At 48.4% G+C, this 286562-nt stretch overlaps 8 protein-coding genes and 2 long non-coding RNA genes across 16 annotated transcripts; 1 reads left to right on the forward strand and 9 right to left on the reverse strand.

Annotated features, from left to right (window-relative positions):
- Window positions 1–10517: 10517 nt before the first annotated feature.
- On the reverse strand, window positions 10518–15302 carry LOC515149 (myeloid-associated differentiation marker). Its single transcript, XM_059879272.1, has one exon. It carries the CDS (start codon window positions 15033–15035, stop codon window positions 13875–13877), a length of 1161 nt encoding a protein of 386 aa, XP_059735255.1. The 5' UTR covers window positions 15036–15302; the 3' UTR covers window positions 10518–13874.
- A 13192-nt stretch (window positions 15303–28494) lies between these two features.
- On the reverse strand, window positions 28495–32030 carry LOC100298453 (myeloid-associated differentiation marker). The gene has a single exon (XM_015459197.3). The coding sequence runs from the start codon at window positions 31664–31666 to the stop codon at window positions 30695–30697; it is 972 nt and encodes a 323-aa protein (XP_015314683.1). The 5' UTR covers window positions 31667–32030; the 3' UTR covers window positions 28495–30694.
- A 3047-nt stretch (window positions 32031–35077) lies between these two features.
- Window positions 35078–37393, reverse strand: LOC100335635 (myeloid-associated differentiation marker-like). The gene has a single exon (XM_003587552.5). The coding sequence runs from the start codon at window positions 37170–37172 to the stop codon at window positions 36234–36236; it is 939 nt and encodes a 312-aa protein (XP_003587600.4). The 5' UTR covers window positions 37173–37393; the 3' UTR covers window positions 35078–36233.
- A 10584-nt stretch (window positions 37394–47977) lies between these two features.
- Window positions 47978–49906, reverse strand: LOC512149 (myeloid-associated differentiation marker). Its single transcript, XM_002696563.6, is given in 2 exon segments — window positions 47978–49518; window positions 49520–49906. Coding segments are annotated over 2 exon segments (972 nt in total). The 5' UTR covers window positions 49658–49906; the 3' UTR covers window positions 47978–48684.
- Window positions 49907–52547: 2641 nt separating this feature from the next.
- LOC101906604 (myeloid-associated differentiation marker-like) lies at window positions 52548–55219 on the reverse strand. 2 transcript variants are annotated; one of them, XM_059879273.1, is made up of 2 exons: window positions 54179–55219; window positions 52548–53391 (listed from the first exon to the last, which is right to left on the reverse strand). In XM_059879273.1, the coding sequence occupies exons 1-2, from the start codon at window positions 54962–54964 to the stop codon at window positions 53380–53382; spliced, it is 798 nt and encodes a 265-aa protein (XP_059735256.1). In that variant the 5' UTR covers window positions 54965–55219; the 3' UTR covers window positions 52548–53379. The 2 variants fall into 2 exon arrangements, with proteins under 2 accessions (XP_059735256.1, XP_024838076.1); XM_024982308.2 differs by having other exon boundaries at window positions 52573–55219.
- An 8512-nt stretch (window positions 55220–63731) lies between these two features.
- On the reverse strand, window positions 63732–169538 carry LOC132343337 (uncharacterized). The gene is made up of 3 exons (XR_009492105.1): window positions 169450–169538; window positions 84573–84722; window positions 63732–64967 (listed from the first exon to the last, which is right to left on the reverse strand). It is a non-coding gene; the product is annotated as an uncharacterized lncRNA (long non-coding RNA).
- Window positions 169453–238858, forward strand: ACAN (aggrecan). Of its 5 annotated transcripts, XM_059878937.1 has the most exons (19): window positions 169715–169805; window positions 198398–198474; window positions 199376–199480; window positions 200745–201128; window positions 202445–202619; window positions 203923–204050; window positions 204331–204624; window positions 205888–206292; window positions 208510–208684; window positions 209472–209599; window positions 210675–210968; window positions 213651–213866; window positions 216877–220947; window positions 231318–231431; window positions 234586–234744; window positions 235149–235231; window positions 236317–236461; window positions 237264–237446; window positions 237953–238858. In XM_059878937.1, exons 2-19 carry the CDS (start codon window positions 198405–198407, stop codon window positions 238027–238029), a joined length of 7206 nt encoding a protein of 2401 aa, XP_059734920.1. In that variant the 5' UTR covers window positions 169715–169805; window positions 198398–198404; the 3' UTR covers window positions 238030–238858. The 5 variants fall into 5 exon arrangements, with proteins under 5 accessions (NP_776406.2, XP_059734920.1, XP_059734921.1 ...); XM_059878938.1 differs by lacking the exon at window positions 231318–231431; XM_059878939.1 differs by lacking the exon at window positions 210675–210968.
- Window positions 238859–240761: 1903 nt separating this feature from the next.
- On the reverse strand, window positions 240762–255435 carry HAPLN3 (hyaluronan and proteoglycan link protein 3). The gene is given in 5 exon segments (NM_001098981.2): window positions 240762–241733; window positions 242380–242682; window positions 245840–246208; window positions 249896–250076; window positions 255400–255435. Coding segments are annotated over 4 exon segments (1083 nt in total). The 5' UTR covers window positions 250020–250076; window positions 255400–255435; the 3' UTR covers window positions 240762–241446.
- A 3768-nt stretch (window positions 255436–259203) lies between these two features.
- On the reverse strand, window positions 259204–274263 carry MFGE8 (milk fat globule EGF and factor V/VIII domain containing). 2 transcript variants are annotated; one of them, NM_176610.1, is given in 9 exon segments: window positions 259204–259975; window positions 260097–260252; window positions 261287–261471; window positions 266434–266578; window positions 267489–267644; window positions 268214–268395; window positions 270562–270693; window positions 271075–271203; window positions 274136–274235. In NM_176610.1, coding segments are annotated over 9 exon segments (1296 nt in total). In that variant the 5' UTR covers window positions 274209–274235; the 3' UTR covers window positions 259204–259837.
- A 1448-nt stretch (window positions 274264–275711) lies between these two features.
- LOC132343338 (uncharacterized) lies at window positions 275712–285199 on the reverse strand. The gene is made up of 5 exons (XR_009492106.1): window positions 285129–285199; window positions 283489–283612; window positions 282962–283104; window positions 280140–280252; window positions 275712–276646 (listed from the first exon to the last, which is right to left on the reverse strand). It is a non-coding gene; the product is annotated as an uncharacterized lncRNA (long non-coding RNA).
- Between the last annotated feature and the right edge of the window lie 1363 nt (window positions 285200–286562).

A 286562-nucleotide genomic window follows, 5' to 3' on the forward strand; every position in this document is an offset into this window, starting at 1 on the left:
GATAGGAGTTTGAGAAAGCTCCAGGAGATAGTGAAGGACAGGGAAGCCTGGCATGCTGCAGTCCATGGGGTAACAAAGAGTTGGACACGACTGAGCGACGGAACAACAACAAATGATGACCTCACATGTCCCAGTTTTCCCTCTTGGACGTGGCCAGGCTGCCTGCCTGCTCACAGGAGCGTCCATGCCTCCATCCAGGGAGCATCCATGTCCTCAACGTCATTAGAGCCTTCAACACCTTTCACATGCTCTGACGTCATATGTAGACATGTGTGTACAGACATGCACACATATTTGTAGAGCATATCTGTATCTTTTTTCTTCCCTGTTTTTTAAACATGAGACCATGTCATGCACACAGCATCTTGCTTTTCTACCAACCCCAAAATGTGCAGCTGGTCCTGTCCAGGGGCCTTAGTCCTCTCCATCCCCTTTACTTATTTCTTTCCCTCCTGGCTCCTGTGCATATTTGGACTGACCCCCCTTCTCTAGATCAGTGGATCCTCCCCTGTGAGTCTCAGACACTGGGGGACACAGGACATGGCAAGGGGTCCTGGGTTCGATGTGATCATCCTGCTCTAGAGTAGGAGGTAGGCAAGCATTTCTGGAAATTTTTTTAAAAAATATGACAAAAATTGTGTTATTCATCTCTAGTATCTAGAAAATAGACAGAAATTCTACAACTTAATAATAGACAACACAATTTAAAATCGAACAAACTTCTTAAGATGTTTTACGTTGTCTTACTAATTTACAGAAGAGTCCAAAATGCAGTACTTGGGCGCAATCTCAAAAACAACAGAATGATCTTGGTTTATTTCTGAGGCAAGCCATTCAACATCACAGTAATCCAAGACTATGTCCCAGGGCTTGATACTGAAGAAATTGAAGTTGACCAGTTCCGTGAAGACATACAACACCTTCTAGAGCTAACACCAAAAGAAGATGCTCTTTTCATCATAGGGGATTGGAATGTAAAACTAGGAAGTCAAGAGACACCCAGGACAAGAGGCCAAGGCATTTTGGCCCTGGAGTACAAAATGAAGCAGGGCAAAGGCTAACAGTTTTGTCAAGAAAACACACTGGTCATAGCAAACACCATTTTCCAACAACACAAGAGATGACTCTACATATGGACATCACCAAATGGTCAATACTGAAATCAGATCGATTATGTTCTTTGCAGCTAAAGACAGAGAAGCTCTATGCAAATAAGACCTGGAGCTGACTGGGACTCAAATCATCAGCTCCTTATTGGAAAATTCAGGCTTAGATTGAAGAAAAGTAGGGAAAACCATGAGGCCATACAGGTATGAACTAAATAAAATCCCTTATGATTATACAGTGGAGGTGATGAATGGATTCAAAGGATTAGACCTGATAGAGAGAGTGCCTGAAGAACTATGGATGGAAGTTCGTAACACTGTACAGGAGGCAGTGACCAAAATCATCCCAAAGGAAAAGAAATGCAAGAAGGCAAAGTGGTTGTCTGAGGAAACTTTACAAATAGCTGAGGAAAGAAGAGAAGCAAAGGGCAAAGGAGAAAGGAAAAGATACACCAAACTGAATGCAGAGTTCCAGGGAATAACAAGGAGAAATAAAAAGGTCTTCTTAAAGCACAATGCGAAGAAACAGAGGAAAACAACGGAATGCAAAGGCTAGAGATTTCTTTTAAGAAAATTGGAGAGATCAAGGGAGCATTTCATGCAAGATGGGCACAATAAAGGACATAAATGGTAAGACCTAACATAAGCCAAAGAGATTAAGAAGAGGTGGCAAGAATACACAGAAGAACTATACGAAGAAAGGTCTTAATGACACAGATAGACACGATGGTGCGGTCACTCACCTAGAGCTGGACATGCTGGATCATGAAGTCAAGTGGGCCTTAAGAAGCATTACTATGAACAAAGTTAGTGACGAGATCAGGCTGGGTTATAAGGTAGAGAGCTGAACTGAAATCCTAAAGTGGTCTCTCCACTCTGATGCTCTGATGCTATGGTTTGAGAAGGAGACAATCTGGGGAAATTAAATGCTGAGAGAGGCTACAAGGTTTTTCTGAATGAGCTTCTCCTGATGCCAAGGGAAGTCACTACTCCAGATGGAAAACACAGAGAGATTCTCAGATTCACACTCCCTCACTTACTTGGTTTGGTTCGGCAATATTAGGAGACTCTACTTCTTCAGAAGGTATGAGAGAGCCCCTTGGAAACTCTTAACCTTTCTGACACAAAAGTCTCTTTGAGAATATGACTATCCCAGAAATATGCATGCAGATACCCTGGAAATGTTGCACTCACTATCAGTGCTCTGTAGACCTCCTAACCCATCCCAGGACATCAGTGGATCCACAAAGCTCAGGGCAGAAAGTGGCCTTGGAGGAGTAAGTCAGGTGATTCCTACACCACCTTTCCCTCACGTGTGGGTGAGCAGAGTCCCAGGCTCATATGCAGGGCTCCCCTTGTGGATCTCCCAAATGCCAGTGGTCCCCAGATAAACAAGAGAGTCCTCTGGAGCATCGGTCCCTAAACTTTTTGGCACCAGTGACCTGTTATGTGGAAGATGATTTTTCCACATACAGGAGGGAAGGCGGTGGTTTTGGGATGATTGAAGCACATTGCATTTATTGTGCACTTTATTTCTATAATTATTGCACTGTGATACATAATGAAATAATTATACAACTCACTATAATGCAGAAGCAGTGGGAGCCCTGAGCTTGTTTTCTTACAAATAGACAGTGCCACTGGGAGTGATGGAAGACAACGACAGCCACTCTCCAGTGTTAGCATCACTACCTCAGCTCCACTTCAGATAATCAGGCATTAGATTCTCATAAAGAGCACACAGTCTGGATCCTGTCAGATGCAGGGGGTCTGAGCAATGTTTATGGGAGAGAAAGATAGAGAGACGTGGTGGGGAGGGGGATGCAGTGCAGAATCTGGCAGGGACAGGCATTCACAGCCTTGGGCACCACATTGAGTATTTTGGACTCAATGGGAAAGTATTGATGAGATGTAACCAGGGGACTAACATTTACTCACAGAGAAGCCTCTGGGATTGCCCCCCAGATAGGAAAGATGCAGTATGCAACGAGGGGCATTCCAAGAAGAGAGGGAGGGATCTTGAGCTCCAAGTCATTGGATGAGCAGGCCCCTCAGAGCCCCAGGCGGGGGCAAGTGTGTGCTGGTGGCTGGGAGCTCATTTGGATGGAAGAGCCCAGGGAGTTATAGCCACATGTAGGCCCTTCCAGTTCAGTGGATGTTTATGAATCATCTGCTCTGGATCAGAGGCTGAGGATCCAGGTAAACAAGGTCTGATTCATCCTTGGGAAACTCTTGGTTGAAATGGAGGAGGCCCATGACCTGACCATTAGCACATCTGTCGGGAGTGTCCACAGAGGGGAGGCCAGGCGTCCTGAGCAGGGATGGAGGGCGGGGCCAGACAGGACACCAGATCTGAGTGGAGGATGCGGGTGTGTCTTAGTGAAGAAGGCAGGAGAGGGGAGCCTGGGGAGACGAGAGTCCAAGCCCCAGTCTGAGGAGTTGGGGGGCTTGTCTTGGAAGCCAGAATGTGCAGGAGGCAGGGGATGGACCTGAGTTTGTGTATCTCCCAAATACCAGAGGTCCCTATGCAGGGCTTGTGGCACCAGGGACCCAGGACAAAGTATCAGCTCCTGGATTCACTGAAGAGCCCTGTTCTCAACATGCTGAACAAGGAGCACTCTAGAAACATCTGTGTCCACGTTCCCTGGGCCCTGGGCTCCTGTGAGAACTGTTCCAGCCCCTCTGGGTCTGAGCCAAGTCTGCAGTGCCCCGCCCCCACCCAGCAGACAGGAGCCCCTGGAGGACATACCTGGCCTTAGGACCTGGATTCCTTGCCTGGGCCTGCCTGGGCCCCAGGCTCATGGGTGAAGCCTGGCCTGCTCCAGACACCTGCCGAGTCCAAAGTCTCAGGGGCCTGGGAGACTCACCCCTGACCTACTTCAGCCCTGGACTCAGGAAGTGAGCAGGGAAGGCCGGGTCACATGGTGCCTGGATTCAGCCCCCTGTCCCCTCTCAGTCCGTGTCTACAGGACAACTCGGTGGAAGACACCAGAGCAGCCATGGAGCTCTACCGCATCTCCAGGAGAATTCGATAGCAGCGAGGGCTGCCTGCCTGGTGGAGTGCAGTACCTCCCCAAGGACTTGAAGCCTTTGTCTTTTCAGGACAGCAACTCTCTTGCTTTTGAAAAGTGCATTTTTAGCATTAAAATGGCTCCATATGCTCTCAACTTCCCTTGTAGCTCAGTTGGTAAAGAATTTGCCTGCAATGCAGGAGACCTGGGTTTGATTCCTGGGTCAGGAAGATCCTCTGGAGAAGGAAATGGCAACCCACTCCAGTATTCTTGCCCGGAGAATCCCATGGACAGAGGAGCCTGGCAGGCCCCAGGCCATGGGGTTGCAAGAGTAGAACACGACTTAGCAACTAAACCACCACCACATATGCTCTCTACTCCTCCAGATCCTCCTCTTGTCTTTTTATTTCTTCTCTCTGAGCTGGGTGTCAGTGGACACTGCCCAGCACTGAGAGAGCAATGAACAATTGAGCTGGATGGGGATGAGTGTCAATTTCCTTAACATCTTGAATCCTGTGGGTCCAGGAGTAGTCCTGGTGACTTAATTAATACCCCTGGCTCCCCCTCCCTTTTCCAGCTGTGTCTATGCCCAGGAGGGAGGCATTATTTCCTGGGGGCGACACCCAGCTCAGAGGTTGATTCGGCCCATCTTGATATTGGGGAGCTCTCAGGCACTTTCAGGCAAAGGTGCAGAAGGAGTGATGGGTGTCCCCAGGTGACCTTCAGCACCTCATTCCTCTCGTTTGTAAAATGGGGAAAAAAGGTGGTGGACTCTGGAGTCTGAGATAACCAGTTTGGAATCCTGCCATTTAGTAGCTGTGTAACCTAGGCTGAGTTACTCAACCTCTCTGTGTCTCAATTTCTCCATTTGTGAAGCAAGAGAATCTAACAACTCATAGGGTTCTTGTGAGATGATGATCCATACAGAGCCCACAGCACCATGCCTGTCATAGCTCGAGCAGCCACCAAGTGACAATAACCCATGACTATTCTGTAGACCACAGGCCAGTCTAGGAGAGCCACTGCTCTCTGCTACAAGGTCAAGAATCACTGAGGTGGAAGAGTAGGGGTGTGGCAGGCCCTGGTTAGTATTTTGACCTCCAGAGGTGATTCCGACGCATAAGACATTCAAATCCCATAAGGTGTCTTCTCAGCATCCCCTGGTACGTGAGCACAGCGTTCTCTCACTGCACCAGATTGGCATCACCTGGGGGCTGCTGGGCCCTGTCCAGAGTTTCTGATTCAGCAGGTCTTGGTGGGAGAACCTAGGAATCTGCATTCCCCAACATTTCCTGTTGATGCCTTGCTGCTGGTCCAGGGACCACACTTTGAGAAGCACTGCCCACATCAGGCCATTGAAATGTGCAGCCACGGATGAGCCATTGGCTTAAGGGCTGAACACCACCAGGGGGCTCTTCTCACTGGTCCAGCCTCACCCCGCCATCTACCTTGGCTGCCTATTCAAGCAGAGAGAGGACACAGCCCTGCAGGACGAGTCCTAAACAGCCCACTACAGGGCTGAAGTTAAGAACTCAAGGGATTGAAATCTAGTCCCATCTGACAGCAATGCCAGCGCTTCTCAGACAGTTTTACACTGATGGTGGTTCCCATTCCCACCACTGACACCCAGGAGCCAGGTGTGAGAGGGCGGGCAGATTGAATTCTCAGGGTTCTCTCCTGCCCTGTCTCCCAGGGTCAGGGTCCTGACCTCCTCAGTTATGATTTTTATGAACCTTGGAAACTGCTGGGTGGGGCTGCCTGTCTGGCTGTGAGTGGCCACCAGGTAGAGCCCTTGGACCATCGCTCTCTAAGACTGACTTGCATGTGGGATCAGCCTGAGAGTCATTCTGGCAGGAGATGTGAGGGACTGGGTCTTTCATATGAATAGGGGGAAGCTCCAGGACCCTCTAGATGCCCTCACTCACCCGTGAGCTGAAGCTCAGGGCAGCCAGAGCAGTGGTGAAGCCTGGCCTGGAAGGTGACCCCGGGCTCTCTGACTCCCAGCCCAAGTTTCTTCCAAAGGATCAGGCGTCCTTGAAAGGAGAGAAGCCAGGATTCCCATCCCCTGAGATTTGGGGCTGGGACTGAGGGAGAAGGGTGCAGACTCTGCCCTGCCAGTCAGTCTCAGCTCTACCCGCCATGGGGTCCTCAGCAGAGGCTGGAATTATTCTGCCTGACGGACCCCCACCCAGGACCCACCATCTGGAGGAAGAGCTCAGGCCGCAGGGGAGCTGGTAGGGCCTAGTGGTTCGGTCTAACTGCACCGGGACTCACTGGAGTCTATGGAACGAGGAGTGGATTTGCAATAAGAATCCTCTCTATGTGAGTTCGCATCTGTCCTCTAAGGGAAGGAAAGGCTGGAAGACAGCAACCAGGCTGAGGCTCTCCTGCTGTTTGGAAGCCACAGGAGCCTGGCCTGAGGTGCAGCCACAGGAAGGGCAGGACCTGGCTGGCAGAGGCTGGAGGCCAGGCCTGCTCAGTGGTTCCCGGGCTGGGAGGTCCTAGGCTCTAGCCCCGCTGACATTCTGATTCCTGATGTGTAGACAAGGGATAATAATAACCCTTCCAGGCTAGTGTGAGGGTCAAAGACAATGATGTGAGGGGCTGGGCACAGACGGGTGCCTGGTGAAAGGTGGCCTTGAAGAAAGACTCACCTGTGATCCATCCATCCAAATAGGGCCACAATAATCTACCCATGACATGTCAGTCATGTTTCAATACAAAGTTATGACTTCCTACGAATGGGCGGGTACTTGTGCTGCCCTATTTGCTTTAAGATACAGAAAATGGTGTGTTTGTGTGCCTGTATTTGATCAAGTCTGGTTTACATTAGAACAAAGCTTAAACTGAGTTTGGGGTGGGTGGAGGAGAAAGCTGGGGTATCACGGTTCTATGGGAGGGGGGCAGAGAATAAAAGATGATGGAAGGATCTTGGACTGTGTTGGCCTCTGACAGGTTCAAGGAATAGAGTATTCCAGTAGTGCTTCCTTCTGCCCAAAGCAACAGAAAGAACAAGCTCTTTTTGTTGTAAGGGATTTGCATAGAGTGGTCCTAGACTAGTAACAGAGTGTAACTGGGGGCAGGGGTCTGGGCTGGTGGGAGCTGGCCCCAGCTCAGCATGGACATGGACTGTTGAGGTCACCTGGCGGCCTGAGGGATGGCATGCTGCGGGCAGCAGTGGGCAGCCCGGAGCCTGACGGGGCAGACAGGCTGCCGCTGGGACCAGGGGAGTGATTTCCCTTGGCAGCCGTGCTAACAGCGTGTCATTGGCCTTAAGACTTGTTAGGGTCAATGTAAGGAGGGGAGGAGCCCTGAGGGACCCCACCCCATGAGCAGCCTGGTTGTCCAGATGAATTGTTTTGGAGAGCTTTGTGACCTGAGGAAGCTTACTTTCTCTGCAGACAAAACACTGGGGGGATTTACGGAAATACGCTGGTTGGAATGGAAGTGAGAGCATGGGCTTGAACTGACCTCCCCACCCCACCTCCCCACCCTTGGTTAGATGCAGACCCTGAAAAGATCAACTGTGATGAATCCTCACCCTCTGAGCCTGGCTCCAGAAAAGACCTCAGATTACAGCTCATAGGTTCTGTCGGCTGAGAAAGGGGCCCTGAGGACTTGTGCTGCAGCGGGGCTGCTGTGGACACAACAGTTACAAGAGGTCACACATGTCATGCTCACTGCATATCAAGCTCTGCTCTGATTCATTTGTTCCTCCCAGCAGCCCCTGAACTATATCCTCACTGTCCCCATTTTCACAGGCACAGAAAGGTCAACTGGCCAAGATCACACAGGTTTAAGCGGCAGAGCTGGGATTTGAACCCAGTCATGGGGGTTTAGGATCGTAAATTCTGCTTGGCATTCATTCACCTTGCAATTTATACCCAGAGGAAAAGAGTAACCAATATTTTTTTCATATTAACCATCTGATTTGGTGACTTGTTATATTTATTCATTTTATCTTCAGTTCAGTTCAGTTCAGTCGCTCAGTCATGTCTGACTCTTTGTGACCCCATGAATTGCAGCATGCCAGGCCTCCCTGTCCAACACCAACTCCCAGAGTTCACTCAAACTCACGTCCATCGAGTCAGTGATGCCATCCAGCCATCTCATCCTCCGTCGTCCCCTTCTCCTCCTGCCCCCAATACCTCCCAGGATCAGAGTCTTTTCCAATGAGTCAACTCTTCGCATGAGTTGGCCAAAGTACTGGAGTTTCAGCTTTAGCATCATTCTTTCCAAAGAACACCCAGGACCGATCTCCTTTAGAATGGACTGGTTGGATCTCCTTGCAGTCCAAAGGACTCACAAGAGTCTTCTCCAACACCACAGTTCAAAAGCATCAATTCTTCGGTGCTCAGCCTTCTTCACAGTCCAACTCTCACATCCATACATGACTACTGGAAAAACCATAGCCTTGACTAAACGGACCTTTGTTGGCAAAGTAATGTCTCTGCTTTTCAATATGCTGTCTAGGTTGGTCATAACTTTCCTTCCAAGGAGTAAGCGTCTTTTAATTTCACAGCTGCAATCACCACCTGCAGTGATTTTGGAGCCCCCAAAAATAGTCTGACACTGTTTCCACTGTTTCCCCATCTATTTCCCATGAAGTGATGGGACCAGATGCCATGATCTTCGTTTTCTGAATGTTGAGCTTTAAGCCAACTTTTTCACTCTCCTCTTTTTCAGGCAGATTATTATTGTCATCCCCATTTTATAGATGATGAAACTAAGGCTCAGAGAGTACATTATGTAATTTAAACAAAGTCACAGTTACTCCCTGACAGACCCTGGATTTGAATATAGGTCTGTCTCCCTGCAAAGCTCAGCAGGTAGTAGAACCTCAGGAAATGTGGAGCCCCTTCCCACTTTTCTCAGGTCCAGGAATCATCTCCTGGCTCTTGTGTGTCCTGCTCTGGCTGGACCCATCAGAGGTTCTGCAACAACCAGACCACTTTCTGTTGGAAAGCCAGCCAGAAAATGTCAGAGAAAGTGTGGAGACTCTAGGCACGGGCTAATGGAACATAACTATCCTCTTTCCACCCACCAACCTCTCTATGGGGAGGTGTTTCTCCTCCTTTGAGAGGAGACAGCCACACAGACAAGGGCCACATGCATTGGCAGCCAGTACTGCCACCCCCAACCAGGGTGGACAGCCAATGCCTGAGACTGCAGGAGAGAGGGGTCCTTCTTCTCTCCACTCACAGGAGAATTGAGAAACGCTGACTCTGTGATTTTTCCAAGAAGCTGGTCAGAGCCAGAGAATGGGAACATCTGTGCCACAGGCTCTGTTCTGGATGTGGCTCAGACCACAGTCTGAGGGAGTGTCAGCTGGAAAACCCTGCGTGGAGGAGGCCAGAGGAGCAAGGGTAGGGCAGCTGTCCCAGGAAACAGGGAGCCCAGGCCAGGCAAGGAGCAAGAGAAGGGCCTGAGGCTAGGGCACCAGAGGGCTTCTTCATCAACTGTTTCTGCTAAAGGGCTGGGGGAAGCCCTGGGAATCCAACAGGTGGGCTTCAGGGCCACAGCTCCCCCTCCCCAGACCTCTGGACCCAAGGCACCTCCCTCTGCTCTGCCTTTGGAGACAGGCCCATGCAGGCATCTCTCAGCTCCTCCCCCAGCCTGTCCATCAGGCTGCAGGGAACATGCAGACCGTTTGCCAACCATCCCTCTTCTGACCTTCCTTCTCCACTTGGTCTATTTTTCAAACTGAAATTTTCTTTTCTTAAAGATAATTTACTTACATGTTTCAAAATCAAAATGCTCTAAAAAGCCACATATTGAGAAACCTCCCGTCCACATGTGGCTCCGTGCCCTCTCCCCTCAGCTGCCCTCTCTCATCAGTGCCAGGTAGTGGCTGCTCCATTGCGCTCATGGGAGCCCTTCCCGTGCTCCATGATACAGAGCAAATACATGCAGATTTATTTTCTATTTCTCCCATTCTCTTTACATTAAAGAAGGATATAATATGTTGTTCTGTATCTTACTATTTTTACTTAGGGTATATTGGACATTTTTCTTTATCATTATTTTGAGAGCATCCTCATTTTTCCCAGCTGTATAGTATTCCCTCTTCTGTCTACACCTTGGTTCATTAACCAGCATCTTCAACATGACCATGTGAGTTGTTTCCAATCTTTCCAATCTTATTTTCAAGTGAGATCTTGAGTCGGACCTTGATTTCCACCAGGCTGCTCTGGTTAGAGAAAGTGGTGAGTGAGGAAAACACCCTATTTTCAACCCCCATCAGCTCACCAGAAACTCAAATCAGGGACAAGACTCATCTGTCATATGGTGGCAGAACTAGAACTAGAAACCAGATTTCTTGGGTTCTGCTTTCCATATTCCTCATGGTTCATCCCTAAGGGGACAGACCACAATGGTGGGGCCACTGGACTGGAGGCAGGATGACATGTGACTGTGAACCCAGATGTGGACCCCAGATCTGCCCCTCTCTCTTACTCTGGGATTCCACTAAGCCATCAGGGAAGCCTGGGGAGGACTACGCATGCTTGCTTTTCTTGATGAAAAGTGAATCATTAGTCAATCTAAGAAAGCAATGGAGTTTTTTATTTGAGCTCAGCGGTAAAGAATCCACCTGCCAATGCAGGAGGTGCAGGTTCGATCCCGGAGTCAGGAAGATCCCCTAGAGAAGGAAATGGCAACCCACTCTAGTATTCTTGCCTGGAAAATCCCATGTACAGAGGAACTTGGCAGGCCACAGTTCATGGGGTCGAAAAAGTTGGATACGACTGAGCGAGTAAACAGCAACAAGGAGGAATATGACCCGAGCGACAATCTTTCCGGAAGCTATGAAACTGTTCTGAAGAGGTAAGGGAGGAGGCCAGTATGTATGTGAGTTCAGGGGTACACGCAACCAAACACATAGTTTTGGTGGAATGTTACTGCTCTTCATGAGGAATAGATCCCTTAGTTAACGGTTTGAGTGCTTTTCTAGGTATGAGAAGATGCAAGAAACTGGGATCATAAAAATTTCTCTTGAGAAACTCTTGCTATCTGAGGTCCAGCTTTGTAGATCACAGTGTCTCATCCTGATGTTCGACCTAAATTCCTTCCAGGGTGGATTGTAGGACAGTGACTATGGTGGCTAACTACTTGATTCTTGTAGAACTGAACAGTGGGTGACATTTTTTATTTCACAGTCCTCTCCCTTTTTATCTTAATTTTGACCAGGATTTAGGAAGCATTTTATGGCCATTTTGTCACAGGTCACTAGGAATGTCTATTCCTGGTCGTTCAAGTGCTATCACTCACCCAGTCCTGGTAACAGTAGCCTTAATCCTCTGGACCATCTGTCTTACAAGAGTGTCAACTCCAGGAAATGGTTCCTTCCTATCGCTTCTTCCCATATCTAGAATCACACTATTACAATCAAGGATCTTATAGACTATACATCAGGTCAATCATTTCAAGTCAACATTAATTTTTTACCAGAGGCTCAGTCACACATTTGGCAATGCAAGAAACAATAATCTTGTAAAATAGGCAGAATACAAATAATACAGCTGTGACATTAATAAGGTCATAAGTTGTGTTAATCTTCTAATGAGTTATATGACTGGGGCCAAAAGAAGGAAAATTCACCTGTAAGGCTGAGCAGAGAGGTTAGTTAACACATACTGCAGATTCACAGTGCACTCTAGAGGGGAGGGAGGAGATTCAAATGGACAGAGAACAATTTTATCCTGAAATTTTTCATCTTGCCTTAAATATGAATTTTTTTTAGTCCTTCTTAAGATTTCCCCACGATAGGGACCACCTCCTGGGAGCCTGCCCCATTCATCCCACCAGCCACTGGATGAAGATCACATGACTTCATCCCAGTACAGGAGTGAGGGGCAGCAGTGGGCGTCCTCCCCTCCCCTCCCCCACAGCTCCTCTTGCCTGGCCCCTCTGGCCCTAGTGAAGCTACTATGCTGGGCTTTGAGGCTTTGTGGCTGAGAACAGGAGAGGAAGAAGGTTTGGGGTGACTTCTCACCACAGTTATACAAACGGCTGCTGGTGCCAATGCCAGCGTGCACATGGACACGCATGCTCATACCCAGGCAACATTCTGTGCATGCACACAGGCACACAACTTTTAAAAAAAAAAATGTTTTTGCCTGCGCTGAATGGCAGGTGGAACCTTAGTTCCCAGACCAAGTATAGAACCCACTCCCCCTGCAGTGGAAGCCAGGAGTCTCAACCAGTGGACTACCAGGGTAGTCCCTGGCACAAACTATTAAAGAAAGACATCGAGGAGCTGGCAAGAGCCTTTTAAGACTTATCTGATGGGATATTTGGCACTGGGGTGGGGCCCAAACTCTAGTTTTCCAGGGATGGTCCACTCCCTAAGGTCTAGCTCAGGTGAGGGCGGGAAGACAGTGGGAGGGACCCCACCAGGGACCCCACCCAGGGTCGGATGGGTGAGAAGGGAAATCTGGTAGGCCTCTTCTGAGCTCTAGATAAATTTAGGTTAATTAGGATCTCTTGATTAGTGAGGAGGGGAGAATGTATTGTTTTGTTTTGTTTTGTTTTCCTTTATCTTAATATTGAGGTTAAAAAAGTACATTGTGATTGTGGAGAAGGGACGAGATTTTCTCTATGATTGACAGCAGGGGGCTGATGGGAACCAGAAGCACCTGGGAATAAGATATACATACTTATACATTCATATAGACCATCTTATTCATGAGTCTCAGAGAAGCAGGAAACAGCAGAGAAAGCCACTGATAGAATCATACTAAGCCATAGAATCATACTTCTGTGTGCAGCAGTCAGGGATGCAATTCTTTTCACTCTGGCAGAAGGAATTTCCACCCTTTGAAGTAACCCCGCTGGGAAAAAGAATGAAAAGAAACTTCCCCTTTAGTGAATAAGGATATTCACTAATTTTTGCCTTCCTGATCAGGGAAAAAAAACCCAGGCTAACATCACCTTTAAGGCTGCAGGGGCCACACTCTTCTCCCTGCAGAGGCAGGACCTGCAGTTTTGATCACTGGGGCAGGAGGGCCACATCACTGCCCCTCACCAACACTGCAGACAGGTGACTTCAAGACCCTGGGGTTCTCTGCCAGCTCCTACTTCGATGTCCAGAAAGTAATTGGGATGGAAGTCATCACAACTTCCTCTAAGAAGCCCTCTAGGCAGTGGGTGTTTAGTGAACCTGCAAAAATTCTGGAGTCAGTCTCAGGTGGGGCTGAGCACCGGATGGGGCCCAGGGACCCAAAGTCGCTGCTTCAAGACTCCCACCCACTGGGAATTATTGACCTCTTTTAACTTAAAAACAAGCCGACTCATTAGAAAAGACCCTGATGATGGGGAAGATTGAAGGCAAGAGGAGAAGAGGGTGACAGGGGATGAGATGGTTAGATGGCATCACTGACATGTCCATTAGGACATGCATTTGAGCAAGCTCCGGGAGATGGTGAAGGACAGGGAAGCATGGTGTGCTGCAGTCCATGGGGTCGCAAAGAGTTGGACACAATTGAGAGACTGAACAACAATAATACTCTACAACCACCTCCACTGGGAAAAACGGGGTCCAATTCCTAGCTACCCACACTCACCCGACTCCACATATCTGTACCAACTAAGACACAGCCAGGGTGACAGACAACCAGAGCCTCCAGAAGGCCCAGGGTGTGAACAGCTGCACAGAGGGCTGTGTGCTGTGGAGTCAGCACCTTAGGAGGTGGGAGGGCAGAGGAGGAAGGAGTCTCAGGTCCTGATGGATCAGAAGAAGGAAGATGGAGAGAGGTGGTCAGGACACAGGAGATGAGAAAACCAAGGAAGAACAGAAAAGGGACAAAAAGCAGAAAATGTAGAAAAGATGGAACAACACAAGAAAGAGGCAAAACAGAATTATGAGCAAGGACACGAGACAGAAGGGAGACAGAGAAGAAGGAGGGAAGGGAACAGGAAAGAGCAAGATGAATGGGAAAGGATGTGAGAAGGGAGAGAGGGAGCCAGGAAGAGGACATGAGAGGATGACTGAGCTTGGTGAAGATGCCTCCACTGACAATAAGAGGGAACCAGGGGGCCTGGTGCAGAGCCTCAGAAGCTGATAAAAACAGCGGCGGGCCAAGTCCACCAGGTCCACGACATAAATCAGCAGATTGACGGCAGTCAGGACGGCCACAGCCAGTCGCTGGTCCCAGGTGCACACGTAGGAGCTGAGCTTATCACGGCAGCTCACGTCGCTGGACCTCTGGGGCTGCCCGCCGAACTCCCTGTTGAACTGGTAGAGCGGCCAGAGGACCACAGCGGAGGCATAGAGGAGGGTGGAGAGCAGAGTCAGCCCCAAATGCACAAGGGGGACGGGGACGGGCAGCCTGTTGTCCCAGTTGTACCAGTTCAGCAGGAGGGTCACGGCTGACAGGAGGAAGCAGATGCAATACACGGCCACGCACCACTCCAGGGCCGGCTGGTGCACATACAGATGGGGGCTGCTGATGAAGGCAAAGATGATGCAGGCCACGAAAATCTCCAGCCTGTGAAGCAGGCCTGGCAAGGTGAGCACAGAGCAGGAGAACTCTCCAGACCGGGCGCAGGTCCAGACCACTTCAGTGGCATAAGCCACAGATGCAAGGCTGGAAAAGGCAGTGACCGCAATGGCGTGGTCACCGAAGGGGCTGTGAGGCAGCAACTGGATACAGGCAGTGGCAAAGACGATGGAGCCTGAGAGACATAAGAAGGTGGCACAGGAGGCGCTGGTGATGAGAAAGCCATCCCAGGAGAGGTGGAGGCGAGGCTGAAGCCCACACAACTCGACTATGAGGATGATGAGGGTCATGATGAAGCAGAAGCACCAGACAAATATGGACCAGTTACCTGCAGCCACCTGCAAAGTGCTCACACCAGCCACCAGGGAGAAGGCCACACAGGTGGAGAGCAGCTGCAGCAGGCGGAGAAAGTAGCCCATGATGATGGTCAGAGAGCCCAGGCCTGAGGACGATCCTGTGGAGGTCCTGATGGTTGTGCAGGCCTAGGTCATCGATACGGCAGTGGTCTATGCTGACACCCACCAGAAAAAGATCCAGCTCTGGAGTCAAGATGCCTGGAAAAGTCTCAGGGCCCTGTGAGGGCTGAGGCTCAGGATCTGCGGAGTTGGAACCAATGGCTCAGACACTCGGGTGACAGCACAGCCGCTCCAGAATGTTTCTCCCCACCCATCAGCCTTGGCCTAGTCAGGAGACTTGTCTTATCGCAAACCTTATAGCCATGTTTGGTCTGGCCTCAAACCATGAATATTTTATCTCTCTGAGCTGTGTACCTTTATCTATGGAGACAGAAGTTACACTGGTCCTTATCTGCAATCCCAACCCTTCAAGGCTATGAAAATTGAAAAAAAGAATTTTGAAAAAACTCATTTGGTAACAAGTTTTGACCTGAACAAACATGAGACAATTTATGTTCAAGAGTTCAGTTGCAGAAACACTCCTGTATCTGATTACAAGGTGCTTTCAGACCCCAGTGAGTGTGATATCTCAGAGTAGATGCACCATGTCACCTACCTGGAGCTGAAAATTTCAGAATTCTGGAGCAGACCCAAAGGTTTCAGAAATGGGATATTGGATTGTACTGCTAACCACATTTTACAGATGAGAAAACTGAAGCTGGGTGGTTAAGTATTTCCCTGAGGTTGCCCCGTAGGAGTGGGAAACCCAGATGAAAATGCCAAAGCTGTAGGTTTGAGCACTTTGCTCTACAGTTCAGCAGGTCAGCCAGAGTGGGAGCCCAGGACCAAAGCTCGGGGCTCTGAGACCCAGGACATACCTTCAGGGCCATGGCCTCCTTCCACAGCAACCTGGAGACATGTGTCCTTGGCCTGTCCTCCCAGGAGCCATCACTGGAAGGAGCTGCCATCTGAGAGGACACAGCTCCACCCGGAGGAGGGCAGCTTCAGAGATTAACAGGGAGGAGCCATGGGGTGAGAGCAAGGCTGTGGGGACAAGATGACATGGAAAATAGGAACTGTTCTGAATCCCCTCCCCTGCATTTTGCCTTCCCATGTGACTTTCCTCACTGGGGCGGGGAGACTCCAACCCAGCATTCCAAGGTGGAGTGTCCTGGAGGAACCACAGAATTCCAAAATTGTCATCAGGATGCGAGTCTGGAAATATCTAGAAGTAGTCCTACCTGAGTGAGGATTCTCCTGGCCTGGGAGACTGGTTAGCAGCTTCCAAGCTGGGAAGAAGGGATTGGAAATGAACAAGGATGCTGTGTCTGATTCTGATGTGAAGTCTTTCAGGGCATCCCAGGGAGGGGGTGGGGATGGACGGATGACTGGCCCCCTTTTAAGGGCAGGAGCTGAAAGAGGAGGCACATGCTGAACCCCTAGGAGGGGACAGCCCTGAGAAGGCAACCAGGGCTGGAGTGGGGGCTGGGGTGACAGACTGGGGTTGACTAGGGGGGTGCGGATTCCAGGGTCCCAGTGGCCCTGAGGCAGCCCAGTAGGTGTCTTCTGACCCAGAAGGGATGCAGGCATGGAGCCAACCTTCCCCGTGGAGAAGGGGCCTGGACTGGAACTGAGGAGAACAGGGGCCTGAAGGGGTTTCAGGGCTATGACAGGGACACATGGCCAGAGTGGCAGGGACCCTGGAGACCATGGAATTGCCCAGGTCACCTGCCCAAGACAGTCCCGCCAGCCAGGGCTGCAGTCCTGCGCACACAGGGGCTCCTCCAGGGTCCAGTGTTGGGCGAGTGAGGCCCCTCCCAGCCCGCCCCCTCCTCAGGGACCGCTGCCCTGTTTCCAAAGGACTATTTGCTGAGAGGTGCCGAGGGCTGAAGGGCCAGCACCGTGAGCCCCTGCCAGCTTCCTGCCATCAGGGGCCTTGTCACCTTTGCTGATAATAAACCCTGGGACAAGCTGAGGCTGGAAAGAGAAACAGAGCAAATCTGAGAACCTCCCTGGACTCCCAAAGCTCCTTGAGCCCCATTGCAGGGGAGCCCTGGAGCCTGCTGGCCTCCCAGGGGCACTGCCGGGGTGGAGGATGGGCACTGGCGTGAGGGTTGATGGTGGCATCTGTCCTCAAAGCTGTTCCCAACTTACCTCAACAAAATGACCCTGAAATTTACATCTAAGGCTAAAATACAACTTTAAGTTAAGTTCAGTCGCTCAGTCACGCCGGGCCTCCCTGTCCATCACCAATTCCTGGAGTTCACTCAGACTCATGTCCATCGAGTCAGTGATGCCATCCAGCCATCTCATCCTCTGTTGTCCCCTTCTCTTCCTGCCCCCAATCCCTTCCAGCATCAGGGTCTTTTCCAATGAGTCAACTCTTTGCATGAGGTGGCCAAAGTATTGAAGTTTCAGCTTTAGCATTAGTCCTTCCAAAGAACACCCAGGACTGATCTCCTTTAGAATGGACTGGTTGGATCTCCTTGCAGTCCAAGGGACTCTCAAGAGTCTTCTCCAACACCACAGTTCAAAAGCATCAATTCTTCGGTGCTCAGCTTTCTTCACAGTCCAACTCTCACATCCATACGTGACCACTGGAAAAACCATAGCCTTGACTAGACAGACCTTTGTTGGCAAAGTAATGTCTCTGCTTTTGAATATGCTATCTAGGTTGGTCATAACTTTCCTTCCAAGGAGTAAGCGTCTTTTAATTTCATGGCTGCAATCACCATCTGCAGTGATTTTGGAGCCCAAAAAAATAAAGTCTGCCACTGTTTCCACTGTTTCCCCATCTATTTCCCATGAAGTGATGGGACCAGATGCCATGATCTTTGTTTTCTGAATGTTGAGCTTTAAGCCAACTCTTTCACTCTCCTCTTTCACTTTCATCAAGAGGCTTTTTAGTTCCTCTTCACTTTCTGCCATAAGGATGGTGTCATCTGCATATCTGAGGTTATTGATATTTCTCCCAGCAATCTTGATTACAGCTTGTGCTTCCTCCAGTCCAGCATTTCTCATGATGTACTCTGCATATAAGTTAAATAAGCAGGGTGACAATACACAGCCTTGACGTACTCCTTTTCCTATTTGGAACCAGTCTGTTGTTCCATGTCCAGTTCTAGCTGTTGCTTCCTGACCTGCATATAGGTTTCTCAAGAGGCAGGTCAGGTGGTCTGGTATTCTCATCTCTTTAGATCCACTTAATAGCACAGAGGGAGGACTTGGGCAGGAGAGGCATGGTGGTTCCTTCTGTGTGACCCTGGGTCAGGCCTGTGCCCTCTCTGGGCCTCAGTTCCCCCACCTGGAAAGCAAGAGGTTTGCCTGAGTCTCCACAGCAGCCCCTCCTCCACTCTAATCTATGAGCCTGGACATGGTGCCCCAGAGAGATCACAGCCTGGATGTGGCTGAGCCCTGCCTGCCCATCAGCCAGGCATGTGGACTGGAAGACAAGGAGCCAGGAAGGTCATGGCCGGGACAGAGGAAGGAAGGAGGAGATGCCAGAAGGACAGAGAAGGAAGAGGGAAGATGGACACCAGAGTGACAAGGATAAGACATCTCATAACTGGATGATCCTGTCCATTTACTCATCAGAGCCTCAGGTTCCCCATCTGTGCACTGGGCTTATAACCTACTATATGTCAATTAAATGAATAAAAGCACGTGAAGGGCTCCTTAGAGGGTCTCTGACAGGGCATTCTCAATCCATGTCCCCTACCTGTTCCCCTCCCCGCCCCCCTCACAGAGGACCTGGAAGGCCCTGCCCCACTTGGACATCAGCACATGCAGCTTGATTTGCTGCAGATCAGGGGCTGCAAACCAGCTTGCACTGCAGGTGGACTCTTGATGTGTTCAGTTTCCATCACAGTGTTTTTATGAAGAAATGATGTAGAATCACTAGTATTACTATTTCTTTCCCTAAGGGCTTGGAAGCGGCAGTGTTTTAATTTCACATGAAAATTCAGACTCCCAGCTCCTTTGGAAGCCTCAGGAGGTCTAGTGTCACCGGGCTGTGTCCTTGAGGGGCTGGTGGGGGCGCTGGAGCTGATGTGGCTATGCTCTCTATATTGTTTTCCATTCATATCTTCGTGTAGTTTTCTATATTTCTCTTATTCTCCCATATAATTGACATAAAGCAAGTCTATGATCATCTCGCATGTCCTGATTTCTTCTCTTGGGCATGACCAGCTTCCTGCCTGCTCACAGGAACGTCCACCCCTCCATCCAGGGAGCATCTGTGTCCTCAACCTCATGTACAATCTTCAGCACATTTCACATGTTCTGAAATATGTAGACATGTGTGTACATAAATGCACATGTTTGTAGGGCATATCTGTATTTTTTTTCCATTTTATACACATGAGAGTGTGTCATGCACAGAGCCTCCTTCTTTTCTACCCTGGCAGGTGCAGCTGGTCCTCTCCAAGGGCCCTAGTCCTCTCCAGGGACCCTAGTCCTCTCCATCCCCTTTACTTATTTCCTTCCCCCCTGGCTCCTGTGGGTGTTTGGACTGACTCCCCTTCTCCAGATCAGTGGACCGTCCCCTGTGAGTCTCAGACACTGGGGGACACAGGAAATAACAAGGGGACCTGGGATCCAAGTGACTACCATGCTCTAGAGTAGGTCAGCTAGCTTTTCTGGTAATTTATAAAAATATGAGAGACTATATTTTCCAATTTTTTATTTATTTTTATTTCTTAGAGCTGTTGCATAAGGTTACCATGAGCTTGGTGGTTTAATACAAGAGATATTTATTCTCTCACAGTTCTGGGAGGTCAGAAGTCTGAAATCAAGGTGCCAGCAGAGCTGTGCTGCCTGTGATGCTCCACGAGGGTCCGTCCTTGCCTCCTTTAGCTTCTGGAGACCCCTTATCTTGTAGTGCCCCCCCCACCACCTCTCAACTCTGTGTGGGTAAATCTCTGCGTCCTTTCTCTCGTAAAGACACCAGTCACTGGACTGTGGTCCTACCCTCCATCCAGGATGATTTCCATCCCCAAATCTTTAATTCAGTATGTTTGCATCACCATGCTTCTATATAAGGCCACGTTCTGAGGTTCTGAGTAGACATGAGTTTCAGGAGGACCCTCTTCAACCCATTACAGTTCTCTCTCCTATCTTCCTGTCTTTTTTTTCACGGTGTCTTTTTCTAATGTGTTTATCATTAGTGTATTTGTTTATCAAAGTGTATTGGTTTGCTGAGTATTTCATATTGGTGTGTATTCACTGGAGTTCCTGGGACTCACAGCAGGTTGATCCCTCACATACTTTGTCATTAAACTGTGAGCCCCCTTTTACAGGACTCGCTTTTCTGGGAGGGTCCTGACACCTTTGTTGGAAGCTTCACCCAGAATAACTGCATTTGCTTCTGCTCAGGACCCTCCAGGCCAAACACCTGCTGGGTGCCAATTGTGTTAATTTCCAGGTTGGCATTGTTTGACCTCAGAGGTCATGTATATTTGGGCCCGTTTCACTGGAAATGAAGACTTAGATTTTGCTTCTCTTGTGGAGACTTAAAAAAAAATCCAAAACTCCTGTCAAGGTGGGTATTAGCCTTGACCTTTCCTCTTGCTGAAGGGCATGGTTTTCCTTGCCTACTCTACCTCTGAGGTTGCGAACAATGTGGTCCTAGCTTTAGGGAAGTGTCTCAGCTCCAACTCGTTACTTTCTGCCACCCCAAACCTCATTCCTGACCCAAGTGGGCATATAGACCAGCCTCCAGTTGGCCAGGGTCAATTCTCTCTTCTCCCTCCTCCCACACACAAGCAGCAGTCACATCCAATCTGCCACTGAAACTTCATGAGATCCTTGAGCAAATCATATAACTGAAAAGTCTTCCTCACTTCTTTGCTTTGTTAACCTTTTTATATGTCCTTTAAGACTTGACTTTTAATCACCTCCTCCAGGAGGTCTTCCTTGATTCCAACAACTCCATCTCTGATTGCTTCCAGAGTGACACTTCTGTGAAGTAATCTGATGTGGGCAGCTCCTGGGTCTCACGTGAGTACAACAGGTGAGGTGGGAGGAAGGGAGGTGTTGCAGGAGCAGCAGACAGGGCTCAGTGTAGATGGACCTGGACACCAGAGACACAAGTAGGATCTTAGTGATGAGGCCTCGCTGACATTCTCTAAGGAGGGGCTGATCCATCAGAGGCCCACTCTGGAACTGACACTCTGGGTGTAGAAGGAAAATGGGATGGAGGCTGGCCAAGAAGTTGGGTGGCAAGTTTGGAGGCTGATTGTAGAGTCCACATATGGGATGATGGGCCTTGAGCAAAGACATTTCAGGGGTGGAAGGCAGGGGCAGATTTATGAAATATTTGAGAGCAAACATTCAACTGGTCTTGATGAGGGGAGGGGCCAGGATTACTGACACTTGATGCCCCAGGGACAGCTGTAACCTCACCTCTCCCTTCTGCTCTCTTAACATCTCAGGCTCCATCCCAGGTTCTCCCAGCGCCCCGCCCCTCCCTCTGGACACCACCCACTGAGTGTGCTCTGGGAAGGGAGGCTAAGAAAGGGGGAACCAGCCAGAGCATCAGGGAAGCAGCCTGGGCTCCTGCCTCCTTGTTTCCTTGAGGCCCCTCCAGATACACGTGCTGTTCCTCCACCTGCACCTGAGGCCCGGCTCGTGTGCTTCTAGAGGGAGAAAGTTTATTAAGAAATGGCTCTCTGCCCTCAATGCACCAGGAACGATTCTCTGGAGTGATGATCCCCCTGCTCCTCAGCCTCCCATCCTTCCTTTTCTCCCTCCTCCTCCTCCTCTCCCATTGTCTGAAGGTCTCAGGTCCTCAGGACTCCAGCCTCGACCACCTCTTCTCTGTGCACCTTCTAGTCCTTATCCAGCCATCTGACTGGATGTGTTCTAGGCACTGGACAGAGAGCAGAGAATGGAACCAATAGTTTCTTCCCTCACGAATCCTACTTATCTAGATGGATAATATGCAAACCAATATATAATAGCATGTTATCTGGTAATAAATATAATGACAAGGGGAAAACAGGTGAAGAGGCAGTTATTGGAATGTGGGGAGTAGATAAGACTGCTCCATGGATGTGACATTTAAGAAGATGCTGAATGAAGTAAATAGGCTGAATGATGACAACTCCGCAATTCCTGCCTCCAGAGCTAATCTCTACTGAGTATTAGAGTAGAGTTACTTCCTGAATGCTCAGCTACCTCCCGAGTTCTCCCTCTGAATCATGCATGGCACCTCACACTCAACATGTCCAATCCCACCTTTTGAACCTCCCACCCCCAAAACACACTGATCCTTTCTCATCTTTCTCATTCAGTCAATGGCAGCACCTTCACAGATGCTCTTCACAAAATATGTGTGAATCCATCCTCTCTTTCATCTTGAGTCACCACCTGGTCCAGATCCATCCATCCCCTCACTTGCTCTCCTGCCATAAGCTTCCTGCTAATGACTGTTTCCATTCTTTACCTCAATGTCTGCTTTGGAGTGAACTTAACTAAGAAAAGTTTTCAGGCTTCCCTTTGCTCCCTCAGGTGAAACACACATTCCAAAATATCACCTTGAAAGCCCTGCAAGCTCACACCTCTTTCTACCTCTCTTGCCTCTTTGCCTCCCCCGCTCCAGCCACTAAGAACTTCTCCCAATTCCTCTTGGTCATCTCAGGGCCTTTCCACTGACATGTCTACACGTCCCCCAACCCTGAACTGAGACCAGAGCTCAGCCTGGAACATGGCAGTCCTGTGCTCAGTCAATGATACTCTAAGCCTCAGTTTCATCATCCAGAAAATAGAGATAATTAGCACCTGCTTTTAGACATGATGGGCTCTTGATTAGACCTGCAGAGAACATCTCTGGCAACTTCAGCAGAGAACAACTGTACTAGAGAGCTGCTGGGTAGCTTAGAGAATTATTAGGGTGGGACCAGGCTTAGAAATAGGATCAGACGAGGAAGGCAGGAGCTAGGCAGCCAGGGCACAGCCAGGGGAGCTGGGCCAGGCACCATGGCCATTGGAAGCTCACACTGGACGCTATTGCAGGCCTGGATCATGAGGCTGTGAAGTAATATTCATAAGCCCATATTATAAAGTCATATTCATTCAACAAATACTGCTTGTGTCAGCCCAGTTCAGTGCTGGGAATATAGCCATGAGTGAAAGAGGCAAATGCTCTACCTGGTCCATCTACATTGTAGTGTTTATGTTTGAAGCCTCAGGGTTTACTTGAAGCTGAATGTAGAGTTTTGCATTCTATTTTACAATAGGTCATAATATTATACACATAACATATCAGGCCTGTTTCAGCAAAAAAATAACAGCTTCCTACAAATGGACTGGGGACTCTGTCCCCCTGTTTGCTTGATGACGCAGAACCCTGTTTCCTTACATGCCTATAAGGAACAACTTCTTGACACCAAGAACAAAGCTTAAAACAAGCTTGTGGAGAGGGAAGAGGAGAAAGCAGGGGTGCCAGGGTCCTGTGGTGGGGGGCAGAAGTTGAGATGATGGAGGGATCTGGGTCTCTGCCAGCCTCTGCAGGGTCCAGGAACAGAATATTCTGGAATCCCTCCTTCCACCTGAAGCACCAGAAAGAAACACAAGCTCTTTCTTCTTAGGGATTAGCATAAGGAGTGGTCCCAGCCTAGCAGGGAGAGTGTTACTGGGGGCAGTGGTCTGGGCTGATGGGCAGCTGGCCCTGGCTCAGCAGGGACATGGACCACTGCCGTCACCTGGTGGCCTGAGGGATGGCGTGCTGCAGGCAGCAGTGGGCAGCTGGGAGCCCGAGGGACAAGCAGACTGCAGCTGGGACCAGGGGAGTGCCTTCCCTTGGCTGTAGTGCTGAGAGGGTGTCATTTGTCCTAAGGTTTGTCAGGGTCAATGTAGGGAGGGGATGATGCCCAGAGGGAGCCCCACTCTGTGAGCTGCCCAAATGGATGGTTTCTGAGAACTTTGTTGCCTGAGGAAGCTCACTCTTCTTCCAGACAAAGCACTGGAGGGATTTATGGAAACAGATGCTGGTTGGACTGGGGGTGAGAAGATGGGCTTGAATGGAGCTCCCGTCATCACTTCCCAACCCCTGGTCAGAAGCAGATTCAGAAAAGAATCTCACCAGCCCAGCCTGGCTCCAAAAGAGACCTCAGATTACAGCTCACAGGTTCTGTCGGCTGAGAAAGGGGCCCTGAGGACTTGGGCTTCAGCGGGGCTGCAGTGGACACAACAGTTACAAGAGATCACACGTGTTGTGCTCACTGCAGGTCGAGCTCTGCTGTGGATTCATTTGTTCCTCCCAGCTGCCCCTGAACTATGCGCTCTGTGTCCCCATTTTCACAGGCACAGAAAGGTCAACTGGCCAAGATCACACAGATAGGAAGTGGCAGAGCTGGGGTTTGAGCCTAGATACGTGGTTCAAGATCTTAAACTCTCCCTGGATTTGGCATTGTACCTTAGACCCAGGAGGAATGGAGTAGCCATTTCTGCAGCAACAGCACTCTGACTAGGTGACTTATTTCTATTTCATCTTCAGAGATATATTTATTGTCACCTCCATTTTATAGATGTTGAACTGAGGCCCCAAAACTACATTGTATCTTTTGCTCCAGGTTACACAGTTACTCCTTGTCAGAGCCTGGAATTCAAGTCTGGCTTCCTGCAAAACTCAGCATGTACTAGAACCTCAGGAAAGGCTGAGCCCCTTCCCTCTTCTCTTGGGTCCAGGAATAATCTCCGGGTTCCTGTGTGTCCTGGTCTAACTGCAGTGCCCCAAGCAGAGGTCCTGCAGCAGTGCCCTCATCTCAGCCAGACCACTTCCTGTTGACGAGCCAGCCAGACAATGCCAGAGAGAGCGTGGAGACCTTAGACCCTGCCTTCTCAGCTCATCTGCCTCCCCACACCCACCTTGAGACAGGAGACAAACACACAGACAAGGGCCAGGACTGGCGTCCTGCACTGGTTCCCAGGGCAGATAACCAGGTGCCTGATGCCCCGGAGAGAAGAAATCCTCTTCTCTGCACTCAAAGGTAAATTAGGGAAGGCTATCACCGTGATTATTCCAAGAAGCTGCTCCAGAGCCAGAGAATGGGAACATCTGTGCCCCGGGCTCTGTTCTGGATGCGGCTCAAGCCACAGTCTTGGGGAGTGGGGGCATCAGCTGGAGTCACGCTGCCTGGAGGAGGCTCTGGCTGGCCGGCTGAGGAGGGAGCCTCTGGCCACTGCCTCGGGAGACGGAGAGCCCAGGCCAGGCAGGGAGCAAGGGTAGGGCCTGAGGCTTGGGCACCATGGGGCTTCTCCATCAACTGTGTGTGCTAAAGGGCTGGGGGAGTCCTGGTCATAGCAGGTAGGCTTGGGGGCCACAGCTCCCCCTCCCCAGACCTCTGGACCCAAGGCACCTCCCTTCCCTCTGCCTTTGGAGACAGGCTTGTGTGGGCATCTCTCAGCTCCTCCCCCAGACTGTCCATCAGAGTTGCAGGGAACATGGAAACCATCTGCCAACTATCCTTCCCCTGACCCTTCTTCTCCAGTTGGTATAGTTTTCAAACTTAAATTTTATTTTCTTGAAAAGGTAATATATTTACATGGTTCAAAATAAAAATATTCTTTTAAAAGCCATATATTAAGAAACCTCACTTTTACCTGTGGCTCCATCTACTCTCTCTTCCATTCCTCTTCCTGATTAAGACCAGGCATCTTTTCCACTGAACTCATGGAGGTCCTTTCTGTGTTTCTTGAAGCAAACCAATCATCTATAGATATTTTTATTTTTATTGTATTTCTCTTCCTATTATACATTTTAAAATAGCATACTATATGTTTTACTGTTTTTACTTTGTATATTCTGGAGATTTTCCTTATCATTATTTGAGAGCATCCTCATTTTTTTCCAGCTGTTTAGTATTCCTTTTTCTGTCTACACCATAGTTTATTAACCACCACCCTAAAGATAAGCATATGTATCACCTCCAATCTTTCCAATCTTATTTTCAAATGAGATCTTGAGTGGGAGTCTGATTCAAGCCAGATTGCTCTGGTTAGAGAAAATGCAGGGTGGGCCAACACCCTACTTGCAACCCCACCATCTCACTAGAAACCAAGGTCTCCAGAGGACATAGCTTAAAAACCATGATTTTAGCCTAATTTGCCTATTTTATAAACGGGAAACTGGAGCTCAAATCGGTGATAAGATTCATCAATGCTCTTGAGTTATCCTGTTGCAGAACTGAAACCAGAAACCAGATCTCTTGGGCTCTGCTCTCCATGCAACTCATGGTTCATCTCCAGGGAGACCAGATGAGGGCTCTGGGGCTGTTTGACTGGAGGCAGGACCACATGTGACTGTGGACCAAGCTGTGGACCCCAATCTACCTCTTTCTCACTCTGGGTTTCCATTTCCTCTTCTGCCTTATGGGATCAGTCCCTTTGTATTCCCAGCAGAAAAGATCAGGAAAGGTGGGGCTGGGAAGGACCAGGGTCTCTGGCAGATGAGGAAACGGACTCAGCAGCAGTGAGTGCCCTCCTCGGGGGGACGGGGCAGGTTTGTGCAGAATGAGGGTGGACGGGGCAGAATCCCAGCCTGGAGGATGCTGCTACCACACTTGTCACAAGCAGCGTGGGGCCGTGGACGGACAGCCAGCCTGGGGACAGGACACCTGGTCCTGACTCTGACTCTGCCACACGCAGGGCGACTCTGGACACGTCCTGCCCCTCCCTGGGGTCCAGCTGCTCCTCCTCTATGATGAGAGGGTGGGACGAAGCAGAAGACCTTTACACTCTCTTTTGAGCTCCACAGTGAGGGGACTGGCCCAGCCTTGGAATTGCGACAAATGACACTTAACTCTCCAACAGGAGGGATAGAGCAGCTGCCCTGATAACCACCAGTCTTGGACAGTGAGCCCCTCAGGTGAGCCCACCCTGGGCAATTCTTTTACTAAAGCAGAGAGGCATCTCCATTCTCCTGGGAAGTGAGGTCCCAGGGCTGTGTTTCATTTGATTCAGGAAATATAAGATACTTATGTGATATATGATACTTCTGCACAAAAACTTGGGTGTATCAGTGTGTTTGTCTATTAAAAATTAGTCAATAGTCAACTTAAGAAAGAAATAGAAGTTTTATTGGAGCCAACCTGATGAGTATAACTGGGGAGACGGTCTCTCAGGAAGCTCTGAGACCTATCCTTCAGAGAAGTAAGAAGGAGGGCAGGATGTATGTGATTTGGGGACACACAGCTTGGTATAGGTTACTGCTCTTCATGAGGACCAGATATCTTGGGTAATGGTTTTAGTGCTTTTCTGAATATGGGAAGATGCAAGAAACTGGGCTCATAAAAAAATTCTTCGGAAAATATCTAACTTTCTGAGGTCTGGTTCTCACACTTGTACCAGAGCACAAAGCACTTTATCCTGATTTTCACCCTGAATTCCTTCCAGGGTGGATTGTAGATCAGTGACTGCAATGGCTAATGACTTGTTTCCCTTTTTCAAAAGCATATATTTTATTTATGTATGTGGCTAAGCTGGGTCCTAGTTGCAGTATGTGGGATCTAGTTGCCCAACCAGGGATCAAACCCGGGGCCCCTGCGTTGGGAGTGCAGACTTAGGCACTGGACCACCAAGGAAGTCCTGGCTTGATTCTTGTAGAACTGGGTGGTCGGCAACATTCTTTATTACACAATTCCCTCTATTTCTGTCTTAATTTCAGCCAAGGTTTAGGAGACACTTTTCACCAATTTGTCCCAGGGTGCTAGGAATGCTCATTCCCAGGTCAGATGGGGATTTCACTGATAGGCCACTCACATGCTATTACTCACCCTGTCCTGGCAACAGTAGGATGGCTGGACCACCTGTCTTACAAGTCTTACAAGTCTCTCAGTTCCAGGAGATGGTTTCCACTTGTTGCTTCTTCTCATAGCTAGAATCACACTACTACAATCATGGATCTTAGAGAACTATATATTTCATTTCAAGTAGCCAGTGCTTATGTATGCTCAGTCACTCAGTTGTGTCCAACTCTTTGAGACCTCATGGACTGCAGCCCTCCAGGCTCCTCTGTCCATGGGGATTCTCCAGGCAAGAATCCTGGAGTGGGTTGCCATGCCCTCCTCCAGGGGATCTTCCCAACCCAGAGATCAAACCCAGGTCTCCCACATTGCAGGCCAATTCTTTACTGACTGAGCCACCAGGGAAGCACAAGAGTACAGGAATGGATAGCCTATCCCTTCTCCAAGGGATCTTCCTGCCATAGGAATCGAACCAGAGTCTCCTGCATTGCAGGCTGGTTCAAGTAGCCTAGTTATCTTATTTTTTTTCATAAGATATTTCTCAAGAAATAAGAATCTAATAAAATAGGCAGAACACAAGCAATACATCTAGTGACCCCAGTAAGGTCATAAGTAAGTAAGCAGTGTTATCTTCTAAGAAGTTCCATGGCTTGGGCTAGAAAAATTGATCTCTATTGTGGAGCAGATATTTCTGCTCTTTAGGAGGTCAGATTAATGCACAATGCACACTAGCAAGGAAGAAAGAGGCCCAAATGGGCAGAGAAACATTTTATTTGCAAATTTTTCTTCTCTTGCCTTAAAATAAGAATTTTATTTCATTCCCTTTTAAGATTTGCCTGCGTTAGGATGACCTTCTGGGAGCCCTCCCCCTCCACCACCCTACCAATGGGTGAAGATCACACACTTCATCCCAGGACAAGAGTGAGGGGCAGCAGAGGGGGTCCTTCCCCTCCCCTCCCTCGCAGCTCTGCTTGCCAGCCCCTCTGGTCCTGGTGACTCCAGGATGCTGGGCTCTGAGGCTTTGTAATTGACGACAGGAGACTTGTGGGACCTTCACAGCCACCAGTTACTGTAAAGGCCTGCTGATCTCAATGCAGGGGAGCACAAGGGCGCACACACATGTACACACAGTGCACTGAGCATGCACACAAGCATACACCTTTATAGCGAGACATCCAGATGCTGTCACGGCCCCTTTAAGAGCTAGGGGACAGGATCCTGGGCACTGGGGTGGGGCCCAACATCTAGTGTCACAGGCTGGGCCACACCCCCAGGCTCTAGTCCAGGCCTGGGTGGGGAGCCAGTGGGAGGGGCTCCCAGAGACCTATGTTTGGGTGAGGGTGGGAATTGATTGGGACTCCTCTGAGCTCTAGGCAAATTTGCAGCAAGTACAGTATGTGGATTTTGTTTTGTTTTGCTTTCTTTCTTTTCTTTCATGTTTATACTGAGGTTGAAAAAGTTATTATGAAAGTGGGAGAATAGAAAAAGCCATTCTCTATGATTGACAGCGGAGAAGGCAATGGCACCCCACTCCAGTACTCTTGCCTGGAAAATCCCATGGACAGAGGAGCCTGGTAGGCTGCAGTCCATGGGGTCGCAAAGAGTTGGACACGACTGAGAGACTTCACTTTCACTTTTCACTTCCATACATTGGAGAAGGAAATGGCAACCCACTCCAGTGTTCTTGCCTGGAGAATCCCAGGGACGAGGGAGCCTGGTGGGCTAGAGTCGGACACGACTAAAGCGACTTAGCAGCAGCATGATTGACAGCAGTGCTGATAGGAACAAAAGGCTCCAGAAAATCTTTTTAAATTGTGCACATTTATATAGTGCAAATTATGCCTGAGTCCCAGAGAAGCAGGAAGCAACATCAAAAAGCAACTGACACAGAAAAACACACATACGTGTCCCCTCACACCCAACAATACAGTTCCTTTGAATATGGAAGCAGCAACCCCCACCCCCTACAAACCACCCGCCCAAGAAAATTTGACACTTTCTCTTAAAGAACAGAGTCAGTCAGTAATTTTTGGCCCTCAGAACAGAAGGAAAAAAAGGAAAAACAAAAAAAAACACCCAGACAGGTTGGCAGTGTCCATGTTCTCCCTGCAGAGGCAGGATCTGCTGTTTTGATCACTGAGTCACGGGAACCACATCGCTGCCCCTCACAAACACTGCAGACAGGTGTCTTCAAGACCCTGGGGTTCTTCACCAGCTCTTTTTTTTTTTTTTTTTATTCCCCAGAGAGTAGTTGGATGGAAGACATTTACCCCTGACTTCCTCTAAGATGCCCTCTAAGCAACGGATGTTTAGTGAGCCTGCAAAAATTCTGGAGCCAATCTCTTGGAGGACTGAGCACCAAGTGGGGCCCAGGAACCCAGAGTATCTCAGGCAAGAATCTCGCCCACTAGAGATTATTGACCTTCAGAGGTTTTTTTTAACTTAAAGGGGAGGTGCACTATACAGTTGCTCCATAGGGAGAAAAAAAGCCCAATCCCTTCCTACCTGCCCACACCCCTAAACTCTCCCAGCCACACCAGTAAGGCACTGCCAGGGGGACAGACACGCTTTGGCAATGAGGCCCCTCCAGAGGCCCAGGGTGTGAACAGCTGCACAGAGGGCTGTGTGCTGTGGAGTCAGCATCTTAGGAGGTGGTGGGCAGAGAAGGAAGGAGTCTGAGGTCCTGATGGATCAGAAGAAGGAAAATGGGGAGAGGTGGTCAGGACACAGGATACAAGAAAACTAAGGATGATCAGAAAAGGGCCAAATATCAGAAAATGAAGCCAAAATGAGAGAAGCAAGAGAAAGAGACAAAACAGAAATTGAACAACCAAGGAAACCAGGAAGGAGACAGAGCAGCAGGAGGGAAGGGAAAAGAAAAGAGAGCGAGATGCGTGGGGAAGGATGTGAGGAGGGAGACAGCGAGCCAGGAAGAGGGCATCAGAGGATGTCAGAGTTCGGTGAGTATACTTCCTGTGAGTCCCTGGGCTGGTCCTCAGTCCCTACAGACACCTGGCGGGCCCAGTACCCCAGGTCGGCCACGTAAACCAGCAGGTTGGCGGCTGTCAGGACGGCCACAGCCAGGCGCTGGTCCCAGGCGCACATGTTGTAGGTGAGCTTGTCCCTGCAGTCCCCATCACTGGGCCTCTGGGGCTGCCCGCCGAGCTCCTCGCTGAACTGGTAGAGCGGCCAGAGGACCAGAGCACTGATGTAGAAGAGGACAGACAGCAGGCTGAGCACTAGCTGGAAAATGGAGAAGGGCCCAGGCAGCATGTATTTCCATTCAGCCAGGTCCAGCAGGAGGACCACAGCTGCCGGGATGAAGCAGATGGAGTACACGGCCACACACCACTCCAGGGCCAGCTGGTGCAGGTACAGGGAGGTGTTGCTGAGGAAGGCAAAGATGACACCAGCCACGAAGGTCTCCAGCACCTTCAACAGGGATCGCCTGGTGTGCACATAGAAGAAGATCTCCTTGAGCTCGTAACAGTCCCATATCCCGGCCACTTCTATGACATACAGCACAGATGCGATGCAGGAGAAAGCAGTGGCGGTGATGGCCCGGTCCCTGTAAGGACCATAAGGCACGAACTGGACATAGGTGATGGAGTAGATGATGGAGGCCGAGAGGCAGATGAGGGCAGCATAACAGGCATAGGTGACGGAGATGTTGTACCAGAGGAAAGGAAAGCTGGACGGGTGCCTGCAACACTCAACTAAGGCAATGATGAAGGTCATGGCGAAACAGACACACCAGAAGGACATGGACCAGTTTCCTATGGCCCCTCTCAGAGTGTCCATGTTGGCCACAAGCGAGAAGGCCACGCAGGTGGAGCAGAGTTGCGGCAGGTGGAGGAGCCAGAACACCCAGAGGATGCCTTCACTGCTTGGGGATGTCCGCCGGGTGGACATGGTGTCATGACTGTAAGGCAGGTCACGGTCACCAGTACAGCAGTGGTCTTCCCTGAGGACCCACAAGAGAAAGATCCAGTTTCGGAGGTGGATTAAGTCAGACGCCTGGAAAAGGTTCAGGGCCCTGTGACGGCTGAGGCTCAGGATCTTTGGAGTTGGAACCAATGGCTCAGACACTCAGGTAACAGCACAGCCACTCCAGAATGGTTCTCCCCACCCATCACCCGTGGCCTTGTCACAGACTTGTCTTATCCCAAACCTCACAGCTGGGTTGAGTCAGGCCTCAATCATGAACACTTTTTATATCTCTTTGTGCTGCATGCCATTATCTATAGAGACGCAAGCTAGGATGGTCCTTATCTGCAACCCCAAACCTTCAAGCCTCTGAAAACTGAACAAGAATGTTTAAAAATTCATTTGGTAGCAAATTCGACCCGAACAGATCTGGGATAATTTATGATCTTCATTTATTTTATGTATTATGAGTGCTCAAAAGTGCAGTTGTAGAAACACTAATGTATTTGATTACAAGGGACTTCTAGACCCCAGTGGGATGTTATGTCATATAGAATAGATGCACCAGGTCACTTGTCTGAAACTGAAAAATTCTGAATTCTGGAGGATATCTGACCCAAGGGTTTCAGAAAAGAGACTGTGGATTATACTGCTAACCCCATTATATAGATGAGAAAACTAAGGCTAAAGAAATCACATGCCTTCACCTTAGGTGGCATGCATGACCAGGAAGAGGGAACTCAGAAAACACAGCTAAAGCTGTGGGTTTGAACACTTTGCTCTACAGCCCACATGTCGGCAGAGTCCATGGGTAGGCGGCCAGGACCAAAGCTTGGGGCTCTGAGACCCAGGACCCACCTTCAAGGCCCTTGGCCTCCTCCCATAGCAAGCTGAAGACACACGTGTCCCGGGCTCTCCTCCCTGCAGCATCACTAGAAGGACCTGCCATCTGAGGGGCACAGTCCCATTCTGAGGAGAGAAGCTTCAGGGGTGAACAGGGAGGAGCCACGGGTTGAGAGCAAGGCCGTGGGGACAAGATGACATGGGAAGTAGGAAGGGTTCTAAATTCCACCCCCCAATTTTGCCTTCACATGTGACTCTTCCCCACTGGGGCAGGGAGACTCCAACCTAGATGACTCTAGAGTGGCGTCATGAGGAACCACAGAATAAATTGACATCATGTTTGATTTTTTAGCTTCAAAGCTGCCATCCAGATAAGAGTCCAAAAACATCTAGAAAGTAGTCCTACCTGAGTGAGGATTTTCCTGGCCTGGGAGACTGGTTAGCAGCTTCCAAGCTGGAAGAACGGATTGGAAATGAACAAGGATGCTGTGTCTGAGGCTGAGGTGGAGGCTTTCAGGGTATCCAGGGAGGAGATGGGGATGGACAGATGACTGGGCCCTTTTTAAGGGCAGGGGCTGGAAGAGGAGGCCCCTGCTGGACCCCAAGGAGGAGACAACCCTGAGGATGCTCCTGGGAGAGGGGTGGGGGTCAGGGGGGCAGAGTGGGGATGACGGGGGGGGCGGGATCCCAGAGTCCCAGTGGCCCTGAGGCAGCCCAGTAGGGGTCATCTGACCCAGAAGGGAGGCAGGCATGGAGCCAACCTTCCCATGGAGGAGGGGCCTGGACTGGAACTGAGACAGGAGAACAGGGGCCTGAAGGGGTTTCAGGCTGTGACAGGGACACGTGGCCAGAGTGGCAGGGACCCTGGAGACCACGGAATTGCCCAGGTCACCGCCCAAGACAGTCCCTCCAGCCAGGGCTGCAGTCCTGCTCACACAGGGGCTCCTCCAGGGTCCAGTGTGTGGGGGAGTGAGGCCCCTCCCAGCCTGCCCCCTCCTCAGGGACAGCTGCCCTGTTTCCAAGGGACTATTTGCTGAGAGGCCCCCAGGGCTGAAGGGCCAGCACCCTGAGCCCCAGCCAGGTTCCTGACATCAGGGGCCCTGTCTCCTTTGCTAATAATAAACCCTAGGGAAGGCCATGGCTTGACAACGAAGCAGCCAGGAATGTGGAAGTTCTGGAGATGGAGGCACTGTTGTGGTTGTGTGAGCCATCCAGGGAGGCTCTATGCCTTTCTCTTCTAAACAACTATTTACTGTGTGTTCACTGTGTGCCAGGCACTGCAGATCCCACCGCAAAACCCAATTCCTGCCCTGAATGAGCACCTGAATCAACGCAAAGACATCCTGTCTAGAGCAGGTGAGCAGAGGAGAGCCAAGGACTCTTGAGGACTTTTCGGAGAACTCTCCAGCTGAGCAGAGATTGAAATTCTCTGTGCAAGTCCAGAGAGCAGGGCAAGTGGGCTTTGCACCCCCTAAGGAACGAAAGCTGCTGCAAAATAAGATGGCTACTGTGGGAGGTGATGTTGTTAGAGCCTTTCCAGTCAAGCTGTTGAACCAGTCTAGGGGGAGGGGGATGTAACTGATGATTCCCAAAGAGTATCCCATGGAATATTAGTCCACGATGTTCCATGGAAAAAAAACAGTTCCCTGATTATACAAGTCTGGGAATCACTTACTGCTATAGATCTCTTTTAGTCCTAAGAAGTCCTGCAAAAAAGAAACCTGTTTAACTTTTAACCCAGCTTTAGATGTATTTGGCCAAATAAATTTTCTTGTCTTAAAATACGAATTTTATTTTATTGCTTCTTAAGATTTTTCCTGCCACGAGGACCACCTCCTGGGAGCCCTTCCCCTCCATCCAACCCACCTCTGCATGAAGATCACACACTTCATCCCAGTATAGGAGTGAGGGGCAGCAGAGGTCCTTCCCCTCCCCTCCCCCAGAGCTCTGCTTGCCTGGCTCCTCTGGCCCTGGTGACTCTAGGATGCTGGGCTCTGAGGCTTTGTGGCTGAGAATAAGAGAGGAAGAAGGCTTGAGATGACTTTGCCAGTTATTTAAAGGGCTGCTGGTCTTAATGTACGCATGCCCACTGACACACACACACACAGCCACACACAGTCAGTATGCACAAAGCACACACCTTTAAAGAGAGGCATCCAAAGAGCAACTTCCCTTTCACTTTTCACTTTCATGCATTGGAGAAGAAATGGCAACCCACTCCAGGGTTCTTGCCTGGAGAATCCCAGGGATGGGGGAGCCTGGTGGGCTGCCGTCTATGGGGTCACACAGAGTTGGACACGACTGAAGTGACTTAGCAACAGCAGCGTCCAAGGGCTGGCAGGGCCCCTTTAAGACCTAGGCTCTTTCTGATTTCTAGTCAAGTTTCGGCAATTAGGATTTTGTTGGTTTCATTTTCATTTTGTTTATTTTATCTTTTAGGTTTTTAAAAAAGAACATTGTGGATGTGGAAGAAAGGACAAGATTTCTATGGTTGACAGCAGGGGCTGATGGGGATTGGAAACTCCAGGTAATTAAAAGAAACCATACATATTTTTTTCTACATTTATTTAAGTCACTTTATGCCTAAGTCTCAGAAAAGCAGAACACAGTGGCAAAAAGCCACTGATGTGTGTGCACACACACACTCAAGCACTGCAATTCACTTGACTACAGCAGCTGAAATCCCCACTCAGTCAACCCACCTTCCCCAGAAAAATAGAAAAGAAATTTCACCTTTAAGAACAGGTCCATTCAGTCAATTTTGTCCTCCTGACCAGAAAAAGAAAACAAATGATCCCAGGCAGGCTGACATCAGCTTTAAGGCTGGCAGGGCCATGCTCTTCTCCCTGCAGAGGCAGGACCTGCTCTTTTGATCACTGAGGCTGGAGGGCCACATCGCTGCCCCTCACCAACACTGCAGACAGCTGTCTTCAAGACTCTGGCATTCTTCGGCAGCTCCTGCTTCGATTCCCCAGAGAGTAGTTGGGATGGGGAGGCATTCAGCCTTGGCTTCCTTTAAGATGGCTTCTGTAGGCAGTGGGTTTTCAATAAGCTTAGAAAAATTCTGGAGCCAATGTCAGACGGGGCCAACCACCAGCTGGGGCCTAGGGACCCAGGGTCTCTGCTTCAAGACTCCCACCCACTGGAAATTACTGACCTCCAGAGACTTGTTTTTTAACTTAAATGAGAGACATACTGTACACAAAGAAAGAGGACCCAATGCCTAGCTACCCACCCCCATCCCCAAACCCATCACACATATACCAGAGGGACAGACTTGCTTTGGCAATGAGGCCCCTCCGGAGGCCCAGGGTGTGAAGAGCTGCACAGAGGGCTGTGTGCTGTGGAGTCAGCACCTTAGGAGGGGGGAGGAGGCTGTGGGCAGAGAAGGAAGGAGTCTCAGGTCCTGATAGATCAGAAGAAGGAAAAAGGGGAGAGGTGATCAGGACACAGGAGACAAGAAAACTAAGGACAATCAGAAAAGGGCCAAAAAGCAGAAAATGAAGGCAAAATGAGAGAAGCAAGAGAAAGAGACAAAACAGAAATTGAACAACCAAGGAAACCAGGAAGGAGAGAGAGCAGCAGGAGGGAAGGGAAAAGAAAAGAGTGTGAGATGCATGGGGAAGGATGTGAGGAGGGAGAGAGGGGGCCAGGAAGAGGGCATCAGAGGACGTCAGGGCTCGGTGAGATACCTCCTCTGAGCAGAGGATCAGGAGTCCCTGGGCTGGTCCTCAGTCCCTACAGAGACCTGGCCGGCCCAGTACCCCAGGTCGGCCACGTAAACCAGCAGGTTGACGGCTGTCAGGACAGCCACAGCCAGGCGCTGGTCCCAGGCGCACATGTCGTAGGTGAGCTCGTCCCTGCAGTCCCCATCACTGGGCCTCTGGGGCTGCCCACCGAACCCCTCACTGAACTGGTAGAGTGGCCAGAGGACCAGAGCACTGATATAGAGGAGGACGGAGAGCAGGCTGAGCACTAGCTGGAAAATGGAGAAGGGCCCAGGCAGCATGTATTCCCATTCAGCCAGGCCCAGCAGGAGGACCACAGCTGCCAGGATGAAGCAGATGGAGTACACGGCCACACACCACTCCAGGGCCGGCTGGTGCAGGTACAGGGAGGTGTTGCTGAGGAAGGCAAAGATGACACCAGCCACGAAGGTCTCCAGCACCTTCAGCAGGGCTCTCACGGTGTGCACATAGAAGAAGATCTCCTTGAGCTCATACCAAGCCCTCATCCCGGCCACTTCTATGACATACAGCACAGATGCGATGCAGGAGAAAGCAGTGGCGGCAATGGCCCGGTCCCAGTTAGGACCATAAGGCATAAACTGGACATAGGTGATGGAGTAGATGATGGAGGCCGAGAGGCAGATGAGGGCAGCATAGCAGGCATAAGTGACAGAGATGTTGTACCAGAAGAAAGGAAAGCTGGACGGGTGCCTGCAACACTCAACTAAGGCAATGATGAAGGTCATGGCGAAACAGACACACCAGAAGGACATGGACCAGTTACCTATGGCCCCTCTCAGAGTGCCCATGTCGGCCACAAGCGAGAAGGCCACGCAGGTGGAGCAGAGCTGCGGCAGGCGGAGGAAGCGGCACACATTGAACTTGGCGTCACCACTTGGGGATGTCGACTGGGTGGACATGGTGTTGTGATGGTCCAGCAGGTCACGGTCACCAGTACAGCAGTGGTCTTCCCTGAGGACCCACCAGAGAAAGATCCAGTTCCGGAGGTGGATTGAGTCAGATGCCTGGAAAAGGCTCAGGGCCCCATGAGGGCTGAGGCTCAGGATCTGTAGAGTTGGAAGGCTCAGACACTTGGGTAACAGAACAGCCACTCCAAATCGTTCTCTCCACCCATCACCCTTGGCCTTGTCAGGAGACTTGTCTTATCCCAAACCTCACAGTTGGGTTGGGTCAGGCCTCAACCATGAACATTTTTTTCATGTCTTTGTGCTGCATCCCATTATCTATAGAGACGCAACGTAGGATGGTCCTTATCTGCAACCCCAAACCTTCGAGCCTCTGAAAACTGAACAAGAATTTTAAAAATTCATTTGGTAGCAAAATTTGACCTGAACAGATCTGGGACAATTTATGATCTTCATTTATTTTATGTATTATGAGTGCTCAAAAGTGCAGTTATAGAAACATTAATGTATTTGATTACAAGGAACTTCTAGACCCCAGTGGGATGTCATGTCATATAGAATAGATGCACCAGGTCACTTGTCTGAAACTGAAAAATTCTGAATTCTGGAGGATATCTGACCCAAGGGTTTCAGAAAAGAGACTGTGGATTATACTGCTAACCCCATTTTATAGATGAGAAAACTAAGGCTCAAGGAATCAAATGCCTTCACCTAAGATGGCATGATGACCAGGAAGAGGGAACTCAGAAAACACACCTAAAGCTGTGGGTTTGAGCACTTTGCTCTACAGCCCACATGTCAGCAGGGTCCATGGGTAGGAGACCCAGGATCCACCTCACAGTCCTCGGCCTCCTTCCATAGCAAGCTGCAGACACACGTGTCCCGGCCTCTCCTCCCTGCAGCATCACTAGAAGGAGCTGCCATCTGAGGGACAGACCCACCTGGAGGAGGGCAGCTCCAGGGGTGAACAGGGAGGAGCCATGGGGTAAGGGCAATGCTGTGGGGACAAGATCACGTGGGAAGTAGTAAGTGTTCTAAATTCCACCCCTCAATTTTGCCTTCACATGTGACTCTTCCCCACTGGGGAAAGGAGACCATCACCCAGCATGACTCTGGGGTGGCGTCATGAGGAACCACAGAATAAATTGACATCATGTTTGATTTCTTTTAGCTTCAAAGCTGCCATCCAGGTAAGAGGCCAGAAAAATCTAGAAAGTAGTCCTACCTGAGTGAGCATTTTCCTGGCCTGGGAGACTGGTTAGCAGCTTCCAAGCTGGAAGAACGGATTGGAAATGAACAAGGATGCTGTGTCTGATGCTGATGGGGGCCTTTCAGGGCATCCAGGGAGGGGGTGGGGATGGACGGATGATCACCCCCTTTCAAGGGCAGGAGCTGAAAGAGGAGGCCCCTGCAGGATCCCTGGGAGGAGACAGTCCTGAGAATGCTCCTGGGACTGGGATTGGGGGGGCAGAGGGGAGATGACGGCAGAGGGGGGGCGGCAGAGGGAGGATTTCAGAGTCCCAGTGGCCCTGAGGCAGCCCAGTAGGGGTCTTCTGACCCAGAAGGGATGCAGGCTTGGAGCCAACACTCTCATGGAGGAGGGGCCTGCACTGGAACTGAGACAGGAAAACAGGGGCCTCAAGAGGTTTCAGGGCTGTGACAGGGACACGTGGCCAGAGTGGCAGGGACCCTGGAGACCATGGAATTGCCCAGGTCACCTGCCCAAGACAGTTCCGCCAGCCAGGGCTGCAGTCCTGCTCACACAGGGGCTCCTCCAGGGTCCAGCGTGTGGGGGGAGTGAGGCCCCTCCCAGCCCACCCCCTCCTCAGGGACACCTGCCCTGTTTCCAAGGGACTATTTGCTGAGAGGCCCCCAGGGCTGAAGGGCCAGCACCCTGAGCCCCAGCCAGCTTCCTGACATCAGGGGCCTTGTCTCCTTTGCTAATAATAAACCCTAGGGAAGGCCATGGCTTGACAACGAAGCAGCCAGGAATGTGGAAGTTCTGGAGACGGAGGCACTGTTGTGGTTGTGTGAGCCATCCAGGGAGGCTCTATGCCTTTCTCTTCTAAACAACTACTTACTGTGTGTTCATTGTGTGCCAGGCACTGCAGATCCCACCGCAAAACCCAATTCCTGCCCTGAACGAGCACCTGAATCAATGCAAAGACATTCTGTCTAGAGCAGGTGAGCAGAGGAGAGCCAAGGACTCTTGAGGACTTTTCGGAGAACTCTCCAGCTGAGCAGAGATTGAAATTCTCTGTGCAAGTCCAGAGAGCAGGGCAAGTGGACTTTGCATTCCCTAAGGAATGAAAGCTGCTGCAGAATAAGATGGCCCACTGTGGGAGGTGATGTTGTTAGAGCCTTTCTGGACAAGCTTTTGAACCAGTCTTTGGGGAGGGGGATGTGACTGATGGTTCCCAAAGAGTATCCCATGGAATACTAGTCCATGATGTTCCATGGAAAAAAAACAGTTTCCTGATCATACAAGTCTGGGAATCACTTACTGCTATAGATCTCTTTTAGTCCTAAGAAGTCCTGCAAAAAAGAAATCTGTTTAACTTTTTAACCCAGCTTTAGGTGTATTTGGCCAAATAAATTTTTCTTGTCTTAAAATACAAATTTTATTTTATTGCTTCTTAAGATTTTCCTGCCATGAGGACCACCTCCTAGGAGCCCTTCCCCTCTATCCAACCTGTCTCTGGGTGAAGATCACACCACCTCCTGGGAGCCCTTCTCCTCCATCCAACCTGTGTCTGGGTGAAGATCACACGCTTCATCCCAGTACAGGAGTGAGGGGCAGCAGAGGGGGCCTTCCCCTCCCCTCCCCCGCAGCTCTGCTTGCCTGGCTCCTTTGGCCCTGGTGACACCAGGATGCTGGGCTCTGAGGCTCTGTGGCTGCGAACAAGAGGGGAAGAGGCTTGAGATGAGTTTGCCAGTTATTTGAAGGGCTGCTGGTCTTAATGTATGCCTGCCCACAGACACACACACAAACACAGCCCCACAGTCAGTATGCACAAAGCACACACCTTTAAAGAGAGGCATCCAAAGAGCGACTTCCCTTTCACTTTTCACTTTCACGCATTGGAGAAGGAAATGGCAACCCACTCCAGTGTTCTTGCCTGGAGAATCCCAGGGACGGGGCAGCCAGGTGGGCTGCCGTCTATGGGGTCACACAGAGTCGGACACGACTGAAGCGACTTAGCAACAGCAGCATCCAAGGGCTGGTAGGGCCCCTTTAAGACCTAAGCTCTTTCTGATTTCTTCACCTGCTCCTGCTTCGATTCCCCAGAGAGTAGTTGGGATGGGGAGGCATTCAGCCTTTGCTTCCTTTAAGATGGCTTCTGTAGGCAGTGGGTTTTCAGTAAGCTTGGAAAAATTCTGGAGCCAATGTCAAACGGGGACAACCACAAGCTGGGGCCTAGGGACCCAGGGTCTCTGCTTCAAGACTCCCACCCACTGGAAATTACTGACCTCCAGAGACTTTTTTTTTAACTTAAATGAGAGACATACTGTACACAAAGAAAGAGGACCCAATGCCTAGCTACCCACCCCCATCCCCAAACCCATCACACATGTACCAGAGGGACAGACTTGCTTTGGCAACAAGGCCCCTCCGGAGGCCCAGGGCGTGAACAGCTGCACAGAGGGCTGTGTGCTGTGGAGTCAGCACCTTAGGAGTGGGGAGGGGGTGGTGGGCAGAGAAGGAAGGAGTCTCAGGTCCTGACGGATCAGAAGAAGGAAAATGGGAAGAGGTGGTCAGGACACAGGAGACGAGAAAACCAAGGATGACCAGAAAAGGTCATTTCCATCAAAGACAGAAAGAACAGAATGTAACCTGGTCAGGAGGTTCAACCTGGATCGTGAGGCTGTAAGGTAATATTCATAAGCCTATATTATAAAGTCGTATTCATTCAACAAATACTGCTTGTGTCAGCCCAGTTCAGTGCTGGGAATATAGCCATGAGTGAAAGAGGCAAATGCTCTACCTGGTCCATCTACATTGTAGTGTTTATGTTTGAAGCCTCAGGGTTTACTTGAAGCTGAATGTAGAGTTTTGCATTCTATTTTACAATAGGTCATAATATTATACACATAACATATCAGGCCTGTTTCAGCAAAAAAATAACCACTTCCTACAAATGGACTGGGGACTCTGTCCCCCTGTTTGCTTGATGACGCAGAACCCTGTTTCCTTACATGCCTATAAGGAACAACTTCTTGACACCAAGAACAAAGCTTAAAACAAGTTTATGGAGCAGGAAGAGAAGAAAGCAGGGGTGCCAGGGTCCTGTGGTGGGGGGCAGAGGTTGAGATGATGGAGGGATCTGGGTCTCTGCCAGCCTCTGCAGGGTCCAGGAACAGAATATTCTGGAATCCCTCCTTCCGCCTGAAGCACCAGAAAGAAACACAAGCTCTTTCTTCTTAGGGATTAGCATAAGGAGTGGTCCCAGCCTAGCAGGGAGAGTGTTACTGGGGGCAGTGGTCTGGGCTGATGCTCTACCTGGGTCCCTGGCTCAGCAGGGACCTGGACCACTGCAGTCACCTGGTGGCCTGAGGGATGGCGTGTTGCTGGTATCAGTGGGCAGCTGGGAGCCCGAGGGGCAGGCGGGCTGCAGCTGGGACCAGGGGAGTGCCTTCCCTTGGCGGTAATGCTGAGAGGGTGTCATTTGTCCTAAGGTTTGTCAGGGTCAATGTAGGGAGGGGAGGATGCCCAGAGGGAGCCCCACTCTGTGAGCTGCCCAAATGGATGGTTTCTGAGAACTTTGTTGCCTGAGGAAGCTCACTCTTCTTCCAGACAAAGCACTGGAGGGATTTATGGAAACAGATGCTGGTTGGACTGGGGGTGAGGAGATAGGCTTGAACGGAGCTCCCGTCATCACTTCCCAACCCCTGGTCAGAAGCAGATTCAGCAAAGAGCAACAGGGCAAACCCTCACCAGCCCAGCCTGGCTCCAGAAGAGACCTCAGGTTACAGCTCACAGGTTCTGTCAGCTGAGAAAGGGGCCCTGAGGACTTGGGCTGCAGCGGGGCTGCTGTGGACACAACAGTTACAAGAGGTCACACGTGTCGTGCTCACTGCAGGTCGAGCTCTGCTGTGGATTCATTTGTTCCTCCCAGCTGCCCCTGAACTATGCGCTCTGTGTCCCCATTTTCACAGGCACAGAAAGGTCAACTGGCCAAGATCACACAGATAGGAAGTGGCAGAGCTGGGGTTTGAGCCTAGGTACTTGGTTCAAGATCTTAAACTCTCCCTGGATTTGGCATTGTACCTTAGACCCAGGAGGAATGGAGTAGCCATTTCTGCAGCAACAGCACTCTGACTAGGTGACTTATTTCTATTTCATCTTCAGAGATATATTTATTGTCACCTCCATTTTATAGATGTTGAACTGAGGCCCCAAAACTACATTGTATCTTTTGCTCCAGGTTACACAGTTACTCCTCGTCAGAGCCTGGAATTCAAGTCTGGCTTCCTGCAAAACTCAGCATGTACTAGAACTTCAGGAAAGGCTGAGCCCCTTCCTCTTCTCTTGGGTCCAGGAATAATCTCCGGGTTCCTGTGTGTCCTGGTCTAACTGCAGTGCCCCAAGCAGAGGTCCTGCAGCAGTGCCCTCATCTCAGCCAGACCACTTCCTATTGACGAGCCAGCCAGACAATGCCAGAGAGAGCGTGGAGACCTTAGACCCTGCCTTCTCAGCTCATCTGCCTCCCCACACCCACCTTGAGACAGGAGACAAACACACAGACAAGGGCCAGGACTGGCGTCCTGCACTGGTTCCAGGGCAGATAACCAGGTGCCTGATGCCCCGGAGAGAAGAAATCCTCTTCTCTCCAAGAAACTGCTCCAGAGCCAGAGAATGGGGACATCTGCGCCCTGGGCTCTGATCTGGATGCGGCTCAGGCCACAGTCTTGGGGAGTGGGGGCGTCAGCTGGAGTCACGCTGCCTGGAGGAGGCTCTGGCTGGCCGGCTGAGGAGGGAGCCTCTGGCCACTGCCTCGGGAGACGGAGAGCCCAGGCCAGGCAGGGAGCAAGGGTAGGGCCTGAGGCTTGGGCACCGTCTGGCTTCTCCATCAACTGTGTGTGCTAAAAGTTTGGGGGAGTCCTGGTCATAGCAGGTGGGCTTGGGGGCCACAGCTCCCTCTCCCCAGACCTCTGGACCCAAGGCACCTCCCTTCCCTCTGCCTTTGGAGACAGGCTTGTGTGGGCATCTCTCAGCTCCTCCCCCAGACTGTCCATCAGAATTGCAGGGAACATGGAAACCATCTGCCAACTATCCCTCCCCTGACCCTTCTTCTCCAGTTGGTATAGTTTTCAAACTTAAATTTTATTTTCTTGAAAAGGTAATATATTTACATGGTTCAAAATAAAAATATTCTTTTAAAAGCCGTATATTGAGAAACCTCGCTTCTACCTGTGGCTCCATCTACTCTCTCTTCCATTCCTCTTCCTGATTAAGACCAGGCATCTTTTCCACTGAACTCATGGGGGTCCTTTCTGTGTTTCTTGAAGCAAACCAATTATATAGATATCTGTATTTTTATTTGTATTTCTCTCCCTATTATACATTTTAAAATAGCATACTATACATCTTACTGTTTTTACTCTGTATATACTGGAGATATTTCCTTATCATTATTTGAGAGCATCCTCATTTTTTCATACTGTTTAGTATTCCTTCTTCTGTCTACACAATATTTTATTAACCACCATCCTAAAGATGAGCATATGAATCACTTCCAATCTTTCCGATCTTATTTTCAAATGAGATCTTGAGTGGGAGTTTGATTCAAGCCAGATTGCTCTGGTTAGAGAAAATGCGGGGTGGGCCAACACCCTACTTGCAACCCCACCATCTCACTAGAAACCAAGGTCTCCAGAGGACATAGCTTAAAAGCCATCATTTTAGCCTAATTTGCCTATTTTATAAACAGGAAACTGGAGCTCAGATCAATGATGAGACTCATCCATGCTCATGAGTTATCCTGTGGCAGAACTGAAACCAGAAACCAGATCGTTTGGGCTCTGCTCTCCATGCAACTCATGGTTCATCTCCAGGGAGACGAGACCAGAGCTGTGGGGCCACTTGACTGGAGGCAGGACCACATGTGACTGTGGACCAAGCTGTGGACCCCAATCTACCTCTTTCTCACTCTAGGTTTCCATTTCCTCTTCTACTATTTCAGATCAGTCCCTTTGTACTCCCAGCAGAAAAGATCAGGGGAAGGCGGCGTTGGGAGGGACCAGGGGTCTCTGGCACCCCTCCCCCATCTAGCAGATGAGGAAACTGACTCAGCAGCAGTGAGTGCCCTCCTCAGGGGGATGGAGCAGGTTTATGCAGAATGAGGGTGGATGGGGCAGAATCCCAGCCTGGAGGATGCTGCTGCCACATTTGTCACAAGCAGCTTGGGGCCATGGACGGACAGCCTGCCTGGGGACAGGACACCTGGTCCTGACTCTGACTCTGCCACACGCAGGGTGACTCTGGACACATCCTGCCCCTCCTTGGTTTCCAGCTGCTCCTCTCTATGACGAGAGGGTTGAACTAAGCAGAGGACATTTACACTCTCTTTTGAGCTCCACAGTGAGCGGACTGGACCAGCCTTGGAATTGTGACAAATGACACTTAACCCCCCAGCAGGGGGGTTGTAGCAGCCACCCTCAAAAACCATGAGGCTTGGACAGTGAGCCCCTCAGGTGGGCCCACCCTGGGCGATTCTTTTATTAAAGCACAGAGGCATTTCCATTCTCCTGGGAAGTGAGGTCCCAGGGCTGTGTTTCATTTGATTCAGGAAATATAAGAATATGATACTCCTGCAGAAAAACTTGGGTGTATCAATGTGTTTATCAATGAAAAATTAGTCAATAGTCAACTTAAGAAAGAAATAGAAGTTTTATTGGAGCCAACCTGATGAGTATAACTGGAGAGACAGTCTCTCAGGAAGCTCTGAGACCTGTCCTTCAGAGAAGTAAGAAGGAGGGCAGGATGTATGTGATTTGGGGACACACAGCTTGGTATAGGTTACTGCTCTTCATGAGGACCAGATATCTTGGGTAACGGTTTTAGTGCTTTTCTGAATATGGGAAGATGCAAGAAACTGGGCTCATAAAAAAATTCTTCGGAAAATATCTAACTTTCTGAGGTCTGGTTCTCACACTTGTCCCAGAGCACAAAGTACTTTATCCTGATTTTCACCCTGAATTCCATCTAAGGTGGATTGTAGATCAGTGACTGCAATGGCTAATGACTTGTTTCTCTTTTTCAAAAGCATATATTTTATTTATGTATGTGGCTAGGCTGGGTCCTAGTTGCAGTATGTGGGATCTAGTTGCCCAACCAGGGATCAAACCCGGGGCCCCTGCGTTGGGAGTGCAGACTTAGGCACTGGACCACCAAGGAAGTCCTGGCTTGATTCTTGTAGAACTGGGTGGTCGGCAACATTCTTTATTACACAATTCCCTCTATTTCTGTCTTAATTTCAGCCAAGGTTTAGGAGACACTTTTCACCAATTTGTCCCAGGGTGCTAGGAATGCTCATTCCCAGGTCAGATGGGGATTTCACTGATAGGCCACTCACATGCTATTACTCACCCTGTCCTGGCAACAGTAGGATGGCTGGACCACCTGTCTTACAAGTCTTACAAGTCTCTCAGTTCCAGGAGATGGTTTCCACTTGTTGCTTCTTCTCATAGCTAGAATCACACTACTACAATCATGGATCTTAGAGAACTATATATTTCATTTCAAGTAGCCAGTGCTTATGTATGCTCAGTCACTCAGTTGTGTCCAACTCTTTGAGACCTCATGGACTGCAGCCCTCCAGGCTCCTCTGTCCATGGGGATTCTCCAGGCAAGAATCCTGGAGTGGGTTGCCATGCCCTCCTCCAGGGGATCTTCCCAACCCAGAGATCAAACCCAGGTCTCCCACATTGCAGGCCAATTCTTTACTGACTGAGCCACCAGGGAAGCACAAGAGTACAGGAATGGATAGCCTATCCCTTCTCCAAGGGATCTTCCTGCCATAGGAATCGAACCAGAGTCTCCTGCATTGCAGGCTGGTTCAAGTAGCCTAGTTGTCTTATTTTTTTTCATAAGATATTTCTCAAGAAATAAGAATCTAATAAAATAGGCAGAACACAAGCAATACATCTAGTGACCCCAGTAAGGTCATAAGTAAGTAAGCAGTGTTATCTTCTAAGAAGTTCCATGGCTTGGGCTAGAAAAATTGATGTCTACGGTGGAGCAGATATTTCTGCTCTTTAGGAGGTCAGATTAATGTACAATGCACACTAGCAAGGAAGAAAGAGGCCCAAATGGGCAGAGAAACATTTTATTTGCAAATTTTTCTTCTCTTGCCTTAAAATAAGAATTTTATTTCATTCCCTCTTAAGATTTGCTTGCGTTAGGATGACCTTCTGGGAGCCCTCCCCCTCCACCACCCTACCAATGGCTGAAGATCACACACTTCATCCCAGGACAAGAGTGAGGGGCAGCAGAGGGGGTCCTTCCCCTCCCCTCCCTCGCAGCTCTGCTTGCCAGCCCCTCTGGTCCTGGTGACTCCAGGATGCTGGGCTCTGAGGCTTTGTAATTGACGACAGGAGACTTGTGGGACCTTCACAGCCACCAGTTACTGTAAAGGCCTGCTGATCTCAATGCAGGGGAGCACAAGGGCACACACACATGTACACACAGTGCACTGAGCATGCACACAAGCACACACCTTTATAGTGAGGCATCCAGATGCTGTCACAGCCCCTTTAAGAGCTAGGGGACAGGATCCTGGGCACTGGGGTGGGGCCCAACATCTAGTGTCACAGGCTGGGCCACACCCCCAGGCTCTAGTCCAGGCCTGGGTGGGGAGCCAGTGGGAGGGGCTCCCAGAGACCAATGTTTGGGTGAGGGTGGGAATTGATTGGGACTCCTCTGAGCTCTAGGCAAATTTGCAGCAAGTACAGTATGTGGATTTTGTTTTGTTTTGCTTTCTTTCTTTTCTTTCATGTTTATACTGAGGTTGAAAAAGTTATTATGAAAGTGGGAGAATAGAAAAAGCCATTCTCTATGATTGACAGCGGAGAAGGCAATGGCACCCCACTCCAGTACTCTTGCCTGGAAAATCCCATGGACAGAAGAGCCTGGTAGGCTGCAGTCCATGGGGTCGCAAAGAGTTGGACACGACTGAGAGACTTCACTTTCACTTTTCACTTTTCACTTTCATACATTGGAGAAGGAAATGGCAACCCACTCCAGTGTTCTTGCCTGGAGAATCCCAGGGACGAGGGAGCCTGGTGGGCTAGAGTCGGACACGACTAAAGCGACTTAGCAGCAGCATGATTGACAGCAGTGCTGATAAGAACAAGAGGCTCCAGAAAATCTTTTTAAATTGTGCACATTTATATAGTGCAAATTATGCCTGAGTCCCAGAGAAGCAGGAAGCAACATCAAAAAGCAACCAACACAAAAAAACACACGTATGTGTCCCCTCACACCCAACAATACAGTTCCTTTCACAATGGAGGCAGCAACCCCCACCCCCTACAAACCACCCACCCAAGAAAATTTGACACTTTCTCTTAAAGAACAGAGTCAGTCAGTAATTTTTGGCCCTCAGAACAGAAGGAAAAAAAGGAAAAACAAAAAAAACACCCAGACAGGTTGGCAGTGTCCATGTTCTCCCTGCAGAGGCAGGATCTGCTGTTTTGATCACTGAGTCACGGGAACCACATCGCTGCCCCTCACAAACACTGCAGACAGGTGTCTTCAAGACCCTGGGGTTCTTCACCAGCTCTTTTTTTTTTTTTTAATTCCCCAGAGAGTAGTTGGGATGGAAGACATTTACCCCTGACTTCCTCTAAGATGCCCTCTAAGCGACGGATGTTTAGTGAGCCTGCAAAAATTCTGGAGCCAATCTCTTGGAGGACTGAGCACCAAGTGGGGCCCAGGAACCCAGAGTATCTCAGGCAAGAATCTCGCCCACTAGAGATTATTGATCTTCAGAGGGTTTTTTTTAACTTAAAGGGGAGGTGCACTATACAGTTGCTCCATAGGGAGAAAAAAAGCCCAATCCCTTCCTACCTGCCCACACCCCTAAACTCTCCCAGCCACACCAGTAAGGCACTGCCAGGGGGACAGACACGCTTTGGCAATGAGGCCCCTCCGGAGGCCCAGCGTGTGAACAGCTGCACAGAGGGCTGTGTGCTGTGGAGTCAGCATCTTAGGAGGTGGTGGGCAGAGAAGGAAGGAGTCTGAGGTCCTGATGGATCAGAAGAAGGAAAATGGGGAGAGGTGGTCAGGACACAGGATACAAGAAAACTAAGGACAATCAGAAAAGGGTCAAAAAGCAGAAAATGAAGCCAAAATGAGAGAAGCAAGAGAAAGAGACAAAGCAGAAATTGAACAACCAAGGAAACCAGGAAGGAGACAGAGCAGCAGGAGGGAAGGGAAAAGAAAAGAGAGCGAGATGTGTGGGGAAGGATGTGAGGAGGGAGACAGCGAGCCAGGAAGAGGGCATCAGAGGATGTCAGAGTTCGGTGAGTATACTTCCTGTGAGTCCCTGGGCTGGTCCTCAGTCCCTACAGACACCTGGCGGGCCCAGTACCCCAGGTCGGCCACGTAAACCAGCAGGTTGGCGGCTGTCAGGACGGCCACAGCCAGGCGCTGGTCCCAGGCGCACATGTTGTAGGTGAGCTTGTCCCTGCAGTCCCCATCACTGGGCCTCTGGGGCTGCCTGCCGAGCTCCTTGCTGAACTGGTAGAGAGGCCAGAGGACCAGAGCACTGATGTAGAAGAGGACAGACAGCAGGCTGAGCACTAGCTGGAAAATGGAGAAGGGGACCGGCAGCAGGTATTTCCATTCAGCCAGGTCCAGCAGGAGGACCACAGCTGCCGGGATGAAGCAGATGGAGTACACGGCCACACACCACTCCAGGGCCGGCTGGTGCAGGTACAGGGAGGTGTTGCTGAAGAAGGCAAAGATGACACCAGCTACGAAGGTCTCCAGCACCTTCAACAGGGATCGCCTGGTGTGCACATAGAAGAAGATCTCCTTGAGCTCGTAACAGTCCCATATCCCGGCCACTTCTATGACATACAGCACAGATGCGATGCAGGAGAAAGCAGTGGCGGCAATGGCCCGGTCCCTGTAAGGACCATAAGGCACGAACTGGACATAGGTGATGGAGTAGATGATGGAGGCCGAGAGGCAGATGAGGGCAGCGTAGCAGGTGTAGGTGACAGAGATGTTGTACCAGAAGAAAGGAAAGCTGGATGGGTGCCTGCAACACTCAACTATGGTAAAGATGAAGGTCATGGTGAAACAGACACACCAGAAGGACATGGACCAGTTTACCTATGGCCCTTCTCAGAGTGCCCATGTTGGCCACAAGCGAGAAGGCCACGCAGGTGGAGCAGAGCTGCGGCAGGCGGAGGAGCCAGGACACCCAGAGGATACCTTCACTGCTTGGGGATGTCCGCCAGGTGGACATGGTGTCATGACTGTAAGGCAGGTCACGGTCACCAGTACAGCAGTGGTCTTCCCTGAGGACCCACAAGAGAAAGATCCAGTTTCGGAGGTGGATTAAGTCAGACGCCTGGAAAAGGTTCAGGGCCCTGTGACGGCTGAGGCTCAGGATCTTTGGAGTTGGAACCAATGGCTCAGACACTCAGGTAACAGCACAGCCACTCCAGAATGGTTCTCCCCACCCATCACCCGTGGCCTTGTCACAGACTTGTCTTATCCCAAACCTCACAGCTGGGTTGAGTCAGGCCTCAATCATGAACACTTTTTATATCTCTTTGTGCTGCATGCCATTATCTATAGAGACGCAAGCTAGGATGGTCCTTATCTGCAACCCCAAACCTTCAAGCCTCTGAAAACTGAACAAGAATGTTTAAAAAAATTCATTTGGTAGCAAATTTGACCAGAACAGATCTGGGATAATTTATGATTTTCATTTATTTTATGTATTATGAGTGCTCAAAAGTGCAGTTGTAGAAACACTAATGTATTTGATTACAAGGGACTTCTAGACCCCAGTGGGATGTTATGTCATATAGAATAGATGCACCAGGTCACTTGTCTGAAACTGAAAAATTCTGAATTCTGGAGGATATCTGACCCAAGGGTTTCAGAAAAGAGACTGTGGATTATACTACTAACCCCATTATATAGATGAGAAAACTAAGGCTAAAGAAATCACATGCCTTCACCTTAGGTGGCATGCATGACCAGGAAGAGGGAACTCAGAAAACACAGCTAAAGCTGTGGGTTTGCACACTTTGCTCTACAGCCCACATGTCGGCAGGGTCCATGGGTAGGCGGCCAGGACCAAAGCTCGGGGGCTCTGAGACCCAGGACCCACCTTCAAGGCCCTTGGCCTCCTCCCATAGCAAGCTGAAGACACACGTGTCCCGGGCTCTCCTCCCTGCAGCATCACTAGAAGCACCTGCCATCTGAGGGACACAGTCCCATTCTGAGGAGAGAAGCTTCAGGGGTGAACAGGGAGGAGCCACGGGTTGAGAGCAAGGCCGTGGGGACAAGATGACGTGGGAAGTAGGAAGGGTTCTAAATTCCGCCCCTCAATTTTGCCTTCACATGTGACTCTTCCCCACTGGGGCAGGGAGACTCCAACCCAGCATGACTCTAGGGTGGCGTCATGAGGAACCACAGAATAAATTGACATCATGTTTAATTTTTTAGCTTCAAAGCTGCGATCCAGATAAGAGTCCAAAAACATCTAGAAAGTAGTCCTACCTGAGTGAGGATTTTCCTGGCCTGGGAGACTGGTTAGCAGCTTCCAAGCTGGGAAAAGGGATTGGAAATGAACAAGGATGCTGTGTCTGAGGCTGAGGTGGAGGCTTTCAGGGTATCCAGGGAGGGGATGGGGATGGACAGATGACTGGGCCTTTTTTAAGGGCAGGGGCTGGAAGAGGAGGCCCCTGCTGGACCCCAAGGAGGAGACAACCCTGAGGATGCTCCTGGGAGATGGGTGGGGGTCAGGAGGGCAGAGTGAGGATGACGGGGGCGGGCAGGATCCCAGAGTCCCAGTGGCCCTGAGGCAGCCCAGTAGGGGTCTTCTGACCCAGAAGGGAGGCAGGCATGGAGCCAACCTTCCCATGGAGGAGGGGCCTGGACTGGAACTGAGACAGGAGAACAGGGGCCTGAAGGGTTTTCAGGGCTGTGACAGGGACACGTGGCCAGAGTGGCAGGGACCCTGGAGACCACGGAATTGCCCAGGTCACCTGCCCAAGACAGTCCCTCCAGCCAGGGCTGCAGTCCTGCTCACACAGGGGCTCCTCCAGGGTCCAGTGTGTGGGGGAGTGAGGCCCCTCCCAGCCCACCCCCTCCTCAGGGACACCTGCCCTGTTTCCAAGGGACTATTTGCTGAGAGGCCCCCAGGGCTGAAGGGCCAGCACCCTGAGCCCCAGCCAGCTTCCTGACATCAGGGGCCCTGTCTCCTTTGCTAATAATAAACCCTAGGGAAGGCCATGGCTTGACAAGGAAGCAGCCAGGAATGTGGAAGTTCTGGAGATGGAGGCACTGTTGTGCTTGTGTGAGCCATCCAGGGAGGCTCTATGCCTTTCTCTTCTAAACAACTATTTACTGTGTGTTCACTGTGTGCCAGGCACTGCAGATCCCACAGCAAAACCCAATTCCTGCCCTGAATGAGCACCTGAATCAACGCAAAGACATCCTGTCTAGAGCAGGTGAGCAGAGGAGAGCCAAGGACTCTTGAGGACTTTTCGGAGAACTCTCCAGCTGAGCAGAGATTGAAATTCTCTGTGCAAGTCCAGAGAGCAGGGCAAGTGGACTTTGCACCCCTTAAGGAATGAAAGCTGCTGCAAAATAAGATGGCCCACTGTGGGAGGTGATGTTGTTAGAGCCTTTCTGGACAAGCTGTTGAACCAGTCTTTGGGGAGGGGGATGTGACTGATGGTTCCCAAAGAGTATCCCATGGAATACTAGTCCATGATGTTCCATGGAAAAAAACAGTTCCCTGATTATACAAGTCTGGGAATCACTTACTGCTATAGATCTCTTTTAGTCCTAAGAAGTCCTGCAAAAAAGAAATCTGTTTAACTTTTTAACCCAGCTTTAGGTGTATTTGGCCAAATAAATTTTTCTTATTTTAAAATACGAATTTTATTTTATTGCTTCTTAAGATTTTCCTGCCACGAGGACCACCTCCTGGGAGCCCTTCCCCTCCATCCAACCCACCTCTGGGTGAAGATCACATGCTTCCTCCCAGTACAGGAGTGAGGGGCAGCAGAGGGGGTCCTTCCCCTCCCCTCCCCCAGAGCTCTGCTTGCCTGGCTCCTCTGGCCCTGGTGACTCTAGGATGCTGGGCTCTGAGGCTTTGTGGCTGCGAACCGGCAGGAAGAAGGCTTGAGATGAGTTTGCCAGTTATTTAAAGGGCTGCTGGTCTTAATGTATGCCTCCCCACTGACACACACACACACAACCACACACAGTCAGTATGCACAAAGCACACACCTTTAAAGAGAGTCATCCAAGGGCTGGCAGGGCCCCTTTAAGACCTAGGCTCTTTCTGATTTCTAGTCAAGTTTGGGCAATTAGAACCTGTGGATTTTGTTGGTTTCATTTTCATTTTGTTTATTTTATCTTTTAGGTTTTTAAAAAAGAACATTGTGGATATGGAAGAAAGGACAAGATTTCCATGGTTGACAGCAGGGGCTGATGGGGATTGGAAACTCCAGGTAATTAAAAGAAACCATACATATTTTTTTCTGCATTTATATAGGTCACTTTATGCCTGAGTCTCAGAAAAGCAGAACACAGTGGCAAAAAGCCACTGACATGTGTGTGCACACACACACTCAAGCACTGCAATTCACTTGACTACAGCAGCTGAAATCCCCACTCAGTCAACCCACCTTCCCCAGAAAAATAGAAAAGAAATTTCACCTTTAAGAACAGGTCCATTCAGTCAATTTTGTCCTCCTGACCAGAAAAAGAAAACAAATGATCCCAGGCAGGCTGACATCAGCTTTAAGGCTGGCAGGGCCATGCTCTTCTCCCTGCAGAGGCGGGACCTGCAGTTTTGATCACTGAGGCAGGAGGGCCACATCGATGCCCCTCACCAACGTTGCAGACAGCTGTCTTCAAGACTCTGGGGTTCTTCACCAGCTCCTGCTTCGATTCCCCAGACGGTAGTTGGGATGGGGAGGCATTCAGCCTTGGCTTCCTTTAAGATGGCTTCTGTAGGCAGTGGGTTTTCAGTAAGCTTGGAAAAATTCTAGAGCCAATGTCGGACGGGGCCAACCACCAGCTGGGGCCTAGGGACCCAGGGACTCTGCTTCAAGACTCCCACCCACTGGAAATTACTGACCTCCAGAGACTTTTTTTTTTTTTAACTTAAATGGGAGACATACTGTACACAAAGAAAGAGGACCCAATGCCTAGCTACCCACCCCCATCCCCAAACCCATCACACATGTACCAGAGGGACAGACTTGCTTTGGCAACAAGGCCTCTCCGGAAGCCCAGGGCGTGAACAGCTGCACAGAGGGCTGTGTGCTGTGGAGTCAGCACCTTAGGAGGTGGGAGGCAGTGGTGGGCAGAGAAGGAAGGAGTCTTAGGTCCTGATGGATCAGAAGAAGGAAAATGGGGATAGGTGGTCAGGACACACGAGATGAGAAAACCAAGGATGACCAGGAAAGGGGTAAAAAACAGAAAATGTAGAAAAGATGAGAGAGCAGCAAGAGAAAAAGGCAAAACAGGATGTGGGCAACCAAAGAAAACAGGAAGGAGATAGAGCAGAAGGTGGGAAGGAAAAGGGAAAGGGAGTGAGATGAATGCAGAAGGACGTGAGAAGGGAGAGAGGAGAGCTGGAAAGAGGACATCAGAGCTTGGTAATGAACTTCAGGTGAGACAAGGGAGGAATTGGGAGCCCTTGGGCAAAGCCTCAGCCACTGTTAAAATTCAGGCGGGCAGAGAACACCAGGTCAGTCACATAAATCAGCAGGTTGATGGCTGTCAAACTAACCACAGCCAGTTGTTGGTCCCAGATGCACACGGAGGTGGGAATTCGACTGCTGCAGTTCACGTCACTGGACCGCTGGAGCTGCCTGCCCAACTCCTCGTTGAACTGGTAGAGCGGCCAGAGGAGCAGAGCAGTGGTGTAGAGGAGGACGGAGAGCAGGGTCAGCACAACCTGGAAAACGGAGAAGGGGATGGACGGCCTGCTGTCGCACTTGCCCAGGTTCAGCAGGATGGCCACGGATGACAAGACGAAGCAGATGGAGTACACGGCCACGCACCACTCCAGGGCCGGCTGGTGCAGGTACAGGGAGGTGTTGCTGAGGAAGACAAAGATGACACAGGCCACGACGGTCTCCAGCCCCTTAAGCAGGCCTGGCACGGTGGCCATATAGCCTGTGATCATGTTGGGCTGGGCCCTAGTCCAGGTCACATCCATGGCATAAGCCACAAAGGCGATGCAGGAGAATGCAGTGGAGATGATGGTGCGGTCCCAGTCGTGGCTGTTGGAGAAGAACTGAATGTAGATGATGGGGTAGATGATGGAGGCCGAGAGGCAGAGGAGGGCGGAGTAGCAGTTGCAGGTGATGAGAAAGTTGTCCCAGGAGAAGGGGAAGTGGCCCTCCAGCCCGCATAACTCAACTATGAGGATGAGGAGGGTCAGGACGAAGCAGAAGCACCAGATGAACATGGACCAGTTACCTATGGCCCCCTTCCAGGTGCCCACGCTGGCCCCCAGCGAGAAGGCCATGCAGGTGGAGAACAGCTGCAGCTGTCGGAGGCAGCAGCCCATAATGGTCGGGGAGCCCAGGGCCTGAGGACGATCATGTGGTAGTCGTTCTGGTCCTACTGGTCACCAGTGTGGCAGAGGTCTTAGCTGAGGATCCACCCGAGAAAGGTCCAGCCCTGGAGATGGATTAAGTCAGATGCCAGGGAAAGGCTCAGGGCCCTGTGATGGCTGAGGCTCAGGATCTGTGGAGTTGGAATCAATGGCTCAGACACTCGGGTAACAGCACAGCCACTCCTGAACGGTTCTCCTTCACGCATCACCCTTGACCTTGTCACAAGACTTGTCTTATCCCAAAGCTTACAGCTGGGTTGGGTCTGGCATCAGACCATGAACATTTCTTCACCTCTTTCTGCTGCATGCCATTATCTATGGAGACACAGAGTAGCCTGACCCTTATCTGCAACCCCAACCTTTCAAAATTCTGAAAATTGAACAAGAATTAAAAAAAAAATTGTTTGGTAACAAAATTTGAACTGAACAGACCCAGACCATTTATGGTCTTTATTTCATGTCGTGTGAATGTTCAAAATTCAGTTGCAGAAACACCAATGTGTTTGATTACAAGGTGTTTCAGACCCCAGTGGGGTATTATGTCATGTAGGATAGATGCACCATGTTACATAAATGAAGCTGAAAAACTCGGAGTCCTGGAGCACATCTGCCCCACAGGGTTTCAGAAAAGGGACTGTGGATTGTACTGCTAACCCCATTTTACAGACAAGAAAACTAAGGTTGGGGGAATTAAGTCCTTCCCTAAGGTGGCACTGGAGAAGGAAATGGCAACCCACTCCAATATTCTTGCCTGGAAAATCTCATGGACAAAGGCCTGGTAAGATATAGTCCATGGGGCTGCCAAGAGTCAGACACGACCGAGCACACTCGCATACTAAGGGTGCATGACTAGGAAATGGGAACCCAAATAACAGTGCCAAAGCTGCGGGTTTGAAGGCTTTGCTCTATAGCCCACATGTCAAAAGGGCCCATGGGTGGGAGCTCAGGACCAAAGCTCAAGGCTCTGGGACCCAGGATACACTTTCAAGGCCACGGCCTCCTTCCACAGCAACCTGAAGACCTACGGGTCCCAGCCTTTACTCCCTGCAGCATCACTAGAAGGAGCTGCCATCTGAGGGGACACAACCCCACCCGGAGGAGGGCAGCTTCAGGGGTGAACAGGGAGGAGCCCTGGGGTGAGAGCAAGGCCGTGGGGACAGGATGACATGAGAAGTAGGGACTGTTCTGAATCCCTCCCCCGAGTTTTACCTTAACATGTGACTCTTGCACATTGGGGAAGGGAGACCCCAATCCAGCATGACTCCAAAGTAGAGGATCATGGGGGAACCACAGAATAAATTAACATGTCTGGCTCTTAAGCTCCAAAGCTGCCATCCAGGTGGAAGTCTGGAAAGATCTAGGAGGAGTCCTACCTGAGCAGGATTTTCCTGGCCTGGGAGACTGGTTAGCAGCTTCCAAGCTGGGAACCAAGGGATTGAAAATGAACAAGGATGCTGTGTCTGATGCTGAATGGAGCCTTTCAGGGCATCCCAGGGAGTGGGTAGGGATGGATGGATGATCAGCCCCTTTTTAAAGGCAAAAGCTGAAAGAGGAGGCCCCTGCAGGACCCCTGGGAGGGGCCAGCCCTGAAGATGCACTGGGATTGTGGCAGGGCTGGGGGGAACAGACTGGAGTTGACTGGGGGCATTCCAGGGTCCCAGGGACCCTGAGGCAGTCCAGTAGCTGTCTTCTGACCCAGAAGGGATGCAGGCATGGAGCCAACCTTCCCCATGGAGGAGGCCTGGAGTGGAACTGAAGAAGCCCCATGAAAGCCTCAACATGTCTGAAATGCTATGAATTGTGAGCCCCGAGAAGTGTCCCTGGACAGTGACATGCCATTTTCACCATCTCACCTTATAGCCCAGTGTTTGGCTCCCTTGTGTCACCATGGAGTCCCTCTGAGCACCACACATTCTGGAGAAATCCTTACAGATGTGACAGAGCCAGCCTGGCCTCTGGGAGCCAGAGTGGTGTTAAGGACTCAGGCCAGAGCTATTACTCAAACAAACCAACAATCTCAGGGCCAGAATAGCAGCAATTATTTAAGTATTCTTGGAAACACCAAAATTTTCTTTCTTCTAGTTTGTACTAATTTTTTCCTCTGGGCTGCAGAACAGACTTGCATTGTCAGCACAACAGCACCAGCTCCCTCATTCCACCCTCCCTTCCCCAAGACACACCACACACACACACACACACACACACTCAGAAGAGAAACCCATGAGGCAGAGGCTTCTGTGAGTTCATAGAAAGCCCACGACCCAGGGAACTGGAGCCCATCCTCTGTGAGCCCTGGTCAGTGTGGTGGAACCCAGCTCTCCTGTGAGATGCAGCAGGTGGAGGAACCAAGGTTGGCAGAGAGGGGTGTTGGGGACAACAGCTGGAGAAAAGGGTCCTCCTCAAACAGTTCAGAGCCATGGAAAAGCCGCCCAGCATACTTAACTACACCTTCTTTGCCCACAGTGGATGCAGAGATCCACTTGATCTCCTCAGACAGTAGGTGGTGCTCTTGTATCTGGTACTCAGCACGGTGGACACACTCCCTCCCCTACCTGAGGCCTGACACTCAGGTGCCTCTCCCATAATGGCCCCTGAGGACCAGTAGCTGCCACCTAGAACCAGCTTCTCCAGGAACAGCAGCCTCCCTCCTGTCTCCATCACCAATCACATTAGTGAGGGCCCCAGTGACTGTCAACACATCACCAGGCTTTTACCGGGGTCTCCAGTGACATCACCTCCTCCGCCCAGCTCCCCATTTTCCAGTAATTGTGCCCAGAGCATGCAAGCTAATTGAAACAAGACGTGGACTTTTGTGCTAAAGTAGCCTTCACCAGAGAGGCAAGGGCGGCTTCTGGAAAATGTTAATGCTGTTTCCTGTTGGATGCAAATCCTGCTTGGAACTTAGCTTCAAACGAAACCTCATCTGTAAAATGAGGGGGTTGGACAATCCCGAAGAGCCATGCTGGCTCTGAGAGTTTATGCTACTGTGAAAAAAATTCCAACTGAGCCCTGGGTCGGGGAGCCAAAGGCTACTTCTGGTTGGCAATGGTGTTGTCACAAAGTGGCTGCAAATCAGTTTTTATTTTAGGCCCTGCAGCTGATAGATTAATTTCTATTTTGTGGGACGTACTCTGAATAATTCCATGAAAATCTTTCCACTGACATCACCAACCACCAGATAGGAGGTCCCCAATGTGCAAACCTCAGGCTGAGTTACTTTTCGAAGACTTGGGTCCAGGTAGAAAAAATGGTTGTTTATGATTGGGACCCCCTAATTGCTATGGAAACCAAGTTTCTCCCTCTCTATCCTCTTCAGGAGGTGTAAGCTTCAGAGGGTTTCCCACTTACCCATGCCCAGAACCGAACTTAAGAAGTCCAATCTTGGGTCAGGCAAATCCACCAGATATTAAAGACAGACAAAAGTTCTGTGCTCTGGACAGCCGGACAACCTGAATTTGGGAGGTGTGCACTTCACTGCTATATAATTTTGGCTTGGAGGTTTATTGTTTGTTTGTTTGGTTAATTATTTCTTGTGGAATTTCTCCACGTAGGTCCAGTCTTCCTGAGACTTCCTAAGTTCTTTATTTGGAAAAGAAAAAGATCCTTTTAAAAAAGAGAGAGAGAGAGAGAGAGAGAGAGAGAGAGAGAAGAGGTTTATAATCATTTCAGCTGGGAGACCCAAACTGCTGAGTAGAGAAATGCGTTTAGAGATCAGCCAGGTGTGAGATGAACCACAGCTAAGACCAGCAGACGATTTCTAAATCGACAAAAGCAAAGAGCTTTCTCTTTACTCCACTTCGAAATTCTTTGGAACCTCCACACTGAAAGAAGTCTGAGAAGTCACCTGGTATATCCACCCAGGTTATGGCAGCCTGTGTTCCTCCATCCTTGGCAACTGTCAGCCGACTCTCTGCTTCCCTGGGCAGTCAATTCTATATTCTTATAACTTGGCTGAAAAAAACCTCCTGAGGTTCTTAGAATGAGCTGAAATCAGCCTCCCTGTTACTCCCATTCACCAGTCACAGGTTTGTTCTCAGAAGGACCGTGCAGAGAAAAAAGTACAAACTCTAGTCCCAGTGAGCTTGGACAGTACTATTGGCCGCGGGTGCCATGTCATCTTCTCTTCTGGATGAATACCCTTAGTTCTTTTCATCACTCCTCATTTTCAGGCATTTCCAGGCCCTTCACCCTCCTGGCCACCTGCCTCTGGATGCTTTCCAAACCGTTGGCTTCCTTTTCACGCTGTGATTGGAATTCTGTTCTGATGATCTGAATTCTGAGTTGATGGACTGACGGATGTAGAAAGTGAAAGTCACTCAGTCGTGTCCGACTCTTTGCGACCCCATGGACCATACAGTCCATGGAATTCTCCAGGCCAGGATACTGGGGTGGGTAGCCTTTCCCTTCTCCAGGGGAATCTTCCCAACACAGGGATCGAATCCAGGTCTCCCACATTGCAGGCAGATTCTTTACCAGCTGAGCCACAAGGAAAGCCCAAGAATACTGGAGTGGATAGCCTATCCCTTCTCCAGCGGATCTTCCCGACCTAGGAATCAAACCAGGGTCTCCTGCATTGCAGGTGGATTCTTTACCAACTGAGCTACCAGGGAAGAGATAAGCTCAAACCTGAAACTGCGAAGCCACATACGGGTGGCTCACCAGAAACGGGCTACAGGGACATGTCCTGTCATGAAAGGACATCTTTGAGTTGCTTGCAAACACTATGGCATGTTGTCTACAATGAGAAACACATGCTGAAGTGAAAGTGTTAGTCACTCAGTCGTGTCTGACTCTTTGCGACCCCATGGACTGTAACCTGCCCAAGAATCCATGTAGGTTCTCCAGGCAAGAATACTGGAGTGAGTTGCCCTCCTATAGGGAAATCTTCCCAACCCATGGATCAAACCCAGGTCTCCTGCGTTGCAGACAGATTCTTTACCATCTGAGCTACCAGGGAAGCCCCAACCACATGCTACGTATCCTTAAGTGTCTCTAGAGAATCAGAGTATAGTTGGAAGTGATTCCTTTTTCCTTCAGTGAACGCTTAGTATGAATCTTCTAAGATTCTATCTCTGATCATAGATGAAAGGCTTTGGAGCCATGATAACAGATGGTCCAGTCTCTAACCTCAAGGAGATTCACTGGGATAATCTACAACAGCTTAATTGGCCCAGGTGTGCTAGCTCTAAACAACTTTGGAAGAATTCTGCTTGTGATTTTAATAAAAAGCATAATCATAGATGACCATAGATGATTGAAGATGGAAGGACTCTCAGAAAGCTTGAATTGATGTCCCTTGGTTTATAGATGTGCAAACTGAGCTCCAGAATTTGTAACTCATCCACCTGGCCATCTATCCTTCTATCCATCGACACAACAAATGTATTTATTTAGCAGCCGCAATTTGCAAGTAATATATTTGGGGGGAGTCCAAAGTGAACAGCAATACCAGATAAGGGGTAGGAAGTAACTTTGTTGGTATATGGATAAAAAGCTCGTATTGAATGATCTGGCCAACATAATCTGGTTGGTTGACAGGCATCAAAGCCAGGACTCGAAACCAAGTCTTCTGCTGTCTGGCACAGGGCTTTTCCAAAGCACATGCTTTCACCAGTAAATGACTGATGGTAGACAATAGAGCATCTGCTCTATATCAGGGAACCCTGTCCTGATGGAATCCTATTTAGACATTTCAGACAATACATCTGTAATGGTGAATGTGCTGGTTGCACAGATGTAGTGCTTCACCACTGAAAAGCACGATGCAGAAGATAAACATCATTTCTGTCCATCTTCCAGAAGCATAGACAGTCTCTCCTTAACTCCTTCATTCATGACTCCTCCTTGCCAACAGTTTACGAAAACTCTCTCCCAGGATCCACCAGAGAGCAAATCCAACTTGTTTTCTTTAACTTTCCTGCTCTTTGAGCTCCATGAGATAGGATGCTATTGGCTTTCCTGAACATCCTCCTTCCTTGGTTCCCATATCCTTCTCTCTTAAGTCTGCCCACTTGCTGACACTATCCCTTGTCAGGCCCTTAACCATGAACATTATCAAGAATATTACCTTGTACATTATAGCTTCTGGATAAATGTATTTGTTGAGTGGATGGATGGTTGGATGGATGGATGGATTGCTATGTGAATTAATGACAAATTCTGGAGCCCAGTTTGCCCATTTATAAACCAAAGGATATTAATTCAAGCTTCCGAGGGTTCCCCATTCTTCATATTTTGCCATAATGTCTCTCTTTTGAGGACTGACTCATTCACAAACTATCGGCTATCATCTCTATGTATGAAGTTTCCAAATCTACATCCCCACCTTAACAAGAACCCTTTGTTCCACTTGGCTCTTGTTCTGCTGCTTCAAACCCAACAGATCTCTGATCAAGCCATCCTTGTCTGATCCCCAGTCTGCAAGCTGAACATCCATCTCTTTTCCACAACCCTGACCAGCAGCCCTCCCTTTCAGACTCATTCTCTTAGTCCATCAGGCTCAAAACATTGAGACAAAATTCAATTTTCCTCTCTTAAATAAATGAGTCATCTACATAAAGTCATTAGAGATATCTCTCTCAGATAAGCTTAATTTTATCCATCCATCTATCTGTGAATCCATCCTTCATCCTTTGAGAACATCCCAGCTTTCTCTGGGATGACCACATCACGTGTCAGATAAGCCAGATCCCTCTCCTGAAAGTTCAGGGTGATGTCACATCTCAGCTAGAATTGCTGGTGTATGCATCCCTCAGGCATTTGAGCCATGCCCAGCCAGATGCTTCCCTCACCTTCTTTTCACCCTTGAGTACAAGTCCAAGACTGAGAGCATGTGCAAGGCCACAGAGATGCCTCCCCATCAGACGTCTTGCTAGAGAGCACATGGCCCTCTTGCTCCTCTGGGAAGGGAAACTCTCCAGGGGCTCAATGGGCTATAACCAGACCCTGTTTAGAATAGGCAGCTGAGAGTTCAGGGTTCCCCGGGGCTGAGCAGTCACCCCTCCAGTGCAGCCCACTCCCAACTCCCTCCCTCCTTGACCTCATAGCCCCTATCCCCAACTTCCGTTCCTGACACCAGCATCCAGACCTTCTCTATGATTGTCTGCAAAGAGACGGAGGGATGAGGGGGGCTGTATACTAGTTAAACATCTTTGTTTTTATATTTTTTTTTCTGGACTTATATTTTAATGTTTTGTACGATCTGTGTTTCCCAACTTCATATAATCTATAGATCTGCGACTCTCCTCTATGACTGCAATAGGACATTCATTTTTATATACGAAATCTTACTGTTTTATTACCCCAACTTCTTCAACATTAAAAAATGAATTAGCTATAATCTCTATCAACAACTTCAAATCATTTCTGGTGAGAAAGTGAAGTTGCTTAGTCGTGTCTGACTCTTTGTGACCCCGTGGACTGTAGCCTGCCAGGATCCTCCATCCATGGAATTTTCCAAAATAATTTCATTTTATTTATTTTTGGCTGTGCTGGGTCTTCGTTGCTGCAAGGGTTTTTCTCTACTTGCAGCGAGCACAGGCTACTCTCTAGTTGGGTGTATGGGCTTCTCATTGTGATGGCTTCTCTTGTGGAGAACAGGCTTTAGGCATGCAGGCCTCAGTGGTTGCAGCACCGGGGCTCAGCAGTTGCAGTTCCCGGGCTCTAAAATAAGGCTCAGTAGTTGTGGTGCATGGGCTTACCTGCTTGGCAGCATGTGGGATCTTCCTGGATCAGGGATCGAACCCATGACTCCTGCATTGGCTGCTGGATTCTTATCCACTGAGCCACCAGGGAAGCCCCAGTCAAACATCTTTAACATGGAGGCAAATATCCAGGAGAAAGCCCCTTTGGGGAGTGTTGCGGCATGCAAAGTGGCTAGCATCCAGGCATGACCTCCCATGTACTCATGTAAAGATATTTCCAGTCTGATTGCAGTATACCTGCATCCAGATTTCCAGACTGACAGAAAATTGGAGCTTTGAGGGCCCTCAGCAACCAACCAATTCAATCCCTGCCCTGTGCAGATGAGAAGACCAAGGCTCAGTGACCTCCCACGGTCATTCAGTGAGGCAGAGACAAAGCTGGAACTAGAAGACAGAGGGCCAGTGTGACAGGCAGGATAGTGACAGCGAGCCACCCACTCACTGAGATAGACCCCACAGCAGCTGGGGGTTCTGGGTTCTCCTCCTCAAACTTTGAGTAAGAGAGCTTCTGCTGGTGGAGCCAGGTGGGTGGTGTGAGCCCAGAATGGCAGTAGAGAACTGGGGTGGGGGTCTGAGTGGGGTGGGGAGCGTGTCCAGTGAGAGAGAACCCATGCTTGGCCTGGGAGCCTAGCACAGTGGGAGAGGCAGACAGAGAACAGCCCCACAGGGACTTGAACTTCATCTTCCCCGCCAGGAGCCTGATCACCTGGGAAGCCAGTCAGTTTCGCAGAAGGGCCCCTCCCTGGCCTCTCTGCCGGCTCACAGGGACGGCTGGCCAGGAGGCAGTCCTTCCACCCACGGCTTCCATGGCTGCCCGGGACTCGGGCATCCTGCCCTCTCACCTCACCCCTCGCATCCAGACGTGCTCAGGAGGCAGGCTGTCTTTGCCAAGGGCCCTCAGAGGTCCAGACGATCTTGATCCAGTTCCAGGGACTGAGTCTCCCAGTGTACCGAAAAATAGAAAGATGCCAAACAGGGCTCCAAAAATTGAGGTGTGTTTAAAGCATTTCCTGTGAACAAATTAACACTCTTCACACACACACACACACCCCCCAAACATAAAGCAACATAATCATGCTATTCACAAAATAATCATAGAAATTATATAAACATTCAGAGCGCCCCCCCACCGACCCCCAACTTGGCAACATGGCCTAGCAGTGAACAAGGATTTAAAGTTGTATGGTGAAGGTCGGCCTCAGCAACTCTCTATGACTGCATGTGTGAAACTTCTCTCAACGTGAGTTACATCTCAAGTCGAGACGGGGACTAAATGGCTCTTGGGTCCCAGGCCCTCTCCTTCGGTCAGCTCCACACCGAGGTGTGCAGTTGAGGGACCGAACCTGAGAGTGACGGGGCCCCGCGGGGACTGGGCCTGACCTGGCGGCCTCCACACCCACACCCAACCCCAAGCCCGTACCTCAGGGAGAGAGGGAGGGAAGCCAGGCTGCCCCCAGGGACAGTGCAGGAGCCTGGGCTGCCGGTGGGCCGCCAGGCCTGGCTGAATGAAGCCTTTTCATAGCACACCACCCAGGAGGGGGGTGTGATCCCTCCCCAGCCACACAGAAGCCTCTCAACCCAGGCAGCACAGTGCCCTGTTCACACAGCTCAGAAACAAAATAAATATATTCTCCCCTGAAGACCCCACAATGGGGCTTTTTCACAGCACAGAATCAGAAACGGCCCTCTCGCTCTCCACCCGGCTGACAGGCTACTGGTCCCTATAGCCTTTGCCTGACCCTTTCTAGACTAGCCAGGGTTCCCTAGTAGCTCAGACAGTAAAGAATTTGCCTACAATACAGGAGATCCAGGTTCAAACCCTGGGTAAGGAAGATCCCCTGGAGAAGGGAATGGTTACCCACTCCAGTATTCTTGCCTGGAGAAGGGAATGGTTACCCACTCCAGTATTCTTGCCTGGAGAATCCCATGGACAGAGAAGCCTGGCAAGCTACAGTCCATGGGGTCACAAAGACTGGGACACCTCTGAGCGACAAACACTTTCTAGACTCAGGGTCCACCTGGCCTAGCCTAGGCCTGTCTTTCTACTTTCTGGTCAAGTCCTTGTATGGTCAAGTGGCCTCCTGGGTAGGTATTGGGAACAATCTGTAAGAATTTGGAGAAAGGAAGGAGACAGGACCCAATGCTTATTGATTTTCTACTAAGTGTCAGGAAAGTGAGGGACATGCTTACCTGCCCTGGATGGTATACTTCCCTCTGTCTGGAATGCCATCTTCCTCTCCACTCTACTCTCTCTAAAATCATGGGGAATAGTAAAAAACAAATAGATAATATCCGCTGAGTGCTGACTCCAAACCAAGCACTTTTTGGAACTCAAGCATCGCCTCTTACAGGAAGCTTTCCCTGACTTCACTCAGTATTGAGATCATCTGTCTAAGAATCTCTCTCCGACTGGATGGGGAAGGCCTAGAGGTCATGGCCTTGCACTCCATTTCTGAGTACCTGGGTTCCTTCCCAGAGATGACCCCTAAAGGTTGGGTGAATGTGATTGCCTCTAGTTTCCTCACCAATACAGTTGCTTATAGAGCGCCTTGAACTAGTGCAAGCCCTGAGCCATAGAGACTAATGGTTACAGTCTTGGAGTCAGCATCCTAGCTGTTAGGCCTGGGCCAATTCAACCATCTAAGCCTTTCTTTTCTTTTTTTTTGCTTTATTTGCATTTGTTGCTGTTTTAGCTTTTAATTTCAAGCACAACAAGTTGGTTAATGATATCCTTTAGCTCAAAATATATGATCATCATTAGTGCAAAGCTCTTTCTTGTTTCTTTTTATAGCTTTAATTGACATAGAATAAGATTTAAAGTGTGCAATTTGGTGAGTTTTGGCACGTTCATACACTTGAAGAACCCATCACCATAACCCAGGTAGTGAACAAATCCTTCCACAAGTTTCTTCGTGCCCTCTGGTCATCTCTCCCCCCACCACTCCCCTCCTCCTATCCCCCACTCTGGGGGCAACCACTCATCTGCTTTCTGTCACTACAGATTAGTTTGTGTTTTCTAGAAATGTATATAAATAGAATCATACTATCTGGACTCTTTCATTCTGCGTAATTATTTTGCAAGTCATCCATACTGTTGTGTGTATCGTGGTTTTTCCTCTTTTATTGTTGAGAAGCAGTCTATTGTAGTTATAGTACAATTTGCTCAACCACTTATCTGTTGATGGACACTGGAGTGGTTCCCATTTTGGGTCTATTACAAATAACGTGAATATATATGTAGAAAACTTGGTGTGAACATATACTTTCATTTCTCTCTCGAAGTAGAATGACTGGTCATATTTTATTTTCTTCTTCATTCCCAACCTTTACTCTCCCTCTCCCTTAAGCACCCACTCTGATATTTAACGTATTCCCTTAACTATGAATAAATTATCATAAAATGAGCAGAGCTGTTGTGTTCGTGGTGGGCGGTGGGGGGTTAGCTTATGTACCTTGCTGTAAATCTAGTTGTTTCTTACCTTTTTCACTTGATCTTATTTTGGAAGCTCCACTGTGTATACTCTTCAATTAGAAGTTTGTTATTTCTAATTACTGTGCAGCATTCATAGTGTGAACCCATCACTTTATTTATCCTTCCCTTTAAAAGAAATATTTATTTGGCTGCACTGGGTCTTAGAAGCAGCACACTGATCTTCACTGCTGCATTCGGGCTCTAGTTTCCCAGTCAGGGATCGAACTCAGCCCCCCTGCACTGGGAGCTCAGAGTCTTACCCACTAGATCACCAGAGAGGTCCCTATCCCTCCCTTTGATCAACTCCAAGGTTTGCGCCCAATCCAGCCCTCCCATAAATGATGCCACAGGGAATATGTCATCCTTCCAGTCCCCTTGCTGATCTGTACAAGCACTGAGTTGGATATCTGGGTCCCAAGGTGTGCACTTACTTTATATCACTCAGCTCTGCTGGCTTGACTATTTTCTCACCACCTGAGCCAACTAGTTAACTGCCTGCCCTTCAGCAGTGCTCCAGCCCCATCTCCCCACATCCCGGCCAGTGCTGAATACCCGTTTGCTTTACTGATCTTTGCCATTCTGATGGGTGTCAAGTGATATCATGTTTCAATGTATATTCATCTTATTACTAATGAGATTGAGCATCTTTTCCTCTTTTTTAAGATTTTTTTAATATGGACCATTTTTTAAAGATTTTATTGAATTTGCTACAATATTGCTTCTGCTTTATGTTTTGATTTTTTGGCAGCAAGGCATGTGGGATATTAGCTCCACAGCCAGGAATTGAACTTTACCCTCTGCATTAGAAGGTGAAGTCTTAGCCACTGGACTGCCAAGGAATTCCAGAGCATCTTTTCAATTACTTGTTAGCTCTTAGGATTTCTTATTCTGTGAATTACCAATTTGCATTCTTTGCCTATCAAACTTTGTACTTCCTAACTTTTCCTTACTGAGAGGCAGGAGTTCTTTGTTTTGCTTTGTTTGTATTGAGATATGACAGCATATTAAAAAGCAGAGACATTACTTTGCCAACAAAGGTCCATATAGTCAAAGCTAAGATTTTTTCAGTAGTCATGTATGGATATGAGAGTTAGACCATAAAGAAGGCTGAGTGACAAAGAATTGATGCTTTTGAACTGTGGTGTTGGCAGAGACTCTTGAGAGTCCCTTGGCCTGCAAGATCCAACTAGTCAATCCTAAAGGAAATCAGTCCTGAATATTCATTGGAAGGACTGATGCTGAAGCTGAAGCTCCAATACTTTGGCCACCTGATGCAAAGAGCCAGCACACTGGAAAAGACCCTGATTCTGGGAAAGATTGAGGGCAGGAGGAGAAGGGGACGACAGAGGACGAGATGGTTGGATGGCATCACCAACTCAATGGACATGAGTTTGAGCAAGCTCCGGGAGATAATGAAGGACAGGGAAGTCTGATGTGCTGCAGTCCATGGGGTTGCAGAGTCAGACATGACTGAGTGACTGAACAACAATAACTTCTAAAAAGTAAAGTGCACAGATATTTAGTGTGGAACTTGGTTAGTTTCTACACATGTTTACACTGGTGTAACCATTGCCCAGATCAAGATTTAGAGCATGTCCAGCCCTCACAAAGTTCCTTGTGTCCCTCTAGTCAGCAACCTCTTAAGGTAGCCACTGTTCTGACCTTTATCACCTTAAATTATCCCTGAAACTTTATGTAAATGGAATTAAACAGTATGCACTTTTTTCACCAGCTATTATCTGTGAGACCCATCTGTGTTGCTGTCTGCAGCATTAGGTCATTCTTTTTCATTGCTGCATAATATTCCATCATGTGCCTGTACCACAATGAATTCACCCTTTTTCTTGCTGCTGGACATTTGGGTTATTTCCAATTTGGAGCTATTGTATATGAATAAAGCTTCTATTTATTTATTTGGCCGTTTCAGGTCTCAGTTGTGGCATACAGAATCTTTCACTTCAGTACACAGATTCTCTAGTTGTGCCTCAGGGGCCTAGGTGCTCTGAAGCATGTGGGATCCCAGCTCCCTGACCACGGATAGAACCCAAGTCCCCTACACTGCAAGATGGATTCCCAACCACTGGACCACCAGTGAAGTCCTGTGAATAAAACTTCTAGAAACATTCTTGAACAAGCTTTTGGGTGGACATAAGTACCAAGTGCAGTTGGGAGTGGGATTGCTGCATCAGGTTTAGCTTTAACGGACACCACCAAGCATTTTCTAAAATGTTTGTTCCAACTGCCACTCTTACCAATGGGATTTGAAAATTCAAGTTGCTCCTCACTCCTGACAATGCTTGATATTTTCAGTCTTTTTTAATTATAGCCACTCCAGTGGGTTTTGTAAGCGAGGTCTGTATATCCTAAGAGATTCACTTCTTTGGAGTTATATACTGTGTTGTAGATGTAATTTTACCCATTATCTTAGTCTATCCTGTACCACTGGTATCTGTCTTCTTATCTGTAAATGAGGATAATACCACCTACCTTCAAAACCTGGCAAAACAATAAACAGGTGCTCAATTCACGTTAGCAAGCATTTCTGTCTCCACCGTTAGACCGGTGCCCTTCCAGGGCAGTGCCTGGATCTTAATTTGTGTAGCAAACAGAGCCCAGCTCTGGGCCAACAAGGATTGGTTTTTCAATAAAGTTTGTTGATTGACTAAATGACCGAGCCTCCCAGAAGCAATCTCCAGACCGCAATTCAAAGATCTGAGGAAGAAATGATGGGCTGTGGCAGTGAAATTGGAGGAACATTTCCCTTTCAGGCATCTAGCGGGTGGGGGAGCCCCCTCCTCCAGGCATGGGGCCCGGGACCTAGCGAGGAGGGATGGGGGTGGGTGGGAGCCAGGGCTGAGAAGTGGTAGTTTTTCCTCTTGAGTGCTCGCTGCCCGGGTGGGCGGCGCGGAGCCGGCCAGCTGCCGTCTGCCCCTCTGCCCGTCCCTTTTTTCCAAAGGCTTTGCCCAGAGGAGCAGGAGGAGGAGTAGAAGGAGGCGGCGGCGGCAGAGACTGTGGAGGAGGGCGCTAGTCTCGCCCCCGCGCGGCCACGGGAGCCTCCCTCGGGGCCTCGCTGCCCTGGGCGGGCGCTGCTGGACCGCGCGAGCCGCCGCTGGCAGCCAGACGGAGGCGCCTCGCCGCCTCGTCGCTCCGCCACCTGGCTGCCGCCTTCCCCGCCGCCGCGCCGCCCCCTCCGCCCGTAGAGCAGCCCGCAGGCCAGAATGGGCAGCCACAGGGGCGCCGCCACCGCGGGCATCACCCTCCCCCGGCAAACAGCACTTCTTAGCTGGAGGGTTCGCCAGTCCTGCACTCAACCCTTATAGACTTACACTAGAGTTTAGGCCATCCTTCCCCTTTCCCACTAGGGCCTGAGGATGGGGAGGGGAAGCAACTGGTCTAAGATCGCATGGTGAATTAGGAACAGTCAGCACTAGGCTCAAACCCCTACTCCCTGTCCTGCCTGGCCTCTGCCCTATGGCCAACACACAAGCATTTTGCTCAAGTGTGCCTCCCCAATCCCCCTTGACTCCCCAAGCTGTCCCCCCTACTCCCACCCCCGCGTCCCCCACCCAATCCCCTCTCTGTGCATTACCTGGAGGCTGGCAAAAGCCTTCACAGGTCTCCTGCCTTCCTTCTTGTCCCCTTAACATACCATCCTCCATCCAGCAGCCAAAGTGATCTTTTAGAACATGAATCTGATCACCACTCTGTTTTAAGCCCTGATGTCTTCCAGCATAGGGGGGAATATGGATGAAAACCTACCACATCCCCACACCTCCACTCCCGCCCCTACAACCCCAGGCCCCTGGGTTTACTCCTCAGACCTGTATATTCAGTCCCTTGACCTGGGCTTCAACTTGCCAGGTTCATTTACACCGCAGGGACCGCAGGGTCTTTGAACTTGCTGTTCCCTCTTCTCCCAAACACTCCTTCTTTAGGGGTTCTTAATCAGAAGAGTCTATGGATCGAGGTCAATTTCAGTTTAATTGTTTTCCTGTGTAACCCTGCGTATATTGTTTTATGTGTTTAAAAACATCATTTGGGGAAGGGGTCCATCAGCTTCACTAGACTGTCCCAGCACCTATGGCACAGAAGAGTTTAGAAACCCCTACACCTTTGCAGAAAGGCAGAAAGTGAAGAGGAACTAAAGAGCCTCTTGATGAGGATGAAAGAGCAGAGTCAAAAAGCTGGCTTAAAACTCAACATTCAAAAAACTAAGATCATGGCATCTGGTCCCATCACCTCCTGGCAAATAGAAGGGGAAAAAAATGCAAGCAGTGACAGGTTTTATATTCCTGGGCTCCAAAATCACTGTGGATGGTGACTGCAGTGAAAATTAAAGAAATTAAAAGACGCTTGCTCCTTGGAAGAAAAGCTATGACAAACCTAGACAGTATATTAAAAAGCAAAGACAGTACTTTGCCTACAAAGGTTCATATAGTCAAAGTTATGGTTTTTCCAGTAGTCACGTACAGATGTGAGAGTTGGATCATAAAGAAGACTGAACACTGAAGAATTGATGCCTTTGAATTGTGGTGCTGAAGAAGACTCTTGAAAGTCCCTTGGACTGCAAGGAGATCAAACCACTCAATCCTAAAGGAAATTAACTTGAATATTCACCAAAAGGACTGATGCTGAGACTGAAGCTCCAATACTTTGGTCACCTGATGTGAAGAGCTGAGTCATTGGAAAAGACCCTGATGCTAGGAAAGATTGAAGGCAAAAGGAGAAGAGGGTAGCAGAAGATGAGATGGTTAGATGGTATCACCAACTCAATGGACATGAATTTGAAAAAACTCTGGTACATAGTGAAGGACAGGGAAGCCTGGCATGCTGCAGTCCATGGGGTCGCAAAGAGTTGGACACAATTGAGTGACTGAACAACAGACCTTTGCACATCTGGATCTTCCTTGTCCTTCAAGTTCCAAGTCAATGTTACCTCCTCAGGGAGGTCTTCCCTGGTTGTGTCAGCTAAGGTTGCTCCCTTGCTCATCTGGTCACTACTTAATACTGTATTTCCCTAAGTGTGGTCCCTGGACCCATAGCATCACTCAGAAATTTGTTCAAAATACATGTTCTTAGAATCCATCTCAGACATAGTGAGTGAGAAACTCTGGGGAAGGGACCCAACACTCTATTTTTAAGAAGCCCTCAAAGGTGATTCAGATGTTGGATCTTCAACTTGGACAACTGCTGGTTCAGCATGGTATCACAGTTTTCACCATCCACCCAAGGAAAGTTGGAACCTGGGGGCTTGAAAAGAGGAAGCAGAATGGGGGCAAAGATGGAAGAGGAGCTGGCTGGGTAATGAGACAGAACTATACCAACGTATAACCCACAGAGGCCAAGCTGTCTTGGGGAAGGTGCATGGCTTGACTTCAGCCAGAGTAGGGCTTGGCAAGCCTGACTTCTGTCTCATGTTGGCTGGCCCAGGTCAGCATCAAGCTGGAGAGAAGGAGGTCCACATTTCTGTGTTCATGGGTGACACGAGAGGAGCTTGCATTCCCCTGGACACTCATACCTCTTCCCTGGTCTGAACATTAACCAGGATCCCTGAGGTCCCATTTGGAATCAGCCACAGTCGCTCCCATCTCATACCAGCCTGGTCTCCTGGCCTCGACTCTACTGGCCACAGGAAGTTCCAGGGCGATCCCAGGGCCCTCCCATCCTGTTTCCTGTGCATTTTCCAGGAGGGCCAGAAGTTCATGCAACCTGAGTCTGAGCCTTTCTTCAGACTGGAGAGCTGGTCCCTCTTTGCCAGTCCCTGGGAGCTGCCTGATGCTTCCTGCAGACCGGCTAGGTGCGGCCTCTGGCTCTGGTGTTGAATAAGGAGGGTTAAGGCCCTCTTCCCCTTGGCCACTAGTCTCTGGCCTTTGTGCAATTCCCAGGCCCTGAGGAGGGAAACCAGACACTTTTAATTGACTTCCCCAATCTGATGATAGAGTATTGGGTATCAATAGACCGCAGGCAAGCTATTTTCATCCATGATTTCAGATGGCAGCTGAGGCCCAGGCTACCACCACCATCCTGCCACACCACCCCAGGGGATGAGCTCAACCCTGTTTGCTAGCACAGCAGCATTTGCTGTGGCCAGCCAGTCTGATGCAGGACCTCCCAGCGAAAGTTCTAGGAAGTGGGGGTGTAAGCAGTTACAGCAGTGGGCTGAACCAAGGTCTATTGGAGAACAGCTTGGAGTCAGGAGACCTGGGCATTCTCCCAGCTCAGCCTCCTCCAAGCCGCGGACAATGAATGGATGACTTGTCCAATCTATGCCTCAGTTTCCTCGCCTGCCAAGAGGAGGCTGAAGTAGATGACTATTCTTGGCTCTGGAATTCTACAATGAAGCCTGAATGCTTTTTTCCACCCTGTCTTATTTCAGAGTCCTGAGCCTTGCTAGCTGTCATCAAGATAAGAATCACCAACTTAACAACACTCAGGGGGTCCTGAGTTTGGTTCCGACTTCCCCACCTGCATGCACGTCCTGAACCTTGGCCAGCTCTCCTAAGCACAGGATGGAGATATCATCTCTAAAGTGTTTAGGGCATTTCACAGTTCTATGTATATACTCTGGGTCCAGTGTGAGCAAGCATAAATTGAGGAGGAAGTGATATGACCAGGATGCTTGTGGGCACTTCTTCTCCTCACAGCCCCCTCATCCAACCCCTGCACTCAGCCTTTCACTAAGCATGACCTGACTGATCTACATGCCACCCCTCCACTACCAGTCTGTGACTTCAAAGGCAAGGAGGGGATCTGATTACCTCTGTGTCTACAAGACACAGTGGGCACTTAATGAGCAGTCATGGAACAAATGAATGAATAAGCAAATAAATGGATGGATGGATGGGTGGGCAGATAAATGAAAGAAAGAAGGCAGTCCACAAGATGCATGCTTGCTTAAGACCCTGTGTGTATGTGTGCGTTGTTGCTAGGTGGGGAGAGGACAGGATTAGTCACAGCCAAGGAGGAGGGGACTCCATGGCTGTGCCTGGAAGCCTTCCCCCTCAGTCACGGTCTGCAGACTCAAGAATAGGGAGAAGCTTTTCTCTGCGAGAAAAACCATAGAATCATGGAATGTTGGCTCCAAGCAAAAACCACAGGTCACTTAATCCACACCCCTCCAGTGAGGAAGCAAAAAGCCCAGACAGGTTCAGTTCCTGCCTGTACTCTGAGCTCATCATGGAAACTGTTGTTTTTTCCATGAAAACTGAGCCAGGAGGGCAGAGGAGAAGGGGGCATGGGAGGAGTCAGCATTAAACAGAAAACTGTTAATCACAGAGAGAGTGTGTGCTTTCCCAAGGACCTGAGCAGCTCAGGGCAAGGGGCTCACAAAGCAAAGGTGGGCTTTGCCAAGCTTCAGGGGTGCCAGCTTGCCTGGGCTGGGCCATCAGGCATTATGTAACCAAGCCAAAGCCTCCAAGAAACACCTAAACTGGTGTTCATCCTGGAACGCGGTTTCCTGCTATTTCCTTATAGAGGGAGGTTTTTTGCTGAGCACAGGGTTTTCTGCATTTTCCAGCCCTTTGCTATTAAAGAAAAATAGGAGACAAAATAGAAAAATCCTACCCCAAGTTTGCCAGAAATCTCCCAGTTTTGAAAAAGGAAGAGCTTAAGCTCTGCGCCATGGTCCCTGGAAGCCTGATATGTGAAGCAGCAGGAGCTAATCCCAAGGTGCAATCTGGTCAAATAGGCAGCTCCGCTCGGAGCTGGCAGGGAGCAGGGTGCTCAGCCCTGAACTTACATGGCCCCAGGAGGAGAGAGGGTGAGAGGACAGGGAGACCAGCGCAGGAGGGTTAGAAAGGAGATATAGTCCGAAGGTTTAAGTCAGCTTTGGAGAGGTTGAAACAGGCCCTGCTAACTTCATCACTGAAATGATCATCTTCGCCTTAGTGTCATGTCTCCAGAAATCCCCGCTTAGGGAAAGATAGTTGTCTTTAATGCATTCCTATGGGGGGGTGAGTGGGCTTCCCAGGTGGCTCATTGGTAAAGAATCTGCCTGTCAATACAGGAGACATGAGTTCAATCCCTGGGTTGGGAAAGATCCCCTGGAGAAAGAAATGGCGACCCACTCCAGTATTCTTGCCTGTGAAATCCCATGCACAGAGGAGTCTGGCGAGCTACAGTCCATGGGATCACAAAGAGCTGGACATGACTGAGTATGCATGCATGTACACACACACACAAGGACTTTGGACACAAGAGGAACTGGTTCCAATAGCCCCTCCCTCTTCTGGGTGACTTCCCTGAAGCTTTCCATGAGCTCTCAAACCTTTGTGTTCCCAAGTATCTCATCCTTAAGCTTTTATACACCACGCACCACAGTCACTCAGCACTTTCAGCGCCTCCACCAGACTAAGTTCCCCAAGGGCAGGAACCGTGCTGTCCCATTGCCCAGCTCAGTCTCTTGTTGCACCAGCGCAGCAGGGACACACACACACGGGATTTTTCTGAAAAAACTTGGAATTTTGTGATTTAGTCATTAAGTCATATACAACTCTTGCAACCCCATGGACTGTAGCCTGCCAGGCTCCTCTGTCCATGGGATTCTCCACTCAAGAATACTAGAATGGGTTGTCATTTCCTTCTCCAAGCAATCTTCCCGACCCAAGAATAGAACCCAGATCTCCTGTATTGCAGGCAGATTCTCCTGTACTGCAGGATGGGGAACACATGTACACCTGTGGTGGATTCATGTCAATGTATAGCAAAACCAATACAATATTATAAAGTAATTAGCTTCCAATTAAAATAAATAAATTTATATTAAAAAATAAAAATAAAAAGCATCCTAGTCCCTATTATAGGAAAAGCCAAAATTTTGTTGGTCTCCCTTACACTCCTATTAGTTTAGTGTGGCTTTCATATGGGGCATATTCTTATAGGTCCATAGCAACTTTCAAAGTCTCTCAGAGCTTTGTTGGTTTAAAAAAATGTATATATATAATATATATATATATATGTATAAAACGGCTAAACACATCATTTCTTAAGAGAAAACCCATAATTAAGAAGAACATTATAAGGACTTCCCTGGTGGTTCTGTGGTTAAGAATCCACCTTGCAATACAGGGACACAGGTTCAGTCCCTGGTCAGGGAACTAAGCTCCCACCTGCTGCAGGGCAACTAAACCCACATGTCACAACTACTGAAGCTTGCGCGCTCTGGAGCCTCCAAGCCACAACTGGAGAGACTGTGCCCCCCCGACGAAAGATCTCATGTTCCGCAACGAGACTCGACGCGACCAAATAAAGATATAAAACGTTTTAAACAATGATCATGTATCAGATTCACAAGTTTATTAAAAAAGAAAAAAAAAAAGAACATTATAAAGTCAGATCTGGGTTGAATCCTGTCTCACCATTCAGCCAAATGAGGACTTGAACAATTTACTTAATGTATCTAATACAACATGACCCCCACGAATCCCTTGTTTCTTTATCTAATGATTTATTTGGCGTTTAGTGAGTGCCTACCGTGTGTCAGCACTGCTCTAAGTGCCTGGCATACATCAGCACACAAAACAAAGTCCTAGTGGTGCTTATTCATTCATTAATAAACCATAATCAATTAAGTAAATTATATGTTAAGTTAGAGGAGACAAGTTCTATTGGGAAAGGAAAAAATGGTAAAGGATTAAGCAATGGGGTGCTGAGGGTTGGAGTGAGGGGCAAGCTGCAGTATTAAATGTTTTTGAATATAAAGCATTTGACATGATAAGTAAGAGCATGGATTCTGGAGCCAGACCTGGGTTTATATCCCAGGCTGTGAATCTTCACAACCCAATGGATTGCAGCATGCTAGGCTCCTCTGTCCTCCACTATCTCCCGGAGTTTTCTCAAATTCATGTCCATTGAGTTGGTGATGCTATCTGACCATCTCATCCTCTGTCACCTCCTTCTCCTCTTGCCCTCAATCTTTCCCAGCATCAGAGTCTTTTCCAATGAGCCAGCTCTTCGAATCAGGTGGCCTAAGTTTTGGAGCTTCAGCTTCAGCTTCAGCAACAGTCCTTCCAATGAATATTCAAGATTAATTTCCTTTAGGATTGACAGGTTTGAACTCCTTGCTGTCCAAAGGACTCTCAGGAATCTTCTCCAACACCACAGTTCGAAAGCATCAGTTCTTCAGTGCTTAGATTCAGGATCTTGCTTGTGAACAACATGGTCTTAGGATGTGGAATCCTGATCTTCAGCACTGGACCGCCCTTTTACGGGTATGCTACAAAGCTCTTCATTCTTTCTAGTTCCATATCCTTGGAAATGAAGCCAGAGCTCTGGACTAGATGGCTGCTAAATTCTGTCTCGGCCTAGGGGCACTTCATTTAAGACTGGGGCCAGTCCAGAATCCCTTACCCAGATGACTGCTGGTGGTGGACCCAGGACTGGAATGGCGTTGCTTGTAGGAGTGCTGACCTGGAGGTCAGGAGATTGAAGCTCCATCCAGTTTTGTTTGTACCATGAAATATGTGGATGAAGATGGGGGTGGGGGCAACTGTTCTTAACTGTCCCATTCGAGTGATTACAAGCTTGACCTTTTAAGGAAAGTTTCAATGGTTTTATCATAAATGATTTTCTTTGAAAAATACTACTACTGCTATTAACAGCAGCCACCTCATAGGGGAGAATTATAAGAACTAAAAGAGAAAAATATCTGTAAAGTGCTTGAAACAGAGCTGTCACATGGCGAAAGCTGTATTTGTGTTGAATAGAAGCAGTAGGAAGCACTGGCTAAATGTCAGTATTTAAATGTCCTAGATTCCTGGACTCAACCTTCTTTCTCTGGGTCCCCGTAGGTTGTGGGCATGGGAAAGGGTAGGCAAGGGGTCCCTCAGCCTCTTCAGCTCAAGACTTAGCTGGAATCCCCTTCCTTTGCTCGGCGGTGAAGGGTGGGGGCAAGTCCACCAGTTCTGGATGAAGCTGATTAGGGCCTGAGACCCGTTTCCATCGCTAGCTAGCTGTATGACCTTGAGCAACTCATATGGTCTCTGCAAGACTTAATTCCTTGTCTCTGTGCATGCTAAGTCACTTCAGTCACGTCCGACTCTTTGTGACCCTATGGACTGTAGCCCACCAAGCTCCTCTGTCCATGGGATTCTCCAGGCGAGAACTCTGCAGTGGGTTGCCCTGATCTCCAGGGGATCTTCCTGACCCAGGGATTGAACCTGCATCTCTTGCGTTTCCTGCATTGGCAGGGGGGTTCTTTACTACTAGTGCCACCTGGGAAGCCCTCTTCATCTCTAATGTGAGGATAATAATGATTGAGTATTGAGAAATGGAGTATTTCTTGCCATGTCAATAAACAAGGATGTCACAGCCATCAGCAACTCCAGCCCTCCAAATGTGATTTCCTGAGCCCTAAGGGCACTCAGGAAGGAGAATACCTGTGATCTGACAGCCATCAGGCTACAGCCACTACCTACAGTGAACCCTGAGGAGCTGAGATGCATATGATAGCTGGCCCCATAGCTGAGATGCATATGAAACTAATGATTTCAGTCAGCCCAGACTCTTATATCTCTCCATGCTTAAAAAAGGCACCGAATTCCTTAATTTGGGATATCTGCTTTTGTTTAATTAACAATAACCTTTTGATGTTCAGGCCACCTGCCCTTTGTTGTAAGACTTCTTATACAACCTGGCTCCTCCTCTCGCCTGCTTGGAGCAGTTTTCTCAGGATCACTTGACAGGCTGTCTCCCATCGAATAAGACATAACTCTCAACGTTTAGGTTGTGACGATTTTTTAAGTCAGTGGTATTTAGCATGACCCAGGCACTATTATTCTAATTGCTCTGTAAATATCACTTCATGTCATCTTTGCCACAACCTTGTGAGTTGGTTCTTTTGTTATCCTCTTTTACAGGTGAGGAAAGTGAGGCACAGATAGGCAAGAAGCTTCCCTGGTGGAGCCAGGATTTCAACCTCATCTACCTGACCCCAAGAGCTCCCCCGTCCCTCCCTGTAGTAACACCAAGGGTGAGTGTGAAACACACACACTCCAAGCTCAGAGCTTGACACCCGGCAGTGCCCTTCCCATCCTCAGCTCTTTCCCCGTGACTGGCTGGAGAGAACAGGGTAGTCTGGGCCCAGGTCTCATTTGTCTTTTGCTTGCATTTTTAAAGTTCTTTCTGCCCAGAGAACAATCATCATGGGATCCGAGTTTGCAGTTGACCTATATTTTACACCCTGTGCCTCCTCCAGGTCCCTCCCCACCACCCCCCCCCAAAAAAACACCTGGTCTCTGCTACTCAGTAACATCAAAATAACTTAATTATTAAACATCTATATTTGGTGCAAGCTCAGCCCTCTAAGAGGGATCTGGCTAAACTATGTTTCAGAAAGAAAAAATTTTTTAGATGAATGGGCTAGATTGTTTGTTCATTTTAGTGAAAAGACTCAGAGAGGCTGAAATGGCTGGGGATGGGTAGGGTCAATAGAGGTGTGCAGTCATTCTTCAGAGAGAATCCCAGGGGGCCGTGTGGACAATCAGAAATAAACCAACTCGTGCTTACTCCAGTGTGTAGGTCTTTAAATAGAGCCCGGGGTGCATTTCTGTAAATGTGGGACAAGGTGTCCCTTCTGAAGGCTGTTTATGGGACTCGGTGGTTCTGGCCTTCAATGGGCTGCTTTGTTGTGTGTCTGCTTGCGCAGCCACAGTGGCTGCCGAGCGGCTCCAAAGCTCATGCTCCCTCCGCCACTTTCCTTAAACAAACTCCAGAAGCAACAGTCACCCTGGGAGTGAGGATTGCACAAGAGCGGATGGAACCCAGGCTGTGCCCGAGACCTGCCAGGGCTCCCCAACAAGGACCGCCCTCCTGGGCCTCCTGTGCGGTGTTCCAGAGCAGCGCTGGTGGGACCCCAATAAAGTCTTGGCCCCTTGGTACCCCAGTTCCCTGCCCTTAAGGGGTTCGCCTTGCTCTTTGACCCCTAACACAGTACACTTTCCACTGCAGGGAGTCATCAGAGTACCTGGGGCCCACCACAGAAGGTCATGATGAGTTCAGCCCAGCCAGCCAGAGGACAGGCGAATGTCTATTTGTTCAGCCTCTTCTCCGTCCGTTCAGTCACCCACACTCTAAGCTACTGCTGGGTGTTGGGCACATGAGCCACAATCGCAATCACAATAGCTAAGTCTCTTGGATGTTTACTGTGTACCTGTGCTCAGTCGCTAAGTCATGTCTGACTCTTTTGCGACCCCATGAACTGTAGCCTGCCAGGCTCCTTTGCCCATGGGATTTCCCAGGCAAGAATACTGGAGTGGGTTACCATTTCCTTCCCCAGGGGATCTTCGACACACAGAACCCAAGTCTCCTGCGTTGGCAGGTGAATTCTTTACTGCTGAGACATCAGGGAAGCCCTCCTGTGCACCTGGTTCTCTTCCAAACTCCCACATCCCTTCTTTCTTTAATCCTTTCCAGGGCTCTGAGTGTTTTACCCTCACTTTATTCCCATTTACAGATAAGAAAACCAAGATTCAAATTACTGGCAAGGAGACCAAGTTCCTGCCGTTAGTCAAGACCAGGACTCTCACCCAGATGTGTTCAATATCAAAGCACGCAGTCTTTAGCATTAAACTCTTTTACCCTGAGGATACACTAAACACCATCCCTGCCCCCCAGGAGCTCAGCCTGATGGGAAAGACAAGCAAAAAATCAGACCATTAGAGAAGACCTATAAGGATGCTAGCTCAGCCGAAGTCTAGTCTAAGCAGGGCAAGTAGGTCATAAGAACTTAAAAGAGATGATTTTTGAGTTCACACTTAAAAAAGGTAAAAGTTACCCAGATGGAGAGAGCAGGTCTGCTCTTTGTCTAAACTGAAAGATTCTTCAGAATGGGAGGAGATGAGTGTGTGCGTGGGTGTGTGTGTGTGTGTTCCAGTCTGACTGTTGATTTAGGGAACAGTGAGGCAAGACTGGACACTCGAGACTTCAGTGGTATAGGGGTAATGCCATTGGTGTCAGCTACTGACTTTGATCATTTAATAGCCACCCATATTTACTGAGAACCTATGTTAGTGACATCTTACATGTCACTATAGCCTTGGGGTGTCAAACCTCATTTGATCCTCATCATTATGCAACCCAGACACACTGTTTTTCAGATGGGGAAGCTGAGGTTTGGTTAGATTAAAACACTTGCCAACATGCATGTCACTGACTCAATTCCTAGGACCTAAGGACTTTGGGGATAGGACATGTCCTTGAGAGAATCTCCTGCAACCACTAATCAGTTCATGATTCCCCTCCAGTTCAGTTCAGTTCAGTTGCTCAGTCGTGTCCGACTCTTCACAATCCCATGAATCGCAGCATGCCAGGCCTCCCTGTCCATCACCAACTCCCGGAGTTCACTGAGACTCATGTCCATCGAGTCAGTGATGCCATCCAGCCATCTCATCTTCTGTCGTCCCCTTCTCCTCCTGCCCTCAATCCCTCCCAGCATCAGGGGTTTTTCCAATGTGTCAACTCTTCGCATGAGGTGGCCAAAGTATTGGAGTTTCAGCTTTAGCATCAGTCCTTCCAATGAACATCCAGGACTGATCTCCTTTAGAATGGACTGGTTGGATCTCCTTGCAGTCCAAGGGACTCTCAAGAGTCTTCTCCAACACCACAGTTCAAAAGCATCAATTCTTCAGCGCTCAACTTGCTTCATTGTCCAACTCTCACATCCATACATGACCACTGGAAAAACCATAGCTTTGACTAGATGGACCTTTCCCCTCCAGACATCCGCCAAAGTGGTTGCCATACTTTTTGTTTGAACACATTTAATGAAAGATAATTCATTATCTCTTTTTTGTCGTTGCTTAATTTATTTTATTGAAGTATAGTTGATTGACAATGTGTTAATTTCTGCTGTACAGCAAAGTGATTCAGTTATATATAAACATGCCTTTTCATATTCTTTTCCATTATGGTTTATCACAGGACACTGAATGTAGTTCCCCGTGCTATACAAGAGGACCTTGTTGTTTATCCATCCTACATGTACTAGTTTTCATCTGCTAATCCCAAACCTTATCTGTCCTGAGAGAGATTTTACAGTTATTGACAAGTTCTTCCTTATTTTGAGGGTATCTCCAGGTTTGGGGCCTCTCTGGTTGATCAGCAGTAAAGAACCCTCCTGCCAATGCAGGAGACGCAGGTCAGGAAGATCCGCTGGAGAAGGAAATGGCAACCCACTCCAGTATTCCTGTCTGGAGAATCCCATAGACAGAGGAGCCTGGCAGGCTACAGTCCACGGAGTAGCAAAGAGTCAGACCTGACTTAGGGACTGAACAACCGAGTAACAACCAGGTTCTTTGATCCATCCTTCCAGTCCCCTTGGGGGACCCTAGAGAGTAGCATCACTCTCTTCTAGAGACCAGCTTTTCAAAATTTCAGAAAAGACCCTTGGGTCTTAGCCAGGAGGCCTCAGGCATATGGTGAGGCTGGTCACAGAGGCCTCTGTCCCACTGCCCTGCCCGCTCTGAGCCATGTGTCTGACATCAGGCCAACACGTGTCTTGGAACGTGTCTGGTTCCAGGGACAGGGCACCATTTGCAGATCCCAGCACCTCTGCCTGGTGGCCCAGCCCCAGGGCCATCTGCCCAGCCAGGTCCTCGGACTGGCTCCAGCCAGTGTGGTCCTCCCCCTTGGGCCCACGTTGTCTGCTGCTGGTTCAGCTCGCCTTTCCCTTTCCCTGAACTAGTAAGAGAGGGTGAGGAGCCAGGCAGCAGCAGAATGCCCTACTGTTCAGGCCTGCAAGCCGCCAGCGTGACTCTCTGGGGACGCATGGCCCCCTGACTCACCGGGGCCCGCCCTGGGTAAACGTCTCGTGCTGGGAGACCAGGGGCTGTCCTTTCAGAGCGTACATTTCCATGAGGCCCAGCTTTGGTTCCCAGAACAGCCTTAAAGGAAGGACCCACACATCCTCTTGGCCCCTCGGCCCCTCTTGCTCAGCCATTGTTGACAGAAGAGCCATGTGACATAGAGGGAGGCAGGCAGGGGGCGGGATGAGTGAGACAGGAAGCAGAAGGCCTAGCTGGTCAGCGCCTGGGACGACACCGGGCGTGGTCCACACACCCCTTCCTCTGCTTCCCATTGTGGGGCTTGCATTGTTGGTTGAACCCTGCTCAGTTCCTCCACCCACGAAGGGCCAGTCCCCAGGAAAACGTCTCCTGCTTGGGCTCCGGGGGCAGCAGGTAGACAGCCTGCCTGACATCTTCTCCCTCCCTCATCTGCCCAGCTCCTTGGTCAAGTCCTGGTGGTGTAGCAAAGGCTCTGCATCTGGAATCTTCCAGCCCTCCTACTCCCTTGGCTGGGTGTATTTGTCTTGGCTGCCTTCACCTGGGCTTTCTGAAACAGATTTTCTTTCCTTTGCTCTCCCCCAGCAGCTGGCCTCCACAGCACAGCACACAGAGCAAACCTTGTTTTTTAAGGAGCCACAGAACCCTGCTGTGCAAGGCAGCCCACCCGTGTCTTCACCCTCACAGACACTTTTCTCTGGGGCTACAGAGCGAACTGATGAGCAGGGGACTGGCAGAGTCAGGGCCTGGGACCAGAGAGCCAGGAAGGGGGACAGATGGGCTGAAGTTATCAGAGGCAGGAAGAGAAAGGCGAGTGCACATCACAGCAAGCACACGGCTCCCTTACACTGAGATGTGTTGGAGGAAAACAGGGATCGAATGGAGAAAGTCAAGTCCCAAAACCACATGACGGGGAGTCAAGCTAGGGAGACGGGACCTGCATTCAAGTCCCCATGCGTGCATGCTAAGTCACTTCAGTCGTGCCCAACTCTGTGCAACCCTATGGACTGTAACCTGCCGGGCTCCTCTGTCCATGGGATTCTCCAGGCAAGAATACTGGAGTGGGTTGCCACGCCCTCTTCCAGGGGATCTTCCCAACCCAGGGATCGAACCTGCATCTCTTGACTCTCTTGCATTGGCAGGTGGGTTCTTTACCACTAGCGCCACCTTGGAAGCCCCATTCTAGTCTCCATCTGCTCTGTATTATCTATAAGAGCCTCTGTGCCCTATTCCTAAACTATCACATGGGCACAATAATATTTTACTTGCTCCCAGTAAGAAACTGGACTTCTGGAGGCACTTTCCAGTTTGAAAACCTATGACTTAATAGTTTTGTTTTTTTTAATGTCAATAAAAGGTTATTTGTGTGCAAACAGAACATTGACATAATGAGGTGTGCCTGGGTGACATAATGAGGTGTGAGTGGGTGACTTTCAGATCAATTATAAGGACTAAGTTAGTTCTGACCACAGCCTGTCTTCCTGGGGTGGATGGTTTCTGAATGGAGGGATCTTTATCGTTCCCAGTCCACAGCCCCTCCTAGGAGCACAGGGCAGAGGGCAGACACTCTCCTGAAGTCCCCAGTCTTAGCCTGACATTCTGCCTCCTCTTCCTGGGCTGCTAAGGCCCCGCTGCCCCAGACTTTGTCTCTAGCCAGCTGGCCCATAGGACGGGCTTGGTGCCCAGGACAGACTCCCCTGCTCCAAGGACAGTTCTGGGCTTGTTCTGGAGGCATGTAGCCTGTGCCTGAAGTTCAGGAAGCCCGTTGCTGATCAGAAAGTCCTGTCCACTCCATCTCCCATGCCATGGAGGGAGGGATGACTCCTCATCTTCAAGGCCCAACCCCCACTCACCTTGGGGTGCTCTCTTGGTCAACGAATTCCCTTCCAAGTATACCTGCACCCTGCCCCACCCCCATGCCAGCTGAGACCCATCTCCCACTGCATCCCTGCAGGGCTCAGTCATTTCTCTATGTGGGTCCCTCCTCCTTGCCATGACCTCTGACTGACAGTGCTGATGGCCCAGCTGTCCTCCTCACAGCCTCACAGCTGCTGGCCCCTCGTTCAGCCCCAAGAATCCCGTCCACTTGACACTTCCCGCTGTCCGTCCTGCCTCTGCTTCATCCCATGCTCCCCTCTCTTCTCTTGGTCAATTCTAATAGACGTTGTCTATTTCTTGCCATTTGATCTGCAGAAAATTCTCCTTAGTCGTGGTAATGTTCTATAAGTCACTGCAAACACTAAATTAGTAAACGCTGAAACATTGCTCCTCTGGGGGAATATAGGGTTAGGCTCCTGCCAGTCTCTGGTCACATTTTCATCAACCATCAATTCATAGCTCTGTTTTATGTGTGTTTCTATTTAAGGGCATCTTATTTAATAATATAGTTGGTTCCTCAGCATCGAATTCACAGTCAACAGCACCATGACTCATGCCTGAACCAAGCTTATCTAGTATGTGTATTTTCTCCATAAGGCACATCACAGCATTCTTGCTCTTAGGAAGCCAAGCCAACTATCTAACTGCTGCCACAGACCATATGCAAATGAAGAACTGTTATACAAAACAGGGGTCCCTCCACTGGGTCTACAAGAGTCTTGTCTCCTTACCTGTCTCCTGGCTCTTCCCTCCTCTTCCAGCTCATCAATTTCCACTCCCTGAATGTCATCCATTTTTGCCTACCTCTGCTGGAAATCCTCCCCAGTGCCTTGGATCTTGAGAGTACGTGCTGGTCCAGCACGGCAGGGGACATTTCTTTGCTGAAGAGACAAACAAGTACATAAATCAGTGTCCTATATTTATGACCGCACAGGACCTAACTCTTGACACCAATGCACTTTACAAATATTTCAAGTCAGCTCCATGATTATATTTAAAAACAGACCCCTTCTGGGGCCCTGTCTGGAAGCAGCCCCTGAAAAATCACAAGCGCTTCTTTAGGGATGAGGTATCTGCTGGTCTCCAGCCCTACGTTTTCCTCAAGGGAGGGCCCTGAAGACAACATGGGCACACCGTTGAGACAGGGAAAGAGGAGCCTTCTCTTTATTTTTTCCTCCTCATTCTTTTTTCTCTCCTTTTTTTTCCCTCTTCCCCTCCCCAAGGAAAGCCAGGTAGTTAGGAAGCTGCTGAAAGTTGCCTCTGGCCTAGGGTTTCAGGGAGCAGGGTGGTCAAAGTCCCTGTTTCTGGGCTGTCCCGCCAGCTCTTCCTCATTCTGTGGGAATAATACTCCCTTGCACTTGGCCTGGGATCCCCTGGGATTATACCTCCTGGAGGCGCAGCCCAGATGCAGGCAGGAGGAAGGACTCCCAACAGAAGTCTGTCCCCAACACAGAGCAGTGACCTCTCCCCACCAGAGAAGGAGATACCAGGGGATGGGCCAAGGGAGTCAAGAAGAAAGTGAATTCCCAGCCCCCCATCCCTTGTTAAATCCCACCACACAGATCATCCTCTGTGGTCAAAGGCAGCCCCAATCCTGGAGCCCCGTGGCTCTGGCCCCATCGACCTATGTGTGCAGGATCATACACTAGTACAAATGTGATCTCATGGTCTGCAGGGCAGAAAAAGAATCTCAAGTCATTTTAGAGTTTCTTCTCAGTATGTCACTTCTACTTATAAAGTCTCCACTCCATAGGGAAAGATTGAGAAAATCTGGGACATGAGTCCTGGGGCCCCAGGTTTCGGGGAACTGTGGGTTGGTGTGAAGGTGAGTCAGTTTTCACACTTGCTCATGAGACTTCCATGGGTCCATACAAAACGCAGCCTCACATCACCCTTCATGGCTGGGATCCATAAGGGGACTGGCCCAACACCACACACAGGACAGAGACCCCGACAGAGGTAAAGAAAGTGGGAGAGAACACAAGGGAACGGGCTCTGGGGAGGACCTTTCACATCTGCACATCTGGAGGTAGCTCCTATATGGTTGTAGCCTCAGGACCACAGCAGCCTGGAGCAGACCCTGAAGGTGCTGTGTGGACCCATGCCCTCCTGGAACAGAGGGCCAGGTCTACTCAAAGACCATGTGAGCACTGAAGCCTACAGAAATCACATGTTTGAGAAATGGAAGCACTGGAGGGGCACAGAGTGGCCAGTTATGAAGACTCAGGCAGCCCTGAGTCAGGCAGATACAGCTGTGTGACCTGGGCCCATCAAGCTCTGCACTCTTCATCTGTCCCACATGCTAACACTAGCCTCCTCCTCACAAGCTTGTTGGGAGGATTAATTAGGTAAGGCTTAGCTTTTTTTTTTTTTTTTGTATTTTTTTTAAAGTTTGTATTTTCATCCTTCCTAGAGGAATACAGGGCTTCCTTTGTGGCTCAGCCATAAAGAATTTTGATATTTGGCAAAACTAATACAATTTGTAAAGTTTAAAAATAAAATAAAATTAAAAAAAAAAAAAAAAGAATCTGCCTGCCAATACAGAAGACATGGGTTCCATCCCTGGGTCAGGAAGATCTCCTGGAGAAGGACATGGTAACCCACTCCAGTATTCTTGCCTGGGAAATCCCATGGACAGAGGAGCCTGGTGGCCTACAGTCCATGGGGTTGCAAAGAGATGGACACAACTTAGCAACTAAACAACAACACAGAAGAATATAGATTTGAATTAAATACATTCATTCCATAAATACATGAGCAGCAAAACTTTCCCACCAGAGTTCTCTCTACTCAGCCCAGAGGTTGTGTCTTAGAGCAGGAGAGCATGTTCTGTCAACCGTCAACTTCAGGATATGCTTGCTTCTTGCTGAAGGCATGATAGGCATGAGAGAGACCAGGTGAAAGGTCAGCTGGGTAGATGAATTAACCAGGGACTCTCAAAATACACCTATGTGGTGATTAATTAGATAGTACCTGCCATGTAGTAAGTCTGTAAAATCTTGGTGGCCTTGTTGACAAAAATAATAATGATGATCATAGAACTCCTTTGTGTGTACATATGTGTGTGTGTGTGTGTGTGTGTGTGTGTATGCTTAGTCATGTCCAACTCTGCAGCTCCATGGACTGTAGCCAGCCAGGCTCCTCTGCCCATGGAATTTTCCAGGCAAGAATACTGGAGAGGGGTGCCACTTTCTACTTGAGGGGATCGTCCCGACCCAAAGATCCAAGCTGCGTCTCTAGCATCTCCTGCACTGGCAGGCAGATTCTTTACCACTGCACCACCTTGGAAGCCCAGAACTCCTTTAGCTTTTAGGAGTAAAGAGTTTAATCCAAGTTTAATTTTTACAGTCCTCTTCCTTGTCAGCACTAATTGGTTCTTCTATAAAATGAGATGGCGCAGCCAAATGAGTCCTAAGACTGTTTCTAGACTAATGACTTAGGACTCTAGGAGTTCCCACATTCTGGGACTCATTAAAATTAATAACCTGTTCATCAAAAGACACTATTAAGAAAGCAAATAGAGGGAACTTCCCTGGTGGCCCAGTGGTTAAGACTTCACCTTCCAGGGCAGGGGGTGCGGGTTTGATCCTTGGTCTGGGAATTATCATGCCTCATGGCCAAAAAACTAAAACAGAAGCAATATTGTAACAAATTCAGTAAAGACGTTAAAAAATGGTCCACATCAAAAAAAAAAAAATCTTTTAAAAAAGAAAGCAAATAGATAAGCCAAAGACTGAGAGACGTTTGCAATACATATACTGACAAAGTAGTCCTATTTAGAATGTCTACTTTTAAAACTCCACAAGTCAATGATAAGGAGAGAAACAACTCAGTTAAAAAATAGGGAAAATATTTGAACAGAAACTTTTTAAAAAGATGTCCAAAATGGTTATTTTGAGAAAAAAATACCCAACATCATTACTTGTCAGGGAAATGTAAACAATAACCCAATGAGACATTGCTACATACCCACCAGGAAGACTAAAATTTTAAAAATGGACAATCCGCAGTGTTGGGGAGGGTGCAGAGAGGCGTAACACTCAGACAGTGCTAGTGGGAGAGTAAGTTGGTTTAGCTGCTTTGGAAAATCATTTGGTAGCATCTACTAAAGGTGAATAGCACTCTATGACTCAGTGATCCCACCAACAGAGAGGAGCACAAATGTTCACCAAAAAGACATGAAAAAAAAAAAAAAGTCTACAGCAGATTTATTCACAATACCCAGCATACTTTAAAGTATAAAATACAAATGTCTTCTAAATGACTTTAGTCTTAGGGTTTTTTGTTTTGTTTTGGTTCTGCTGGGTCTTTGTTGTGGCTTCTCGCTGAAGCATGCATGCTTCTGAAGTTGCAGGGCATGGGCTCCAGAGCCCAAAGCCTTTGCAGCTCAAAGGCTTTCTAGTTGCCCCACTGCATGTGGGATCTTAGTTCCCCAATCAGGGATGGAACCCACGTCTTCTGCATTGGGAGACGATTCTTAACCACTGGACCAGCAAGGAAGTCCGTAGCCTTAGGTTTGAAAGGACACAGCACCAGAAAGGAATACGTGGAAGACTGCACTGCACTGCTTTGTTCAGAGAAGAGACTGATGACAAAAGGGGATAAAAGCTCGTGGTACCAAAAGAACTCTGCTTAGATGATGAACCTGGAAGCGGGGTTTGGGGGGGGAGGGGGCGGGCCTGATCCGAGCTAGCTAAGGGAACCCTGTCAAGCTGTATATGAGCTTGAGAGCAACAGTCTCTCAACCTGTGCCCTGACATTGTTGCTTAGTTGTTAAGTTGTGTCTGACTCTTTGAGACCCCATGGACTGTAGCCAGCCAGGCTCCTCTGTCCATGGGATTCTCCAGGCAAGAACACTGGAGTGGGTTGCCATTTCCTTCTCCAGGGGACCTCCCCAACCCAGGGATTGAACCCTCGTCTCTTGCATTGGTGGGTGGATTCTTTACCACTGAGCCACCAGGGAAGCCCTGACCTTGGCCCTTGCTTAGACGGAATTTTTGTACCCTGTTGGAAAGGATAGGAAAAGCTCTGCCAGAGAGACCACGGAGAGTGAAATCTTTTGAGGGGAAATGTCTCCCTTTTACGTGTCATGAGTAGGCACCCACCACCCAGTGAGATTCTTGAACACTGAGATAAAGTTCACTGGTCCCAAGCCCACAGTGAAGCTGATTCTGCTTCTCAAGAGCTGGACCTTCAGCCACCTCAAAGCCCATCTACACTGGTCAGCTCCTCTCCTCCCACACATGCTGCCAGGGTGGGGACCCTGGAAATCCCTGGGCCAGGAACACCCATCTACCCACAGTGATGGTGCACACCCAACCTGACATCTTTTCTGAATGCAGAAATAACCTCATCCAAACACAGAACGGAAGAGATGTTTGACAAGGAGATTTGCAAGCATTTCCTGGGGTAGGCACTATATAGCTTTAGAACCGCAGGGAAAGGACACACACGGGGCTTGGTCCTAAGTCACCCAGCTCTCACACAGGAAATATTTGGGTAAACCTCTCACCTCAACACACACACTTGATTAAACTCTACCTCTTGGTGATAGGGGGAGAACCCAAAAAAAAAAAAAATCCGTCATTTTTAGTAAGAGGAACTATTGGAAAATATTGTTGGGGAAAAATAGAAATAAATAGAACAGTTTTCTGCTTTAAAAGTAAATAGTCCACAGGAAGCCACAGACTATTTAAAATGTCATATTGGAAGTCCAGGAAAGATGTGAGCTAGGGCTTCAAAATAGCTGTTAAATAATGAACCTGTCTGGCTGGGTTGGGGCTTCCCAGGTTGCGCTGGTGGTAAAGAACCCGCCTGCCAATCCGGGAGATGCAAGAGATGCAGATTCGATCCCTGGGTTGGGAAGATCCCCTGGAGGAGGAAATGGCAACCCATTCCAGGATTCTTGCCTGGGAAAGCCCATGGACAGAGGAGCATGGTGGGCTATAGTCCATAGGGTCGCAAAGAGTCAGACATGACAGAGCAACTTAGCACACATGCATGCTGACTGGGCTAGTGAAATTGTAGATCATTGCAGAGCAAAAAGTATGCTTTCAAAAATGGGAAGTGAGTCTGAGGAAGCACGGGAACCCAGAAGTCCCCTACCCGAGACAGGCAGCCGGTCCTGAACCTCACTCTATCCTAATGTCTGCACTGTGTCCTGATCCATCCAAGCCCCAACTGCGTTCCTCCTGTTTCTTCTAAATGGCAAGCCCTCTTCTGTAGAAGGATGAATTCTCTCGTCCTCAAGCCTCTCTTTTATGAGCTAACTTAATAAGGTTCATAGGTCACAAACATAATTCAAGGAACTTCTTACAGGAGAGATCTCAAACCAATAGTATGAACTATTTCAAGTCAGAGATGGAGCCATGCCCCATCCCCCTGTGAAGATCTCAGTTTAGAGGGAAGATAATGCAGCCTGATGGGGGTACTTAACCTGACAGTTACAGTGGAGTGTGATGAACGCTCTAATTGAGAGACAGCAGGGGGCTTGGGGAGCCCAGTGGAAGGCATCTGGCTCTCCCTGGAGTATCAAGGAAGCCTTCTGGGGACCAGAGCCTGAGCTGGGTCTTGAGCCAGAGGAGGAAGAGAAGGAAGAGCTTTCCAAGAGGAGAAGCCTCAAGTGCAAAGGCACAGAGCTGTGATTGTTCAGCAGATGGCAGGGGGCTAAGGGAGGGAAGCAGGATGGTGAGAGAGGCCAAATCTGAAAGAGAATTTTATGACCTGCTTCTCTTCTGAATTTACCCTGAAGGCACATACACAAATACTGGATGGGTACCTGACAGTATGAGTTTCGTGATACGGAGCCAGGGTCAATATACTCCCATTCTCCAGTGATAAAGGCATGATTACACAAGGGGAAAGATCGATTAAGCCTATCAGAGCATCCAGGAACCTAGACTGCAAATAGATTTACATATTTGTCTGGTTCATTCTCAGGAGCATCGAGAAGAATAGAGAAAGTGTTCATGCCATGAAAAATATGGAGAAGGTTCAGCATTTCAAAATGGTAGAAGCAGGGAGTATCCCCAAGAAGCTTGGGAAGGGATGCTTTGGGGGAAAGAAAAAAAAACACAGGAAGCAGTACTTTGCCCAGGAAGCTGCAAACATCTGGAATTAATCCACCCTAGAGATGGTAGGGAGGCAAGCAAGAATCGGTTCAAGGAGGGTTTTGATAATTTCAGGGGTGGGAGAGTCACAGTGATAATTAAGGGAAGCTAGGGATGTTTGGCACTTATGCCTAACCACCTGAGGTTGGAGTCTTGGAGCACCAGCATGCTTTCCCAGCAAGCCTGCAGACAGGGCAGACCAAGGGTTGGGCTGGACTGACCACTCATCCCGGCAGGCTTGGCGCCGCTCCTGCTCCCTGCATCCCTGACCTCAAGCCCAGGGAACCCTGGTTCTGATAATGACAGGGCAGAGGGACTCAGAGCGGGAGCTACTGAGCGTGTGGCGCCACCCTCTGAACTGAACATATGCTCTTTTCCCCCACTACTCACATATGTGCCAAGCTCTAGTGCCCAAGAAGGGCTGGGAATGTCCTTGTCCATCGGACTGAGCAAAATCTGACTTGACTTTCTTTATACAGGTCTCCTTCGTCTCAACAGAATGAGGCTCATTTTTATACAGATATCATTTATGGGCAAGGGCCATATAGGAGATTTCTATGTTCAGTGTCAAAGGTAGGGACATGGAGACAATTAAGAAAAACCTGATAATAATGAGGAGCAGGTGCTAAGAATAGAGGTCAAAGAGATAAATAACAGTGGTCATAACGGCGGAGTTGATGAGTGAGAATAAGCCATGGAAGTAATGGTGGAGAAGATGGGAGTGACGATGATGAAGGCAGCGATGGGGAAGTCGTAGCGAAGATCATGGAGCAGCATGGAGGTGATGAAGGAAGTGGACTCCATGGAAGTAAAATTGGAGGTGATGATAATTGTGCTGGAGGAAGTGATAGTGAAGGTAATAACGCATTGGTGGTGGAAGCGTGAAAGTGGTGTGGAAGTAGAGAACCAGTGACGGTATAGGTGATACAGGAGATGAAGATAAAGGTAGAGGCGATGGTGATGGTGGTAGTGATGAATAGTGGTGCCAGTAAACATAAGGAACTAGGATGGTGGGCATGATGAAGGCACTGGAAGTAGTGGTGGAGGTGATAATAAATGGAAGCAATCATTGCAGTGAAGGTGAGAATAAAGAAGGAAGTCAACTGTGAGCTAGAGCAGTCAGGGAGGGATTCCTGGAATGTGTCAGTCTGGAACCAGAATTTATAGACTTGTAGAATTTAGACAGGATAGAGTAGGACATTGCAAGCCAGGAAAATGTTAGTGAGAATTTGCAGGAGTAGAATATATAGGTTGTATTTGTGTGGCAGTGAGGGGAGGATGAACACTGGACTGGTGTGAGAAATGAAATGGAGCAAGGAGAGAATGCCTAGGCAGACAAGCTCAGACTCTGGGTGGTAAAGTGGAGAGCCCAGGAGCCTTGAGCAAAGATGGACTATTGGGAAAGATGGTGTGCTATGGACAGTCTGCGGATGGTGAGCAGCTGTCTGGAGGTGGGGGCATCCAGCTTGGAGACAGTGGAACCCACGGGGAGCACAGTGAAGAGTGCTGGTTTCCAGCAGTGGACGGGCCTAGCTGATACGTGCCTTCTTTCCTGAGGTCCAGGTTCCAACTCTGAATATTTATTGGAAGGACTGATGTTGAAGCTGAAGCTCTAACACTTTGGCCACCTAACTCAAAGAGCCGACTCACTGGAAAATACTATCGTGCTGGGAAAGATTGAAGGCAGGAGAAGGTGGAGACAGAAGACAAGATGGTTGGATGGCGTCATCGACTCAATGAACATGATTTTGAGCAAACTCTGGGAGACAGTGAAGGACAGGGAAGCCTGTTGTGCTGCAGTTCATGGGGTCACAAAGAGTCAGACATGACTGAGTGACTGAACAACAAAAACAAATGTTCCAACCACCAGCCCTACCTTACCTCCTGAGAAATCAGGATGCATCCTGTCTGCTCCAACCCTTTGTCCGGCTGGATGGCCCGAGTATGCTGCAGCCAGCTCACATGGGTCTGTGAGACCTGTTTATTTTCAACTTGGAGTTCAGTGACATCACATTGGTAGTGTTTTGCTTTTTTGGCCACGCAGTGTGGGGATCTAAGTTCCCTGAACTTCCACTGGACCACCAGGGAAGCTCAGGACTCTTTTTAAGTCTTAGTGTCACAATTAATGACCATAATTATTTTTGTGATTTGGCTCAAATCGGGCCACATTTGTTCAGAAGAAGGCCCTTCAGTTGGCTCCTATATTCTTTTGGCATAACTTCCATTCATCTTTGAGTGCCACCTTGCTTTATGACACAGATGATATTCCAGACTCATTTCATACTTTTCCTGCTCCAGAGCTGGCCTCAGGTGAGCTCCAAGGCACCATAATGTTTAGGAACCAAGATCTGGGCACTAGTGGGGTGTCACTGCTTTAAGTGCTTTAAGGACAGAGATAGAAAATAAATTGTTAAAGAACAAGCATCTATATTATAATTTTTAATGCATATTTAGTGCAAGTTTTTTTCTAATTTCTTTTATTTTTTATATATTTATATCTTTTTTTCTTTTATGTTAAAAACCTTGGTTCTTAATAAAATTGGTATATTTTATTTTTTGCTTTATTTCATAAAAATGAAAGTTTCAAAATTATAATGCTATTATTACTTCCAACAATAAGCCTACTAAGTGAAATTCTGAATTTTTTCCAGTTGTTTTACTCCTTAAAACATATTGTACTCTAGTCAGAATATTATGTTTAAAAGTTGTTTGAAAAAATAAATAAATAAAATAAAAGTTGTTTGAAATAATTACTTTCTCCATGAAGTAATATTATAAATTTAGCATGGAGTTAGGTTCATCTGTTTCTGTTCAGCTTTAGAGGGTAGTTTTTCCTTTTATTTACTAGTAATTTTGCTTTCATATACATAAACCATTCAAAAAGTTAAAACCGAATGTTTTAACTGTCAGTTGCTCTCAGTGTAGGGGGCGCAGATGTGATCCCTGGTCAGAGAACTAGATGCCACAACTAATAGTTCACATCCCACAGCTGAAGATCCTGCATGCCACACAAAGACTGAAGGGCCCGTGTGCCACAACTAAGACCTGGCACAGCCAAATATGTTTAAAGTTAAAACTACATGAGGTGACATACTCAGAAAAAGGCTTGCTATCATCCTTATCTTTTCCACCCTCTTCATCAGCAGCCCATCCCCACTGAATATGTAATTATTTTCTCTAGTTTCTGTTTTGCAAACAATGTCCAATTATTATTTTCATTTCTTTCTTACACAGAAAGTGAAGTGAAAGTGAAGTCGTGTCCGACTCTTTGTGACCCTGTGGACTGTAGCCTACCAGGTTCCTCCGTCCATGAGATTTCCCAGGCAAGAATACTGGAATGGGTTCCCATTTCCTTCTCCAGGAGGTCTTCCCGACCCAGGGATTGAACCCGGATCTCCTGCATTGTACACAGATGCTTTACAGTCTGAGCCACCAGGGAAGTCCCTTCTTACACAGAAGGTAATATTATATATTCTGTTCAGCCTCCTGCTTTCTTCACTTAACAATATATCCTAGAAATCAGTATACATGTATTCACAGGGATTTTTCCTCGTTCTTTTTTAGACCTGCCTGGTATTCACTACTTGCACATACCAGAGTTTATTCAACGAGCCCCCTTTTGACGGGTGTTCGGGTTCTTCCTATCTTTAACTTTGACAAATAATGCCACAGTAAGTAACCATGTACTTATTTGTTCAGTCCTGTCTGCAGGGTAGATTCCTGGAATGACAGTGTTGGGTCATTTGGATAACTATTGGATTGGCCAAAAAATTCATTTGGGTTTTTCTGTAAGATAGTACAAAAAACTGAAATGAACTTTTTGACCAATCCAATACCTATGCCACTTGATTAGGCTGCCAACTTCCCCTCTGTTTTGCACTCTCACAGCAGCGCACCAGCCAGCCCGGCCTCAGATTGAATTGTTAATTTCATAAGTGAGAAACGATAGTTCAATGAAGTTTTAATATGCATTTCTCTGATTGCTTACGACACTGAATACAGTTTCACATGTTAAAGAGCCATTTGCCTTTCTTTTTCCTATAACTATCTGCTCATGTCAATCATGTCATTTACCCATTTTTATGTTGGGTTTTTGCTCTTTTTCTTCTCAAAGAGCTCTTTATATGCCATTACTTTATTTGTGATAGAGACTGTAAATATTGCCCCCTAGGGTGTCATTTGTCATCTGACTTTATGTTGTGTCCTGACGGTGTTTGCTCTTTGGGGAAGGAAGAGGGCAAGAGAAAAAAGCCAGAGGTGCTTCCCCAACTGTCCTCAGGATTTTAGACTACTTCTCTCCCTTCCCAGTGGAGAAGGCAATGGCACCCCACTCCAATACTCCTGCCTGGAAAATCCCATGGACAGAGGAGCCTGGTGGGCTGCCGTCTATGGGGTCGCATAGAGTCGGGCACGACTGAGTGACTTCACTTTCACTTTCACTTTCTCCCTTCCCAGGGGCTTCCCTGGCGGCTCAGTGGTGAAGAATCCACCTGCCAATGCAGGAGACATGGGTTCAATCTCTGGATCAGGAAGATCCCCTGGAGAAGGAAATGTCAACTCACTCCAGTATTCTTGCCTGGAGAATCCCATGGATAGAAGAGCCTGGCACACTGCAGTCCATGGAGTCAGAAAGAGTCAGACACGACTTAGCAAGTACACAACAATAACTCCCTTCCTAGGGCAAAAAACAACCCAAACCAGGTGTATAAATGCCCAGGAGCACATGAGAAAGGGAGCCACGGAGTGTGGGGATGGCTCCACCCCTCAAGAGTTTGGGGAGCCATCAGTCAAGGGTTAAACAGCCTAAGGGAGAGGCCAGGGGTCAGGTTCTGCCTGGCTGGGCTTGTACAGAGGCTGTGAAATTCCTCCTGAGCTCGGCAGGACGTGGCATTTGGACTCTGGGTGAGCAGAGCATTCCAGACCCCACCCAGAATGAGGCATGAGGGAGGCCAGTCATGAGAGGGGAGGGGCAGGACCCTGAGTCAGTCCTTCTGAGTCTGACCCTTGTTGACTCACTCAGGCTGTGAGGCCTTCCCGCACCTGGAAGAAGAGAAAAAGCCCCGAGATTCCACTTCTAGGACTTGGGGGAATTTAGTATTCTCAGCTGCCTCCCTTTGTGTCCCCAAAATATGAAAACTAGTACTATAACTGATCGTGTTGTTTTAGTTGCTAAGTTGTGTCTGACTCTCTTGCCACCCCATGGACTGTAGCCCACCAGGCTTCTCTGTCCATGGAATTTCCCAGGCAAGAATGACAGAGTGGGTTTCCACTTCCTATTTCAGGGGATCTTCCTGACCAAGGGATCAAACTCACGTCTCTTATGTCTCCTGCATCAGCAGACAGATTTTCTACCACTGTGTCACCTGGGTAGCCCAACTAATGTGTAGTATCACTATTAATATTGCCAGAGAGACAGAAAAGTGATTCTATGGGAACCAGGGAATAAACATACTCAGGTACATCAGCAAAAATTAAAATAATGGCCATTTTCCCCTCCCTTCCAGTCCTTTCTCCAGGACTGAAAGTCAGTTCCTTGGGTTCTTGTGCCAACTTCTGATCTAGCCGGTTGTTTTTTGCATTTTTATTTAGGCCCACCTCCATTGGTTCAGCAGGTAAAGAATCTGCCTGCAATGCAGAAGACACAGGAGAGTCCATGATTCTTGGGTTGGGAAGATCCCCTGGAGAAGCAAATGGCAACCCACTCCAGCATTCTTGCCTGGGAAATCCCATGGACAGAGAAGCCTGGTGGGCTACAGTCCATGGGGTCACAAAGAGTCGGACTCAAATGACCAATTAAGCACACATATGACGGCTAGCATCATGGCAACTTTAGTCTCCCAAGTCTGTCATTGTGAATGTTGCCCTTCTGAATAATCTCTTTAAGAAGAGAAAGGAGGATTGATATTCATCAAGTGGCTACTCTGCTAAATGCTTTACATAAATTATTCTTTTTCAAGTATTCATAATAGCACTGCCAAACTGGTCTCAATGGCTCCTTTTTACAGATAAGGAAACCAATGCCCAGAGGTTAGTGCCTAAAGGTTGGTCCCTCAGCAAGAAGAGAGAGATCTGGGATGCACCCCAAGTCTGTCTGCCTCCAAAAGCCATGCTCTTCCAAGATTGGAAGAGTTCCTCCTCAGGAAGTCCCATTGTATCTCTCTGGAAAGGCGGTGATGATAAAACAAGATAATTAACCCATGTAAAGTACTTACCCTCATGCCTAGTACATAAAGAGTGTTCAGTAAACACTGGTGATTGCTGTCCTTTCCAGGAAAGCCCTGGCTGATGCTCCATCCCTCCAGTGTGTGGTTAGGGCTCCCTCCTCTCTGTTCCCTCAGCATCCCCAAGCTGCTGTCATTGTGCTTAACCCCTGGGCATTGTCATTTCCTGCCATCATACACCAGGCCTGAGCTGTGCTCCATGAGGGCTGGCACCATTCCCAAACCATGCGGGTCAAGGGGCCTCTTGGAAGGATGACCAGTTGGTCACCAGGCTGGTCAACCTGCTGATGGCCCCTAGCAAGCCATGAACACTTTCAGGAACTTCTCATCCCCAAGCAACAAGAACAATGACTGGCTCATAGTAAGCAATGGGTGCTGCTGCTGCTGCTAAGTCGCTTCAGTCGTATCCGACTCTGTGCGACCCCATAGATGGCAGCCCACCAGGCTCCACCATCCTTGGGATTCCAGGCAAGAACACTGGAGTGGGTTGCCATTTCCTTCTCCAATGCATAAGCAATGGGTGAATGAATGCCAAATGACCATTAGCTATTTTTAATTTTAAAACATCCACCATCTTCCCTGAGAAAATTCAAGATCACTGGGAGAAGGGGCTGGGAGTAGTTCCTCAAATAGTGGTGGCCTCCCTGGGTATGTGAGTATCAGGGAGCAAGCTCATTTGCATGAATAAATTCTGATCTGTGGTTTTTCAAATCAGTGCTTCTTTGTGTCCTTCACGAAGCTGTGCACACAGTAGGAGCTCAATAAATAGGTTTTTATTTATTGCAGTACTCCAGAGCCCCTGAATTCGAAAACAGAAACCAGAATCAAGAGTCTCCTCCCTGGCAGGTCAGGCTTTGGTCCATCTGGGCAGACAGATGATCATTCAGCAGTCTGCTCCCTCTGGGAATACTGTCCTGGCTCCAAGCAGGGCTGCTGAAAGGGGGCCATTCTCTCATCTCAAAAGGGCCTCAGACACTTCACAGTGAGGAATTTTTTTTTTTTTTTTCTCAACTGCCTCACTTGACCTTTGGGCCTAATGGGCAGTGGGCAAAGCCTAGGGAGCCCTGTAACAAATGACCTTCCTTCCACCAGCCCATAATCTACTCTGCTCTCTTGAACTCCCAATTTGGCACTTTGGGGGACTTCCTGGAAACTTGGAAGAGCATAGAAGACTGCAACATTTCTATCCTTTCCTCTGGTTTGGGTGCTGTTCTCCATTAGAAGCTGGGCTTCCTGGTGGCTCAGCGGAAAACAATCTGCCTGCAGTGCAGGAGACACAGACTTAGGTTCGATCTCTGGGTCGGAAGATCCCCCGGAGGAAGAAATGGCAACCCACTCAAGTACTCTTACCGGGACAATCTCATGGACAGAGGAGACTGACGGGCTACAACCCATAGGGTCTCAAAGAGTCAGACACGACTTGGCAAGTGAGTGCACACACACTCTGTCAGAAGTTAGGGGGCTCCTTTCTATGGCCATAGCACCTCACCTGACCCACCAGCCTCTCCCTTTCACTGTCTCCCTCCTGCATGGCAACGAGTCAGGACAATCAGTTATCCTTACATGTAACAAAAGCCCTGACTGGCCAGGGTGAGGAGTTCAAAGAGACAGGACAATCACAACACAGCATCCCCCAGGACAGTGGCTCCATCTCTGCAGACTGGCATGCTGGGGAAGGGAAGATGCTGCTGGTCATTGCCCAGGAACTTGTGCTCCATCAAGTCAGCGGGTGGGGTGGAGGGCAGCTAGTGGAGAAGGTGTGGTACCCGATGAACGTGAGCTGGGGAAAGAGAGAACGATCTAAAACAGGAGACCATCTGGGGACTCCCAAGAGATCCAGGTCAGTTGGTCTCATCTCTTGCTTTTGGTATCTTCACCCCAAACTTCCAGAATGTTCATAGCATCAATTTGCTAGAGACCACACAGGACATAGCACTGTGATTCCAAAGATCTCGATAATTGTCAAGTGTTTAGGTTCTGGGGCATGCGTGCGTACGTGCATGCTTTCGCTTCAGTCATGTTCTACTCTTTGCAACCCCATGGACTGTAGCCCACAGTCTTCTGTCCATGGGATTCTCCAGGCAAGAATACTGGAGTGGGTTGCCATGCCCTCCTCCAGGGGATCTTCCCAACTCAGGGATAAAATCCAAGTCTTTTACATCTCCTGTATTAGCAGGCGGGTTCTCTACCACTAGAACCACCTGGGAAGCCCTTGGTTCTAGGGACTGGGTTCAAATTCCCATTTACTGGGTGATCTTGGGTGAGTCAGGAACTATTCCTGGTGTAAGTTTTCTCATCTGTCAAGGTAATAACACTTCCTACCTTGTAGGATTGAGATAAGGGAAGCTCAGGACCTAGCATGTGGTGAGTGCTGAGCGAGTGTCCATTACCATGGTTATCAAGTGCCAAGGCAGCGGGGCACACAGGCAGCAACGCGTTGTCCTGTTTGATAGAGCTGGGACTGAGCAAAAACCAGACTGGAGTTCACGAGTTGTGGCCTTTGAGAATTTTATACTCAAGTCGGTCATGGGAGCCCCTGAAGGAGATGGAGATGGAGAGTCTAAAATCAGCCTGTTACCAGTGCCCACGTGTTCAGATCAGGCCTACCCCATTCCCCCCAAACTCCCAGCCTCACCCCCAGCCTACACAGCAAAGGGATCACTTTGTCATTGAGGATCGTAGCTTTCTTCAACCATGAAATCTTGCTTGAATTTGCCGAGTAAAGATAACAGGACTCAGCGAGACATAGCAGGTCTGCACTTGTTTCTCAGCAGGTCCTGGTTTGATTGAACGCTGATCTAGTGTGGTGTCTATTTTTCACACATGTTTCCTCTCACTTCCCTGGAATTTCTTTTTTTTTTTTTTTTTCCCTTAACTCCGCACCGTGCTCTTTGCTAGTCACCCGTTAGAGACTCCTTAGCAAAAATGCTGCCCAGGACTGGTGGGTCTGTCCCATGGACCCGTTATGTTGAATCTGTAGCTAGGGAAAGCTAAGGCCAGCGGGAGTGATCTGCCAAAGTCAACGTAATAGCTGTGAAGGAACAGGTTTTGGAGTCAGGCCACAGCACCCTGTGGGTTAAGACTAGGTCTGCCCTGTTCTCTGATGTATTCCCTGCATCATTGGAATAGTGCCTAGCACACAGCAGGCACTCAATAAGTGGATGCTAAGTAGAGAAGTGAATGGAGGGACGGCTGCCCATCATGAGAGGTGCAAGTGTAAGGAATGCCAGGTCAAGCGATTCCAGCTGGAGAGCACCTCATTGCCATCTGCCAGGTTTTGAAAAAATGGGCCACTCCCTCTGAGGGATGGTGACAGTGGGTGATAAGGCTGTATGGGGGGAGGAGGGCGGGGAGGGGAGGCAGATCCAGCTCTGAGGATGAGTCTGGCCAAGGCTTGCCCAGAGTGATGCTCTGTCAAAACAGCACAGGAGAAGGCGCCTGGCGCCTGTATCCACCTCAGTCCTCTACCACACAGCACCCCATCCTGCCCACTGCAAGGGTGACCGTGACAAGGGCACCTTTACTGCCTCGGTAGGTGGCGAACGTCCATGACTCACAGCTGGAGTAACCCATCAGCTGGGGGCCAAGCAACCAGGGTCTGGGCCTGGCCTTCCTTGGCAGAACAGAGCCCGAGACTGGGCCCCAGGATCCTGAGCAGGGCTGTCCACCCCACCAAGCCCCACCTCCTCACCCCCGCCCCCATCCCCAGCAGGAGTCTGCGGCAGGCGGCACGTCCCCTTCCCGGCGTGGTCCGGACAGAGAGGGACCCCGGGAGGTCTGGGGCCAGGGCACGCATCCGAGGCAGCCAAACAAGGGCGGGCTTTGTGCCGCGGGCCGGCGGCAGGACGGCGAGTCCCCGCGCCCCTCCCGGCCTAGGTCTCCTCGCCGCTCCCCGGCGGATTCCTGCGGCCGCGGCGTCTTGGCAGCTCCGCAGCGGCGGCGGCGGCGGGCGCCCCGGCGGAGACTTCAGCCTCGGCCCCCTCGCCCTCCCTTCCCACTCGGGGAGAAAAGCTCCAGAGCAGAGAGAACCTTCCCCTTAGACCTCCGGGGGACCCAAATCCGCCACGGAGTCGACGGAAGGCGGTGATCGCAGCACAAGCTGGCTTTTAACCCAGCAGGCGTTAGGGCTAACACAGCGCCGGTGCACTTGGCCGCTCTACCAGCTGGAAGGGCGGAAAGTTCATCCAGGGCGGCAGAGGTTGGGGGGCCGGGGGCGGAGCGGGGGTGTCCAAGGGCTCCTCCCTCCTATCCCAGGGCCTGCTTCCCCAAGACCCTCTGGAGCTGGAGGGGAGGGGTGGTCTGCAGAACGCAGACACTGTCTTGCCCTCTCTGATCCGTTGCCTGGATCTACTGCAGGGTCTGAGTGCAGAGTCCACCACACAGACAACAGGTGGGAGAGAGAAGGGGCTCATCCCAAGATCCCAGTCCCAAGCCACACCCACCCAGTGATCCCAGACCAGGGCAGCAGCCTATCACACCCCTGCCTCTGTCTTGCAACTGACTGGGGCTCTGTCTGAAGCCTGACTGTCCCTACTCCCCTTCCAGGGGTCAGTGTGACCTTGGGAACCTAATTGTTGGAATGTTCTCTGAGCATTCTTATACTCTACTGGAAAATGTCCGCACAAAAGAGTGTGATATTTCAGGAGGCAAGGCCTTTAAAAAGATTCTTTCCTTCTGATCAGCAATTTCAAGGAATTTTTCCTAAGGGAGGAGCTAGATGTGGGCACAAAGATGTTCAATGCATAGTCACTTATAATAACAAAGCAATTGGAAACAAACTCATGGACAACAATAGAGTTATATAGACATCACATGGCATAGACAGGAGAAAAATTGTCACCATATCGTAAGTGGAGAAAATGTAAAATACAAAACTGGATGCTTTCAGTTTAAGAGCTCTGATAGGTCCAGAGGAAGCCAGTGTTCTGAATATTTAGAGCTAAAAGATAAAATAAAGCGAATCCATGATTTCCAAGTATACATCCATGCCAAATAACATAAAGCACAGGGTTTTCTTGACCAGCAAATCAAATCACACTAGTCAGCATTCACCAAATGCTTATGATGCAGAGGGAAATTTTTAAAAACAAGATGAAAAAGATAGAAAAGCAGAAGAGGAAGTTTAAAAAGAAGCATAGGAAAGGCAAGATGAATCTAAAACATACAGTAATATGGTGAAAATAATTACTATATTAAGAATTATAACAAATGGTAGAAGTCTAAAGTCAGCACTTAAAGTTTGCCAAATTTGGTTTTAAAAATATGTGCACAAATCAAAAAGTTATATAAATTTATAAATTCACAACTATATGTGTAAGATTTATAAAAGAAACAGTCAAAATATGAAACAGAAAGGTTGAAAATAAGACTGAAAAAGATATACCCAAAAATGCTAATCCCAGTCCCCGCCCCCAAAAAAACCCCAGCTTCTATGGCTATATTAAATTTTAAGGAGAAAAAGCATTTTTGAGAATATCAGCAACTACATAATTGTAAAAGGTGCAATTCACCACGAACCTATGACAATTGTAATAACGTAAGTTTAAGATCCAAATTTGTAAAACAATGTGATAGAATTATAAGAAGTTTATAAATCCTCAATAATAATAGCAGATTTATTATACTTCTTTCAGTAACTGATAGATCAAGCAGACAAAAATGTAGTAAGGACAATGAATTTAAACAATACAATTAAGTTTAATCTATGAACATGTATAGAACCATGTATTCAACACCTAGAAATATTTCAAGAACACAAACCCCATTTGCAAAAACTAATTATTTGCTAGGCATGAGGCAAATCGTAATAAAAACCAGAATCAGTTGCATATAAACCATATGCCCTGAACACAATTCAATTAAGATAGAAATCAAGAATCAAAAAGATGACTGTACATTTTTTGTAAAATTCAAAACAAACTTCTAAACAACACATGGATTACAGAAAAATTAAAATGGGAAATTAGAAATTATTTAACACTGAATGACATTGAAAGTCTTATGTATCAAAACATATGGGATGCTTTTCTCCTGCACTTCCCTTCCTGACCCATTCAGTTTTAAGCTGTTAGGTGGACAAAGCAAGATAGGTGCCCTCTGAGAGGGGAGACCTGGAACCCATGTTGCAGCCCAAGTAGAATGAGGAGCACATCCATGCAGGGGGTGCCGCGTGGCGTGGGGAGTCAGAGCCTGAGCCAGGACAGGAGGGCGTCTGTGCAAGGAAGCAGCCTGGTGTGGGATGTTGAAGCCCAAAGCTGGTAAGCACAGCATCCACTAGGCTAGGGGGGTGCCTGGTGGGAGGTGCCAGAGTCCCAGTAGGGTGAGGAGGGCAACCACACAGAGCAGCAGACTAGTGCCAGGTGTCAAAGCCCAAGCTGGGTAAGGAAGGGTACCCACAGACCTCACACTATGCCTTCAGTTCCAATCCAGCATCAAGGGTTCGTTCTAGTTATCTCTGTCTCCACTGATGTAACTCCTTTCTCCAATAGTAAGAAACCTGGCTCCCATTATTCTTAATACCTTAATATAATGACACCTTTGATCCATTCCCCTTGAAATCAACCTCCCACTACTGCTGCCACCTCTCCGCTAAACAGACAGACATCCTTCTTACCCTGGCTGGTCTCTGACATCCCATGACAGATTTTTTTTATACTGTGCTTGAAACTTTTCTGTAAGTTGATGGTGTTTAAAAAATCATTTAAAAAACCTTACAGGATGCAGCTAAAGCCATACAGGGAGATTTTGTAGCCTTAAAGGCTCAAATAAGAAAAGCAGGCTAAAAATTAATCAGCAAAGTACCTGCAACATTTGAGAAAGAAAAAACAGTAAACTTGAAGAAAGCAGAAGGAAGGAAATAATAAAGATAAGTGTTGGCAACATCATAAGGTCATGTCAACGCTTCTACGTCTACGGAGAGAATGTAACTGGATACAATCAATTTAGAAAATAATCTTCCTCATCTAGTAAAGTTTAAGATGTGGGGGAAAAAAGATGGGCATAACCTATGACCCAACAATTCCACTCTCAGAAACTTTTCCATATGCACCAAGAGCCAGTACAAGAATGCTACTGCAGTTCTCTTTATGACAGTAAAAGAAGGAAAACAAATGGAATGGCCCTTGTTAGAATGCATAAACAAATCATAATCTATTCATAAAATGAAATACTGTGGATCAGTAAATACATGAACCACAGCTACACTCACGACCATAGATGAATTTCAAAACCATAGCATTGGGCAACAATTGCTAGTAACAGAAGAATTCATATTTCTGAAAATACTTCAAGAAAACATAGAATAACATATTTATCCTATGTTTGGGGCTAGGAAGAATGTCCCAAATAAGACATAAAAGATATGAAAAGGCCATAATGTGATAAAAATGATAATATTAAAATTAAAGCTTCCTGCATGACAAGGGAAGAAAAAAAAAGGGAAAGACAAGTGACAGGCTGGGAGAAGACTTTTTTAGCAGATTTAATTGACATGGATTGGTCCCACAATTTATAAAAGACTTCTTAAATATCACCCAAAGTCAAGCTCAATAGTAAAAATGAGCAAAGGATATGGAGATCCAATTTAAAGAAAAGGAAGTTGGAATGAATGGCTGACATACTTGATGTAAGATGCTCTATTGCTTTGGAGATGGGGGGATGCAAATTAAAATTCTAACCTTACACCTCAGATCCCACCCCAAGGGGATCAATACCATGCTCACCATCCTGCTCCTGTAACCACTCACCTTCAGTGCTCACCACACCCTGATGCTCTCAACTGCCTTCCTAGGTGCCAGAGCTCACCTGTCTCCTGCCCGGTGGCCCACTCTCTCAGAGCTACACAGGTCCTCAGGTCCCCAGGGGCTAGACACGCACAGTCCCTTCTTCCTCAGTCCACATATACATTTCCAGGGAGACTGGGCATGGGCAGGTTCAAGACACAGTGAAATACTGTGACTAATGAAATGCTGATCCCCTTCAGTCCTCAACGCCTTTGCTGAGTCAGCCTCACCATGGCTTGTCCTCCTTTCCCTGTGGTGTCCTCCTTTCTCTTCCAGGTCCTCAAATATTCATCTCCCTTGCAATTAAGTGTCTGTTGGCTTCTACACTCCATTCCTGTGTGTCTGAACCCCCACATGTGGACACAATCTGGGATCACTCCCAGAAGTCTACCGAGTCCCCATCAACATCAATGAATGTGAAATGTATTTCATAGTAATATTTTTTCTGAGATAGGTAAAAATTGCTAGTTTTTAAAGTTTTTATTTATTTTTACTTGAAGGATGATTACTTTACAATGTTGTATTGGTTTCTGCCATACATCAACATCAATCAGCCATAGATATACACATGTTCTCTCCCTCTTGAACCTTCCTCTCACCTCCCACCCCATCCCACCCCGCTAGGTTGTCACAGAGCACTGAGCTGGGTTCCCTGTGTTATACAGCAACTTCCCATTAGCTATCTGTTTTACGCATGGTGGTGTATATATTTCAATGCTATTTTCTCAGTTCGTCCCGCCCACTCCTTCCCTCATAAGGAGAGGGAAACAGTCCATAAGTCTGTTCTCTCTGTCTCTGTCCCTGCCCTGCAAAGAGGTTCATCAGTACCCATCTTTCTAGATTCCATATGTGTTAATATATGGTATTTGTTTTACTCTTTCTGACTTTTTTCACTCTGTATAATAGGCTCTAGGTTAAAAATTGCTAATTTTTTTATCAAGGTAGGATGTAAAAGCAAAGACCTGTGGAATAACCAAGCTTTGATAACATCTCAAGCCTGCCCTCCTGCCAACAGACCTTTACTTCATCCTGGGTATAACTGAGCATACCTGCCAAACCAGCATTATGCCTCTATTAAGAAATTTAGGAATAAGAATGAAATCATTCAAGAAATACACGCTTCTTTCTTATCTGGCTGTAAGGGAAGCCATGTCATGGAACTGGCAAGAGTCGGCTGCCATGTTTCAGGAACACAGAAGCTAGGCAGTTATCCAGTTCAAGCTGTCACCCATGGCAGTAATGCTCTCTACGACTCCTGACCTGGGGTCAGTGAACTCTGCTTAATCTGTCCATGGAGACAGAGGTAAAGTCTGACAACACCAAGCCTGGGTATCTGCAACATAGAGCAGGAGACATGGTCAGCTGCTGGATTCAATCAATATCTGCTGAGCAAATATGTGATTTTTTTTTTATTAACTGAACTATTTATTAAAAGCTTCATTTGAATGTGGTCTTTGACCTATTAGCTTTATTTTGTGACTTGGAATGATATTTCTATATATTTACACAAGGGTTACATTTAGAAATCTAACCACCCACAGAAAAATAGCTTTTTGTGAATCTAAAAATTCTCAAGCTTGTTGTTTCAGTGAGTGGAAACAACATTTTTCTAAATGGCTTCTTTAAAAGCAGGCATAAATCAGCATGACTTTATTGGCTACAAAAATACTGATGCAACTAACGGATTAAAAGTTATTTGCAGATGGTAGCATGCTAAATTTATCCTTAACATCTACTTGTCACCAAATATGGGTTTCTCTATAGTACTGAAAAATAAAAGTTATTTTTAAATGTAATGTAACCCAAATGTCAACGGTCCCCAGTCCCTCTCATTCTTTCCTCTTCTTTTCTATGAACTCTTCAGCAGTAAGTGTAAATACAATTTCTTACTTTGGTTACATTAATATTGCACAGAATTTGGAAAATAAGACAAATTATTTTACATGTAAGCATTTTTATGGTTTTCTTTCTTACTTTCTTTTTTTTTTTTTGGTTACCATTGTTAGTTTTCAAATATATTTTTGTATGTTTGTTACATGGCTTGTACATACATGTTACATACATTTTTTGCCTCATTCTTTATTTTCTGGAAAATGTCTTATCCCCAGTTCATGGTGTCCAGTCTACTTCCTTCCATCTTGTCTCTATGAAATCTTCAAGGACAGGGATCATATCTTTGCCTCTCTATAATCCTTTTGATATCAATAAATATCAATAACCTCAGATACACAGATGACACCACCCTTATGGCAGAAAATTAAGAAGAACTAAAAAGAGCCTCTTGATGAAAGTGAAAGAGGAGAGTGAAAAAGTTGGCTTAAAACTCAACATTCAGAAAACTAAGATCATGGCATCTGGTCCCATCACTTCATGGCAAAGAGATGGGGAAACAGTGGAGACAGTGACAGGCTTTATTTTCTTGGGCTCCAAAATCACTGCAGATGGTGATTGCAGCCATGAAATTGAAAGACACTTGCTCCTTGGAAGAAAAGCTATGACCAACCTAGACAGCATATTAAAAAGCAGAGACATTACTTTGCCAACAAAGGTCCGTATAGTCAAAGCTATGGTTTTTCCAGTGGTCATGCATGGATGTGAGAGTTGGACTATAAAGAAAGCTGAGCACCGAAGAATAGATGTTTTTGAACTGTGGTATTGGAGAAGACTCTTGACAGTCCCTTGGACTGCAAGGAGATCCAACTAGTCAATCATAAAGGAAATCAGTTCTGAATATTCATTGGAAGGACAGATGCTGAAGCTGAAACTCCAATACTTTGGCCACCTGATGCGAAGAGCTGACTCATTTGAAAAGACCCTGATGCTGGGAAAAATTGAAGGCAGGAGGAGAAGGGGATGACAGAGGATGAGATGGTTGGATGGCATCACCAACTCAATGGACATGAATTTGAGCAAGCTCCAGGAGCTGGTGATGGACAGGTAAGCCTGACATGCTGCAGTCTATGGGGTCGCAAAGACTCGGACATGACTCAGCGACTGAACTGAACTGAACTGAATCCTTTTGAGGGCACAGCACCTGGACATTACCATGTGCATTCAATAATGTTCATTAAAATTCTTAATAATATTCACCAAAATCACCAAGGAACACTCCAAGTCTTCAGAATTATGACATGGAATTATTCTGTGGAAGATACTGTTATTTTTCTCACTTGATAAGTGAAAAAAGCTCAGATTCAGAGAGTTTAAATAACCTGCCCCAGGTCACACAGTGTCCTGACAAATGGCCCAGCTAGGACTCACTCACAAGTCAAGTGTCTCAACCCCAAATTCCTGAAAAGTTTGTATGATGAGTGTCCAGCGAATATAGAAGCTTCTTACTTTAATAACGCTTCTCTTCTAAAGTTGAAGAGCTTCCATCGTTAGAGAAAAGCAAACCATGCATTTTGATAGTCACTGACTTTGACTATCAAACTAGTTACATCCACCCTGGTCTTCTCTATTCTAGTTAGTTAACTAGCTAGTTAACCCTGTGTTTTTCATAGGGATAGAATGAAATAGTATGATATATCATACTTGATATTTTAGTATGTGCATATATGACTTCAAATAGGGGCCATAAAACGAACAAAAATCCAAAATAATAAGAAAATAATCTCATTTACAATAGCATCAAAAATAAATAAAATACTTGGGAATTTAACTAAATTTAAATTTTAGTTAAATTTAATTAAAATTTAACTAAAGAGTCAAAAGACTTGTACATTGAAAACTAAAAAACATTGCTGAAATAAAGAAGACACAAATAAATGGAAAGACATAATGTGATCAGAGATGATAGATCATAACTTAATCGTAGATTAAGAAGCCTTAATATTGTTAACATGTCCATACTATCCAAAGCAGCCCACAGATTCAATGCAATCCCTATCAAAATTCCAATGGTATATTTTACAAAAATAGAAAAACCAATCCTAAAATTCAAATGGAACCACAAAGGAACCTGAATAGCCAAAACAATCTTGAAAAAGAAGAAAAAAGCTGAAGGTGTCACACATCCTGATTTCAAAACATATTACAAAGCTGCTGCTGCTGCTGCTAAGTCACTTCAGTCGTGTCTGACTCTGTGTGACCCCATAGACGGCAGCCCACGAGGCTTCCCCGTCCCTGGGATTCTCCAGGCAAGAACACTGGAGTGGGTTGCCATTTCCTTCTCCAATGCATGAAAGTGAAAAGTGAAAGTGAAGTCGCTCAGTCGTGTCCGACTCTTGGCGACCCCATGGACTGCAGCCCGCCAGGCCCCTCTGTCCATGGTATTTTCCAGGCAAGAGTACTGGAGTGGGGTGCCATCGCTTTCTCTGATTACAAAGCTACTGTAATCAAACAATATGGTATGATGTAAAGACAAACATATACACCAATGGAGCAGAACAGAGAACCCAGAAAAAACCCTTGCATATACTGTCAACGGATTTTCAACAAAGACGCCAAGAACGTCCAATGGGGAAAAATTTAATCTCTTCAACAAATGGTGTTACAAAAAATGAATATCTGCGTGTAAAATAATGAAACTGTATCCTTATCTTACATGAAATAAAGATCAACTCAAAATGAATTATTCAAACCATATATCTTGTAAGGGATTAACATCCAGAATATATAAAGACCTCAAAACTGAATAACAAAAAACAAATAACCCAATTAAAAATTGGGCAAAGGACTTAAATAGATACATCTCCAAAAAAGACATACAAATGGCCAACAATGATATGAAAAAATGTTCAACATCACAAATCATCAGGGAAATGAAAATCAAATACCACTTCACATCTGTAATGATGGCTACTATTGAAAAAACAAAACAAAACAGAATAACATGTGCTGGTAAGGTTACAGAGAAAATGGAGCCCTTGTGCACTGCTGTTAGGAATGTAAAGTGGTGCAGCATCTATGGAAAACAGTAGGAAGTCCCATTCCTAGATGTTTATCAAAAAGAATTGAAATCAGGATTCCATAAAGATATTTTCATTCCCATGCTCAATGCAGGATTAATCACAATATCCAAGAGACTAAAGCAACCTAAACGTCCACTGAGGGATGAATGGATAAAGAAATAAATAAAGAAAATATGATATATACATACAATGGAATATTATTCAGCTGTAAAGTGAAAAACAAACAAACATGAAAAACCTTCTGTCATATGCTACAACATGGGTGAAGCCTGTGGACATTATGCTAATTGAAATGTCAGTCCCTGAAGGACAGATACTGCGTGATTCCACTTATATGAGGTACCTAAAGTAGTCAAACTCATAGAAGCACAAAGTAAAAAGGTTGCTGCCAGGGTCTGAAGGGAGAGGGAAATGGGGAGTTGCTGTTCAATGGGTATAAAGTTTCAGTCATCTAAGATTAAGAAAAAAAAAAAAGCCCTAGAAATTTGCTAAACAATACTGTGCTTATAGTTAACAATACTGCATTGTACACTTGAAATTTTGTGAAGAGGGTTGATCTCTTGGATATACGGGTATGTGTGTGTGTGTGTGTGTACATATATATTCAGCAATGTGGCCTTTTGACTTGAGAATGAAAAGTTCCTCTTCTCTTGTAGGTCATGACTAATTGTTCCTCAACCATAGTAATGAATAAGTGCCATGAGACTTTGAAACCTGTTCCATTCACAGGCTTCAAACCAGAATCCAGGCTTCTGAGAGTCAGCCAATCAATGAATGACCCACACTTTTGATAGCCAGCCAATCAAAAATAGCCCTATGATTCTGTCAGCCAATCAGCAATAGTTGCACTTCAGTAAACCACACCTCCACAGCTAAAGGTCAACCAATCTTTAACATCCTCGCTTCTGAAACTCCAGCTAATCCTTGGATTCCTTAATTTTGTTTAGGAAGAGTGTCTCAAGGCAGTTTTCCTTTGTTTCACAGAAAATAGATCTTTTTCAAGTTTGCAATAATGCTTTCGTGACCTGGCAGACCTAATAATTCCATTTTCTGGGAGTTTATCCTAAGAAAATAGCCCGGAATCTGTGCAAAGATTTAGCACTAAAGATGACATTTAATTTGAAGAAGCAGCATGTGTGCAAAAGCATTTTTAGCTCTAAATTTGGATTCCTTCATTAAATGGAATAAATACTAAATAGTCATTAAAAATCATATTGTAGCAGATTATTTAATGGATATGGTATTGACATTTTATTGATGTGTTTAAGATATGACAAAAAAACATATTACGGTAAGTCCCCTATATACCAAAGAGTTCCATTACAAGAGTATGCTCTTAAGTCCAATTTGTTCCTAAGTCCAACAAAGTTAGCCTAGGTACCCAACTAACACAATTGGCTATATAGTATTGTAATAGGTTTATGTTACTTTTCACACAAATAATACATAAAAAACAAACACACAAAAAAGAAAACATTTTTAATCTTACAGTACAGTACCTTGTAAAGTACAGTAGCACAGTACAACAGCTAGCATACAGGGACTGGAATCAAGTGATCAGGCAAGAAGAGTAGAAGAGTTACTGACTGGAGAAGCTGGAGGTGGGAGATGGTGGAGCTGAAAGATCATCAGCAACAGGAGATGGAAGGCAAGCTGCAATTTCACTCATGCCTGACACTGACAGAAAACACATTTACCTCTTTTGAGATTTAACAACTTAAAGGTTTGTATGTAGGGGGCTTACTGTACAATGCAGTATTTACCATATAGCTCCAATTCTGTAAATGAGTTAAGATATATGTATAGAAATAAAAGACAAGAAGGATATCTATAAAGCCATTAATTATTATAGATGGAAGGATTATAGGCAATTTCCTTTTTCTCAATTTCAACATTTTTCCTACTTTTCTGTTTTGAAAATATATTACTTTTGTAATTTAAGAGAAAAATAATATATTTTTAAATAGTGTTTGGAACAGAGTATAATCTTCTGATAAGTTCAGAGAGCAAGACACTTTAGATAAATGCCTCCTTGATGATGCCAGATGCTAACTCTGATCATATAACACTGCAGCTGCCTATTGCTATAAGTGCATATTAAGTTCAAGGTTAATTACATCCTCCTTGTCCTTGCCTCTTGGATATGCCCAGCCATGAACTCAAATGCAACTTGTTAAAACAGAACTCATTTTTCCTCTGGTTTCCCATCTGACCTCATCTTCCTACCCCAACCCACCACACACGCACACACACACTCTCTCTCTCTCTCTCTCTCTCTCTCTCTCTTTCTCTCTCTCTCTCATTATACCAAAGCAACCTCTCCTTCAGTTCACAATCCTGAGTTCTCCCAGGTCTTCAAGCTGTTCTTCTCCTTGCACCCAGTCCACCACCAATCTTCCTCCAGAACACAGTGTGCATTCGGCCCCTTTTGCCAACACTCCACTTCAGTTTTTCCTGTCTGATAAGATGTCTCAGGTTGTCAACCTGAGAACCAAACCTTGCCCACAAATCAGTTTTGCTTGACCCACATACTACTGGATTATATATCAACATTTAAGATTTGAGAAACATAACATAAATACAGATTTCTGGCTTCTCATTTAAAAAAAAAAAAAAAGCTATACTGATGCTGAAAACTGCCTTCCCCTTTAGACACAGACGCTCCTTTCCAGTTTTCCACGGTCTCCAGCACTTCCTACTAAAGCTCTAACACTAAATTCCAGGGATTATTTAATATCAAGATTACATGTTTTTCTTGCACAGTCTCTGTGCACATTTGAGTGTGTGACTCCAACCTCCATTCATGGAATTCTAATAGCAAGCAGTCTTCAAAGTCTTTTTAGAGCAGGAACATCAAGTATAAATTTTTAAAATAGTATTTTCTCTTTGCTCTAATCAATTCCAAAATGATAAACTGCCTAAGAATAGGTAAGGTAGAAAAATGCATCCCAACCTTTCTCTTTTCATCTACGAACAAATAGGAAAAGGAAGACTGAGTCCACCACATAATGCAACATTTTGTTTCTTAAGTTGTCCTAGCTTGAAATGAGGTCAACCATGCCTGCTTCTTATTTATGTCCATTTAAATTCTATTTCTGCTTTATTGACTATGCCAAAGCCTTTGACTGTGTGGATCACAATAAACTGTGGAAAATTCTGAAAGAGATGGGAATACCAGACCACCTGACCTGCCTCTTGAGAAACCTGTATGCAGATCAGGAAGCAACAGCTAGAACTAGACATGGAACAACAGACTGGTTCTAAATAGGAAAAGGAGTACGTCAAGGCTGTATATTGTCACTCTGCTTATTTAACTTACATGCAGAGTACATCATGAGAAACGCTGGGCCGGAATAAGCACAAGCTGGAATCAAGATTGCCGGGAGAAATATCAATAACCTTAGATGTGCAGATGACACCACCCTTATGGCAGAAAGTGAAGAGGAACTAAAAAGTCTCTTGATGAAAGTGAGAGAGGAGAGTGAAAAAGTTGGCTTAAAGCTCAACATTCAGAAAACGAAGATCATGGCATCCGGCCCCATCACTTCATGGGAAATAGATGGGGAAACAGTGTCAGACTTTGTTTTTTTGGGCTCCAAAATCACTGCCGATGGTGATTGCAGCCATCAAAGTAAAATATGCTTACTCCTTGGAAGGAAAGTTATGACCAACCTAGATAGCATATTAAAAAGCAGAGACATTACTTTGCCAACAAAGGTCCATCTAGTCAAGGCTATGGTTTTTCCAGTAGTCATGGATGTGAGAGGTGGACTGTGAAGAAAGCTGAGCACCGAAGAATTGATGCTTTTGAACTGTGGCGTTGGAGAAGACTCTTCAGAGTCCCTTGGACTGCAAGGAGATCCAACCAGTCCCTTCTAAAGGAGATCAGTCCTGGGTGTTCTTTGGAAGGACTGATGCTAAAGCTGAAACTCCAGTACTTTGGCCACCTCATGCGAAGAGTTGACTCATTGGAAAAGACTCTGATGCTGGGAGGAATTGGGGGCAGGACAGAGGATGAGATGGCTGGATGGCATCACCGACTGAACTGAACTGAACTAAATGCTAAGCCCCTTAACCTACTTTATCACACCCTGATACTTCAAAGTCAGTAGGGCAAGCTGCATTATGCATTTTCAAAAGAAAAATCATTTAATGCTTAGAGTAAAAAAATGAATTGCCCCAGGGCCCAAGGTCTGGAAGTTATGCTAAGATTGGCCCTAAACCTTGAGGCTGGGAGGTAAGTGGATCTCAGAGTTTCTTTACATTCAGTTTCTTAGAGGAAGAAGGTATCAACACAAAGGGATATAGAGGAAAAGCCTGCCCAAGACGTGTACCTTTGGTGGAGCATTCTGGATAGCTGCAGTGACGGGATAAAGTCAGTGCCATGAATGAAAAGCAGATCATCTACCTGGTTCTAGATCCAGCTCAGTTACTGGCCAACGTGATCCTGGGAAAATCCCTCTCCCTTCTCCCATCCAAGACCTCTTATTCTTTAATCCTGAAAAACCAAGTGGACAATTTCTAAGGTCCAGGCTGGCGCCAGGATATAGATTTTTCTTTTCATCTTCAATGTATTTGGATCTTTATGGTTTATGCTTTTGGAAAGCATATCAATCTGATTTCTTATTATAAATACTTGCTCTTCCTCCATATAAATGCTGGTGAATATGAAGTTATATGTCCCCAGGGGGATTTTATTTTCCATGCCAAACCACAAAGCCTGTTCCATGACCCAAAAAAGTGGCAGCTTTACTCTCCTGATGACAGCTATTAGAGATAAATGCAGAGGGTGGAGGAGGCACTAAGCCAGACTGTATCAGGACATCATCCCAAACCTCAACCAGGTTTTGAATCGTCTTCCAAGTGGGTTTCCAAGGTGCTCCATGAACCCAAGGACTCAACACCCCATAATAAGAATGCTAATTAAGCATTTATTATGTGCCAGTCTCTGTGCTTTCCATACATTTGCCTATTTAATCCTCGTAACAACTCTGTAAAGTTATTGTTCCCATTTCAAATATGAGGAAAATGAGACACAGATAGGGTGGGTAACTTGTATGAGGTCACAGAGCAAGTAAGTGGAAAAGCTGGGATTCAACCCAAGCACTCTGCTTTCAGATTGGTTTATCACAACACATGTTGGCACAATTTATAATCCGTAAAATTAGGACATTTTACTATGGGATGAGCATATTGCCACTGTGCTTAGATAATATTTTGAAATCTCAACTGCGGTTTTTTTTTCTTTGACTCTTACATTGCTATGAACCCTGTGGCCCTTTCTCAGTTCCAGCAGACATAGCATGTGGGATCTTTTGCCTCAGAGAAGGGATAATGAGGCAGAATGACAGAGGAAAATAAGAAAATGAATCTTTTTTCCTGGCTTCTGAGTTGAGGCCCTAGAGCTAACAGGAAGGATTTTAGCAGAGGCCATCAGTCTGGGAGAATGTTCAATGTCAGAGCAAGGCTTGGAGCCCAGGACTAGATGAGGTCCATTTAAGAGTGGCGTAAGAGACTTGATGGGAAGCAAAGAGCATTGAAACACAGGTGTGTCCACGGGAGGTGGAACCTATTTTGTCCATCTCCTTCACCCAGAAAATAGGAGGAGAAAAAGTAGAAGCAGTGACAGATTTTATTTTCTTGGGCTCAAAAATCACTGTGGACAGTGACTGCAGCCAGGAAATTAAAAGACGCTTGCTCCTTGAAAGGAGAGCTATGACAAACCCAGACAGAGTACTAAAAAGCAGAGACATGGCTTTGCCGACAAAGGTCTGTATAGTGAAAACTATGGTTTTTCTAGTAGTCATGTACAGATCTGAAAGTTAGACTATAAAGAAGGCTGAAAGCTGAAGAACTGATGCTTTTGAACTGTGGTGTTGGAGAAGACTCTTGTGAGTCCCTTGGACAGCAAGGAGATCAAACGAGTCAATCTTAAAGGAAATCAGTTCTGTATACTCATTGGGAGGACTAATGCTGAAGCTGGAGCTCCAATATTTTGGCCACCTGATGCGAAGAACCAGCACACTGGAAAAGGTCTTGATGCTGGGAAAGATTGAGGGCAGGAGAAGGGGGAAACAGAAAATGAGATGGTTACATGGCATCACTGACTCAACAGACATGAGTTTGAGCAAACTCCAGGAAAGAGTGAAGGACAGGGAAGCCTGGTGTGTTGTGATCCATGAGTTCACAAAGAGTTTGACATGACTTAGCGACCGAACAACAATAAGAACCTGGTCAAACAGGGATGACAGAGCCATATTGAGATGACAGAGCCAGTTCAGAAAATCTGAGAGCAGGGGTGTCAACAACCCAAAGTAGACATGTCCAAGTGAGTTGTGCAGGCAGGCAGGACTCAGTGACATCACCAAGTCCCCATGGCCCAGTAGAGCAGGCAAGCATCTCTGTGCACAAGGGTTGCCCTGAAGGACCAGGACAGTTATTCAACCTAAAGGACCTCACATACAGAGACAGGAATGACACAGGAGTGGCTCACTGCCCCAAGGCCATCCCCCTGGCACCACAACTCAAGGGGGAAGTGACAGGAACCACAGGTTAACTGAGAGTATCTCCACCATGAAGGGTAATCAGGACTCAGAGCAGAGATCAGTCTCAAAAAGATAAAGTTACTCTTTTTGCACATGGTAGTAGTTTGTGGATTGAAATTTACACATTATTTTGTACACTAGGATTTTTTTTTAATTTATCTATTTATTTTGAGTTGCACTGGGTCTTCATTGCTACACCCAGACTTTCTCTAGAGGCAATGTGCAGGCCTCATTGTGGTGGCTTCTTCTGCTGTGGAGCATGGGCTCTGGGCACTCAGACTTTAGTAATTGCAGCTCCCAGGCTCTAGATTGCAAGCTCAGTAGCTGTGGTGCATGGGCTCAATTGCTCGCAGCATGTGGAATCTTCCCAGACCAGGGTTCAACCTCATATCCCCTGCATTGGCAGGCTGATTCTTAACCATTGGACCACCAGGGAAGTCCAAATTTTATACAACATTTTTTTTGAAATCGCAAAGTATGGATCCTGTTTCCAAGTTACTACCAACCCAAGAAGGAGACAACTATGCTATAACAGCCAGAACCCAGGGTGTAGGGTGTGCAAGGTCATACATAAGGCCTGATTTCAAGACTAGTTCCCCCACTTTCCAAAATAATCTAAGCTCCAGGTCCTTCATCTATAAATTTGGCACATGGCACTAACTCACTAGGTACTGGGTATATTAATACAAGGCATGTGAAGGAATTTTGATCATTATAATTACTATTATTACAAAGACACATAAAACAATTAGAGAACCCAAGTTGGGATATCATTTCGAGGTACACAGGGAATGCAAAGGAGGGAGTGCAAGTAGGTGCACAGCGAGTGTACAAGGAGTCCAAGGAGGACTAGAATATGTCATTAGGCATGAAGTGAGAATTTAAAATGCCCTCTTCACCCCTTCTAAATTATTGTGACTGCACTATAGTCTCGCTGTGTAGAAAAGGTTACCACCCGTTGTTTAAAGCACAATCATTTATCCTGCTCAGCACCCTTGTTCCCACCTGTCCTCACAAACCACCTCCTTACTGCCTGTAGACCTGACTTTGGGTTGAGTTCCCTCAGCAACCACACATTTACCAAGTTCACCTAGGTCCAGGTGCCCAGACCTCAAGGCCCAGCCCGGTGCCAGAAACAGACAGTATGTATACTGAACACTGAGATTTCCCTGGTGGTCCAGTGGATAAGACTCCATACTTCCAATGCAGGGAGCCTGGATTTGATCTCTGGTCAGGGAACTAGATCCCACAAGCCCCAATGAAAATCCACAATGAAGATCAAGGATCCCACAGGCCACAACTGGGACCAGGCTCAGTCAAATGAATGGATGAATAAATAAATAAAATAAATATATGTTGTTGTTTTTTTTAAGTCCACCCTTATCTTGAGCTAAATAGAGCTCTTGCTTCAAGACTCACTTCCAGCTCCATTTCCTCCATGAGATGGTTCCCAATTCTCTGATTTGCCTTCCATTGGGGGGATTGGTTGCCATATTTGTGACTTTATTTGAACTCTTGTCACCTGAGCCTCTATCACCTCCCTTACCAGGCAGCCTCCTTGTGCCCACCCTGACCTCACATGGCATGGCACAGACCCTCCCATTTAGGAGGTGACTGAGAAAGAAACAATGAAGGGATGAGTGTAAAACACACGTGTCTTTTTAAAATATTTTATTAATTTATTTAGGCTGTACTGGTTCTTAGTTGCAGCATGCTTGTGGGATCTTAGTTCCCCAACCAGGAATTGAACCAGGGCCCCCTGCAATGGGAACGTGGAGTCTTACCCACTGGATCCCCAGGAAAGACCCTCACACGTGTATTTTTAAACCATATATTAAGGGTGTGTTTGTGGCAAATATTCCAACAGTGACCAAGGAGATAGAGGTAGAAAGCGAAATTCCCCTGCCTCTTCTCTCCCAGGACTAAGAGCTGGTCCCTGTTGTCATTTTCTTGTGTATCCTTCCAGAAATGATCTTTTATTTTTGTGTAAGCCCCTGGTACCCAATGAATGAAGACAGATAATCAAGACAAATTAGCACAGGGGGAGGAGGAGTGCAGGCCAGGAATCTGAATGGAACCTTTGCCTATTATAGCTGACACTATAAATCAGGGGTCCCCAACCTTCGTGATCTATGCTGGATGAGCTGAGGTGGAACTGATGTAAAAATAATAGAAATAAAGTGCACAATAAATATAATGTACTTGAATCATCCAGAAACCAATCCCCATCCCTCCACCCTATCCATGAAAAAACTGTCTTCCATGAAACTGGTCCCTGATGCCAAAAAAGTTGGTCTTCCTGTGTCCTATGTCACTTTAATCGTGTCAGACTCTTTGCAACCCTATGGACCATAGCCCACCAGGCTCCTCTGCCCATGGGATTCTCCAGGCAAGAATACTGGAGTGGGTTGCCATTTCCTTCTCCAGGGGATCTTCCTGACCCAGGGATTGAGCCCATATCTCCTGTATTTCTTGCATGGGCAGGCGGGTTCCTTACCACTAGCACCACCTGGACTACTGCTATAAATGCTTTAGCTCAGATCCTGTTCACTGGTTCTGTGAGTTCTCTCCAGGTTCTGTGTGCTTTGTTTTTGAAGGCTTGCATCTGTGATCTTCAGAGGGCTGCTCTGGGCTATTGGAGCCATTTCCTCTCCAACACTCACTACTGCAAAACAGGAAATGCCCAGGAAGTAATGTCTACCCCAACACACACACACACACACACACACACACACACACAGACTCACATGTACACCCAAGTAGCCAGCAGCTAGTAACTAACTTGTGTAGGAGGAAAACTGAGATGTGATGCACACTCTAGAGCACCCCTGGGGATCAGACTGAGGTTGGAATCTCATTTAAAATCTCATCCTTGCTTGACTTCTTCTTCCCTCTTCTTCCAACCCTCCTATCTCCCCCACTTGTTTCTCCAAGGAGAATTCTCTTAATAAATCACTTGCCCACAAATCCTCACCTCAGGGTCTGTTTCTGGGAAAACAGACTAAAATATTCAGTGATATAAACCAGAGGTCCCCAACCCTTGGACCACAGACCAGTACTGGTCCTTGGCCTGTTAGGAACTGGTCTGCGTAGCAGGAGGTCAGTGGCAGGCAACTGAGCGAAACTTCATCTGTATTTACAGCCACCCCCAATCACTCTCATTACCGCCTGAGCATCACCTCCTTTCGGGTCAGCAGCAGCATTAGATTCTCATGGAAGCATGAACCCTAACCCTAAAATCAAGATGGAGTATCCTGAGAGTGCCACAAAATAGGAATAAAGTGCACAATAAATGTAATACACTTGAATCATCCCCAAACCATCCTGTTCCTATCCATGGAAAATTCTTCCATGAGATGGGCCCTCATGCCAAAAAGGTTAGGGACCACTGCTACAGACTAAGTGTTTTTGTTCCCCAACATATAGGACTTATGTGTTGAAATTATAACCCCTAAGGGGATGGTTTTAGGAGGCAGGGCCCTTGGGAGGTACTTAGGTCACAAGGGTGGAACCCTCCTGAATGTGTTTAGTGCCCTTTTAATGGGACTCCTGAGAGTTCCCTTGCCCCTTCTGTCATGTGAAGACACTACAAAAAGAGAGTCATCTATGAACCAGGAAGCAGGTCCTCACCAGACACAGAATCTTCCAATGCCTTAATCCTGGCAGCCTCCAGGACAGTGAGAAATAAACCTCTGTTGTTTAAGGCACCCAACCTATGGCATTTTGTCATAGCAGCCCAAACAGACTAAGACACTAGAGAGTTTTTATCCTAGTAATGGAGATAGACAATAAGCAAGAGAAAAATGCAAAAAATACTTAGGATGTTAGTGATAAATACAAAGGAGAAAATGAAGAAGCAAAGGGAGCATGTGGTGTTTAGAAGAGAACTGAACTTTAGATAGCATGATCTGAGTAGGCGGTATTTTTTTTTAACATTTATTTAAGTATTCGGCTGCACTGGGTCTTAGTTGCAGCACATGGGACATTTGATCTTTGTTGAAGCATGTGAACTCCTAGGTATGGCATGCGGGATCTAGTTCCCTGACCAAGGATCAAACTCAGGCCCCTTGCATTGAGAGTGCGGAGTCTCGGCCACTGGACCACCTGGGAAAACCCTGAGTAGGTGGTATTTGAATACAAATTTCAAAAGAGAGAGAGAGCAATGGAGACAGAGCTCTGAGCAACGACATATGCAAAGGCCTTGTGGCAAGTGTGTGCCTAGTATGTCCCAGGAACATCATGGAGGAATGAAATGAGGAAGAGAGTAACAGAGATGAGGACAGAGAAGGAGAGAACAGCCAGTGAAGCAGGGAGATGATAAATGGTTTTGAGTAGAGAAGTGTCATCATCTGATGTGGGTTTTAATACTGGCTTCCATATGAAGACCAAAGGGGGACAAAATAGAGGAAGAGAGACCTGTTAGGAGGCAACTCAAAGGAGAGATGACAATGGTGTGGCCCATGGCAATAACAATGAGAGTGGTGAGAAGTGATTGGATTCTGCGTACATTTTGAAGACAGCATCAAAGATTTCCTGTCTCTCACTCTCCCCTTCTGAGATATTTTATCTTATTTCAAAGAAAGAAAATAGTGATATCAGAATGGAAATGAAGCATGCTATGTTTTAGAAAAGGCAGAGGAACCAGAGATGAAACTGCCAACATCTGATGGATCATCGAAAAACAAGAGAGTTCCAGAAAAACATCTATTTCTGCTTTATTGACTATACCAAAGTCTTTGACTGTGTGGATCACAATAAACTGTGGAAAATTCTGAAAGAGATAGGAATACCAGACCACCTGACCTGCCTCTTAAGAAACCTATATGCAGGTCAGGAAGCAACAGTTAGAACAGGACATGGAACAATAGACTGGTTCTAAATAGGAAAAGGAGTACGTCAAGGCTGTATATTGTCACCCTGCTTATTTAACTTATACGCAGAGTACATCATGAGAAATGCTGGGCTGGAAGAAGCACAAGCTGGAATCAAGGTTGCCGGGAGAAATATCAATAACCTCAGATATGCAGATGACACCACCCTTATGGCAGAAAGTGAAGAGGAACTAAAAAGCCTCTTGATGAAAGAGGAGAGTGAAAAAGTTGGCTTAAAGCTCAACATTCAGAAAACGAAGATCATGGCATCTGGTTCCATCACTTCATGGGAAATAGATGGGGAAACAGTGGAAACAGTGTCAGACTTTGTTTTTTTGGGCTCCAAAATCACTGCAGATGGTGATTGCAGCCATGAAATTAAAAGACACTTGCTCCTTGGAAGGAAAGTTATGACCAACCTGGATAGCATATTAAAAAGCAGAGATATTACTTTGCCAACAAAGGTCCATCTAGTCAAGGCTTTTGTTTTTCCAGTGGTCATGTATGGATGTGAGAGTTGGACTGTGAAGAAAGCTGAGCGCCGAAGCATTGATGCTTTTGAACCGTGGTGTTGGAAAAGACTCTTCAGAGTCCCTTGGACTGCAAGGAGATCCAACCAGTCCATCCTAAGGGAGACCAGTCCTGGGTGTTCATTGGAAGGACTGATGCTGAAACTCCAATACTTTGGCCACCTCATGCAAAGAGTTGACTCATTGAAAAAGACCCTGATGCTGGGAGGGATTGGGGGCAGGAGGAGAAGGGGACGACAGAGATTGAGATGGCTGGATGGCATCACCGACTTGATACACATGAGTTTAGGTGAACTCCGGGAGTTGGTAATGGACAGGGAGGCCTGGTGTGCTGCGATTCATGGTGTTGCAAAGAGTCGGACACGACTGAGCAACTGAACTGAATTGAACTGATGCTTAGAATGGTCTACAGAGTCTGCCTTTGCTTCTTTGGAAGCCCTACTTCACCCAAGACCACTGGTATAGGTTATGGACTTTTTTTTTTTAATTGGAGGCTAATTACGATATTGTAGTGGTTTTTGCTATACAGTGACGTGAATCAGCCATGAGTGTACATGTGTCCCCCATCCTGAACTCCCCTCTCAGCTCCCTCCCCATTCCATCTCTCTGGGTTGTCCCAGTGCAATGGCTTTGAGTGCCCTGTTTCTTGCATCAAACTTGGACTGGTGATCTATTTCACATATGGTAATATACATGTTTCAATGCTATTCTCTCAAATCTTTCCACCCTCACCTTCTCCCACAGAGTCCAAAAGTCTGTTCTTTATATCTGTGTCTCTTTTAGTGTCTCACATATAGGGTAAAGTGATGGACTTTTGAAGGTGAGTTTCTTACCAGCCCCATCAATCACTACTTGGAAATGTACATTTCACACATGGACTCAACAATCTAGAATAATAATCAACTGCAGAGCTGTGGCTTACCTGTAAAATCTGTGCCCACATTTGAGGATACAAAGCATCTATTCTGTAGGAGACAGAACCCACCCCACCCCTGAGAGAATAGATCATGTATAGGTATGGCTGAGTCCTTTCGCTGTCCACCTGAAACTGTTACAACATTGTTAATTGGCTATACTCCAATACAGAATAAAAAGGTTTTTTTTAATTCAAGGGAAAATAAATAAAGAGCTCTCTTAGCAAAAAAAAAGAACCTCCACTCTGAGAGTTGGGCTTTGACAAGAAGCCCAAGTCCAGCCAAAGCTCCCCACCACCCAGCATTAGCCAGAGAGGATGGGAGATGCCTCACAACACAGCTTTTTTGCAAACAGCTCTCACAAGTGGCCAAGATGGAAATTTACTGAGTGTTAAGCATCAACCACTGGGAAAAAGACTTTCTACTGTGTTTTTTCCTGAGGCCTTTTGCCAAGGTTGCTGAGGCCACCCACACTCCCGGGATCATATTGTCACCCAGATGCTACTGCTGAATGCAGTACTCAGGCCAGCCTGGCCTTTTTGCACAGAGAGGTTCTCTATCTATCAACAAATACTTATTGGGGATGTATTTGGGCCAAATATTGATCTAGACACAAGGCATAAAGCAATGGACAAAACAGACAAGTATCCTTGCCCTCATGGAGCTTACATTCTATTGTGTGTGGCAGGGAAAGAAGAAGAGACAGACAGTTAACAAAATAAGTAAATGAAATATGTGGTGTGTTGAGCATCAATAAGTGCAGTGGAGAAAATAGTGGAAGGAAGAGGAGATACAGTGTGGAAATGTGCTGCACTTTTTGAGGGGATACAGATGTTTACCGGTGTGCAGGTGCAATGAAGAACAATTAAAAAGACACAAATGAAACTAAGAACAGAGATTTCAGAGAAAAGGAAGTCCAGGGATGCCTTTTTCAAAATACACTTAAGAAAAAAAGCAATTTTAGGTCACAGCAAAATACAGCAGAAGGTACTCAGATTTCCCCTATACTCCTCCTGCCCCCACACAAGCATAGCCTCTTCCACATCAACATTCCCCAGTAAGGTTGTATATTTTTTGCAACTGAACCTACATTGGTGGCTCAGACAGTAAAGAATCTGCCTGCAGTACAGGAGACCTGGGTTCAATCCCTGGGTTGGGAAGATCCCTTGGATGAGGAATGGCAACCCACTCCAGTATTCTTGCCTGGAAAATTCCATGGACAGAGGAGCCCGATGGGCCACAGTCCATGGGGTCGCAAAGAGTCAGACACAACTGAGCAACTAACACACTCACTCTTTGATGTACATGCCGTGGAAAATATTCTGATGATAGATATCCACCATTATAGTATCACGCAATGTAGTTTCACCACTCTAAAAAACCCTCTGTGCTCTGCTCCTCATCCCTTTTCTCACCACTCAGTTCAGTTCAGGTCAGTCCAGTCGCTCAGTCATGTCTGACTCTTCGAAACCCCATGGACCACAGCACGCCAGGCCTCCCTGTGTCCATCACCAACTCCCGGAGTTTACTCAAACTCATGTCCATTGAGTCGGTCATGCTATCCAACCATCTCATCCTCTGTCGTTCCCTTCTCCTCCTGCCTTCAACCCTTCCCAGCATCAGGGTCTTTTCAAATGAGTCAGCTTTTCACATCAGGCGGCCAAAGTATTGGAGTTTCAGCTTCAACATCAGTCCTTCCAATGAACACTCAGCACTGATCTTCTTTAGGATTGACTAGTTGGATCTCCTTGCAGTCCAAGGGACTCTCAAGAGTCTTCTCCAACACCACAGTCAAAAACGTCAATTCTTCGGCCCTCAACTTTCTTTGTAGTCTTACTCTCACATCCATACATGACTACTAGAAAAACCATAGCCTTGACGAGACAGACCTTTGTTGGCAAAGTAATGTCTCTGCTTTTTAATATGCTGTCTAGGTTCTCACCACTGACCCCTGGAAATTATTGATGTTTCACTGTTAATGTGCTGCATCTTTAGTCAGGGAAGTCAGGGATAACTTACTGAAAAGGGACCAGATAGTCAAGGACTCGAGAGGATGAAGAAGGGAGGCTGTGTGTATGTGGTGAAAGGGTAATTCAAGATGAAGAACCAGGAAGTGCAAAAGCCCTGAGGTGGAAGCAAGGCTGAAGAGAAACAAGCTTGTGTTCTCAGAGCCTGGGCGCAGACAGGCCTGCTCTTAAACAAGACTGAAGACAGGAAGTTGGGCTTTTTGTTTGTTTTTTTATTCATTTTTGGCTGCGTTGAGTTTTCGCTGCTTCGAGGGCTTTTCTCTACTTATGGTGAGTGGGGGCTACTCTAGCTGCAGAGTGCGGGCTTCTCATTGTGGTAGTTTCTCTTGCTGTGGAGCGCAGGCTGCAGGGTGAGCAGGCTTCAGTAGTTGCGGTTCCCAGGTTTCGGAGCACAGGCCAAGTAGTTGTGGTGCATGGGCTTAGTTGCCCCACAGTATGTGGGGTCTTCCCAGATCTGGGATCAAATCCATGTATCCTGTACTATCAAGTGGATTCTTTACCACTGGACCATGAAGGAAGCCCGAGAAGTTGCTTTTAAATTAAAGCACCTCTCCTCTGTACATGGGAGAAGGCAATGGCACCCCACTCCAGTACTCTTGCCTGGAAAATCCCATGGATGGAGGAGCCTAGTGGGCTGCAGTCCATGGGGTCGCTAAGAGGCGGACACGACTGAGCGATTTCACTTTCACTTTTCACTTTCATGCATTGGAGAAGGAAATGGCAACCCACTCTAGTGTTCTTGCCTGGAGAATCCCAGGGATGGCAGGGCCTGGTGGGCTGCCGTCTATGGGGTCACACAGAGTCAGACACGACTGAAGCGACTTAGCAGCAGCAGCAGCAGCCTCTGTACATGCATGCGTGCATATTAACTCTCCTCTGAGGACAGACCAATTATTCTTGAATTGGCTGGGTACATATCCCGGGGAGCAATGAGTCTGGCCTGCTCCCACCTCAATCCCCTCCGCGTACAGACTCCTCTCCTACTATCTGCGCTCACAGAGGTGAGAGGTGGCAACTGCTCTCCTGGGACTCTCGACTTTGAATTCACCCCAAGGTCACTGCATTGGTCAGCAGACACTCCCAGAGCAAAGGCCCTGTCCCGGGTGCCAGCGAGTACCCACAGCAGGAGGATTTCAGTTCCCACAGTCATAAAGCCACTCTATCCCACATGCTCTCCATTTCATACCAGGCCTCGCAGGCTCAGCAGAAGCCAGCAAGGGAGACTGGGGAGAAGCCAGGTCTATGGAGGCAGATCTTGAGTCCCCAGGCTTGCCTTCAACCTCACCTCCCCTTTCTCCCTCCCGCTCACCTCATCCTCTTCTTCATCCTTCTGTGTCCTGCTGGCTCACCACCCCCTCCTGAAAGCCCCCTCCTGGCTGAAGGAACTTCTCTCTTCCTTGGATTCACACAGTAATTGCACTCTCTCCTGAGCAGAAGCCACAGCCTACTATATTTCAGTTGGTTGAGCCGGTTTCCCCACTAAACTGAGACTCCTTGAGGCAGGCTCCTTGTGCTGCTGTTGTTCAGTCACTAAGTCATGTCTGACTCTTTGCGACCCCACGGACTGTAGCACACCAGACTTCCCTGCCCATCACTATCTCCAGGAGTTTGCTCAAACTCATGTCCATTGAGTCAGTGATGCCATCCAACCATCTCATCCTCTGCTTGCCCTCTTCTCCTTTTGCCTTCGGTCTTTCCCAGCATCAAGGTCTTTACCAATGAGTCAGCTCTTTGCATCAGATGGGCCCTTGCGGGGAGTTCTAATTCAATACGAGTTTCTTGGGTTGACTTGTAACAGGCTGCTTAAACACCTTCTTCCTGAGCTCCAAGGCTCTATTCCTCAAGAGCCAATATCCAACTTCTCCCTGGTGGGGTAAGATCTGGGGTACAGTGGCCCCAGTCTCCTTGGGAAACCTCCAGAAGATTAGCTGCCCAGAAACCCAGGGTACTATGGGTCAGAAGGTGAGGCCACAGCTTTAAACACAGAATACCCTATAATAATAAAAAGATTAAACATGAATGTTTTTTCTCAAAACACAAGACTTTGCCCATCTTTGGCATCAGAGCCAATCTGAGCTTTTCTCTGGTGTTGATTGGGCTCAGTTCAGGAGGGACAGAATGTTTTACAACTGTTTATAGGGGAAAAAAAGGGAAGCTCTGAGGAACCAAAGAAAGGCCTACTGTTGGGAGACCAGATGGACCGAGGTGCCCAAATGGGGGAGGTTAGCATCTCTGGTCAGCCCTAGGCCAAGGACAGTAAGGTCACAGAGAGGAGCTTGTTCCTCAGGTAAACAATACCAGGCATTTGCAGCTTAAGAGGTACTTCTGTAACCAAAACTATTCAAATGCTAATGCTGTACCTAGGATGTGGATGGAATAGGGGGCCCAGGGTGTGGCAGAGAAGGGTTGATTGACTTGAATTTCAAATTTCACAAAGTGCTTCAAACTCAGAATTTTAAAATTCTCCCCAATAAGGCTTTTGGTACAGTCACACATATCAGCTTCCAGGATGGACACAAGAGAATGATCATCATTTGGCTTCAAGGTCCCAGGAAAGAACCACCAAGCACTGTGAAATAATGTGGTTTTATAAATCCCATTATTTTCTTGCAAATAGTACAATCCTACTATATTGTATTTTTATAGAACATCAATTTATGTCAATATTTTAAATACACCACAATTTCAAGTATTGTGTCAATATTAAGGGCTTCCCTGGTAGCTCAGCTGGTAAAGAATCCACCTGCAATGCAGGAAATCCCAGTTTGATTCCTGGATCAGGAAGTTCCCCTGAAGAAGGAATAGGCTACCCACTCCAGTATTCTTGCCTGGAGAATCCCCTTGACAGAGGAGCCTGGCGAGCTACAGTCCATGGGGTTGCAAAGAGTCAGACATAACTGAGCTACTAAGTGCAAGCACAGCACATCAATATTCAATCAATGACATTTACAACTGTACTGTGGTTACGTACAAGAATAGCCCTATTCTTTGGAAGTAAACCCTGAAATATGTAGGGGTAAAGGGTCATGATGTATATAACTTACCCTCAAATGGTTCAGAAAAGAAAATAGATAGGTGATAGATGGATAGATAGATAGATGGCTGCGGGGGTGGACAGATAGAGATGATAATGAGAGAGAAGGAGGGGAAGCAAATGATAAAGCAAATGAGTAGAATGGTAACAGAAGGTGAATCTGGGTAAAGGATTATAGGTATGTTTGTACAGGTTTTATTTTTGTGTACTATCTGTAACTTTGGAATTATTTCCAAATAAAAAGCTTTAAAATTTTGTCAGTTTCTATATTTTGGAATTTATTTATTTATTCATTATTTTTTGGCTGCACTGGGTCTTCATTACTGCATGGGCTTTCTCTGGTTGCGGCGAGTTGGGGCTGCCCTCTAGCTCTGGTGCGCAGGCTTCTCATTGCGGTGGCTTCTCTTGTTGCCAAGCACGGGCTCTAGGCACGTGGGGCTTCAGTAGACGTGATGTGCAGGCTCTAGAGCTCAGTAGTAGTGGCACACAGGCTTAGTTACCCCATGGCATGTAGAATCTTCCCAGACCAGGGATCAAACCCCGTCCCCTGCATGGGCAGGCAGATTCTTAACTACTGGTCCACCAGGGAAGACCTGGAATTTATTTATTTTTAATATAGCAGAAGTCTCCCAAAACACAGAATGGGCCCAGATCTCTCTCAATCTTTTAATTCCAAGAAGCTCTCACTGTATGCCATATCCTATGTTTCCATAGAAAGGGAGGGGCAGAGACCCCTTGGGGAGAGTGGGCTATCTCAAGCACCAGCAGAAAGACAGAGGCTCAGCTGACTCCATCCAGATTTTGATAAGCTGGAGATACTCAGGATTTTGGTAAGGTTCTTAAACTAGAATTCTTACACATCACCTCTGCATCACCGACTCCCTGCCTCCTCATTCTATACCCTTTCCCAGGCAAGGTCAACTGCTCCACAGCTCCACTTACAGGGAGCTGATTCCCAAGTTTGTGTATCTGCCCCCCAGCCTCTTCTCTGAACTTCAGACCCTCATATCCAACTACCCTTCCTTAACAACGGTGTCTCAGAGGTAGCCCAGTGTCACCATTCCCAGACGCAAACTCTTCATTTTGTCATCCTAAATTCATCTTCTCCAGGGTTCCTTCCAACAGAAAAAGCACCACACAGGTGCCAAAGCCACGCCCTGCCTCCAAAACATCTGCCCAAGCCATCCACTTCTCTCCATCTCCACATCAGCACGGCAATAAACCCCAGCTGTCCACATTCACCCTCATGTCCATCCTCCAGCACCAGCCAGAGGGGGCTTTTTAAAATGAAAATCATCAATTCCTCTTCCTCTCCAACGCCTCCCCCATCCCCGGTTACTCTTGGGATAAAATCCAAAATCTTCAACAAGATCTACAAAACCTTGAATGGTTGATTCTAAGAGCTTCATCTCACATTCTTCCACGGCAGTCCCCCCCACAGACTGTGTCCAAATGCCTGGTATGCATCTTGTTCCCCAGCACCTTCCCAGGGGCCATTCCCTGCATCTGGAAGGTTCTCCTCCTCCCTCCCTCTGTCTCCATCTCAACTGAGCTAACGTCCATTCATCCTTCAACTCCAAGCTGCCTTCTCCTCTTGTGTATTCAGTGTTCTCTGCACTGCTGCTGCTGGTGGTGCTAAGTCGCTTCAGTTGTGTCCGACTCTGTGTGACCCCATAGACGGCAGCCCACCAGGCTCCCCATCCCTGGGATTCTCCAGGCAAGAACACTGGAGTGGGTTGCCACTGCCTTCTCCGTCTCCGCACTAACTGACTGACATAAAGTACACTGGTCATTATACCTGTGTCTGGGTTGACTGGTTCAGGAAAAGAATTTTGTGGTAAAGGATGTGGATTTAGAAGTGGGGGAAACATGACGAAGACTATGAGTTGGTCATGGAGAAATGATCTCCCCAAAGCAGAAGAGCTTGGTCAATCCTGTCCTTCCCAAGCCTTCCCAACCAAACTACCACTGATGTGACCTTGACATCCAAGGCTAAGTTATAAAAGGTCTAGAGCTGCTGCCTGGGCCCTTGGAACACTCTCCTTGGAGCCCTGAGCCACCAGGTAAGAAGTCTGACTCCCCAGAGGCTGCTAAGCCCAAGGCACATGGACGAGACACCAGAGGTGTTCTAGCTCCCAGCCCTGGCTGAGGTCCCAACCACAGCCAGCATCAACTGCCAGGCGCATAAGTGAAGACAGCCTCCACCCACAGTCGCCCCCAGCCATCAAGGCGTTTCAGACAAGGCCCCAAACAGCATGATGTATAAACATGCCATCCTCGCTTGTGTCCTATTCGAGTTTCTGACTCACAGAATCTGGGAGCATAATAAAATGGTTGTTTTAGGCCACTAAGTTTTGACATGGTTTATTATACATCAATAGTAACTGAATACTCATGATTTTAATAGACATTATGCAAAATAGGGGGAGGGATCCTCATAATTAAATGTTTTGGAAAGTGATCTGTTACACAAATTCCAAGTGAAACAGGCTTTTATTTTTCTGTAGGCCTCCTCCCTCACAGCTTTTAATTCATAAAATGTACTATGAATCTCTAAGAGGGAGATATGGTATTTAGTGTTCCCAAAAGGTTTTTTTTTTTTTTTAATTTATTTATTGGCTGCGCTGGGTCTTCATTGCTGCGCAGGCTTTTCTCTAGTTGCGGCGAGTGGGGGCTACTCTTTGTTGCAGTGCACCGGCTTCGCATTCGGTGGCTTCTCTAGTCGTGAAGCACGGGCTCTGGGTGCAGGGGCTTCAGTAGTTGCGGCACGTGCGGGCTCAGCCGTTGCAGTCCTCAGGCTCCAGAGGACAGGCTCAGTAGTTGTGGTGCAGGCGCTTAGTTGCTCCGCAGCATGTGGGATCTTCCCAGACCAGGGATCTAACCCATATCTCCTGCATCAGCAGGCAGACTCCTCCCCAATGACCTACCAGCCCCCGAAAGGTTTTTTTTTCTTTTTTTTTTAAATGAGCTGTCTTTCTGCAAAAGGCTGACAGTCCAGCCCTAATGGCATGGAGAAGCCGTTAGAGGCCCAGAAGGCTCCAGAGATCTGTCCAGTCCTAGGCAGAGGCAGGATCACCCGGTACCTGGCTTAGGGCTGGCTCGCCAATGCCAGGCTGCTGCCACCGGGCCAGCTCGGTGTTGGGCACATGGGCTGTGCAGACCCGAGTGGAAGTGTGCGGGGGCATCTGTTTCCTCACCCCTTCAGCTTCTCCTGGGGCCGGCCCCTTTCTCCCCGGCCTCCTTCTCACCTCCTTCCTAGCTCCCCCCACCTCTTCCTCTGAGGGCGCCTGTCTCCTCCACAGGCAGCTGGGAGATGAGGAAGGGGAAGGGGAAAGAGAGGCAGGGGTGGGGAGTGGCGCACTCCCCACCCCAACACACCACAGGCACGCACCACACACCCCACACACTGCCACCTCCACGGTCAACCTCAGCCCCTCGCAGCTGGGCCTGCCTCCGTGAAAGCTGCTTGTCTGTCCTGAACACTGCCTGTTGTCCGATCCACGCAGCCTGGGGCTCCTCCTCCAGCTCCTAGCCCCGGCTGGAAGAGGAACACAGTCCTGCCTTGTCCCTCCTCTTGATATTTCCAGTAAAAGCACCTCGAACACAATCTCACTGCCACAGCCCTAATTATGTGTGAAATCATTTTTTTTTTTTTTTTTAGCTCGAAACCAAAGCAAACAAGCGCACACAGAGAAGCCCATTCTCTGCGGCCCAGGAGGAGCGGTCTCGCTCCTGTTGGGTTACCTCAGGCCTGCACAGAGACCCCGCTGTGTTTTGCAAAGCTGCCCGCCTGGCCAAGGTGCCTCCCAGGCCTGACCAGGGAAGCGGTCCACCCCCCAACTCGGGGGAAAGAGTGGGTTTCAGTTTGTTCTGCACTCTCCACACAGGTTTCCAGGAGCCTCACACAGGCCTGCTGTATTGCGAGGCCACAGGAAAGGCCTCTTTGAAAGAAAAAGTGAGTTCTCAGGAGAGAATGTGGGGCAGAGAGCTTTGCCCCAAAAGACAAGGAACTGTTCTCCTGATTCAGTCAAATCAGTTTGCCCCTCGGTGAAATTTTTATCATTTTATTTTATATCATATTTTACTATTTTATTTCAGGGTGTCAGGTAGCCAAAAGAAGGTCATACGGCAGCCTTGTCCATACATAGTCACTTTCTCTAGCTTCCGTTTCTTCCTCTTCTCCCCACATCCTCACTCCCAATCCTTTTCCATTGACAACTGCATTCAAATTTGTTTAATACACTTTTTTCATGTGTACGTGCCTTCGAAAAGATAGTATTGTGAGTTTAATTTCTGTAAGTGGTACTGTTAGAAATTCACTCTAACTTTTTCATTATGGTCCTATATTTGGAAGATGTATCGTGTTGCTATTAGCCCTGCTATACAGGACCACCGCATTAAAGCCCAGCACACGCCCTGACTACATCGGTCCATTTGCCTGTTGATGGATACCTGGGTTATTTCCAGTTCATAGCCACCACAAATAACATAAAGGTGAACAGCCATGTGTGTGCGTGCATGCTAGGTCAACTCAGTCATGTCCAATTCTTTGCAACCTTATGGACTGTAGCCCACCAGCCTCCCCCGTCCACAGGATTCTCTAGGCAAGAATATTGGAGTGGGTTGCCATGCACTCCTATAGGGGATCTTCACAATCCAGGGATCGAAACCACGTCTCTTATGTCTCCTGTATTGGCAGGTGGGTTCTTTACCACTAGCCCCACCTGGGAAGCCCAAGCCATATATGTGTCCCCTTATCGATCTTTTGCAAGAAATTCTGGGACTTACATGTCCAGGATTTGGATTGCTGACTTGCAAGTTGCACACTCCCTTGGGTTCACTAAGTACTGCTGGATAGGCTTCCTGAATGCCTGTAATCAGTTTACACTTTCACCAACAGGGCAACAGAGTTCCCATTTCCTCATCATCTTACTTATTAGCACTTGATATTACTCAATTTTCTACTGATTACCAATATTTGAGTTTAAAATATTGCTTTTAAAAATTATTTTTCTCATGGCTACTAAGGTAAGGTATCTCTTCAAAAAGTTCTGGTTTCACCTTCTATAAATTTTCACTTACTATCTTTTCTTAACCATTTTTCTAAGTTACACACATACAGACCTCTGCTGGAGTTGTGATTGGAATTGCATTGGATAGATATTAACTAAAAGACAATTTATATCATTACTATGTTAAGTTATACCATCCAGGATCATGATCTACCACAGTGTAACAGAAATGTAAGCCACATATGTAATTTTAACAATTTAGTAGCAACAGTTTTTAAGAAGTAAAAAGAAAAATGAAATTAGTTTAAGCCGATATATATATAAAATTTCCACATGTGAACAGATGCTTTCAAATTGTGTTGCTGGAGAAGACTCTTGAGAGTCCTCTGGATGGCAAGGAGATCAAACCAGTCAATCCTAAAGGAAATCAACCCTAAATATTCACTGGAAGGACTGATGCTGAAGCTCCAATACTTTGGCCACCTGATGGGAAGAGCTGACTCATTGGAAAAGATCCCGATGCTGGGAAAGATTGAAGGCAAAAGGAGAAGAGGGCAACAGAGGATAAGACGATTAGATAGCATCACTGACTCAATGGACATGAACTTGAGCAAACTTCGGATGAGAGTGAAGGACAGGAAAGTCTGGCATGCTGCAGTCCATGGGGTCGCAAAGAGTTGGATACGATTTAATGACTAAACTAACAACTAATGAAATTCTTTACATCATTTTGTTATACTAATTCTTTGAAAACCAGTGTTTACACTTAATGTCACATTTCAATTTGAACTGGCCACATTTTAAGGGCTCACATGTGGCTAGGGGCTATGGATTGGACAGCATACATCTCTCTCTTCATTTATTCATGTATTTATTTAAGACTGTAATTTTATTTTAAAAGTTTCATTTATAAATATCTCAAGCATTTTTTCATTAAAATTTTTGTTACCATTATAAATGTTACCTTATTTTCTGGCTGGTTTTTCCTGGAGTATGGAAATGTTGCTGGTTTTTTTTTTCAAGTTGATCTTGAATCTGATAAATCTGTTCAACTGTCTTAGTAGTGCCAGAGGTTTGTTGATTCTAATGGATTTTTATGTAATTGATCATCTTATCTATAAATAATGACTGCTTTAATTTTTCCCTCCTAATTGTTCTGCCTATCATTTTATTTTCTTGTCTTATTACTCAGAGCACCTCAATTTCTATGTCAAACAGCAAGCATCCTTGTCTAATTCCTAATATTAAAAGGAATGCCTCTAAAAGTTCTCTTTAAATATGATATTTTGGGTTGATGACCTTTATCAATAGAGTTTCTGTCTATCCTTAATTTTCTAAGAATTTTAAGAGTCTTAAATAGGTGTGCATTTTATCAAAAACCATGTATATATTGACTGAACGGAACAGATCATCTCTTTGTCATTAGTGTGGTTTTTTTTTCCCCTTTACTCATTAATATGGTGAATTGCATTGATTTTTTTTCCTGATGCTGAGCCATTCTTGCTTTCCTTAGATAAACTCTACTTGATTATGGTGCCTTATTAAAAAAAAATACATATTTAGATTAGTTCAGCTGATATCTTACTTAGGATTTTCACAGTTATGTTTATAAATTAAACATGCTTGTCATTTTCTTTTCTTAAGATGTCTTCCATCAGTTTTGAAATCAAGGTTATGCTAACCTCGGGAAATCATTTTATTAATGTCATTCCTGTTTTCTGGAAAACTTGTACAAGATGGAGATTATTGTCCCTTAAAAGGCCCATATAATTATCTAGTCCTAGGGCTTTTTGATATAGGAAAGTCTTGGGTTACTATTCCAATTTTTTTAAATCTTTATTGGTCTATGCAAGTTTTCTATTGTTTCCTGTGACAGTTTGGTCCTGCTGACTTCCACTTACATCTCAAGGGATAGAACTGTGTCCCAAGGTCACTTCACTTGGAATGGAGACTAAGAGAGTAACAGTTTAATGTTTCAACCTCTACAGAGAAAAGCAATAAGGAAAGGGGGAATAATACTTTATCTGCCACCGTTTCTGGAAGACAATATATTGCTTAGTCATTTTTTTTTTATTTTATTATCCAGTCAGATCACTGAGTTTAATTCACTTCCATTTATTTTAATTGCTGGAATATTAGGACTTATTTCAGCCATTTCACTTTGTGCTTACTGCATTTACCATCTTATTTTGTATTTATTCTGTTTTCTCTCTCCTATTTTCCACTGCAGGAATCAGATTTTTTTAGGCTAGATTGAAAGTTGTATATTCTATTTTCGTTCTTCTAGCTGTTCCCCCTATTTAAATATGATACTTCTGTTTGTTTTTCACTACCAATTTCTTTTCCCTTGGCCCTCACACACCTCTTTCCAGTCTCTACATCTCCTCACCATCATCCCCACCCTGCCATGGTGATATCACCCAGAATTGGTTCTTGATCGTTATAGACAATTTTCCTATTTTGACTTAAAATTTTATTTTTAGAGAATGACAAATCTTAGTAAGTTATTTACAAGCCCTCATTTCCCATGTGTCATTCCTTCCTCGTGAGAAATCTAATGTCAATACGATTCTTATATTTGTGCATGATCTGTTGTTTCTTTTGTTTTTTCTGAAAGTAAACTCTCAAAATTTTCTCCTGTGTTCGGTGTTCTAAGACTTCTCTGTGATGCCCTTAACTTGACTATTTGTTTGTCTTGAGTCAATCTGCCCCCATTTAATACTCTGTGAACTTTTAAAATTCAAGTTCTTCCTTTCAATTCTATGAAATTCTTAGTCACTATTTCCTCTATTCCATACACTTTTTTTTTTCTATCTTTCTGGAAATCTCATTTAATGATCTCTACTAAATACCAAGCCCTTTTCTAGATGATGAGGTTACAGTGCTGAACAAAGCAAAGCCTTTGTGGAACTTGCATTCTGGCAGGAAAAAGAGGCAACAAACAAGCTCCAATGTAATATGTCAAAGATGGTAATGCTATGGAAAAAAAATAAATAAAGCAGGAATAAAGGGGTAAGGGTTCCCAGGTGGGACTGAGGGTAATTGGAAGGCATCTCTGAGCAAATGCCTAGAATAATCAAGGGAGAATTAGTTAGAACTAAGCCATGCAGATATCTAGAAGAGCATTAGGCAAAGGTTTTAAGACAAGAGCATGCTTGGCTTGTTTGATGGGCAGAAGGCAAGTAGGGAAGATGGAATGAGTAAGGGAGGGACAAGCATCAGAAGATGTATCTGGGAGCCAGATCAGGAACATCCTGTGGTCATAGTAAGGACTGGGCTTTTATCCTAAGAGAAGGACAGCTACCAAAAAGTTTTGAACAGAAGAGTGACATGACCTGGATTTCTTTGTAAAAGATTTACCCTGAAGGAAAAATAAAAAAGACTTACCTGGTTGCCCTGGGGAACAATGAGAACAGGAAAATTAGGAAACTGATAATAATCCAAGTGAGAAATGATGATGGCTTGGACTTGAGAGGGGAGCGTGGAGGTGGTAGAAGAAGGTCAGATGCTGGATGTATTTTAACAGTAGAGCTAATGGTATTTTCTGACATATTAGACATGGAGTATGAAAGTTAGACATGAATCAGCAAAATTCAAAGGCATGAAATGTCTGCAATAGTTTCAGGCATTACATTCAATCCCAACAATGACCAGTGGAAGAAGAGGTTATCTCTTGCATTTCTCTCTTAAGGACTAGGAAACCTTCCCAGAAACTACGCAGCAGAATTCTCTTCATGTTTCACTTGTGTCACATAACTATGCCTAAGCCAATCACTGGCAAGAAGGTTAACACTACTTTAGACCAGTTGGTGATGGTTTAGTTACTCAGTCGTGACTGACTCTTTGCAATCCCCTGGACTGTAGCCCACCAGGCTCTTCTGTCCATGGGGCTTCCCAGGCAAGAATACTAGAGTGGGTTGCCATTTCCTTCTGCAGGGGATCTTCCTGACCTAGGGATTGAATCCCAGTCTCCTGCATTGCAGACCATATCCTGTGGTGCAAGTAGATTCTTTACCAGCTGAGCCACTAGGCCAGAGGTTCTTCAAACGTGATCCAGGGACCCCTTTAAGTGGGTCAGTAAGGTGAAAACTGTTTTCCTAATAATATATGACTTCATATGTTTTGTTCATGTTAATTCTCTCCCAAGTATATAGTAGAGTTTTCCAGAGGCTACATGATATATAATGATATATAATGTCATTGCTCAAACAATTCATGAAATATATACTTGTGTATTCCTGTGTTTTCTAGAATTTTCTAATTAAAGTAAGTTTAAGGCATAAATAATTGCATTTTCAGAGATTAACTCAGTTTGTTTCAGTATTTCTGTGCTTTTATTGGCTATCTTTGGTTATGCTTGTTATAACCTGTAACCTCATTATCATAAAAAAAATCATGATTTCAAAATCCCAAAGTTTCTTTTGCACCTACACAGAAGCATAAGAAGTTCAATTTGTTGTTTTGGGTTTTTTTTGTTTTGTTTTTTTGTTTGTTTGTTTGTTTTTAATTTTATTTTATTTTTAAACTTTACATAATTGTATTAGTTTTGCCAAATATCAAAATGAATCCGCCACAGGTATACATGTGTTCCCCATCCTGAACCCTCCTCCCTCCCCATACCATCCCTCTGGGTCGTCCCAGTGCACTAGCCCCAAGCATCCAGTATCGTGCATCGAACCTGGACTGGCAACTCATTTCTTACATGATATTTTACATGTTTCAATGTCATTCTCCCAAATCTTCCCACCCTCTCCCTCTCCCACAGAGTCCATAAGACTGTTCTATACATCAGTGTCTCTTTTGCTGTCTCGTACACCGGGTTATTGATGGATGAGAAAGCTATGGTACATATACACAATGGAGTATTACTCAGCCATTAAAAAGAATACATTTGAATCAGTTCTAATGAGGTGGATGAAACTGGAGCCTATTATACAGAGTGAAGTAAGCCAGAAGGAAAAACATAAATACAGTATACTAATGCATATATATGGAATTTAGAAAGATGGTATCAATTTGTTGTTTTGTAATTCTCCAGGCAAGAACACTGGAGTGGGTAGCCATTCCTTTCTCCAGAGGATCTTCCCAAGCCAGGGATCGAACCTAGGTCTCCTGCAATGCAGGCAGATTTTTTATTGTCTGAGCCATCAGGGAATCCCCATTTTGAAATACTATTCACTAAATGTTCAAAAAGTTTTCCTAATTTTTAAATTGGATCTCTGACTCTTACTTTCGAATTTAATAATATTTTATTCTGAATTTAAAATTTTATTTATAATATATATTTTCTTACATTGATCAGTAGCTTTAAAAGACATGCTTAGAAGACTCCCTTTCTCAGCCTATCACTAAATCTAAACATCCTGAAGAAGATGAAAGTAATATGTCAAAGAGTTTGCTGACAACTGGTGTGCTGTGCACGGGCTAAGTCGCTTTAGTCATGTCCAACTCTTGTGACCCCATGGACTGGCTCCTCTGTTCATGGGATTCTCCGAGCAAGAATACTGGAGTGGGTTGCCATGCCGTCCTTCAGGGGATCTTCCTGACCCAGGGATTGAACCCTCATCTCTTACATCTCCTGCCTTGGCAGGTGGGTTCTTTACCACTTAGTGCCACCCGGAATGGGAGACACTGTGAGTAAGAAGCAAATATAGGATGAAAGCAATCTCTCCCTCTGCTTTAGAGAAATTAATTATTTACCTCATTGTGTCTTATGCAACAGAACATTTCTGAATAGTGTTACGGTGCCCAGGGCCAGTTCCAGGGAGAAGCTAGTGAGGTGCCCAGGTGCAGAATATCAAGAGACACTTCCTCTCAGACTCCTGCAAGTGCAGGGAGGCAGAGTGGGCACCCCTTTAAATCCTGTGTCCTCGGCACTCACTTGCCTCACCCCTGCTCCAGCCCCAGTGGAGCCATTTGAATTGTGGCATCATTTTAAAATCAGAGTTTAAAGAAAAAGGATAGTAATGGTGAAAGTGGGCACCCTTGTCTTGTTCCTGACTTTAGAGGAAATGCTTTCAATTTTTCACCATTGAGGATAATGTTTGCTGTGGGTTTGTCATATATAGCTTTTATTATGTTGAGGTATGTTCCTTCTATTCCTGCTTTCTGGAGAGTTTTTATTATAAATGGATGTTGAATTTTGTCAAAGGCTTTCTCTGCATCTATTGAGATAATCATATGGTTTTTATTTTTCAATTTGTTAATGTGGTGTATTACATTGATTGATTTGCGGATATTGAAGAATCCTTGCATCCCTGGGATAAAGCCCACTTGATCATGGTGTATGATCTTTTTAATGTGTTGTTGGATTCTGATTGCTAGAATTTTGTTAAGGATTTTTGCATCTATGTTCATCAGTGATATTGGCCTGTGGTTTTCTTTTTTTTGTGGCATCTTTGTCAGGTTTTGGTATTAGGGTGATGGTGGCCTCATAGAATGAGTTTGGAAGTTTACCTTCCTCTGTAATTTTCTGGAAGAGTTTGAGCACGATAGGTGTCAGCTCTTCTCTAAATTTTTGGTAGAATTCAGCTGTGAAGCCGTCTGGACCCGGGCTTTTGTTTGCTGGAAGATTTTTGATTACAGTTTCAATTTCCATGCTTGTGATGGGTCTGTTAAGATTTTCTATTTCTTCCTGGTCGAGTTTTGGAAAGTTGTACTTTTCTAAGAATTTGTCCATTTCTTAAAACCTCGAATAGCCAAAGCGATCTTGAGAAATGGAACTGGAGGAATCAACCTACCAGACTTCAGGCTCTACTACAAAGCCACAGTTATCAAGACAGTATGGTACTGGCACAAAGACAGAAATATAGATCAATGGAATAAAATAGAAAGCCCAGAGATAAATCCATGCACATATGGACGCCTTATCTTTGACAAAGGAGGCAAGAATATACAATGGATTAAAGACAATTTCTTTAACAAGTGGTGCTGGGAAATCTGGTCAACCACTTGTAAAAGAATGAAACTAGACCACTTTCTAACACCATACACAAAAATAAACTCAAAATGGATTAAAGATCTAAACGTAAGACCAGAAACTATAAAACTCCTAGAGGAGAACATAGGCAAAACACTCTCTGACATACATCACAGCAGGATCCTCTATGACCCACTTCCCAGAATATTGGAAATAAAAGCAAAAATAAACAAATGGGACTTAATTAACCTTAAAAGCTTCTGCACATCAAAGGAAACTATTAGCAAGGTGAAAAGACAGCTTTCAGAATGGGAGAAAATAATAGCAAATGAAGCAACTGACAAACAACTAATCTCAAAAATATACAAGCAACTCCTACAGCTCAACTCCAGAAAAATAAACGACCCAATCAAAAAATGGGCCAAAGAACTAAATAGACATTTCTCCAAAGAAGACATTCAGATGCCTAACAAACAGATGAACAGATGCTCAACATCACTCATTATCAGAGAAATGCAAATCAAAACCACTATGAGGTACCATTTCACGCCAGTCAGAATGGCTGCGATCCAAAAGTCTACAAATAATAAATGCTGGAGAGGGTGTGGAGAAAAGGGAACCCTCTTACACTGTTGGTGGGAATGCAAACTCGTACAGCCACTATGGAGAACAGTGTGGAGAGTCCTTAAAAAACTGGAAATAGAACTGCCTTATGATCCAGCAATCCCACTGCTGGGCATACACACTGAGGAAACCAGAAGGGAAAGAGACACGTGTACCCCAATGTTCATCGCAGCACTGTTTATAATAGCCAGGACATGGAAGCAACCTAGATATCCATCAGCAGATGAATGGATAAGAAAGCGGTGGTACATATACACAATGGAGTATTACTCAGCCATTAAAAAGAATACATTTGAATCAGTTCTAATGAGGTGGATGAAACTGGAACCTATTATACAGAGTGAAGTAAGCCAGAAGGAAAAACATAAATACAGTATACTAACGCATATATATGGAATTTAGGAAGATGGTAACAATAACCCAGTGTACGAGACAGCAAAAGAGACACTGATGTATAGAACAGTCTTATGGACTCTGTGGGAGAGGGAGAGGGTGGGAAGATTTGGGAGAATGACATTGAAACATGTAAAATATCATGTAAGAAACAAGTTGCCAGTCCAGGTTCGATACACGATACTGGATGCTTGGGGCTAGTGCACTGGGACGACCCAGAGGGATGGTATGGGGAGGGAGGAGGGAGGAGGGTTCAGGATGGGGAACACATGTATACCTGTGGCGGATTCATTTTGATAATGGCAAAACTAATACAATTATGTAAAGTTTAAAAATAAAATAAAAATTAAAAATTAAAAAAAAAAGAAAAAGGAATGAAATATTTCATTTTTTAGTTTAATTGTTTCTATTTATTTATTTTGGGCTGCACTGGGTCTTTGCTGCTGCCTTTGGGCTTTCTCTAGTTGCAGCAGGCGAAGCCTACACTCTAGCTGTGGTGCACAGGTCTCTCACTGCAGTGGCTTCTCTTGTTGACTTCCCTGGTGGCTCAGACAGCAAAGAATCTGCCTTCAATGCAGGAGACCTGGGTTTGATCCTTGGGTCGGGAAGATCCCCTGGAGAAGGGAATGGCTACCCACTCCAGTATTCTTGCCTGGAGAATTCCATGGACAGAGGAACCTGTAGGGCTACAGTCCATGGGGTCACAAAGAGACTGACACGACTGAGCGACTAACACGTTCAGGCACGAGGGCTCAGTTGTTGGGGTGCATAGGCTTAGTTGCCCCGTGGCATGTGGAATCTTCCCTGGCCAGGAATCAAACCTGTTGGCAGGCTGATTCTCCACCTCTGGACGACCAGGGAAGTCCCCAACTGAATATTTTAAATGTAGACATTATGAACTCTCAAAAAGCCAAAAATGCTTTCTTACAGCTTTTCAAACTAGAAATGAAAAAGCCACAGCAGCGTCTGACAGAGTAAGTCTTAAAACTGCATCAATGGAAAGACTAAGAAAGTCTTGTCCAGTGGACACTCCTGAACAACACTGAATCACAGCACTCCACTTCCAGGTGGTACAGCAGTTTGTCAAATGAACAGTTTAGCTGTCAACATGAAGACGGAATTGATCTCTTATCAGAAGAAACGTATGTCTGTCTTATAAACGGATAAATACACAGGGGTAGCTAGATCAGCTGCTTTGTTTGTATTTGTTCAGGATCAACACCAACTAATCATCAAAGAAGATCTTTCATGTAGATGCTTGGCAACAGACACCAGTGGTGCTGAAATATTTAGCATTGAAGAACTTTTTTGAATCTTATGGATTTATCTTAAGGGTTATCAACCATGTTGACATTTGCACTGATGAAGCAAAAGCAAGGTGGGTTAAACTGCTGAGGTCATAGCACCCAGGCAGTGGCAAACTGTACTATCATTGTATACTTTGGTATCGTGCTCTCCCAGTTTGAATAAAAGCCAGTTTCACTTTAGGATGTCCTTGATGAAGCAGTGAGAACTACTAATTTTATTAACTCTAAACACCTAAGCATGACTTTTTTAATGTCATATTTTAATATCCTATGTGATGAAATGAAAATTATGCATAAAGCATAAAAAGCATAACTGATGTATGAAAATGCTTACCTAGAGAAAAAGCATTTGTACAACTGAGTGATAAACTAAACTAGCCACTTTTTGCAGAGAACATAATTTTTATGTGGAACAACAACTGCCAAACTATAGTTATTCAAACTTGTGTATTTGATAGACATTTTCTTAAAGATGAACAAAGTGAGCCTGTCATTTCAAGAAAAACCAGTGTTTGCAGCCAATGATGACATTCAAACAAAAATTCAAATTTTGTAAAACTTGCGTTGACGCCATGACTTTGGCAGCTTTCCAATACAAACTTTTCTGGTGGTGACATTAACAAATACGATTTTTGTTTCTTATGCTGTATAACAAAATGTGTCAACATTTGGAATATGTGCATACCAGTATTTTCCAAACGATCACAAATGGGTAGACGATCCACCCAAAGTAAAAGGTACATCAATAGATTTTCTCACAAGAGGGTATGAAAAGTTCATTGACCTCATTTCAGATATCAAATTACAGCTAACTTTTTCAAAACTACTTTTTGTTGAGTTTTGGTGCAGTATCAAAGAAAAATAATTATATGAAAAAGCTATTCAAATACTTCTTTTTTTCTTTCTTTCTTTTCTCCCCCTGCTTTATTGAGGTATGACTGACAAATAAAAGTTGTATATATTTAGGTTATACAGCATGATGTTTTGATACAGATGTTACATTATAAAATGATTACCCCAACCAAGCTAATTAGCACATCCATCAAGCCACATAGTAATCTCTTGTGTGGGGTAAGATTTACTTCCACAGAAAATTTCAGCTGTACAATACATGAATACTTCTCTCTTTTACACCTAGATAGTCCCATGAAATATTTTTGTGTTCAGTTCAGTTCAGTTCAGTCGCTCAGTCGTGTCCGACTCTGCGACCCCATGAATCGCAGCATGCCAGGCCTCCCTGTCCATCACCAACTCCCGGAGTTCACCCAGACTCACGTCCATCGAGTCAGTGATGCCATTCAGCCATCTCATCCTCTGTCGTCCCCTTCTCCTCCTGCCCCCAATCCTTCCCAGCATCAGAGTCTTTTCCAATGGGTCACCTCTTCACATGAGGTGGCCAAAGTACTGGAGTTTCAGCTTTAGCATCATTCCTTCCAAAGAAATCCCAAGGCTGATCTCCTTCAGAATGGACTGGTTGGGTCTCCTTGCAGTCCAAGGGACTCTCAAGAGTCTTCTCCAACACCACAGTTCAAAAGCAATATGCTAATTTGTCATCAGTTCAGTTCAGTCATTCAGTCGTGTCCGACTCTTTGTGACCCCATGAATCGCAGCACACCAGGCCTCCCTGTCCATCACCAACTCCCAGAGTTTACTCAAACTCATGTCCATTGAGTTGGTGATGCTATCCAACCATCTCATCCTCTGTCATCCCCTTCTCCTGCTTTCAATCTTTCCCAGCATCAGGGTCTTTTCAAATGAGGCAGCTCTTCACATCAAGTGACCAAAGTATTGGACTTTCAGCTTCAACATCAGTCCTTCCAATGAACACTCAGGACTGATTTCCTTTAGGATGGACTGGTTGGATTTCCTTGAAGTCCAAGGGACTCTCAAGAGTCTTCTCCAACACCACAGTTCAAAAGCATCAATTCTTCAGCACTCAGCTTTCTTTATAGTCCAACTCTCACATCCATACATGACTACTGGAAAAACCATAGCCTTGATTAGATGGACTTTTGTTGGCACAGTAATATCTCTGCTTTTTAATATGCTGTCTAGGTTAGTCATAACTTTTCTTCCAAGAAGTAAGCGTCTTTTAGTTTCATGGCTGCACTTACCATCTGCAGTAATTTTGGAGCCCCCAAAAATAAAGTCTGCCACTGTTTTCACTGTTTCTCCATCTATTTGCCATGAAGTGATGGGACGGGATGCCATGATCTTTGTTTTCTGAATGTTGTGCTTTAAGCCAACTTTTTCACTCTCCTTTTTCACTTTCATCAAGAGGCTCTTTAGTTCTCCACTTTCTGCCATAGGGTAGTGTCATCTGCATATCTGAGGTTATTAATATTTCTGTCATAAACATATGTTAACATGTAATGAGTTGTTTGTAAATGAATTAATAAATTTTAAATTCTCAGCTTCAGGGGACTTCCCTGGTGGTCCAGTGGTTGGTAATCCATCCACCTTGCAATTCAGGGGACGCGGGTTCAATCTCTGGTTGGGGAGCTAAGATCCCACATGCCGAGGAGAAACTAAGCCTAAGCGCCGCAACTTCTAAGCCCCCAGGCCACAACTAAAGAGTCCATACACAGGAAGAAAAGATCCCGCACGATCCAACCAAGATCTCAGGTGACTCAACTAGAACCCAGTGCAACAAAATACATAAATATTAAAAATTCTGTTTTAATTTCTAATATGCTAATATAATTGATACAACACATGAACAAAAGCTTGTTGCTGTTTAGTTGCTCAGTCACATCTGACTCTTTGTGACCCCATGGACCATAGCCCACCAGGCTCCTCTGTCCATGAGATTTCCCAGGCAAGAATACTGGAGTGGGTTGCCATTTCCTTCTCCAGAAGATCTTCCTGACCTAGGGATCGAACCGCCATCTCCTGCATTTCGGACCATCTCCTGCATTGCATGTGGATTCTTTACCACCATGCCACCTGGGAAGCCCAATTTTTAACAGTCTTGAGACCAAAAAGTTTGAGAACTACTGGCTTAAGCCCAATCAGGATTCACCCTCTGGGATCCAAGGGTTGTCCAGCCTCCCAGGAGGCATGCGGCTCCTTGACTTGAGGGAGGCCTTGAAACCCTCGAGGTTCTGTGAGGAAACGGGAGTGAGTGTTCGTAAGTGACCACGTGGTCAGCTACAGTGGCTGCAGAGTGAATGCTCACCCTGGACCAGGGACTCCTGGGACACGTCTGGCCAGCAGAGCTGCGTCAAGCCCAATATGTGCTGTGGCAGATGTTTGGAGTAAGAGACAGGGGACCTTTCTCTTGAAGAACAAGGAGGCTTTGTGAGGCAAGAGGCCTCTGCTCTGCAGGGCTTCACGACCTCTTCTACGAATGGGCAACACTTGGCTGCTGAGGCCATTCGCCATGAAGTGCAACTATGTATTTTAACTTGCCTTACAACACCCTCTTATCCCATCTTTTCAGCATATTTGCAAAAGGAGAAGCCACAGCCAACAATTTCACTCTCCTGCCTAAACATACCATCATATCACTTACCTGTTCAGAATTCTGAAAAATCCAGTGTGTACCGAATAAAGCCCAGATTTTCAACATGCACTTAAAGATTCCACATTGTGGGCCCCAAACCGGCTTTCCAGACTTTCAGAATAAGTTTAACCTAGTGGTTTAAGAGCATGCACTTGGGAGCCAGGCTGTCAGGGTTCAAGACCCAAGCCTACCAACCACTTACTGACCGAATGACCTAAAAGAGCTATGCTGGTGAATGTTTAACAACTGGCTCTCAAGGTGGGCTTGACGCCCTGATTCGCAGCATTTGCCAATTTCCATGGTATTAATACTTCCATTATGGCCAGTTTCAAGCTACCAATATGACATCACTAAATTTAGGGCTGGGAAGCGATGCTTATAATTTGCTTTCAAGAGCCACATGCAAGCCAGCTTCAGCATCCCTCTGGACCTTGGTAAGTTACCTACTCACTCTGAGACAACTTCCCCATATGTACAGCATAGACAGTGAGTGCCCAGCTATGGCACTGTTGTAAGTATCAAATTGTATGGTACAATGGTTCTCAATCATTAGCATGCTTCAGAACCATCTAGGGCTTGCTAAAACACAGATTGCTAGGCCCTACTCCCAGAGTTTTTGATTCCATGAATCTAAGTGGGACTTAAGAGCTTTCATTTCTCCTGCATTGGCAGGCAGGTCCTTTACCACTAGCGCCACCTGGGAAGCCCAAAAACTTTCATTTCTAACAAGTTCCCAGGGCTTCCCTGATGGTCCAGTGGTTGAGAATCCACCTGCCAATGCAGAGGATATGAGTTCGATTCCTGGCCTGGGAAGATCCCACAAGCGCAGGGCTGCTGAGCCTTTGTGCTGCAACTACTGAAGCCTGTGTGCCCTAGAGTCCATGCTCTGCAATAAGAGAAGCCACTGCAATGAGAAGCCCGCTTGCCACAACTGGAGGGAGTCCGCACGCAGCAGTGAAGACCCAACGCAGTCAAAGATAAACAAACAGCAAGTTCCCAGGTTATAAGATTTTTTGGCTGCATCATGCAGCATACAGGATCCTAGTTCTTTGACCAGGGATCAAACTCACGCCCCCTGCATTTGGGATCCCAGAGTCTGAACCCTGGACCACCAGGGAAGTCCGAGGATACCATTTTGGGAACCACTAGTTTGGTGCCTATAACAGACTGAACCCAGTCCCAGCACAGAGATGCTCAAGCACAGAATCAGCTCTGCTTTGACTGCTGCATCCCCACATAGTCCACACTGTGGCCACACTGGTCTTTCCCTCAACCCACAGTATACTTCCCAATTTCTGTACCTTTGCTGCCCTTTCTCCCTGCACCTAAATGCCATTCTCTCTGAACCAGTAACTCTTCCCATTGAACACTTAATTCAGCTTCAATATCTCCTCCCCACTAAAGCTTTCCCTGAATCTTCTACTTAGAAATAACTGCTTCTAATCTGTCCTTTCTCAAATTTGCAGTTGCTCTTCTACTCTCATCAAAGTTTGCTTCAAATCAGAAAGATTGCCTCAATACCATCCTTCCTATTCAAGTGTAAGTACCTGGTGCAAAATACTATCACATCCATCCATATCACCCTAGCGCAGCACCTTATATACAGAAGGAACGCCAACGAATCCACCTTCCAAGGCAGGAGACACAGGAGATGCGGGTTCAATCCCTGGGTTGGGAAGATCCCCTAGAGAAGGAAATGGCAACCCATACCAGTATCCTTGCCTGGGAAATCCCATGGATAGAGAAGCCTCACAGGCATCTGGCTTGCAAAAGAGTCAAACACAATTGAGGGACTAAGCACACTCCAAGACAGATAAATACTTTCAATTGCCTGTTGATGAACAAGCCTTTTCCTAACAAGGGAAGGTGCCCTGTTCTTAGATACATGACCCATCTCTAAGCTATAGGCTTCCTCATGTTCAGCAGAGTTGTGCCAAGGGAGCTCCCAGACATCATCTGAGGTTGAATTAACGATACATACGTAGAAAACATGACAAACAAATAATAGTATTCTGCTACTGCTAAGTCACTTCAGTCGTGTCCAACTCTGTGCAACCCCATAGACGGCAGCCCCCCAGGCTCCCCCATCCCTGGGATTGTCCAGGCAAGAACACTGGAGTGGGTTGCCGTTTCCTTCTCCAATGCAGGAAAGTGAAAAGTGAAAGTGAAGTCGCTCAGTCGTATCCGACTCTTAGTGACCCCATGGACTGCAGCCTACCAGGCTCCTCCGTCCATGGGATTCTCCAGACAAGAGTACCGGAGTGGGGTGCCATTGCCTTCTCCAATAGTATTCTGATGTCAATGGAAAACAAAAAGTTCTGTAAGAAAAGAAGCTAAATGTCCGGGTTCTACACGGCCCAGCTATAAAGCACATTTCCACTGTCACGTTGTTGTTGTTTAGTCACTAAGGTGTGTCCAACTCTCTTGCAACCTCATGGACCGTAGCCCACCAGGCTCCTCTGTCCATGGGATTTCCCAGGCAATGGAGTGGGTTGCCATTTCCTTCCCCAGGGAATCTTCCCAATCCAGGGATCAAACCTGTATCTTCTGCACAGGCAGGTGGATTCTTTACCACTGAGCCACCAGGAAAGCCCTTCCATCATCAGAGTAGTGCTATATACTGACTTGTCCAAAGTTATGATTTAACTCTTCTGGGAGGATGAAGGGGATAGAAAGTATGCACTTAATGAGAGCTAAATCTTCATTTCCAACACAATGAGAAATCAATAGATCATGCCTAGAACCTAAAAAATGAAGAAATATCACTATGTTAACATTGATTAAGTGTATTGAGATGAATTCCAAATGAAAAAGATAAAAGAATTGAAGTGGTTGCCTCCAGGGAGCAAAAAAACAAAGAAGGGCCTGACTTGAGAGGCAGGGTAATAAACCTTAAAGTATAATAGACTCTTTAAGCTGTATTCACACACAGGTTTACACACACACACACATTTGTGAAAACACAAAAACTAAATATTTTTAAAGTGACGTAGAGAAATTTATGACAAAGCTATAATAACCAGAACAGTGTAGCACTCTCATACAGATAGACATATAGACTAATGGAATAAACTAGTGATCCCAGAAATAAGTCCTTGAATATATATGGTCAAATAACTTTCAACAAGGGTGCCATTCAATGGAGGCCATTCAACAGAGAATGGACAGTCTCTTCAACAAATGGTGGTAGGAAGACTGGGCATTCACATATAAAAGAATGAAGTTTGAACAGTTATAACTGACTTTGAACAGAAAGATAATGGTATGTAGGGCCCAACTTGAAGAATGTCTATAACTAAGTCCCCTATGTATGAACGAGTTCTGTTCTGAGAGCGCGTTTGTAAGTCCAATTTGTTTGTATGGCCAACAAAGTTAGCCTAGGTACCCAACTAACACAATCAGCCATACTAAAATGAAAGCCTCTCTTTGTGACCCCATGGAATGTAGCCTGCCAGGCTCCTCCGTCCACAGGATTTTGGAGCATGTTGACATTTCCTCCTCCAGGGGATCTTCTTGACCCAGGGATTGAACCCACGTCTCCTGTGTCTCCTGCATTGGCATGTGGGTTCTTCACCACTGAGCCACCTGGGAAGCCCACTTTGATAGCCACTGTTTCTGACCAATTTCAGAGCTAGAGCACCCAGGCTACCTTCACTTCCAGGGCAACTGCCAGTTGCAGGAGTTTCTGGACCATTCTATGGAACAGCAAACAGGCTCCCCACTTCTTACACAACTGCAGGGCTCTAGCCCAGACCAGAAAGAAAACCACTTAAAGTTGAGCTTGGTTAATGCCTCTGGCACCTGGGTGCCCTGTCTATTGAGATGGGTTTGTACATTTTGAGCCATCAGGCTGAATAACGCTCCCAGAAGCACTGATCAGAAGGAGGCGGGCAGGAAGAAAGGCCAAGTTGCTTCAGGTCTGGTGTGAAATTAGGCAAGGGGGACAGTTCACCCTACTAGGAGAAGCGACCCAGACGGCAAACAAACAGGGCAGCATGGACCAAGACCAAGTTATGTGGATGGCTCAGCGGTCACAGAATCCACCAGAACCAACAGAGCTGCCTTCTCTCCACACCTCCAGAGACCAAAATTTTCCACTAGGGACAGGGCACCTGGAGACAGCATGACGCAGCCGTCTCAAGACAAAGCCAGAAAGTCCACGCGTGGAGGGAACGTGACGTGCCGTCTTCACCACAAGAAGGAATTCACGCTCAGGGTCTAACCAGCACGAAGGTGCAGCCAGGCCTCATGGGGATCTTTGCGGGACAAACAGGGGCACCCTGAATCTCCAGCTGCAGCATTCACAGTGGCACCCAGGTCCACCAGATTCACCCACTCTTCCCACAAGGCTCTGTTTGCTTCATTTACACCCCACTTGTGGGATTGCACTGGCCTGTTTGCTTATTGATGCCTCTACCAAACCATGTTCACTGAGGCACCTCAGAGCCCAGCAGAAAAGCCAGTCATCATGTGTCTAAGGAACATTTGCATGCAAAGGAGAGAGTGTACCCATTGTTCTTAAGTAAAGTATCATTAGCTCTTAGGGAAGTTTTCTTCTGGAAGTTTCCTCCAGATCTGCTAAATCTGGCCCTTTGGAGGTAGAGCCCTGGCATTGGGTAATAATCATTCACATTCCTGACTAGGAACCACTGCCGTACAAGCCAGCGGTCTCATACATTAGTCATACAAGAATCACCAGAGGTGCTCATTAATAATGCAAATTTGAGCCACAGATCATTAGGGAAAAGAAATCTAAAAAGTAATATCTTCCAGTCGCCTCAAAAACACATGATCCAGACTTCAGTGGTGGTGCAGTGGATAAGAATCTGCCTACCAATACAGGGGACATGGGTTCAATCCCTGGTCTGGGAAGATTCCACAAGCTGTGGAGCAACTGAGCCCACAAGCCACAACTACTGAGCCTGTGTGCTACAACTACTGAAGCCCAAGCACCTAGAGCCTGTGCTCTGCAACAAGAGAAGCCACTGCAATGAAAAGCCCTCACACCACAATGAGGAGTAACCCCTGCTTGCCACAACTAGAGAAAGCCTGTGCAAAAGCAATGAAGGCCCAGCATAGCCATAAATAAATAAATAATTTTAAAATAAATTAAAAAAAAAACACATGATCCATCCATGGGTGAGTAGATAAACAACCTACATGCTGATTTTCAACAAAGGAACCAAGGTAATTCAATGGGGGAAACCAGTCTTTTCAATAAATGGCACTGAAAAAAACCTGAATACCTGTAAGAATAAGAGTTGATCTCAGCTCTTACATCACACACACAAAATAACTCAAGATGTAACACAGACCTAAACACAAAAGTTAAAACTAGCAAACTTCTAGAAGAAAACAGGAGAAAATCTTTGTGACCTTCGTAGGGAAAGATTTCTTAGGTAGTGAACAAAAACCACTAACTATATGGGGGAAAATTGGAAATCTGAACTGTATCAAAAGACTTCCACTCTTTGAAATTTGCTGTCAAGGAAATGAAAAGGAAAGCCACAGACTGGGGGGAAAGATTTGCAGTATTTATATTCAACAAAGGACTTGTATCCAGAATAAACAAGGAACTCTTAAAGTTCAGTAAGAAATTAAACATCTCCTACATACACAATGGGCAAAAGTTTGCACAGCTGTTTCAGAAAGATATACAAATGACCAATAAGCACACCCAAAAGTGCTCAATTAGGGAAATGCAAATTGAAACCACAGGGGAGTACCTCTACACATTCAAAAATTTGAATACAGAGATAAGTATGGCCCCTGTGCAAGGATAACATGCAAAATCATGAAGCATTCCGTTGGTAAAAATTGTGACACAACATTTGAAGAATCATGTTAATTTTTAATACAAAATTAGAAAGTAAAAATGAAAGATTTCAGTAAGTCTACAACTTTACACTTAATATCTACACTTTACACTAAATATCATTTTGGCTCATATTTAGCTATTTCTATAGATAAAACTACTACAGATTTTCTGATCTTCCAGTACTATTAGAGTATCACCTATGTACATCACTTACCATGAGCTTTTTAAACTATTTTGGCTGTGCTGGGTCTTCGTTGATGTGGAGGACTTTCTCTAGTTGTGGTGCATGGGCTTCTGGTTGCCATGACTTCTCCTGTCGCAGAGCATGGGCCCTAGGGCACACAGGCTCGGTAGTCGTGGCACACGGGCTTAGTTGCTCCAAGGCATGCAGGATCTTCCCAGGTCAGGGATTGAACCTGTGTCCCCTGCATTAGCAGACAGATTCCTAACCATTGGACCACCAGGGAAGTCCTTAACTTATGTTTTTTGGAAAAAAGAAGCATTTTTTTAAACAAGTAAGTCTTTTTCAAATAAAGTTGAATATATGTATGTACTAGGATATTTATTATATATATAGTACATATATATTTATTAAATATAACCTATAACTCTAGCATAAATATGTGCATTTATTATAGATTATAATTTCAATTAAAGTTAAATTACATATTTTTATTTATTATATATAATGCATATACATCTATAATAGATGAAAGACTGACAAAATCATGTGTTAGTGGGAACTGAAGTAATGGAACTCTCATACACTGTTCATGGGAATTCAAACTGGTATGACCACTTTGGGAAAGTATTTGATAGTTTCATATTAATTTAAACATACTTATAGCATAATCCAACAACTTCACTCCTGATTGTTACCCAAGAAAAATAGGATACATGTACACACACACACAGGAACTTGTTTATAACAGCTCTATTCACAGTCCTCTGAATCTGGAAATAATTCAAATATTCATCAATAGGTAAAATGAATAAACAAATCATGGTATATCCATACAGTGACATATGACTGCAATACTAAGGAAAATGAGCTGTGAACACAAATATCGTGGAGGAATATTAAAATCAATCCAAGCAAAAGAAATTAGACACAGAAAATTATATTCCATGTGCATTCATTTCCTTGAGCTGCTGTGAAAAATTACCACAGCCTTAAAACAACTTAAGGTTGTTTAAAACAACCTTGGCTTAAAACAACAGAAATTTATTCTCTCAGGGTTCTGGATACCAGGAGACTGAAATCCAGGTCCCAGTACAGCAGCCCTCCCTTCAGAGGCACTGGGAGAGAATCCATCCGTTGTCTCTTCCAGACTCTGGTGGCTACCAGCATTCCTTGGCTTACAGCCACATCACTCCAATTTTTGCCACCGTCTTCACATTGACGTCTTCTTGTGTGTGTGTAGTGTTGAATCTCCCTCTACTTCTCTCTTATAAAAACATGTTCAATGGCATTCAGGACCCACCCAAATAATCCAGAATTATTTCCTCATCTCAAAATCATTAACTTAATCCCATCTGCAGAGATGGAATCAGTCACTTCAGTGTGTCTGGCTCTTTGCCACCCTACGGACCATAGCACACCAGATTCCTCTGTCCATGGGATTTCTTAGGCAAGAATACTGGAGTGGGTTGCCATTTCCTCCTCCAAGGAATCTTCCAGACCCATCAAACCCACATCTCCTGAGTCTCCTGCATTGCAGGCGGATTCTTTACTGCTGAGCCACACGGGAAGCCCCAACTGCAGGGACAGTTTTTCCAAATAAGGTAACATTTACAGGTTCCAGCAATTAGGACACATCTTTGGAACTACCATTCAACCTACCACATCACATGTTTCCATTTATATGAAGTCCTGGAACTAATCTTTAGAAATAAAAAGAAGTGGTCATCTGGAGCCAAGGAGGGTAGTTGATTAACTGCAAAGGGGCATGAGAAAACTTTCTGGTGTGAAATAAATACTCCATATTATGACTGAGATGATGAGTACATGACTGTAAAATTACCAAAACTCATCAAACTTTACTCTTACAATGGGTATATTTTATTACACATAATTATACTTCATTAACTTTATTTATTTAGTTTTGACTGTGCTGGGTCTTTGTTGCTGCCTGGGCTTTTCTCTAGTTGTGGTGTGCAGGCTTCTCATTGAAGTGGCTTCTCTCTTTGTGGAGCACGGGCTCTAGGCTGCAGGGACTTTAGTAACTGTGGCTCCCAGGCTCTAGGGCACAAACTCAGTAGTTGTTGTGCATGGGCTTAGTTGCTTCGTGGCATGTGAGATCTTCCCAGATTAGGGATCAAACCCATGTCTCCTGCATTGGCAGGTGGATTCTTCAATGCTGAGCCACCAGAGAAGCTCCATTAATGTTAATTTTAAAGGAAAGCAAACAAGTGAAGACTTAGGGGGTTCGCCTTGTAAAGTCAGATTTGGCAAGTCAGGGGTGAATTCTAAACAAACAGCCCAGGTGTCTGGGAGGTAGGTGGTCCTGGAACCTCCCTGGGGAAGCAGGATTCTGAAAGGACTTCCCACATCCTGCTGCCTCCCTTTAGCTCCTCATTTTCCTGAGAGCCAGGTGCTAACCTGGGGGTGCCCTGCTGTGGGGTGCCATCCACAGAGAGATCAGGCTGTTGGGAGAGACACTCAAAACTAACTCCAGTACAAGGCACCTGTGATAACAAGTGACAGATACAGAATCACAGAGGAATGTATTTTGGGATGTATTCTGACCCTAGATTATGACAGAACTCTCTAGATGGGGTAACATTTGAGTGTGGACCCTGAAAATGGGGCCAGGCTTTTTTTTTTTTTAAGTCTTTTCTTTATTTCTTTCTTTATTTTTGCCTGAGCTGAGTCTTCATTGCTGTGCGTGTGCGTTCTCTAGCTGTAGCAAGCAAGGACTACTCTTTGTTGTGGTGCCCGGACTTCTCATTTCAGTGGCTTCTCTTGTTGCAGAGTACAGGCTCTAGTCACTCACATGTCAAGTAACTGTGCACTCGGGCTTAGTTGCTCCTCAGCATGTGAGATCTTCCTGGACCAGGGATCAAACCCATGTCTCCTGCACTGGCAGGCTTATTCTTAACCCCTAGACCACCAGGGAAGCCCAGAGCTGGGGTTTTACATGCAGAAATACCAATGTCAGCTTCTTCCTGCTCATAAACTTTTAGTATGCCCTGGGTCCTCTTGGCCCTCTCCCCATCTGACTCAAGACTACCCAGGGTGGCCTCTCTAGGCATTCTACTCTGTCTCCTTTCTTTTGCTCATGTTGGGCCATGTGTCAGTCATGCCAATCCCTTATTTATTGTTCAACAATGAAGCCTCAACAACAAAACATGACCTTCAATAAGGCATGCTGGGGCGGCCCCCATCGTAGAAAAGCAGGCTGGCTGTCTCTTTCCATGACTACTCCACCCCAGGTTCCAACCCACAGCTCCAGCCAGGGCTTCATGTTCCCAGGGCTCTTATTCTTTGACTTGAATTATTGGTCCCTTCCTGCATCTTTGCTAGCTCTGGCTTCTCATGAAGACTTTACCAAGGTGAGCTCTGCCCTGCCTAGTGCAGGGGTGCCATGGATGGTTAGACCTTCTCCTATGTCCTGGTTCCTGAGCCCTACCTCAGTCCCCATCCCCAGGCCACAATACTTCAACTTGTAGACTTTCAGGGATGGACCCATGCCACAGCCCCAGGGCTTCCTTGGAACAAAAATGAAGCAATTTGAAACTCTCAGGCTCTCATTTCAGCACAATCCCCTGGATTTCATTCTGTGTGCTTTGCCTAAGGAGACAGCTTGGAATCTCTTAGCCTATATCCTCCCCTTGTCTCCATAAGCCAGGAAGCTTCTCCTCCTTTGCTGAGTGAGAAAAGGCAGGCTTCCCAGAGCCTGGGCCAAGCCACAGCTAGGAAAGCTGAGCCCTATGGCTCCAAGTAGGCCTCCCTGCATTCTTGCTCTCACCATATGAGATGCTCCATCATTTTCTTATGATCATTCCTTGTTTGTACCATTTTTAGGTGTCATCAGAGCTCCACACTGACCAGCTGAGCAGGAAAACCTGCAAGAGGTCCCCAAATGGGAAATCCATAGCCTGAAAGACCACAACCAACTCCAGTGATGGCTCCACCTTTTGGAGAGTCCAGGGGCCTCAAGATCTGGTCTCAGAAGACAAGGAATAAAGCCATAGGAAAGGAAGGGGGTCTTCTGAGGAGCTAACAGTCCTATAGCAAAGAGGAGATCTCACCTTGGCAAGCACCCTGAACCCATCACCTTGTGTCAAAGACTGAACATGTCCTAAGTGGGGCTTCCAGGTCCTGAAAGCCCAGGAAAGGAATGCAAGGAGGAGGCTGCCCTCCTCTCTTTCCAGTAGAGTGGAGGAAAGATCATGGGCAAATGGGCACTAAATGGGGTTCCATCAAATGTCCAAGACCCTTGTTGGAGAGTGAAGGCTGCTCTGGCAACAGAGATCCAATAATGGGGCTACCCAGGACCCCCCAGTGCACCATATCACCCTCACCTCCTCTGGGAGACATTCTAACCCCTAAAGAAAGGATCCCAGTGACTGAAATAGCCAGGTGGAATGCAAACCTTACTCCATCACTGAGAGGACTGACTAGAGATAGTAAAAATGCCTTTCACAATTTTCCAGCTTTTCATCCACCTGGCACTTAGCTTTGCACTTCCTCTCCCATGTCAGCTGGGTGGGGGTCACATGACTAATTCTAACCAATAAGTTATAACCAGAAATATATGTTCAGTTGCTAATTGGGGGCAGGAGGAGAAGGGGACGACAGAGGATGAGATGGCTGGATGGCATCACTGACTCGATGGACGTGAGTCTCAGTGAACTCCGGGAGTTGGTGATGGACAGGGAAGGCCTGGCATGCTGCGATTCATGGGGTTGCAAAGAGTCGGACATGACTGAGCGACTGATCTGATCTGATCTGAAGTTGTGTAAGACTCTTTGCAACCCCATGGACTATAGCATGCCAGGCTTCCTTGTCCTCCACTATCTCCCAGAGTTTGCTCAAACTCATTGAGTCTATTGAGTCAGTGATACTATCTAACCATCTCATTCTCTCTTGCCCCCTTCTCCTCCTGCCCTCAGTCTTTCCCAGCATCAAGACCATTTCCAATGAGTCAGCTCTTCCCATCAGGTGGCCAAAGTACTGGAGCTTCAGCTTCAGCATCACTCCTTCCAGTGAATACTCAGGGTTGATTTCATTTAGGATTGACTGGTTTGATCTCCTTGCTGTCCAAGGGACTCTCAAGAGTCTTCTCCAGCACCACATTTTGAAAGAATCAATTCTCTGGCCATCTTTATGGTCCAGCTCTCAAATCCATACATGACTACTGGAAAAACCATAGCTTTGACTATACAGACCTTTGTCAGGAAAGTGATGTCTCTGCTTTGTAATATGCTGTCTAGGTTTGTCATAGCTTTTCTTGCAAGAAGCAAGCATCTTTTAATTTCGTGGCTGCAGTCACTGTCCACAGTAATTTTGGAACCACAAATGACATGTGCCTATTCTGGGCTGGAGCATTTAATTGCTGATACACAACAGGACCCTCTTTTCCCCTCTGCCATGGAACCAGAGGGGAATGTCCCAGATGGTGGCTGCTCCATCAGCCTGACCTGGAGGATAATGACCTGGTGCAAAGTTCCCAGCCATCCACAGTGGATGTGGGCAAGAACTAAATCTTTATTATTTCAAGTCACTAAGATTTGGGGGCTGTTGTTATTGCAGCATAACCCAGACTATCCTGACTGAGTGCTTAGTGTGTGCTAAGTCACTTCAGTCATGTCCAACTCTTGGTGACTCTATGGACTGTAGCTCACCAGGCTCCTCTGTCCATGGGATTCTCCAGGCAAGAATACCGGAGTGAGTGGGTTGCCGTGCCCTCCTCCAGGGGATCTTCCTGACCCAAGGATCAAATCTGAGCCTCTTGTTTCTTTTGCATTAGCAGGCGACTCTTTACCACTGAGCCACCTGGGAAGCCCAATTGACGCATGGGCCAAAGGTTAACTAGCACAACACAAGATCAATATCACTATTCCCAGTGACCCACACTGCCTTGTTTCCCAGTCATCCACTTTTAATTTTGAGTCCATGTCAACACCTCAGTCCTAATAAATGAAAATGTCAGAATGCCACAGAATCCTCCTGCCCATCTTAAAGACTCCAAATTGATTACCTTCTCTAAGTCAAATGCCAGCTCTTCAGGATTTGGTAGATTCTAGTTGCATGTTAAGGTCAGGATTAGTCAGCTACAGGTGGCAAAGCTCGGGCTGCCAACCAAATACCAGAAGTTGAACTGTAACATGTGAACCAACATCAGACTCTGGAGCTCAAACACTTCTTGACAGATTTGACTAAAGACAAACCAACTTCACCTCTTCCGAGGTTTCATCTTGGACAAGAACTCCCACCTGTGGGTCCTGACTTGATGGATCACCATCTTCAGCTTCACGTCCTGATGCATCCTAGTGGTACTTCCGCTCTCCTATTAATTTTCTAACTTGCTATCCATGGGATTTGTAGCTTCTAGTCCTTCTTTGCTGCCCACCCTTGTCAGCTCTAGCCTCAGGCCATGGCCTTGGCCTGCCATCACCCCCTCCCCTCCGTCTCTTCCTGTTATTTAAACATTTCCTAACCCTACCATCCCCAGGAAGTTCTCTTGGGTGATAGAGCCTGGCTGATTGGTACTGAGGCCTCACCCTACCCACCCTTAGAGCTCCCCAACCATCCACTCCCATTCATCACTATAGACTTTACACATCTTTACTGTCATATAAAGCTCTAACTCGACCCTTTCAATCAAGCATGCAGGCAGAGGGAAAGAATAAGTGAATGTTTATGAACCTCTGCAATGAACTAGCTTCTTTCCTTTACTCACCTCTTCATTCAAGCAGGATGGTGAGAGGTTAAAGATACAGATTCTGGCACCTAATTATCTGGGACTGAACCTCTGCTTTGCCATTCACTAGCTATGATTTAGGCAAAGCGCTTGACCTCTCTGGACCTCAGTTTCTTCTTTTTTGGAAAACAGAAATAAGTTATGATGGCCATTAACAAATTGTAATATTACTACGGTTACTAAATGAGTCACTAGACGTCAAACGCTTAGAACAGTGCCTAACACAGAGTGCTCAATGGATGTGAGTTATTATGATTCACCTCCCTAGTCTCTAAACGTGCCAGACACAGGAGAAACAAAGAAGAAAAAAAGACCTATTCATTCATTCATTCATTCAACAAATATCGATTGAGAGCCTGTGCATGACCCACTCTGAGCTGGGAGCTGGCGACATGTGTCCCTACCCTCATGAAGCTCAGAGTCTGGTAAGAGAGGGCGGGGGACACTACATGTAAACAGCTCAAAATACACACCAGCGAGGCGTGGGCTAGACCAGGAAGGGAAGGAACAAGACGCCGTAATAGAAACTGGGGGCAGCAAAGAAGTTGGATGGTCAGGGAAGGCCTCTCTGATATTTAAAGTACAATATGAAGATGAAATGGAGCCAAAACACAGAAGGGAAGAGGAAGGTGGCTGGAGGGGACATGAGGTGAGAGAGGCAGGGCCAGGTCATTCAAGCTCTGTTGGCCGCTGTGTCCTGAATGCAACCAAAAGCCACAGGATGGTTGTAAGCAGAGAAGCAACAGGAACTCACCTGCATCTTTCTATGGGGATATCGTCATTCTTCTTTCATTCATTTATATTTATTTATTTGGCTGTGTCCTGTCCTAGTTGCCACATGAGAGATCTTCAGTCTTCATTGCAGCATGCAGGATCTTTAGTTGGGGCGTGTGGGATGTAGTTCCCAGACAAGGGATGGAACCTGGGCCCCCTGCATTGGGAGTGCAGAGTCTTAGCCACTGGACCAGCAGGGAAATCCCTGCAATTCCTCTTTTACTAAAAAGGAAACTGAGGCCCAAGGTCACACTGCTGATAAATGGTGCAGCTGGAACTAGAACAGGTCTCATAAGCCCTAGCTCAATGAACCCGCCAATTCACTGCACACTGCTCACCCACCCATGTCCCATACAGTGGGAACCAAGTACATAGGGTAAGAGCTCATTACCTCCAAATGCCCTTCACCTGCTCATGGGGTCATGGCGCCTGCCTTGATTTAAACTCATACCACACCCAGGACTCTGCCATGTGCAATTGGCTGTCCAGTGAAAATTTTCACATCAGTGGTTTCTGCAAATGAACTGCTTCCCCGCACTTCTTCCCACCACTGTTTCCATCCCCCGCAGTCACCAGAGTTGACACCCAAGCCAACAACCACAGGTAAATGTGTCTCTCCCTGGGACACAGAGTTAAACACACAACCACAGAGATGCGTCTTGGGCCCAGAATGGAAGGGGCCAAGGTGCCAGGGATGACAAATCCCCCAAGAATCCAGCTCAAAGCTCCCTCCCCTCAAGAGACACCCCTCCTCAAAATAGGCAGAGGGGTCAGGAAGACTCGTGCAAACAGCTGATCCACAAAACCCCACTGTGTCCATGACTTTCCCCACCTTGGCACTTTCTATTTTTATCAGGAGGGTGAGAGGGGGTTGCCAGGTGGGGCTACGCCGCTGTTTATGTCTGAAATTTGAAAAGATGCACAGTGTACTTGGGAGAAGGCATTTGCAGTTAAAGGAATTTTGAAGGAGAATTTCAAACCCAGCAGGGTGAATAGGTGCCTTGTCCTCTGGCTTTTGACTCTGGAAAAGCCACATTTCCAACCAAGGCATGCAGAGGGGCCAGAGACGGGGAAAAAACGCACGGGTGTGAGATTTGGACAGGTAGTGGGACCCAGCTCACCTGGGCACAGGCAACAGCTAATTTTCAGACTGGGGGTGCTGGGGGAGGATCCCCTTTGACCCTCTAGTGTAATTTCTATTTATTTCTTCACCAGATAATTCATAGACTGTCCTTGTCCTCTTACACTCCCCAATACACCCCTACTCACTGATAGCCATTATCTCCTCTGTGTCTGTCATCTCTCTCCTCTCTATTGGGGAGTTTTATTGAGTATTAATTTTATCAAGTATTAATTTTCTAATGGGCTTTCCTGGTGGCTCAGACAGTAAAGAATCTGCCTGCAATACAGGAGACCAGGGTTTGATCCCTGAGTTGGAAAGATCCCCATTGAGGAAAAGGCACCCACTCCAGTATTCTTGCCTGGAGAATCCCATGGACAGAGGCTACAGTCCATCAGGTCGCAAAGGGTCAGAGACAACTGAGGGACTAAGCACACACACACAGATTTTCTTGTATATTCATATTTGCTTCTTATGGCTTTAAGCACTCTCATTTGTCAATTTTCTGTTTTTGAATTAAATCGTAAGTGTTCCCTTGGTAGCTATATGGTATACACACACACACACACACACAGCTTAGGACCTGCTGCTGCTAAGTCGCTTCAGTTGTGTCCGACTCTGTGCAACCCCACAGATGGCAGCCCACCAGGCTCCCCCGTCCCTGGGATTCTCAAGGCAATCACACTGGAGTGGGTTGCGATTTCCTTCTCCAATGCATAAAAGTGAAAAGTGAAAGTGAAGTTGCTCAGTCGTGTCCGACCCTCAGTGACCCCATGGACTGCAGCCTTCCAGGCTCCTCCATCCATGGGATTCTCCAGGCAAGAGTACTGGAGTGGGGTGCCATTGCCTTCTCCACAGCTTAGGACCTGGTCAACCATTTTACTCTATGGGCATAACAGTGGGACTTGATGGTCCTATTCCTTCAATTGTGGAAAATGGGAAGCAAGAAAGAGCAATTAAATGACACCACCCCCTAAGTTAAATGAATTTTACCATGTCCCTTTCCTTCATCCTTCAAAGGTTAAAGTGGCTCTGAAATAACTCTGTGGAGAACTTCTAGCATGAACTATACATGCCCTTATGAAACCAAGGATCCTCAGGAAGGCTGGCACGACTTTTGTGGGGCTGGACATCTGACTTGATCCAGGACCTAAGGTGGACTTAATGCCATGGTTCCATGGTGAGATATGGCCAGTGTGTATAAAAAGATCATAGCTGTCGATCTCATTCATTTGGGCTTACAGGTAAATGCCATGAAGCACCAGATTCATTTCTGTGCCTATAAGCTGCAAAAACACAACAGTAGTTCAAAAAAGGAATTTAAAGACTTCCCTAGCGATCCAGTAGATAAGACTCTGCTCCCAATGCAGGGGGCACGAATTCTATCCCTGATGAGGGAAAATTACACATGCCTTGTGGTACACCTCCCCTCAAAAAGAATGGATTATGTTACTGAACACTGTGGGGATAAACTGAATTTAAAAGTTCATTAACCACTAAGTCCTAATAGCCACAAGATGCAGCTGTCATGCAGTCAAACCCCAGTTGTGTCTATGGCTGATGGAAATTCATCACTTGACACTTGTTCACATTTCTTTTTCTCTAGAACCCCATTACCTGCATCACTTTTCTTTGGGTGTCAGGGTCTCTGGCATATCCTTGCATTTCTCTCCAAAGCCTCTTTTCCTCCCTGTTTTCTGCCCTTCTACTTTCTCCCTTCATTACAGTATGAAATTAAAGTATATTTTAACATTTGTCAACTACAATTTAATGTTCCCTGTTCTTATACTGGGGGCTTCCCTCGTGGCTCAGCGGTGAAAAATCCACCTGCCAATGCAGGAGACATGGGGTTCGATCCCTGGGTCAGGGAGATCCTCTGGAGAAGGAAATGACAACCCACTCCAGTAGTCTTGCCTGGGACATCCCCTCGACAGAAGAGCCCTGGCAGGCTACAGTCCATGGGGTTGTAAATAGTCAGACATGACTTAGCAGCAGCCGTTCTAATGCTAAATGCAGATGTGTAGAATTGCAGACCCAGCATTTCCCTGAGCCTCAGTCCCACATTTCTCTCTGCTGTCTGGCCTCCTCGCCCTGGATGTCTCTCCACCTCGGAAAACCAAGCTTGTCTACAATGGAATTCACTGTCTTGTCTATCCAAGCCAGCTGCCCTTCCCCACTGCCCGTTTCCTGATGGGACTCCCCATTCCCGGTCATTCAGCTTCAGAAGGTTGAGACCATTCTTGATTCCTGCTTCTCTCTCTCCCTCAGCATCCAGTGTCTTTGATTCTCCCTTTCGGATGTCCTTTCTTGTCCATTCTCATCATCATAGTATTTATCCAACCACCCATAGATGAATTTTGCTGATCCTTCAGTGTTTTGACACATATTATATTTTAAATGTTTAAGTTAATCACCACTGATATCCCATAAAGATCTAGAAATTTGGTTTCTCAAGGAAAACAACAACAACGACTATGGCTACTATTACCATTGCTAGGACATGACCCAGCAACGTGCAGCCTGAACTCCTAAACGGCAACATTCAGGTGGAGCTGGCTAGTGGCTGGTGGCTGTCTCTTTGGACAGGCCACACCCTCTCCAGTTTGCCTCTGGTTTGAGTAAAAGAAGCCAAACAAAAAGGAGTACTCATGGGAAGATGACATTTTTCTCAAGTAAAAAATAGACAAAATTGGTCCATCGGTGAGGTCAGAACAGTCATCTCCAGGGGGGTGGGGAGGGGGGAGCTATTGACTAGAAGATGAACAAGGGAATGCTCTACATCCTGATTTGGTTGTGATTACTACGGTGTTTGTAGATGTGAAAAAATTCACTGATTGTATACTGAAGATGCACTTCAGTCTATGTAAATGATACAGCAAAAGAAAGAAAGGGAAAGGGAAAATGGTATAATGCCTAGTACCAGACACATACTAGGTGCTCAATAAAAGACTGATATTAGCATTTTAAGTATGAGGGTTCTGAAGCCAGGAGGCCTGGGTTAGTGCCTGGTTCTATCATTTAGCAACAACATGAACCTGAGCAGCTTCCCTGTCCTCAATTGCTTCATCAGTGAAATAAAGCCAACAAGACCTCACTGAGTCATTGTGAGGTTTAACGAAGCATTTAGCACAGGTCCTGGCACATAGTAAATACCCAGTAAATATTACTGTGAAAAACAGAAAGTCTGACACCAGTTACAACATGGATGAACTTTAAAGACATTATGCTAAGTGAACAAGCCATCAATAAAGGACTGACACTGTGTGATTCCAGTCATACGAGCTACCTAGAGTAGTTGGACTCATAAAGACACAGAGTAGACTGGTGGTTGCCCGGCACTGGGAGGAGAGAGGGCATGGGGAGTTTACTATTTAATGGGTATAGAGTTTCAATTTGTGAAGACAAAAAAGTTCGGGAAATGGATGGTGGGGATGGGTGTACAACAGTGTGCATTTACTTAATACCATGGAACTGAACTGTATATTTTAATTTGTTAAAATGATAAATTTTATGTGTGTTTTATAATAATAAATAAATGACAAATAAATAAACACACCAATAAATATTACTATGATGATGACGCTGTGCTAACCCATGAAGAAACTGAAATCCCTTATTTTTAAACTTGAAATTTTGAGACTAGTCAGACAGCCCTCCAGCATCTTAATAATGCCTATTTTTATGCCTGTTTTTATGATTCTTTCAAGATTAAAATGCTAACCAGTAAAAGTCCTAAAAATAAAAAATAATATGCTGAAATACAGCTTTGTCCCCTTATGTATTCTGGGTTTTCTGCTCTTGAAGGAATACACAGTAAGAAGCCGAATAGATGAAGAAGAGTAACTAAAATGTCAAGAGGACTATCCCCCAGCACTGTATACCAAATGAGTGCCAGGTTTTGTGGGGAAAAGTCATGCCTGTGTCTTAGCAGGTCATTTTCAAACTATGGAGTTTGCTGTCTGTCCCTCTTATGTTTCATTTCTAGCAAGCATTTGTTTGGGGGTTATTTTATTTGTTCATATGATACCAATTTTGTTTCTCTACTAAAAGGTGTAAAAATCTAGGAAAATCTCTCCAGAATGACACAATATTTATCAGTGAAAGAAAATAAAAAGATCAAGCCCAATGTGACAAGGGCTGGCAGTCAATTCTAAAGACTCTGATGGCTGGAATAAAGGGGAAAACACAGAAGAGCCAGCTCAGGTCCAGGTGTGGGAGATGCCCCATAGGATTCAGGGTGATGAAGAGATAAGATGGGGAGACTCCGAGAGCTGTGGGGTCTGGAATTACCTAGAGAAGCATCCTTCTATCCCTCTTCTTACCCCAAACCTATTGTAACTGGTGATGGTGATGATGCTATGATGATGACTACGATGGTAGAAACCAACACATTAACACCTCAATCAGCATCACTCCCTGCGTATCCTCAATAATAACGCACAAGTGAGTCACGAGTGAAATGTTTGCCACGACTTCCTCTTTTATAAATGGCAGGGTTTATTGAAAATAGAATCTGTGATGAATTCAGGGGGAAAAAAAATCAAACTGAGTCTTCAAGAAATCAGAGTTTCCTTAAGCGCGTCCTTCAACTTCTATGTCTTAAGTGACACAGCACTTTGCTGTTACTGTACATCATTGTTCCACACAGTCGTGTGTGGAACTGTGTTTCATTAATGTACCCCATGCTCTTTATTATTAGAACCTTTCCCTCTGAGTTCATCACTCACACAGTGTTGAAGAAATAAAACACTTTTCAAATGTTCCACTAGTTCTCAGAAGACTTGGCTTCCTGGCCCACAGTTCTGCTATAAGAAGGTTATTTCTATACCATATTGCTATGGTCCTTTGCTTCCAAAAAGGATCACAATGTTTTCTACACACATTACATATAGTATTAATCATTGCCACGCTCTAGGAGGTGAGTATTTTTAACTTCTTTCACAAATCCAGAGACCAGCAGACAGCAGAGAATGCACTTATTCAAGGACATCAAACGGCAGTGAAGGGGACCAGAGAAGAAAACTAACCACCTTGCACCTTGAGCTAGATCATTCGCTCGGTGCTGACATCCCAGCTCTTATTCTAATTCTCATAAAAATTCCATAAGTTTGCTCCATTTTACAGATGAGAACATCAAGACCCAGTGAGGTTACACAACTTGCTCCAGATGTCTGTTCCAGAACTGGGATTCATGTCCTATAGCTCTTGAACACACAGGGACCCTTCCTCTCCTCAACCCTGTTTTGTTGCTTGAGATAAGCTCTTTTGTGGTGGCCAGCATGAGAACAGTCTGATGGTTTTAACTGTCCACAAGTTTCAGTATCAACCAAAAGCATGACGTAGCACCAAGACTCAACAAACTTGTCTACAACCACCCCACCTGACCAAGTCTGATCTCGGAACCCAAGCAGAGTCGGGCCTGGTTAGTACTTGAATGGGAGACTCAACCATCTCTGGCGGCATCGGCAGGTGCGAAATGCCCAAATGGTGAGAAGGGAAGGTTGTCTTGGCTCTGCCCTGGTCAGTACACAGCCGAACTTGGGCTCCAATGCTGGGAATTACACATCAGAGGGACAGCCACAAACAGGAGTTTCCGGAGAGTGAGGAACCCAGAAGGAAACTCTTTCAGGAAATAGTTGAAGGACGTGTGGGCATTCCACTATGAGAAAAGACATAGAAACTCCTCTTGGGCTAAATGAAGCCTTTCCTACAGAGATTGGGACAAATCTGTTGTCGGAGGGCAAGCTAGAACACTCACTCATACAGGAGTATTGGAAAGATGCTTCAGAGGAATTCTGCAAACACCTTATACTTGAACTGGTGAGGCATTTACATGGCATCACCATGGCAGGGTCAATAACAAGCACTCCATGGTAATACAGTTACACGGACCAGGAGACTAGCCATCCTCTAAGAGTCAGTTTAATGGAGAGTGGTAACCAGCCTCCAAGATGCCTCTCAGCCATCCCCAGACCTATATTCACACCTTTGTATGTCCCTTCTCACACAAATTCAGGGCTGGCCCTATGTGACCAACAATCTACAGTGAATATGACCATCTATGACTTCCAAAGCTAGGGCATAAAAGCATTGTGGCTTCCCCTTGGGCTCTTGCATCACTCACTGTCATGGAAGCCAGGTGTCATGCCATGAGGGAGTCCCACTGGCAGGGCCCATCCAGAGATGACCTGAAGCCACTGGCCAAGAGCCAGTACCAACTTGCAAGCCATGTGAGTGAGCCACCTGAGACCTGGATCCTCCAGCCTCAAGTCGTCAGATGATGGAGCTGCAGCTAATGTCTTGACCACAACGTCATGAGATGGCCCAAACCAGAACTGCCTGGGCTAGCTTCTCCCAAATTCCTCATCCATAGAAACTATGAGAGACAGTGACTTAAGCCACCAAATCTTGGGGTCAAGTGACACACTGCCATAAAAACTGGGATATAGAACCATGGCATCCTAGAAGGGCTGTCTCATGTGCCCTGTCCTAGAAATCAGCCCCAGCCCGAGTGCAGACCCAGAAAAAGTTGTCCTCAACATTCTCTGAGAGCTCTTCCTAGCTCAGAGATTCTCTTGTTCTGTGATTTTGTGACTGAATGAGTAAACCTGCTGAAAGATGCTTCTCAAAACTAAGCAGATACAGAAGACACCTGGGGGGGCCTTATTAAAAAGCAGATCCTGAGTCTGGGGTGGGCCTGAGGGTCTGCATTTCCAAAAAGCTCCAGCTGACCCCGCTAGTGTGTCAATAAGTCTGAGCAGCAAGAGGTTAGAACTTCCCAATGACAGCAGACTGAGTCAGAGCCTGGAAAAGGCAGGGGGCAAACTACAAAGCGTTCAACAGAGGAGGGAAAACCAGGATCGGAAATACTACACAAGAAGTTCTCTTGTGTAGACACCTGCATGGAATGGGGGAATGTCCATATGCCACCAAGGGCTTTCAGACACTCAGGTCCTTTGATTTGCTGAACACGGTCTTTAAAATGTTCAAATGCTTTCCCATCATGCTGGGTTTTCTGTAGCCTGTAAGGGCAGGCAGTGTGGAGTCATGCCAACCTGCACTCATTCACTACCTCTCAGTTTCTTGCTGTGTAAAATGGGAATAAGAACCACCTGCCAGGCTGTGGTATCAAGCAGTGTCTGGCACGCAATAGGTGTCTAGTATATGCTTTCTAGCCTCGATACAATCTAGATGATCAATAAACATTCATTCCCTTCATTACAAAGATTAACTACCTAATTAATATTTGTCCCTGAATTATCCTTCACTAGCCCCTGGCTCCCCTGGTGGCTCAGATGGTAAAGCGTCTGCCTGCAATGAGGGAGACCCAGGTTCCATCCCTGGGTTGGGAAGATCCCCTGGAAAAGGAAATGGCAATCCACTCCAGTATTCTTGCCTGGAAAATCCCATGGATGGAGGAGCCTGGTAGGCCAAAGTCCACATGGTCGCAAAGACTCAGACACAACTGAGCAACTTCACTTTCACTTTCACTAGCCCCACCTGTCCTGAGATATCTGTCAGAAATGACCCATTTCACAAATGAGGGTATGGTTTGTTCTCACCAGAGAGCATCAGCTGAGTGAATACTGACAGGGGGAATCCATGACCTTCCTGTTTGAATTTTAAGGATTGTCTTTTTTCTAGAAGGATCATTTCCTCTGGTCTGGACACTGAGGTCAGTAACTAGTCAGATTTCATCCCAAAGACACTGTTTGCCTGTGAGGAGTTCTGAGCACCATCTTGTCAGCTGTGCTCAAAGTGTTCTGCAACTTAGATACCTGACTCAGAAAAACCAACAGACTCAGGTAGAACAGAGATGAAGTCAGAGCCGGCAACCAATGGAACGCCTTATAGCCCCAGCTCCCAGGACTAGTGGATGGACTGGTCACCACACCCTCCTCAGGCCCAGGGCAGGGAAGGGGTGGCGGGGTGGGGGCAGCTCCAGAGAATGTGCTGGGTCAGGGCCAGTATCCACACAATTCTAGAGAAGTCACACTGGGGAAACTGAGGCAGTCTGGCCCCCTTTAATCGAGGAAAAACTGGGTCTATTATCTCCGTATTGGGCAGCCCACAAAGATCCCACCCCTTGTGCTTCTCCATTCAGTCCCTACCCAGTGATGGGTCTAGCGGCTTCTACCACACTGACCAAGGCCGCTAAATCTTATGTCAGTCACCAGCAGTTTCCTCCCTAAGGATGCTGAAGGCCACTAGCCAGCCTGCGTCCCCCAAAAGTGCTGAGGCTGAACCAACAGCTCGCATAGCAGCAAAGAGAGTGTGACTTTGGGTATGAATTCAGACCCCGCCTTGAGAGGTAATTCCATCACCCTCTGAGCCTCAGTTTTCACTTTTTTTTTTTTTTTTTTTTTTTTGCGGGAGGTAAAGTAGTTGTAATATGTATCTCCTTGGGCTCTTTGGGAAAATTAAATGAGATATTAATGTGTATTAAGCAACCAGCTCACAGAAGGTCTTCAAATGCTGTTAGTTCTTTTATTCTTTTGCCTGGAATCAAAATTAAGGAGGGGGGTGTCTGCAGCTACTGGAGAATTCCTGCTCCGTTTGAAATATATCCTTGTCTGTCTCTCCTGGATTGTGAAGACCCTCAGCCTTTGGTGCTGAGGCTTCCAGCCCCTAGCATGCCTCCTCGCAGTCCCCTAACCTCCTTTGCCCCTCCGTACTCGCCTGCCTTCTCGGAGCACCCCATCCCCAAAAACTTTCAGCCAGTTCCCCAGGAGGGTCCTTCCGGAGCGCGGCCGGGGAGCAGGGGGCCGCGCCCCTCGCTATCGCATCTTGCGGAGCATCAGCCGCAGACCCTGCGCGCGCGCCTGGGAGCCCGGTCCGGCCGCGGCGGCCGCGGAGCCCAGCCCGCCGGGGACTGCCAGTGCCGGTGCGGCCCTCCGGGGCCCCCTCCGACTGCGGAGCGGCCCGACCGCATTGCAGACGCGGGGCCCTCCAGCCCTTCCCGCGCCGCCGTCCTCCCGCGGGCCCCGGGGCTGCTGGGGCCGCGCCGCCGTGGGGAGCGCTCCTCTCGCGCCCTGCGCGCCGGGCGGCTTCCCCCGCTGCGCGCCGGACCGGAGCCGGGGTCCAGCGCGCTCCAGCAGCCTCTGCCTTCCCCTCCCCCTGTCGGCCGCCCCTCGGGTCCCCCGGGGGTGGGGTTTCCCTTCGCGCTCGCCCCCCCCGCCCCCTCCGGGGTCCTCCCCTCCCCCGCCCGCCCCTATGTATGTGTCACCGCGCGCCGTGCCCGCCCGCCCGCCCGCCCACCTACCTTCCCGCCGCTCCAGAGGGGCTCGCAGAGCTGAGGACGCGCGCGGCGCTGCTCAAGGTCTCTCTCTCAGCACCCTCGCCGGCCGGCATCTGACACGGGTGTCAGGGGGCTCCGGGCGCCTTTCAGCATCCCTTCCCCAGGCCGGCCGGGACTCCGCTACCCAGACGCCGCCACTGCGGCCACCGCCCGAGGGGACCTGCGGACAGGACGCCGGCAGGAGGAGGGGTGCGCAGCGCCCGCCCAGAGCGTCTCCCCCGCGGCGCGGCCAGACCCGGGCATCCCGGCCCCAGGAGCCCCGCTGTCTCGCCAAGTGTATGGGACTGAAGTTCTTGGAGAAGGAAGCCCAACTCTTGAAGGTAACCGTCTCCTGCCCTCCAGAGGGAGGCTCTCCCAGCGCGCCTGGCGAGCCGGGGGAGGTGCTGTGGCTCCCCCTCTGTGCCGGAGGCTGCGCTGCCTCGGTCTCCCCCTCTCCCCGGAGGCGTGTGCTGCGGACCCCCGACGTCCACCCGCTGCGTCCGCAATGGACTTGGGCAAACTTTCTGGCTGTTGCAGACTCAGCGTGGATGGGGCTAGGGAACACGTGAGGGGGGCTCTTGCTCCCGGTCCCCAGAATGAAGGAAGAGAGAGCAAAGGAGCCTTCGCTCCAAACTCCCGTCTGTTTTCAAGCCCGAGGGTCTGGGAGGAGCCGTAATGGACAGAGTAGCTGCTTCAGAGTCAGAGAACTGTGGGTCCCAATCCCGCTGGGCTACTTTTGAGTTGAAAGGGGTGGGGAGATGCTTCATTTTCCGGAGGCTTGGCCTGTCCTCTGTCAGAGGGGAAAGAGGAGGCTTCCTGACAGCAGAGTGGTTAGACACTAAATGAAATGACAAGGCATTGTGCCAGGTACCCAGCAGGTGCCTAAGCAGAGGCTGAGAGAATTCCCCCATTTGGTCCCACTTCCTTGGCCACTGGGCACCTGGAGGTGGGGAAAAAGCCGGCAGGAATTGGCAGAACCTGGGACAGGGCGCCTGAGCTGCCCACAAGAGAGCCAAGAGCAGTGCTCTGAACATGCTACCCAGGAGGAGAATTCCTCAAGGAAGAAGAGGATAGATGAGGACCCGGGGCCACAGGTAGCCTTTCCATCTCTAGGTTCCCCTACAGGAGAAGCCAGTGACGGTGGAGCAGGATGGGGTAACCCCCATTACCCCTGGGGTTGGGTAGGCAGTTGTCAATGTCAGTGGAACCCATGTCCTAGGCTAGAGCAGACTGTAGGAGTGGGAGTTGTCTCTTATAAGGGGACAGCATCCAACCCAAACTTTTTCATCATTCTCCTCCTTGCAGTCATAAGCGGGGTTCTGATGGGATTCTTCGAGGGTTTCACCACTAAGGAGCCCAGGGCTGTGCATTTTGATTGATGCGTAAATACTGTGGGAGTGGCTGGCTGCCAGGAGGAAAGAGAGGAATATGCAAAGCTGAATTGGGTTAGTGTGATGGTTCAGGTCTTGGATGCTGCAGTGGGTGGGTGTCTGACAGTCTGGGGGAACCCTGAGCCTTGGAAACACCCTCATCTCTGAGGGAAAGTGATTCCAGAAATGACTAAGGGGCATGGGTAGGACTAGAATGTAGGTTTTCTGAGGCCACAATCTATCGATCATTAGTCCTGACTGAAGGGTCCAGACATCTGGGATCAAATCCTTCTCTTTCTTCCTTGCCTTAAGGGTTGCCAAGGAGACAGGACAGTCAGGTTGCCTGAGCTCCTGGGCAAAGGGGCTGACAAGGCTCAGTTTGATGTAAGAGTGTTGACCTGTCAATCACTGGGCCAGGAAGAGACTACCCAGGAATGGAAAGGCAATAGGAGAGAAAAGGCAAAGTCTTGTTAGGGGTGAGAACGTGGGGTGAGGGGAAATGATGATTGTAACCTGAAAGATAAAAGTACAAAACAAAAGATCTCTCCAGTTTAAAAAGTTTTGGATGAAGGAATATTCAAAAGGAAGAAAATATCTCTCAGAGAAATACTGGAATTCCTCAGGTGACATAGAGTTGTGTTTAAATTAGTTGTACTTCTGTGCAGTTTCTAGTTCAACGCCGGGTACATTCATTCATTCTGATATCTGCAAGCGCCACCTAGGTACCAGGCTCTGTGCTCCGTGCTGGCCCAGAGCGGGTCCTCTGTAAACGGAAGGTTTGACGTGACCCAAGCAAAGCTCTTGGCAAAGTGCCTGCCCCCGGACAAGCATGCAAAGCTGTTTGATATTATTATTATTACTGATTTTAATATAAAGTCGAAGGTTTTCTTTCACTAGAAACTTTCAGTGAATTTCATACTTAAATTGGGATTCTCCCTTTATTATCTGAAAGCCCTCAGATAATAAAAAGCCCTTTTATTATTGAAAGCCCTTTTATTGTTGAAAGCCCTTTTCAACAGCTAAGAATTCAGAAGGGGAAAACATATATTATTACTTCTTTGGGTGGGGAGCCTGTGTGTTTGAGGGATGAGAAACTGCGCTGTCTGAGCCCTTCCTCACACCCATGCACACATTTTGCCTGTGTCATCCTCTCACACGCACAGTCCCATCCCAGGCAGCCTGCACCCCCACCTGCTGAGCTGGGGTGTTTCTCCATCCTCACAGACCCAGAATCGCCTGTCAGACTCCCCAGTCAGAGTTGGAATTCAAGACAGAGCTCACCTCCTGAGCTGGTAGAGAAGAGCCATGTGGCTGAGAAGCATGCCAGCCAAGGCAGACCCGGGTTCGAATCCCAGCTCAGCCAGCTACTGGCCACATGACTTTATCTTACTTAGCCTCCCTAAGACTCAGTTTTATTTTTTCTAAAAAGGGGAGGAAAACCTCCAATTGGGGATTTTTGTGAGGATTAAAAGACATAATATAATGCCTTGTTCAGCTCTCAGCAGACACCACAAACCTGAATTCCTCTCCTCTAGCGGTTTCTAGCCACTCCCTCCACCCCAGGGTCCCAAATCTGTCTCAGTGAAAGACCATGTGTCCAACTTTTGATGTGGATTTTTTTTTAACGATCCCTTCTAGAACCTGGTCCCTCTCAAGGCCCCTCTTGTTAGATGCTAGGAGGACCTCAGCTGAGCCAAGGGAAGCCCATGGGCCCCAGTTAGGAGTGTCATTTTTAGTCTGTTCCCACAAGAACATTTAGCACAGAAGTTGTCCAACTGCCAGTTTTGAAACCAGTTTAGTGGCAGTTTAATGAAATAGGAATAGTGTCTCCCATGCTGCAAAGGTAAGTATTGCTTCTAGAAACTTTGCTTTCTGATATATACTTTGCAGTTCTACAGAAGCATATTTGTGTTGACAATCTACGTGTATATGCATTAATATACACAAATTTGGTATTTGCATAATGTATTTCTCACTGCGGGTTGCGATCAAAAGAATTGGAAAGCCTCTGGTCCGGATGATGTTTCGTTTCTGAGAAACTCCTGCCTCATGGCCCCAGCTGGCAGGCACTGGGGCATCCTTGCTGCACTTGTAGGAACAAGACCCTTAAATATCTTGGAAGATGGAAGCTGGAGGTGGGAGTGAAGGGCAAGTTCAAGGAAGAGGACAGGCCTGCTTACAAGTGGAGCAGGCAAGGGGACAGGGCTAGCTGGCTGCCTTTGGAAAGGGAAGGGGGCATCTATGGATGGGAACACATCTTGAAACAGGAGCTGTCCTCTCCTGCTCTCACCAGGCCACCTCTTGGCCATGCTCCCATCATATTTGATGGGAGCTTTACTGCCCCCCTTAAGAAAGCCCTGTTCCAGGGGGCAAAGGCCAGGCTGTCTGTGTGGCATCTGCCCTGGGGAGCTGGGGTAGGGGCTGCAAAAGATCAGCTGCTGGGGGCGGGGCGAAAGTAGGGTTCGGGGGAGGGCACGGGATTGAGGCAAAGGGAGGACCAGAAAAAGGGGGAATTTGTAGGGAAACCGGTAAAACAGTTCCTTTTTTCAAAAGTTGAATCCAGGGCAAGAGCGGAAACGGTAGGGTTTACTTTTAAAAACTCAGAGCCTTCTTGTAAGCGGCCCGAGTATGTGTGTGTGTGAGTGTGTGTGCTGGGAGGGCGGCCCTGCGGGCTGGCCTGGGTGTGTAAGAGGCGACTTTTCTCCCTCTCAATGGCCTTACAGTGTACCCTAAAGAAGCTTTTTGTTAAACTCATGAATAGGTGGATTTGGGGTGTGTGGTGCTGGGCACCACGATCGGGATATTTGGTTACCTTTGAGGTTACATGTTTTTCCTTTTAAGACACACACTCTGAAAAGGAGCCACCTCTACTGCATGGGGTCTTGGGGGCGGGGGGTGTGGCAAGGGGGGGAGCACTTGCCTGTCTCTCTGTAATTGATTTGACTTGAGGAGCGTGGATAAAGAAGGAGAAACTCAAGACTGGGCAGATCTCAGTGTCCAGCCTGTGGGGAGACAGCCTCTCTTCTGTCCAGGGCTGAGACTCTTCTCAGCCCCTGGACTCTGGGCCTCAGAGATGGAACGTGGCAGTTTGCAGACCACTGATGTCCAGGGCTTCAGGGCCAGGGAGGACCCTCATTTAAGAGATGGCAAAGGGAGACTGAGGCCTAAAAAGGAAAAGGTATTGTGCACCAGCCCCTGCAGGTCGATGAGGATCCGGATGGGAACGTCACCCTTCAGGCCCTCATCCTGAAACATACCATGTTCATGGAAACCTCACTCACTCGTTCATTCTTTCAGCAGCACTTGCCACATGCCAGGCACTACAGTAGGTGTGGATAACACAGCAGTACATCAAACAGTTCGCTCTTCCTGCCCTCCAGCTGCCCATGGTCTAATGGGGAAGGCAGGTTATAATCAACTTGACCCTGACTCCTCATTTCTATGACAGTGGTTCTAAACTGGAGGGCTGTTGTGCACCCCAGGAATATTTGGTCATGTCTGTAGATACTTAGTGTTGTCACTGTGAGAGAGGAATGATACTGTCTGCTGACCTTTAGTGGGCAGAGACCAAGGATGCTGCTGAATATGTATGATGCACAGGACAATGTCTTTGCTTCAACAAGAGAATTACCCAGCCCCAAATGTCAATAGTGCCGAGATTAAGAAACCCTGCTCCAGATTGTCGTTTAGCCATTGGGTCAGGCCATGTCCGACTGTGTCTAACAGCAGGAAAGTAAGCCGGGGGTAGGAGGGCAAGAAAAGAGAGTGTGGCAGGTGAGTAAGAGCAGACAACAAATGAAAAAAAGAGCCAGGACCACAGAGGTAAAGTAGAGATAACTTGGACTTTGGTGGCCCAGATCCAAGTTGAAATCCTAGCTACAAGCACTTGGGCAAGTCATCTGCTCTGAGCCTCAGTTTCTGCGCCTATGAAATGGGGCTTGTGAGATAGTTTGAGAGAATTCAAGATAAAGCAAATAAAGGAGCTGACATACAGTACAATAAATAGCAGCTGTTATTATTATCTGAGGTTTTTAAAGGTCCCACTCTGGAAAGTTACCGCATCAGCTGGTGTAGACATGTGATTATGAGGTCCAAGAAGGTTTCTGTTTGGAGCACGGTTGCCATAGTAATGCCTTCTGCTTGCAGGGGTGGGGGGTCAGCTCCTCCTCCTCATACATATAGGTCTCAGCAAGGGGTGAGAAGATGGGGAAGGCTTTGCTTCAGCAAGAAGCCCAGGGTGTGCATTCTCCACTGTGAGGCGCCCTGGACTTGGAGTCACATAAACTGTGCTGTGCAATGTGAGGAAATTGCTTCACCTCTCTGAGCCTCAGTTTCCTTATCTGTAAAATAGAGATACTAAGGCCTGCCTTCACAGGTCCAGATTAGTGAGAAGTTACTGTCTAGGAAGCTGCCTTGTGGGGGTGCCTGTGAAGCCCAAGCTGGTTTTGTATCTGGTGTACATTGTATCTAAGCCAGGACTGGACACACACAGACAGGCTGAATGAATAAATGAATGAACAAACCAGTGGACCGTTGCTCTATAAACTCCTTTCAATTCTTGACAAGGAAAGTGCCAACAATACCCAGATGGGCATCCTCCACTCTGCTGATCTATCCCCAGAAGGCCAGAAACCAGGACCTGTGGTTCCCACTGCCTACTAGGGTCAGGTTACTGCACCAGGCAACAGCTCCCTCTAGAGGGAACTGCAGATACAACCACTGAGCTGGGACATCCCCAAGAGCTGGATCCCCATGGGGAGAGGGAGGTAGGAATGGGACCTCAGAACTGAAAAGAGGACCAAATCAGGATCAGGCACCCAGAGACTTATCTCAGTGCAGGCATGTCATTGAATACCTCCATTTTCCCTTCTTTAAAATGGGACCATTTGTCACTCACATGGAGTTGAAATAAATTAAGGCCTAACTAAAAGCCACTAACCAAATGGGTGGATTTGAGAAATCCAAGTGACTCACTGGCAAAGAATCTGCCTTCCAATGCAGGAGATGCGGTTTCTATCCCTGGGACGGGAAGAACCCCCGGAGATGGAAATGGCAACCCACTCCAGTACTCTTACCTGGAAAATTCCATGGACAGAGGAGCCTGATGGGCCACAGTCCATGGGGTTGCAGAGTCAGACATGATTGAGGGACTGAGCCAGAACACATTTCTCTGAGCCTTCTCAGAATCATGAAGCCTCAGAGCACAGTGGGACTTAGGGAGAATTTAAATCACCTGCCTGGGACTTCCCTGGTGATCCAGTGGTTAAGACTCTGCACTCCCAAAGCACAGGACATGGGTTCAATCACTGGTCAGGGAACTAAGATCCTTCATGCTGCAAGGTATGGCCAGAAAAAAAAAAAAAAAATCCCCTGCCTCCTTCATCATACAAGGGAGGAGACTGAGTCCCAAAGAGGGGAGGGCACTGGATTTGGAGGGGGCACAGGCTGCTCTTAGCAGAGTCGTGGTTTTAACCAGGCTGCTGAGGCTCCTCCCTCCATGTCACATGTCACATTCAAACCAGTAACAGGAGGTGCTAGGACACAGAAACACTGGCCATCACATCTACCTGTGGACACACTGTGTCCTGGGACCACCCATCGCCCACCGTTGGGCCTCCTTCTGGCTCTGTCCCTCCAGGGTCCTTGCTGGTCTCAGGGTTGTTTTGGGGAAGAAAACCTATTAGTAGAGAAAAGTCCAAAGCCAGGGGGAATGGAGGCCACATTTTCCCCAACAAACTCTGGATCTTGGCCTGACCTTCCCACCACTACTTCCCTCCCCCGCCAGGGGTGCTCCCTTCCTCCCCAAACCCCTCTTTTTGACCTGCTTATCCGAATGGCTCAGAGGAACACCTGGATTCTAAGATGACTCAGGGATGCAGCAGATGTTTGTCCGTTTTACAAGACACTGGAAAGGGGGCCTAGAAGCTGTCACCAGAGGTAATCTCTGTCCCTAGAATCAGAAACATTGGAGGAGCTTTTGAGAAACAGGGGTTCCCCAGAGATTGTTGCGGGGAGGCAGGTTAGGCATCTGTGTTTTTCAAAATCTCCCCAGGTGATTCTAATGCAGTCCCATTAGTCCGAACCCCTCGTTTAAAGCCCAAAACTGTTCCTCTTGTTGCATTTGATTCTGAGCCCCTCCCTCTAGCCCTACCTTTTGGTATGACTTGTCCTCCCTTTTTTGCAGATAGAACTACAGCCTCTGCCCCTACCTTTGTTCTTTAGAGTAATGAGAAAGTAGAGGCCTGCCTCCCCTGTCCTGTGGGAAGAGCTACCCACTCCAGTATTCTGGCCTGGAGAATTCCACGGACTGTATAGTCCATGGGGTCACTAAGAGTCAGACATAACTGAGAAACTTTCACATATCCTCTCTCCTACCTGAGACAGGGACCATTCTTTCATTATACAGTTGTCCTTGACCTGGGATTAAAGTACATTTAGTGTACTTGAATGTAAAAGTACATTCTGCTCTAGAGTCAGAAGAAGCTAGCCCTGGGTTCACCAAAGTGGAACATTCTTTCCCGAGATGTCAATAGGCATTGCATGTAAAAAAAAAAGCTCATCCCCAAGGGTTAAACAGAATAAAAAGTACCCCTTTCTTGTAGGACTTCTCAGCGTGCTAATGAGCATTGGAAATCACCATCAAGTTCCTCACATTGAATGTGACCAGAGCACTCTTCTTCCCTAGAGCAGAGTGAGGTTCTCGGCCTGGAGATGCTGATCTAGGCAGTCAGCCAGATCTGATGCTGAGGCAGGGATGAAGCTGCAGCACCAGGGCCCCGGCGGCCAACCCAGGACAAGAGGGACCCCACCAAGGACAGCTTAAAGCCCTAAACCTCAAACACAGTCACTGCTGTGTTTGATCAGTCAGTCATGTCCAACTATTTGCGACCCTGTGGACTGTAGCCCGCCAGTCTCCTCTGTCCATGGGAATTCTCTAGGCAAGGAACACTGGAGAGGGTTGCCATGCCCTCCTCCAGGGGATCTTCCTGACCCAGGGATCGAACCCAGGTCTCCCGCATGGCAGGAGGATTCTTTACCGTCTGAGCAAAGCTGGACCCAACCTCTCCTTTTCCACCTCCTACCTGCCACCTTCTGTTTAAACACTGGTCTTGCTGGGAGTTCGTTTTAGTTCTTTTTTTTCCCCTAGATTAAAAAAAAAAAAGGAGAGAGAGAGGTAGAGCATTCAGTGTGGTTTACTGGAGGGTGGAGCCCTGGCTCCTCCTCTGGCTTGTGCCTCTGAACAGGGTTCTGTCTCCAGACCAGGCTGGTCTCCCTCCAGCACACACACCCACACCCTATCTCCTCCCCTGGGCTGCAGGCCTGACCCAGTGTGCTCTACCTGCCGTCTGACTCCAGGGGGCGCCAGTCTCCTGGAAGTCTCTGTGAATAGCACACCCCGCGCCGGCCGCCGGGAATGGCAGCCCCAGAGCTTAGCAGAGAGGTGCCCTGTCTCCCTGCCTGTCTCTGTCCGCCTTCCTCACCACTCCATCTGTGGGTATCACCCCACTCCCCAGGTCCACACAGCCCAGTCAGGGTGCTTCTTCACCCCTTTACCTCAGCCTTTCATTCCCCTGGCGCAGCCTCGTTCTGGATTTCAGTTGCTGCCTGTGCCCCACCTGCCATGACTTCTGCTATAGCTTGTTGACATTTTAAGAGAGAAGGTCCCCGTGGTATGAGAGAACCTGAGTCCTTCCTGCCCGTTCCATAGGGAGAGGGCTGCTGTGTCACCCCGTCGGGGGACTGGAGTGACTTTATTGGTCAAGGAGGCTCCTCACCCTCCATTGCTCTCAGGAGCTCCCTCTGCTCTCTCAGTGCCTCAGGGGTCCCCACCCCGGGCTTCACCCACAGGGGTCAGCAAGACTCTGATAAGCACCAGGTAGGGCTCAGGCAACTGCAGTGGCTGGACACTGGCCACTAGTCTGGACTACTCCTTAGTCACCGTAAGAAGCCTGTGTCGGTGTAGGAACCTACCCATAGATGCAGGCACCAGGCAGTCAGGCCCTCCTCTGCCCTCTGGGGATTGCCGAGGCTCTTAGAAGACCTTAGCGGTGTGGTCCTTTCACACTTAGAATAAAGCCCAAGGCCCTCAGGAGCTGGTCTCCGTGATACACTCTCCCCTCACCCACCACTGGCCTCCTGCTGGCCTCTTCAGCCACTGTCCTCCCACTTCATTCCCACCTCAGAGCCTTTGCCCTCCTGGGCTCCTCTGCCTGGATGCCCTTCCCACAGGGCTCTGTGTGGCTGGCTCTTTCTGGTCATTCGGGTCCAAATGTCCCCTCCTCAATGAAGCCTTCTTGGCCACCCAGTATACAGAACGTGACACCCTCAACCCCACACTCCAGCAGCCCTTTGTCGTATTTTCCTTGCAGCTTATCACTGTCTGAAAGTTTCTGCTTGGCTGTTTTCGTCTCTGCTTGTCTGCCCCCTTCCCAGCCCCTCCAAGACCAGAAGCCCTGTCTATCTTGATTGTCTTCTATCTCCAACACATGGAAAACACTTGCCACACAGTAGGTGCTCAGTAAAAGTCTGCTGAGTGGGACCTCCCTGGTGGTCCAGTGGTTAGGACTCCGCACTTTTACCGCCGTGGGCCCAGGTTCCATCCGTGGTCAGGGAACTAAGATTCCGCGTGCCACATGGCATGGCCAAAAAAATTAATTAAAAGTCTGCCGAGTGACTTCTATCCAGTGCTTTTCAAACTATCCTCCAGGGGGTCAGCATAGGAGTTGTGTGTCTCTGACACCCCACAGAGGCCACAGAAGTGAATTGAGAGGGGCAATGATTATGGGAGTCGGCATCAGATTCTATGAGAACAACTCAGATCTTATGTCTTCTGAAAGCCATTGTATGGTGCATCTTTCTCTTGTCGTAGATGTGAAAGCCAGAACCTAGAAAAATATATGTCCTGCCTGGAGGTGTGACTGTCAGTGCTGGGACGAGGGCCCAATTTTCTTGCTCCCAGCGGTCTGTCTGCTGAACATGGCAGCTGTCTAAGGGCAGTTCCCACCTGCCCCGCCCACTTCAGCGGCCCCACCCACCCCGGCCAGGACCCAGGGACTCTGCGTAGTCACCCCGGCGAGCTGATGTTCTGCCATCAGAGGGGCCCAGCTGAGGAGATGAATGGCTGCTCTCTTTCCAAGCTTTCCTTAATGATTCATGCTGACTCAAACATCGTGAGGAGCAGCTACTTTTAGAAATAAACATTGTTTTAGGTCCTAACACCTTTGGAGCCTCAGGTTCTATCACTGGCTACCCATCATGGGTCATGGGCTCTTTTATTGCATTTCCAGTACCTCTTTCAAGCTGCAGGGTCCCAGCACTCCCCATGACATTTTAGACGGCCAGCCAGGCACCAGGGAAGAGGATGGAGAACAAGACAAGGTTTCCCCTGGCATTGCAGCTCAGCGTCTTCATGATTCTGAAGACCTCAGTGGGCAGCTCTTCTCAGCCTTCACCATCCACACTTAGGAGTATTCCCCTCCAGCTCTGTGCTCTCAGGCCCCACCCACTGTGGGCCTTCCTTGAACTCCAAGTCCATCTTGTCTCTCTTTTGTGATGGAGGTCCAGTGCATTGTCACTTACATTTTATTTCCAGCGTCCTTCCTAATGACATCTAACACCTGGACTCATCAAGGAATCCCTCAGGCCACTGTTTTCCAGGGGTGGAGTCAGGTTGAAGGGCTCTGGGCCCAGTTTGGCCTGTTCAACCAGAGGTGTGACTTCACCAGGGTTGACTAGTCTTGTGTGCATCAGTTTCCTTATCCGTAAATTGGGTACATTGACTCTCCCTTCATAAGGTTGCTGGAAGGATAAAGTAAGATAACATAGCTAAACCAAGGTGTGTGGCACAGAGCAAGTGCACTCAAGCAGTAATTGCTGTTCATTGTGAATGTTCCCCGGGCCCATTCCTGGTGTCTCAGAACCTGAATTTTGAGTCAGTGGGTTGGATGATCGTGTGATTGCCTCTTCTTGCCCAAGATGAAGTTGATCAGCTGCTTTCCTGCCCACTTATGCTCTTAAGTAGTCATACAGCTCAGAGCAGGAAGGGACCAGAGAGATGCAGCAAGTACCTTATGCTTCCAGGCACCCTGAAGCTAGCGCAGGCCTCCTGACATACCTGGAAACCACAGCAAGCCCTATTGAACCACTGTAATGACCTTATCTTAACTAAATTACATCTGCAAAGCTTCTATTTCCAGATAAGCTCATATTCACAGGTACTGGGGGTTAGAGCTTCAACATACCTTTTGGGGCAAGGGGAGAGACAGAATTCAGCCCATAGCATTCTTTATTGACTCTTGTTATATTTTAGATCTATGCTTCATTAGTAGGTCTTTCCTGGTGGCTCAGACAGTAAAGAATACACCAATGCAGGAGACCTGGGTCAATCCCTGGCTCCAGACAATTCCCTGGAGAAGGGAATGGTTACCCACTCCAATACCCACTCCAATATTCTTGCCTGGAGAATTCCATGGACAGAGGAGCCTAGCAGGCTACTGTCCATGGAGTTGTAAAGAGTCAGACATGACTGAGCCACTAACACTTTCACTTTTTGCATTTGTAAGATGTAAAGGAAGTTCTATCAGGAAACTGCTGCTGCTAAGTCACTTCAGTCGTGTCCGACTCTGTGCGAACTCATAGACAGCAGCCCATCAGGCTCCCCCATCTCTGTGATTCTCCAGGCAAGAACACTGGAGTGGGTTGCCATTTCCTTCTCCAATGCATGAAAGTGAAAAGTGAAAGTGAAGTCACTCAGTCGTGTCCAACTGTTAGCAACCCCATAGACTGCAGCCCACCAGGTTCCTCCGTCCATGGGGTTTTCCAGGCAAGAGTACTGGAGTGGGGTGACATTGCCTTCTCTGCTATCAGGAAAGGCAGATTAAATAAGTGATCCAATAGGTCAGTGCTGTATGCTAACCAGAGGCTGGGCAAGTGGAGTCCATAGGGTATAAATGCCCTCTCATTACCTGAATCGAGCTATACACACACACACACACACACACACACACACACACACACACACACACGTAGGTTTAATTATCTCTGTTTTATAGAGGGGCTTCCCAGGTGGCGCTAGTGTAAAGAATCTGCCCACTAATGCAGGAGATGTAAGAGACGCTGGTTCAATCCCTGGGTAGGGAAGATCCCCTGGAAAAGGTCATGGCAACCCACTCCAGTATTCTTGCCTGGAGAATCCCATGGATAGAAGATAGTGAAACCGAGGCACAGTGTTAAGTGGTAGGGCCAGAACTTGAACTCCAGAACTTGAACTCATGACTATCTGATTGTAAAGTTCATGGTTTCCTACACTCTGCCTAGAAAGAAGGCAGAATTTCTCAGACCAGGCCCTGACATTTAGCATAAGAAAGAGAAGCCACAGAGCTTGTCCCTCAGTCTGGGGCTCGTCCTTCAGGGTGTATGTGTAAAGCCCTGTTTATTCCTGCACATCATGCCCTTGATTCATGGGGATTATTTGGCAGATTCAGGGACACCTCCAGGAGAGGGAGCCATGAGCTAGAAAGACCGTGGGTCCAGAGTCTGTTGAACACTGGGACAGAAGAAAATTCTGTTTCCCAGCAGATTTCCAAGACTTCTAACATGGAAAGAACTTTCTCCCTCTGCCTTTCTCCACTGATACACTCCTCTCCACCCGCCCCAACCCCAGTTGGCTGTCACATTGGTCACTGGGGAGTCTGTTGGCTTTGACCCACAAACTCCAGTTCTCCTAATGGCCTCCAGGACCGGAGTTTATTCTCTTCTGTGATTGTCTTGAATGAAGTTTTTTTTAAGGACATAAAATTTCATTTTCTTTTTAGAAACATTTTTCCTTTAAAAAAAAATAGTGAACAACATAGAAAGTTTAGGAAATAAAACTTTCAAAATGAAAAAAGTTAAAATTGACTGCAAACTCTCCGCCAGAAGATAACCAGAGTTACATTTCTGTATATCTTTGTGGTCTTTTTTCCATGAATAGATTTACATAAAAATGAAATGGAGTCTCATTCTACATATTATTTTGCAACTTGCTTTTTTTTGTGCTCCGTCATATAAGGTGAATGTGTTTCTAAGTAAGTAAACAGTTTTTCCATAATTGGAATCTTCTACATGCCAGGCTCTCTATTGAACACAGTAGGGAATACAAAAGGAGAAATGCAAAGTTTTCCTTGACCTTCAGGAGAGCCCACAGCTTAGATGGGAGAGAGTGCTGTCTGCTCGTCACATGATGCAGAGAGCCCTGGTTCCTTGTCCTCATACATCTACTGGTTGTGCAGCTGCGGGTGAATTTTTCCATCAAGGGAAATTGGCATCAAGCTCTCCCGAGTTTGAAGCAGCTACAGTGCAGTGACAGTCACTGGGAGAGAGCATGCTTTAGTGAGAAACTCTGCAGCCACTCCACTAATGGCTCCACGTCCCCAGTGAGGCAGAAACAAGGGGCTCAAATTTGCTGTCCCCAGGGTTGACCTCTGTCCCCTCGTTCCTCTCAGAGCATGAGGATCTTGAGGTATCACACATGCATCTAGTGTTTAATATGTATTTCTCATACATCCTGGCCCTCCTAACAAGCCAACAAATTTATCTTCTTCTCAGATAAAGAAACAACAGTCCCACGCAGTAATGGAAGAAAGATGATTGCATTCAACTCATTGGGAGAGAATGTTAGTGGGAGGACTCCACCAGGACACCTTTCTTAAGAGATTTTCAAGGGGAGTTTTGATCCTACTTGGGTTCCAGCTTGTGTGCAGCCTTAGAGCCCAACCCCCTGAAGATGCAGATCATTGCTGGGGTATGTGAAAGCATCCCAGGATGCTGGAGGCAGTGTGGTACCCTAGAGAGTCCTGAGTACATGAAGGCCTCCCTGGATATACAAAATATTCCAGAAAAAAATTGGATGCGAAAAATTCCAATTGGAATAGCACACAATGATCTCTAAAGATTGTGCCAGACAGCAGTATAGATTTGCCTCCTCAGACGGAGAGATAGTAGTCCAAGCCCAATTCATAGAAACAGAAAGTAGCCTGGTGGTTTCTAGGGGCTGGGGGAAGCAGAAATGGGAGTTCTTGTTTAATGGGTACAGAGTTTCATTTTGCAAGATTAATTCTGAAGATGGATGGTGGAACAATGTGAATGGATGGTTGTCGAACAGTGTGAATGCACTTGATGCCACTGAATGATAAAATATCTGAACTTGAAAATAGTTAAGATGGTAAATTTTATGTTATTTATATTTTGCATGCATGCTAAGTCGCTTTAGTCATGTCTGACTCTTCGCCACCCTATGGACTGTGGCCTGCCAGGCTCCTCTGTCCAAGGGATTCTCCAGACAAGAATACTGAAGTGGGTTGCCATGTGGAGTGGGTTGCCATGCCTTCCTCCACGGGCTCTTCCTGACCCAGGAATCGAACTTGCGTCTCTTCCGTCTCTTGCACTGGCAGGTGGGTTCTTTACCACTAGCGCCACCTGGGAAGCCCTATTTGTATTTTACCACAGCTTAAAAAAAAAAAAAAAAAAGAATCAATTCTTTGAAAAAGGAAAGTTGGCTTTCTCGTGAGGAAGAAACCTTGACTAGGAGGAGCTGGGAGGCAGCAGACAGCATGAATCCCTAGAAGGCGTTTTCATGAAGGTCGCTGCTCTGGCATCCCGTCAGGAGGCTAATAGGCACCACAGTCCTGACAGCCTTGCAGGGCATAGTCATACCACCAGGAGCAGCTGGCAGCGAACTGGGGACACATGGGAGACAGCTGGAAAAGGAGGAAGCGGGAAAGGGGTGCAACATCTTATCATGTCAATGTTTGCAGCTCTCCTCCAATTGTTCTGAAACAAATCAAGAGTCAGAAAGGTCTGTGAGGAGTTCAGAGAGCAAGTTCTCTGCCTGTCTCTGGGTTTTGAGCGCATTCTACTGCCCCAAGGCGCCTTGGTGCTTTGAGTCAAAATGTGAAGTCTCCCCATGTGGGAGGCACACCACAAATGTCCCTTCACTGCACAGATTATCAAAGTTCGTTGGGTGACAAGAACAAACCCGTGACAGGTTCCATTCTCAGCACGTGCCCCCATCCCTAGCATGGACGTGGGGAGCAGGGATCTAGTTAGGAGCACTGGTTTTGGAGTCAGACCGATCTAGGTTTGAATTCTGGGTCTAGCGTTCCCTGGCTACAGGATTTACGGTAAGTCATTTACCTGCTCTGAGCCTCTGTATCCTCCGTTCTAAAAACAGGACCAGTAACGGAGCCCCTCCCAGGACGATTGTGAACCTTGAATGATATGATTTGTTTGTTCACACTGCTGCTGGGCACCATGCCCAGCTTGGGCTCAACCTTCAATTTATAGCCATTTTGAGAGGAAGGGTAGGTGCTCATGGACAAGGGAGACCCAAGGATGGACAAGCCCAGTGCATAGCCCAGTGGGTGCAGTCTTCCTGCAGAAACAGACAAATGCTATAGGCCGCATGCACTCCTGCTGTGAGGGAGGAGGGTGCACTTGATGGCAATGGGAACTTCACAGAGCAAGCAGAGATACTGGGGGCCGTGGTTTCCTCCTGATACACACCTAAGATCAGGGCATTCCCCAAAACCCTGAGACAGCCCCCCACCATCACCTACAAAACAAAACCAAACTCATTAGCCCAATCATGGAGGCTCTTCAGAATCTGGCCCAGCTTTGTTTCTAACTGTATGTGATCCTACACCAGTTGGATCCACTCCTTTTACCATACCTTTATTCATGTGACCCTCCCAGAATGCCCTTCCCCTACCTCCACAGGCCCATTGTCATCATTCAGTCGCTCAGTCATGTCCGACTCTTTTCGACCCCATGGACTGCAGCAGGCCAGCCTTCCCTGTCCTTCACCATCTCCCGGAGTTTACTCAAACTCATGTCCATTGAGTCGGTGATGCTATCCTGCCATCTCTTCCTCTGTCGTCCCCTTCGTCACATCTTTCAAGGCTCAGTTCAAAAGCCATCTCTTCTTCACAGTTCTCCCAGGTCCTCCCAAAACAGGAGTGATTTCTATGTCTTAGCTTGTGGAGCGGTCTCATTGAGAGAGGCTCCCCTCTGGTGCTGTAGGATTTATTCACACATCTCACCTCCTGCCTCACACAGTGAGCCCCAGCGGCAGATCCACTCTGATCCTTCCTCAACACCCGCTGCAGAGTTTTCCACATGATGGGTGTTTGATGGAGGAAAAGAGGGAGGGAGGAGAGCCAGGAAATCCTTGGAACTTTTCCAGATGAAAGGCAATGATTCCGTCCACATGAGGGCCAAAAAAAGAGTGCTCAGCTCTTCAGAGCATATGCGCCAAGAAGAGAAAGCAGTGTCACTGAAGGATGGCCATGGGGAGAAGCGGGCTTGTCTGCTGTGTACCCGGACCACGCTAAACCCCCCTGGGCAGGGCGAACTAACCTGGTGGAACAGAAAGTTTCAGGAGGTTTCCAAGACCTCCTTGTGGTGCAGTTGATTACTAGAAGGACTCAGAGCTCAGCAAAGCTGTTACACTCACAGTTACTATTTATCACAGCAGATGGATACAGATCAAAACCAACATAGGGAAGAGCCACACAGGACAGGGTCCCAGAGAGACCAGGCATGAGCATCCAGTTGCGCTGTCCCAGGGAGTTGCGTGGACAACCTTTACTTCCCCAACAACAATGGGTTGCAATGTGTACAGAGTGTTGCCACCCCAGGAAGCTCACCTGAGTCCAGGATTTTCACTGTGGGTTGGTCATGTAGACATGGCTGACCACCCACATGCTGACCTTAGTTTCCAGTCCTTCCAGAGGTCAAGTTGATATCACATGACCCAAGACCCCCGCCGTAAATCACACTGTTAGTACAGACAATCCAGTGTGGCCCAAGGCCCCCAGGTAAATAAAGACTTAGAGACTACCTTCTGGGAGCCAGGTCCACAACATCCAGTGGCTCTCAAAGAGAAGCCTGACCCAAAAGGAACTAAGTGAATGTTCTCTATGACGTCTTCCCAGTCCTAGAATTAGGGCATGCAACTACAGTCAAGAGAATGAGGCTTGATTCCAGTGGCCCATCCTCTTTCTTACTCTTGACTAGACCCCAAGTCTAGACTAAACTCCAAGAACCTGGGCATCTGCCCCCGGAGTTTAAGGGGTTGGGCTAGTTGCCCTTTTGTTTCCTTTTAGCTGCATCCTAGGCACTTGGCCCTCTGCTTTGCTCAGGAATTCATCTGTAACCCCAAACGCCTGTGTCGTTGCTGGCCAGGACCTTCAGCTGTCAGAAAGCTTTACCAAAGATAGTTTTGGAAACCTGGGCTCAGTTCCCACCAAGGGAGGCCCCTGATGAGTCCTGCTGGGTCCCCTAGCCCCTTCCCAAACTCCTACAGGAAGGAGCACTCTGTCCTGCCAGGTTGGTGGTCAGCGCCAACTGGAGGGAACTCAGTTCTTGGCCCCAGATTCCTGCCCCAGGAAAGGTTCTTGTGCCTGATGGAAAGTTTGGGCTGAAGGATACTTACTCTTTTCCAAACTCCCAGGTCTGATATTTACACAACGTCTGAAATTAATGCAGAGAAAACCTCCAAGATCCCGGGTTGGAATGGAAGGCTGAGAACAGGAAGGGGCAGGTCCCAAGTACCAGTTTTTTTCCACACAGAGAACAGGGCAAAGCTCAGTGTCCCTGGGCGAGTGAATCGGGAGCCATTAATGTACCACTCTCCATTTTAAACTGTGCCATGTACCACTCTCCATTTTAAACTGGTTTTACTGGGAATTTGCAGTCGAGGGTAAGGAGAGGTGGGAGTGATGGGGAAAGGCTGGTGATGTTGAGCTGAGTTCTTCCCTCTGGTGCCCACCCTGGTCTGGTCTTATGGTTTGGGGCCAGGTTTGGGTGCAATCTCCCATCCTAAGAAGCACCATCATGGCTGGCCTTCCTTCCCAGCTCTGGACCTGGCTCACTCCCAGCTCCTTAAATACACAGCCTTCATCAGGCTGTTAGATGACTCTGAGTTCTGTTCTGTCCCAGGGTTCTATCTCCTGGGTCACCCACCACTCCCTGCTTAGTGGTCCCCAGATCCATGCTGACCAGTCTTGGTCCTCTCCTAGTAGGAGACGAGGGTAAATGGATGTTTCCATGGGCCATGGTATGTTCCGGGCTACCCCTGACCCGCATTCAGAGTTAACACTCCTCCTAGGCCTTCTAATGTGTTTCAGGGTTGAGGAGGCAAGAATGCTTTGAAATCAGTTGATTTGCAACAGTTATTATCAGTCTTAAGCTTAGTGCTCCTTCTGTTCCCAAACAATCCAGAAGGGACATTGCCCATTCATGAAGCACCATTCATTCATTCATTCATTCAACAAATATGTGTTGAATACCTTCTATGTGCCAAGCACTGTTGCAGACACCTAAAGTATGTATGTGTGTGTGGGTGCTCAGTTGTGTCTGACTTTTTGTGACCCCATGGACTGTGGCCTGCCAGGCTCCTCTGTTCATGGAATATTCTAAGAATACTGAAGTGGGTTACCATTTCCTTCTCCAGGGGATCTTCCTGACCCAGAAATAGAACCCACATCTCCTCTGTCTCCTTTATTGGCAGGTGAATTCTTTACCACTGCACCACCTAGGAAGCCTAAGTAGGTATAGTGTTAGTCACTCAGTTGTGTCCAGTTCTTTGCAAACTTGTGTACTGTATGTAGCCTGCCAGGCTCCTCTGTCCATGGAATCCTCCAGGCCAGAATATTGGAGTGGGTAGCCAGTCCCTTCTCCAGGGAGTCTTCCCAACCCAGGGATCAAACCTGGGTCTCCCCCATTGCAGGCAGATTCTTTACCATCTGAGCCCCCAGGGATGCTGCTGCTGCTGTCACTTCAGTCGTGTCCAACTCTGTGCGACCCCATAGACGGCAGCCCACCAGGCTCCCCCATCCCTGGGATTCTCCAGGCAAGAACACTGGAATGGGTTGCCATTTCCTTCTCCAATGCAGGAAAGTGAAAAGTGAAAGTGAAGTCGCTCAGTCGTGTCCTACCAGGCTCCTCCGTCCATGGGATTTTCCAGGCAAGAGTGCTGGAGTGGGGTGCCATTGCCTTCTCCAGAGCCCCCAGGGATAGTAGTGAGCAAAACAGACAAAAGTCCCTGCCCTCATGGAATGTATATTCTAGTAGAGGAAACAAATAATAAACAAGCAAATGGAAAAGTGCAGGAAGTTCTAGTAATGATAATGCTATAAATAAACAATAATAGGGTGACGTGATAGGAGGTACTGGGTAGGGGTCAGGAAAGGGTGGTCAGGGAAGGGACATTTGAACTGAAGCTAGAATGATGGAAGTGGCCAATGAGGGAAAGATCCAGAAATGTGTACCAGGAAGAAGGAAGAGAAGGAACTAAAGCCATTAAAAAGAAACACATTTTTATGTTCAAGAAATAGCTAGAATGTGGCTGGGAATAGAGGTATGATGTGGTGTGAGCAGGAGTGAGGGCATAGAATGTAGGGACTTAATAGAACATGAGAAGGGGCTGGACTTTACTCCAAGAGCATTCGTCCTGTTCTGCCATGAAATATAGGCCAAGATTCGTTTTAACGGTCCTTTCTGATCTGAGCTCTACGTCCCTGGCTCACTCAAGATTCCAATGTGATATAAGCTTCCTTCCTCCCAATGCCTTTTACCACCCCACCCAACAGATCAGACTGCTCAGGGAACAAAAGGACTTCTGTTTGATGATTTAGAGGAAATAAGACATTTAGAGCAATTTGTCATGGGAGTCATCACTCCCTGTTCTCCTCCTAACTGGAAATTAGCTATTTCCAGAGCCATCATTCATGGATATTCTGGCCAGAGTTGTCAAGAAACTTTCTCAAGCTCATCTATATTTTAGATGAGTCAAAGGTATGAATTCAGGTTGTAGTTTTAACGTACTCACCTTCTCCCAGACCATATGGTCTCCTAGGAAACTGAGACTAGGCTATTTCAGGAAATTGCATGGTTCCTGGGTTCAAAGTGGACCCCAGAGAGAAGAATAGCATATCTCTCATCACAGTAGATCCAGGTCAAGCAGTTGTTACTAGCAAGGACCTTTTTCAGTGAGTGAAGGAAATCAAGACAGAAAGGCCAGAGAGAGTAGAAACTGATGTTTTTTAAAAACAACTGTGGGATTCCCTGGTGGCTCAGACAGTAAAGAATCTGCTTGCAAAGCAGGCGACCCGGGTTCAATCCCTGAGTCCCCTGAGAAGGAAATGGCAACCCACTCCAGTATTCTTACCTAGAAAATCCCATGGACAGATGAGCCTGGCCGGCTACAGTCCATAGAGTCACAAAAACTCGGGCACCACTGAGCAACTAACACTTCACTGTGCCCTGAACCAGAACTACTCCTTTTGGGTTCCCACTGTGCCTGTCACCCACCTCCATAGGGAGGGCCTTTACCTGCAAACCTACTCACACCTTCAGCCAACCAAAATCAGTGCTGTTATTTATTGATTTATTTTGGCTGTGCTGGCAGCAAGTGAAAGCTACTCTTTGTTGCAGGCTTCTCATTGCGCTAGCTTCTCTCGTTGTGGAGCACGGGCTCTACAGCACATGGGCTTCAGAAGTTGCTGCTCCCGGGCTCTAGAGCACAGGCTCAGTAGTTGTGGTGCGCAGGCTTAGTTGCGCCTCAGCACGTGGGATCTTCCCTGACCAGGGATTGGACCCATGTCCCCTGCCTTGGCAGAAGGATTCCCATCCACTGTACCACCAAGGAAGTCCAATAAAGGCAGTCTTTAGATTGTCTGTGAAACCACAGTATAAGCTGATTTTGGCTGTAAGGTGCTCACTGTTGCCTAAGGGTGGAACAGGGATGGCTGGCCTCATTCAGTGAACATGGGGCAGCTCTGAGAGTGACAAGGCTTGGGTCACTGGAGAGGACACCAGCAGCATCAGCATCTCACTTAAGCAATCTAGACTTTTATTTGAACTATCATCCTATACCCAGGCTTGGGGTGAATATAGTCATGAGCCCTAAGTTAACCAAGTTGTAGGGGAGCCCACTGTTTGCTGTCATTGCAAATCAAATGACCATCCACACATGGGACATCATCTCAATTAGATCTAGGCATGAACTCTATCGGGTATAACTTCTATCAAGTCAGTTCACGTTGGTTGAGGGACTATGATGTGCAGAGCCCAGTGCTTGGTGCCCACACTAGGTGCTCAGCACACCCACAATGGATTGAAGACCATGATGTGTGTACACAATGCAGCTGTTCTCCCACCTCAGCCAGGGAGGATCCGGTCTGATAAGATTTAGGAAAGGAGACAGAATTTACTGAAAGCCACACAGAGCATGCATGCTAAGTCGCTTCAGTCATATCCAACTTTTTTGAGACCCCATGGACTGTAGCCCACCAGGCTCCTCTATCCAGGCAAGAATATTGGAGTGGGTTACCATGCCCTTCTCCAGGGAATTAAAGAAATCCTATATGATAGATCCTATTTGATCAGCACTTTAGAATTAAGGAAATTGATCCTTCAAGAGGTTAAATAATTGGGCCAAGGTTTTATGTTCACATGTAAGTATCACAGTTGCAATTCAACAGAATCTATGTTACTCCAAGGGCTTCCCAGGTGGCTCAGTGGTAAAAGAATCCACCTGCCAATGCAGGAGACACAGAAGACATGAGTTCGATCCCTAGGTCGGGAAGATCCCCTGGAGGAGGAAATGGCAATCCACTCCAGTATTTCTTACCTGGAGAATCCCATGGACAGAGGAGCCTGGTGGACTACAGGCCATGGGGTCACAAAGAGTCAGACATGACTCAGCACACACAAGCACATGCCTGTGACTCCAAAGTCATCTTCTTCTCACTACACAGCCCCACTCCCCACCCATACACCCCCCATAAGTGCTTAGCCTGGGAGTTTAAAACAACGATGGGAAAGAAATCACAAGCTGGCATGTGTTTGTTCATTAGTTGGAGGTAACCACAAGGAATGACAAAGAACATGGGCAGAAAGGAGATGGTTTCAGGCCAAGGTATCTGGAAGTTCCCAGGAGGTAGTATTTACCCTGGATTCAGAAAAGGCTATGATTAGGTCAGATGAAGAGCTGTTCTACAGATATAAAGTCTTCTGGAAGGAACAAACTGCGTGAGCAAAAGGAAGGAAGAGAAAGAGGAGGGCCAGACCCAAGCCACGGGCACCACTCGAAGGCGAGCCCACATTAGTAGAGAATGCCTGGTGGGCTACAGTCCGTGGGGTCACAGGGAGTTGAACACAACTGGGAGCACACATACACAGGCACCAGATGTGACACTTTCTGGACACATGTCTTTCTTTTTATTTTTTATTAACTAATTTATTGTTTTATTTACTTATTTGGCTGCTCTGGCTCTTAGTTGTAGCACACGGGATCTTTAATCTTCATTGCAGCCTGTGGGATCTAGTTCCCGGACCAGGGATCGAACCTGGGTCCCCTGCTTTGGAAATGTGGAGTCTTAGCCCCTGGACCACCAGGGAAGTCCCTGGACCTGTGTCATTTCTTGATTTCTTTTCTTGATCATTTCTTGATTTCTTCTGATTCCTCCACTTGAACCTTGCTCCTCCCTTGAGAGCCTGAGGCTCCCCTGAAAGCCTAATACCTCTGAACTTAGGCATGATACTCATAACCACACAGCTCCCCTCTTTGCATCCCTCTGCTGCCCCCTACATCTTCCCCAGCATGTGGAGGGCACAGGGGGGCATCTTTCCCAGTGGTTTCGAACCTTCCCAGGGAATGCTGATCTGGGTGCAGGATCAGAACAAGAGATGAGCTCATTTCTAACCCGGGGGGAGGCTGTGACAGGTGAGATGTGACCGACTCTGACCCTATATCAAATGTCTCTTTTCTGCACTGTGTGGAGCTGGCACTTAGAGTCTCAGAGAACTCCAGGGCCAATTCTCCCATGCTACGTTTTGTCAAAGATGCAAAAACTACACTTGGGGTCACACAGCCATTCTAGACAGCATCAAGGACCTGGCACCCACTCACACGCCTGCTATTTTCTAGGTACAGATATGTCTCCATCTACAAGAATATAAGCAACTCAGAGGAAAACCCTCCCTCCCCACCTCACTGTGCCCTCTGTCTTAGCACAGGGCTGCTTGAGGCCAATCCTAGACAAAACTATGGGTTTGAAAGGTCGCTCTGCAGCACCCCCAACCTGCTGCCACAGCTTTTTCCAATGGACCCACTTAATTGCCCAGAAAGCAGGAAAACATTTGCAGAATTTAATTTGTAGTGATAACCAAGCAAGTAATACAATGCACTGTGCTTAGTCACTCAGTTGTGTCCAACTCTTTGTGACCCCATGGACTTACCCACCAGGCTCCTCTGTCCATGGGGATTTTCCAGGCAAGAATATTGAAGTGGGTTGCCATGCCCTCCTCCAGGGGATCTTCCCAACCCATGGATCAAACCCAGGTCTCCTGCATTGCAGGCAGAATCTTTACCATCTGAGCCATGAAGGAAGCCCAAGTAATACAATAGGAATAAGGAAATCAACTCTATTTTTTAGAAAAAGATACAGATGGAGAGAGAATAAGCAAAAGAGAGAGAAGAGAAAGAGGAGAAAATATAAAATGAGCATTAGCATCCATGAAAATTATCTTCACCATGTCCCATTCTGATTCCAGCATGCAGATGAGAAAACTGAGGGCTTGTGTGAGTTCACCTGGAGTCAGTTTCCTGACTCCCCTTTTCCACGCCTTCCCACCATGTCTATTTAGAATATGTGGGAAATTAGCAGCTGCAGTTGGAGTCAGTCTGGCCAGATGTGTCCTTGATGTGGGATCCCTGCCACTTTCCCTATTCTGGGTTTAAAATCTCTCTTTCCGGTATTCTTGCCTGGAGAATTCCATGGACAGAGGAACCTGGGAGGCTACAGTCCACGGGGTTGCAAAGAGTCAGAAACAACTGTGCGACTAACACACTAACTGTGGCGGGGGTCACCCCGTGAAGAATGAATGAGCACTTCCTGTTCAATTAGAGACTGAAGATCACCTGCCTCGGCCATGTAGACAGGATTCCCAGCAGCAAAGTCGTGATTGTACAGCCCCAAAGCCATCCGTCAGTTCTGAAGGAACCAAAAACAAGTCATTTGATTCACCATGCTGTGTGGAAAAAGCAAACAGGATGCAAAAAGATTACAACTCCACAAAACGCAAGTGGATGCCTAAGGAAAAAAACCAGAAGGAAAACTATCAAAACACGAACAATGGTTGGATTAGGATGGAGGATGATGGTGATTTATTTTCTCTAGTTCCTTATTTTCCAAATGTGTGGTAGGGTGGTGATGTTGGCAAAGGCAGTTTTATCCTTTATGGAAAGTCATCTCATCCAACCCTCATCCCAGGGCAAGAAGCCTCCCTGTAACCACTAGACGCTCTTCCAGTCCCCACATTCTGAGAGGCTCACCCAGGCCTGACTCTAGGGAGGAGGGAAGAGAGTGGTGCTGACAGATGCCTGCTGAGTGCCAGACCCTGGGCTTGCTGCCGAGCCAGAGACACAGCCCCCGCCCTCAGAAGCAGGGTCTGCCTGGCACATTCTCTTGCTTAGTCTCTGAAATAGCCATGGAGATGGATCTTTGGTTATTAAAGCAGGAGGTGCCGAGCAGGACTGGGATACAGGTCTAGGGGTCTCCGCGGCATGTTGCTGGAATAAGAATTCAGGGCAGGCAGGTGAGCCCCTCCCATTCAGCCCCATAATCTGATGGAATAAAGGTCAAAGCCCTGACTGGGTTGGTAGCCATCTGATAGGGTCTAGCTGATGAGGAGGTGGAGGGTTTCCATACGTTCAACTATGGGTTTGTGTGTGTCTGTCTGTCTCTCTCTCACACACACACACATGGCCTGAGCTCAGGTTCAAAGCACTAGCATGCTCTCTTTCCCCCATCAAACTTCCTAATAATTCTGTCCTGAAAAAGCCAGTTCCTTGGTAATGAGCCCAACCTCACACACATGGAGCCCACAGAAGCTCTGCACAGACCCTCCAACTTTCACCCGCTCCTCAAGCCCCTCTTTCCCTCCATTTTAGACAACCCCTTCCCCTGTCCTCAGCCCCAGCCTCCCAATCCCATCGCCACCATCCAGCTCCATTTCCCCTGCAGAAAGGCTGCCCTGTTGTGGGGACTGGCAGAGTCCATCTCCTCACATAAAGGCTCAGTGAGGCCTGGACACACTGGAATCCAGACAGAATGGAATTTCTCCCTATTTTCTTTACAGCTGAGAAAACACACACAAACACAAGAGCATATTTATTACGATATTTCTATCCCAAAGTTTGTCTTGAAAAAAAAAGAAGAAATAAAATTAATTTCTCTGCCCACAACCCGTCCCCCCCGCCCACCACCACCACCGCCAATGCCCACTCCCTGCCCTTTTCATTCCTGGCCGAAGCCAGGGAGAAAAACAGAGCAAACCCAAGCCCCACAGAGAACCACTGCTTCCCGGACAATGTCAGGCTTGTTCAGAGAGCGAGGGAAGAAACACAACTCTGAAAACATACAGAGAACTTCCCAGTGAAGGGTGTTCTGAGGGAAGAAGAACAGGCGGCCTTCTGTCTGGACACGCTTTCCCTGAGGCTCTAGGAAGAGAGGGCCCTGCAAGTCTAGCCCCCTCCTCACAGAGGAGGAGACACCTGACTGTTTTAGCCTCCGGAGAAATAGTTCTTGGCTGTGTCGGATCACACTGGGCCTGAGGAAAAGGCCCCTCACGAGCCAGAACCTGGAGTCCCAGAGATTTTTTTTTTTTAAAGGCAGCTTCTAAGGAGAAAAATCCCTCAGAAGCTAGGGGCTGCTTCTTAAGCCTTTGGAATTTTCCAGACTTCCTACTCATCCTACGCCTCACACTTTCATCTCTGAGCCCCCAGCAGCACCCACACAGACAACCCTTTCATCCCTCAGGTGCCTGCTGTACGTGGAATGAATGAAGGATAGCTGTGGAAAGATCACTCAAATGACAAGCTAAGGGACTTCCTGGTGGTCCATTGGCTAAGACTCCACAATCCCAGTGCAGGGGGCCTGGGTTCAATCCCTAGTCGGGGAACTAGATCGCACATGCCACAAATAAAGATCCTGTATGCTGCAACTGAGACCCAGCACAGCCAAATTAAAAATATATCAGTTCAGTTCAGTTCAGTCACTCGTGTCCGACTCTTTGCGACCCCATGAACTTCAGCACGCCAGGCCTCCCTGTCCATCACCAACTCCCAGAGTTTACCCAAACGCATGTCCACTATATATATATATATACATCTAAAAAGAAAAAAAAACTTTTTTAGAAGAATGACAGACTAGGGTCACCCACGAGGGTCCCCAGAGTCCTGGCCCTACCCACTCCCTTCCCCACATTCTAGGGGTGGGAACCTCAGAGCCTCTCATCCTCAAATCCATCCAGCCACAGCTGATGGTGACTGAGCCAACAGAGACTCCTACTGGGTCATCAGACGCTGACAGAGTCCAGGTCAGGGGCGCTGGCTGCAGCCTCAGTTGGGCATTGCACTCAGCCTGTGAAAGCTCCCTTCCTGTCTTTAGGGCACGTGTCCTGGGGTGCAAGTCACAAGTGTCCGCAGTGTGACTACATACTCTCTAGCCAGCAGTGCCCTGGCCACGTTTTAGAACATTCTAGGGAGCTTTTAAAATGTCTGAGGACCAGGCTGAAGCCCAGGTGATGTCAGTGTGTAGTCAATTTGAGAACCATCCCTCTGGTTGATCTCTTGTAAATTCAGATGGGTCTTCTTGAGGCCTGAGTACTCTGGCCCGCTCAGAGTCAGGGTTCCAGTTACGCAGGGGGTTCCCTTTACGTTTTGTCATCACAGATCAGTATACTTTCCGGGACAGTTTTCCAACAGATGACAGTAAGGAAAGTTTGTTTTCTCTAATTCATATGAAGTCATTGTTTGGGCCAACAGGGGTTGCTTCAAGGGTCCTGGGCTGTCATTTCTCTCATGGTGCTAGTGATAAAGAACTCGCCTGCTAATGCAGGAGATGTAAGAGAGGCAGGTTCAAGCCCTTGGTTAAGAAGACCCCCGGGGGAGAGAATGGCAACACACAGTATTCTTGCCTGGAGAATCCCATGGACAGAGGAGCCTGGCAGGCTACAGTCCATAGGGTCACAGGGTCAGACGTGACTGAATCGACTTAGCACATATCCCACAGAGCAATCTGGGTGAGCATCCTTCCCCTGACTTGAATGAGACCCCTGAATTGTGCCCCAAATCTTGGTACATTCTCTGTCCAAAAACACACAGGTTCCTGAATTTGGAGTTGATGGCAAGTTCAGAGTTTATCAAGGAGACAGGGTAACTCGTGTCACTTTTCTGGGCCTGGGGAACTGTGTTAGGCAGGGTTCTCCAGAGAAACAGAACTATTTGGTTGTGCGTATACATATAGAAAGAGATTTATTCTAAGGAATTGGCTCACATGATTGTGAAGGGTTTTGGCAAGCTAACAAATTGGCTTAGATGGTAAAGAATCTGCCTGCAATGTAGGAAACCCAGGTTCAGTCCCTGGGTCGGGAAGATCCCCTGGAGGAAGAAATGGCAACCCATTCCAGTAGCCTCACCTGGAGAATTCCATGGACAGAGGAGCCTGGTGGACTACAGAGCATAAGGTTGCAAAGAGTTGGACACAACTCAGTGACTAACACTTTCACTTGGCAAGCTAGAGAGCCAGGAGAGCCAGGGTATGAAGCCTTGAAACCAAGAAGAAGCAATGTTTCTGTTTAAGTCTGAAGGCAGTTTGGTGAGCATCAGGCAAAAGACATTATCTCTTTTTAGGGAAGGTTCAGCCATTTGGGGCAAAAATGTGGGCCTTCAATTGATTAGGTGAGGCCCACCCCCATTGGCAGAGCAATCTGCTCCACTTAGTCTGCCAATTTAAATGTTCATCTCTTCCCAAGACACCCTCACAGACACACCCAGAATAATAGTTGACCAAATATTTGAGCACCTCATGGATCAGGCAAATTGACACATAAAATCAACCATCACAGGGATCCTTTAGGATGAGACTTTACTGGTTAGAAGATGAGAGGTTCCCTAGAAAACGCAGGAGGAGATAAATTTAATTACAGCCTCACACTGGTAATTAAACTGAGGAATCCATGAAGGTTTTGTGAGGACAGGATTCTTGGAGAAGATATCGCTCAGATCACAATGCAGCCTCCTTATAGGTTTTTTTTTTTTTTTTCCAATAAAACCTCATTTTTCTTTGCACATAGGTGAGATAAACAGTAGATCAGCTGAGGATATTTTATAATCCTTAATGTGTGTGTGTGTTTATACACTAAGTCGCTCATTCGTGTCCAACTCTTTATAGCCTTTTAGATAAATATCTGTTGTTTTATTTAATCACAAAAGTTATACATGCTTATCATAGACACTTTATAAAACATGAAAAAAAAATCCAAAGTGCAAAATAAAATTATCCATAAAGCCATTGTTCAAGTATAATCATTATCACTTTTTTAAAATTAGCCTCCTTCTCTTGATGTGATTTCAGATCCATGGATGAGGACTTTATCACACTTGTCATGTGACGCGTGACCCTCCACCTCACCATATCTGAACCTCTGAATGACATCTCTGTTCCCCTCTCTTCCAGGTGAACTATGACCACTTTACTCTTGGTGTTTGTGACTCTGAGGGTCATCACAGCAGCCATCTCAGTAGAAGTTTCAGGTGAGGACATCCCCGTGTGTCTCATTTACCTGGCAGGCACTGAGGACTGGACTCGGGGGTTGGAGACCAAGCCTGGCACTGATAGTCCTGGTGCTTGATCTGGGCCATCACTTTAGAGGCCCCCCTCTCTGACTCTCCCACAGCCCCAACATTCCCTAAAAGTAAGGAATTGTAGGGCCAGTGATATGTGTCCACCCTGCTCTATTCTCCCTCTGGGTACCCAGGACGCCCAGAATTCCCTGTCCAGCTGGACCCAAGTCATTTCCAGGGCTGCATGGTTTGCTCCTCTGGGTCCATCCTTCCATGAAAGGACCACCCACCATCACCAATCTGAGCCACCAGAAGGCCAGTGGGAGAGGTGAAGGGGTGGCTGTTCGGGTGTGGACAGAGCTGGGTTGTGAGGGCCTGGATAAATACAGACCCTTCACAGTGCAGAGCTGTGAGGGAAGAAAAGGGGTCCTGATTCCCTCTCCTCCAGCGTGGCCACCACATTCCAATGCAAAACTCTAAGGGATCCAAGAATTCTAAATTTGAATCTGGTTTTTCATTTTGAAAGGTATCATTGTCAAATAAGAAGATAGAACAATTTTTAAAATAATTTATTGGTCTATTGGCTTGATGTATAGCTTTTAAATATTTAGACATATGATCCATGAGTCTCCACTTGTACTCTTTCCCTGAGACCCTTGAATACCCAGCTGGCTATACCCTGGGGTGATTTGCCCACACAGGCCAACCATTTCATGAGGGTTGGTTGAGAGCTTTAAAAACTGCAGAGCTGGGTGCTGCTGTCACTTCCAGTTGTCCCTGGAGAACCGTGTGTGCGTGATCAGTCAGTGCAGTATTGTCTGACTCTTTGTGACCCCATGGACTGTAGCCCACCAGGTTCCTCTGTCCATAGGATTCTCTAGGCAAGAATACTGGAGTGGATTGCCACACACGCCTTCAGAGGATCTTCCTGACCCAGGGACTGAACCTGAGTCTCTTATGTCTCCTGCATCGGCAGGTGGGTTCTTTACCACTAGTGCCACCTGGGAGGAACCTGCCCTGGAGAGCTACCACCACTAAAACCATGCTGTGTCCTGTGCTAGGGCGGAGCCTCAGAGGGATATTTCTGTGAAGGGCCTGCTAGTGACCCCCCAGGATATCAAAAGGTTAGGGCTGGACCCCAAACATTCCTGGCTCCCTCTTTCTTGCCTTGCTATGTATCTGCCACTCACAAATATCTGAAACATTTTTATGGTCAACCTGCAGGCTCTCCTGGAAAAAAAAGTTCAATAAGTGTATGACTGTTCATAAAAGTGCTGTTTTTTCAAAGGCTCTTTCTTTCCAATACCAGGAAGATTTTTGACTTCTAACAGAATTTGCAAACTCTCTGCATCTTCCCTATCAATACCATCTAGGTTTGTTGTTGTTGTTTTTTTTTAATGGAGTCTAATCATATCCCAACCCACCCCAGGCTGACTCTTTGCAGACTTAAACGTCTGATCTTCTCTGATGCCTCTCCAACTAGGCCCCTGAGCCCCCAACAACAGAACAGAATGACTAGTCCTTCTGCAAGGTCAGGATGGAGCCCAAAGCAGACCTCCTTAAGTGTTTGATATTTTTATATCTTAGCTTTACAAGTTGTATAAATTTTTTCTTCCCCATAGTAATTTTTTCTTGATGTTGTTCAGTCACTAAGTCATGTCCGACTCTTTGCTACCCTATGGACTGCAGCATGCCAGGCTTCTCTGTTCTTCACTATCTACCAGAGTTTGCTCAGACTCATGTCCATTGAGTTGGTGATGCCATCCAACCATCTCAACCTCTGTCATCCCCTTCTCCTCCTGCCTTCAGTCTTTCCCAGCATCAGGGTCTTTTCCAGTGAGTCAGCTCTTCACATCAGGTGGCCAAAGTATTGGAGCTTCTCCCCCAAAGTAACTTTTTACCAATTTTTGAGTCAAGCTGTCACTCCAGAAAGATGGGTTCTGTTTATCCCATGGCTTGGCATCACCTAGGGTACCCCAGTTTGAGAAACAAAGAGGTACACCTGTGAATTTCCCAATGGCCTCCTCTGCAATCCTTTCTGGCTCCATAGTTCCCATCTTGAGGCACAGAGACCAGGGGGTCTTGAGGAAGCTGCTCTGGAAAGGGAATTCCATATGACACAGGAGGCTTCCCCAGCACCAGCACAGACATTGTCATTTCCAGAAGGACTGACAGAGAGGCTGGGTGGTCCTCTCTGGGCACTAACGGCTCTGTCTCCCGCCCCATGTCTCCCTGCACAGAACCTGACAACTCGCTGAGTGTCAGCATCCCTGAACCGTCCCCGCTGCGGGTCCTCCTGGGGAGCTCCCTCACCATCCCCTGCTACTTCATCGACCCCATGCACCCCGTGACCACCGCCCCCTCCACCGCCCCCCTTGCCCCAAGAATCAAGTGGAGCCGCATTTCCAAGGAGAAGGAGGTGGTGCTGCTGGTGGCCACTGAAGGGCGGGTGCGGGTCAACAGCGCCTACCAAGACAAGGTCACGCTGCCCAACTACCCCGCCATCCCCAGCGACGCCACCCTGGAAATCCAGAACATGCGCTCCAATGACTCCGGGATCTATCGCTGCGAGGTGATGCACGGCATCGAGGACAGCCAGGCCACCCTAGAGGTCGTGGTAAAAGGTGAGAGCCTGACCGGGGGGACCCTGCTTCACCTACAGAAAGAACCAGAATGCCATCCTCACTGGTGGGCACCCAGGCTGGCTGGCTTGCAAACCCCAGCTCCTCCTCCTGCCAGTTTGCACCTCAGTTGAGTTACTTAACTTCAGTTGCTTCCTCTGTAACACGAAGCTAGTAACATCACTCTCACCAGACTCTGAGTGAATTAAATACTCCGTGGCCACAGTCACGTGTAATGAATGACAATCTGTGCTTCCCAACAATCCTGTGATTCGATTGCTTTGTGATCATCCCCATTTTACAGACAAGCAAACTGAGGTTAAGTGACTTGCCTGAAGTTTCCCAGGAAGGGAGCCAGAGCATCTCCTGACTCTCCACCCAGATGTCTTTTCCTTCCTCCACCTCCAGTTCCAGAAGCCAAAGAAAGGGATGAGGACTTTCTGGTCCCCTGCCCTCAATGGACTAAGGAATATGCTTGTGTTCTTGGTAGGCTTCAGGACTTCAGTCAGCACCATGTTTTTCCTGTTGGGTTGTTGTTCATTTGCTCAGTTCTGTCCAACTCTTCCCAACCCCATGGACTGCAGCATGCCAGGCTTAGAGAAGCCTTCACTATCTCCTGGAGTTTGCTCAAACTCGTGTCCATTGAGTTGATGATGCCATCCAGCCATCTCATCCTCTGTTTCCCCCTTCTCCTCCTGTCTTCAATCTTTCCCAGCATCAGTGTCTTTTCCAGTGAGTTGACTTTTCACATCAGGTGGCCAGAGTATTAAAGCTTCAGCTCCAGCATCAGTCCTTCCAATGAATATTCAGGGTTGATTTCCTTTAGGATTGACTGGTTTAATCTCCTTTCTGTCCAAGGGATTCTCAAGAGTCTTCTCCACCCCTACAATTCGAAAGCATTGATTCTTTGGTGCTCAGCACTCTCTGAAAGGCAGTCTGCTCCTACCTATGCCTTAAACAAGACTCTCACTGGGATGGCCCTGGGTGGAGGGGGCATCTTTCTGCAAAGCAAATATGGGGTCCTGGAATGACATGAAAAATTATGAGGAAGGCAGATTTTGATCCAAATCAAATAACCTGATTATCAGAATTATCACAGGTTTCCAAAAAGATGCCTTATAAGGTAATGAGCTCCCTGTTAATAGAAATGTTCTAGCAAAGGCAGAAGCACCCCATGCAGACATGGAGCTGGGATTCACCCATCAGCTGGAGGCCCAGCCCAGATGTCTCTATGCCCCCTTGACTCTCCCTGATTCTATAAGGGCCTGGATGAGAGGAGGCTGCACTGACCTGCCCTCTCGCTCTCCTGTGTCTTGCAGGCATCGTGTTCCATTACAGAGCCATCTCCACGCGCTACACCCTGGACTTTGACAGGGCGCAGCGGGCCTGCCTGCAGAACAGCGCCATCATCGCCACGCCCGAGCAGCTGCAGGCTGCCTATGAGGACGGCTTCCACCAGTGCGACGCCGGCTGGCTGGCCGATCAGACTGTGAGGTGAGCCCCGGGGCCACCATCGGAGTGGAGTGGGAGACGGACTGGAACGCCGACCAGCACTGAGCTGGTGCCAGCCTGATGACACCAAGGCCAGCCTGGGCTGGGGCTAGACAGATGCCTTGGCCAGTTCGAGGTCAGGTCCCAAATCCTTGGTCCTCTGTCCTGTGGTGGATGAGTGATCACTAGCAGCATAGCTCTACGTGAGCATTTTCTCCATGCAAATTATACATCATTATTCTTCCTACTCATTTTTCCCTTTACATCTTTTTTAAATTTTGGTGTTTACATATTTTTGTGAACCACTTTCTATTCTGTTTTTAATAGGGCAAGACACATGTAAATTAAGCTTTTTGGTTCATTTTTCCCTGAGCACAGCTGCTAAGGAATGGGTGGGTTGCCCAGCAAGACAGACAGAGCCTTAGAGGGCAATCATGTGAGCAAGCCTGTAAAAGCAAGATGAGACAATTCATTCGAGGTGGATCAAAGCTCCAAATGCAAAAGCCAGAACCACAAAGCCACAAGAAGAAAACAAAGGGAAATAGCTCTGTAATCTTGGGATAGGCAAAAGATCTCAGGATAAAAAAAGCCATTAACCATTAAAAAAAAAAAAAAAAAAAGGGCAAGGTGATTCAACAGCCTAGCATAGTGCAAGAGACCACACCTCAGATACAAGAGGTACTTATATACCTCAAACCCCAGTTTTGATACTTAGAGGCTGTGTGACCTTGAACAAGTTGCTTAACATCTCTGGCCCCCACTTTCTTATAGTTTAGAGTGGTTATAGCACTTTCCTTCTTAGGTTGATGTGAGACTCCAATGATACAGAGCAAAGTTCAGCAAACTATGGCTTATGGGTCAAGTCCAACCCACTCCTTGATTCTGTAAACAAAGTTTTATGGGAACACAGCCCCGCTTGTTATTTTGTCTGTGGTTGCTTCGTTTGCACTAGGATGGCAAGGTTGAGTGGTGGGTCACAGTGGAGACCCTCTGGCCTGCAAGACCTGAAACATTTACTGTCCATCCTTTTACAGAAAAGGTTTGCAAGCCCCTGATAGAACATGTTTGGTACCAATAAATATTTAGTAAAAGGCGCCGCTTTCTGTCACCAATAGTGATGAAAACCTCCATCTCAATAAAGCTGGGAAAAATCTGTAGAAACAAGTAGCCCACAGATCTCAGCAGATCCCAGCAAACACATCAGTAAGTCACCGCTTCCTCCCACAAGGGAGGAGGGTACAAGGACACAGGTCACCGGGCCCCTCCGTCCCCCGAGTGTCACATCCCTGCCTTGGGTTCCCGGTAGGTATCCCATCCACACGCCGAGGGAAGGTTGCTATGGAGACAAGGACGAGTTTCCCGGCGTGAGAACCTACGGCATCCGGGACACCAACGAAACCTATGACGTGTACTGCTTCGCGGAGGAGATGGAGGGTGAGGCCGCCCCGCCCTCCCACGAGCCTCTACCCAGCCCCTTCTTCCTGCCGACTCCCGGGGTCACGCGGGCCTCCTCTTGGGCAGGGCGCCAATCCAGGATACCATACCCTACCTCGATATCCCTCCCAAATCCCCATCCTATCCCTGAAATACAGATACGTGGGACCAGGGCTTTCCCCAGTTAAAGACCAAACTCAGAGGAACCTGGGGATCTCCCTGGGGACTCAGGGCAGACGTGGGAAGGAGTTCCTTACCCTCCTGGCTGTGTCTTTTGCAGGCGAGGTCTTCTATGCAACATCCCCGGAGAAGTTCACCTTCCAAGAGGCAGCCAACGAGTGCCGGCGGCTGGGCGCCCGGCTGGCCACCACGGGCCAACTCTACCTGGCCTGGCAGGGTGGCATGGACATGTGCAGCGCCGGCTGGCTGGCTGACCGCAGCGTGCGATACCCCATCTCCAAGGCCCGGCCTAACTGCGGGGGCAACCTCCTGGGAGTGAGGACCGTCTACCTGCACGCCAACCAGACGGGCTACCCTGACCCTTCATCCCGCTATGACGCCATCTGCTACACAGGTGGGTTTGGGCTGGAGGCATTTCGGTGGGGAGCATGCCACCGAAATGGGGACCCAGAGGATGAAATCTTAGAATGGGGAGTTGGGTTTTACCTCCTTCAAGGGTCCACTGGGTACCTGAACCCCATGTCTTGGCACCCCCTATTTTCATGGATTCCTCGGGAAGCTAGAATCACTGCAGCCTGCAGTGTACCCAGTCCTATCTCATCAGCCCAGAACTGGGGGGAAACATGATATTCAGAGACTGTTTTCTCAAGTTTGAATCACGTCTCTGCCACTCACTCCTGGACAGCTGTGACAAAGTCAAGGCCCTGGAGCGTCACTTTCCTTATCTGTCTAATGGGAAGATGTGGGGGCCTGACTTGAGACTGTGCGCCACAGGAGGGCGCTGTGATCCACCCTTTTTTAAATTTTAAAAGTATTTTTTAATTGAAGGATAATTGCTCTACAGAATTGAGTTGCTTTCTGTCAAACAATCAGCCATAGGTATACACATGTGCCCTCCCTCTTGAGCCTCCCTCCCACCTTCCTCTCTGCAGTTACCCTTTTTAATTGAATTCACTTCAAAATGAGGGCCATAGTGTTACTTAAGAGTGGGAAAAAGGTTTTGACAAGGACTTTATTGTGAACATTTAGACTAAAACTTTTTTAAAAGTTTGTATCCTGTATTTTACACTGTCTAGGGTTATTTGTGCAAAAATAATTAGAATTACCCCCAAAAGCTTCTCTTCACTTTTCAATATTCCCACCACCCTTTTTGCAGTTGTAGCATCCTCATGAATGCTCTCTTTATTCATTACTAAGTGGCTTATTTGTTCATGACTGAGGCAGGCAGTTCTCTCACTTTCATCAATTTCATGAGCTCCTGCATCTTTGGGAAGATTTTTTCGTTTCTCTTTCTAATTGATTTACATTGTCCCATTGGCTAGTTCTAACATCAGAGCCTCAGCAGGTGCTCACAAGATAGGTAAGGAAGCAACTGGCTGGCATTACTCAGGAAGGGATATTGGAATAAGATGGTTTTAATAAGCAGTGAGCTGATTGGTCAGGGTCTTGTGCTATGGTGACTGCATATTCTTGCAATCTAGGGAACTCCTATAATAAATACTCAAGCCATTGAGGTCTCCAGCAATGGACCCAGCCAGGTGCCTGGCACACAGTAGGTGCTTTCTTTTCTTAGCAGAGGAGGGGAGCATCTGATATTCATCTCCATCAGGCCAGCCCCAGGCCAAGCACTAATGCCTGTCTCTGCCCCCTGCCCCAGGTGAAGACTTTGTGGACATCCCAGAAAGCTTTTTCGGGGTGGGCGGTGAGGAGGACATCACCATCCAGACGGTGACCTGGCCTGACGTGGAGCTGCCCCTGCCCCGAAATATCACTGAGGGTGAAGCCCGAGGCAGCGTGATCCTCACGGCAAAGCCCGACTTTGAAGTCTCCCCCACCGCCCCGGAACCCGAGGAGCCTTTCACGTTTGTCCCTGAAGTAAGGGCCACTGCATTCCCCGAAGTAGAGAACAGGACTGAAGAGGCCACCCGGCCCTGGGCCTTTCCCAGAGAGTCCACCCCCGGCCTGGGAGCCCCCACGGCCTTCACCAGCGAGGACCTCGTCGTGCAGGTGACCTTAGCCCCAGGTGCGGCTGAGGTCCCTGGGCAGCCACGACTGCCAGGGGGTAAGTGTCCGCTGCTCAAGGGGCTGCATCCAGGGCTGGGGAAAGGGCTTGGTCTGGGGTCTTCTGTGTGCAGTGCAGGAAGTGCTCAGTCATTCTGTCATGTCCGACTCCTTGCGACCCCACAGACTGTGCCCGCCAGGCTCCTCTGTCCGTGGAATTCTCCAGGCAAGGATCCTGGAGTGGGTTGCCATTTCCCTTCTCCGGGGGATCTTCCCAACCTAGGGAATCGAACCTGCGTCTCCTGCACTGGCAGGCAGATTCTTTACCACTGAGCCACCTGGGTGGAGGTTCTTCTGTACTTTCAACTTCACCTGGGATGTGAGACAAGTGTCCCTCCCCTCAGACTCAGCTCTCCTCACTTGTGAAACAAGAAACAAAGGGGATGGGCCACACCACTGGTGCTCACGCTCTTTTATGGGTGTGCGGCTCTTTGTCACAAAGCATTTCCTTCAAATGAAGTCAGAGGTAAAAACCAAAGAATGTATCAACAGGCAGAGGTGAAGGGCAAAGGAAAACCAGGGCTCTTCTGCCCATGGGCCCTCCTTGCCCCAACAGGCACTTCTGCAGAATAGAGCCGCTGAACTCGGCTGCAATAGGTACCCTCAGGGCTTCTCACAACACTGGCCCTCCAGAACAGAGGTCTGCAGACTGTGGTCCATGGACCAAACCTAGCTGTAGCCCATGTTCAGTTCTTCTGTGGCCCATGAACTGAGAATTAAAAAGCTTTTTAAGTAGTTGAGGGGGAAAGTCCAAAGAAAATAACATTTTGTGATGTATTGTGAAAATTACATAAAATTCAAATTTTAATGTCCACAAATAAAGTTTGACTGGAACAAAGTCACACCCATTTGGTAACATGTTGTCTGTAGCCATTTAGGGCCGTTTAGGGCTATCAGGGTGGGATCAAGTAGATGTACAAAACCCATTTAGCCCACAAAGTCTGAAATGTGTTCTATCAGGCTTTTTCCAGAAAATGTTTGCCACCTCGGTTCTGGGATGGTGTTGTTTCAGGTGCTCAATAAATGTCTGGATGGGGACTTCCCTGGCAGTCCAGTGGTTAAGACTCTGCACTTCCAATGAATGAAGCGTGGCTTCAATCCCTGGTCAGGAAACTAAGATCCCACATGCCAGGTGCCAAAAAAATAAATAAATATTTGAATAATTGGGATGTCACATCACATGGAACTTGGCTGTTTCCAAAACTCGAGTCCATGAATAGGAAAGACGTACTGGGGTGGCCTCCAGCAGGACCTTGGTAGTGTCTCCACTGGGGGTGGGGCAGATGGCCACCACCATCCACCTTCACTCCCATGATGCACCAAGTGAGATGTCAGCCTGAATCACGCAGGTAAATACAGTATGTTGAGAAGGAAGAATTGCTTAGAAGTTTGAGGGTAAGGCCAACAATAACTGTGTCCCGGGTTGGCTCAGGGCTGGAGAGACCCTCACTCCCTCCACGTGGCTGCCACCCATAAAGGTGCCAATGGATAGGTGAGCATCTAACACAGGACAGGATAAGAATGTAGGGGAGACTCAGATTAGGAATCCATCTACAACTGGATGTAAACTGACCAGTCACCCAGGGAAGTATCAAAAACCAATGTGTGTCCAGTTAAATGCAACAGGGGAGGCAGAGTGAGTGGGGGTTCATGCACAGGCTGTGCCCTGTGCTCATGCCCCGACATATACCCAGTGCACCAGCACAAACTCTTGCAGCTATTTTCAGGAGGACCACCTACCCCCTGAACCCGGGACTTTGGGCCAAGTGGAAGAAAGGCAGTGGTTTGATAGATTTGTTTGATGTTTTTCTTTGTCCTTCTCTGTGTTTTCCAAATGCTCTGCAGTGATCACTTATTCTTTTTATACTAAGAGCAAGTGCCTTTGTTTTCAAGAGTCTGGGGACAAATGAGCAGCCTTGGAGTGAGGAAGCCAGAATGAAGGGTTGGGGACACCCATGGCAGAAGGTTCCTAGAAGGCTTTCTCGGGAAGGTGAATTTCAGGAGCAGTTTGAACGAGCAGAGATACCAACTTGACAAGGAATCAGATGGGGAATAGAAAAGGAAGGAGGGGATGAAAAGAGGTCATTCCTCAAGGAGCCAGGGCTCCTTCCACACCTGCAAAGCCTTGAGAACCAGGTACCACAGACGTTGGCATTGTGGCCCTTGGTCCATGCCCTGATCCTGACCTGTCTCACCTCTGCCTCTCCTCCCCACCCAGGAGTCGTGTTCCACTACCGCCCAGGCTCCTCCCGCTACTCGCTGACCTTTGAGGAGGCCAAGCAGGCCTGCCTGCGCACCGGGGCCATCATCGCCTCGCCCGAGCAGCTCCAGGCCGCCTATGAAGCAGGCTACGAGCAGTGTGACGCCGGCTGGCTGCAGGACCAGACAGTCAGGTGACAGACGAGCTGGGCTCCCCTGCCAGTCCAAACCCCACCGTGCGAGGTCAGGCTTGGGGAGCCTGAGCCTGCGGCACCCACCACACTATGTGCTCTGTTAATTAGTGGCTCCTGGCTGACCCCTTAATTTCTCCCCCAGAACCAAACCGTATTCTGAGAGGGCGGGAATGGATCCCAGGAGACATTAACTCCTTGGTCATATCTCCTCAAAAAACATATTGAGAGCTCCTTGTCAAGCCCCCCAGTCCTCACCAGCCTGACCCTTCCATGCCATGGGCTTTCTTCTGAAGCCAGGAATCCCTCAGTGGCCCCCAGGCGGCCCCATCCCCAGCTGCACAGGGAACATGTTGCATGAGAGATTCCTTCCTGTTTTTTTGTTTTTGTTTTTTTTGGCTGCACTGGGTCTTCACTGCTGCTTGTGGACCTCCTCTAGTTGTGGCAAGTGGGGGCTACTCTCTAGTTACCGTGGCAGTCTTCTCACTGTGGTGGCTTCTCTCATTGCATAGCATGGGCTTCAGGGTGTGTGGCTTCAGTGGTTGCAGTGCATGGGCTCAGTAATTGTGCCTCATGGGCTTAGTTGCCCCACAGCATGTGGGATCTTCCCAGACCAGGGATTGAACCCGTGTCCCCTGCACTGGCAGGCAGATTCTTAACCACTGGCACACCAGGGAAGTCCTCCTTCCTGGTTTGAACCCTTCAGGAGACCTGCCGGCCTCACCCTGGGGCCCCGCATCCCCAGTTTTCTAGAACAAGCTCTCACCTGCCCCTCCCACCTCCCCTGCAGATACCCCATTGTGAGCCCGCGGACCCCCTGTGTGGGTGACAAGGACAGCAGCCCGGGGGTCCGGACCTACGGCGTGCGGCCACCATCAGAAACCTACGATGTCTACTGCTACGTGGACAGACTCGAGGGTACAGGCCCTGTTCTCACATTTCGGGCTGAGGAAGGGTGAGGGGACTGATGCGGAGATGCAGAGGAGGGGGAATCCACCTAGTCCAGTTCTCACCTGAGCAGGCAGCCAGGAAAGGATCCTATTTAAGAAAGAAGGCCTTCCCAGTCCCTCTCTCAGGTCAGGCCCCTTGTCTGCCTCTAAGATGATTCATGTGGATTCCCCAGCATTGCAGGGAACCATTGGTTTCTTGAAAAAGCAGTAAGTTCTATAGATAAATGAATTAATTTACTTGTACCAGAAAATGTTATATGCACCTTCTGCCTCATTGAGAGTCTCAATGCCCATGAACAAATCAAAGACTCTGAGAAGTCCTGCATTAAAAAAAAAAAAAAAAAAACCAACCTCTTCAACTCTGCTTAACCAAGCATCATCCAAGCTTAATGAAACATAGACCCTTTCTTTGGTCTTATTTCTTATCATTTCAATTAAAATCACCAAATTACTGTCCCACTGAATGCAATCTTGGAAATGCTGACATTCTGGAGAGATTTCAACACTGTCACTCACTTGTTTGGGGACCTGGGCAAGTTACTTAACCACTCTAGGCCTCAGTTTCCTCATCTATAAAATGGAGCTGATTTATGCTTATATCAGAGACTTCACTGAATATTAAATGAGATGTGCATGAAAAGTGCCTGGTATAAGCAGGTATTCAATAAATGTGAAATTCCTCCCCCCAGATCAGACACAGACCCCAGTATTGTTCTGGGTGTTGGGACTCCAACCCCTAAGAGTGGCCACAGGCCCCGCTCCCTGAGTTCACAGGACGCGGATGGGGCCACAGGTCCATAGCATTCAGTGCTCCATGATTAAGTGCTGAGGTTTAGGGGAGCACGGGATGCCCAGGAGTGCCTCTCTTAGACAGAAGAGGGGGTGCCTACATGTGACTGGAGAATCCAGAGAGAAAGAAGGGAAGTTGTTCTCATGGAGAGTGACTAACTTGTCTTAGTGCAGCTGCCCTGCCCCTGGGTGAGCAGCAGCTGCTCTGGCCATGGGCACAGAGGCTCACACCTGCCACCTGCCTCTACCCCCAGGGGAGGTGTTCTTCGCCACACGCCTGGAGCAGTTCACCTTCTGGGAAGCCCAGGAGTTCTGTGAATCCCAAAACGCCACTCTGGCCACCACAGGCCAGCTCTATGCTGCCTGGAGCCGTGGTCTGGACAAGTGCTACGCCGGCTGGCTGGCTGACGGCAGCCTCCGCTACCCCATCGTCACCCCAAGGCCCGCCTGTGGCGGGGACAAACCGGGCGTGAGAACCGTCTACCTCTACCCCAACCAGACGGGCCTCCTGGATCCGCTGTCCCGGCACCACGCCTTCTGCTTCCGAGGTTTGTGTCCTCATCTCCCCTTCAGCCCCGCTCTGTCTTGGGGGTGACCCCCCCAGGCTCATCCTCCTGATCTCTGCCCATCCATCACAGCAAAGAGGAAAAAGTTCAGTCCCTCTGCACAGGATGACCTTAGGCTTTGACTCTGTGGCAAGTACATCTTTCTAATGTGCCCCCAGAGACACATAAAGAGAAACAAGTAAGAACTTAGGTTCCAAAATCAGGCAGATCTGAATTTTAATTATGACTCTGCTGCTTCGTAGCTGTGTGACCTTGGGCGAGTCACTTAGTCTCTCTGTTTCTCTGCTTTCTCTATAAAATAATGATATAATATTTCCTACCTCGAATTGTTGCTGCAAGGATTAACTGGGGTAGTACATACAGAACACTTAGCATAGTACCTGGGAAATAGTAAATGCTCAATAAATGTTAGCTTTGCAAATAAATAACACACATATATGTTGTGTGTATGTGTGTATATAAGTATATATACAGTTTTGAATAGTACAGCCTGGTCAAACTTTCATCTGCTTCTAAATATTTCTGTGATGAGTTTAGTCAAATTATTATTTACTGAGCACCAAAAATTCACATTTCTAACTGACCCATGCTGAGGACTCTATGCCATGTTATTGGAGTTCTGAGAGGGATGTCGTCGACTCAGTGGGCATGGCCAGGGCATGGCCAAGGACTGGCTGGGCTCTGATTAGATGAGTTCTTACAGGGTCCATGGGTCCAGATACACTGCCCAGAATGTAGACTGTAGTACTGGCTTGTGCCATATTTTACATATACATCAAAACTCAGTATATTTATAATTTCCTGTGAATATGTAATTATTTCAAAATAAAGTTAATTTTTTAGAAAAACCCCCAAGGGACTTCCCTGCTAGTCCAGTAGATAAGACTTAGCCTTCCAATGCAGGGAGCATGGGTTCAATCCCTGGTCAGGGAGCTAGGATCCCACATTCCTTGTGGCCAAAAAAACAAAACATAGAACAGAAACAATATTGTAATAAATTCAATAGAGACTTTATAAATGGTCTAAATCAAAAAAAGAGGGGGGATCTCTAAAAAAACAAACAAACGTTGAACGTCCCAAAGTTTCCAAGACTTTCAGTCCTAAGTCACTTCAGTCGTGTCCGACTTTTTGCGACCCTAGGGACCATAGCCCACCAAGATCCTGTCTATGGGATTCTCCAGGCAACAATACTGGAGTGGGTTGCCATGCCCTCCTCCAGAGGATCTTCCTGACCCAAGAATCAAACCCATATCTCTTATGTCTCCTGCATCAGCGGACTGGGTTCTTTACCATTAGCCCCACCTGGGAAGCCCCAGGGTCACCTTTTAAAACCTAATTCGAAGAAAGTTCAGTCTCACTCTGTCAGTCAAGAAAGCCAATCCCTTCCCAGAGGATTTGATGAGGCCCTTGCCCCAGCACCCCTCTCCTTGCTCTGGACATCAGAAGTCAAGCCAATTAGCCCCCCAGTAAATTCTCAGCCAAGCATCTCTACCGTCCATGCCCGACCCTCTGTAGACTCAGCCTTTTATATATCTGCTGAGAAACCTGGCTTCCTTCCCAATCAAGTGCACAAAACCAGAACAGTTACTCCCAGTCAATGAATCCTGCCTTCACCATCCAGTGCCAGGATGGCTTCATGCATGTTAAATAGCACTCTCCTGATTTTGATCCAGGAACAACATCATTTGGAACATCATTTCTGTCCCCAAGAAAGGCAGCATCATTGCAGTACTTAAGAGCGGAGAGTCTGACATCAGATCATGCTGTTTGCTCAGTCACTCAGTCATGTCCGACTCTTTTGCGACCCCATGGACTGTAGCCTGTCAGGCTCCTCTGTCTATGGAATTCTGCAGGCAAGAATACTGGAGCAGGTTACCATTTCCTCCTTCAGGGGATCTTCTGACCCAGGGATCAAGCCCACATGTCTTGCATCTCCTGCATTCGCAGGTGGATTCTTTACCACTACAACCACCTGGGAAGCCCCTGGCACCAGATACTTGGGCCCATGGACTAGATTTGTCACTTAGAAGCCACTGACACTGGGAAAGTCACTTAACCTTAGTTTCCCTGTCTGTAAGTGAGATAATGTATCTCTCTCACATGGCTGTTGTGGGATAAAATGATTTTATCTTATTTTAAAATATTTGTTTATTTATTTGGCTGTGCTGGGTCTTAGTTACGGCACGCAGGATCTTTAGTTGTGACAGGAGAGATCTTTAGTTGCTCCACACAAACTCTTAGTTGCAGTGTATGGGATCTGGTTTCCTGACCTGGAATTGAACCCAGGCTCCTGCATTGGAAGCACTGAGTCTCAGCCACTGGATCACCAGGGAAGTCCCCTAAGATGATTTTATGCATTGATGCATCACACCTTTAAACAATGCCTGGCATGTATAATAGATTCTGCAAAAGAGGTGCCCCAGACCACTGAAATAAAGTGCTGATGGTATGTGCATATTGATATAGTTGAAGCAAACACCTCTTATTAATTAAGGACAAACGTCATTTCACTGGACTGGGTAGGGGTTGGAAGTCCAAGGACTAGCAAGATTTGTGCACAAGCCTGGCCCACCTCATGGGCCCCTGGGTCCCCTGAAGAAGGGCCAGCCTGGGGTGGGTCACTGGTAAGGAGCCCCCAGCCCTCACCACACATGTCCTCTTTAGGTGTTTCAGCGGCGCCCTCTCCAGAAGAAGAGGAGGGTAGTGCACCCACAGCAGGCCCTGACGTGGAGGAGTGGATGGTGACACAAGTGGGGCCTGGCGTGGCTGCTGTCCCCATCGGGGAGGAGACGACTGCAATCCCAGGCTTCACCGTTGAGCCAGAAAACAAGACGGAATGGGAACTTGCCTACACCCCAGCGGGCACTTTGCCACTACCAGGTCCGTCCGGGCTCTCCTGCATGTCCTGCTGCCTCCCTGGGCCAGGGTGTGGCCTGGAAGGGGGGAGGAGGAAGTGTTCTCTCCCTGGGACCCGTGATCTGTTTCCCCAGCCCTGACCCCCAGCCCTGATTTTATTTAAGTGTGCTGCCATGGGTAACTTCAGCCACCTCAGCAGGCATCCAGGACCAATCCTAAGGGAGAAAAAGGGCAGCTTTGTTCATAAAACACACCTCTTCTCTCTCTCTCTTTCACTCTCTCTACACTCACTTATCTTCCAGCTACACGCCCCAAATGCCCAGCACTGTATCAACTGGAGGACTCTCACTTACTCTGTGCTCCTGCATTCACACCTCTACTCCCTAACCTCTTAAAACTCTTGTGGGAAGGACTGCAACAGAGGGAAAAGGACCTGGGAGGGGGTAGCTGTTGGCAGTCCCACTGTGACCTGTCTTCTCTTGCTTTTTATTTTTTTTATTTTATTTTATTTTTTAACTTTACAATATTGTATTGGTTTTGCCATATATCAACATGAATCTGCCACAGGTATACACGTGTTCCCCATCCTGAACCCTCCTCCCTCCTCCCTCCCCATACCATCCCTCTGGGTCATCCCAGTGCACCAGCCCCAAGCATCCAGTATCATGCATCGAACCTGGACTGGCGAGTCGTTTCATATATGGTATTATACATGTTTCAATGCCATTCTCCCAAATCATCCCGCCCTTTCCCTCTCCCAGAGTCCAAAAGACTGTTCTATAAGAAAAACACCATTACAGTATACTAACGCATATATATGGAATTTAGAAAGATGGTAACAATAACCCTGTATATGAGACAGCAAAAGAGACACTGATGTATAGACCTGTCTTGTCTTGTTTCTCCATCTGAGTCCTTTTTTTGGGCCAGGTGTCCCCAGTCAGAACTTCCTGAGCAACAGCTGTCATGATTAAATCACATGGGACTTGCTGGGATGAAATCCACGGACTCCAAACCCTATTGGAAAAAGCATTTAGTAGGCATCAGGTTTAGGAAATCCTGACTTATAGAAACATTAATAGCACCCAACCACAACCCCCACCATTGCAGAGCTTCTCAGAGCCTTGGATGTGCTAATATGCTCTGTAAAGCAGAGAGGGCAGTGTATTCAGTGGGTCCCAAATGAATGTGACCACAGGGTCTTTTTTTTTTTTTCCATGGAACATTTTTAACATAGCCCACTTTGGGTAAGGCTGATTTATAGTGATGCACAGTAACCTGTGTATACCTGGCAGAGTCAGTTTGCCCAGGGTCACATGCATTTGAAGACAGGAATATATCAAAGCTTCCCACTAATTCATCCAGTCACTCAGTCAGTGCACAGTCCCCAAGCAATCCGGCCACACTAAGTGCTCCTCTGGGTGCTGGAAATGCAAACCCAGAAGGTAAAGTCACATCAGTGGAGTAAGTAGAATTTTCATTCAGAGACCTCACCCAGCAGTCACACCTGCTCCAGGCCCATTCCTCGCCCTTCACCAGGACAGGAAGAACTGAGTCCTCTTGGGTATGAGTGTGTGGCTTGGCACAGGACTCGGGCAGCCAGTAACAGAAGTTATTCACGGGAGGGGACTCCAGTGGCCCCACAGAAATATTTCCCAATATTTCGTCAGTTCCCTACCACCTCACTGATTTGAGCCATATGGGGAACAATCTCTACTGCTGTTAACTCTGGACCTTTTTCTTTAAATTGACTTGCTTTTGACAAGAAACCAAAAATGTAATGTCTGTAAGTGGCTATTTTCTGATTTGTGGTGTGTGTATATATTTATGTGTATGTGTATGCGTGTGGGGAAATTCCCCAGTGGCTCAGTGGTAAAGAAACTGCCTGCAATGCGGGAGACCTGGGTTTGAGTCCTGGGTTGGGAAAGATCCCCTGGAGGAAGGCATGGCAACCCACTCTAGTATCCATGCCTGGAGAATCCCATGGACAGGGGAGTCTGGCGGGCTACAGTCTATGAGGTCACAAAGAGTCGGACACGATTGAAGTGACAGCATGCATGCTCGCATGTGTATATGTGTTTAAATAGATAGATAAATATCCACCTAAAATCCTCTTGCATGCATTCCACCACAGTTCCTGAGCTCCCCACCCTTATCCAGCATTCTCCAGTGAGAGTAGGCTGTGAGCCTGACCACTGGGACCCAGCACCCTCTGTGCTCAGGTTCTCTGCCTGGGAAATTAGCCCAAAAATACATGCAAGGTACAATCCCAGCTAGTTATTTTTCAATGCCAAAGGAAACAGGACATAAAGGAAATAATATAACCATAATTATTTAGAGTTATGGGGTTTCCTTTTCTCTCTCTCTCTCTTTTCCAAATCCTCTCTATTAGCCCTATTAGGGCTCTCAGAATGGAAAAAGTTGATGTATTTTTGCAAACATCCCTCTTGGCCTCAGAGGGATGAGTTCTGGTGCACAATTCTCACTTACAGAGATTATCAGCATGGTCAGAATATTAAAATCATTATGCCATGTCCTGCCCCAAACATGGGGGCATAAATGTTAAAATACATTGTGCTATGTCCTGCCCCAGAATTCCCAATTCAGTGGAGCTGGGGAGGGACCTGAGAATCTGCTTTTCTGTCCATCTCCCAGCTGATGCAGTGCTGATGGTCCAAAGACCACACTTTAAAAATCATAGTTCTAGATAAATGAGGTGATAATGTAGAAGCACTTGAAAGAAGGTGACCTTGATTGCCTTCAGCGGCAGCCAGGCTCTCACATACTGTGACTTGTGTGGGTGGTGCCCCCTAGAGTCTCACAAAGCAGAGCCTGAGGGTGGTGGGGAGTTTCCTGGTCCCCATTCTCCCAAGTGTCTGTGCGAGGGTCCATTACAAAATATCTAGACAGATCTCTGAGCTCTTGAGGAAAAAGTCTTACGGTGGAAGGGATGGAGTTCAGCTTCTCTGCATGAGCTTAAAATGGGGCAGAGTTACTAAATTCACACCTCGCCTTCCCTCTTCCTTTCCTCCAGGGATCCCTCCTACATGGCCTCCCACTGGAGAAGCAACAGAGGAGCACACAGAAGGCCCTTCTGCAACGGAAGTGCCCTCAGCCTCAGAGAAGCCGTTCCCTTCAGAGGAACCATTCCCCCCAGAGGAACCATTCCCCTCAGAGAAACCATTCCCCCCAGAGGAACTGTTCCCCTCAGAGAAGCCATTCCCCTCAGAAAAGCCGTTCCCCTCAGAGGAACCGTTCCCCTCAGAAAAACCATTCCCCCCAGAGGAACTGTTCCCCTCAGAGAAGCCAATCCCCTCAGAGGAGCCATTCCCCTCAGAGGAGCCATTCCCCTCAGAGAAGCCATTCCCCCCAGAGGAACCATTCCCCTCAGAGAAACCAATCCCCTCAGAGGAGCCTTTCCCCTCAGAGAAGCCATTCCCTTCAGAGGAGCCATTCCCCTCAGAGGAGCCATCCACACTTTCAGCCCCAGTGCCCAGCAGGACTGAGCTGCCAAGCTCTGGGGAGGTGTCTGGGGTGCCCGAAATCAGTGGTGACTTCACAGGCAGTGGAGAAATTTCAGGACACCTAGACTTCAGTGGGCAGCCCTCAGGGGAAAGTGCAAGTGGACTGCCCTCTGAAGACCTTGACTCCAGTGGGCTCACCTCTACAGTGGGCTCAGGCCTGCCTGTGGAAAGTGGACTGCCTTCAGGGGAAGAAGAGAGAATTACATGGACCAGTGCTCCTAAAGTTGACAGGTTGCCCTCTGGGGGTGAGGGCCCAGAAGTTTCTGGAGTAGAGGATATCAGTGGACTTCCTTCTGGAGGAGAGGTTCATCTAGAGATCTCTGCCTCTGGAGTAGAGGACATCAGTGGACTTCCTTCTGGAGGAGAGGTTCATCTAGAGATCTCTGCCTCTGGAGTAGAGGACCTAAGTAGAATTCCTTCTGGAGAAGGTCCAGAAATCTCTGCCTCTGGAGTAGAGGACATCAGTGGACTTCCTTCTGGAGAGGAAGGTCATCTAGAGATCTCTGCCTCTGGAGTAGAAGACCTCAGTGGAATTCCTTCTGGAGAAGGTCCAGAAGTCTCTGCTTCTGGAGTAGAGGACCTTATTGGACTTCCTTCTGGAGAAGGTCCAGAAGTCTCTGCTTCTGGAGTAGAGGACCTCAGTAGACTTCCTTCTGGAGAAGGTCCAGAAGTCTCTGCTTCTGGGGTAGAGGACCTTAGTGGACTTCCTTCTGGAGAAGGTCCAGAAGTCTCTGTTTCTGGAGTAGAGGATCTCAGCAGACTTCCTTCTGGAGAAGGTCCAGAAGTCTCTGCTTCTGGAGTAGAGGACCTCAGTAGACTTCCTTCTGGAGAAGGTCCAGAAATCTCTGTGTCTGGAGTAGAGGACATCAGTATACTTCCTTCTGGAGAAGGTCCAGAAGTCTCTGCCTCTGGAGTAGAGGACCTCAGTGTTCTTCCTTCTGGAGAAGGTCATCTAGAGATCTCTACCTCTGGAGTAGAGGACCTCAGTGTTCTTCCTTCTGGTGAAGGTCATCTAGAGATCTCTGCCTCTGGAGTAGAGGACATCAGTAGACTTCCTTCTGGAGAAGGTCCAGAAGTCTCTGCCTCTGGAGTAGAGGACCTCAGTGTTCTTCCTTCTGGAGAAGATCATCTAGAGATCTCTGCCTCTGGAGTAGAGGACCTCGGTGTTCTTCCTTCTGGAGAAGATCATCTAGAGATCTCTGCCTCTGGAGTAGAGGACATCAGTAGACTTCCTTCTGGAGAAGGTCCAGAAGTCTCTGCCTCTGGAGTAGAGGACCTCAGTGTTCTTCCTTCTGGAGAAGGTCATCTAGAGATCTCTGCCTCTGGAGTAGAGGACCTCAGTAGACTTCCTTCTGGAGGAGAGGATCATCTAGAGACTTCTGCTTCTGGAGTAGGGGACCTTAGTGGACTTCCTTCTGGAAGGGAAGGTCTGGAGATCTCTGCTTCTGGAGCTGGGGATCTTAGTGGGTTGACTTCTGGAAAAGAAGACTTGACTGGGTCAGCTTCTGGAGCCTTGGACCTTGGCAGAATACCTTCTGTAACTCTAGGAAGTGGGCAAGCTCCAGAAGCAAGTGGTCTTCCTTCTGGATTTAGTGGTGAGTATTCTGGGGTGGACCTTGAAAGTGGCCCATCCTCTGGCCTTCCTGATTTCAGTGGACTTCCATCTGGGTTCCCAACTGTCTCCCTAGTGGATACTACATTGGTGGAAGTCGTCACAGCCACCACAGCAGGTGAACTAGAAGGAAGGGGAACCATTGACATCAGCGGTGCTGGAGAAACATCTGGGCTGCCCTTCAGTGAGTTGGACATTAGTGGAGGAGCAAGCGGACTCTCTTCAGGAGCTGAACTCAGTGGCCAAGCATCTGGGTCTCCTGACATCAGTGGGGAAACCTCTGGACTCTTTGGTGTCAGTGGACAGCCCTCAGGGTTTCCTGACATTAGTGGGGAAACTTCCGGGCTTCTTGAGGTCAGTGGGCAGCCATCAGGGTTTTATGGAGAAATATCTGGCGTGACTGAGCTTAGCGGACTGGCCTCTGGACAACCAGAAATCAGTGGAGAAGCTTCTGGAATTCTTTCTGGCCTTGGTCCACCATTCGGCATAACCGACCTGAGCGGAGAAGCACCCGGGATCCCTGATCTCAGTGGGCAACCATCGGGCTTGCCAGAGTTCAGTGGGACAACATCCGGGATCCCTGACCTGGTTTCCAGTGCTGTGAGTGGCAGTGGTGAATCTTCTGGCATTACGTTCGTGGACACCAGTTTGGTTGAAGTGACCCCAACGACATTTAAAGAAGAAGAAGGCTTAGGATCTGTGGAACTCAGTGGCCTCCCTTCAGGAGAGGTGGGTGTCTCAGGCACATCTGGGCTAGCGGATGTCAGTGGACTGTCTTCTGGAGCAATTGACTCCAGTGGGTTTACGTCCCAGCCTCCAGAATTCAGTGGCCTGCCAAGCGGAGTAACTGAGGTCAGTGGAGAAGCCTCCGGAGCTGAAAGTGGGAGCAGCCTGCCCTCCGGAGCATATGACAGCAGTGGACTTCCGTCTGGTTTCCCCACTGTCTCTTTTGTAGACAGGACTTTGGTGGAATCTGTAACCCAGGCTCCAACTGCTCAAGAAGCAGGAGAAGGGCCTTCAGGCATTCTGGAACTTAGCGGTGCGCCTTCTGGAGCACCAGACATGTCTGGAGACCATTTGGGATCTTTGGACCAAAGTGGGCTTCAGTCTGGACTAGTGGAGCCCAGTGGGGAGCCCGCAAGTACTCCATATTTTAGTGGGGACTTTTCTGGCACCACTGATGTAAGTGGGGAATCCTCTGCAGCCACGAGCACCAGTGGGGAGGCCTCCGGACTTCCAGAAGTTACGTTAATCACATCTGAGTTGGTGGAGGGAGTTACTGAACCAACCGTTTCCCAGGAACTGGGCCAGAGACCCCCCGTAACATACACCCCCCAGCTTTTTGAATCCAGTGGTGAAGCCTCTGCATCTGGGGATGTGCCAAGGTTCCCTGGATCGGGGGTAGAAGTGTCATCAGTCCCAGAATCCAGCGGTGAGACGTCAGCCTATCCCGAGGCTGAGGTGGGAGCATCTGCTGCCCCCGAGGCAAGCGGAGGAGCTTCCGGGTCCCCTAACCTGAGTGAAACCACCTCCACCTTCCATGAAGCTGATCTGGAGGGAACCTCAGGCCTGGGAGTGAGTGGCAGCCCCTCAGCCTTTCCAGAAGGCCCCACGGAGGGCTTGGCCACCCCGGAAGTGAGTGGAGAGTCAACCACTGCCTTTGACGTGAGCGTAGAGGCATCAGGCTCACCTTCTGCCACTCCCCTGGCTTCTGGAGACAGGACTGACACCAGCGGAGATCTGTCTGGCCACACCTCGGGGCTGGATATTGTCATCAGCACCACCATCCCAGAATCCGAGTGGACTCAGCAGACCCAGCGCCCTGCAGAGGCGCGTCTAGAAATCGAATCCTCAAGCCCTGTGCACTCAGGAGAAGAGAGCCAAACAGCCGACACAGCCACCTCCCCGACTGATGCTTCTATCCCAGCCTCCGCAGGAGGGACAGATGATTCAGAGGCAACCACAACAGGTACAGCTGGGATCATTTTCCTTTAAGTGGGTCGGAGTGATTCAGACTGTAGCATGGTAGGAAGCAGTGTAGACTCAAGGTTCTGAGCTGTGCAGGCTTAGGCAGGTATCTTAACCTCTCTGAGCCTCATCTGTAAAACAGCAATAGTACCAGAGGAGAGTAAATAAGATATAAATATGTCGAGAACAAGGCTATATCTTTTGCACACAGTACACACTTGTAGGTTCACAATTGTTACAGTCACAGTAGAGTTCCATCACACAAACATTTATATGTGAACTCAACTATCTTACTCGGCACGAGAAGTACTGTTTAGATAGTGCTGGAAATTCTTCTCCTGCCCCTGGCTCATGGAATGAGCATGAGAAGAGAGAATGAATCTGCTGATGACATTTATGTGCCAATACTTACTTTGTGCAGGGTTAAAACCTGCACAGTTCAAGTTAATATGAAGCATCACTCCAGCTGTGTCCTGCCTTTGGACCCTGGCTCCTCACCCCGACCCTGTGCAAGTAAACCCTCCTCTGTACTGTAGTGATGGTCTTGCCTTGACACAAACCCAGAAGCTTCTGGTTTTCCTTTATTTTCTGGGGCCCCTTGCATCCCCCTGTGTACTGAGAGTCCAATCAGAGAATTCAGCCCCACCAGAAGCAGGGGCTCAGGAGGGAGAGAGTCCCCAGAAATCATGTTGACCCAAAACCAGCCTTGTGGGTTTCTGTGGCCTGAGGCCCCACCCTGGAGGTCTTGGAGGCTGCGCTGTACCCCAGGCAGCAACATTCTTGATGCCCAGCCTCTCCCTGCGGGTTGCAGCCTCTACCAGTTCCTGTGCCGAAAAGCCCTGTAGCGCTGGGACCTGCCAGGAGACGGAGGGACACGTCATATGCTTGTGCCCCCCGGCCACACTGGCAAGCACTGAGACGTAGGTAAGACCCTCGGCGGCCATGGGGGTGCAGACAGAAGGGTCGGGAGGAGGCGTCCAAGGTCACCTGAGGTGCAGGCTTCTTGTCACACTGGCGTAGAAGAGTACATAGTGATGTGTTGGGGTAGCAGCCACAGGATAAACATGGCATGTCTTTCTAGAGGGTCTGTTCTGCATGATGGTTTAGGAGAAAAAAGTCATTAAATTGAGAAGTAGTTCTTTTTTTTTGTCAAGCCAATGATTGTTTTATGAGCAAAATCCAAAAGGTGCTTGAATTTTGAAGATCAAGCTGGAGACTTCAAAAGAATGTTGAGCTAGGGAGTTATTGAAGAGAGCCAGTCATGCCCCGAAGTCCCTGGGAGGGAAAGTCCGAGGGTAGGCTGTCTTGCATCATCCAGAGTGGACCCCTTTGGGAAAGCCCCTAGAGTCCCCTCTATGCTTAGGCCTGGGTAGGGTTTGAGTACCTTTCTTGCCTTAAATGAGATAACACAGATAGAACTCATCACTCCCAGCTCCAGGATTCATGGCTGCAGGTCAGCTATGACCCAGCAGAGCCCCACCCTTGAGCACCCATCATGCTGGGGCCTCTGTTTGTCCAAGGAGCTTGTGAGGTAAGTGAGGAGCCTGGGGGATCCTCTGACTGGAGGTGGCTGCCAAAATGAGATGGTAGAATCTATGTGTCACTCCCGGAGCACCTGGAGGCCTGTGGCTGTGAAGACATTTCAGCTCATCAACATCACCACCCTTGAGGGAAGAAATGCCCGGTTCCCTCCAAGCTCAGATTCTTGGGTTAGCTCTCTGCACTGCCTCCACGTCCTTACCCCAACTTGTGTCTGGAGTTAGAACTCCGAGACCCAAGGCCTTCCGTTAAAGGGCTTCAGTCCTAAGACACATGCAAAATGCCTTTACATCCTACACAAAGGTACATTAATATAGATACCAATATATATGCAAAATAATACAGCAAGTCCCCTCCATGTAAATGAGTTCTGTACAAAGACCACATTCATAAGTCCAGTTTAAGTCCAACAAAATTAGCCTAGGTACCCAACTAATACAATTGGCTATAGAGTGCTGTACTGTAATAGGTTTATAATACTTTTCACACAAATAATACATACAAAACAAACACAAAAACAAAGAAAACATTTTTAATCATACAGGACAGTACCTTGAGAAGTACCTTGAGAAGTCTAACACTGGCATACAGGCGCTGGCATCGAGTGAACAGGCAAGAAGAGTTACTGACTGGAGGAGGGAGAGGAGGTGGGAGATGGTAGAGATGAAGGGTCGTCAGCAACAGGAGATGGAGGGCAAGCTGCCGTGTCACTCATGCCTGATGCTGAGGGCACGGGTTCTGGTTCCTTGCTGGAACCACATGTACGTTTGCATCTTTGAAGTTTGCAACTTGAAGGCTCACATGTAGGGAAATGACTGTGAATGAGTTATATGCTCTTAATATATATGCACTCTTAATATAAACCTGCTATATACTTGGCACTTACACAGGAAATGTGTGTATATATATATATATATATATATATATATATATCAGATCAGTCGCTCAGTCGTGTCCGACTCTTCGCGACCCCATGAATCGCAGCACGCCAGGCCTCCCTGTCCATCACCAACTCCCAGAGTTCACTCAGACTCATGTCCATCGAGTCAGTGATGCTATCCAGCCATCTCATCCTCTGTCGTCCCCTTCTCTTCCTGCCCCCAATCCCTCCCAACATCAGAGTCTTTTCCAATGAGTCAACTCTTCACATGAGGTGGCCAAAGTACTGGAGTTTCAGCTTTAGCATCATTCCTTCCAAAGAAATCCCAGGGCTGATCTCCTTCAGAGTCCATTCTCCTTCAGAATGGACTGGTTGGATCTCCTTGCAGTCCAAGGGACTCTCAAGAGTCTTCTCCAACACCACAGTTCAAAAGCATCAATTCATCAGCGCTCAGCCTTCTTCACAGTCCAACTCTCACATCCATACATGACCACAAACAGGCTCTAGGGTGTATACTATTCACTCTCTTCCCCTTTGGGATCAGCCTCTGCCCACATGTGCGGGCCGTGACTGAGAACACTATAGGCCTCTGTGGCCAGAGAAGGTTGGTTCTCCTAGGAAGGTCCTGGCCTTTCTACCAAGGGGACAGTGCTTCCACTGAGCCATAGTGACCCCAGAGCTGTAGACACACCCCTCTGTCTCCCACCTCCACAGGGAAGGCAGAGCACTACCTCTGTCCTGGGAGAGACCACCGCTGATGAAAACGTGGAAAGACCTAGTGTGCTTTACAGCACACAGATTCCTCAGTTGGCAGTAGAAGTGACTCTGTCTGTCTGGTAGACATCTTGCCAGGTGTGCAGACACGTCCCCCCTCCTGGGTCTGGGTGTGCAGTAGAGAGCAGCAGGGCGCCTGTCTTGGGTGAAGTGCTATGGAGCTCAGCTCTGTCAGCCAGCCCAGCCTGGGTCAGCGAGGAACAGACTCAGGGCCCAGCAGGGCTTCTGGGATGGGGGCCGCCACCAGGATCAGAGCCCCCTTGCTCTCTTTTAGTATCTTCTGACACCTCTGTCCATTCTTAGCAACTCCTTTTCCAACCTGATACTTGAAACAAAAATGGAATACTGGTATCAGAAGTCACACAGCAAGGCTCGCGTCCTGGCACCTCTGAAATTAGAAGTAGGTGACAATGGACCTTAGCTAATCTGCTCTAAAGACACCTTTTCTTTAATCATGTATATTTCCAATGGGCGTTCCTTCCCGCAGTTTCTTCCCAGGCAGCTCTGAGCCTGGTAATCATGTCCATTTGAAAGTGCAGCCCCTAGAGGTTAAGCAGTTTGCCTAACTCCGCTGAGTGAGTCCAATCAAGAACTGGGGTCTTCAAAACTCTTCTGTTATGTGCATGTGGTGAGGGCGGCGGATAAGAGTGCAAAACACTCTGTAATTAATGCATATCCCAACCAATTGGCTCAGACGGTAAAGAATCTGCCTGCAGTATGGGAGACCTGGATTCGATCCCTGGGTCAGGAAGATCCCCTGGAGAAGGAAATGGCAACCCACTCCAGTATCCTTGCCTGGAAAGTTCCATGGACTGAGAAGCCTGGCAGGCTACATACAGTCCATGGGGTCGCAAAGAGTCAGACACACTGAGCGACTTAACTAACCAACTGGGTTAAAAGATGATTACAATGACCAGTTGAGGAAACACTTTTATTATTTCAATTAACAATTGAATTAGATCTATTCAGTAATTACCTAATCAATTGGCCTTTTAGTTTGAGTTATATTGATAAGCATTATTTTAATAGCATATTACTAGTTCTTTTTCCGGGATATAATTTCCTGGTGGTAAAGATGGTACAGAACATGCCTGCAATGCAGGAGACCCAGGTTTATCCCCTGGGTCAAGAAAATCCCCTAGAGAAGAAAATGACTACCTACTCCAGTATTCTTGCTTGGAGAATTTTTTGGACAGAGGAGCCTGGCGGCCTAGAGTCCATAGGGTCACAAAGGGTCACATGACTGAGCGACTAACAATTTCTAACACTTTTTGTATCAAAAACATTTGTGTGCTAATATCCAAGAAATGAATTTGTGATTTAAAAAAAAAGAATTGAGGTCTTCACTGCTTAACACATCCAGATGAATAAGAAATCTTCTCTTGAACATAACAACCAGTTGTTGGTCTTAAAAAGCTAGAAGCTAAATTTCAGGGGAACCAGAATTAAGAGTGGCTGTAGTATCACATTGGTTCAACTAGAGACAGACGAGCCCTCGCTACCTCATTTGTAAACAGTGTCAATGATGGTGGTTCTGTGCTTTAAGACCTAGTGCCTCGGTCCCACTCGTACAGACTCTGATTAGAATAGTCCTGTGGCCTTGGCACTGGAGTTTTTTAAACTCCCAGGTGACTCCAGTGTGCAGGCAGAGCTGAGAAACACTGCTGTGAGGATTAAGATCATCCATGTACATCTTACAGGTTCCCTTTTCTGTCTCTCATGCCACTGATTACGAAAAGCTTTGTCATCTCTAAAGAGTGAGTAGTAAGAGTCATCCACGTGCAAAATCTGGCATCTCGGTACCCACCACGATACCCCTGGGGTCCCAAGTCACTCCTGTTCAATTTAACTCGAGACTTGGCGCTTCCAAAAGGACTGCAGATGGTGTCCAGCATCCATAGATCACCCACCTGTCATGTGGCTCTAGAACCAGGAACTACAGGTTGTTAAAAGGCCTTATAGATCTGTGTCATCTTGTTTAGTCAGCATTCTGTAAACAGGTTCTTGATAAATTATTAATCTGTACTCTTTACAGCAAAATAAATGCTTAATGAATACTCAGATTCTTTAGCAAGGCTTCCCAGGTGGCACAGTGGTAAAAAAAAATCTGCCTGCTAACGCAGGAGACACAAGAGACGAAGGTTCAATCCTTGGTTGGGAAGATCCCCTGGAATAGAAGATGGCAACCACTATTGCCATACTAGCCAGCCTTTTATCTTCCCTGGTGGCTTAGAAGTTAAAGCGTCTGCCTCCAATGCAGGAGACCCCGGTTTGATCCCTGGATCGGGAAGATCCCCTGGAGAAGGAAATGGTAACGCACTCCAGTATTCTTGCCTGGAGAATTCCATGGACGGAGAAACCTGGTAGGCTACAGTCCACGGGGTCACAAAGGGTCGGACATGACTGAGCGACTTCACTTACTTACTTACTGCCATACTGGAGATGGCACCCGCTCCAGTATTCTTATCTGGTAAATCCCATGGACAGAAGAGCCGGGAGGGCTACAGTCCATGAGACCACGAAGAGTCAGACACGACTAGCAGCTGAGCACTACTGCTTCTAAAGGTCCTTTGGCAGTTAAGCACTGAACTGGAGAGTTCCCTGGCAGTCCAGTGGATAAGACTCTTCGCTTCCAGTGCGGGAGGTGCAGGTTTGATACTTGGTGGGGGAACTAAGGTCCCACAGGCCGTGAGATGTGGCCAAAAAAAAAAAGCAAGACTATCCTATTCCTATCGACTTAAAAAGCAGAAGCACTCTCCTCACTTCCATTGTTAACACAGTATTTCTTGTAGGAATTAGATTTCTGATCCTGACGTTTCAATCCTGGCAGCTCCTTAGAATCACCTGGGAAACTTTATTATTTTTATTTATTTATTCATTTTTGGTTACACTGGGTCTTTGTTGCTGTGCATGGACTTCCTCAAGTTGTGGCAAGTGGGGGCTACTCTGGAGTACTCGGGCTTCTCATTGCAGTGGCTTCTCTTGTTGTAGAGCATGGGCTTTAAGCACACAGGCCTCAGTAGTCATGGGTTTAGGAGTTGTGGCACACCAGCTTAGTTGCCCTGTGGCATGTGGAATCTTCCCAGACCTGGGATCGAACCCACATCCCCTGCACTGGCAGCTGGATTCTTATCTATTGTACCACCAGGGAAATGCTGGACTGCTTTTAAAAAGTGCCATACGTGGGCCCCACCCTGAGCCATTCTGATTCACTTGGTCTGGAGAGGGACTCTGGTGGTGTTGGTAATTTTTTTTTTAATCTAAAAATTCACTATCACAATGATTCTAATGGGCAGCTAAGTTTAAGAAATCAGATCTCACATTCAATTTCCCAGCAATCACTGGCATTGCCTGGATTTCTCTAAACTCCATGGTTAGAAGGGCATGAACTTAAATTTTAATCAGACTCTTTTCTGTTTTATTGACATTTTTCACTTTGTGGATTTGAGATTCTGATCTATAATCCGACACTGTCTCTTCCCCCAGTGGGGTGATGTTTGAATTCCAGTGAAACCTTATCCCTGGGGATTGGGGGAAATGCTTTCAAAGCAAGTAAAAATACAGGGTTATAAGTCAAGATACAAATTACATCTTGACATAACCAAGAAGTCCACAGGCAGATTTTAACAGGCAACTAATTGAATTTAAGAAGTAGGATATTAAAGTTGCATCCAAGATCAACCTTTAAAATGTAAAAGACTTGACAGTATAAATAACTATAACTTTAATCATGTTTGTTTTTAAAGCTAATTGGAACTGATAAATATGCTGTTATAGTCCTTCTCCTGGAGAGGGAAATGGCACCCTGCTCCAGTGTTCTTTCCTGGAGCATTCCCTGGACAGGGGAGCCTAGCAGACTATAATCCATGGGATGGCAAAGAGTCAGACACGACTGAGCACACACACATAGTCCTACTATCAGTTGTGATACACCAGAGAGCAAGTATTTATGTTCAATTCTGTTCATCCTGATTGATCCTAGGTCTTTGCAGGGTGTGGAGCATCTGTTGAGCTAAGAAATTGCCTCTGTGCTTCTTGAGGGGATTTCCGCCCCCCAATCCTTGTTCAGTAGTCATGTCCAGGGTCATCACATATAGCCGCACAGGTTGTGCACTGAACAACTTGAGGGGTAGCACTCATACCATGGTATTTATGAGTGGCAGCCCCTTTGGTTGGATATCACTTGAGTTAAAGCACCTGCTGTCACTTCACTCCACTTTTTCTGTAAACAAAATAAACTCTAACGTGGATGTCTTGAGTTCTGACCCAGGCAACAGCTGGACAAGATCTATTCAGGGTAGAGGCCTGAGTTCTCCAATTCAGAGGCCAAGGTGATTATTTACAAGTATCTTTATTCCCATCACCTTTACCAGGGGTTCTTAGCTAGCGACATCACTAGAAAGCCTTGTTCGGGAACAAAAAAATCTCTTTTGGTTAGAGTAGTGGAAAGCGGACTCAGAGGCCCTACTCAGTGATGACCTGTGAGCCCTTGGCTGGGGAGGCACAAATGGTAATGAGATGCTGAGATCCAGGACTCCAGTCTCTCTCTCCACATATAACAGAGACCTGACTTTCATCCTCATGGCCTAATCTCCTCCAGTCTGTCTCCCCTTCTTACCATGTGGGCAGGTCACTTCATTTGTTTTCTTATCTATAATATGACACAATGACATCCATGCTATAGGGACACTTGGAGGATAAGTGGTTGTGAGATATGGTGTCTGGCTCAGAGAAGATTCTTGGAAGATAATGGCTCCCTCTCTTTCCTCTCTTCCTTCACACAGTCTGCCCAAAGCCCTTCCCATTCTCCATTTGTTGTCACCTTGTCTGGGGTCCCCAAAGTACAGCAGGGCCCAGCCCAGCTATTCTCATGGTTCCAGAAGATAAACAATGTTCTAACTGCCTTCACTGAAAGAGGTGGGGCAAATCAGGGCCAGAATGGCTCTTCTAATCAGAGGAAAAGAAGAGGCACCACAGGCCTGAGTGACCAAAGAGAAGGCCCCACCCAGGATGTCCCACCCTCTCCGTACTGCTGACGGCCTAAGTTGCCCCAGTGCTGCTCACAGGCTCTCAGGTCTTCAGGATTATGGCCCTTCCTTCCCTCCTCATCTGTGAATCTTGGGCGCTGTATGAAACAGCTTCTGAGCCCAGGAAACTAGTTCCTTGAGTTTCAGTCCCTGCAGCCTTCTCAGATTCTGTGCCCTGGCCAAGCACAACAAAGGAAAATGCACTGTCCCAGGGCGCAGGCCACGTGGGGAGGGCAAGTGATGTAAAATAAGCCTCTGGGACCACTGGAGGCCACTGGGCCTGACCTCCCTTGGGCCTCTGCCCTCCTACCCTCTCCCCCATGGGTTGGGCAGAGGCCCCAGGGTTGATGTCTAGCTCTTCTTCCCAAGGCCCACTCCCGTCCCTGCTCTGTACAACTGCTTTAGCGCCTACATTTGCTTAATACCCCCTTGCCCAGTGCTTCCCGTCTCCCATAATGACGCTAAGGGACCAAAAGACAACAGTAGAAGCAAAAGAGCCTCCCCCAGCTTCTGCCCAGCCCACCGGCCTGACCTATTGCTGCTACTGCTGCTGCTGAGAATCCTGGTGCATGCTGGGAATCCAAGTGCATGCTGGGATTTCAGCCCATTACTCCATGCATTTTGGTTTTGCTTGGAACAGTTTCAAACTTGGAACTGTTGGTTTCTAGCCCATGGTGTACAACTCCCTGAAATGAAGTCAAGAACTTTGTGAGAAGAGAGACCTCCCTGAGGACTTGAGATTCTCAGGCCCTCTCATGGCACAAACCCAGCTCGGGTCTAGATGACATCAGCGACGCACTAGTGAAAAGTGCTTTTATCTTCTTCTAAGAGGATTGACTTTAACGGTCTAGTCTGTCCTTAAGAAGTAAGAACTAAGTCCTGGAACGTATTTAGGAAGATGCCTACGTGGAGACCACCCATCAACACATCAGGTCCTGAAGTTTGTATGAACATAGCTTTACACATCATGCTGACTTATAAGACAGTAGAATCTATTCATTCCAGAATTGTATGAATCCCCTGGGAAGAGGAGCTTCCAATACCTTTTGTCATGTTCTCAGAGGAAGGAACCCAGCAGGTGCCTTTGAAGAATGAATACAAAAAGCGTAGAAGGATCTTCTAGGTCTCTGGCTTCTCTGAAAGATACAGAAAGACTAGATAAGGAGTTCCAGTTCTCATCTTGGCTAATGGATGAAAATTTGAGGCAAAGGCCAATGACTTACCAGTATAAGTCCCACAAAGATGGACATCTTGGACCAGATGAACAGAAGGAGAGAAGAGTCTTCTGGGGAACAAGGCTGATGGATACCTGCCAGTATCCCAGGCTGGTGCTGGTGGCTTACTAAGTGCCTTGCCAGCTTCCAACACTGGGTCTCCCACTGGCCAGGATGCAGCCCTTCTAGAAATCATGATTCACTGGAGATGTCCCTGTTTTGAGGCCTTTGGCTGGAAGAGAAGATTACATGGGGAGATATTAGACTGGGTTTCTGTTCCTTCCCGCCAAGATAACAAAGTTGGCTTCATCTTTATAAGATACTCTAGACTTTTATTTACTGAAGACAAAGAAGGTTCTGCATCCAAAAAAAAAAAAATCTCATGTGAATATTCCACGCTGCCATTTTCTCATGAACCTGTACTCTGCAGACCACTTCTAGCTTGTTTGTTCTAGTACTGCATGGCCTTGTCCTCTTTCCTTGGTTCAGACTGACAGAAGAAGTTAGGAAAAGAAAGAGCTCTAACTAAGCTTCCAGTATTTGAATTCCAGCATCCTTGCTCACTGCCATGTTAAGAGCCAATTCAGACCCCAGGGCCGCTTGAAATATTCACAAGAGAAAACACCTGGAGGAACTCCAAGCTCACTCTCACAATAGGACTTTGCCTTCACAAGCCCCAGATCTCTTCACCCACTGGGAAACCTGGCTCCAATGCCCCAAGCTTGCCAATCAAGAATCACACACATGCAAGAAAACCCTTGTTGGATCTTTGGCTCAGTGCTCCAAGATGGCGGCAGCAGCAGCAGCAGCAACAGTTCTTAGGAAATCCAGGGCTGTGGAGAACCGCAGGGCTGGCCACCCATAAAGAAGCTGCAATGCAATTGAGAAGCTGGAGTTGCCGGCAGGAGTCCTAATGGTGGCCCTTGGTTTCTTGCAGACATTGACGAGTGCCTCTCAAGCCCTTGTCTGAATGGAGCCACCTGCGTGGATGCCATCGACTCTTTCACATGCTTATGCCTTCCCAGCTACCAAGGGGACGTGTGTGAGATTGGTACGGCTGTCTCGGCTTCAGCTAATGTTGCTAACTGCTGCACCCAGTCTTCCTCCCTCACCCTTCCCTGCTAACCACAGGTTCTAGGCCCTGGCTGGACCCCCCACCCAAGATCCATCCAGGCAGCCACTTCCAGGGCCACAACTGAGAAGTCAGCTTCCCTCACTTTCACTCCTTCTCTTGCTGTTCCCCATGGAAACCCTCCTCTGGTGCACTGGCTGACCTGACCACAGAAGAGCCAGGCAGGCCAGGCCAGTTTGTGTTTTGGAAGGTGGAGCTATAGAGGAAACTTTCAAATACTAACCTTCTCCAGGGCTGCCAGATGCCACCAGCAAAGTTGGTGCCTGCATCAGACTAAGAAGACAGAGCCGATTCCATGCATTTGTCTTGAAGGAAGCTATGGGTGGGAGTCATTGGTCCTTGCTCTGGATGATGGCCATGGATCCTCCCAGCATGCCCATGGGCTTGTGTCTGCCTGCCGTCTTGCCCATGGGACTTTAGTGGCCCCTCCATGGCCAGGGGAGCCACTGCACCACACTGGCCAAGCTGACTTCTTCTTCTCTGGCAAGAGCTATGGTTGATCTGTCTGAGAGCTCCCATGTCACCAGCATGCTCAGGTCACACATGCACAGGGACTGTTTCGTGTCACCTTGTCATCATTGCCACCATGACAGCTGCCATGTCAACACCACTCCGGTCTGTGCTTCCTTTCTCGCTTCCTTGTGCAAGGCAAAAGGCTGGCCAGAGAGAACAGAACCTCGTTACATGGGACAAGAGCTGAGTGTCCTGTTCCTTCTTAAACAATTTTTTTTTTTTTTTTTTTTTTGCCACACCACGTGGCATGTGGAATCTTAGTTCCTGACCAGGGATCAAACCCGTGCCCCCTACACTGGATGAGCTTCCTCTTGCCAACCCCTCTGCTTCTACATCTGGGCCAGGACCTGCCAAGGGGAGCTGTGGGCCAGGAGCTTCCTGAGGCCAGACTGTGCCTGAAGCTCTCTCACCTTTGATGTTTCCTAGTCTCCCCATCCTCCTGGGTCTCAGGGCCACCCCAACTCAGAAAGGCTTGCTGTTGCTAGTAGCAACGATCCATGCAGAACTGGTAGTGTTTAGGGGCTCAAAGCTATTTACAATGAAACCTCAAGTTGGTCATCCCAGAAGCTTCCGAACAGCAGCTGAAACTCCTAATCAGCGTGGTAAGATAGTTTTGGAATGTTTCAGGCTGGTGGAGGAAATTCTGAATGAAAAGGCTTGGCCTGGACCCTCCTTCTCTGCAGCTTCCCATCCTCCACCTTCACCCCAAGGCTCCAAAAAATTGGTGCAACGGGTCTTTTCTGGGGTGTGAGTGGAGAGTTACAAGGATTTTCTCCCCGGGGTGCCAGAATATTTGCCACTGGGAGAAGAGTCTGGAATGTCCATGCAGACCACAGCTCTTGGGTGCCAGGCTGGGTGAGGAGGTGCCTGCACAGGGCTCTGCCTTCTGATGCAGCAAAGAGAGGGTGCTGCCGGAGCCCCAGAACTGGGCCCTGGGCCTGGACACCCAGCTGAGCAGGGCTGCCTCTCTTCTCCCATCCAATCCTGAGCACTCACCACCCCCAGCGGGTGCTTCCAACCTTGGCTGTAACCCTGAGCCTTCTTGTAACCTTCCTGGAGGTCTGTTGCTTATTTCCTGAGAGCCTCCATTTTGCAGGACCCTGGCTCCTCTTGGCTCAGCTATTCCCTCCAGCTTTGCCAGCCCAGCTCAGCCCTCAGGCCCCGAGGGGGTCCAAGAATTGACCCCCCAAGTCAGCCCTGGGATGATGTCTGTGGCTTCCTCAGGTGCTCAGTTATCTCTGAAGCCTCTCCACCTTTCTTTCCAAACCCTTTGGAGAAGGTGTTGGCGGCAGGGGGACCAGCAACTTCCTCCTAAGCACTTCCTGCTGCTCTGCCTCCTTCTTCAAAGACTGCCGGCCACAAACTCTTCTCTCTGTGTCTGTCTTCCAACCCTGCCAAGCAGTAGTGATCTTTTCTTCCTAGAACTGCCCGACCAGAAGGCTGCCACACAGCCTGAGGGGTTCATGGCCCCACACTCAGCTTCAGGGCCCTAGGGACAGTCCTTCACCTGTGAGACACCAGGGGAAGAAAGAAGAGAGGATCTTGGAATTCCCTCTGTCCAGTGCTGTGCTGGTAGATGTTTAACAACTGGCTCTCAAAGAGGATGTGTAGCACCTGCCAGTTTCTAAGATTCAACACTCCCACAAGGGCCAGGGAAGCTACCAATGTCATACCACTAAAGGCCGAGTTGGGGGGGGGGTGCTTCCATAATGGTCCAGTGGTTAAGAGTCCCTGCTTCTACTGCAGGGGGCATGGGTTCTATCCCTGGTCAGGGAACTAAGATCCCGCATGCCTCATGGAGCGGCAATAAATAAATAAAAATAAAGGCCAAGTTGGGAAGACACACACCAGCTCTAGCACATCCCTGCCTCTGTCCCTCTAGACTGTTCCAAGAACTCCACCTCAGTGCTTTCTCCTGAACTCAGAACCCCTTATCAATATAGATTTAGGGGGAGAGAAGTCCCTCTTCTCATCCGCCACCAAGAAATAACATGGAAAACCAGGGTCCCTGGGTCATGGACTCCAAGCCAGTATTGCGTGCTCTCCTAGAGCCAACTCTGATCAAAAGGCTTAGAGGTCTGTGTCTTCTTTGGACCAAAGCGGACTTGGTTCTCCTCCTCTGTCCCCACCCAAGCTTCCATTCCATGCCCCCAGCACTGCCTGCTCCTGCCACCTGCACACACTCCCCTGCAGCCCCCTCTCTCCCTGAAGCCCCTCAGAGTCTCCTTAAGTTGTCCTTAAGCCTCAACACCTCCTACCTTCCCAACTCTTTTTACCTGGCCTACTGAGCTCTGCCAGTCCTGGTGAGCAGGCATCAACAGGAGAAAAACTTCGGGGGTGGGAGGCGATAAGGGAAAAAGAGAGGGTCCCTGGCATTTCCCAGAGGCCTCTGGGGGATGAGGGGCAGGACCAGGCCTCCCGGCTTCCCACTTGAGGCTCAATCCAGTGGGGCCTCTCCCTGCCTTTCAGGGTGTGACGCAGAAGGCAGGATGAACACAGGAATCCACCACCCTTAGTCGGCCCCCTGGCTCTCTCCTCAAGCCCCTGCCCTGTATTGCAGACCAGAAGCTGTGCGAGGAGGGCTGGACCAAGTTCCAGGGCCACTGTTACCGCCACTTCCCCGACCGGGCAACCTGGGTGGACGCTGAGAGCCAGTGCCGGAAGCAGCAGTCACACCTGAGCAGCATCGTCACCCCCGAGGAGCAGGAGTTTGTCAACAGTGAGTGCAGTGGGGCCTTAGGGGCCTGAGGGGAATGGTCACGCAAGCCAAGGGCCTCCCTGGCCAGCAGTCAGTGGACTTGGGCCCAGTCAGGGCGGAGAGGGAGGGAAAGGGGGCATTTCCACAGGCTGAGGGGCCAGTGGTTCTGACTGTACCAGGACAGCCCACAGTCTGTCAGAGTCAGCCTCAGACTAACCCTGTCATCAGTCTACGTTGCTCAGGGAGCTGGGCCCAAGTGCACTGCAAACGTGCACGTATGGAGACCCTTGTCAGGACCCCGAAGGCAGGTGGCACGCTCCTAAGCACCCACCCAGCTCCTGCCACCCCTCTGTCCCCTCTGTCTCGATGAACTCAGGTTTCTCCCACATACCTTCAGGTGCCCAATACCCATGCCCTTTCTCTAGACAATGCCCAGGACTACCAGTGGATCGGCCTGAACGACAAGACCATCGAAGGGGACTTCCGCTGGTCAGATGGACACTCCTTGGTGAGTTCTGCTGGGGGCACCCAGGATAGTTGATGGCCCAGAGAGGATGAAGGAAGACTCCCCCAGAGACAGACATGTTCAAATCATGTGCAGATGTTCACTGAGCAGGTGCTAGACCAGGAGCCCTGAGGTCGGGATTGTGTCTTGTTCGTCTCACTTTTAGAGACTAGCCCAAGGCTGGACACCTGAATAATAACATGAAGGGAAGGGTGGGGATGAGGAGGGCAATGAATGAATGAGGGCAAATCACCAAGAGGGTATGTATGCATGCATGCATGCTCAGTTGCTTCAATTGTGTCTGACTCCCTGTGGCCCTATGGACTGTAGCCTGCCAGACTCCTCTGTCCATGGGATTCTCTAAGCAAGAATGCTCGAATGGATTGCCATGCCCTCCTCCAGGAGGTCTTCCCAACCCAGGAATCGAACCCATGTCTCCTGCCCTGGCAGGCAGACTCTTTACCCACTGAGCCACCTGAGAAGCCCCCAAGAGAAAGGTTTAGAGAGGTTCCTTGGCTACAGAGCACTGGAGTCCACACAAGGAGGTAGACAGACAGCAACATAGATGCCAGTTGAAGAGTGTACGTAGTAAATAATGAAGATCAGCAAAGGACCTCAGGGAAGACTTCCTAGAAGAGGCAAATGTCAACAGCATCGTGGCTGTGTTGTGGTCATGGGGAAGAGGAGCAGCTACATCAGAGCAAAGGGGCCTCGTTTGTCTGCAGTCAGGCTACAGGGAGAAGCCTGGAAAGGCAGAGTCTGGACATGGGAACAGTAGCTCTACCACCCAGTCCTGCCCAAGCCTGGCAGCCTGGTGACCAGCCCCGCTGGCCCATATGGAAAAGGAGATAGGCATCAACTCATGAACAGGGACTGTGAACCCGGGGTCTTCTGAGTTCCTGACAATGACCGCAGCCCAGTGGTGTGACCAAGTTCTTGGGAGGGCCCGTGAGTCCCATGGCACCACCAGACACCCAACAGTCTTTGTGCCATGGCCAGGAAGGGGCTGGACAGGGAGTGAAAGCAGGGGTTAGGCAGGCTGTCCCACTCCTGCCCTCTGCTCACCCCTTCCCCAATCCCACCCACAGCAATTTGAGAACTGGCGCCCCAACCAGCCTGACAACTTCTTTGCCACTGGGGAGGACTGTGTGGTGATGATCTGGCATGAGAAGGGCGAGTGGAACGATGTCCCATGTAATTACCAGCTACCCTTCACCTGTAAAAAGGGCACAGGTAAGTGGCAGCATGGGAGGGGTCCCACAAGGACAGACTCAAGACCCCAGATTCCTGCTGTGTAACCTGAGCCACGTCACCTGGACTCCTGGCTGCTGGCATCACTCACCTGCCCAACTAGCAGATTGGAGCTGACCTGAGGGGCAGGGGCCTCGCCCCATGCCAGCATCCCAGAGCCAAGGGAAAGGCTTAGCCCACTAGGGACCGGGAGAGGGTGAAGGCTAGAGGACAGAGCCCCCTGCACACACAGTGCCCTGGGTATCAGCACAGAAAGTCACCCACAGTTGCACATGAATTGGGAGCCTCCCTCTCTAGGATCCCAAGTCCATCAGTCGCACGAGTTGGAGAGTTGTCAGGCCTTGATCCTTGGCTTTGAGTCTGCAGACTTGGAGGTGTGGCTGGGACACTCGCCAGTGTTCCTGCTCCTGGCCTCATGCCCCTCCCCCCGCCCCCAGCCTCCTTTGGTTCCTCCTTCCCCTGCACCTGTTTTCATAGTCCGTTATCATGGCAAGGTCACAACCAGTCTACCTGGCTCTCACCCTCTTTCCCAACTCCTCATCCTTTTATTCCCTTCCTGCTGCTGTAAATCATTGAGGAGCCCAGATGTCAGAACCAGTGGCTTCCAGATTCTCAGTGCAGAGTGAAAGCAGGCAGGCAGGGCTCATGGCCAGGTGTCCAGGCTCCCTGCCCCTTCCTTGGACTCTAAGCTGGCTCCCCACAGCCAGGGGGACCACACCAGCTCATCACAGGGCATCAGGGGAGACCCTCCGAGAGCCCTTTCTGAAGGGTATTTGCCCCTCAGTGGCCTGCGGAGAGCCCCCCGTGGTGGAGCATGCCAGAATCTTCGGACAGAAGAAGGACCGATACGAGATCAATGCCCTGGTGCGGTACCAGTGCACCGAGGGCTTCATCCAGCGCCATGTGCCCACCATCCGGTGCCAGCCCAGCGGGCACTGGGAGGAGCCTCGGATCACCTGCACAGACCGTGAGCATCACCCCGCACAGTGTTAGATCCAGCCAACACATCCTCCTCCCTATCCCCGACTGCCAACACAATCGAGGGCTCTGTCACAGATGTCCCCTGCCCCCCGGGAGGTTCACTTTCACTGAGAGGGGGACGGAGAAGGCGAGTGCCCTACTGTCCTTTTCAACGCCCACCCAAAGCCCCCTGTTACCAGTCCCCCCGTCGTGTCCGATTCTTTGCGACCCCATGGACTGTAGCCCGCCAGGCTCCTCTGTCCATAGGATTTTCCAGGCAAGAATACTGGAGTGGGTTGCCATTTCCTACTCCAGTATTCTAGCCTGAAGCCCCTTAGCCCAAGGTGGTTCCAAGAAAAATCAAAACCAAGAAGCAGGTAAAACCTCAGGCTGTCTTCATCAGCCCATGATTTCTACAGGGAGGGGATCAGCAGAGAAGGACTGAGGGAGGCTGGGCTGGCCCGCTTTCTTCCCAGAGTTCACCCAGATTTTTCCATTTCCCTTGCACCCCAGCCGCTACCTACAAGCGCAGACTACAGAAGCGGAGCTCACGGCCCCTGAGGAGGAGCCACCCCAGCACGGCCCACTGAGAGGAGCTTCCCGGACGTGCCCAGGACGCTGAGCCCAGAAGCCTAGCCAGGCTGACACCCCATCCGGATGGTGTCCTCTCCTTGTCGCTTTCTGTCATATAAGGAATTCCATTAAAGAAGGAAAAAAAATAAACCCCACATTGTGTATGCACCCGCCCACCCCCCCAAATCGCCAAATCTGCATCTAATTTTCCCCCCAAACGCCAAAGCAAAGCAAACGTATGGTAACCCATGGACTGGAGTTTAGAGACGTTCCTTCAGTCTCCCATCGTGCCTTTCCAGGGACCAGCACAGGGACAGGGGGAGAAGGGAAGGGGTTAAGTTAAATAAAGAAGATTATTTTTTGTTTCCTGACTTTATCCAAGAGCAGTGCAATCGTTGGTTCGTTGGTTCTTTCACCTCCAGGGAGAGCTAGGGAGGAGGGAGGAGGGGCAGAGAGACCCGAGGGCTGAAGAACTCTGGAACCGCAGCTGAATGTATTGGATAAGATGGAGTTCATCTGTGTCGGGGAGAAGCCCAGGGGAGAGGGGGTGGCTTCCAGCCCACTGAGAGAGCAAGCCATCAAGGGATCTTCGAAGCGTGGGGGGTCGGGTTCCCTCCAAGGGTCCCTCCTCCAGAGTCCTCTCACCTGGGTCTGCCACCCGAGCAGGTGTCCGTCTCGGCAGGGCTGGGTCGGGGGGCACTTCCTTCCCTGTGGGAGTGTCACCCACCTCTCCCCCACCTTTCCCCACCCCCCGGGACCGTGCAGGCACCAGGGTTCCGTGCACCTATTTATATTTTTGAAAAGTAAAGATTATGATAATTATAATAATAAAGACATTGGAAGAGATCTATTTCTTTTCTTTTCCCTTCTTTTTCTTAATTTAAAGAGAAGGCAACCATAGTCCAGGATCTACTGAGAAGTTTCTTAGGAATGGGGACTGCAGGGACACACTTTGATCAAATGACTCTAAATTTGCGAATCCTGTTTGATTGGAAGGCCTGGGACACCACACAGGTTTGGTGCTCTATTCTTATATGAGTTCTGTGTGTGTGTGTGCACACATATGTGTGTGTGTGCATGTGTACGTGTGTGTGTGTGTGTGTGTGTGTGTGTGTGACAGCCAAGAGGTGCTGTGTATGGATCTGTGAGTTGGCACCCTGTCAGAGAGTAACTCAAGTCAGACTTCTGGCCACTTTCCATAGTTTGTTCCTTTGATTTACACTGTTTGCTCACACAAGAGGAGTCGATTTATAGAGTGAGTCCAAGAACAGAGGCAAAATCACGATTTATAAGAGGGAAGAAAAAAAACTGCAGACAGTCTGGGAATGCTGAATCTTGTTTATACATTTTTGGGGTCAAATGGGTTAGCTAGCCACTAGCACAAAGGTCTGGGCATCCTGCCCATAAGTAGGCTGTAGGTTATCAATGAAAACGCTTTCAATTGTTTATGGATTTCCCCCAACAGACCTTGAGTGGAGCTGGGCTGTGTGTGCCAGATAGTTACCATCTGCTAGCCTCCTCCCTGGAAGGTCAGGTTAGTGCCACTCCCTCATCACACTTGCTCAAAGTGTCTGATGTTGGTTGTAGACGGTAAAGAGTCCCCCTGCAATGCAGGAGACCGGGGTTCGATGCCTGGGTTGGGAAGATCCCCTGGAGAAGGGAATGGCAACCCACTCCAGTATTCTTGCCTGGAGAATTCCATTGACAGAGGAGCCTGGCGGCCTATGGACCATGGGGTCACAAAGAGTAGGACACAACTGAGGGACTAACACTGGTGCTGGTTAGCATGTGCCAGTGTGAGTCTGCTGATGTCTCTTCGGGTGTGTACTTGTGTGGTTGAGTGTTTGCTGGTGAGTATTTTTGTGTGCCCAGGTTACCTACAGCTCTGGAAAGGATCCGTGGACAAAAGTAGAAGATGCAGCGATGGTCACAGAGTAGGAACTCAAAAATTGTGCCGTTTTATAGTAACTGATTCATTGGGAACACAGCTATGTCATTGGTTTTCAACCTTGAGTCTGCATCAGGAGGACTTGTGAGAGACCCCACTCCAGGGTTTTCGACTCAGCGGGTCTGGGGGTCGGGTGCAGAAAGTTGCATCTCAAACACATTCCCAGGTGAAGCTGGTGGTGCCGGCCACACTTGGAGAAGCACCTTGCTAAAGGATCAACTGTGGGTGGCAGAGGTATGCCTGTGCAGAAGCAGGAGATCTTGAGGCTGACATGGGGGTGGGGACCAGGGTGAGGAATAGCCTCCTCCAGCCTCCCACTCTTATGCTGGATCCACACAGACACACAGCCCGGAGTGGGATGATGGGAGAACACGCCAGGGCCTCCAGCCACTAGCTCAGTCCCTGAGGCAGGATATACACAGGCAGGCCAGGCAAGACCAAGGCAGCCTGAAGGTGCAGCCCATGGCGTTCCCTGCCCACGCCAGTGGACAGACCCAGGCGACCTCTTCAGTCTAGGACAGAACCGTCCCCCATGCAGAGAGCTGGACCCTAAGACTGAATGAGATAAAGACTGAGACACAGAGACTTCCCTGGTGGTTCAGTGGCTAAGACTCCACACTCCCATTACAGGGAGCCTGGGTTTGATCCCTGGTCAAGGAACTAGATCCCACATGCCCAACTAAAGGTTTGCCTGTTGCAATGCAGATCGAAAATCCCGCATGAAACAACTAAGACCTGGTGCAGCCAGATAAGTAAAGAAGCAAATGTTAAAAAAAAAAGCGTGACACAGAGGAGGGCTCAGGATGGAGGGAGGGGTCACAGCACCATTTATTGTCCAAAATAGTACACAGACCTGAGGGCCACTCGCCAAACAGAGAAAAATGAGAACAAAACACAGACTCTTTGGAGCCAAGAGAGAAGGAAAACATGGGGCGGGATCTCTCTCCCTACCCTGGGACATCACGTGGAAGCCCAGGGACCCACCTCCTGCCCAGGCTCCTCCGCCATGCTGACACGGGCCAGCTGCTCCCCAAAGAAGTACAAGGGGCAGGAGACCACCAGGCCCGAACCCCAGCTCCAGAGCCACCTGGCTGCCCCCTCGTCCCCAGGCGGAGGCGGAGGACGGGTCGCAGCCCTGGCTCCTCGTGCCACTGCCACTACCGGCTCTGGGAACAACCTCCCCAGGGCTGGGAGAGGGGATGGACTCCGCGATGGCAGAGAGCGCTCATGAGCCCAAGGACTTCAAACGTCCCAGAGGAGAGAGGCAGGAGGATTCAGGGAGGGTGAGAGCCTTGGCAAAGGGACCCGAGTAAAGGGACGATTTGGGATCTGTGGGATTTACCCAAAAAATAATATTTAAAAATAATTTTAAGTTGGAAAGTATAAAAACAAGATGAAAATTGCCCCAACCTGCGAGGGACAACGAACTACTCAATAATTAATACCGCCCGTGAGGGGAGGGGGCAGGGTATAGAGCGACCTGGAGCTAGCGCGGCCGGTAGCAGTAGACGCCGTACTGGCGGCTGTGTGGGTCGGGGAAGCCAAAGCTTCGGACCCCAGGCTCCAGGGCCCCACAGTTGGAACGTGGGTGAGCCACAGGGTAGCGGGCACTGCCGTCTGCCAGCCAGCCAGCATCGCAGCGGTCCAGGCCACGGAACTTCCAGGCAGCAAACAGCTGGCCCACCTTCGCGATCTGGGCGCCATCTTCCCGGCAGGCCTCCCTTGCCTCTGCCAGCGTCAGCTTCTCAGGGTGCTCCAGGTAGTACACCTGCCCTGTGGGAGGCAAGGCGTGAGGACAGAGAAGGGAGAGGGCAGCCAGAGAGGGCCTGGGGCAAGGCCAGCCCATGCAGACCCCACCACCCAGCCCCCAAAAGACCTGTTAACTCTCTGCACTTAGGGAGCTGCCACACTATGGAGCGTCTGCAGTGGAGATGGTCAGGGGCACCTTCCCAAATCTCAGCCCCTCTCCAAAAGCATCATCCCCCCCAGCCATGGTACCGGGTTCCCCACAATCAGGTCTGTACTCTGTCCCAGCCCTTTCCTAATTTTACTCTAGGTGGGCGCCCCACCTCTGCTGGACCAATCAAGAATCTCTCATCTGCTCAGCCATTTATTGAGCACCTACTAAGTGCCAAACTGGGATATGGCACTGAAACGATGTGTTTTTGTTCATGTATCTTCCCATGAAATGAGCTCCTTTGTGAGGGCAGACTGTGTTTTTTCTGTCTATGATGACCGAGCACCTAGTAGGCACTCAGGGAATGTTGGATGATTGACTGAACCGATGATCGGTGTGAAGCAGCAGCATCAAGGCACAGGGCTTCAGCTGGAAGTGCCAACAGGGTGGGCAGAGAGGACTGAGGGCCCCCCCAGAGGCTGCCCTTCCACCCACAGGCCCATGCTTGGCCAGTCCACTCACCCCTGAGGGCAACCGCGAAGCAGAACACGTCGTAGCGGTGCAGGCGGCGGTGCCGCGGGCCGTAGCTGCGCACGCCGGGGGCCAGCCCCAGACCTCCACAGGGGCGCCGGGCCTGCGTGACAGGGTACTGGACCGAGGCATCCTGCAGCCAGCCCGCGTTGCACCAGTCCAGGCCCTCCTCCCAGGCCCGGAACAGCTGCTCGAAAGAGGCCACCACCGCGTCCTGCTCCTCGCAGGCCTGCTGGGCTTCGTGGAAGTTGAACTTGTAGCGCCCTTGGGGGTGCTGGTAAGGAAAGACCACACCTGGGGAGGGCGGAAAAGGGGGCTTGAATGGGTGGGCAGGGCCCAGTGATGGGACACCCACCTCCACTGAAACAGAGGCTTCCCTCAACACACACACACACACACACAGTCCCTCAGAAAAGGTCTACAAACTGTCATCTCCTGTCCGCTGCCCAAGTCCAACGCAGAACCAGTATCTGCTTTACATCTCCCTCCCAGAGCTAGACAGGAGCACAGCAGTACTCAGAAAACTACTAACTTGTTAAAGGAATGAGTCAGTCAAATAATATCCCCAATTACAGACCAGGATTAATACCTAACCCACAGGGCTGTTCCAAGAACCCCACTGCTATGGGCGCAGTATGCCTGCCGAGTCACTCAGTTGACTCTTTGTGACCCCACAGGCTGGAGCCCACTGGGCTCCTGTCTATTTTTCCAGGCAAGAATCCTGGAGTGAGCTGCCATTTCCATCTCCAGGGGATCTTCCCGACCCAGGGACTAACCTTCGTCCTCTACATCTCCTACATTGCAGGAGGATTCTTTACCACTGAGCCACTGAGGAAGCCCATGGTCTCAATTCAGATGTTTAAATCCTAATGCCCAGGAATTCCCCCTTGCGGTCCAGTGGTTAGGAAATGGTGCTTTCACTGCCAGGGCCCAGGATCGATCCCTGGTCAGGGGACTAAGATCCCGCAAGTCGCACAGCGCAGCTAAGTAAATAAATCCTAATGCCCAATATGATGGTATTAGGAGATGGCGCCTTTGGGAGGTAATTAGATTATGACGGTGGAGTCCTCATGAATGGGGTTAGTACCCTTAAAAAAGACACCCCAGAGAGTTCCCCCCAAGCCCCTTCCACCGTTGTGAGGACATAGAAGTCTGCGCGACCTGGCACCCTGGTCTGGGACTTCCAGCCTCTAGAACTGTGTGAAATGAATCTGTTGTTCAGAGGTCACCAAGGCTGTTTTGTTACTGCAGCCTGAACTAAGCCACCAGTGAGGAGGTGCTGCCACCTACAGGAGACAGGCGTTGCTGGGCTCTGACTCAGTAGCTGAGACCTCATCGTCTGTATTAACATTAATATGGAAGCTTCAGAGGAGGATGCAAGAAACTTCCCACGTGTGACAGACGACTTTCAGGGGAAGAGGAAAAAAGACAGTGAAAGTGTTAGTGGCTCGGTCATGTCTGACTGTGACCCTATGTATGTAGCCCACCAGGCTCCTCTGTCCATGGGATTCTCTAGTCAAGAATACTGGAGTGGGTTACTATTTCCTTCTCCAGGGGATCTTCCCCACCCAGGTATCGAACCTGGATCTGGATTTGCATTGCAGGCAAATTCTTTACCGTCTGAGCCACCAGGGAAGTCCCAGGGGAAGAGGAGGGATGGGAAAAGGTCTTACTAAAGGAGGCTCGAGATCAGGGAGGTCCCAGGCAGGGGGCTTCCCTTTCTGGTACCACGGTCTGGGAGGTGCCACAGGCTCCCTCAAAATTCCATGTTTGAAATTTTAGTGTAATAAAAAACTTTAAACCCCCTGGGCTCATTCTCTATCAAGTCAGATGAAACCTTAGGGAGAAGGGGTGTCCCTAGGGCCTGGAACTAGTGCTATTCAAAGGCAGGGTCTGGAGTGAGGGCTCCCTGGATTGGGACTGACATATACACACTGTGTGATATATACACTACTATGTATTAAACAGAAAACTAATGAGACCTGCTGTACAGCATGGGGAACTCTACTCAGTGCTCTGTGGTGACCTAGAAGGGAAGGAAATCTAAAACAGAGGGGATACATGAATACGTATGCCTGATTCCCTCTTCTGTACAGCAAAAAGCAGCATGACGTTGTAAAGACACTATACTCCAATTAAAATTAATAAAAAATAATAAAAAGTGTACCCCCAAAAAAGTGAGGACTCCCTGCTTCTCTAGGCTGCCCCCGTGGTCCCCAGACAACTGGCTCTGACCGGCTCGCACACATCCCACACCATCCCCAACATCAGGGACAAGGAACATGGCCCCTCTGGGTCACCATCTAAGCCCCGTGGACTGGGCAGGTGGCTGCTGGTGGCAAGGTCTGCCTCTGATTGACAAGCCCTTGAGCCACATTCTGTCCTCATCTCCTCGAAGGAGGTAAAGGAGGAACTACCCTTATTCTTCATTTTACCTGTGACAGGACTGGAGCTCTGTGGGGAAGGCACCGATCTGGAGTGCCACAGCTGGGATGGGGCAGACATGGAGTCAGATCAGCCTTCCATCTCTGCCCTCCCGGCGGCCTCCCTACCAGGCAGGAGAGGTCGGAGGACACAGCCCCGGCCCAGGGTCAGAGAAGGCAGAAGTCATGTGACGATCACAGCTGGCAGCTTTGGACAGCACTGGCTGTTTTTGCTTTTGTTTTTAATTAGGCAATTTTCTACATAAAAATCCAGAGGTTTCACATACGAATATAAGCTTCTCTTGTCAAATCAGAAAATCTGGCTTGCAGGGACTTCCCTGGTGGTCTAAGGGATAAAGAATCAGCCTTCCAATGCAGGAGATGCAGGTTCGATCCCTGATTGGGGAACTAAGATCCCACATGCCTTGGTGCAACTAAGCCCAATTGCTCTAGAGCCCATGCACCACGACAAAGACCCCTTGCACTGCAACTTAGACCCAACGCAGCCAAATAAGTAAACATTTGAAAGAAAGAAAGAAAATCGGGCTGCACTGGGCTTGCTTCTGGAGTAGCATCATCAGCTGGGCCTGAGTAGGAGGGCCCAGGAGTGGCCCCCGTCCCCACCACCCCGGATCACCCACCCCGGGCTGCCTCATCTGTTTGTGTCACCTGCCAACCCTGTGCAAATCTCAGCTCCAACTCAATGAGCTGTGTCATCAGCTCCTGTCTCCCTCTCTCTGAATAGGACGTGAGCAAGAGGGAGTAGAGAGCAGTGGATTCTGGAGTCTGACTGCCTGGGGTCAAACCCCTACTCGGCCATGTATGAGCTGTGTGACCAAAGTAAGTGACTTGACTTCTCTGTGCCTCAGTTTTCTCATCCACACGTTGCGGGTGAGAATAACAGGAGCTTCCTCGTGGCATTGTTCTGAGGACTGGATGTTTTATCTGCCAGAAGCACAGAGGTCTAGATGCTTTCTCAGGGCCTTCTCCCCACAGCCCCCAGGACCCAGCCACCATCAGGGTCTCACCCCGAAGCTCCAGCTCCACGAGGCCGCTCTCATCCTCCAGCCCATCGATGACCTCGCAGCGGTAGCGCCCGTAGTCCTCCAGCCGCAGGTCCCGGATCTCCAGCGACACTTCCCGCGCTCTGTCCTGCCGCAGGCGCACCCGGCCTCGGTAATCCCCAAAGGTGCGCTGCCTCAGCCCAATGGCCACCAGCACGTCCTGCTCCGGGACCCCGTTCTCCGACAGCTTCCACCATTTGATGCGCACGGGCCGCGGAGAGGCCAGGGCTGGCTCGTAGTGGTAGCGGCAGGGCAGGGTCACGTTGGCCCCTCGGTGGGAGAACAGGGTCTCCTCGGGCGTCTCTACCACTAGCTTCACTCCATTGAAGATGCCTGAGGGGAGAGGCGGGGTGCAGATGGGGACCTCTGGCAGCATGTCGATAGTCCTGCAGGGGCCACCCCTCCCTCACCCTCACCCCCAGTCCTAGATTGCACCGCCCCTGTACCCACACACTCTGCAATGTGACTTCACAACTCCTTCCTTCAGGAGGTGACCTATGAACCACCCCCAGTCCCTGAAATCCTCGCTGGCCCTGCCACTTGCTTTGACCAAATGAATGCAGAGGAAGTGAGTGTTCTGAGGTGTTTGTTCAGAGCCAAGGCTCCAGGGGGTCCTGCTGAGGCCTCTCTCTCTGGGAACCTTGCCAACCACCATCAGAACAAGGCCTGGGCGCCCCTGCGGGGTGAGAACACGCAGAGAGCAGAGACAAGCCCTCCAGCTGAGGCCATCCTAGACCCACCAGCCTCCAGCTGACCTGCCCGCCCACCGCAGGCACAATCAAGGGAGCACAGCCAAGACAGAAGAGACAGAGCCCAGCCCAAAACGCTGGCCCATGAAACCATGAGCAAAGTACAGGGCTGTTGTCTTAAACCACTAGGCTTGTTGGGCAGAAGATGAGAACTGGTGGACTTCACTGATGGTCCATGGATGGCAGATGAGAAGTTGCTATGTAGCACAGGGAGGCTATCTCTGGTGCTCTGTGAGAACCTGGAGGGATGGGATGCAGAGAGGGGAGGGAGGCTAGAGACAGAAGGGGTGTGTATAATTATGGCTGATTTGTGTTGTATAGCAGAAACCATGGAGAAGGCAATGGCACCCCACTCCAGCACTCTTGCCTGGAAAATCCCATGGACGGAGGAGCCTGGTGGGCTGCAGTCCATGGGACTGAGTGACTTCACTTTCACTTTTCACTTTCATGCATTGGAGAAGGAAATGGCAACCCACTCCAGTGTTCTTGCCTGGAGAATCCCAGGGACCGGAGAGCCTGGTGGGCTTCCGTCTCTGGGGTCGCACAGAGTCGGACACGACTGAAGTGACTTAGCAGCAGCAGCAGTAGCAGCAATATAACACTGTAAAAATGTTTTGTTGTTATTGAGTCGCTCAGTCATGTCCAGCTCTTCATGACCCCATGAAAGCAGCACACCAGACTTCCCTGTCCTGTTCACTTTTTAAATATATTTAAAATTTTTTAATGGGGGGAAGAAAGAATCCAGCCTTTCACTGCGGTGGCAGTGGGGGGAGGTGGGTTTGATCCATGGTCGGGGAACTAAGATGCCACATGGTTTAGCTAAAAAAAAAAGAAAAGCAAAAGGCAAATTGGTGTAGCTGGTAGCAAGAGCACCTCAGATGGGAGTGTGGGGGGACTCAGATCATCTGAGTCTCCTTCTCTAACACACTGGTCCCAAGAGACCACAGCCTGCCCTTCACTCTGTCCAGCCATCCACCACGACTCTTCCCAAACACCTAGAGACACAGGTGAGATGAGGCCAGGGCTTAGAGAGGAGACTGCAGTCAGGCTCAGGGGGACAAATAAACTCCGAGCCTAACATGCTCCATAAGAACCAGATTTTTGGGCTAAGGCTGGCCCATCTCTCACTTGAGTTTTCCTATTGGGGCCTCATGGTCTCATGGCCTTAGGTCTGGACTTGAGACCTTAGAGGTACATAGAGAAGGGGAAGGGGTAACCTCAGGAGTAAGCAAGGGATAGACAGGGAGGCTCCTTGCAGAGAATCTCATGCTGAAAAACAGCCATACCTAACGACTTGCCTGTGTCCAAGTTTCTATGAGGGTCATATGACCTAACAAATGATGCAGAGTAGGTGCATAAAGCTGCTGATAAAAAGTCACCTGGCTTTTCCAGTAACTGGCCTGAAGTGACCTCTAAAAATGGTTTGCTATTCACTTGACCCAGAAAACTGCACAAAATCAAGAGGTTCAAATTTTCATGTTCACTTTAAGAACACTGCTTCCCTGGTGGCTCAGCTGGTAAAGAATCTGCCTGCAATGCAGGAGACCCCAGTTCGATTCCTGGGTTGGGAAGATCCCCTGGAGAAGGGATAGGCTACCCACTCCAGTATTCTTGGGCTTCCCTTGTGGCTCAGCTGGTAAAGAATCCGCCCACATGCGGGAGACCTGGGTTCGATCCCTGAGTTGGGAAGAACCCCTGGAGAAGGGAAAGGCTACCCACTGCAGTATTCTGGCCTGGAGAATTCCATGGACTGTATAGTCCATGGGGTCACAAAAGTTGGTCGGACACAACTAAGTGACTTTCACTTTCTTTTAAGAACACTCATGAAACCACCCAGGCCATGAAGGGTACGCATATCGGGAAAGCCACCAAGTATCTGAAAGATGTCACTTTAAACATATCGTGAGCCATTCCGTCATTACAATGGTGTTGATAGGTGTTCCCAGGCCAAACAGTGGGACTGGATGCAGGGTCAGTGGCCCAAGAAGAGTGCTGAGTTTTTATTGCACATGCTCAGAAATGCAGAGTGATTCCAGACTTCAGAGCTTAGATGGAGATTTTCCGGTCATCAAGCACGTCCAGGTGAACAAAGCCTCTAAAGATGAGGGACAGGACTTACAGAGCTCAGGGTTGGATCAACCCATACCTAAGCTCCCCTGACACATGTAGATGATCCTTACTGAAAAAGGTCAGATTATTCCTAAACCAGAAGAGAAGGCTGCACAGAAGAAAAAGATATCCCCAAAGCAAAAAAAACAATAATTTATGGCCCTGGGACTTCCCTGGTGGTCCGTGGCTAAGACTTCACACTCCCAATGCAGGGGGCCTGGGTTCCATCCCTGGTCAGGGAACTAGATCCCACATACCTTAACTAAAGATCCCAAAGTGTCACAACTAAGACCCAGCACAGCCAAATAAATAAATAAATATTTAAAAAGAAACTTACGCCCCGGGGAAGAAATGCCGCAAAAAAAAATAAACGCAAATGAAAGTTTTTTAAAAAGTCACCTTGGGGAGGGAGGAGGGAGGAGGGTTCAGGATGGGGAACACATGTATACCTGTGGCAGATTCATTTCGATGTTTGGCAAAACCAATACAATATTGTAAAGTTTAAAAATAAAATAAAATTAAAAAAAAAAAAAGTCACCTGGCCAAAGCTGCATAGCTAGTAAGTGGCAAAATGGAGAGTCAAACACATCTCCCTAACTCCAAACCCCTTTTCCACTGGGAAGACCTGGGGAAGTCACATTTAAGTGGAATTTTGCAAAACTGGCAGGACTTTGGGGAAAGTATAAAAAGCAAAATTGACTGTGCTACAGTGCATTCAGCTCCACACCCATGGGCTGTTGGTTTAGTTGCTCAGTCATGTCTGACTCTTGCAACCCCATGGGCTGTAGCCTACCAGGCTCCTCTTTCCGTGGGATTCTCCAGGCTGGAATGCTGGAGTGGGTTGCCATTTCCTCCTCCAGGGGATCTTCCCAACCCAGGGATCAAACCCGGGTCTCCCGCATTGCGGGCAGATTCTTTACTGACTGAGCCAGCAAGGAAGCCCTCCATATCTGAGGGGCCAGTAGACATGGAGTAACAGAACCACCCTTCTGCTCATCTTAGCGAGAAGGCTGGACCACTGCACTGGCCCAGATGGGAGCAGGGCTGCTGGCTTCACACCCTGAGCCCCCACCCAACTCGGAACTTGCAGGGTCCAGGAGAGGCCTTCGTCACCTAGCCGAACCAAGAGCCGAGTTAAGAGCAGAGCCAAGAGGCCACCCACCTTCACTGTAGCTGTTGCCCAGGTTCCGGCCGTTGGGACGGTTGGAGTAGTAGAAGCCATTGTAGAAAGGCAGGCCGGAGACACAACACAGCAGGAGCAGCAGGATCGGGAGCCGCAGGCCCATGGCGTCACACACCGGGCAGCGCCAGGGTGTCCAGACAAGGCTGGGGCCCGGGGCAAACTGGGAGGAGGAAAACAAGCCAGTGAGAGAAGTCTGCAGCGGGGCCCAGGGACCAACTTACTCATTCGTTCAATCAACAGGAATTTAGCAGCTTCCTTTGTGGTTCAGTGGTAAAGAATCTGCCTATCAAGCAGGAGACAAGGGTTCGATCCCTGGGTCTGGAAGATCCCCTGGAGTTTGTGTGTGTGTGTGTGTGTGTGTGTGTGTGTGTGTGTGTGTGTGTGTGGCTCAGATGCTAAAGAATCTTCCTGCAATGCAGGAGACTGGAGTTCAGTCCCTGGGTTGAAAGATCCCTTGGAGAAGGGAACAGCAACCCACTCCTGTATTCTTGCTTGTAGAATTCCACGGACAGAGAAGCCTGGCAGGCTGCAGTCAATGGGGTTGCAGAGTTGGTCACGACTGAAAGACTTTCACTTTCCAACCTTTTTGGCACCAGGGACCTGTTTCAAGGAAGACAATGTTTTCATGGACTAGGGCAGGGTGGTGGTCGGGGTGGTGATGGTTTCAGAATGATTCAAGCACACTACGTTTATTGTGTACTTTATTTTTATTATTATTACATCAGCTCCATCTCGGATGACCAGGCATTAGATCCTGGAGGTTGGGGACCCCTGTGATAGAGCAGCTTCGGCACGCTAGGCACCGTTCTCGCGGCCGGACAACAGCGGTGATGAGCAAGATGAGGTCCCTGCTCTCAGAGGACTGCACTCTGCAGGCAAGATGGGCAACAGGCAAGCCGACAAATCCTAAGCAGGAATTTATTGCTGTCATTTTTTTAGTCCCTAAGTCGTGTCAGACTCTTTTGTGACCCTATGTACCGTAGCCTCCTTTCTCCATGGGATTCTCCAGGCAAGAATACTGGAGTTGATTTCCATGCCTTCCTCCAGGGGATCTTCCTGGATCAGGGATCAAACCCGTGTCTTCTGCATTGGCAGGCAGATTCTTTACCACTGAGCCACCAGGGAAGCCCAAGCAGGAATTAGGAGGCAGTGAAAAGACTGTAGAAAAAATTAAGCAGGACCATATGACAGTATCACCATTTTCAAACTGCAAAGTTGAATTGGAAAAGTTGTGAGCAGCATTTTAAAATAACATTGAAGAGACCAGACTAGACTAGAAAATATCAGGTGCATTCATGGTTAGTGAGGATGAGTCCTGCACTGCAAAGCTTTTGTTTCAGTCCAGAAACGACTGCGGAGGTAGAGGTTAAAAAAATTTTTTTTTATGCCATGCTAGAATACTTCTGGGGAGCTCTTACAGTTTAAGTGGACACTCAAATATAATAGGCAGCTGGCCCAAGGGCTATAGATTGTGGATTCAATTTTCTTTGCATTGCATCAAAATATTATGTCTTGATTATTGAGATTTTTGGCATGCATACTCCCCTCCCTCCAATTTTCACATGAGGGGACTTCCCTGGTGGTCCAGTGGTTAAGACTTTACCTTCCAATGTAGGGGGTGTGGGTTTGATCCCTGGTTGGGAAGCTGGGATCCCACATGTCTGGTAGTCAAGAAAACCAAGACATAAAATAGAAGCAGTGTTGTAACAAATTCAGTAGAGACTTTAAAAATGGTTCACATTGAAAAAAAAAAATTGTACATGAGCCTCGTGCCCCACATACCTCCCCCTCATTTCTGCCCTGCTTGTCTGTTTACTGAAATTGCTGTGTGTGTACTCAGTTACTTCAATTGGGTCCAAATCTTTGCAACCCCATGGACTGTGGTCTATTGGGTTCCTCTATCCGTGGGATTCTCCAGACAATAATATTGGAGTGGGTTGCCATTTCCTTCTGCAAGGGATCTTCCCAGCCCAGGGGTCAAGCCCACCATCTCCCGTGGCTCCTGCATTGGCAGGTAGTTTCTTTACCCCTGGGCCGTCATTAGAGAGTCTTTATTGGAAACATCCAGGGTGAATTCTGCTTTCTGCTAAGGCTCTGGCTGAAACTTGGGAGAGGAGGACAGAAGGACCAGTGTCTAGATGCCCTTGGGTGTCAGACTCAGCAGCCTGTCCTTTGTCCCCAAGGCCCTGGGTGCTAGTAGTGGCTTTAGGCAGAGGAGCCACAGGATCAGACCTACATGTTAAAAACATCCCTCCAGCACCTGAATGGAAAGCGGACTCTGGGGCAGCGATACCAGAGTTGACAGCAGGCATTTGGAAGTATGAGTATGATCATCAGGCAGCAACGTGGAAAGTGCACAGGGTATAATTTAGGGTAGACAAAGCAGAACACAGACTTGCCACTCTGCTATGATTGTGTGTGACCCTAAGAATGCCTGTGTACAGGAACTAGAAGGGGAGGGATACAGCAAAACCAGAGAAAGGGAGAGGAAGGGAGGGGAAAGAAGAAAAGCATTGGCCTGTAAGAGTGGTGGAACATGGAGGAAACATTCTTGTTTTCAGAACAGTTAGGCGCTCTTACTGGAGAAGAAGCAATGATGTGAAGGAAGTTGATGGGAGGGAGCCCCAAAGCCCAGGGAGGGGCTCTTTGCAGGGAACCCAAAGCCCAGACTTGCCCTGTGTGCTGTGCATGACAGGAGGACGCTGTGAGCCCCGCTCCTGTCCAAGACAAATCCCCAGGTGACATCCACAGAGCCTCTTGGTGACTTAGATCTAAGCAGCTTAAGCACAAACAGGAGCTTCCCAGGTGGCTCAGTGATAAAGAATTCACCTGCCAATACAGGAGATGCCAGAGACACAGGTGTGATCCCTGGGTCTAGAGGGTCTAGAAGATCCCCTGGAGGAGGGCATGGCAACCCACTCCAGTATTCTTGCCTGGGAAATCCGGTGGACAGAGGAGCCTGGTAGGCTACAGTCCATAGGGTCGCAAAAGAGTCGGACAGGACTGAACAACTCAACAGCTCAAAACACATGCAACTTTGTAACCAGAGCACTAACAGAAACAAGAGCAATCCTGAAAAAAAAAAAAAACCAGCATGTCAATCTGCAGTTTGCAGCTTTCACCCACCACTGGGTAAACGCTTCTTCCTTCAGGATGTGGGTTCTTCCGGGCATTGGATTCCAAAAGATACCAGGTTTACCAAAATTAAAAGTCTGACCCAGGGTAGAGTCATCTTCTTAAATGTTTTGTTTTGTTTTTTAACACAGAGGAAATGTCTTTGCAACTTCTTCAGCTGTTTCCCACTTTTTTTTGGCTGTGCTGGGTCTCTTTCCATTGGGCAGGCTTTTCTCTACTTGCGGCACACAGGAGCTTCTCTAGTTGCAGTGGGTGGGCTCACTAGTTGTGATGCACAGGCTTCTCTAGTTGTGGGCTCTCTAGTGGCTGCTCACAGGCTTAGTTGCCCTGAGGTAGTGCTAGTCGCTCAGTCATGTCCAACTCTTTGTGACCCCATGGACTGCAGCCCACCAGGCTCCTCTGTCCATGGAATTTCCCAGGCAAGAATTTGAAGTGGGTTGACATTTCCTTCTCCAGGGGATCTTCCGGACCAAAGGGTCAACCCGAAGGGTCAATCTGAGCAGTATTCTGGCCAGGAGAATTCCATGGCCCTGAGGTATGTGGGATGTAATTCCCCGACCAGGGATCGAACGTGCGTCCTCTGCATTGGAAGGTGGATTCTTAATCACTGGATCACCAGGGAAGTCCCTGGTTTCTACTTTTATCAGTAGAACTTTATACTGAGTTCTGTTCAGCAGCTAAACCAGCAGTACAGTGCTCCTCCTTCACCAAATCTCTCGTGTCCTTCAGATGGGATGGCAAGAGTTTGGATACTGAGAGTTTGGGGAATCTGGACAGGGAGGGATGCTGTGTTATTCAAATCTATTTGGTTCTTGAGTGCTGACAGTGAATAACAAGCATTCAAATAGTGAGGGACATCAATAAGAAAGGCACTTTCTGCAGGACTGACAGCATTTATCTTAAGGAATTCACACATTGCTGAGGTTTGCTCTTTAATGGTGAAGAACTCTTTGTTTTGGTCACTTTAATACATTAGTGAGCTGGAAAAAAAAAAAAAATCACCACCAGACCATGTCATACCGACGTTGCTCCCCTAGGGTTCTTACCAGTCATGCATGAAGTAATTCAAGGTTCAGAAACTAAGCCCTGAGCCAAAACAGCTCTTAGTTTCTGGTCTGGGTTTTTCCCCTAGCTCACTAATGAATTGGAATGACCGAAACAAGATGTGTGGATTCCCTGATTTCTGACGACCCATCCTTTGCTTTTCCCAGCCACCACTTGGCTTAGGACCCCTCTGCACATCAGAATAAGCTGAACCCTGACTTGTTAGGAAGATGAGCTACAGCCGGTACCCCGACTGCACCACCGGGCAGCACACGTCTCCCTGACACCAGCAGAGGGCAACCTTGCCCTCCAGGTCTCCATCAGCCTGCTCCCGGAGAGGAATTTGACTTCGGTGCCCCAAGCCCTTTGAAACCTGCGGTTCCCGGAAAGTAGAAGTCCGGAGGTGTTTCCTACCAGCATTCCCAGCCCGCTGGCCCGTGCAGGGCTGTGGGAGAGGGAACAGGGCGCCTCTCGGTCACCTCCTCCTGGGGCAGAGGACAAAAGGCCCTCCGGAGGTCAGCGCTGGGCGTCAAGGTCCAGACCGGGTCACAGGCTGCTGAAGGCCACCCAGCGAGTTGGTGACAGAGCTGGGTCCAAGTGTCCGGCGCTGTTTTTTGTTTTTTCTTTCCGGGCTGCTCAGGAGCCCTAAATTCCTCCCTACAGGATCCCATCTCCCACCCAGAACTTTACTCTCCGCGCGCTCTGGCTGTTCCCTAAGTTTCCCTAAGTTCCCTAAGTTTCCCACTGAAACCAGGCCTGAAACCCACGAGCATCCATTGCGTTTGCCCTGAGAGGGCCAAAGCAGGCCGGCAGAGGACCACCCGCCCGCTGCCTCAGGAGGTGTCCCCAGCCCCTCGCAGTGTTCCCGACACCCTCCCCGCTCCCACCCCCAACAGAGGAGCATCCAACTGATGCCCCAGGGCAGAACCCGGCGCCTGCGGCGCTGTGCTGGAGGCTGCGGGATAAGTTGCGAAGAGACCCGGTGGGAGAGAGGAGACCCGGGAGGTGGTCTCGGAGGCCACTGGTTTCCCTCTGAATTGGCCTCCTCGCCGACCACGATCTATGCACAAGGGTCCCACGCAAGCCAGCCCACGCCGCGCGCTGCTCTGAACCCGCGGGCGCCCGGGGCGCCCCCGACCGGCGGCGGCGATCACAACCCAACTTGGCCCCGGCCCCACGGGGCCCGGCTCACTCCTCCTGCCCGCTTTCCCCAACCCCCCGGGAAGCGTGGGGCTGAGAAAGCGGGAAGAGAGGAATTGGTCCATAGGGCGCCCCAGGAGCCCGGCCACCCCTGAGCTACGTACCGTCCCCAGGCGGCTCCTCGACGGCTCGAGCGCTCCGGGCTGCGGGGCTGATCCGGTCGGAGGAAGCAGGAGGACTCGGGGATCTTGAATGGCCAGAAGGGAAGCGGCTGCGGACGAACCCCCGCGCTCCCGCCGGGCCAGCCCCTTAAAGGAACACACGCCCCTTTCCCTCCCTTGGGCTGGGCCCAAACGGAGGAGGTGCGACAGATTTGGGCGGCCTCCAGACTTGCCTGGAGACCACCCCTAATCGGCTGGAGACCACCCCAACCTGCGGAGCATCTGGCAGGCCGCGCGGTGAAGGGAGTGCTCAGGAGTTGAGGCTGTCATATTCAGGGGCGTGGAAGAGGAGCGTTCGCAGAGAGAGGGTCATTAGAACGTACCGGTTTACCAAAAGTAACGGGACTAAGCAAGGGGAAGTCCCCCTCACCCTACCTCCACACTGCGGGTGAGCTATGGTGAGGGAGGGGTGACCGCTCTCATCTGCCTTTCGCCCAGGGAAGGCAAAGGGGCGCTGACATCCCCCTGCCCTAGAGTTTGACCGTCAGGAAATCTACTGCCGGCTAACTCAGCATCAGGGACAACTCAGCATCAGGGACGGGGAGGCTGCCCCTAGTAGGTGGGACTAGAGTGAGTAGTCTTGGGGGTGGGAAGGGGGAACACAGGATGGGCAGATGGTGCTCCTGCAGCCTGCAGGGGCGGTCAGGCTTCTGCCTGGTCCTCCAACTGGGGTGACTCGGCTTTAGACTCCTGACCTGTCAGCACAGCTATCAGGCAGCCACCTCCCAGGACGCCTGTTTGGACTGGGTGTTTAATTTTCCCTCCAGGCCAACAGGAGGCCTGGCCTGGAAGCCCCATTGGTTCCTCAGCAGCCAAGCCTAAGGAGATCTTTCCGCCTTGGCCAAGTGGTCACTGAACCCGGAACCTCTTCCTAAATACACCCTGACAGTATGTGTGTGTGTGTGATTTGCCAGGAGCATCTCAGAGCACAAAGAGCTGCTGTAGTAGTGTGTGTGTGCTTAGTCGTGTCCAACTCCTGTGACCCCATGGACTGTAGTCCGCCAGGCTCCTCTGTCCATGGGATTCTGCAGGCAAGAATACTGGAATGGGTAGCCATTCCCTTCTCCACGGTGGACTAAATTGCACCCAAAGTGAATGCCGGCCTGATGGGCAAAAGGGAACCAGTGCAGTTTCCTCTCCCCAAGGGAGAGCTGTCAGAAGACTGGGTGCAGAATGGATGGGATGGGGAAATGAGTAGGATGCAAGTTACAATTAGGAAACCCTTGCAAGCTCTGGTGACAATGATCCAAGTTTCTGAGGCCCCTGATGAGCCAGGCTTTGCATCAGTGCTTATGTACATTCTCTCCATCCAACCCAAGGCCATGGAGTTGGTCCTCTTATTTCCGCTTTACAGATAGGAAATGAGGCTTAGAGGGATTTAAGTAAATTGCCCAAGATCACTCAGAGCCAGGATTTGAACCCAGATTCTCCAACTTGGAGGCTTCCCTGGTAGTTCAGATGGTAAAGAATCCGCCTGCAATGCAGGTGACCCAGGTTCGAGCCCCATGTCCGGAAGATCCCCTGGAGAAGCAAATGGCAACCCACTCCAGTATTCTTGCCTGGGAAATACCATGGACAGAGGAGCCTGGTAGGCTACAGTCCATGGGGTCACAAAGCATCAGACACGACTGAGTGACTAACGCTTTCACTGTTCTCCAACTTGAGGCCTTGTGCTCCTAATCACTCCACTGTATTTAAACCAGGAATGAAAAGGTGTCTAGACTCCTGGGAGACGCAGGTCAACAGGTCCCAGTGCTGACAGCCACACACGTAGGGAGAGGGATGGATGGACGTCAGGGAAGATCAGTTTTGTTACAGCAAAGCAAGTTTAACATCCTGGCCAGTGGCAGGGATGGCCAGTAGGTAAAATCTGAGGTGGCTCTCGGGACTGCGGTCAGGAATAAAAAACATAATTGGTAGAGGTGATGGTGAAAGCTCTGGAAGTGGAGGGGGCTGCCCAGGAAGAGAAGTCAAGGACAGAAGGGGTCAGGAAGGAAGGGACCCTTATCTAGGGTCCCAGGAGGGGGGCACTTTCAGAAGGCTATGGGCCAACACATCCAAAGCTGCAAAGATGAGCGAAATAAGGGACTGAGAAGTGGCTTAGGCAACTCCAGAGTCACCTTGGGTCTCCTAGGCCAGGTGGAGGGTCGTGACTACTGCCCACCAGTCCACCTGGCCAGCCATCCAGTGAAACTGGCCAGCAAGAAATATCCAATGCCACAGAGGGACAAGTTGACAGACTGGAGTGAAGCTCAGTTTCCCCTTCTGCAAGTGGAACTTACTGGGGGAACGGAACCATCTCAGAGCAGAGATGCAAGGTGGAAAAGATGCTCAGTCCCCAGGAGAGGCCTGAACAAGATTGGTGGTAAAATATGCTCCTAGGAGGGAGTCCTGAAGTCAGTAACGACCCAGAAAGACTCCATACCCAGACCATGCAGCTCCACAGAGGAGAGCTCTGAAATGGGAAGGAATCCCAGCCCCCAAGGATGAGGAACCCCACCCTCCCAGTTCATTCAGAGACCACAGTCTGCGCCTTTTATTTTGTCCCTGCCCAGCCAAGAAGCCCAGCCAAGAAGCTCTAGGGGAGGAGCCACTTCTAGACTAATTTCCCTGATGATGTTCCAACAAAACCACACCCTCCCTTTGGCAGCCACATGGCCAGATCTGCAGCCCAGACGCTGCCTAAATGTGTCAAGGCACACTCCCAAAGTCTGTTCAGTAAAATCCATCTTGGGTCCCAAGACTAAGGGGTGGTCTCATATGCCCCTCTCCCAGGTAGTCAGTCCCTCCTCTATCTGCAGCCCCCCTTCCAGATCACTGGCTTGCAGTGTGCCCCCCTACACAGGAGCCACTTCCTAATGGCCTCCTGCTAAGGGTGGAGAGTGGGAAGAGGGGTACCCCCGGAGTTTCCTCCAAGCCCTGGAGTAAAACTGTCAGTGGCTTCCCAGGACCCAGTGTGCTTGGCCAGCAGCACCTCGCCCCTTTGGCAGAGCCCTGCCACCACCCCCCATCCCACACTGCACCCCACGCTGGGGCCTCCCGCGGCTCTGAAAGCAGCCTAGGTTCACTAAGTTTCTAACAGCTCCTCCAGCCCACCGTTCCAGTGGCAAAGAAAATGGAAACTGCTGAAGGGGAAAACCAGCCGCCTCCACCTATTTTCCTGGAGCCGGAAAGGAGCAAAGGCAGGCCTGCAGGAAGCCACTGCGCAGGCTCCCAGGGGCCCTCACCTGGCAGCTACTAAGGCCCGGGGCTGCATGGCTCTGAAGCAGAACTATAGAGAAGAGTCCTGACCCCTCCAGTGGGATGCCAGCCCCTGCCCCCAGCAGCCTCCTCCCTCTCTGCAGCCAGGTCAGGTGACACAGAATGCTGGGGCTCAGCGAGGGCTGAGGGCGGGAGTCGCAACCAGCCCAAGTCTAAGCCCATTGAGTGAGTCAAAGTCACGCAGTGGTGTCCAGCTCTTTGCGACCTCATGGGCTATACAGTCCATGGAATTCTCCAGGCCAGAATACTGCAGTGGGTAGCCTTTCCCTTCTCCAGGGGATCTTCCCAACCCAGAGATCAAACCCAGGTCTCCAGCATTGCAGGCAGATTCTTTACCAGCTAAGCCACAAGGGAAGCCCAAGAATACTGGAGTGGGTAGCCTATCCCTTCTCCAGAGGATCTTCCCAACCCAGAAATCGAACCGGGGTCTCCTGCATTGTAGGCGGAAGCCCATTTCGACGGAGCAATGACGAACCACAGCGAGTGTTCAGGGGGTGATATAAATATATTTTGGAAGCTGCCTGTGTACTCTGGGTAAAGAACCAGCACAGAGGGGCTCCCCGCCTTTCCCATGCTCACCCGCCTCCTCCCCCGTCACTCCACAGACCCACCCCACCCCGCCTTCTACCTCTTTCTAGGCTTCAGGATGAGAGTCAAAAGGGGTCTGTGGGGAGTGGGAGGGGATGAAGGGGAAGTCTCGGGGCCAGGAGTGCGGCATCATGCCTCGGGCTATTCTCTCCAGCCTGGGGCCTCGGGGCCTGTCTATTCCTCAGGGCCCTGGGGGTGTGGGGTGTGGGAGCAGTGCAGGAAGGACACGGGGGGCTGGACGTGGGGACCTGGAGAGGCAAAGGTCACCCACGCTCTGTACTTTGCCCTTCCCTGTCCATCCCAGACCTACTCAGCTCCCACCGTGCCTAAGAAAACGGGATGGCTTGAGGACTGGGTGCCAGAGACCCCTGGGCGGGGGCGAGGAAGAGGAGGGAGGGAGAGGTGACTGGGAGGGAGACACTGCCTGCCCCCAGGTCAGCTACAATCAGGAGGGCGGGCGGAGGAGGCAGCAGGTCCACAGAAAGGAGCAGCTGCCCCAGGGCCCCTCCGGTCACTTCGGCCAGGCCTACCACTAACAGCCCAGCAGCTCCACTCGCAGGGTGATACGGTTGTGCCAGGCCACGGGCTGGATCCGCACGAAGCGAGCCTGGAACGGCGTCTCAAATATGTTCTTCTTGTGGGAATTATTGTCCATGTTACCAGGGAAAATCTGGTGGAAGAGGAGGTGTCAGGAGGCCCTCAGACCCAGCCCTCCTCCCCCTCAGACCCCAGATCTGACTCGCAGGGCACCCCTGGAGTGGGGAAGGCAGGATAGCTGGACACACACTCACCTTGCTTTCTGAGGCCCCCGGGTCCTTGTACTCAGTCCAGGTCACACCATCATCACCATAGGCCACCCTGTAGGCAGCCACATATTGAATGTGGCCAAAGTCTCGGGCACCCTGGGTGATGATGCCCGTGACTCGCTTCTGGGAGCCCAGGTCAATCTACAAGGGGTGAAAAAAAAAAAAAACCAATCCCGTCTTCTTTGCTTGCACCATTCCCAGTAAGGTGGGGAAAAGCACACATACACGCTGGGGCATACATTCTAGTTTCGGGAAAATTACTTCATTTGGCAGAGCCTCAGTTTACCCATCAATCAAGTGGGCATAAATAATCCCAGCAACTTTGTCAAGCACTTCACTGCAATGTCAGATTTCAGAGCCTGGTCCCAGGCAACCCTTGTGCAACGGGAACAGGGGCAGAGAGGCCATAGTCTATAGGGACATAAACTGCTCATGAGGCCCCTGCAGGCTGTCCAGGGCCTGACATTGGTCCTGGGGGATTCCAAAGGCAGGCAGCTTCTCATGGAACCCAGTCCCCCAGGCTAATGTGCTCCTTGGGGCCTAGAGACACGACCAGCCTCCTGCCCCCCAGTCCATCCTGGGGAGCCTGCCAGCTGACCAGGGGAAGACGGTGCTCAGTAAGATCCAGGCTACAAACCCATCTCACTGCCAACCAGAAGGGGAGCCCCAGGCAAGTCCTTGCCCTGCCAGGACCCGGCTTCCTCAGAGATAAGAGGATGCTCTGGTTTTCCCACGACTCTCCTGAGCTTCCCAACTGCAGTGAAACCCAAGGGCTGTCGCACGGTGTGCTCTCGGTGAGTTACAGCGCATCCTCTGACAGCAGGCACAGAAACCCCGACACATCCCTCCTCCATCCTGCCCTGCTGTCCCTGGGCTCAGCCTTACCCTGTGGCAGCCAATGGAGGTGGCCCCACCTCTACACACACACACACTCATCACCTGGGGCCGAGGGCCTTGACGGAAGCAGCTCTGAGCTCCTCCACCATCCCCCCAGCCTTGAGTGACAGAATCAGCAGAAAGGTGGTAACACAAGAGGAAAAAAAGAGCAAAGTCGAACACAAACAAGGCTCAAAGAAACTCCCTCTTGGCAAGCAGAAGCCAGGGTTGGTCCAAGGTCATAGATCCCACACCCCCACCCAACCCCAACCCTGCATCCCCGGAGGAGCCTGACCCACCTGCAGCCACTCAGAGGCACTGTTGGTCTGGGCGGTCCAGGCGTTGAACTTGCCCTGATTATCCAGTCGTGCGTAGTAGGGAAACCAGCTAAAGGCACTCAGGCCCCAGGTTTTGTAGTAGCTGGAGGCTGTGATCTGCTTGTTGGGGATGGTATTATCCTTCAGGCCTAGGGGTTCAGTGCATCCTGCGAACAAGGAGGTAGGGGTGGGGGCTGTCACCGATCTGGGATCCACAGCCTCCCCTGGTGGGTGTGAGAGCGAGGCAGTGAAGGGAAAAGAACTCTGGCTTCTGACAAGCCTCTGGCATCCTCTTGAACACAGAGAAGCTCCTTCAGGCTTCCCTGCTGGCTCAGTGGTAAAGAATCTGCCTGGCAATGCAGGAGACAAAGGTTCGATCCCTGGTCCAGGAAGATCCCACATGCCATGGAGCAACTAAGCACGTGCCCCAAGACTACTGAGCCCTGGAGCCACAACTACTGAAGCCCATGCACTCTACAGCCTGTGGCCCACAAAATAGAAGCCACTGCCGTGAGAAGCCCGCGTACCACAACTAAAGAGCAGCCCTCGGCTGCAACAACTAGAGAAAAGCCCACGCAGCAATGAAGACTCAGAACAGCCAGAAGAATAAAATTACACTTAAAAACCATTAAAAACCAAAAGAACAATCTCCTTCCACCTTTTAGAGCCAACTAACTGGTCTAAATATTTTCTTGCTGACAGCCCTACCCACACCTCAGCTCAGCTCCCGCCCCACGCCCCTCAGTTGCTCTGAACAGATCACCCACCAGGCTTCTCCCTCTGCACCAGGGCAGGGCCCTGATCCACCACCTCTCACCCTCCTTCAAAGCCTGATTCAGACCCCTCCTCCAAGAAGCCTGCCCTGATCACCTCACTCAGGTGGGACTCCTCTGGACTCACAGCACTTCCTGTCGTTCCTACAGTACAGCTGCGATTCATACCACCAAGTTCAGGAGTAACTAATAATAACCATCTCACTGACTCAGTGCTGACTTCAGTCATTTAATCCACCACACAAAAACCGGAATCAACAGGATATTAGCAACCCCATTCCACAGATGAGAAAACTGAGGCTAAGAGCCATTAAGCACTGTCCCCAAGTCTCTCTGACACACACACAGAGCTAATCACCATGCCACACTGCGACACTGTCTCCAGCACTCTTGCACCCACTCAGAGCTGGGAAGGCCTGCCTGGTGATGACCCAGTGATGAACAGCACTGCATTCCTGCTCTCTAGCAGGCGGAAGCTGAGAAGTCAGAACTCCTGAGGCTCAGAAACGACCATGTCTTCCTGTCCCACACCCCGTCCCAAAGAGTTTACACATTCACTACTCTGCTGCTGTCTGACGTGCCTGGGAAGGTTGCCTGAGAAGCTGGCCTTGGGTTCACTCAGGCCTGCTCCAAACATTCAGGAATGTGCCGGGCTGTTCTGTACTCTCATCTGCACCTGCAGGAGGCTAGAACAGCTGGGGATGGGCAGGAGACAAACTCCCACGAGGGGACTTCCCTGGTGGTCCAGTGGCTAAGACTCCACACTCCCAATGCCAGGAGGCCCAGGTTCGATCCTTGGCCAGAGAACTAGATCCCGTAATGCCAAAACGAAGAGTTCACACGCTGCAACTGAGACCTGGTGTAGCCAAATAAATAAATATCTTTAACAAAAAAACTCCCAAGAGAATAGTGGGTATGTCTCACACATGTTAGAATCTTCACTGCACAACTGGCTGTCCCTTTGCAGAATCCAGGGTAAGACCTGCAAATCCATGGTGCCACCTGGGAGCAGACTATAGTACACAGTGCTTTACACCACAATCTCCCCAGATGCTGGTGACCTTGCCAGTGAAGACATTTGCCTTCAGATGGTGCCGATGCTGATCAATCATACCATCTCTTTGTGATGGTGGTGCATCAGGTAACCTCCAGCCTCTCCCATAAAGACAGGCTGATGGGCTGGGAGCTGGTTCATCCCAAAGCTCCAGACCTGGAAGGCCACGGGGCTGGCACAAACCTGGAGCACTCTCGAGAGGAGCCAAGGAATCTTTTGATCATGGTGCACCCTTCTACAGCCCATCTGCTTCCAGCACTACATTTCCCCATCATTATGGGCCCCCTCCCCAGAAGTCAGACAGCCTTCCAGATAAAAGAGAACTGGGCAGGGCACCAAGCAGAACTCTCAGCTCCACCACTCCCTGTGTGACCCTGGGGAAGTCTCCTCCCGACTCTGGTCCTCAGACTCCCCATCTAGGTACCAGAGCAGTGTTTCTCAGAGATCAGTGGAAGTGAAATGAAGTGTTAGCCACTCAGTCGTGTCTGACTTTTTGCGACTCCATGGACGATAGCCCACCAATCTCCTGTCCATGGGATTCTCCAGGCAACAATATTGGAGTGAGCTGCATTCCCTTCTCCAGGGGATCTTCCCAATCCAGGGATCGAACCCAGGTCTCCTGCATTGCAGGCAGATTCTTCACCATCTGAACCAGAATACTGATGGTTTTTAGATCACTGGTGCGTGCATGCGAGCTAAGTCACTTCAGTCATGTCTGACTCTGTGTGACCCCATGGACTGTAGTCCCTCCAGGCTCCTCTGTCCATGGGATTCTCCAGGCAAGAATACTGGGTGGGTTGCCATGTCCTCCTCCAGGAGATCTTCCCAACCCAGGGATCGAACCCTTGTCTCATGTCTCCTGCATTGGCAGGTGGGTTCTTTACCACTAGTGCCACCTGGGAAGCCCTTAGATCACTGGGGACCCTGTTAATATAAGGCTTCTGTCTCAGCAGGTCTAGGCTGGGGCTAGAAGTTTACAAGCTTCCAAGTGATGATCATTCTGCCGGGCCATGGAGCTCACTTGGAGTAGAAGACACTCATCCACCCAATCCACTGGCTCCGCCACCCTGACCCAAGCCACCTTATCTTCTACACATCTCCCCCTCACTCACAATGCCCCTCTGCCTCCATTCTCCCTACACAGCCTGAGGGATCTCTTCTAGACCCAACTCTAACCACAGCCTATCAGCAGCCCCACAACAATGGTTGCCTCTTGTTCTGAGTACAAAGGCCTGCATCCTTAAAATGGTCCACACAGTCCCTGCCTGGTCCATCTCTGCCCATCACCCACCCAGCTATCCTTCATTTTCCAGGCTCCAGCTCCACTGGCCTCCCTTCTACCTTTCAACATGTCCCAGGGGCTTTGCACTCACCAATTCCTTACCTGAGATGCCTTTTCCAAGTTCTTCTCATGGCTTGATCTGCATTATTCAAGCTTCTACTCAAAGGCCATCCCAACAGGGCAGTCCCCATGCCATTCCCTCTCTTCACCCCAAGTCACCATCGTCACATCTCCTGCTAATTTCTCCTTTATCATTCTTACTGCTATCTGACCTTTCTTTTATATTTGCATCTTGTCTCACAACAGACTCTCTCATTAGAACCCAAGAGCCTTACTCCCTAGAGCCAGACACTCAGAAGGAGCTTAATGAATACCTTAATAAATATCTACTGAGTTAAATAACTAATCAATTCACCAAGGAGACTGTGCCTGCTGGTAAACAGGGATCTGGTGCAGGGCATGCCCAGAAATGCCCAGATCAAGTCCCATGCACGTGCACACATGTATACACACACACACACACACACCCCCCAATACTCTCTCCAGCTGACCCAAATGCCTACAAGGGAAAGGAGACTGGTCCAATCCTTAAGGAAAACAAACAAGTCAGCTTCACCTCCTCCCCTTGCCAAACACACCCTCTCTTGGCCTTAGAAGGAGCCAGTTGTGACATGAGACGCTCAGGTCAGCAACTTTAAACAGGCAAGGGCTTCAGACAATGACAGCAAGTAGTGAGGGACGCCAGGGAGAGGAGCCCAGGGTGAGGGTCCCCAGACCTGTTTCTGTCCTTTATCAATTGTTTAAATTTTCTTTCAGCAAAAGGGATAGTCTTTAACTCCCCAAAACAATTAGGTTCAAAAGGCAGTGACCCTGGGAGCAAAAATAAACTGACTTTACTTCATGCTTTAAAAAAAGAATAACCCCGACAGGCACTGAACTCAACTCTGAGTGGTTTTGGGTGATAACTGAAATGCGATAACAGAAAGACGATCCACAGAGGGGAAGGAGGCGAGAAGGGTAGGCCCTGGGTTAAGACAAGAAAGGCAGAGAGCCATCTCTGCTCTGCAAGCTCTGCCTAGAGAGCCCTGCAGTTCTGCCGGCAGCCAGCAGGTGGCACTGTGGCTGCAAAGAGAAAACTATCCAGACCTCAGGGAGAAAGCAACGCCCGACTGAGCTGGGCAGACCATGCCCTCAACCCAACCCCTGTACCCTGATCTCTCCAGAAAGAGAGACAAGAAGCACGCCTCCAGCCCTATGACCTTCCATGTCCCAAAATGTTTCTCCTGAATGCAGATTATAGGTTTGGGAGGGAGAAAAAGTGGATGAGTGGGTGTCAAAGCCCAGGGATTCAGACCAAGTTTTAATACCTACCAGCTGTGTGCCCTTGATAAACAATTTATCTGGGCCTCACTTCCCTCCTTCATTCATTCATTTATTGAACCCATGATCAATGCACTGGGAATGCAGCAGTGAACAAAACAAACACAAACTCCCTGCCCTCGTAGAATTGACATCTGCAAAACAGAACTAACGCTATATGTTCTAGAAGCTCAAGGAACCAGAATACGTGAAAATATTTTGAAAACTGAAGTGGTATCTTTTTTTTCCCTCTTTGTTGTCATTTGCTGTTTAGTGGCTAAGTCATGTCTGACTCTTTGCAACCCCATGGACTACTGCCCACCAAACTTCTCTATCCACAGGATTTCCCAGGCAAGAATACTGGTGTAGGTTGCCATTTCCTCCTGCAGGGGATCTTCCCAACCCAGGGGTCAAACCCGGCTCTCCTGCATTGCAGGTGGATTCTTTATCACTGAGCCGCAGGAGAAGTCCTTTTTTCCTCTTACCAACCAGCTTCTAGAAAATGTAGCACCTGGGCAGGACTGCTTAAGGCCTGGTGATCCTTCTGTGTTAGCCCAGGTTCCCAGGCTTTGCTGCCTGCCTACCCAACTCCTCACCCTGGCTGAGAAAAGAGGGGACAGGAACAGCCATCTCCGAGGACGGCAGAGCCACTGGCACTCACCATTCAACTCACAGCCAAGGAGTTCAAAGCGGAGGGTGCAGCCCCGGTGGCAGATGATGGGTACCAGTCTCACATACTGCGTCTCCAAGGGGGTATCAAACAGGTTAATCTTCAGGCCGCTGTTGTTCACATTACCTATAAATATCTAGGAGGGAAGAGGCAGATTGGAGGAGGAGGTCAGTGCAGGCAGTCCCGCTTCCTGGGGTGGTCTCTCCCCCTCTTCCACTTTGGGCCTGGAAACAGAGGTGTGCGTAGCAGAGCTGGCAGGAGCTCCCCGTTCCTCCAGACAGCCCACAGCCCTCAACAGATTCCCCTTTTCATACCTTCTTTGGTCACCATGGGGCATAGGTGTAAATTCTCATCTTTCACCCAGGACCACCTATGATCTACAGGGCTCCTCTGTGCAAATTAGGAAAAGGTACTCCTTTCTGAAAAGACTTGTAACAACAATTTTCCCACAGACAGAAGTACACATGAGGTCTACATTGTGAATGATGCTAAGTAGTAGCCCTTGAGCAGTGCACAACCCGTACAACTGTACATGGTGTCCCTGAAGGCTGTAAATGCATCCCATCTCCACCATTACAGCCACCCTCAACAAGTCACTGAAACTTCTTGAGTCTCACTATTCTTATCTAGGGCTTCCCTCGTGGCTCAGTGGTAAAGAATCCACTTGCCAATGCAGGAGACATGGGTTCGGTCTCTGAGTTGGGAAGATCCCTTGGAGAAGGAAATGGCTACCCACTCCAGTATTCTGGTCTGGGAAATCCCATAAACAGAGGAGCCCAGCAGGCTAAGTCCGTGGGGCCACAAGAGTCAGACATGACTGACCAACTAAAAACAATTCTTATCTGTCATATGGGCCTATTACTTGTAAATCACAGAGCAGAGACACAATCTGGGCTTCCCAATTTCTGTGAGCCAAGATACACCTGAAAACCCACCTTATGGTTCATTATCCCGGGTACCCTCACCTCCTTGGGAGCCCTCAAACAGCACTGAGCCCCAGGGGTTGCTGACCACAGCCCTTCTTCAGGGTTCCCAACAAACCTCACCTTATCTCCTGACCGCCCTGCAACCTGGATGAACTGGAATTGGCGCCCATCGGTGCTGTAGGCCACTTTAAAAGTCTTCAGGTACTCAGCACTCCCTGCGCGGCTGGCCCCCTGGGTCACCACACCCGTCACCCACATCTTCCGCATCAGGTTCACCTGGACCAGGGCAGGCAGGACAGAACCCCTATCTCCCGGGTTCTTCCTACCCCCGTCACTCCCCCAATCAGGACAACGAAGCGGGGGGCTTTCTCATCTGGCCCTCTCCAGGCTCTGGACCCAGTGCTCAGGACACAGGGACAAGACTCCAGGGACTTCCCTGGTGATCCAGGGGTTAAGAATCTGCCTTCCAGTGCAGAGGGGCATGGGCTCCATCCCTGCTCTGGTTGGAGAACTAGATCCCACATGCCTTACAGCCAAAAAAACTAAAACATAAAACAAAAGCAATATTGTAACAAATTCAATAAAGGCTTAAAAAAAAAAGGACAAGCTTCCAGAGGCTGCAAACAGTGCAAACACCCCTCTAACAGCCTAGTATTCACTCCCTTCATCCCGCCCACCCACTCCAGGCCCCCAGAGCAGCCCTCCACTTAAAGATACTTCACCCATGGGAACCGGCTACCTTGCTACCTGGACTCCAGTTCTGAACCCTCCCATGGTGTCCCCCACAGTATAGGCACCCACATTCTCCCATCACATCACCCACCCCCGGGCCACCCTTTCCATACCTGGATCCAGGGGTTTTTGTCATAGTTGCCGGATGTCCAAGCGTTGACGATGCCCGTCTGGTGCAGGCGGGCTAGCTCCGGGGCCCAGCGCTGCAAACCCATGAAGCCCAAATGCATGGACGAGGCAGAGATCTGGGAGTCGGCAATGGCACCCGTCTGCATGCCCAGCGGTGAGGTGCAGGCTGAGGGGGGAAAGGGCAGTCAGAGGGCCACTCACGCAGGTGGTACCCAGAAAACACGAGAACAAGACAGTTGTGGCCTCTGCTGAGGACCCAGAGGACCCAGAGCAGAGATCATGAAGGGACGATGAGGGCCAAGGAGGAGGTGCAGAAACAAAGTGCACAGGGAGGAACAGAGGGGCCGGGCAGAGCTGTGAAGGGGCTTGGGACACTGGGCTGCTAGAAGGTTCCAGGCGAGGCCCACATGTCACGACTGGCAGCTGGAGTCCCCCACCAGGCTGCAGGAGGCGGTCTCTTTTTTACAGGACATCAAGAAGCAATTATTCTAACACAGTGGGTGGGCTGGTGAGCAGATACCAGTATGACCTCCTGTCTTTCTCCATGTCCCGCCCCATCCAGCCCAGCCCCCTGGTCCCCTGGAGGATGGCTTTGGAAGAAGGGCCCCTCAGATGGCAGCGAACAGTCCTTACACTGCACATAAAGCACTGAGCATGTGTGCCTGGAGTTTTCTAGAATCTCACTGGCAGGAGTTTTCTGAATGGAGTGTGAGAGCCATTGTTTTGTCTGGTACCCTCTGTGCCTTCTCACTACTGGTCCTGACCAGCCATCTGGGACGACCCCCCTGGCCAAGGCCCATCACCTTCACCAGTAATGTGGTCTTCGGGGGCCAAGCCTGCAAGCCTGGACCTCAGGTCCCAAGCAGAGAACCCGGGAGGGCTCCACTTGTATTCCAAAATCCCAGGCTCACGCCAAGCTCGGTGCATGACCCTCTCACAGGAAGAGAGAGGCACAAGTGAGGCCATACACCCGAGATCAGAGCCGGCCACTGGCTGAACAGAGATCCAAACCCAGGTCTGCTCTGTCCTCAGCCCTCATGTCCACACCCAGCGGGCCCCAAACATGCCTGCGGGGTCCTTAAGGGCTCCAAAGACACACACCAGGTAACAAGTAAGGAGGGGCAGCAAAGGTCCCTGTGGGGGGGTTCCTCGCCCTTTGTGGTCGTGGCCACATCCAGCCTGGGACAGACCCCAAGCCGAGAAGTAGAAGGAGGCGAGATGAGTAATTCGCACTCAGGCACACCCCGGGTTACCTGGGCTCCAGCACGGTAATTAGTGGGCCCACCTGGCTCCACCCAGGGCTCCCAGCGGCCTTGGCGAATACCTGCCCCCCCCACAACATTCCTCTACCCAGTGTCTCAGACATGCTGGTCTCAGCCCTGGGCACAGGGCACAGGCCCTCGGGGCCTGTCTCCTCTGAGCTGAAGAGTGAGCAGGCACTTACCTGGTCTCCCCCAGAGCTGGCTCCCACCCGGCTGGCCCAGCCCTTTCTCCTTCCCCTGGAGACGGTCCACGGATCTGCCCAGAGCAGGACACTGCCCCCTGCCCACCCGCTCAGGGACAGACCCCCTGGACTGCAGAAATCAGGCACTGCCACCCTCACCCCATCCAGCCCTGGGCCTAGATTCGCCCACCCGATGGCAGGTGAGGAAGAGTCCTGGTTTGTGGGAGGAATCTCAGCTAGGCCAGAAGCGAGGACGGCATGGACAGATGCCGCTGGCAAGGTTTGCTGGGCACCCGCCAGGGCCAATCTGCGGCCGGGTGGATAACCAAGTGAGCCAGGCTGGTCAGCCCCTCTGCACACGCCGGGCCTCTGACCGCCTGACCGTGAGCGGACGGCCCAGTCTGCCCAGACCTCTCCCTCCTCTCTGAGCTCTGCAAGGAGGCCAGAGGTCACACTTGGGCCAGCACTGTCAGACCCTGAGGATCAAACCTTATTAACTGACTCCCTGGGCCCCAAAAGATTAAGAATGTGTTGGTTTTCCTTTCTCGGTAGAAAAATCCCAGGACTTAACCCTAAGGCTATATGTCTCGTTCATGGTGACAGAAAATAACACTCCCACGACCTCTGGGGTCACCACCACCCCTCACTCCCCTGCAGGGACATCAGGCCTGGCCAGCAGTCCCAGGAGAGAGAACCAGGCAGGAAGAAGCCTGGGAAGGGACAACAGAGTCCCTCCCTGCCTCCCCAGTCCACAGTAACTGAGTTCTGCCCCGCTCGGAATCCTTCCGAAGGAGACCCTGACACAGGAGGAAGGCTGGCATGTGACCTGAGCCGCCAGGCCTGTGGTACAGGGTCTGCCCCTCAGAGCAGGCACCGCTGGATACTCACTGGTCTCACAGTGGATGCCCACGTATCCAAGAGGGCACTTGCAGATGTACTGGATGAAGACATCCCCTCGGTGGGAGTCGTCAGTTACCTGGCACTCAGCATCATTGTGGCAGGGGTTTGGGAAACAGGGACCTGGGAGGAAGCAGGTGAGATGGGCAGGTGATCAAGAAGGAGCTGGAGACAGGCAACAACAGACAGGCCAAGCCCCAAAGGACCCTCCACCCAAATTTGGCCTACTGCCTGCCAGTGCCCACCAGCTCCTCCCTCCCCCCTCTCAATCTGCCCCATGGGGCCTGGGCCATCCTGGAGCCAAGAAGGGTCACGTGGAGGTGAGTCAGCCCAAGTGAAGGAAGCACCCAGCTTTCCAAGTGGCCTGGGAGCTTCCAGGAAAAGGCTGGCGGACAATGGGAGGGGTGCTGGGGACCACTGCCCATAGCCGGACAAGCTAGGCCAGCAGCCTGGGCTGCAGCTGGGAGCTGGCGGGGAGCAGCAGGCATGGCCCAGGACAGGTACCGTGCTCTGTCTCGTTGCATAGGAGGCCCGTGAAGCCTTCGGGGCAGAGGCAGTAGAAGGGGGGGGTTCTGTCCTCGTTCAACAAGCAGGTCCCACCATGTAGGCACTGGCTGGAGTCACAGAAGTCACCTGCAATGACAGTTCTGGGTTAGTAACAAGTCATTCATTGAGTAAATATTTGGGGGAGGGGAGGGTCAACCACCAGGTATATATTCTGGGCCCCTAAGACAGATGCAGTCTGGGTCTCAAGAAGCCAGATGAGGGACGTCCCTCATGGTCCATTGGCTGAGATTCCACATTCCCAATGCAGGGGGCCTGGGTTCGATCCCTGGTCAGGCAACTAGATCCCACATGCCTCAACTAAGAGTTTGCATGCTGCAATTAAGATCGAAGATCCCACATGTCACAACTAAGACCGGGTACAGTCAAATAAGCAAATACCTATTTTTAAAAAAAAATAAGAAGTCAGAGGAAAGAGGTGGTGACCTACAAGTCACCAGGTAATGAGGAGGCACCATGAGCTCTGAAGGAGCCTGCGTGAGGGGCCAAGGGAGAATGGTTTCTGCCATAAAGCTGGAAGGTTCAGAGGTGGGGACATTTGAGCTGGCTAAAAGTCACAGTGGGAAGGTGCCAGGCTGGAGAATGAGGAAAGAACTTTCCAAAAAGAACCAGAAGCCCAGAGCACACGGTATACTGCAGATCAGGAAGAAAGACATCGCTGAAAAGGGAGGTTGTCGGGGGGGACCTTACGAAGGACAAGTGTTGACTCTTCATCCTGCAGAACAAGGGCTCTTAACCCTCCTTCAGCGGCCCCACCACTGACCACCAGGAAAAAGTCAGAGGTTCGAAAGCATGAGGTGGGAGTTGGGAAGCCATTTCCTAGCTGGTGAGGGAGAATGTCAAGAAAAGGCCACGTGCTGAGACGTGGATGGGCTGCCGGGGTGGAGAAGTGGCTCAGAAGTACACACAGATCCCTCTGGCTCTGCGTGGAAATGTGACTGAGCAGGTGAGAGAGGAGACCAGGAAAGCATCAAGGATGCTGCCACAGGCCTCCTGGTAAAAGACGAAGTCAGGCTGAGAGATAAGGAGGAAGGTGGATTTGAGAAACACTGGACAACAACGAGAGGTGGGAAGAGGGCTGGAGAGGACTTCACAGCTTCTATCTGGGGGCCCAGGTGACAAGTGTTAGCCTGTCCCCAGTGCTTTGACTCGGGTGGACTTCAGCCCATTAGGTCAGCCAGACCTTCAGAGCATCTTCTACTTGATCTTTGCATCCCAGAAGGGCTGCCCCAGACCCCACACCCCTACGCATTACTTGGGGTGAGACATGAGAAACCTTTTTTCCTCCCTGCAGAGTCACGCCATCCCAGGCTGGAGGGCCCCTCTGAAATCCCAAAGCCCTGGAGAGCTGGGCAGGGGCTCCAGGGAAGGGAACACAGTTAATGAGCAGTGGGGGCCTCAGGAGCTTAAGGCGGCTCCCAATGAGCCATTAGTCATTGGCTTTAAATAGCAGGTTAATCCCCTCCCTGACCTGACAGGCGGCGGGCACTGCCTCGGCAGAGGCTTGAGAATGGCCAGAGCCTTGGGCTCCTCCTGGCAAAATCCAACTCCCCTCTGTCCCCCTCCCAAAGGGCCCTCTCCCTGCAGAGCTCCAGGGCAAAGCAGGGGAAAGGGGAAAGAGAAAGGTGTTCCCTCCTCGCAGGCGTCTGACCCACTCACCCGCGCACCGCAGCTGTGCGGCTTCCCCCTTCCTGCTTAAGCTGGGCCTCCAAAACCACCTTTGGGATTTCAGGGTCCTGCCTTCTCTGGGAGATCTCCCCAGGGACATTTTGCCAGGGCTCAGGCTGTGGGGCCAGGGGAGGCGAGGCAAGGGACTTTTAAGACCCAGCCATCTCTCTGTGTCTCCAAGAGACTTCAAGTGGCTTCCACTCCAGTTGGGGGACGGGGGGTCAGATTGGCACCGGATGGCAGAGCCGAGGCTCAGCCATGACCCTCCCACCCCAACGAATTTCATCAATCCTATTTCTAGGGATGGAGGCGGTGCCTGAAGAGTCTTTGCCATATCCCGCTCACCCCATGGGCACCCTTTCCTCAGCCCGCGGTGTAGGGCATCGCCCATCCCCATCACCAGCCTGCTGGAGGCCCAGCTCTCAGCAGGATGCGTCCTAGGCAGGGGAGGAGGGCCAAGAAAGATAAAGCGGCAGGCCAAGGCCATAGGGAGAGAGGGGAGTCGGGAGCCGCCATCTCCGGTCGGAGCCCTTTTCCGAATCCCTCTCTAGGCTCCTCACCCCTCCTGGGTTCCCCCCACCCCCCACCCCCGACCCAGCCCCAAGCCTATCCACTCCTCTGGCTCCCTAGCCAGCCCCTCGCTTATCTGACCAAATACCTATTTTTAAACGGAGGATAAAATCCCAATGAACAGACCAGCCGCCGGCATGGCCTGGGAGGGAGTTTCCAGGTAAAGTTGGCTGGAAAAGATTTATCAATACAAGAGTCCTAGAAACTTCCTGGTGGAAGGAGCGCAAGAGCACTATGTTACTCGCTCAGTCGTGTCCGACTCTTTGCGACTCCATGGACTGGATCCTCTGTCCATGAGATTCTCCGGGCAAGAGTACTGGACTGGGGTGCCATTTCCTCTTCCAGGGGATCTTCCCTACCCAGAGATTGAACCTGGGTCTCCCGCATTGCGGACAGATTCTTTACCATCTGAGCTACGAGGGATGTGGCCTCATTTTACAGATGGGAAAACAGAGGCCCGACACAGCGGATTCCTTTGTTCTGTGTAAGCCACTTCCCTGGGGGAGGCTGGGCTGTCACCCAGTGTCCCGAGCCCCCGCCCAACGCTCAAGCCTCTAGCACCGACCAAACCTCCACCCCCAGCTGGAGGCCGAGAGCATCCCCGCCGCCCGCCCGGGCGCAGCCGGAGAGGTCGCCCCTCGGCTCAGCCCCGGCTCTTGGACCAAGTTTGTAAACAGCGGAGGCAAAGGGAGGGCGCGGCGGCGAACTTCCGAGCGGAGCGGAGAGGAGGGGCGAGGGCGAGAGGGCGGCGCGATCAACTCACCGGAGAAGGCGAAGAGTCCGGAGGAGCAGAAGAGCGCGCCGCAGAGCGCGGCCAGCAGACGGGGACACGGCATGGTGTGGGGACGAGGGCGCGGAACCCGCGCTGGGGCGGTTCAGACCCGAGGGCTCGCACTCCTTCTCCTGGACGGGAATAAATCAGGCAGCGCAGCACCTCCCACCGGGCCACGTGCTCCTCCCAGGCCCGCCAGAGGCGGACTCGGGGCGGGGCTCCGCGGACTGGGGAGGGGCTGGGAGGAACTGGGAGTCGGCTGCCGCCCGCTTCAGTCCGAGCCACGCCCTGCATCCCGCAGGGTGCGAGTGACCAGGCATTGAGTTCCGAGTCGTCTGAGCAGTAAAGGGCTCAGAAGGAGTTGTCTGTTCTTTGCTTTTTGGTTTTGCTTTGGTTTTTGTTTTTAACTTTTTAGGCTTAAGAAAAGATGCTAGACCTTATTCATTGTAGAAAAAAACCCAGATTACAAGTACGGGTACCATTTGCATTTATCAGATTGGCAAGCAACAAATTAGTAGCGCAGTGTGAGTGCGAGGCTCCCCGGAACAGGCTCAAGCATGCATTGTTGGAGAGAATGTAAATTGGTTCAACTTCTCCAGAGAGCTGTGTGGTAATATCTATCAACATGACAAAGGCTGAGACCGGAAGACCTAGCAATTCCCCATAAAGGAATTCATTCTGCCGAAACTCTCACGCATAAAATGACATGTACACAAAGAGCATAGCATATCATAGCATCATCCTTTGAAATGGTAAGAGACTTAAAAAAAAAAAAGAATAATCAGCATATTTTTCTGTAAAGGGCCAGGTAGAAAATACTTCAGGATTTTCATGCTATAAAGTCACTGAGACAACAGTTCACCTCTGTCCTTCCTTGTAGCAGGAAAACACCTCAGTGTTCCAGGAAATTAAATGAACACGGTGGTTGTTTAAGGGGGCAGAAACTGGAGTGTTGGGGTCAATACAGACTTGCTTGTCATGGTTGAATTTTTCCTAAATAATTGTTTTTTTATCATGTGCAGGTATTGCCTTTTACAGGGGTAAAAATTTTTAATAATAGTGTTCTCATCTGACTAGCCAAAAAAAAAAAAAAAGAGAGGGAGCAGCCGGATATCTCCTCTACCAGCTATGTTGATACCTAGGTTCAGACTAGAGTCAGACTTAACTACTGGCAGGAGACCCTTCTTAAAACCACTCAGAAGGAAAAACACTGCACATACATGATCTACTCGGTAGCCACAGAAAAAGCATTTGGTAAAAAATCCAGTACCCTTCATGATTTTGTTGTTGCTTAATCACTAAGTTGTGTCAGGCTCTTTTGCAACATATGGAATGTAGCCCTCCAGGCTTCTCTGTCCCTGGAGTGGGTTGCTATTTCTCCAGGGGATCCTCCCAACTCAGGGATCAAACCCCAGTCTCCTGCATTGGCAGGGGGATTCTTTACCACTGAGCCACTAGGGAAGCCCAGAAATGAACAATACAAAAATGGGTTAATAGTTAAGCAAACAATTTCATTCACAGTAGCATCAAAAAGAATAAAATACTTACAAATAAATTTAACAGAAGAAGAAGGCTTGTATACTGAACACTAACAAACATTGAAAGAAATTAAAGAAGACTTAAATAAATGTAAACATTTTTGTTCATGAGTTGGAAGACATATTGTTAAAATTTATTTGATGGCAATACTCTCCAAACGGATTGACAAATTGAACATAGCACCTATCAAAATTCCAACTGTCTTTTTTTTGCAGAAATTGACAAGCTGATCCTAGAATTCAGGTAGAAACAGAAGGGACCTAGAATGATCAAAGCAATCTTAGTAGGGGAAGAACAAAGTTGTTAGACTCATACTTCACAATTTTAAAACCTGCTCCAACACAACTGTAATCAAGACTGTGTGGGAACTTTTCTGGTGGTCCAGTGGCTAAGACTCCACACTCCCAACAGGGGAGGGGAGGTGGGGGCTTGTCAGGGAACTGAATCCCAAAAGCTGCAACTAAGAGCCCACATGCCTCAACTAATATCTGGAACTGCCAAATATACATTTTTTTAATTAAAAAAAAACACCATGTGGTACTGGCATAAGGAAAGATACATAGATCAATGGAATAGAACTGAGAGTCCAGAAATAAAGTCATACATCTATGGTCAATTGATTTTCAACGAGTGCCAAGATAATTCAATAGAAAAGGAATAGTCTGGGAATATCCCTGGCGGTCCAGTGGTTAGGACTCAGCACTTTCACTACCATAGGCCTGGGTTTGATCCCTGGTCAGGAGACTGGAATCCCACAAGACATGTGGTACGGCCCAAAAAAAGAGTAGTCTTTTCACCAAATTGTGCTGGAACAACTGCTGCTGCTGCTGCTAAGTCGCTTCAGTCGTGTCCGACTCTGTGCGACCCCATAGACGGCAGCCTATCAGGCTCCGCTGCCGTCCCTGGGATTCTCCAGGCAAGAACACTGGAGTGGGGTGCCATTGCCTTCTCTGGCTGGAACAACTGGATAGACATAAAAGAATAAATTTGGACTCCCATGTACTTTATACAAAAGACTAACTCAAAAGAGATCAAAGAACTAACTGTAAGAGTTAAAACTATAAAACTTGTAGAACAAAACAGGCATAAATCTTTATGACCTTGGATCAAGCAGTGGCTTTTTAGGCATGACACCTAAAACACAAGCAACTAAAGGAAAAAATAGATCCACTGGACTGCATCAACATTTAAAAACTTTTATACTTCAAAAGACACTTTCAAAAAGGTCTTTTCACTTCACAGAATTGGAAGAAATCAATATAAGTCATTTGTAAGGATCTAATACCACGAATATATAAATAACTCAGAATTCAACAGCAGAAGGACAAATCAATTTTTAAATGGGGAAATAATTTGAATGGATATTTCTCCAAAGAAGATAAACAAATGGGAGATATACATGAAAAGATGATTTATGTCATCATAAAAATGGAAATCAAAATCAAAACCACGTGAGGGACTTCCCTGGTAGGTCCAGTGGCTAAGACTCCTCACTGTCAATGCAGGGGGCCTGGGTTTGATCCTGGTCAGGGAACTAGATCTCACCTGCTGCTTCAAAGATCCCATGTACTTCAACTAAGACCCAGTGCTGCTAAATAAGTAAAAAATTATTGAAAAAAAACCACATGAGATACCACTTCACATACCCACTACGATGGCTATAATCAAAAAGTCAGATGACAATAAATGCTGGTGAGGATGTAGAAGATTGGGACCCTCACACATTACTGATGGGCTCGTAAGATGGTACAGCCACTGGGGAAAACAGTTTGGCAGTTTCCCAAAAAGTTTAACATAGAGTTATCATAGGACCCAGCAATTCTACTCCTAGGTGCATACCCAAAAGAACTGAAACCAAGTTCATACAAAAACTTACACATGAATGCTCCTGACTCATTATCAGCAGCCCACAATTGAAAACAATTCAAATGTCCATCAACTGATGAATAGATAAACCGACTGGTATATCCACTCAATGAACCATTATTCAGCCATAAAAATGAATGAAGTACTGATCATTGCTGCAACATGAATGAACCTTGAAAACAGCATGCTAACTGAAAGATAGGTCACGGGTACAAGGTTTCTTTTAGGGGTGATGAAGATGTTCTGAAATTAGCAGTCAGTGATGGTTGTACAACTTTGAGAGTATACTAAAACCACTGTACATTTTTAAAGGGTGAATTTTATGTTCTCTGAATTATATGTCAATAAAAAGGAAATACAGCTCTTCAGAAATCCCACCTAAGGGAATCCCCTAGTGGTCCAGCGGTTAGGACTCAGTGCTTACACGGTGAGGGCCTGAGTTCAATTCCTGGTCAGGAAACTAAGATCCCACAAGCTGTACAGCACAGCCAAAAAAGAAAAGAAAACTGAAATCCCACCTCAGATAGCAGATACAGAGGGCTGTGAGTACAGCATCCTTTCTGGTTAGTGCCACAAACTCCAGCAGAACTGAAGCTCCTGATCACCCTCACTGACTTTCTGCCACCCACCTGGTATAAATACAGAGTTACCAACTTAAGTTACATTTCACCATTGAGTCATTCAACAAGCTGTTTATTGAGTACCAACTGTGGTCAGCATTCAAGCTGGAAATGGTGGCTGCACACTGCCATCAACTGGGAAGCTTTAAAAATATACAGGTGACCAGGCCGCATTTCCACATAATTATATTAGAATCCCTGGGGTGGAGCCCGGGAATAAGTATTCTTAAAGTTCCCCCAGTTAAAGCTAATGCACAGTGAGAATGGGAACCACTGGCTCCACTCACTGAGGAGAGAGACCGAAGACCTGGGCCCCGGGATCTGGAGCTGACAGAGGATTTAACAAGTGAGAGAGGGCTAGACAGGAAGGGGATTTTCTTTTATGATCTGCCCCTTTTGGAGTTCAGTGGGATGGTATCTCTTTGGCCTGAACACTTTCTTACCTAGTACTAGATAGTTTCAGGTCTTAGTACTACAAAGACAGCACAACAATATGACATGATTTGAATAAAGGAGGACAAGTTTAGATCGGGTGACCCGGGAAAAGCTCTTTAAAAAGGTGACTTTCACACGGATCCTGAGTAAGAAGCCAGCCTTACAAGGCTCTGAAGAAGCAAAAGCTCTGAGAAAGGGACAGAGCAGAGAGCTCAGAAATTAACCCCAACATAAACACCAATTTGATAAACTGAATTTTGAAGGTGCCAGGACGATACCTGGCAAAGGATAGGTTTTTCGACTAAGGGTACTGGAAGAATCAGATGACTGCATGCCAAAGAAAAAAAATAAAAACAAAATTAAACTTTATTATTTTTTTGTTGTTGTTAGTAATACCTGTGTTGTTCTCTATACAAGACTGTTATAAGATTAAACTTTAATCTTATATAAAACTTAACTCAAAAAGGATCATAGAAATAACTCTATACCAGAAATCTATAGAACTTCTAGAAGAAATTCTGTGTAACTTCTGTTTGGGTGATGAACTTGAAATACTGTACTAAAAGCAGGATCCATGAAAGAAAAATTGACAAACTGGACTTCATGAAAGAAAACTGTTTGCTCTGCAATAACATTGTTAAGAGAAATAAAGACAAGCCACACACTAAGAAAACGTCTGCAGATCACATATCTTATAAAGAACATGTATCCACAATAAAGAACTCTTAAAACTCAAAAATAAGAAAATATACAATCCAGTTTGTTAAATAGGAAAAAGATCTAAACTGACAAAGAAGATAGTGAAAGTCTCTCAGTCGTGTCCGACTCTTTGTGACCCCATGGCCTATACAGTCCATGGAATTCTCTAGGCCAGAATACTGGAATGGGTAGCCTTTCCCTTCTCCAGAGGATCTTCCCAACCCAGGGATCAAACCCAGGCCTCAGGCAGGTTCTTTACCCGAATCTGAGCCACAAGGGAACCCCAAGAGTACTGGAGTGGGTAGCCTATTCCTTCTCCCGTGGATCTTCCTGACCCAGGAATCGAACCAGGATCTCCTGCCATTGCAGGCAGATTCTTTACCAACTGAGCTATCAGGGAAGACCAACAAAGAAGATAAGTGGATGGCAAATAAGCAGAGGAAGAGATACTCAAAGTAATTTTTCACTAAGAAAATAAAAATGCAAACAACTATTTAATATCTCTGCAGACCTATAGAATGGCCAAAATCCAAAAACAAACAAACAAACTTGATCACCCCAAATACTTATTGACAGCAATGCAGAGCAATAGGAACCCTCATTCACTGCCCATGAGGATGGAAGATGGTACAGTCGTTTTGGAAGACAGTTTGGTGGTTTCCTATAAAGTTTAACATAGACTTATGACACACAGGCAGTTACACTCTAAGTGTGTATCCAAGTGAATTAAAACATATGCTAACATGGAAACCTGTACACAAATGTTTACAGCAGCCTCATTCATAGTCATCAAAAACTGGAGGACTTCCCTGGTGGTCCAGTGGTTAAAAACCCACCTGTTAATGCAGGCGACATGGGTTCGATCCCTGGTCCAGGAAGATTCCACACGCCCCAGGGCAACTAACCACAGCTTCTGAAGCCTGCACGCCCTAGACACTGTGCTCTGCAACTAGAGAAACCATCTCAATAAGAAGCTCATGCACCACAGTGAAGAGTAGCCCTCGCTTGCTGCAACTAGAGAGAAAGCCCAGGCACAGCAATGAAGACCAAACACAGACAAAATAAATAAATAAAAATTTTTTAAAAACTTAAAGCAACAAAGATGTCTTTTAACCAATGAATTGGCAAATTGTAGTGTAACCATATGATGGCATACTTATCTGTGAAAAAATTACTGAGATAGTGATTCATATGGCAACATGGATGAATCTTAAATGCATTTTGCTAAAATAGAGAAAAAAGACCCAAAAAACTACATGTTTTATGATTTCATTCACATAACATTCTGGGAAAAGTAAAACTATAGGGATGAAGAATGGATGAGTGGTTGCCAGGGTTTGGGGAAGCAGGAGTGGTTAACCGCAAAGGGCAAGCTTGGGGGAATTTTTGGGTGATGGAATATTCTGTATAACACTGGAGTGCTAGATACGTGATGATACCCAATTTAGCCAAATCCACAGACTTCACAACACAAAGAATGAACTTTATGAACATAGACAAATACTTAAAAATCAGCCAGGATGGCTGGGGGAACCCCAGACTGTGACAGAAGAGTCTAACTTGATTGCAAATGTATGACAAACCTCAGTGCAAGTAGTTGGTGGGGGAGGCAGGAAGGGGAGTGGAGAGGAACTGACATAAGTAGATTAGGAAAACACTGTTTTGACTGGAAACTATAAGGCTAAAGACAAACAGAATTCTGCATAATCCCCAAAGCTAATCAGTAAAGGCAGTAAAGTTGTTTTTCATGGAGTTTCAGGCTAACATGTGCATACATGTGCTCAGTTGTTCGGTCACGTCCAACTCTTTGCGACCCAAGGACTGTAGCCTGTCAGCGCCTCTGTTCACGAGCTTTCCTAGGCAAGAATACTGGAGTGCGTTGCCATTTCCTCCCCCAGGGGATCCTCCAGACCCAGGGATCAAACCAGCATCTTCTGCACTGGCAAGCGGATTCTTTACCACTAAGCCACCTAGGAAGCCCTCTGTGTGCATGTATGCTGCTACTGCTGCTAAGTCGCTTCAGTCGTGTCAGACTCTGTGCGACCCCATAGATGGCAGCCCACCAGGCTCCCACGTCCCTGGGATTCTCCAGGCAAGAACACTGGAGCGGGTTGCCATTTCCTTCTCCAATGCATGAAAGTGAAAAGTGAAAGTGAAGTCGCTCAGTCGTGTCTGACTCTTAACGACTCCATGTACTATAGCCCGCCAGGCTCCTCCATCCATGGGATTTTCCAGGCAAGAGTACTGGAGTGGGGTGCCATTGCTTTCTCTGGTGTGCATGTATACTGGGGCTTAAACAAGTGAGTAAATGGATGGTTGATGGTAGGACTCAGATTTCTCACTGTTGGAGAAAGAAGTTGTAGATAAACAAGGAAGGAGGTTGGAATAATCCACGTAGTACAAGATTAATCAGAGATACTAGTATGACTTCAAGTTCAACTTAACCTAGATACAGATGAATGGGTGCAGAAATAATTATAGATATGTGTGTATACAAGAGTTGTAATGTTGTTGTACTTTAGTTGCTAAGTCATGTCCGACTCTTTCTCGACCCCATCGAATGTAGCCCACCAGGCTCTTCTGTCCATGGGATTTTCCAGGCAAGAATACTAGAGTGGGTTGCCATTTCCTTCTCCAAAGAGTTATAATATGTTTATTTCCTAGCTCTGTCTGCTGAGAGGGCCTAGAAACAGTGACACCCCAGTAGCAATGAGCACCTCAATGCTCAGACCTTTGTCTCTAATACCATTCTCCAACAAAAGGGATGAAAGTGCTTTGGAGAAATGGCTGGTTCTAGGGCAGGGAGTATATAAGAAGAGCCTCAAGCATCCATAAAGTGCTCAAAAAGAAAACAGTGCTCTCCAATGATAGCTGCTATGTTTGTATTGGGAAACAGATTGCTGTTGTTGCAGGGGTGGGTCCCTGTGGCTGGAGGGATTCAAGCAAAGGGCATGAGTCAGGAGGAGGGTATATGAGAGGCACAGTGAGGACAGGTGATCTCTCAGATCTTCACTATCTCTAAGATGCTGGTTTATAATTATGTATTTGTCAACACTGCCCAACGCCATTGATGTGGAGAGGAAGGAAGAGTTTGCCTAGTCCAGCCATTCCTCTCCTGCCCTCCAGCATCTGTGAATGCAGGCGGGGCTGGAGCAGGATGGCACGGCAGTCCCATGCTCACGCTCCTTAGATGTACACCTCCTTTCCCAGACCAGATGCTCCAAGCACACATCATGATCTGTGAGCAAACATCCCAGCCCAGGGACTGAACAACCTCCTTTTGTTTTTCAGCCAAAGGCCAAGAGCCAAGGGCCGGCACTGGGGAATAAACATGCTTTCAGATTAAAAATGCAAAAGTGTTTTCTCGCTGAAACCAAAAGGTGGACCAAATTCTGAGGGTCCTTTATATGATTTTCCTCACCTTTGAACACTATCCTCACTAATTTCCCTGGCAACTCCCTCCACCCTCACTAATTTCTCCTTCTCTGAACTCCTGAAGCCCTGATGCTCAGAACAGCCAACGGTCTCCTGTTCACAGTTCCTGGCACCCTGAGATGCCTCCCCACCTGGTTTGTCTGCTCCTCTGAGAGACAGTTGGGTGTTGCACAGAGAGATTTAGACCCGGGACCTGGACTTGAGCCCCAGCTTCCCATCTTACCTGTCTGGTGCCTCAACCAAAGCTGCTAACCAGGCACATTAATCTTCTTCATTCAAAGTCTGCTTCCTTTCCTCCTTCCCGGGAGGTTAGTGGCATGCATGGAGGTTGCCTCGCTGGCCCAGAGCAGTCCTCGGAGTCAGCATCTGGTGTGGAAAAGAAATACCACCTGGGTCGGGGATTTGATCTTCAGAGCAGAAAGGGGACACAGAAGAAATGCCTTAGAAAGATCTATTTTTGTAGGGCTCTGTTCAAAGCCTTATTAATGGGGCCAGCTGGACATCTGGACAAGCCATCTCCTTCCTGAGTCCAGAGCAAGGCCATTTCCGGGAAGAACATCAAGTCCTTTCTTAGAAATTGAACCCAGGGAGGAATAAAGCCAGAGCCCCAGGTTGGGCAGGGTCGAAGGGTGGTTAGTAAACCACAGGCCCAGGAGGGTTTGTCACGGACTAACCCCCACCCCCCTACTCGCCCACCCAACACTTGCTCATCCTCCAGCTGGAAGGGTCTCCCTTTAAGGATATGGGTACCTTGTCTATGCAGAGATCCTGGCCCCGTCTTCTTTCTCTTACTACTGCCTCCTTTTCAAGCCAGCAGCCCCAGGAGAACTTGTCAGACGCTCATTTTGCCATTTCTCCCAAGAAATAGTCGACCCTTTTGTTAAAAAGAAAAAAGAGACAACAGCAATAAAAAATAAAAGGTTCAAAATGGAATTACTTATGTTAAAACCCCTCCTTAGCAAACCAAGACTTAATACCTAACCCAACTGCAATTACAGCCTCCCCCAGGAATGTAATCTTTAACCAACTTGAAATTACCTGGTCAGCACTAATGAGATATTCTGCCTCGTAGGTCCCTTCCGTTCCCCTTAGGAGGGCGACCCTGCCTGAAACAATGCATTTTTTTTTTTTTTTTTGCTCACAATTTCCTTTTTCTGCCCCCTCTCTGTCTTTAGAAATCTTTCATTTTTTCCAGCTTGGTGGAGCTCCTTTCTACTTGCTAAGTGGAATGCTGCCCAATTCATGAATTGTTTAATAAAGCCAATGAGATCTTTAAGATTTACTTAGTTGTGTTATTTAACTCTCAATGAACGTGAGCAGCAGACTTAAAATTTCTGATTGCTTGCTCCAAACCTACTATGCTTGCAGCTCTGGCCCCAGTGCCCCTTTGAACTCAACTCCCAAGTCCCTAGCAGAGGTCACATGCACTTTTGTAAAACTGCCAGGTGAACAAGTTGGTCTACCCAGTCTTTGCCATATTCCAAAAATGCCACTGAGCCCAGAGGGAGCTCACCTTGGCTGTGGGGCAAACTTCTCTCCAGAGAGGAATTGGACTACATCTCCTGCTCCAATCCTCGGTGTGAAATGTGTAGCCATAAATCAACATCCTCCCTACCTAATCTCTACTGTGTTCATTCATTCATTGAAAAATATTTACTGAGCAATTGCTAAGCTATGTGGCATGAGGGCCCATTCAGCACCTCAGAGTTGGAATAAGGATTATTTTAAGCTGAAGACATCTGGAACTCAATTGATGTGGAAAGAAGCCTTCTCAGAGCTTCCCTGTATGACTAAAAGCAGAAAACTTTGAGACTTGAGGATTGTCATAAATGCCCTCTTTAGGGTGACTCTGTTCCCAGGAAGAGACTAAGCAGACTACAGAAAACCCCTCTCTATAGAATTTTTAGGGTCCTGTAGGTCACAGAAAGACCACTCATACCTTTTTAATGAAATATTTTTGCAAATATTCTTATGTCCCCTTAGTTCTCCTAGAGAAACCTATTCCTTCCATAGGATTCTTTCCTTCCTCTTTCCTTTCACCTACTAAGTTAGATACTCAGACCCCTAATTCTAACTCCCCTTTTGGGTTGCTCATCATTGATCACCTGTGTGTAAGTAAATTCTTGTTAAACTGTCTTTTGTTAGTTTAATTCACAGACCCTCATACAAGAACGTAAGAGTGTAGAGGAGGAGTTTTTTCTTTTCAGCAATGGTTTGAAATGAATCTTGTTTTACCCTGCAGTTCTCAACAAGACCTGGAGCCCCTAAAGCCCTAGCACTGCCAACCTCTTGATCCTAAGGCATTAAATCCTCCTTACAGGACCTTTAGCAGGTATGCCAATTCCTAGCCTTGCACACTTCCCATCCTCACTTTCCAAGTATCTGCTAACCTCAGTCGAGGAACTTGCTGAGACCCCTGCCTGGAGCCAAAATCCACTCCTTCCCCAGCATATCCACAGGTCTAAGCTATTTGTCTTTCTAGAATTTAGATTCTAGAGTCTATTTGTCTTTTTAGAATCTAGAACATTGATTAATGCCCTGGGGACTAGACAGCTTGTGTGATGACCCTTGGCTGGGAAAGCTTTGGTCTACCAAGTCCAGACCCCATCAAGGTCTCACCAGCAAGGTAACTTGCAGAAAAGCCTCTTCATTTTCCCACTAATCCAACCCCCATCACTGCTGAATCAGATGCCCCCAGGCTTCACAAGGGCAAACGCTCATTCTCAGAAATAGCTTCCCAGGTGGTAAAGAATCTACCTGCCAATGGAGGAGAGCCAAGAGACACAGGTCAGATCCCTCGGTTGGGAAGAGACCCTGGAGGAAATGGCAATCCACTCCAGTATTCTTGCCTGGAAAATTCCATGGACAGAGGAACCTGGTGGGCTTACAGTCCGTGGGGTCACAAAGAGTCAAACACGACTGAGAGACTGAGCAGAGTACACAGCAGTACAACCCTTAAGGACAGAGCAGTGTTCCCAATGGCCCTCAGATACCGAGTTAGCACCACACACCACCCTGCCCCCAGCCCCTTGGGCTGCCAGGAGTGAGAAAGGGTCCCAGCAAGAATAGTCTCCTTAAAGGGCTGTTCTCAGCTGCACTCACAAAGACCTGGCTGGGGCTTGGAAAGGAAACTTGTAAAAGGGTAGCTGCATTCTTAGGTGAGGGTGGCCCTCCTCTTCTTCCTTCACTCTGCTGTCTGCTGTGGTGGGGGGAGGGTGTTCTTCAGGTGATCTTTGTGTTGAGAATATAAAGCTGGGATGTCCTGAGGCATTGGGGAAGTTGGCAGTAAAGCCCCTGGAAGCTAGTTGATCCATACAGATAGATGTGAAAATCACAGTCTCTAAGGTGGCAACCCAAGGCGTGAAAATGCAGACACAGGAAGAAAGCCAAACCTGTGTGATTTCACCTGCAGGGCTCTGCAAACACTCGCTCCCTCACCTCAGTCCAAGCTCACTCTGCTTGCCGCAAGCCAGGCCAGTGGGTCCGAGATGAGGTGTAGAGGCAAGGAATACGGCTTTATTCAGAAAGCCAGCTGACCGAGAAGATGCCAGCGGGCTGGATGCCATGTTCTTTTAGAGAACCAGAGAGAGAAGTGATGAAGAACTAAAGTCAAATGGCAGAATAGAGAGGGAGGGGCAGTAAAGTAAAAAGGGCCCTCAGTCTTGCAGAACATCTCTGGGAAGGGCCGGACTTTGAAGGGGTGTTAATCTCTCCTTTGTGGCCATTCACAGGTGGGCAGGGTCAGATTATCTCTCTATGAGCTGAACAAAGGCACTTTAACAGTCAGGCTGGGTCCTTTGAGGAAGGCCATTATGAATGATTAT

Source organism: Bos taurus, chromosome 21 (genome assembly GCF_002263795.3).
Source record: "Bos taurus isolate L1 Dominette 01449 registration number 42190680 breed Hereford chromosome 21, ARS-UCD2.0, whole genome shotgun sequence".
Classification (NCBI taxonomy): Eukaryota; Metazoa; Chordata; class Mammalia; order Artiodactyla; family Bovidae; genus Bos; species Bos taurus.

What these genes read in the sequence shown, in the direction of transcription:
- LOC515149 (XM_059879272.1), bottom strand. Translation starts at nt 15,035, where the DNA reads ATGGGCTACTTTCTCCGCCTGCTGCAGCTGCTCTCCACCTGTGTGGCC.
- LOC100298453 (XM_015459197.3), bottom strand. Translation starts at nt 31,666, where the DNA reads ATGTCCACCCGGCGGACATCCCCAAGCAGTGAAGGCATCCTCTGGGTG.
- LOC100335635 (XM_003587552.5), bottom strand. Translation starts at nt 37,172, where the DNA reads ATGTCCACCCAGTCGACATCCCCAAGTGGTGACGCCAAGTTCAATGTG.
- LOC101906604 (XM_024982308.2), bottom strand. Translation starts at nt 54,964, where the DNA reads ATGGGCTGCTGCCTCCGACAGCTGCAGCTGTTCTCCACCTGCATGGCC.
- ACAN (XM_059878937.1), top strand. Translation starts at nt 198,405, where the DNA reads ATGACCACTTTACTCTTGGTGTTTGTGACTCTGAGGGTCATCACAGCA. An exon ending in CTACGTGGACAGACTCGAGG is followed by an intron (nt 209,600 to 210,674) that starts GTACAGGCCCTG and finishes CTCTACCCCCAG; the next exon opens with GGGAGGTGTTCTTCGCCACA. An exon ending in GGTCAGATGGACACTCCTTG is followed by an intron (nt 235,232 to 236,316) that starts GTGAGTTCTGCT and finishes TCCCACCCACAG; the next exon opens with CAATTTGAGAACTGGCGCCC.
- MFGE8 (XM_024981610.2), bottom strand. Translation starts at nt 274,208, where the DNA reads ATGCCGTGTCCCCGTCTGCTGGCCGCGCTCTGCGGCGCGCTCTTCTGC. An exon ending in CCTTGGCTGTGAGTTGAATG is followed by an intron (nt 261,472 to 266,433) that starts GTGAGTGCCAGT and finishes CCTTGTTCGCAG; the next exon opens with GATGCACTGAACCCCTAGGC. An exon ending in GTGCCTCTGAGTGGCTGCAG is followed by an intron (nt 260,253 to 261,286) that starts GTGGGTCAGGCT and finishes CACCCCTTGTAG; the next exon opens with ATTGACCTGGGCTCCCAGAA.